Source organism: Sus scrofa, chromosome 5 (assembly GCF_000003025.6).
Source record: "Sus scrofa isolate TJ Tabasco breed Duroc chromosome 5, Sscrofa11.1, whole genome shotgun sequence".
Taxonomy (NCBI): Eukaryota; Metazoa; Chordata; class Mammalia; order Artiodactyla; family Suidae; genus Sus; species Sus scrofa.
Window position 1 is genome coordinate 82,489,640 of NC_010447.5, and position 226,710 is coordinate 82,716,349.

General features: G+C 40.0%; 3 protein-coding genes and 2 long non-coding RNA genes across 24 annotated transcripts; 2 read left to right on the forward strand and 3 right to left on the reverse strand.

Moving 5' to 3' along the window:
• On the forward strand, positions 3,105 to 11,429 carry SYCP3 (synaptonemal complex protein 3). The gene is made up of 9 exons (XM_003126677.4): positions 3,105 to 3,525; positions 4,349 to 4,485; positions 5,224 to 5,290; positions 5,457 to 5,491; positions 8,038 to 8,155; positions 9,398 to 9,497; positions 10,126 to 10,224; positions 11,145 to 11,249; positions 11,376 to 11,429. The coding sequence occupies exons 1-9, from the start codon at positions 3,257 to 3,259 to the stop codon at positions 11,427 to 11,429; spliced, it is 984 nt and encodes a 327-aa protein (XP_003126725.4). The 5' UTR covers positions 3,105 to 3,256.
• On the reverse strand, positions 11,286 to 54,751 carry CHPT1 (choline phosphotransferase 1). Of its 5 annotated transcripts, none has more exons than XR_303599.3 (9): positions 54,318 to 54,740; positions 35,081 to 35,228; positions 34,647 to 34,788; positions 26,095 to 26,179; positions 22,022 to 22,153; positions 18,033 to 18,191; positions 17,479 to 17,604; positions 14,710 to 14,909; positions 11,286 to 11,455 (listed from the first exon to the last, which is right to left on the reverse strand). XR_303599.3 is itself a non-coding variant. In XM_013998023.2 (9 exons), the coding sequence occupies exons 1-9, from the start codon at positions 54,588 to 54,590 to the stop codon at positions 11,411 to 11,413; spliced, it is 1,221 nt and encodes a 406-aa protein (XP_013853477.1). In that variant the 5' UTR covers positions 54,591 to 54,739; the 3' UTR covers positions 11,286 to 11,410. The 5 variants fall into 5 exon arrangements, 3 of the variants coding, with proteins under 3 accessions (XP_013853477.1, XP_020948339.1, XP_020948340.1); XM_013998023.2 differs by having other exon boundaries at positions 14,799 to 14,909; positions 54,318 to 54,739; XR_002344198.1 differs by having other exon boundaries at positions 11,288 to 11,455; positions 14,689 to 14,909.
• On the forward strand, positions 59,641 to 65,986 carry LOC106510406. Of its 2 annotated transcripts, none has more exons than XR_002344200.1 (3): positions 59,641 to 63,680; positions 64,066 to 64,113; positions 64,402 to 65,986. It is a non-coding gene; the product is annotated as an uncharacterized LOC106510406 (long non-coding RNA). The 2 variants fall into 2 exon arrangements; XR_002344199.1 differs by having other exon boundaries at positions 62,194 to 63,680; positions 64,066 to 64,512; positions 65,413 to 65,986.
• Positions 68,336 to 161,598, reverse strand: MYBPC1 (myosin binding protein C, slow type). Of its 15 annotated transcripts, XM_003126676.5 has the most exons (34): positions 161,281 to 161,582; positions 141,237 to 141,284; positions 138,782 to 138,850; positions 137,368 to 137,436; positions 136,501 to 136,542; positions 128,272 to 128,310; positions 127,548 to 127,583; positions 125,812 to 125,922; positions 122,814 to 122,962; positions 122,229 to 122,346; positions 120,386 to 120,437; positions 118,012 to 118,068; positions 112,538 to 112,704; positions 111,999 to 112,131; positions 110,278 to 110,402; positions 109,192 to 109,297; positions 107,580 to 107,746; positions 106,086 to 106,248; positions 104,915 to 105,021; positions 104,247 to 104,380; positions 98,011 to 98,170; positions 96,690 to 96,794; positions 95,564 to 95,752; positions 94,270 to 94,404; positions 89,757 to 89,924; positions 85,512 to 85,600; positions 82,318 to 82,513; positions 77,662 to 77,801; positions 75,905 to 76,064; positions 75,086 to 75,222; positions 73,338 to 73,524; positions 71,544 to 71,602; positions 69,801 to 69,843; positions 68,340 to 68,621 (listed from the first exon to the last, which is right to left on the reverse strand). In XM_003126676.5, the coding sequence occupies exons 1-33, from the start codon at positions 161,303 to 161,305 to the stop codon at positions 69,838 to 69,840; spliced, it is 3,648 nt and encodes a 1,215-aa protein (XP_003126724.2). In that variant the 5' UTR covers positions 161,306 to 161,582; the 3' UTR covers positions 68,340 to 68,621; positions 69,801 to 69,837. The 15 variants fall into 15 exon arrangements, with proteins under 15 accessions (XP_005664259.1, XP_003126724.2, XP_013853475.1 ...); XM_013998021.2 differs by lacking the exon at positions 71,544 to 71,602; XM_021092684.1 differs by lacking the exon at positions 137,368 to 137,436 and having other exon boundaries at positions 161,281 to 161,420.
• Positions 130,668 to 136,494, reverse strand: LOC110260787. The gene is made up of 2 exons (XR_002344201.1): positions 132,615 to 136,494; positions 130,668 to 132,517 (listed from the first exon to the last, which is right to left on the reverse strand). It is a non-coding gene; the product is annotated as an uncharacterized LOC110260787 (long non-coding RNA).

Consider the following 226,710-nt stretch of genomic DNA (forward strand, 5'->3'; position numbering starts at 1 on the left):
AATCTCAGTCATGAAAATGGACTTGAAATGCTGAACAACTCAACCACAGCAACATGCTTAAAAAGTTAGTACATCGTGATCAACTTGGACTTATCACAGAAATGTAGATTTGGTTCAACATTAGGAAATAATACAGTTTATTCATGACATTAACAAGTTAAAGAGAAAAGATTTCAATAGATACAGAAAAAGAATTTAATAAAATGTAACACTTGCCCATGATTTTAAAAAACCATATAAAAAAATTAAAAAATGTCAAAACAAACAAGCAAAAAAAACCACTCTCAGAAAACTAACTTAGAAGCTAAGCTTTCAAAAGGGGCAACTACCAAAAACATACATACAGTATTATTACCAGACCAGGTTTGTCTTGCCTGATACACAGCAAGGCAAAACAATGAGATGCCAAGATTTGCAGCAAAGAGAGTATTTACTCACAAGACAGCCAAGCAGGAAGACAAGAAAACCAATCTCAAGTCTACCTCTAGGCAAGTGGCTGGGGTATTTATGGGATAAAGAATCAAGGAAGCAGGGTGGTCTGGGAGTGTGGGGAGTTGTGATTGGAGAAAGGTGTGGTAATTGACATCCTGAGCAGGTATAATTGGCTACAGGCCTCTGTTTGTTCTTAGGGTGGAGTTTTAGCAATCTGATGTCAAAAGATCACTAAGCAGACATTCTCAAATACCCAGTTGAAGGGTCTGTGGTCCTAACCAGACTCAACCAGCTCAGCTCAAACTGTACATAGCTGACTCCAAGTTCCTGGAAAGTAACTTGGGCAAACAAACATTTTATTGTTTAGGCTAAGTGCACTTGGAAGACACATGTCTTAAAATGACCTTGATTAGTGATGGCAGGTGAAATGCATTTAACCCATGGTATCAGTATCATCACTGTTAATAGAAACTTTAGAAAAATGCTCTTTAAAATTAGGAAGAACAGGGTTCCCATCCTGGTGCAGTGGAAATGAATGTGACTAGGAACCATGAGGTTGTGGGTTCGCTACCTGGCTTTGCTCTGTGGATTAAGGATCTGGCATTGCTCTGAGCTGTGGTGTAGGTCGCAGATGTGGCTCTTATCTGGCATTGCTGTGGTGTGGGCTGGCAGCTGCAGCTCCGATTAGATCCCTAGGCTGGGAACCTCCATATGCCATGGGTGAGGCTGACAAAAAACAAAAAATTAAAAAAAAAATTAGGAAGAATGTCTAGGATGGATGCTTCTATTCATCTTTGTACTAAAGATCCTAATCAGTGCAATCAGAAAATGAATTAAAGCCTCAGAAAGAATCAAAAATGTCATTTTTCACAGATGATATTATTGTAAGAGCCAGACTCCACAAATTTTTAGAATAAAAGTGTTTAGCAAGCTGCTGGATATAAGAATAAGAGCCATATCAGAAATCAATTGGATTTTTTTTTTTTGGTCTTTTTTGTCTTTTGTCTTTTTGTTTTTGTTGTTGCTGTTGTTGCTATTTCTTGGGCCACTCCCGTGGCATATGGAGGTTCCCAGGCTAGGGGTTGAATTGGAGCTGTAGCCACCGGCCTACGCCAGAGCCACAGCCACAGCCACGCGGGATCTGAGCCGCGTCTGCAACCTACACCACAGCTCACGGCAACGCTGGATCGTTAACCCACTGAGCAAGGGCAGGGACCGAACCCGCAACCTCATGGTTCCTAGTCGGATTCGTTAACCACTGCGCCACGACGGGAACTCCTCAATTGGATATTGATATACCAGCAACAATTAGGAAAAAAAATAGAGACAGAATATGTCATTTACAAATAAATCTAATAAAATTATAGAGCCTGCACAGAGAAAAATGTTAACTTTATTGAATGATATTTGAGTTTATTTGGAATAGGAAGACTCAGTTCTCTCCAAATTGATCTATAGATTTAGTGATTCCAATTAAAATTCAGGAGGTTAGTCTTTTTTTTCCCCCCATAGAACTTGGAAAACTGATTTCAAAATTTTACTTGAAAAACAACAGTTCACGAATACACAGGATACTCCCAAAGAAAAAATAAGTGTGAGACTTGCCCTATTAGATGCCAAATCTTTAATAAAATTGGAATGATGAAAACTGGTTTGGGTGCAAGGAAAGGCAAATTGACCAAAGGAGCAAGCTAGAGAAACAGATTCAAAAGCATATAGAAACTTGACAGATGATGTAGCTGTTAAAGGGAAGGCATGGGCTATTCAATAAACTGGTTTCCACAGAGGTGGGGCAGGGGGAAGTAATTGGATCTACCTGTCACCAGGCACAGAAATAAATTCTAGATGAATGAAGACTTAAAAATGAAAAATAAAAACCTTCAAAGTTTTGCATTTTTATGACTTCAGAATAAAAACAAATTTCTTTGAAAAGATACAGAAAACCAGTCATAAATACTAACAACCCTCCGTATATAAAGACCTACAAATCAACAACAAACACATAGCCCAATTGAAAAATGAGCAAGAAATGCAAAAGGATATTTTAAGGAAAAGGAAATGCACATGTCCAATAAGCATAACAGGAGCTTAGTATTATGAGTGATTGGAAAAATAGAAGACCCTAAAGAAATATCAATTTACGCCCACTAAAATGGCAAAATTAAATCTGACTATACCAAGTAATGATGAGTACATTGAACAATGGGACCTCACTCTGTTGGTGGGAGTATAAAATGGAAGCCAATTTGGCATTACATCATCTAGCCTATGAGGGAGCGACTACACACTAGATACTTTGTAAAAACTTTTAGCATAGATGCACCAGATTAGAATATTCATCGTAGCATTGTTTATACAGGAGGTAAACTGAAAATAACTCACATGTCCACAGACAAGAAAATCAATAAATTGTGGAACAGAGGCACAGTGGATTTTACAGCAGTGAAAACGAAAGAACTATGGCTACATGTAATAATCTAGATTCTCTCAGTGACATAACGCTAAGTAAAAAAGGGAGTGGCAGAATATTACACAGAATATGGTACAACTTTTTGTACTTAGGGAAGACAAAACTAGGCAGGGTTGTTTAAGGGGACACATATATGTGGTAACAAAACTTAAAAAATGGGAGGGCCCAATGATTCACATAAAATTCAGCATAATTTTAAAAGCTATCTCTGAATAGGAGATGGGGGGATAGGTCGGAAAGAACATCCTGAGGAGAGTCAGTGGGTTCTGGTAAAATTCCACTTCACAAATTAAGTTGTGTGTTCTTCACGTTTCGTAAATTACATATTCTTTGCCATTTCATTATTAAAATACTATGAAAAACTTAAACTTCCGTTACAAAAATAAACTGGAAGGTGCCTGGCCTCTCAAGTACCAGCCACAAATGGCGCCCCGCAAGGCGCTCTGGGTAGTGGTCTCTTGTGGTCTGTCGCCCACGGGGGCGGAGCCGCAGGGACGCTGCACGCATGCACCCTCCAACCAGCCAATCAGAGACGCCCCTGGGCGAGACGTGGCCGGCTTTTCTCAGGCACGAATTCTGAGTTGCCTCAGAGGAGCGTCGCAGCATCGAAGCGAACACCTCAGGTGAGGCGCCGGGTCGGAGGAGGTGGGAGCGGCGGGGGAAGCCTGTCGGGAGACCTGTAGCTGTGGTTCTCCGCCATTGGGATGTTTTTCAGGCGTGAGGAGGGGAAAGTTTGTCCAGCTAGGGAGTCCCATCCAGGTTATTTGTCCGGTTGGTTGTTCTTGACCAATGAGGTAAATCTTTCCCGCTGGCGCTCCCTGAGGCCTCTGACAGAAATGTGAAGGCGGTGAAGCTGCCTGTGGGCAGGGCCGGGAGCTGGCGAGGGACGGGCGAAAAAGCGCGGGCTGCGCGGTTTGGGACGCGACGCCGGGCGGGTGGACGCGACACCAGTAGGCGAGGAGGGTGGGCCCTCGTTTGCGCGCCCCCAATCCGCAGAAATGATTCCGGGGATCTCAGGGCTTCCTTTCTCTGGTCCTCGAGCCCTGGGTCATGGCAGTCTTAATGAACGTCGTTCTCCGTGACCCAGAAGGCAGAACGTTTTGGTGGCGGGCTCGTGGTCGATCCTGTCAGGAGCTCCGATTTCCCTGTGGGACTGAAAGGCAAAATCTACATTTGCCTCAGTTTAGTCAGGAGCTGGCAGAGTGGGGGCTTCGGCAGGGAACTCGCCATCCCAGCACCGCCCCCCCCCCCCCGCCCCCGGGTTCAGGGCGGCAGCGGCATCTTTTTTGTTAATTTTTGGCCCAGCAAGATAAAAGAAGAGACTCTTAGGATCAGCTAGGATGATCATTATTTGATATCTCTCATTTTTAAATTTTCCAATTCATTTAAACGGTGTCTTTGGATTCAGGTGTTTTTTGTTGTTGTTTTGTTTTTTTTTAAATTTAGAAAAATGGTGCCTTCTGGAAGAAAACATACCGGGAAATCTGGAAAGCCATCCATGGAGGATCAGGTGATAAGACCCTATGACTTTGAGAAAGAAGAAAAAAAAGATCTGAGTGGTTCAGAGGAGGATGTCATTGAAGGTACCATATAGCTCCTGTTATTGGGTAGTGATCATGTCCTGCAGTTCATTTTTGAAACCACCACATTTTAAACTACAGTAGAACTTTGCTTATAGAGCATTTTCATGTACTTCATGCTTCTCATTTGGAGTTAGTGAAACGTATATAGATTTCTCACTTTTGCTTGTCATTATTCCCAAAATGTCTGATAAATTATATGGCTTATTATGACATTAACACAGGAAGACTGGCAAAATTGTTCATATAAAATGGTCCTGGATCCTGACTTAATTCCATCTGACCTGCAGAGAAAGTATTCTATTTATTTATTTTTATTTTATTATTATTATTGTCTTTTTTTTTTTTTTTTTTTTTGCCTTTTCTAGGGCCGCTCCCGGGTCATATGGAGGTTCCCAGGCTAGGGGTCTAATCGGAGCTGTGGCCGCCAGCCTACCCCATAGCACAGCAACGCCAGATCGGAGCCGAGTCTGTGACCTACACCACAGCTCACCGCAAATCGGGATCCTTAACCCACTGAGCGAGGTCAGGGATCGAACTCGCCACCTCATGGTTCCCAATCGGATTCATTAACCACTGAGCCACCACGGGAACTCTGAAAGTATTCTATTTATATGTTTGCTTTAAAAACTTGTCTTAGCAGAAAGCCTAAAATATCTCAAAATTTAGATATTACTCCATTAAAAGTGACCAAAATAGCATACTTAATATCAAATATTTTTCTTTTCATTGTCAATGCAGGGAAGACTCCAATACTTGATAAGCATGGGAAAAAAAGGACTTCTACAGGAATAGTTGAAGATTTGGGGTAATATTCGCAAACGATTTTTGCCTGTTAGATAAAACACTTTAAGAAAAATCTGTTTGGTTGTCCAATGAGTATTGTATGTAGTACAATGAGTGTGTGATATTTCCTCCAAGACAAGAATGATATTTTATGGAAACTTAAAAATTTTTCATGCGATTTTTCGCAGGGGTGAAGTACAGAATATGCTGGAAAGATTTGGAGGTATGTTTTAGGAGATACTTATATATTGAAAATTGTTTTAAACCATGTAACTTGAATAATAGGAGATGATAATCAGTGGACTATGAGACTTATTTAAGGCTATTCTCATATGAACGATTTTGCATGGTATATGTGATCCAGCTTCACAGATTTCCTTACTAATCTTTTCCAATTGTTGATCTGAGAAGTGAGAATGATACTGACAGTGGTCAGGCAGGAACGGTGCTTTTATGTTTTATACATGTGTGAGTTTAATGGATTGTGGAATCATAGAACAAAAGTGGATGGGGAAAAGTATCCTTTTTATGGATCTTCATGGACTAAGTGATACAAACACACATATCTGTATAAGTTGAGTTTTTATTTTCTCAGTTATTTTCAGACATTCCTGTGTTCTTTTCTTTAGGAAGAGCATTATAAATTGATGCCTTTAAAAGTACCTCTTTACTATTTTTACATTATGTGGTTGAGAATTAAAGAATTAGTGAGAGATGTACAATCAGATAAGAAGTTCATAAACTTTAAATTATATGTCAAATATCAGTTATATTTACTGTGTTTAGGGAATAGTATTCTTAAAAGAGTCAATATTTGGTTCTTCTATGGATTCATATAATTGAGTCTTTTTTGAAAGCTTTGCCTTATTTGATAGTAGCAAAATGCTTGTTTTATAATGTCTTAATAAATTTATTATTATTGATGCATATTTGGAGTACAAAGTATTTATGTAATTGTGTAGGTCACCTAATCATGGTTATTGAAAAATAACTGATGGTAGATTCATATACATGTGTTTATGTTTAGCAGAGCATTACTTGAAGTAGTAAAAAATCTTATGAAGTGTGTACTTATGGGTAAAAATGTCCAATAAAAAGCTCCACAAAAGTATTTAAAATAGGGTTCATGAATGAATTTATCTAGATATTTACTTAAATTAAGGTTTTCTATGCTTGGTTGGTCTTTGTCTCTTTTAGTAAAAAAAAAATACTTAAAAGTATCACTGATGGTATTTTAAAAATTTTTCTTATTTTTTGTCTTTAGGTTTTTAAAAAATTACCATTATTAAAGTATAGTGGATTTACAGTGTTTTGTCAAGTTGTTTTACAACAAAATGACCCAATCACACACATTTCCCCATGCTGTTGCATTCCAAATGTGACAATTTGCATCCAGAAAACCTCCCAAATGCCCATCCATCCCACTCCCTCCCCTGCCCCTCTTGGGAACACCAAGTCTGCTCTTCTTGGCCATGATCTGTTTCTGTTTTTTCTTTGTTATTTTTAGATAGGCTTATCTGTTCCATATTTTAGATTCCACAAATAAGTGATATCATACAGTATTTGTCTTTTTCTTTCTTATTTCACTTAGTATGAGAGTCTCTAGTTCCATCCATGTTGCTGCAGATGGCATTATTTTGTTGTTTTTTTAATGGCTGAGTAGTATTTCATTGTATATATATACCATATCCTCTTAATCCATTCATCTGTGTCATTGAACATTTAGATTGTTTGCATGTTTTGGCTATTGTGCATAGTGCTGCTCCGAACATAGGGGTGCAATGTATCTTATATATATACATATATATATGCCCAGCAGTGGAATTGCTGGATCAAATGGTAGCTCTATATTTAGTTTCCTGAGTACCTCCATACTGTTTTCCATAGTGGTTGTACCAGTTTACATTCCCACCAACAGTGAAGCAGGGTACATTTTTCTCCGCACCCTCTCCAGCATTTGTTATTTGTTGACTTGTTAATGATGGCCATTCTGACTGGTGTGAGGTGGTACCTCATTGTAGTATTGATTTTCATTTCTCTAATAATTAGTGATATTGAGCATTTTTTCATATGCCTGTTGGCCATCCGTATGTCTTTGGAGAAATGTCTGTTTAGGTCTTCTGCCCATTTTTCAATTGGGTTGTTTATTTTTTTGTTGTTGAGTTGCATGAGTTGTTTGTATATTTTGGAGATTAGGCCCTTGTCTGTTGCATTGTTGACAAAGATTTTCTCCCATTCTGTGGGTTGTCTTCATTTTTTTAATGGTTAACTTTGCTGTGCCAAAGTGTTTGAGTTTCCTTAAAAAGTCCCATTGGTTTATGTGTGTCTTTATTGCCATTGCTCTAGGATATCCTTTTTTAGATTTTTAAAAAATAGTATTATGTTTTATATAATGTGTTCTAACAATAATTCATCTAAATGTGTTCTTTCAGTTAGAAAGTATTTTATAAATTAAGAAAAATTCCAGCCTTTATTAGTGTTTTCTTATGGAGAAATTAGTCTATTCTTGAGACCTTTTTTTTTTCATTTATTAGCTCTTTTTAATTATCTCTAGTTTGGAAAATCAGAATTGGGATAATAAAAACCAAAAGTTTTTTCTCAGAAACAAAAGCCAAGCAAATAATCTTGATTTTTGATATTATCTCTATTTTAAAATTTGATTTTAAATCTTTCTAAAACTCTTAAACCAGCTGTATCCATATTTATTTATGTGGAAATAAAATAACTTTCTTCCACATTAAATTTAATGAATCTTTATTTTGAACATAGCTGATATTAACAAGGCTCTTCTTGCCAAGAGAAAAAAACTAGAAATGTACACCAAGGCTTCTCTCAAAACCAGTAACCAGAAAATTGAAAATGTTTGGAAAACCCAGCAAGAGCAAAGGTAAGGTTGTTCATTTTTTTCACTGCCACAACATTTGTATCATTCCTTAGTATTCATTGGTACAAATTATGAAAAGTACTATCATTTATTGGGGTTTCTAGTAAGAAATATATTTGGCTTGATTTTCCTCTAGGTCCTTTAGTCCTATAACCTCATTCCTTCATAGACTTGAGATATATTTCCTAGAAATCAATAAAGATGACTTTTTCCCCTTTTAAATAACAATTGAGTTTTTGCAAGTAATTTATATTCATTCTAGAAATATACTAGCTGGATAAAAAGTGTTATTTAAAGCATTGGTCTCAATGATAGTTAACTGTTTAACAATGTAGAAAAGGGTCTTATGTATTATAATCCATTTGTATATTTTAGCTCAGTTAACTTTTGTACAAAATCAGTGTGCCAAAATGGGGAAAAATTGAGATATTTCTATTTTAAATACAAATATAATAAGTATAATAGCTTCACTGGATCTATAATAACTTATATTCAGTAGGAGAAAATGAAAAATAACTTGCTTGGAGATCAAACAAACTTTTCTGGGAGTTCCCATTGTGGCTTAGCAGGTTAAGAACCCAACATAGTGTCCATGAAGGTATGGGTTCAATCCCTGGTCTTGATTAGTAGCTTAAAAACCCAGCATTGCTGAGAGTTCTCTTCGTGGCGCAGTGGTTAACGAATCCAACTAGGAACCATGAGGTTGTGGGTTCAATCCCTGCCCTTGCTCAGTGGGTTAAGGATCCGGTATTGCTGTGAGCTGTGGTGTAGGTCTCAGACGTGGATAAATAAGTAAAAATCCTGCATTGCTGCAAGCTGAGGCATAGGTCTAGATTGCAGATGTGGATCTGGTGTCAGTGTAGCTGTGGTGAGGGCTTCAGCTGCAGCTCTGATTCAACCCCTAGCCTGGGAACTTCTGTATGTTGTAGGTATGGTTGTAAAAAGAAAGAAAAAAAAAAAAAAAAACACCAAAAAAAAACTATCCCCCAAGAAACCAAACATACTTTTCTGGAACATGTATATATACAATAAAACTTTTCTAGTTTTTAAGAGCTAAAGCACATGAGAGGTCTTTTCTGTTAGGAAAACAAATACCCCTGGAATCAGCAAAAAATCATAATTTTACTTGACATCTGAAAGTTTGCTATTATTGCCTTTTATAATAGTATAAATTATATCAAATATTGTTTTTAAAGTTTTTTTCATATTGATATGAAATATAGCTGTATTCATTATGTTTTATAGGCAGAAGCTTAACCAGGAGTATTCTCAGCAGTTTCTGACTTTGTTTCAGCAGTGGGATATAGATGTGCAGAAAGCTGAAGAACAAGAAGAAAAACTAGCTGTTAGTATCATGCTTAACTTTATAATTTATCATTACTGTCAAGTAGGAATGGAGAACCTAGAACTGTAGCACACCCAGGGAACTCAGCCAGGTTCCATTACCCCTTGCTGTCTGTGAGTTTGGTTCTGCTGAATGGTAAAACAGAAGTATAGGCACATACCATACTCATAAAAGCTGTGTTGGTCTTTGCTTCCTATCTAACACGTTAATATGAAGTTTGTTATTAATACCATGTAGAAGTTACAGTTATTAGTAATGACAAAATCTAGGGTATGAGTATGTAAGTGGATAGCTAAAGTAGGGTGAAAGATGAAAATCATTGGTGGAAAACAAGCCAAGAAACTGAAAGCCCAGTATTATTGGAAGGATCATCTGTGTTGACACTGAAAGCACCAAAAATTAAGACATGTTTTGAGTGTTGTTGAGATTCCTTACTCAGTGAACTGGTAGGATTATTATATTATTGTTGTATATAAGTGATGAACACATTATCTAACCTCAGTCATAATAGTTATTAAAACAAAATCTTAAAAATAGTAATTTAAAAACTATTCCTTTGAAGTTTAATGAATTATTTTTTGCTAATTTTCACCCAATTGTTATTTATCACATATTTTTTCTTTTATAGAATATGTTTCGCCAGCAACAAAAAGTTTTTCAACAGTCTAGAATTGTTCAGAGCCAGAGACTGAAAACAATCCGACAGTTATATGAGCAGTTCATAAAGGTTTGTTATATTAATACATTTCTTATAATTTCTATGTGGAAGTAGTAGATAATTTTTTCCTAAGTTTAAGGGGAAAACATTTTACTTACACATTTTAAATTCTTAACTATTTTCCATTTTGAATTCATTGTTTTTAAGTGCCAAATGCTAATAAGTGTTACCACTTAGTGTAGGACTTTAGTACTGATATTTGACTCCTCAATCTCCCTTATTCTTCACATCCACACTACTGCCCTAGTTAAGAACCTCATCATTCTTTGCTTATGATATTAAAACTCTTAACTGATTTCTCTGTTCTCCAACTCATCCTTCATGAGTCTGCCGTATTATCTTCCTAAAATGGTGTATCTCTTCCCTTCTGAAAAACTGACAGCATCTCATTCTAAATGTTAGGTATGGAAACACCCCCCGCCCCACACACACACATATAATCCTCTTTTTATGTTTCAGTTACTACATTCATCCATTAGTGCCATCCCTCTACAAAACTGCTTTCTCTGAACTCACTTTGCATTTTCATGCTTCTGATTATGCTCTTGCCTTAGAATACTTTTAACTCCTTTTTCCTTACCTGTAAGAGTCCTATTCTTTTGCTAATTAAACTGGAATCAATCCCCATTTTCTACTGCAAAGCTGCAGCAAGTTCTGTTTCTATTCCTATTATAAAATTCTGTTGTTTGTTTCTTTCAATGAGAACGTACACTATTGTACCTCCTTTAATAATATTTGACTCATGTCTGACATTTTTTTATTCCTTCAGTGAATAGTTTGGTTTTCTGTATTACTTAGAATATTTTTATCTGAAATAATATATAATATTTGAATATTAAAAATTTCCTACTTTTGAAAATTAATTGTATAAGTTTGAACCTGGGGTGAAAAGTGGTGATTTCTAACTGAACTAGCCTTTTGTGTTTTAGAGTATGGAGGACTTAGAGAAGAATCATGATAATCTACTTACTGGTGCACAGAATGAACTTAGAAAAGAAATGGCTATGTTGCAAAAAAAAATTATGATGGAAACTGTAAGTTATATTTAAAATTGAAAAAATAAAGATTAATATAAGCAGTGAAATATTTTATTTGCTGAAATATGTATAACACTTATCTAAAAATTAAACAAATGTTTAATATCTCCTTTCATGTAACAGCAGCAGCAAGAGATGGCAAGTGTTCGAAAGTCTCTTCAATCCATGTTATTCTGATGACTCTTTGAAGGAAGAACTTGAACCTAAGTAATATGATACAATTATAACATTAGCTAGGAGGCATGTCAGTCTTCAGCATGGTTTAAAATTTCAGTTTAAAATATTACATTGTATTGATCATTAGCTTAATAAGTACATGACCTCTCTTTTTGTTAATCTCCAAATAAAATATGAAGTTAGGTGAGTAGGAGCAATTCCTAAATTACATGTACCACCAATCTTCCAACTCTTTAATAGTGCATTGTTCTAATACTTGTCACTTAACTTACAGCAATAAAGATGATTTAATTTCAAGTTTTGGCTTCAGAGTATTGGTATCACTTCCAAAAGGTAGAAAGCACAAGTATATAGATGGTTAATGTTACTCTTCTCTAAGAAAAAAATACCAAATCTATTTTATATGTACATCCTTTTGCACATATTCATTAAGTTACACAGCCAATTCTAATGAAAAGATTTCAAAAGAAAATATATTCTATTGACTTATCAAATTTATTAAAAGCAACTTGTTTCCATTCTGGAATAAATTAAACTGCTAAAAACCATTAACACAACCAAACAAGATCTAAAAATATCAATATTAAGGCATGGATTTGTGAATGTCATTTCCACAAAGACATCAAAATGCCATTTAATTGGGTTTGGTCCACAATTAAATGACGCATGCCCTTAGTAATGATTTAGAGCATATCATTAATATACCTATTTATTTATTATTTCTTTGCATGGCCGCACCTGCAGCATATGAAGTTCCCAGGCGAGGGGTAAACTCTGAGCTGCAGCTGCAGGTCTATACCACAGCCACAGCAACATGGGATCTGAGCTGCATCTGCAGGCTTGACTGAAGCTTGCAGCAACACCAGTTCCTCAACACACCGAGTGAGGCTAGGGGTTGAACCTCCATCCTTAGGGGCACTGTGTCAGGTTCTTAACCCACTGAGCCACAATAGGAACTCCCCTAATTATTTATGGTTTAAGTACTTCATATCTGTCTTTAAATTACCTAGATTGCTTTTTCAGTTTTAATATTCAGTAAATATATGGAAGTTATTAATATTCATTTCCAAACTTGAACAATTAATTCTTACACCCTTTTAAAATGTTAATTTTTAAACAAAAACATATGAAATACTTGATTTAATAAATGTTAAATTGTTTTTGAAATAAGTTTGAAATTTCTGAGTTAAACTTACTATTTTTACTGAAACTACTTTCACTGAATCATTCAAAACAAAAAAATATGCTTAATAAGAGAGAAGAGTGACTTTCTCCTTTTTTTCCATATTTAAAATTCTAGTTTTTGTCCCACAACCCACCCTAATTTTAGCTTTAGGTTTTCCAAGTTTTAAAAAACAAATCCTTATAGATTCTCTATTTCTAACAGTAATAACATACAGGGAGAAATCAGTTCTCTACCATTAACAAATATCTGACATTAAAGGGACAGTTTACCTCCTCAATTGTTGCATTTTGTAAAGGATTTCCCTTTTAACCCAAAATACACGTTGGACTATAAATCTTAAGTACCATTCAAATTAAAAAGTCATATTGAATTTATCAGTTGTTTCGGAGGCAAAATATGTACCTCCAGAGTATTTTCTGTATACTTAATTCACATAAGTACATATTTTTCCTTTTAAGGAATATCAGCTTTCACTTTTTAAAATACATCTTTTACTTGCTTAAGATACTAGTACATGTTCATTACTCCTTTAAAAAATTATTTCATCATATGGTTTATGGTCTACAGAACTACTGGATAAAATTACATACAGGTAAGATGGGAATCTGAGGATCTGGGTCACCAAAGATCTTTGTGATAGTTCTGTTACTCATAATGAGCAATGTAAGTACTTTGAAGTGAGAGTGGAAAGATAAGAATCAGGAAATGGAGTTCCCATTGTGGCACAGCAGAAACGAATCTGACTAGGAACCACGAGGTTGCGGGTCTGATCCCTGGCCTCAATTAGTGGGTTAAGGATCTGGCATTGCCATGAGCTGTGGTGTAGCTCGCAGACACAGCTCAGATCCTGCATGGCTGTGGCTGTGGCCAGCAGCTGTAACTCTGATTTGACCCCTAGCCTGGGAACCTCCATATGCTGTGGGTATGGTCCTGAAAAGCAAAAAAAAAAAAAAGGACATAATATACTTAGTGGTTGAATGACATAGTTATTTTATTCCCCTTTTACCTCAAATGAGTCAAAGTATACTTGAAATAGCTTTAGCTGATACTCTAAAGGGAAGATATTTTTGCCATGTTTTCATAAATTACTAATTTTCTTATATATCAATTGTGCTTTAGCTACTGTTATTTTGCACAAAAGGAAATGTTTAATGTCCACTTTTTTGTGACAATGAAATTTTAACTCAATATCAGGGAACAAGCTACTCTCACTATATTCTTTTTTTTTTTTTTTTTTTTTTTTGTCTTTTTGTCGTTGTTGTTGCTATTTCTTGGGCCGCTCCCGCGGCATATGGAGGTTCCCAGGCTAGGGGTTGAATCGGAGCTGTAGCCACCGGCCTACGCCAGAGGCACAGCAACGCAGGATCCGAGCCGCATCTGCAACCTACACCACAGCTCATGGCAACGCCGGATCGTTAACCCACTGAGCAAGGGCAGGGATTGAACCCGCAACCTCATGGTTCCTAGTCGGATTCGTTAACCACTGCGCCACGACGGGAACTCCTACTCTCACTATATTCTAAAGTGGTGAAGACAAATTCCTTTTACTAACCACAAATTACAGAAAATCCGAGTAGCCCCTTTTAAATTCTAACTGGTATACTAAAGCAAGTATTTCCTTTTATACACCAGTAATTAACATACTTCTTTTGAAAGTGGCTAATAAAAAATTTAGAACATCATTTGACTTAATAATTACATTATTACAATCCATACACTTATGCAATATTATGAACTCACTTGTCAATTTTTAGCAATCAAAGTAGGCATTACCCTCAAGATGACTAAAATCCTTTAAGTCCTGAATTTTTATGTAATTCTTTGGCAGAGAAAATCCCATGTGTTTCATAAGGATTTCTGAGACAAAGAGATTGCTCTTTAGAACTAGAGTTGTTCAGTTTCTTATTCTTAGAAAATTGAAATTTCTTTGTTTGGTTTTGTTTCCAATTAATTTATAGATTGTATTACTCTCATAATACCTGTGATCAAAAATGTTGATAGACAATGAGGGCTCTGCAACTGAAATAGACATAATGGAATCTATAGGACTTAATGTTTTATATAAAATATAACCTTATTTGATAGTATACTAGCCTCCTGCAAAGGGGAATTTCCTTCACTCATAGGTTCCCCTAACTGCTTCTCCTCTTTTCCTTGGGCTATTAGTCAATATGCTTGTGAACCTGTTCAGGTGCTTGATGACATGAAGTCTTGAAGATACTTAGATGAAGATGTCTTGAAATTTGCAGGCATAAAGCACTAAAGTACCTTATCATATCAAGTGAAGAAATGACCTTTAGAAACAAAAAAAGAAAATATAAAATGGGTTATAGTCTGTCTTTTCTGAAGTAACATCTATTTTTCTGTCCCCACCTCCTAATCTTAAACTTTAACCAAAAATTCTTCACTGAAAATATTAACATTTTATAGTTCATATTTGGACCTCACTATAGATCTGTAGACTATGCAGGGTATCTCACAGTTATAGAAACTGAGGCTCAGAGTGGCAAAAGGCCTAGACTAAAATATAAAAGCTGGACAACAACAGAACAAGTCTTTTGACTCCACATTCTTTCAATTTCCTGCTCTGTAACAAACCAACAAATTTTCTATTAGAAGGGACTGTCAGTTTTTATAATGAAATCATTCCATCACATAATTTTCTTGTTCCTTATACCTTTGAGAATAGTTATGAGAAAGTAAAGGTCTAGAAGAGACACCATAGTTGAGGGGAAGCACATGCAAAATTACGTTCTTTACAACATTAAGAAGGAAGCACATTACTTAAAAACATTTCCAGACATTGGAAAAGTTTGGTCAGAAAAGAAGAGCCTTGCAGCTCTGCCAATGGAGAGGGAATTCTCACCCATGATGGCAAAAATCTCCTTGTCATTTACCTGAAAAACTCCACCTGACCCTTTTCTCTCTGAAGCAAGAATCTTTTCCTTAAGGATGCCAAAGGGCACAGGATGTGTATTCTGGTCCACATAGAGTTTTTGTTTGTTTTTAACTGTGGTCCATCCACAAAGCATTTTAAAGCAAAACTGAATTTGATTTCCTCACCATAATCTTCTCTACATAACCTGATGTAAAACCAGACCCGCTCACTCATTACAAATTAGGTGCTTGAGGAGTTCCCGTCGTGGCACAGTGGAAACGAATCCAACTAGGAACCATGAGGTTGAGGGTTTGGTTCCTGGCCTTGCTCAGTGGGTTAAGGATCCAGTATTGCCGTGAGCTGTGGTGTAGGTCGCAGATGTGGCTCAGATCTGGCGTTGCTGTGGTGTAGGCTGGCAGGTACAGTTCCAACTGGACCCCTAGCTTGGGAAACTCCATATGCCACAGGGGCGGCCCTAAAAAAAAAAAAAATAAAATCAGGTGCTTGAATTTTTAACACTTGATATTTTAATTATGTTAATTCTATTTAGTAATACTTGAGTTCACCAAAAGAAACCCTAGACTGAATTTTCGGGTATTTTGAATAATCACTCCGTATTTCTTAAATTTTGGTTGTTTTGGAGCCCTAACAATATTTATAGTGGACAGCCAATTAAAAAAATTATTCTGATTTTCAAACACTTTTTAGAATATTGCCTGAGAGACTTTCAAGGATTAAGATTTACATCTTACCCCCATTTGAAGAATGGAAGACTTCTGAAATGACATTATTAATTTACTCTGAAAAAAGTATAATACTATAGAATCTAGTATAAAGGGTGATCAAATGTACCCCAGTCCATACACAGATCTTTTTTTTTTTTTTTTGAAAATACTTCTATCTAACAAATAGTGTGAAATTAACAAAAGGTTAACCAGGCCAGTAGGAGTGCACTTTAATTTGTTTTTGTATATCATAATTTGATGAAGGCCAGTGAGGTATGGAGGTAGGGGAAAAATATAGCAAAATTGTCCAGAACTACCATTAACTGAAGACCAACCATACAGATAATACCTCAATAAAATAATTTAATAGTGTCTCCTTTATTCTCTTATGTGATTAAAGTGTTACCAACAATGATTTTCTTTTCTTCAGATGGCTAAAGCTCTCTTAAGTACCATAAGTCTATATTTTATAATAATTCTGAATAGAAATTAATATATGCATTATCCACATTATTTTCTTAAGCAGGATGCAGTCAATCAGAATTTAATTTGCTTGATAAGTCATTATTATTCATAAATTTTGCACTATCCTCAAATGCATACAGATACGTAGGGTTTCTTCTAGCACAAAACGGTCCCAGATTCCTGTACTTGGTAGTGCTGTCTGTTCTGTTTCCTCAGTATTAGCTGACAGCTCTTGATACAACAGTGCTCACATTTGCTAACACCAACTCCACTTAATTTATCTGTAATCTGCTAAAAGCTTGGAATAATTCTAACAAGATGGATTAAATACAAGTCAGACATATCACTCTCTGGTAGTCCTTTGCCAGGGAGTGAAATGATTGCAGACTTTTTTTTTTTTTGCACCCGCAGCATGTAGAAGTTCCCAGGCCAGGGAATAAACCAGGCCATAGCAGTGACTCAAGTCACAGCAGTAACAACACCAGATCTTTAACCCACTAAGCCACCAGGGAACTCCTGATTTTTGACATCTTTGTACTGTTTTTTGGTAGTTTTTTAAAGTTACAGAGTTGTGTTTTTAGGGATTTAGGTTGTTGGAAACCTGATCTCCAGATATATGAGCCATTTCCAAACACAATATAAAGCAAGCTTTAAAGAAGTAATTTTAAATGTTCAGAAACACTGTATAGATTAAAAGTAAAGACTATCTGCTATCTCACTCAAAGGACTCTTAAGCATAGTATTATCTGACATTTGTTAAAAATAAATAGCAACCTTAGGAAAAAAAGCACTTACCATTGCTATCCACAGAACAATATATTCGTCTACAAAATTATTAAAGTACTGGTCTAAAAATAAAAGACCTGGGCCCAAAAAGACACTGTCTTGAAGATACAGTTCACTTTTGGTCATGTGTGCTATCTATAAAAATATAAAAGAAAATAATTTCACTATTAAATTTTAAATGTTTTAGCTTTTATTTTCAGGATAGAATTAACTATAATTTATTACTAAGACAAATAAGGATAAAGAGACCATTTAATTTCACATTTGATATGGGAATACTGACTAAAATTTCTCAAATTCATGACTGCGAAGCTTATTAAAGTTTCCAATATTTAAATTCCTTGATTATCAGAAAATTATAATTGATAATAACTGCTAAACATTAAAAGAACTTATTATACAGTAAATAGTCTCTCTGAACAGTATTACTTGGAGCACAATACCTAACTTTACTGTGATGATAAGACTACAGAAAACTTAACCATTGTATGAAATAGTTTCCAGCTTTGTATCTGAAGAATAAATACATTATTTATACCATGAATCATAAAATAATTTCTTACCACCAATTTTTGTGAGACTTTAGCAAAGACACATCCGAACATTAGAGTATAAAGACAAGGATGCTTTTCAAACAAATTAGTTGCTGACTTTTTATAGATCATTATTGCCAGTATAATAATTATTCCTATGTGGAGTCCAGGCGACAAGACACTGGTGCCCTAAGGGATAAAGCAGAAAATCAGCACATTTTATTTTACTTTATTTAAAATTTTTTTAATCTTATATTGGGGTATAGTTGATTTACAATGTTGTGATAGTTTTAGGTATATAGCAAAGTGATTCAGCTATACATATACATGTATTCATTCTTTTTCAGATTCTTTTCCCATATAGATTACGATAGACTATTGATTAGTGTTCCCTGTGCTGTACAGTCTGTCCTTGTTGATCACCTATTTTATATATAGTAGCATGTACATGTTAATTTATCCTCCCCACCACCTTTCCCTTTGTTAACCGTAAGTTTGTTTTCTAAGTCTGCAGCACATTTCAATAATGCATTTATTACAATGCAGATATTTTCTAAGCATCTATTTTGTGTAAGGAACTAGAGACCCAAAGAGTATGATGTAGTGTATGGCCTCAAGGAGTGTACAGACCTCAGCCATGCTTTTCAAACTTCCACAGAACCCTCGGGTTACAAAGAGGTAATACAGTGCCACAGATGTTTGATTCCAGTTTTATATGAACACACATATTAAACTAATAAACACTAAAAGATAACAATGTGATTTATTCTATACCAAGTTTTACTATGCTGAAGGCCATCAACATTTTGATTGCCAAGTTAACATTTTTTTGGGCAGATACTGAAATAAAGCTTAACCTGCCTTTTTTACACTTTAACTTAATCAGTGGTTAGAAGAAGTTTAATTCTACCCTGGTCTCTCTCTATTCCAACATCCCATGCCCACCCCTGCCTTCAGGGGTGGGCGCAAATGCTCTCTTATGTAATACTGTACAATCCAACCCATTACATTTTTATCTATGTGAATCAGGATTATCTTAGCACTGCTGATCCTGAAAAAAAATAATGAAATAAATTTGACATTAAAGCTTACTAAATACATAACCATCAATTTAAATGTATCCATTAAAATAGCCTTATTCTTGTTAAGTTTATATGTTATAAATAAGAACTTACTATAAAACTACATTAAAATATTGTAAATATTATAAAATTATAATAAAACACTATCTATAATAAGTTATAAAAATTCAGACCATTAAACTTAGTGCTTTTATCTGTATATGGTTCTGTAAATTATATTCAAGGAAATCTGCTGCTGAAGAAAAAATTGGACCACCAGAGTTCCCAGTGGTGCAATGGGATCAGTGGAACCTCTGCAGCACCAGGATGCAGATTTGATCCCTGGCCAGGCATAGTGGGTTAAAGGATCTGGCGTCGCCACAGCTGCAGCGAGGGTTGCAACTGTGGCTTGGATCTGATCCCTGGCCTGAGAACTCCATATGCTATGGGGCGTCCAAAAAAGAAAAAAAAAAAATTGGACCACCACCAGTTTAAGAGTTTGAAATCAACCACTTCTTAGACATAGTGTTTTATTTCTTGTCTTCCTTCAAACATTTAATCTAATATTTCTTATTAAAGTATTCTCTAAAGTAGGAGTTCCCATAATGGCGCAGCAGAAACTAATCCAACTAGGAACCATGAGGTTGCGGGTTCGATCCCTGGCCTCGCTCAGTGGGTTAAGGATCCAGCGTTGCCGTGACCTGTGGCCTGTGGTGTAGATTGCAGATGTCGCTCGGATCTGGCGTTGCTGTGGCTGTGGTATAGGCCGGTGGCTACAGCTCCGATTAGACCCCTAGCCTGGGAACCTCCATATGCCGCAGGTGCGGCCCTAAAAAGCATAAAAAAAAAAAAAGTATTCTCTAAAGTAGACATTGATTCTCATTAAATCTTATCACCTTTTAGTGGAACTCGTGTTCCAATAGAGCTCTATTTTATCATCCATGGTCAAGCAACAAGTATTCTTAAGCCCTTTACACAGTGTACTCTTAACATTTCTAAAACAATTCTGAGGTCAAGTGACAAACACCTCAAAATAATAATAAATTAATTTTTCCAAATATAACAGAACTCATGCATCTAAATGATTTTTATACTTCTCCTTTGAAATACATATATATTCATAAAGATTGATAATTATGTGGATTCCTTTGAAACTGTCTTGAGAACCAATTTATAAGTCTTTTAAGAGAATGAGACTTTTTTTTTTTTGTCTTTTTGCTATTTCTTTGGACCGCTCCCGCGGCATACGGAGGTTCCCAGGCTAGGGATCGAATCGGAGCTGTAGTCGCCAGCCTACGCCAGAGCCACAGCAACGCGGGATCCCAGCCGTGTCTGCAACCTACACCACAGCTCACGGCAACGCCGGATCGTTAACCCACTGAGCAAGGGCAGGGACCGAACCCGCAACCTCATGGTTCCTAGTCGGATTCGTTAACCACTGCGCCACGATGGGAACTCCGAGAATGAGACTTTTTAAAAATAAAAACGCTGTATTTCATGTTTTCAATCCTTTTATTTATTAGATCTGGCTCCAAATGACTTTGCTTTTTCTCAAAATCAAACCCACCCTTTAAAGGACAGAAATTTTGAACTATAGTACTGAGGAAATTAAAGAGAATGAGCTTAAAGGTAGTCCATCAATGTTTTGATAGAAGATGGCATCACTGGAATAAGTACACATCTTCTTATGTTCAACTACCTTAAAGATGACAATGTTTTTTTTTAAATAGACATTTTTTTTTTAATTTAATTTTATTTTTTTTGTCTTTTGTCTTTTTTGTTGTTGTTGTTGCTATTTCTTGGGCCGCTCCCGCGGCATATGGAGGTTCCCAGGCTAGGGGTTGAATCGGAGCTGTAGCCACCGGCCTACGCCAGAGCCACAGCAACTCGGGATCCGAGCCGCGTCTGTAACCTACACCACAGCTCATGGCAACGCCGGATCGTTAACCCACTGAGCAAGGGCAGGGATTGAACCCGCAACCTCATGGTTCCTAGTCGGATTCGTTAACCACTGCGCCACGACGGGAACTCCTAAATAGACATTTTATTATATTTGTTTAAAAACTGGGCAGAATTCCTTTCTGCCTCTTTCCTGTGTATTGAACAAGTTTTAAAAAACAAATATGAATAACTACAAAAGAATTATAGCATGAGCAAACTGTAAGGAACACAAATACAGGGTGTACCCACTCAACTTAAGAATTGAGGTGAAGGAGTTCCCATCATGGCACAGCGGAAACGAATCTGACTAGGAACCATGAGGCTGCAGGTTTGATCCCTGGCCTTGCTCAGTGGGTTAAGAATCCAGTGTTGCCATGAGCTGTGGTGTAGGTTGCAGACTCGGCTCGGATCTGGCATTGCTGTGGCTGTGGTTGTGGCTGTGTCCGGCAGGTACAGCTCCGATTGGACCCCTAGCCTGGGAACCTCCATATGCCGTAGGGGCAGCCCTAAAAAGACAAAAGATAATAAAAGAATTGAGGTGAAAAATTTTACCTTTTAAAATATTAGAATACTAAAAAAAATTTCAGTGAAATTTCAATAAAATTTACTCCATGAGTAATAAATTGTCCCATATGTGAAACCATGACCTTTGGCAGCTTTCCTGACATTCAATCAGGAACTCATTCTCTATGCCTCCTCCCCTCCCCTATTAGGTCAAGGCACAACGTGCCAGAAAACATGGCAACTCTTAATTCTGTACAGTAATGAAACAGTGAGTGATTAAATGGTATGTCCTTACTTGGATAAAGGCTGTAGAAAGAGGAAAAATGCTTTAAAAATCAATCTAAATTGCTATAAAAATGCTTTTGTATTATGTACCTAAAAAGAATTCTTTAAGATATTCAGTTTCCTTCTCCCGTCTTGAACTATCGTCATATTTTTAGTATCTCTGTAGCTGGGTGATAAGAAAACTTATCATAAAATTAATGCAGAATGATGATGAAATGAGTGTCTTACTGCTATTGTGGATCCATTCTTGCCCACACCGCCATGGAGGATAACATGGAAATAATTCGAACAGGAAAATATTGCTCCACCTACTACTCCAAGAACTGGTAAGATCTTCAGTTTTATTTCTAGGATGGGTATCTTTAGGGGTAAAGGAAAGAAACACGTCATTAGGAAAAAAGAATTTATTTTCCTATTAAATAGTAAAGAAACATTATGATATGGCCCTGTACTATCCTTTTTCTTAGATACTAAAAAAAAAAAAGCTATCCTTTTTCTTATAATCAAACCTTAGCTTCTGGACTATAACGCGAAGTATTTTTTCTTTTAACGGTTTTATCTATTAAGTGAAAAATGAATCTATCAAATCCAGCCAAGGCGGCTTAAATAACTGTGATGAAGTATTTCATCCCACAAGCCTTCATCTGATTTAAAGGAAACATGAAAAAGGATAGTTCACTTGAATTTAGTGCCTCTAAAAGGCAGCACCGCAGGAAAGTCAGACACCATGATCTGCATCATGAATGTGACAAATATCACAGTGTGCGTGCATGCAAGAATTTTGTGTAGTTAATATCCAGGATTAAATCTCTAGCAGTATATTTACCTGTTGGTCAATTGCTGTTCAAGAAAACTTCCAAGGGCAGCAAAGGATTTAAAAAACAGTAACAATGAATTGCCAAAAGCTGTAGGCTACTGTGTTTTGAAAATACACTTTGAAATACTGTACCAAGATTTGTGGAAACTACAGATTAACAATTAAATTTATAAAATCTATATCTAAAATAAGGATTCTTATTGGTGAGAATAAGCAAGTATGCTTTCTTCTTACGGTATTGCCAAAACATTGAGTGAAATGATTTTAAGATGAAATTCTTCCTCAGTATAACTAAATCAGAATTCCATATTTAAGACAACCACATATGACAAGGACCACAGCTACCTAACTGCCTCTAGGTCTATATTCACCTTCTCATGGGTACTGGCTGAACAGCTACCATGAAAAACACCCTGCAACCCTCTAGTATATTTTTAGAGGCCTACAGTAGCATGTCCTTGACTCTATTTTTTATTCTTACATGATGAGAAGGAAGATGAATGTCTCAGGGAATGTTCCTCTACCTAAAAATATGCTTATGCTCAGAATTCCTATTGTGGCTCAATGGGTTAAGGATCCGACAATGTCTCTGTGAGGATGAGGGTTTGATCCCTGGCCTCACTCAGTGGGTTAAGGATCTGGTGTTGCCGCAAGCTACAGTGTAGGTTGCAGATGCAGCTTGGATCCGGTGTTATCGTGGCTGTGGCATAAGCCTCAACTGCAGCTCTGATTGACCCCTGGCTCGGGAACTTCCATATAATGAAGGTGCAACTGTAAAAAGAAAAAAAAGTGGTATTCTGTAAAAATAAAATAAAATAATTGCTGGAGTTCCCGCTGTGGCTCAGTGGTTAACGAATCCAACTAGGAACCATGAGGTTTCGAGTTCAATCCCTGGCCTTGCTCAGTGGGTTAAGGATCTGGCGTTGCAGTGAGCTGTGGTGAAGGTCAAAGATGAGGCTTGGATCCTGCACTGCTGTGGCTGTGGCGTAGGCCGGCGGCTACAGCTCCAATTTGACCCCTAGCCTGGGAACCTCTGTATGTCGTGAGGAGTGGCCCAAGAAATGGAAAATAAATAAATAAATAAAATAATTGCTTATGCTCTATTTTTTTGGGGGGGGGGCACGTCCTTGGCATGCAGAAGTTCCCAGATCAGGGATGGAACTTCACTGCAGCAGTGACCCAAGCCACAGCAGTGACAACAGTGAAAACTTAATCCATTGTGCCACTAGGGAACTCCACTTAATGTCTATTTTTGAGCTTAGTGATATGAACCGTAATTGGCAATTCTGAAATTACATGCCACAGAGAAATCTTTTACTATTTTTTAAAAAATAGACTTGATTTTTAGAGCGATTTTAGGTTCACAGCAAAACTACACAGAAAGTACATAGAGTTCCCATATATTCCTTTGCCCCTCACACACACTCATGCTCCCCAACTAACAATATCACCCACCAGAGTGGTGGTTCAATCCATGTGTTACAATCCACAAACCTACACTGACACAAACATTATCACCTTAAGTCCATAGTTTATATTAGGGTTCACTCTTGCTGTTGTACATTCTATGACAGTGAACAATGCATAAATGACAAATGTATAATGACAGATGGACAGGGATCCACAATTATAGAATCACAGACAATAGTTCCACTGCGCTAAAAATCTTCTGTACTTTTTCAATTTATCCCTCCTTCCCCCCAACCTCTGGCAATAGCAGATCTTTTCACTGTTTCCAGCATTTTGCCTTTTCCAGGGTACCATATACAGTATGGAATCATACAATATGGAGCCTTTTCAGATTGGCTTCTTTCACTAAATAATACGCATTTAAGATTCCTCCATGTCTTTTTGTCGCTTGATAGCACTTTCTTTTCTTTCTTTCTTTTTTTTTTTTTTGTCTTTTTGCCATTTCTTGGGCCAATCCTGCGGCATATGGAGGTTCCCAGGCTAGGGGTTGAATCGGAGCTGTAGCTGCCAGCCTACGCCAAAGTCACAGCAACACGGGATCTGAGCCATGTCTGCAACCTACACCACAGCTCATGGCAACGCTGGATCATTAACCCACTGAGCAAGGCCAGGGATTGAACCCGCAACCTCATGGTTCCTAGTCGGATTCGTTAACCACTGCGCCACGACGGGAACTCCAATAGCACTTTCTTTTTAACAATGAATAGTATTCCACTGCCTGGATGTACCGTAGTTTATTTATCCATTTACCATTGAAGGGCATCTACCGAAGGACTTGCTTCCAAGTTTTGGCGATTATAAATAAGCTGTTATAAACATCTGTGTTCAGGATTTTGCATGGACATATATATTTTTTTAAATTTTATGGTTGAACCCAAGACATATAAAAGTTCCTGAGCCAGGGACTGAATCTGAGCTACAGCTGTGACGTGTGCCACAGATGTGGCAATGCCAGACCCCTTAACTCACTGCTTTGGATCGAACCTGCCCCTCAACAGCGACCCGAGCTGCTGCAGTCAGGTTCTTAACTACTGTGCCACAGGTGGAACTCCTGAAAGGGCATAAATTTTTAAGTGTTTTGGGTAAATATCAAGGAACACAGTGGTAAGAGTATGCTTAGTTTTGTATCTCTTACTATTTTTACCAGAGGTATATAGCTTAGTGCTTAAGAAGAGAGTCTGGAATCAATCTGCCTAATTTCTAGCTCCAGTGTTTACTAGCTATGTGTTGGATAAATTACTTAATCATTTCCCCTATGCACGAATATATTACCACATAGAAGAAAAGGACCCCTTTTCCCTAATACAAAGTTGTTTTTTGTTTTTTTTTTTTTGGCTTTTTAGGGTCACACCCGCAGCATATGGACGTTCCCAGGCTAGGGGTCCAATCGGAGCTAAAGCTGCCAGCCTATGCTACAGCTACAGCAACGTCAGGTCCGAGCCACGTCTGCAACCTACACCACAGCTCATGGCAACACTGGATCCTTAACCCGCTGAGCGAGGCCAGGGATCGAACATGCAATTTCATGGTCCCTAGTTGGATTTGATTCCACTATATCGCAACGGGAACTCCCCTAATATAAAGTTAAACACACTAGTTGAACTGCTTTTTCAGGCCAAAATTTATCTTATAAAATAGATATATAAAAAGCAAACTCAGGAAAATATTTTATGTTTAATGTTAGGAAAGAAAAGTTGCTAATTTGAACATTTATAATCTACTATGAACGGAGTTTCCTATGTTAAGGAGTGTTTTTATATTTTGCTTGGTTGGAGACCTCAGTATTTTGATAAAAGTTGACTCTCTGGGCGCCACTGTTATAAATTCATGCTTTGCATAAAGGGAAAATGCCATAATAAAGGTTAGTAAAATCATAAAATGAAGAAAAAACTTCATAAATAGAATGAGTATTAAATACAATTCCAAGGATTTCTGAAGAAAATTAACAATGCAACATTTTTTCCTAAATATTTTTAAGGTTTACTTAAATATAAATTTGAACGTTCAGATTTACCGTATAGTCCCACATTGCTGCTCCTCCAAATGTAGAGAGTACAAAGATGATCACTAAAGCTATCTGAATTTCAGTTACATCCACTCTGAAGAAGGATAAAGAACAGAAAAGATGTTTGTAAATAAAATTCCTGAATATGAAGGTGGGTTAATCATATATTAAAATCAAAGATGTAAAAATCTCTATAGGTTTAGTTTATTTTTGTCTTAAGTTATCCTTAATAATCAATTAACTATACTGCTGAGTGAAAAAGCCTACAGAACAACATGTGCTCACATATATGTAAACATTAGTAATGTGAACAGGAGAAAAAATCTGTACAACATTTACAAAATTGTTAAGAATGATTATTGCTGAGATTATAGGAGGCTTTTATTCTCTACTTTATGTACTCCACAAAGTTTAAGTGTTTTATTAATAATCAGGTATTACTCTTATAGTCAGGAAAAATTATAATAATATAAAAACAACCAGATGATTTAAGGCAAACTCTTAAACACTCCCAAGTCGATTTCATTTAAAAAGTAGTCAAGGGAGTTCCCATTGTGGTGCAACGGGTTAAGGATCAGGTGTTGTCTCTGTGGTGGTGTGGCTTCCATTCCTGGCCTGGTGCAGTCGGTTAAGGATCTGTCTGGTATTGCTGCAGCTGTGGCATAGGGTGCAGCTGTGGCTCAAATTCAATCTCTGGTGGGGGAACTTCCATATGCTGTGGGTGTGGCCAAAAAAAAAGGAGTGAAAATTTCAAGTTTTTTTTCATTAGGTTACCAATAGTTACTATAGTTTTCTGATTTCCATATACATTTTCCCAGTAATATATAAACATATTTAAACTTCTGTCAAAAACCCTCAGCCAACCAACATCATTCTCTAATCTGTGTCCTCTGAAGATATCAACTCTTCTCTCCTTTGTACCATAAACAGGGCTGAGAAGTGGTGTACATTTGTAATTTTCTTTTCTTTTTTTTTTTTGGTCTTTTTTAATGGCTGCACCCGCAGCATATGGAGGTTCCCAGGCTAGGGATCTAATCGGAGCTGTTGCTGCCGGCCTACACCACAGCCACAGCAACGCCAGATCTGAGCCACGTCTGCGACCTACACCGCAGCTCACGACAACACCGGATCCTTCATCCACTGACTGAAGCCAGGGATCAAACCTGCAACCTCGTGGTTCCTATTTGGATTCGTTTCCGCTATGCCAAAATGGGAACTCCCTCTTCTCTCTTCATGTTTGCTGTTCAATCCACTGCAGTCTAGGTTTTGGCCCCATTCTTTTAAAACCGTTTAAACAGTTACTTTCAATTTGTTAAATGTAAGGGATACACTGCAGTATTTAAAAGGCTGATCACTCCCTCTTTCTTGAAATGCTTTGCTATGTCTTTATTTATTCCATGCTCTCTCATGATTCTTCTACCTTGCTGGATGCTCTATATCTTAAATGCTATTGTTTCCATAATTCCTCTTTTTAGATTCCCTGAAGAATTTTATCTAAGACTAGTATTTATATGCTAATGACCTCTAAATCCATTTCTCCAAATCCACATCTTTTCTTGTGAGTTCCAGATTTTTATAGCTATCTACCTACTTCGTATCTCTATTTGGATGCCCTGGAGTCTTTAGATGCTAGAGGAATACTTACTGCTCTGCAAATATAAGAAATGTAGGGATTAGATGATAAAGTAGAACCAGATATGGAAGAAAAGACTTCTTAACTGAGTTATTTGGAGAGCATTTAGGAGGAAAAGGTGAATGGAACATTAACCCACAAATAAAAAGAAAATAGAATGACATCTAGTATTTGTAAGATAGTGACAGGCAAACCAAGGCCTCCAGGCTGCATGGAGAAACAGTCAAGTTAGTCGAAAAAGGTAAACTTAATAATATAATATACAGTATTTTGTGGAGAAAAGGAAGGAAAGGTATTAACATTTACTAAGCGTCTGACTATGAGTTACGAACTCTAATGCCTGTTTTCTTAGAAAGGGAAATTAAAAGGATTTTTCCATGCCTGTATTGAAATGGTTAGATATTGCTATAGGAAAATGACTTTGGAGCCAACACTCTTCCTACTATACCTAAGACTTATTAGAATTTTGTACTCTTTTTCCAGTAACAGTGGGAGAATTGCATTAAGTTAATCCATAATTTTTCCAGGGTATGACTAGCGAACATAAGCAACAAGGAAAGCTGGTAGAAATTATAGTAGAAAATTGACAGAACACGGTAAACCAGCTACAATGGAAAAAATCTGAAAAAAAAAAAAAAAAAGAAATTATAGAACAAAGTTTCTCTCAATGAACTAAATGCCACATGCAGGGATTGAGGTAGGAACCTTGGTTTCATATATATATCATTCACGCCACATTTTTTTGGTCTTTTTTAATCTTTTGAGGGCTGCCCCCATGGCATATGGAGGTCCCCAGGCTAGGGATCGAATTGGAGCTAGAGCAGCTGGCCTAAACCACAGCCACAGCCACAGCCACACGGGATCTGAGCTGCATCTGTGACCTACACCACAGCTCATGGCAATGCCAGATCCTGAACCCACTGAGCGAAGCCAGGGATCGAACCTGCTACCTCATGGTTCCTAGTTGGATTCGTTTCCGCTGTGCCATGACAGGAACTCCACACACCACATATTTTAAATTAAACTCAAAGCTTCATTCTCCCTCTCTGCCTCTTAAGGATAAACTAAAGAAATAACAGTTCTTGTTCTTTTTTTGGCGATTTTTAAATTGCCAAAAATAATTTTTAAGTTACTTTTTCTGAGTAATTTTTTCTTTACAATGAAGAATATTGGTATTCATGCATGCATGTTAAATAACAAATCTTGAGTCCGGAAAAAAGAATGTTGAAAGGTTAAAAGGGTGGAATCACTCACCAAATCTTCAAATGTTTGAAATATGGAGACAGTTGAAGCTTGAAAGATACATTGGACAAATGAAAGAATAATCTGTACAACAATTTACAAACTTATACAAACTTAGAGAACTCATTAGTGGGCCCAAGATTTTAATAACTAAATCCAAAGTCTTTAAAAATCCAAGAAAGAACACACCCTCACACCATGCACAAAAATAAACTCAAAATAGCTTAAAGACTTAAACATAAGATAACATAAAACTCCTAGAAGAAGATATAGGCAAAACGTTCTCTGACATCAACTGTACAAATGTTTTCTTAGGTCAGTCTTCCAAGGCAACAGAAATAAAAACAGAAATAAGCCAATGGGACCTAATCAAGCTTTTGCACAGCAAAGGAAACCATAAAAAACAAACAAACAAAAAGGCAACCTATGGAATGAGAGAAAATAGTTTCAAATGATGCAACTGACAAGAGCTTAATCTTTAAAACATACAACTTATACAACTCCTCAACAACAACAAAAAACAGCCCAAATGAAAAATGGGCAGAAGACCTGAAAAGATATTTTTCCAAAGAAGATTTACTAATGGCCATCAGGCACATGAAAAAATGCTCAACATCACTAATTATTAGAGAAACGCAAATCAAAACTACAAATGAGGTACCACTTCACACTGGTCAGAGTGGCTAGAAAAACAATGGTTATTTGTTGTTATTTGTTAATGTCAACAAATAACAAACACTGGAAGGGGTGTGGAGAAAAGGGAACCCTCATCTTCTATTGGTGGGAATGTAAATTGGCACAACCGCTATAGAAAACAGTATAGAGCTACCTCAGAAAACTAAATATAGAACTACCATATGACCCAGCAATCTCACTCCTGGGTATATATCTAGATAAATCTTTCACTGAAAAATATACATGCACCCCTATGTTCACTGCAGCAGCATTCACAATAGCCAAGACATGGAAACATCTATTGACAGATGAACGGATTAAGATGTGGTATATATACACAATGGAATACTACTCAGTCATAAAAAGAACAAAATAATGCCATCTGCAGCAACATGGATGGAACTAGAGACTCTCGTACTAAGTGAAGTAAGTTGAAAGAGAAAGGCAAATGCCATATCACTTATATCTGGAATCTAATACACAGCACAAATGAACCTTTTTACAGAAAAGAAACAAACTCATGGACTTGGAGAACAGACCTGTGGTTGTGGAGGAGGAGAGGGAGGGAGTGGGATGGAATGGGAGATTGGGGTTAGCAGATGCAAACTATTGCACCTGCAGTGGATAAGCAATGAGATCCTGCTGTATAGCACAGGAGACTATATCTAGTCACTTGTGGAACATGATGGAGGATAGTGTGAGAAAAAGAATGTGTGTGTGTGTGTGTGTGTGAGAATGACTGGGTCACTTTACTGTATTGCAGAAATTGACAGAACAATGTAAATCAACTGTAATAGAAAAAATAAAAACCTAAATGCTGAAAAAAAAATTTCAGGAAAGATGGATATTGGGGTATGTGGTAATAAGTAGACCCTTAAATCCCAAACTGTTAATCATGGAGGACAATCTACAATAGTGATCCTGGAAAAGTGGTCTAGGGTTTGTTACAGTCCACAATGAGATAAATACAGAGATTGAGAGTAAGCAGTTAGAGACTTTTATGGCGGTTTGGTAGAGTATCTGTATCTGTTGAATTGAATGAAATATTGGAGACTGTATTTTGTTAAGTCTTTGTTTTTTACTTTTTTTCTTGCTAATATTTTAATTATTTAATGAATTTCATTACATTTATAGTTTTACAACAATCATCACAACCAAATTTTATAGCATTTCTATCCCAAACCCTCGGTGCATCCCCCCGCCCCCCAATCTGTCTCATTTGGAATCCATAAGTTTTTCAAAGTCTGTGAGTCTGTATCTGTTCTGCAAAGAAGTCCAGTGTATCCTTTTTTTAGATTCCACATGTCAGTGATAGCATTTGATGTTGGTGTCTCATTGTCTGACTGACTTCACTTAGCAGGATAATTTCTAGGTCCATGTTTTTGCAAATGCCATTATCTCTTTCCTTCTAATGGCTGGGTAATATTCCATTGTGTATATGTACCACATCTTTATCCACTCCTCTGGTGATGGACATTTAGGTTGTTATTACAGTGCTGTAGTGAACACTGGAATATATGTGTCTTTTCGAGTCATGGCTCTCTCTGGAAAGATGCCCAGGAGTAGGACTGCTGGATCAAATGGTAGTTCTATTTTTAGTTTTCTGAGGCATCTCCATACTGTTTTCCACAGTGGTTGCACTACTTTACATTCCAACAGTGTAATAGGGTTCCTTTTTCTCCACACCCTGTTTTTTTTACTTTTTAAATTACATGTTATTAGTCCCATGATGGGTTAGAAGAGGGCAGAGTAGAAACTAGTCCTTTACCACAGATTTGTGGAAAAATAGACCTAATACTATATGGAAAGTCTTGATTTTGAAAGAAGAGAAAATTAACACTGAGTCTAAATATTCACATGTAAATAACAAAATACCACATAATATGAGTCAATATTGGACTTGGTTTAGATTTTTTAAATTAAGCTTTAAGAATTGTTTACTATTTTGAATCACATGGGAGCCGACCCTTGATATATGGAGCAAACATGCTATAAGTAAGATGTGCCTTGGAGTTCCTGCTGTGGCACAGCAGGATCAGCAGCATCTCTGCAGCTTCAGGACACAGGTTCCATCTCCGGCCTGGCACAGTGGGTTAAAGGATCTGGCATTGCCGCAGTTGTGGTGTAGGTCACAAATGCAGCTTGGATCTGATCCCTGGCCCAGAACTTCATATGCCATGGCCAGCCAAAAAAGAAAGAAAAAAAAAAACAAAAACAAAAAAAAAACACACACTCATATACTAATAAAGTGACTTTCCACATTATATTCTGAGATTGGCCTGGTTTCATATACCTGTATTCCAATAACATAAAAACTATAAAAATTAGACCTCTCATAAAGTGACACAATTTCAGAAATCCATCCTAGCCAGCAAACAATCGATACTGTCTTTGTGAGCATATCTAGTGGCTTGGTTGATGTCCTATATTTAGATCCTTCTTATGGTATTAAGCTGGACCATCAGTATATCCTACTCAATGCTCAATGATATTTTCACTTTGATAAAGCGAAAAAAATACACAGGTTAGGGCTTCTGCCATATCAAGTACATATTTTAAATAGCTGACCCCCTGGGCAGTGCAGGATTTCCTCCAGTTCCCAACAGGCTTGCTGCTCCACCACAAGAGCCATTTCCTTAATGTTCTGAGTATTTCCTCATGCTTCTGCCTAGAATGCTTTTATCCCAACTTGTCCAGCATATTCCATCCACAAGTGACTCATCTTTGTATCTCCAGTTCTAGGCACACATTAGGCTTTCAGTCAACAGCAAGTGAGTATAAAATATACAACTCGGCCAGAAATGTGAACCAATTCATGTCAGAAAGATTTGTAATGAAGTTAGAAGCCAAAAAGGTAAGGTCAGAGTCATTAAATATCAGTAACAATAATAAGTAATCAGAACACTGCAATGTTAAATCACTCCAATTTACCATAGCAAGTTCAGCATATTAACTAAAATGCATTAGGCTTTGCAAAGCTATGTTTCTATTTAGGCTTATTTTAATCTATACCTAGATACAGATTCTTAATTTTACACAGTTCCTTTGAATTTTTAGCCTGGCTTTTTGATCCTTGGGTTCTTGACTTGTATGTAAGGAACCAGCTGAAGACTCACCTTTTCCATAAAAGCTTTCCTAAACTAATTCAGCCTACAATCAACTTCTTACTCAGGATTTCCTCAGTGCTGTGGAGAACTAAAGCAGATTATTATTATTATTATTTTTGGTTGCACCCATAGAATGCAGAAGTTCCTGGGCCAGGGATATTCTAGATCCTTAACCATTAGGCCACCAGGGAACTCCCTAAAGCAGGTCATTTTTTCATGTGGCTATGGAGTGTATTAGCAGTGTCACAGAAGTATTATTCCATCCTTTTAATACATGTACTATATAGTTCCTAAAATAGGCATTTAAAAAATGCATTCTGTATCCTTCCATAGCACCTAATATGTGGATAATCTGCAGTACTGAGTAGTAGTCATTAAGAGTATGTGGTTTGGAAACGAGTTTTTTTTTTTTTTTTTGTCTTTTTGTCTTTTGTTGTTGTTGTTGCTATTTCTTGGGCCGCTCCCGCGGCATATGGAGGTTCCCAGGCTAGGGGTTGAATCGGAGCTGTAGCCACCGGCCTACGCCAGAGCCACAGCAACGCGGGATCCGAGCCGCGTCTGCAACCTACACCACAGCTCACAGCAACGCTGGATCCTTAACCCACTGAGCAAGGGCAGGGACCGAACCCGCAACCTCATGGTTCCTAGTCGGATTCGTTAACCACTGCACCACGACGGGAACTCCTGGAAACGAGTTTTGAACCCTGGCTCTACAGTTTTTAGCAATATAAGGAAGTTATGGAAACTCTCTGGCTCATGGGTACAGTGGAAGTAACACTCATACATGGTTAATGCAAGAAATAAATGAGATAATGGATGTAAAGCTCTGAGTACAGCAGCAGAACCATGCAAGTGCTCAAGAGGTGGCAGCTGCAATCATTCCCTGCTTTAGTCAATGGGAAAAATTCCAAAGGCCTTCACTCTGCTAACCGATCCATAGTTTTGAATTTTTCCTTTCATATGTCGTTATCAGAAATTTTTTTCAAAGCTACTGGGGCTCCCGTGCAGCAACAAAATGGGGCTAAAAGATCAGTAGAAAGGAGAAGCCAAAGCTGTGAATAAGCCAAAGCTGTGAATGAGCCAAAGGCAGACAGCTATTAAAGGATCAGGCAGAGAGGGAACTGGTGGGAAACAGGCTAGAGAAGAGAGTTCCTCTCTTGTGCACTATTTCCTGGTGTCTAAGAACAAGGCATCAGGGACAAATATTACAAGATGCTTTGACATTATCTCATCAATTGTCTATCACAGCTGAGTCTTATGTTTACTATTGTTGTGACCACTTTAAGGGGGTCCCACCTTCTGGACACACAAAGATTTGCCTGAAAAGGACCTTTTATAATCCATCTCTCTCTCTCTCTCTCTCTCTTTTTTGGCTTTTTAGGGCCACACCTGCAGCACATGGAAGTTCCCAGGCTGGGGTAGAATTGGAGCTATAGCCGCCGGCCTATATGCCAGTTCATGGCAATGCCAGATCCTTAACCCACTGAGCGAGGCCAGGGATCGAACCTGCATCCTCATGGATACTAGTCAGATTCGTTACCACTGAGTTACAATGGGAATTCCCATGTCTCATGTAATCAAATGCTGTTTTTTAAAGCATTGCAGATCCTTTTTCTATATTATTCAGGTTCCTTATTTTTCTTTCTCCTGGCTAATGTAAATGTGAGCTGGTAAGGTGGAGAAGAGGGGAAAACATAATTATCAAATATTGATGATATAAGATGAAGAATACCTAAAAGACTAAAATTAAGGTGTAGCATTTATGGATGTTTCATTAAATTTAAAGGTAATTTAGATTCCTGGTTGATGCTTTGTCCCCCTTATTATAAACAAATGAAGCATGACATATTGTGAAACTGAATTCGATTATACATTAAAATGTACAACTTAAAATATATACTTACCTTCCAAACCTCAACACGCCTGAAACATAAGTCTGCCAATGAGCACAATAAAACATGAACATCCCAATAAAAGAGCAGAAAAACAACCAGTCAGGATGAGTTCCTAAGCGAACGGCAATTGAAGCTCCAACTGCCATAAAAACTGAAAGAAACAATGTTTAAGAACAATTAAGAATTTAAAATCATTAATGAAATAATTGCCACTGACTGTTTAGAAATACAGAATTTTAAGGTGCCTAATCTTGGCATTAAAATAAGGCACACTAAACAAAATAAATTCTTGAACATACTTTTAAAATACACTGTGCAAAATTGCTCCCAAATGTAACCCTGTCCAAAAATCTGACCAAAGAGCTCAATTCACTTCCGTTTTTAAGCCATCTCTAAGACAAACAAAAAAGCCAATTAAAGGAAAAAAACTGCCACTAAGTTACCTGTGGAAAGAGAGTCACAACCATGGTCAAAAAGTTCCCCTAAAGGAGAACAAGAGTTTGTTCTTCTGGCTTGTTTCCCATCAATAGCATCCAGTGATTGGTAGATGAAGAGACCCAATGCACATAAAAGGTACGTCCAATATGGTGCCTACAAATAAATATAAACAATAAGACAGGTGAGTGACGATAAGCTAGCGTCTGTTTGAAAATAGCTCAACCTACGGGAATCAACACATTTTTTTAATGTTATCACCTCAGTGTGTAATAAAGAATAGGCACAAGCCTCTTCCACAGATGAGAATTAAACTGAGAAATGAATTGCTCGAGGTCATTTGGGCAGAGAGTCAAGGAAGTCTATACTGTAAGAGGTAGAAACTTACATGAACAAGCCAGGATTAGGACCCTGATTTTGATTCTTAGTTCACATTCCTTTTAATGTAATATATTCATTTATGGCTCTGGGTTTGAAATTATACGGTATGTCTCTGCTATGAAAAAAAACCCTTAAATACAAACCACAGACCCCTGCTTTTATTCATGACGGAGTGTCAGGGACTAGATCTACTCTCCCATCTTGTATAACTAGAAAAGCAGTAAAATAAAGAAAAATATTTTCAGACACTGCAGACAGTGCGGCACTGTGCTCCCTGACAGAAGGGAAACAAACGGAGGTGAGCCCTGTGACTGCTCTGGCTTACAGCAATAGGCAGTTTCCAGGCCACACGACACAGGCGGGGAACTGGTACAGAACCCAGCCATCCTGCTGTGCTGAGAAGAAATGGAGCAGAGATCAGGAAGATCAAGGCAGCTAGAATGTGTGGGGAGGGCACTGGAGATGGGAGGGGTGCGAGTTCTGGAGATATACAGAGCATGCCTTTGAGTTCTGGCTGAAAAGTGACCTGTGCCTAGTGAGACAAAACTGCTAACCAAGGCCAGGAAATGAATCACTGAAAAGTGCAAGCCACACAATTGTTTTTCTCTTTTTTGTCTTTTTAGGGCTGCACCCGAGGCATATGGAAGTTCCCAGGCTAGGGGTCCAATCACAGCTGGAGCCGCGGGCCTACACCACAGCCACAGCAATGCAGTGTACACCACAGCTCACGGCAATGCTGGATCCTTAACCCGCTGAGCTAGGCCAGGTATTGAACCTGCATCTTCATGGATACTAGTCAGATTTGTTTCTGCTGAGCCACCACAGGAACTCCAAGGCCACATAATTCCTTTTTTTGTTTGTTTGTTTTTTAGAGCCACATCCATGGCACATGGAGACTCCCAGGCTAGGGGTCGAATCGGAGCCATAGCTGCTGGCCTATACCACAGCCATGCCAGATCCAAGCTGCATCTGTGACCTACCCCACAGCTCATGGCAATGCCAGATCCTTAACCCACTGAGCAAGGCCAGGGATTGAACCCACATCCTCATGGATCCTAGTCTGCCTTGTTAACTGCTGAGCCACAAAAGGCCGGAGCCACACAATTATTGAAGCCCGCTGGGAATTGTTTGTATTCCTACCAGGCAGAGGAGAAAGAACTTATAATACTTAGGGCATTGGGTGGAGTTCTCAGAAGTGAACTAGTGCTAGCAGTGGGTATAAATTAGCCCTAGACTAAAGGCTTCTCTGGACAGCCTGAATGGATATGAAATCCAGCCTCAAAAAGATCCAACTGATTCCAGGTAACTTAACTCTAGACAACACAAAGTGCAATACTTAAAAGGATACCCCACCAAATCTAGTACCCCAAAATGTATGATTCTTAGAGTTCCTGCTGTGGCACAGTGGGTTAAGTACCTGACTCAGTGGCTTGGGTTGCTGTGGAGGTGTGGGTTTGATCCCTGGCCTAGGAACTTCCATATGCTGTGGGTGTGGTCATTAAAAAAAAGTAAAATTCACAATGTCTGGCATCCAAATGAGAATTCTTATAAATACGCCTCATATTTCAAGAAGGTGGAGGAAAACATGACTCCAGTGAAACCTCTAGAAATGAAAAGTACAATATTTCAAATATAAAATATACTAGATAAAATTAACAGCACATTAGACACCGGAGAAGAAAAGATCAGTGAACTTGCAGACTATCACTGGAAACTCTCCAAAATCATGCACAGAAAAAAAGACTATAAATAACTGGATTGGGCATCAGTGACCCTGTGGGACGACAGCAGTCTAACATATGCGTAATTGAAGTCTCAGAGGGAGGGAAGAGTGAGCATCAGACATGAAAAATATAATTAAAAATAGGGAGTTCCTGTTGTTGCTCAGTGGTTAGTGAACCCAGCTAGCATCCATGGGGATGCAGGTTCAATCCCTGACCTCGCTCAGTGCGTTAAGGATCCAGTGTTGCCATGAGCTGTGGTGCAGGCTGCAGTCGCGGCTCGGATCCCACATTGCTGTGGCTGTGGCATAGGCTGGTGGCTACAGTTCCGATTGGACTCCTACCCTGGGAACCTCCATATGCTGTGGGTGCTGGCCTAAAAGACAAAAAAAGATGAAAAAAAAAAAAAGGCTGGAAATTTCCAAATTTGATGAAATCTGTAAACTCACGTATCTAAGAAGCTTAACCAACCCTAAGCAGAGTAAGTATTTTTAAAACACCCAGCAAGGCACATCATAATCAAATCACTGAAGTCCAGTGATAAAGAAAAAATCATTAAAGAAACCAGAAGAAAAAGACACATTACATACAGAAGCACAGGTAATAATGACAGAGCAAAAGAGTCAGTAAACTTGAAGGCAGGTCAACAGAAATGATGCAATTTGAATAAGAGGGGAAAAAAGATTTTTAAATAACTATTCTTTTCTTTCAGCACTTTATAAATGTATTCTATTTCCTCAGGAAACTGTGATGACAGCAATGGTCAACCCAGAATTCTATGTCTCAGACAAGGAAGTATAGCAAAACTGTTAAGAAACAGGATTTCTTTTTATAAGTCAAACATTTGATTTAAATACATGCACAAGGAGTTTCCATTGTGGCTCAGTGGGTTATGAACCTGATTAGTACCCATGAGGATGTGGGTTCCATCCCTGGCCTCTCTCAATGGGTTAGGGATCTGACATTGCCGCAAGCTGTGGAATACCCCACAGACGTGGCTCAGATCCCCTGTTGCTGTGGCTGTGGTGTAGGCCGGCAGCTGCAGGTCAGATTTGGCCACTAGCCTGGGAACATTCATATGCCACAGGTGTGACCACCATCTGTATTATTGGGGTGCCAGAAGGAGAAGAGAGACAGAAAGGGCCAGAGAAAATATCTGAAGAGATGATAGCTGAAAACTTCCCTAACATGGCAAAGGAATCACTCACTCAAATCCATGAGTATCATATAAAATAAACCCAAAGAGGAACACCCCAAGATAAAACTGACCAAAATTAAAGACAAAAGGAAAATATTGAAAGCAGCTAGGGAAAAGAAACAAATAACATACAAGGGAACTCCAATAAGGTTACTGGCTGATTTTTCAGCAGAAACTCTGCAGGCTACAAAGGATTGGTATGATATACTTAAAGTGATAAAAATGAAAAAACCTCCAGTCAGGATTACTCTACCCATCAAGGCTCCCACTCAGATTAGAAGGAGAAATCAAAAGCTTTCCAGACAAGCAAAAGCTAAGAGAATTCAGCACCACTAAACCAGTTTTACAACAAATAATAAAGGAACTTCTCTAGGTGGAAAAGAAAAGGCCACAACTAGAAACAAAAATATTACAAATGACAAGGCTCACTGGTAAAGGCATTCATATAGTAAAGGCAGGGAATCATCCATATACAAATAAGCTACCAACACCAGAAATTGTGAGAAGAAGAGGGTACAGATGCAGGATACTGGAGGTGCACTTTCAATTAAGAGACCAAAAACTTAGAACAATCGTGTGTGTGTGTATAGACTCCTTCAAAACTTTATGGCAACTGCAAACCAAAAATCTACAATAGATACACACACAAATAGGAAAAAGCAATTCAAACACAACAGTAAAGATAGTCATCAAAACACAAGAGAAGAGAACAGGAAAAGAAGGGAAGAAAAAAGACCAACTAAAACAAATCCAAAATAATTAACAGAATGGCAATAAGAACGTATGTATCAATAATTACCATAAGTGTAAATGGACTAAATGCCCCAACCAAAAGACACAGACTGGCTGAATGGATATAAAAACAAGACCCATATATTTGCTGTCTTCAAGAGATCTATTTTAGTTCTAGGGACGCATAAATACAGATTGAAAGTGAGAAGATGGAAGAAAATATTCCATGCAAACAGAAATCAAAAGAAAGCTGAAGTAGCAATATTTGTTAGACAAAATAGACCCTAAAATAAAGAATATTATAATATACAAAGAAGGATACTATATAATGATCAAAGGATCAATCCAAGAAGAAGATATAACAATTGTAAATATATAGAGCGCCCAACATAAGATCACCTCAAAAATATAAGGCAACTGCTAACAACATTAAAAGGAATTGAAATTGACAATAACACAGTAATAGTGGGGGACTTTAATACCCCACTTACAGCAATGGACAGATCATTCAGAAAGAAAATCAACAAGGAAACACAGGCCTTAAATGATGAATTAGATCAGACGGACCTACTAGATATTTATTGAACATTTCCATCCAAAAGCAGCAGAATACACATTCTTTTCAAGTGCACACATAACATTCTCTAGGATAGATCACATTCTGGGCCACAAAACAAGGCTTGGTAAATTTAAGAAAACTGAAATCATATAAAGATCTTTTCCAACCACAATGCTATACAACTGGAAATCAACAAGAAAAAAACTGCAAAAAACACAAACAGGTGAAGACTAAACAACATGCTACTAAACAACCAATGGATCACTAAAGAAATCAAAGAGGAAATTAAAAAATACCCAGAAGAAAAGGCAACAAAGACAAAACAATCCAAAAGCTATGGTTTGCATGGAGTTCCCACTGAGGTTCATGAATACTAATGAACCTATTTGGAAACAAATCCAACTAGTATTCATGAGGACGCAGGTTCTATCCCTGGCCTCACCAGTGGGTTAAGGATCCAGCATTGTCATGAGGTGTGGTGTAGGTCACAGATGTGGTTTGGATCTTGCATTGATGTAGCTGTGGCACAGGCCGGCACCTGCAGCTCTGATTTGACCCCTAGCCTGGGAACTTCCATATGCTGCAGGTATGGCCCTAAAAAGCAAAACAAACAAACAAACAAACAAAAAAAAACAAAATCTCAACAAAATACTAGCACACTGAATCCAGAAATATATTAAAAGAATTGTATACAACAATCAAGTGGGATTTATTCCAGGGATGCAAGGATTTTTCAACATCCACAAATCAATCACATTAACAAATGGAAGAATAAAAACAATATGATCCTCTCAGTAGATGCAGAAAAAGCTTCTGACAGAATCCAACACACATTTCTGATAAAAACCCTCCAGAAAGTGGGTATAGAGGGAACCTACCTCAACATAATAAAGGCCATATATGATAAACCCACAGCTAATGTTATTCTCAATGGTGAAAAGCAGCAAGAATTCCTGTTAAGATCAGGAACAAGACAAGGATATCTGCTCTTGCCACTACTACTCAACATAGTTTTGGAAGTCTTAGCCACAGCAATCAGAGAAGAAGATACATAAAAGGAATCCAACAGGAAAGGAAAAGTAAAACTATCACTATTTGCAGATGACATGATACTATACCCAGAAAATCCTAAAGACAGAAAACTGTTAGAGCTCATCAATGAATCTGGTAAAGTTGCAGGATACAAAAGTAATGAAATTGACTGCATTTCTAGATACTAACAATGAAAGATCAGAAAGAGAAATTTGAGAAACAATCCCACTTACCATCACAACAAAAAGAATAAAACACCTAGGGGAGTTCCTGTTATGGCTCAGTGGTTAATGAATCTGACTAGGAACCATGAGGTTGCAGGTTCAATCCCTGCCCTTGCTCAGTGGGTTAATGATATGGTATTGCCGTGAGCTGTAATGTAGGTCGCAGACTCGGCTCGGACACTGTGTTGCTGTGGCTCTGGTGTAGGCCAGTGGCTACAGCTCCAATTAGACAGACCCCAGCCTGGGAACCTCCAAATGTTGTGGGAGTGGCCCTAGAAAAGGCAAAAAGACAAAACAAAACAAAAAACCCCCCCAAAAACACCTAGGAAGAAACCCATCTAAAGAGACAAAAGGCTTGTACTCTGAAAAGAATATGACACTGATGAAAGAAATCAAAGATGACACAAACTGATGGTAAGATATACCATGCACTTTGACTGGAAGAATCAATACTGTCAAAATGACTATACTACCCAAGGCAATCTACAGATTCAATGCAATCCCTACCAATTTACTAAGGACATTTTTCACAGACCTAGAACAAAATATTTTAAAGTTTGTTTGGAAGCACAAAAGACCCCGAATAGCCAAAGCCATCCTGATAAAAATGGAACTGGAGGAATCAGGCACCCTGACTTCAGACTATATTATAAAGCTACAGCCATCAAAACAGTATGGTACTGACACAAAAAGAGAAATATAGATCAGTGGAACAGGATAGAAAGCCCAGAATTAAACCCATAACCTACAGTCAACTCAGCTATGACAAAGGAGGTAAGAATATACATTGAAGAAAAGATAGCCCCTTCAATAAGTGGTGCTGGAAAAACTGGACAGCTACATGTAAAAGAATGACATTATAATACTCCTTAACACCACACAAAAAAATAAACCCCAAATGGATTAAATGCCTAAATATAAGCCTGGAGGGTATAAACCTCTTAGAGGAAAACATAGGCTGAACACTCTCTGATGTAAACCATGGCAATATCTTCTCAGAGCCACCTCCTAGACTAATGACAATAAAAACAAAAATAAACAAATGGGACCTAATTAAACTCAAAAGTTTTTGCACAGCAAAGGAAACCCTAAACAAGACAAAAAGACAACCCACAGAATCGGAGAAAATATTTGCAAATGAAGCAACTGACGAAGGATTAATCTCCAAAATATATAACACCTCCTGCAGCTCAATAGCAAAAACAAAGCAAAAAACACCCAAATCCAAACAACCCCATCAAAACTGGCAGAAGATCTAATCAGAAAATTCTCCAAAGAAGACATACAGATGGCCAAAAAACACACAAAAAGATGTTCGACATCACTTATTATTAGAGAAATGCAAATCAAAACTACTATGAGATACCACCTTACACCAGCCAGAATGGCCACCATCAAAAAGTCTATAAACAATACATGCTGGAGAGGGTGTGCAGAAAGGGAACCCTCTTACACTGTTGGGGGAATGTAAATTGGTGCAACCACTACGGAAAACAGTATGGAGATTCCTCAGAAAACTAAATCTAGAACCATCATATGATCCAGCAATCCTACTCCTTGCTGAAAACCCTAACTTGAAAAGATACATGTACCCCAATGTTCACAGCAGCACTACAGACAATAGCCAAGGCATGGAAGCAACCTAAATGTCCATTGAGAGAGGAGTGGATAAAGATGAGGTACATATACACAATGGAGTATTACTTAGCCATAAAAAGGAATGAAATAATGGCATTTGCGCAACATGGATGGACCTAGAAATTGTCATGCTAAGTGAAGTTAGTCAGACAGTGAGACATGAACATCATATGCTATCACTTGTACCTGGAATCTAAAAAAAAGGCTACAATGTACTTGCAGAACAAACTGACTCACAGACTTTGTAAAACTTGTAGTTATCAAATGAGACTGGTTGAGGGGGGGAGGGATGGGCTGGGGTTTGGGATGGAAATGTACAATTAGGTTGTGATGATGGTTGTACAGCTATAAATATAATAAAATTCATTGAAAAGATATTTTAATTTTGATAACCAAAGGAGATCAAATTTATATCTCAAATACATGTAAAATTGGAAATTGAAACTGACAATATTAAATTTTCCGGAATGACACAAAAAGTCATTTTTCTTATCATTTATTTTCCACTGAATACTTTCCCCAGAAATGACAGGAAATAAATCATCTACTGCGAGACAGTCCATTTCTCCCTTCTTATATGGAAAATTTGGAGCTTCTCAAAAAGCATTCCAAAGGTCCACATGAAAAGCTTAATTCTAACTTTTGATCCGGGAGACTGGCCATAGCAGAGTTAAAGGTCAAAGTGTTACTGGTTACAAAGTGTTACATGATGAAATAAATTTGGCTGCTCCTGGAGAGCACAGTTGGGGGTGGACGCTGTCCCTTATTTGGAAAAAGGAAATGGAAGACTGGCTCACTAGCTTAAAATGACTCCTTTAATACACTAGAGGGTTTAAGATTCAGGGTTTAAATATGTAAAGAGAGGCAGGGGGAATTTAAACAGGAAAAAAAAAGAGAAATGAGTTTTGGCAGAAAGGAAGGTAGAGGCCCAAAAGTGAGCAGTTTATTCATGAGCCAGTGACTAGATCATGTTTCTGGAACAGAAGAGCCATAGGTAATTACACGAGAGACAATTGGAAAGGTAGTGATGCTATCGTAAAAAGTCCAACAAAATACTTTTAAAAAGTATTCTGTTATTTGATACAGCAATCCAGAGACAAGGCATCTATTATCATGTTCTTTTTATTACAAATAAAAAGGAAACTTGGGGAGAGGTGATAAAGTTCCATAAGCAAAGCAGCTAGACTGGGTCCAGGAATCCAGCCTGGGTTTTCTGACCGCCCTGTGATAGGAGGTCTGTTGTGCTGCAGGCTACAGACTGGATGTCACTTCCCACCTGGATTCTTACCTAGACCTTCAAACCTCAGAGAAGCACTGTCCCACTCCCACAACACAACCACAATATAAGTGCAGTGAACCTGAGTGCTGGGAGCTGCTGCCAGCTGAGTCCTTTTAAACCCAGAAAGGCACATTGGTCCCTCCCTTTCCAGTCCTCCCATGGCCGCAGGAAGTGGACTTATCTTCTCTTTTCCCTGATGTCATCACCTCCCTTCGCCCCTGGGAGCTACAAAATGGTCCGCAAATTTTCAACCTCTTTTCTAACCTGCAGAACAGGCCCCAGGTTGGAGATTAACTTGCCAGGAACAGTGGCCCTTCCTTCCCAGGCTCTATTCAAAACAAGTGTTATCACAGAAGAGATTCTGGGGAAGCAGGATCTACAGGGCCGCCCCAAGTCAATTCCAGTTTTCATGTTAACTTTTGTGTGTGTGTGTGTGTGTGTGTGTGTGTGTTTTGGTCTCTTGTCTTTTTAGGGTTGCACCAGCGGCATATGGAAGTGTCCAGGCTAGGGGTCCGATCGGAGCTACAGCTGCTGGCCTATACCACAGCTACAGCAACACAGGATCCAAGCCATGTCTGTGACCTACACCACAGCTCACGGCAAAGCTGCATCCTTAACCCACTGAGCGAGGCCAGGGATCGAACCCGCAACCTCGTGGTTCCTAGTCGGATTCGTTAACCACTGAGCCACGACGGGAACTCCAGTTTTCATGTTTAACTTATTTTCAAAAGTTTTAAATGTAAGTACGGGAAAATCAGGCTTGGATTATGAATTATAAAGTCATAGCAATATGTCAGAACACGTTTTTTTTAGTCATGCCTGTGACACATGGAAGTTCCCAAGATGGAACCTGTGCCACAGCTGTAAGCAGATCCACAGCAGTGATGCTGGATCCTTAACCTAAGCCACCAGGGAATTCCCAGAATACTTCTATAAAAGGAAACTGTTCCAGGGAGTTCCTGTTGCGGTAATTGTTCTTGCTCAAAATAACTGTTTCAGAGAACTCTCATATTTAGATCAATTACTTATTCTAGGTATCATACCTCTTTTTATATGTGTGTATCCATGAGGATGAGGGTTTGATCCCTGGCCTTGCTCAGTGGGTTAAGGATCTGGAGTTGCTATGGGCTAGTGTGTAGGCCAGCAGCTGCAGCTCCAATTTGACCCCTAGCCCAGGAACTTCCATATGCCACAGGTGTGGCCCTAAAAAGCAAAAAAAAAAAAAAAAAAAAAAAAAAGAAAAAAAAAGAAAAAGAAAAAGAAATGAAGGAAACTATTCTAAAAAGTGGAAATTCTCTGGGTCATATTAGATTTTTTAACATTTAAAGCTTGTAATTATATCATTTGCATAAAATCTACTGTATCCTTAAAAATTAGAATTTTATAATACATCATAGAAATCTTTCTAGGTCAAGCATAAAGATCTACATCATTTTTTTTTTCCTTTTTATGGCTGCACCTGCAGCATATGGAAGTTCCCAGGCCAAGGGTCAAAACACATCCTTCTTTTAAATGACTGCATGGTATTGAAGCAATAACTTCACTAATGATAAATTGTATGTAACTGCATAAAAGATTGACCCCCTAGTCATTAAAAAAAAACAAACGATAAATTTAAACTGCTTTTCAGTTACATCACTGAAAAAAAAAACTGTATAAAAGTAAGTATTGGGGGAAGTTTTACTTTTTCTAGTTACTTGAATTATAGGATTAGAGAAACCAGATATTTGAATCAGATCACATGGTGATTGTTCTTGTTCAAAATAACTCTGGCTCAGAGAGAACACTCATATTTAGATCAATTACTTATTCTAGATATCATACCTCTTATTATATGTGTGTTTGTGCAGAGACATCAGGAAAAGAAAGACAATACTTAGTGATTAACAAACATCTCTGCTAACTGGACAAATTTTATTTACAGCTCAGACCTTAAAATACTGGATTTTGGGGAACACATTCTTAGGTTTTCTGTAACAGAACATGCTAGACGAGGTAGCCTCCAAAGTCCCATCTTCACAACAGAATATAATCCCCTCAAGAGGAGGAGATATGTTCTCTGCTTTTTTTTTTTTTTTTTTTGGTAGGGCCATACCTGAGGCATGTGGAGGTTCCCCAGGCTAGGGGCTGAATTAGAGCTGCAGCCACTGCTCTGTGCCACAGCCACAGCAATGCCAGATCCAAGCCATGACTGTAACTTACACCACAGCTCATGGCAACACTGCATTCTTAACCCACTGAGAGAGGCCAGGGATTGAACCTGCATCCTCATGGATGCAAGTCAGACTTGTTTCCATTGAGTCATGACGGGAACTCCTGTTTTCTGTTTTTAAAATCTGTTCCATGGGAGCTAAATAACTAGATGATTAAAATCAGCTGATGATCTAAATGTTTCCTATCAAGTAATACGTTATCTGGTAACCTATCAGGTAAAATGGTTTCCAAAACGACCACATGTCCTGGGTTCTTCTTGCAGAGTGGCTAGAAGTGTAGACTCTGCACTCCACCAGTACCACCTGGATCCTAGCTGTGCCATTACCAGTTGGGCAAACTGGATGAATTACTTAATCTCCTGGAGCCTTAGTTTCCCTTTATGAAAAATGGGAATAATCACTCTTCCTGTCTCATCTTGAGAATTCAATGAATTATTACATGTAAAGTGCCTAGAAAAGTGGTTAGCATATGGGAAGAGCTCAGTAAATTTTAGTCATTGATATTTCTGATACTATATAATTTTAGGTGATTTATAGGTAAATTTTTCATTTTATTACTTACGTCTTTAATGTATTTTGAAAAATAAATCTTTTTAAAATTAGCTAGCATAGCTATAAACCTATGATTTTATAGATCTTAAGGCTTCAAATGAATCTAAGTTTTAGAAGTAGATTTAAAACTGATGTAAATAAAAAATAGTATAAGTAGGAAGTTCCCATGGGGTGCAGTGGGTAAGGATCCAGCGTTGCCACAGCTGTGGTGCAGGTCATAACTGCAGTGCGGGTTCGATCCCTGGCTGGGGGAATGTCCACAAGCCACAGGTGCAGCCAAAAAACAAACAAACAAAAACCCCCCAAATAGTACAGGTAATAAAAGCAAAAATCTTCCCCTAATAAAATTGAGGAAAGACTAGAACTATATAATGCCTATTTATATGAATTTTCATACTTAAAAAGTGCCCCTTTGCTTTAAATGGCCTTGGGTATAAGATGATACAGATGCAAAGAGTATTACATAAGGAGCAGTGACTGGGTCAGCTGGTAGCAGGGAGATTTCAATTATCCAAATATCAACTGACCTCTCCCTCTATAAAAATAGAAACTGCATTTATAAGATGTAGGAAGAAAGAAAATTAGAAGACAGATCAGGCATGCGTGAAAAAATGTAGTGCTGGTGTGGTGTTAAAAGGTGCATTTCATACCCAGTTGGGTGACTCTAGGGATTTTTTAGAGAAAACTCGTGGCATTTTAATAGGCTGCTAATCTGACATCGCTCTAAGCAGTATTAAGTGCCCATGACACAGTTGTGCCCGTGGCCAGGGCACTTCCTTGCTTACAGAAGGGCTCCCCCTGGAGGCCATGCAGGCTCCAGAGGCTTGGTGGTCAGCAGAGGTAGCTCATTCTCAGCCCAGTCTATCAGGGGGCTTCGTGGCTCACCCCAACCTCTGGCCTCCGCTCTGGTTAAGGGCCAGCATCTGAAAGGAGCACACCCATCTTCAGGAAATGAGGCAGGTTACATCTCAGGGAGCAGCACAGGCAGGGTGCGAACACAGCTCAACCAGCAATTTGGGGTCAGAGGAGTTTGCTCATGATATTAGAAATCTGTACTTTTTCTTTTTTTTTTCCTTTTTAGGGGTCACACCCGCGGCATATGGACGTTCCCAAGCTAGGGGTCGAATGGGAGCAGCAACTGCCAGCCTACGCCACAGCCATTTGGGATCCTTAAGCCACTGAGCGAGGCCAGGGAACAAAACCGCATCCTCATGGATACTAGTCAGGTTTGTTACCACTGAGCCATGACGGGAACTCCCAGAAACCGGTATTTTGAAAGGTAGCCTTCTTTTTAAATTTTGTGTGAATACTAGGATTCTTTTTAAAAACCTCTTTTAATACTTACGGGAGTTCTTGTTGGAAACGCCAGCCTCCCACCGGGCTACGGGAAACAGGCAGGGCGAGGGTAAGACGAGAATCCTGGGGCCAAATCGATCATCAACATCAAGTGCACTGGCTGCTTTCACATCTGTTCTGCTCTTTAACTTCACAAAACCCAAGGGGTCGGAGACTTACACCCAAGTCACACACACCAGGACTGTGATTTAAAGCTCCCTCTAGTTACGCCACAATGGGATGTTTTGTCCACACTTGAACCTGAATTCTACAGATGAAACAGCTTAGTCCTTGGGAATCAAAGGGACGACCCCCAAAGCAAAGCTGTCTCCACATCACTTGCAGAAGCTCCTTCTAGACAAGGTTGGGATTAGGACGAGGCAGGTGAGACACCAAGCCTGCAGAATTTAGGGAGGCGTCTACTCCTCTCAGGGTCATGAACGTTCCTGCTTGCCTCATTCTAGTTCCTGCTCTGCTTCTAAAACTTTCGCTTCCTGCAGGTTATTTTGTTTTACTAAGAGAGGCCACTCCCTTTCAAGAATCCTGCCTTAAGAAATGATGCGTGATAAGTTACCGGACTGGTTAAAAAGAAAAAAGAGAAATTAGGTGATTTAAAAAAGGGAAATATTCTAGATTTCAAAGAACCCAAACCTATAAAAGAATCTGATTAGGAGAGTTCTCCTGTGGCACAGTGGGTTAAGGATCTGGAGTGGTCACTGCAACAGCTCAGGTTGCTGCTGTGGCGCAGGTTTGAAACCTAGCCCAGGAACTTCCATATGCCACAAGTGCAGACAGAAAAAAAAAAAAAAAAGAATTCGACTTAGTTATTGTCTTTTTTAAAAAAATTATTCCAACAAATAAATCTTTATGGTGCAAAGGCCACTCTAATCTGAATTGTTCAGACAAGGAATAAACCATTTCTTAAGATGAATCTGACTTCCTCAGAAACACCTGCTTTTTGGTTCAACTTTCTATCATCGTAAATGAAAGAAATCATTTAATGTCTTTTGACCTAGCTCTAGGCTAGGCACCTACCTGCTATAAACACACTCTTAACAAATACTGACATGGATTTACTTACACAGATCAAGAAGGCAGAGCAAAAATATTTACTCAAATAAGCTTAAAAGCAAACACAGCCACAGCTCGGAGTCAAAAACAAGCATAAGAGTGTTTCGTGGAAAGAGAATGCTACTAGGCTGGAACCTGAAAAACCAGATTTGAATCACTGAGTGTTCTCAAGCATGAAAGTAGGAATTGAATTAAAGAAGCTCCAAGGTCCTTCACATAGTACGAGTCTGTGATTCTGTTTTAGGACTGGGCAGCCAGAGTGGGGGCTGAGGACCATATGCAGCGTAGCTTTCAGACAGAACTGCTTCACCCAAGGGAGGGGGACGCAATTCTTGGGTCCTCTGCCCAACTCTTGCTCACTCGGGTTAAAATCAGCCAGGCCAAATAGGTCAGTATTTAAGCTAAGAACAGCTAGAGCCGAATTAGATTGGAAAAACATCATCTATCTCCCAGTTACAATTTTTTATTTCGTTCATGCAGTCAGTGATGTAGCAAATGCTGACTAAGCATCTGCTTGACACAAGACCCTGTGCTGTGGAGAATGTACAAATGGGCGAACGTACAAATGGGTGACTGCTTGTTGCGAGACATGTTTTTATAATATTTTCTTAGCCTCTTTGCTGAAAACTCCATCTTGTCCTTCCTTACTTTGTCCCGTCTTCCTGCTTGAGAAACAGTCATGGGGATGGTAAATGACTTAAGCTTGAGAACAAAGACCTAAAGGCATGGGTTATCCTTGGGGTCAGCTGAATAAGGACATGATACGTGGGTCTAGGCAGGCCGGACCTGTGCAGATGGGCACGCCATTTGCACAAGCATGATGTGTCCTCTAAAGAATGAGAGAAAGAGGAACCTCATGGCCAAGTGGTTTATGAGGGGTTGTTAGCAGAATTAGCTAAGAGAATTAGCAAAGAGAACCAAAGGAGCAAAGAGAACCTAGGCACACAGGGTTGCTGCAACAGGCATGCCCTTTGCAGAAGCACAGTGAGGAGTCTCTGAAATGCTATGCATAGATAGCTAACTCAAATGCTAATGATTCTTAAATGCCTAAAGTTTAGAGTAAAAGTTTAACCATCTACCAGCTAAGTGACTTTTAAAATAATAAAAGAACTTAGAAAATAATAAAAAAAAACCCCCTATATCCTGCACCTACAACCCCCTTTTCACTTGACGTCATCCTCAAGAGCACAATAAAAGCAGTGTGGTTTCTTGACGCAGGGCTCTTGGTCCCTGAGACCTTGAGTCCCCTGGTTCCCACCTTTATTTAAGATAAATGTCTCTGTGTCTGGTTTTATGTAAACTTTTTTCCCTTAAGTTCCACAGCACCCGTTCTTCAGCCCCATCCTGCTGAGCTGGTCTCGGCAACTGCTGACTGAACTTAAAATAGAGTGGATTGTCCTGCTCCATAAGGACATGCATAACCAAACATAACATAACACACATAACCCAAATAAAATGGAGAAGCGCTACAGGAGAGCTGCAAAGACTGGTGGTGGGCGTACCTCGCTTTCTGGCTTGGACTCCTGGACTCAGTTTAAAGAGGTTAATTTATTTCCCATTAGTTTCCTCATCTATAAAATGGGAATAATCAATAGTATCTTTGCATCAAGTTGCTGAGAGGATTAAATAAGATAATAGATGAAAGAAGCTTAAACTAATGCCCAGTACCTCAGTAATACCCCATAAATGTTAGCTCTCGTTGTTATCATCATCAGAGTGGGATGACGTCGTGGATCTGACTCCAGTGAAGAAGAAAAATTACCTGAGGACATAGTGTGAGGACTGGGTACTGAAAGAGGAAGTAGGACACGGACAAGGAAGACAAGGAGGAGCTCCCTGGTGTCCTTGTGGTTAAGGATTTGCCACTGTCATGGCTGTGGCTCCTTGGCACTGCTGTGTGCTCCATGGCCTGGGAACTTCCGCATGCCGTGGACATGCCAACCCACTTCGCCCCAAAAAAAGAGGAAGGAGAAAAGAGAGGGACAAGGAGGAGAGACATCTTAGCTCTAGGAAATAGTTCAATCTGGCTGGAGTAGAAAGTTCCTTTACAAAATGGTGGCATGAAATGCAGTTCAGAGCACCATTCTAGAAGCTTAGTACAAATCATTTAACCTTTCCCTACTCATTGCCCTTCGTCCCCAGTCATGTCCTAGAAATCAACACAGTAGTTAAAAAAAGATCAAATAATAGTAATATAGCTATGTAGTCAGCATTATATCCGAAATGGAGAGAGAAACGCGAGCATCAGAGTCCAAAAACTACACATGATTTTTTCCCGATCCCTTCTGGAAGGAGTCTGTCAAGTCTGAAAAAGCACTAAGAATTCTTACGTCTAAGAATCAGAAAACAAGCTCCAAGCCAGGTTAAAGTCATTTAACCCTCCGGGCTTCAATTTCCTCTTGGTAAAAATGTATGCTACTCTGACTTCAGGATGGGCGGACAGAAGAAATACGAAAACGGTGGGAAGGCAATTTGAGGAAGGGAAAAAACCTGCCAACCTCCTTGGGCTGACATAAGACACAAAAGCAACAATGGATGTGAAAGCACTTTCCCTACCTGGTAAGTATTACATAAAGCACAAGGTATTTTTCCTCCATCTCACAGAGAGAAAGGCAGGAACTGAGGATGAGATGGTGGTGGTATGTGCTTTAAAAGAAGATGGTTCTGGAGCCAGACTGACTTAGATCTGAATCCTACTAGGTCCTATCGTTACCAGCTCTGTGGCCTGAAAGCAAACAAGCTTTTACTGCTATGCTTCTTCGGTACTATTGCTGGGACTTTATCGAACAGGCAGTGTGAATCCTGCGAAGGTGTTTCCCCCACTGCTCAGCCACTTGGAAGCATGTGCAGGATCTGATTGCATCCTACACTCTTTCTCAATTTCATCTTATGATTTTGAAACCCAGCAGAACCCTGTGGGGCCCCTGGGCACATAAGCCTTTCTGTGTCTCCCATTTGTTGTTTGTGCGGAATAAACTTCAGCCTTCATGACCTTCCCTGAGTTCCAAAGGGCAGGTTCAAACAGTTGCTCAACAGGGAAGGGAGGGGACACAGGGATCAAGAAGGGGCAGTCAGGAAACAATAGCGCAGCTTTTGGGGCAGGGTCTCGGCTTTCTCCTCAAGGAATATGGATAATACTATCTTTTGCGTTCTTCCGCAGAACTAAAACCCCCAACAAATGCAAGCTGTTAATGAAGCATTCTTTATTCTGGAAAGAACACCACCAGACCACTGAACACAAGCTTTGAAAATAATGCAAGCTTGCCTCTACCCGAATCCTTAGCTGTGGCCCTATTTTTCACTCCCCAAACTATAAAACCACCTCCCAAACTCTCCGAAGTAGGGGCACCGTCTTTAAGGCATTAGCCTGCTATGGCCTCCTTTGCCTGGCAAAGCAATAAAGCTATCTTTTTCTCCTTCACCCAAAACTCTGTCTCTAGGTTTCTATTTGGTGAGCAGAGGCTGAATTCCAGCAACGGCTTTAACCCTTACTTCCCATGCCTCATATTGCCCCCACACATATTTTTTTAAAAGAGAAGCACAGCTTAAAAATTAATCATAATTTTACCTGTACCATCAGGCCTCCCCTGACATCCCTGAACAGAATCTCTCGGACTTCTCTGCTCAACAAAATGGTTCTTAAATGAACAACGATGTCGAAACGTTCACAATTTAACTGGCAAATACCAGAAACATCTGAATGCTGTCAAATCCAGGCCCAATAAAAACTGGATTTTATTATATGTTTTCAGGGCTTTTTTAATAATGGTAATGTTTTTAACCTGCTGAACAAATTCTAATTGTCTACATTTCTCTGCATGGTAATATATCATTCAGTCCTCCCTGCATTCTTGTGAGATTGGTTTGGCAATTTCTATTTTGCATGGGGGAAAGCAGACCCAAATGTCTCTACATTAGAAAGAAGCAATCACTTCTAACTCAGTGCACTTTTCAGTCTGGCACACTGCCTCTGGGGGATTCTGCAAACAGGTGGCAACTTACTGTTTTAAAACCATATGTAAACGAATTAACAATCAGAACAGGAGTTCCTGTGGTGGCTCAGTGGTTAACAAATATAAGAACCAGGAGGTTGGGGGTTCGACCCCTGGGCCTTCCTCGGTGGGTTAAGGATCCTGCATTGCTGTGGCGTAGGCCGGCAGCTATAGCCCCATTAGACCCTGGCCTGGGAATCTCCATATGCTGCACCTGCGGCCCTAGAAAAGACAAAAAAAAAAAAACAAAAACAAAAAACCCAAAACCAAAAACAAAACAAAAAACAGAACGTTCACTGACAAATCACATATAATAAACACATCCATCAATTGGCAAGATACGCTTAAAATGTAGGCTTCATCAAATATTTAAAAAAATAGATCCATGTATGGAGGGCATGAAATACTTCCAGTGTATCCTGCTACCGAACCTCAACGAATTAGTTCTCCCAGGACCCATACTCAATTATTACAAATGGAGTTCTCTACTTGGAGGGCAAAGAAAAGAAAGCAACATTAGAAAACATGCAATGTAATATTTTTCCCACATTCTCTAAAAAGCAGTGGGTGGGAGTAGCCCCCTCTGCCTGCGGTCCCCCAGCACAGGTCTCATTACCAGCTGTCCGAAGCCCGCATTATTTACTCTTATTTCGGGCATAGGTCAAATACTCATTGCTAATAAAAATCCTTTGCCTTCTATGATCCCTGGGTCGTGATGATAAGGATTATCACCTTGCTAATAATACCTTTGTTTTTCAAGAAAAAGCCAACAAAGCAAAGAGGAAGTAACCTCTTAAAAGTTATCTTTGATTACCACCGGCTACCGGTAATTTCAGGATCATTAGCGCAACTTTCGAGAAACAGACGGTTAAGTATATGTGTTCAAAAGGCATCTGGGGCTTGGCCAAGCGCACCACAAGTCCCGGGGCCAGGCAGGACGGAGCTGGGGGTGTTCCCAGGGTGCAAAGTAACCGACTGCCTATCCACCCTGCAGCTTGGCCCGGGGTCGGGAGGCGGCCGCGCAGGCAGGCCCCCGGCTCGCAGTGGCCAAGGCGGCCCGTCTGCGGCCCGGGGACGGTGAACACGGGACCGGGGCAGTGACCTTGACAGCCCCTGTGCGGTCCGGGGGGAGGCTCGGGGTGGACACAGGACCGGGTAGCGGCGTGACCACTTCCAGGCGGCCGCAGCGCGGGGGCGATGGCGGGGTCCACCCTCTGCGGCCTCGGGAGGCTCAGCAGCGCACCCGGGGCGGGGCCCGGGCGGGGGGCTCAGGGCTCCGGGGGCCAGCAGTTGGGGGTGGGCGGGCGGCAGGCCCTACCTCCTCGGTGACCGTCGGGCAATAGGAGATGAGCAGAAGCGTGGTGAGCAGGTTGATGGCGAGGCCCAGGAGGGTGATGGAGTTGGGGGCCATCCACAGCGGAATCCACTGGAGCAGCCAGGTCCAGTAGAGCTGCAGCGGCGGCTCGAGCAGCGAGACGCCCGCTGCGCTGTAGCGGTGCTCCTCCAGCCGCCGAAGCTGCGCCGCGCTCAGCGGCTCTGCCAGCGCCTTCTGCCAGCGCGGCGCGGGCCTGGCCCCGGCGCCCGCCGCCATGGCCGCCTGCTGGCCCGGGCGCTGCGAGCGAGGGCAGCCCGCGCCAGGCGCCAGGGCGGGGACAGGTGGAGGGAGGGGCTCGCGGGCCCGGGCCTGCGCCCGGCGGGTGGGACTCGCCCGTCCGGCCCGCGGCCGAGGTCGAACTCAGGCCGGGGCCCCCGGGGCCCTAGGCGCCCGCCCGCAGAGCCGCGGGCCGCGGGGGGCGGGGCTCGGGGAGGGGCCCGGGCTGGGGGGGTGGGGGTCGGGGAGGGGGGCACCGCCGGGTCCCTGGCGCCCCTGACTCTCTAATTGCCGCCCGAAGGACCCAGACTTCCCCCAGAGCCCGATGCACCTGACTCTAAAGTCCGATTCTTCTCCCGGGACGGTGGGAAAACTCCCCTGGGGGACGTGTCGCGGGCTGCACGGTTAGAATCTGGTTTCTCCAACTCGTGCGGTGTGCAGGGCTCGGTCCTCCTAGCGGGGAACGCGCTAGCCCTTCCCACACTGCAGGACGCCGCCGCCGCCTGCAGAGCCGGGGAGAGCTGGGTAGTGTGTGAGAAGGTGATTTTGCCCTTCTTGGGTCATGGGCTTGAGGGCCGCATCTGCCAGAAGAGAGATCTTCCTGGATAAACACACAGGCCCAGTTCTTCCTTCCAACCTCGAGGGGCCCTGCCATGTTTTAGCTCTAGAGAACCCTCACTAGCGGGTTCAGGGATCAGGGTTCAGGGTTCAGGGTTCAGATTCCAAGGTGTTGGAACTATCAATCGGGGCTTAGAAACACTGGCTAACTAGGAGCCTGAATGGTCGAAACCCATCTGATAAGAGCGTCTGATACCAGTGGGTGTTTTTACACACCCCCTTCCCTGCAAGGACGGGGAACAAGCCCCCATGCCACATAATGGCAGTTCACCAGCCCCTTACCTCACAATGCCCCCATTTAGACAGGGGACAGCCTGTCACAAACATGTCATTTTGCTCAACCCGAGGCAAGTCTGCCACTTACCTTTTTCTTCACTTCATGGCTCTTATCTGCATGCGCTTCTCTAAGGCATAGAACAAACTCAGAAACTGTTTTCCGGAGCGTCATGTTGGGCCGGGCACCAGCAGGTGTAGTTTGTTCCAAGGATTTAGCACGCCTTGGAGATGCGCCAATGAGCTACGCCCCCGCACACCACCTGTTTTCATTCCACGTATGAGCTAAGTATGGTTTTTACATTTTTAAATGACTGAAAAAAAAATTTTAAAGAATTTTTCTGTGACATAACATTACATGAAATTCATATTTCAGTGCCATGAATAAAGCCACTTATGCCTTACATATTTTTTTGACTGCTTTCATGTTCCAAGGGCAAAGTTCAGTGGTTGTGACAGAGACCATACAGCTCGCAAAGCCTACAATATTTACTGCCTGGCCTTTTACCAACAAAATTTGGTAATCCTTTCCTTAGAGCAATATGGGGGTGTCTGCAGACCACATCATGCATTGAATATACATCTTTTTTTTTTGTCTTTTCTAGGGCCGCACTCACGCCATATGGAGGTTCCCAGGCTAGGGGCCTAATCTGAGCTGTAGATGCTGGCCTACACCACAGCTCACGACAATGCCAGATCCTTAACCCACTGAGCAAGGCCAGGGATCGAACCTGCAACCTCATGGTTCCTAGTTGAATTTGTTAACCACTGAGCCACGACAGGAACTCCTGAATATACATCTCTTAATCTTCAATGTGAAAAAATGATGCTGTCAAATGCAGGAAAGTAATTGGAATGACAGAGATACCCCCCTTTCTTTTTCTTTTACTTTTTTTTTTTTTTTTTTTTAGGACTGCACCTGTGGCATATGGAAGTTCCCAGGTTAGGGGTCGAATCAGAGCTGCAGCTGCCAGCCTATGCCACAGCCACAGCAATGTGGGATCTGAGCCTCTTCTGTGACCTACACCATACCTCATGGCAATGCTGGATCCTTAACCCACTGAATAAGCCCAGGGATGTAACCCACAACCTCATGGATGCTAGCATGGTTTGTAATCTGCTGAGCCACACTGGGAACTCTCCAGAAATCCACTTTTAACTATGCTGCTTTTATGTATGGTCAATTTTGAGCTATCTGCCTTTTAATTTAGCTGTTCCGTGAATAGGCCAAGGAAAAAATTCCATTTCCAATTAATAAATTTAACTATATTACAGATAATTTCTAATATACATCAAAAACATCGTAAAGAGAATGTAAGGACAAATCATAAACAGGGAAAAGTTATTTCCCTCAGATAAAATCCATATTGAATAGCACCGGGATCATATAAAGAATTCCTAGAAATCCATGAAAAATAGAAAAATGGGAGTTCCCACTGTGGCTCAGCAGGTTAAGAACCTGACTAGTATGACTAGTAGCCATGACGATATGGGTTCAATCCCTGGCCTCACTCAGAGGGTTAAGGATCTGGCATTGCCATAAGCTATGGCATAGGTCACAGATGTAGCTCGGATCTGGCATTGCTGTGGCTGTGATTGAACTCCTAGCCTGGGAATTTCCATACGCTGTACCTGCAGCCCTAAAAATAATGTTTAGAATTGACAGCCTGGGTCTCGGATGGTGGGTCCATAGTCATCAGGAACCCAAGCTCTTCTGTCTTTCTGCTCCAACATCCTCTCTGACTTCCAGCTACAAGGTCATCTCTTGGTTCTGAAGGGGCTGCCGAAGCACCTGCCATCCTATTTGTATTTCAAGCAGCAAGACAGTGCAAGAAGGTAGGGAAAAAGCTGGATACCACTTAGCTGAGCCAGCAAAGTAGGGTGCTTTTCCAGAAGAGTTTCACATACCTCCCATTGGCCAGAACTTTCTTTATCACAGGCCTAAGTTCAAGTGTTACAAAGATGGGTACAAGCATTCTGCACAACAGTCTGGAGTTATCTGGTAACGCTGAAGTGCGCACACTCTGTAACATCACAATTCTGATCCAGAAGTAGATCTCAGAGAAACTCTTGTACGTGTGCCCCAGGAAGTGAGTATAAGAACATTCACAGCACCTCCGAACGGTAAACAAAAGCTGTAAGTAACCTGTTTGCCAATTCCGAATGGATAAATGAACTGTGGTATTTGCACATAATTTAATTTTATTTACCAGGTTTAATAAGCTATGCTTGGAGTTCCCACTGTGGTGCAGTGGGTTAAGAATACAACTGCAGCTGCTTGGGTCACTGCATCCCTTGCCTGGCTCAGTGGATTAAAGGATCTGGCATTGCTGTTGCTGCACCTCGGATGGCAACTGCAGCTTGAATTCAATCCCTGGCCTGGGATCGTCCATATGCTGTGGGTGCAGCCATTACAAAAATTAAAAAAGCTATACTTATTAACATAGATGCACTGCACAAGCATGATGCCGAGTGCAAAAAAGTTTACAGAACAACGCACACGGTATGATTTTGTTTATTTATGTAAAGTTCAAAGATAAGCAAGATTGTGTGTTTCAGAATACGTACAATTGTGGCAAAGCTAGAAAGGAAAGAAAAATAATGATAAACACAGTTCTGGAGAGTGGTTACTCCTGGTGGAGAGGAAGAAAGATGGTATTGTGGGGGGCACACGGATAGCTTCAAAAGTATTGGTAAATCTATGTTAGAGTGTGAAACTACAGAGGCTGAAACAAGAGAGACGATTTTTTTCTCACCTAATTGAGTAGGCAATCTGAAAGAGGTACGGCAGCTCCAAGGTGTCAGCTCCAAGAAACTCAGGTCTCTTCCGTTTTGTTAGTCTACCACCTTGTCCTCGTGGTCAAAAGTGGCAGGCCCCACAACTTCCAGCCTCTTGGAAGGGGAAAAAGAGACACCGTGTTGCTTTTAAGGCTATGGCCTAAAGATGCACACATCACTCTGCTCTCATGCCATTGGCCAGAACTTGGTCGCACGGCTAAACCCTGCTGCAAGAGAGGCCGGAAATGTTGTTTTTTATCAAGCCAACCATTTTTCCAGCCCAGAAATTTCTACTGAAAATTGGGAGAATGACTATTGGAGGGCCATCCAGCTGTCTCAACCACAGTTGTTAAACTAGGGAGTGGGAATATAGTATTCATTTTATTATTATTTATAATATATATACATGTATAATATTTTTCTCTTGCAAATTTGAAATAGTTAAAAAGTAGTAAAAGTAATGCAATTTTTAAAAGCACCTGAGCTGCCTTTCCCCTAGGTTTTTTGTTTGTTTTTTAGGGGGTGAATTTTTGGAAATTCCAAATTAATTCAAGACATATCTGCTGCCTAAAGTCAAAGAAAACTAAATTAGAGATTTCCTATTATTTTACTTTTTGCAAGATGGTTTCCTTTTATTATCATGATTTGTTATGCAAGAGGTTGATGTATATAATTTTTCCTTTTCCTGAACGAACAGGAATTACATTTATGAGCTCCTGTTCCATGCTAAGCACTGTTCTAAGCATCAGGAGTTATTTCATTTAATCCTCACAAAAATCTAGGAAGTGGGTACCATTATTACCCCCATTTTGCGGATGAGGAAATTGGAGGTCAGTGAGGTTCAACAACCTGACATGATTGTGAGAACAGAGATAAAGCCAGGATTTCAGCCCCTCTAGTCAAAGAGTCCAGAGTCTATACTCCTAACTATGGCTAAAGGCCACCTAATACATAACGTATATTAAATATTGGACTTGGGTAGTTTCGTCAATATTGAATAGTCCGTTTTCTATATATCATGTAGGTTTTGTGACTTTTGCGTCCATTCTAAATATTATGTAAAGAATTACCTTACTAAATTTACTAAAACTCATAATGCATGTCTTTGCTCAGAAGATTTTGGTAGGAGTTCCCATCGCGGCTCAGTGGTTAATGAATCTGACTAGGAACCATGAGGTTGCAGGTTCAATCCCTGGCCTTGCTCAGTGGGTTAAGGATCTGGCGTTGCTGTGGCTGTGATATAGGTCGCAGATGCGGCTTGGATCTGGCGTTGCTGTGGCTCTGGCGTAGGCCGGCGGCTACAGCTCGGATTCCACCCTTAGCCTGGGAACCTCCATAGGCTGCGTGTGCTGCCCTAGAAAAGACAAAAAAAAAAAAAAAAAAAAAAAAAAAAAAAAAAAAAGAGAGAGAGAGAGATTTTGGTACAGTCCAACTTCCCTAGCTTGGCATCCAAAAGGCCTGATCTTCCTTTCCAGTCTCATCTCCCAAGCGTCTCTTCCCTCACTCCCCTCCCAAGTCCCACTCGCCAGCTTCATGGGTCCATTAGTTGTTCTCAAACATACTCGGCATTTTCTCACGGCCTCCTTTGCTCCCTGGGCTTGGGAAGAACCCCCCATCCCTCCTCGCCCCTAATGCATTGCCCATCACTCAAGGCTCAGCGGAAATCCTGCCTTCTCTGAGAGGGTCTCTCAGATTCTTCCATTTGGACCTCTCGGGCTTCCACACAACCAGAGTCCTTTGTACCCTGTTATCCAGTCTGTCTCGGGCCACTTACTTATGTGCTCCTCTGCCTCTTGTCCAGTTCTGAGCATCAGGACTGGGTCCCAGGTGACATCCATACTTCAAAAAATTTTTGTTTTGAAATAGCAGTCTCATAGAAAGTGGCAAAAATAGTACAGAGAGACCCCTTGTGCTCTTCATCCAGCCTCTTCCAATAGTAATGTCTTACATATCCACAGCACGAGAGAGATTCATGTTTCTCTTTGGTTGTTTATCTTGGTTTTATCACTGGTTCCTTTTTTAAAACTTGCACTCACATTTCAAATGTTCTTCCTCAGCATCTTCGCATTTGGTCCAACACCCCACCGTGTTGCACAGTCTCATGGAGCCAGATTAGGTGTCAGTGTGAAAAGCCCCTGTCTATCAATGGTTTGGAAAAAGGCATGGGTTGCAATAAAAAAATCACCAGATTAGACTTTCAGGGTAGCAGAATTTTATCATTCAAGGAGTCAACTCTCTGTGTGTTTAGAGCTTTGGACCCACAGGCTGGAGTATTTATGATTAGTATAGTTCTGTGGTATAAATACTTGCCTTTTCTCATTTGCTTGATTTGTTTTTAGAGTTTTGTACTTTGCGCCTCTCAAGTCCAAGTGTTATAAAACCACAGCACCTTACAAAATACATGAGCAGACGTGAGTGTTTAATACAAGATTGACAAAAATCTTTGCTCCCTTCTCTAGAAATGTTTGCTTTCTGGAACAAGATCAGAAAGCCAAATTTCACAATAGTATCCCTGAGATGTTGTAATTATGCTTTTTATCTGACATTGCGAAAATGACTTAGGGTTTAAAGAAACTGATTTCCCTCAGAGACACAGTTCTTAGCAGTCTGTCCTATTTATAGCCTTTCGCCATTTTTTATTTATTATCTTTTTCTGAGTTCACATCCTACTGCTTTAAACTGTTTTCCATGGTACGATTTGACGAGCATTAGAGCGAATCTCCTTCCTCAAATATTCCTTCTTCAGCAGTCTGAGGGTGGAGAAAGCCTAACCCAGTTATTCTATATTTGGGTTGGGGCTTTTAGGATAAGCAGGGTAGGTCAGATGTCTATCTTAGGCTAGGTTGTTATCAGGAATGCCTTAGGAGCGAGGCGTTTAGCAGACTCTTTCTTCAGAGGCAGCTGGGAGAGAATGGCTACAAATAAATAGCCATGCAAGGAACGAGGGAGAGAGAGGGCCAGAGCTGCATCTCTCAGACACGGAGGAGAATGCAGATTACCTGGAGATCCTGTGCTAACGCAGGGCCTCCGTTAGCGGATCTGGGATCTGGAGAGAGAGAGTCAGGGAGGGGTCTCCCAGGTGATGCCGATGCTGCGGGAACCCAGACCACGTTTTTCTTCCCAGTCTGCAAAGCCGTCTTCATGATCTCAACTTCACCGCAATGCTTCTTACACATGCTAATCTTTTTTTATGAATGATTTTTATTTGTTCCATTACAGTTGGTTTACAGTGTTCTGTCCGTGTCTTCAGACCCCGTTTGAGCTGCGAGGGGCCAAAGCCGACTGAGTCTTAGGAGGCTCGGCTGGAGGCACAGCTCTGAGGAGGCCACATGCGGAAGGGGGATGGGGCAGGACGAGGAGAGCCAGGGCTGAGGGCAGTTCAAGGATGAGAATGTACCAGAATGGCTCTCTTAATTTTGCGTAAGCCTCTTCTTTCCAGGACAAAGATAGATACTAACATTTTCTACTTTTTTCTTCTATTATAGATATTAATGTGATCACATAATACCATCTACAGTGGCATGGAGATCTACTTGTTGGCCTTGATAAAGGTGTCAGGTGTTCACTGTTGAGAGGTTTTCTACAATTAATGCCGTGATTCCCAGACACGGAACTCCCTGACAGTACGTCTGGAACGACATCCGTTTGAAGATCTGGGAAGGAAAAAAGGACTGCTTTTGTTTGGCCACCCCACAGCATATGGAATTCCTGGGCCAGGGATCAGATCCAAGCCATAGTGACAAATTACCCGGCAACACTGAATTCTTAATCCACTGTGCCGGGCCTGGGATCGAACCTGTGTCCTGGTGCTGCTGATCCCATGGCATCACAGCAGGGACTCTGAAAAAAATTATTTTCCTATTAAATAAACTCATATATCATGGAGAGGAAGGTAAGACGGGGATAAACTTTAATAAACATTTGAAGGGTTGTGGCAGTGGCTTTAGTCTCTGCTCTCACGTCCTGTCTACAGTTTTCTTTTCTCCTGTGAAGAGGGAGACAGCGGAGGTGGACAGGGGGGAAAAGCCCGTGACAGCGATAATGCCTGTGAAGTGCAGAAGCAGGTGCTTTCTATTTTTTAATTTCTTGTTGTTTCCTCCTTCTTTAGTTCCTTGCCAGGCAAGGTTGTTTCTGGCTTCCTTTCTGCCTCTGCTCTCGACTGCCCTTCCCTCGCTATGAATAATCATGCATTGGCTGGTCCTTCTTCCCTCCCCCTGCTTGGTGTCGATCCTTGGTCTTGGCCTTCGCTGAGCTCTTTCTTGCCACGCCCTCCCAGTCTGTCCATCACTAGCGCTTCGCCTCTTTAGGAAGAGGAGTCACTAAAGGCAGATATTGGGTCAGGTCTGCATAGCGACCAGCATGGCCTCTAACCAATGTCTGCCTCTAGGAACTCCACTCCCTCAAGAAGCGAAGCAACAGTGATGGACAGAACAGGGGGGACCCAGGGAACAAAGTCTCACCAATCAACTCCTGGTTCTCTTGCTGCTAATGTTTCTTGAGCCCTAACTCTGAGCTACAGAGAAGTACATAAAAATAACCCCCCATAGAGAGGCTCTGCCCCTGCTTGACAATCTCCGCTATCACTCCACTTGCCTCCAGCTCAGTGGCACTGCCCAGGAATGAGAAATGAATTTACAGTGACCCCCACTGGGCGTGCAGGAATAAGGCTGGGATGACCAGCCCAGTGGCACTTCAAGCCGTAGCCTACAGGGGGATGCATTGTTTGGCTCTCTAGGGCTTGGAATTTTCCAAATGACTACATGACTGCAAATCCGCTTTGGTTTATTTTGTAACATGGCACCTTTCCAATTACTCCTTGTCCCAACTGGCCAAGAGGGATGCCTGACAAAGTGTGAATAATGGCTCCTCTTTTTTTTTGCCAGAGTGTTGCTGGTCACGCCTATTATTTTTTCTTTCTTATTGTATTTTCATTAACTTAAAATAATTTTTTTGGTCTTTCTAGGGCTGCACCCACAGCATATGGAGGTTCCCAGGCTAGGGGTCCAATTGGAGCCATAGCTGCTGGCCTACACCACAGCCACAGCAATGCATGATCCAAGCCGTGTCTGCGACCTGCACCACATCTCACAGTGATGCCAGATCCTTAACCCACTGAGCAAGTTCAGGTATTGAACCTGCGTGCTCATGGATGGTAGTCAGATTTGTTTCCACTGAGCCATGGCGGGAACTCCTTAAAATAATTTTTAAGCAACTGTTGTTAAATTAGGGTATAAGGTCTTCCAACTTAAGTACAGCATAAATGCTTCTGTTTGCTTTCTTTCAAGCCAACGGTTGCCCTTCACCTGCCTCTGGCATTTTAAGGGGCACGAGACTTGATGCCGTCTCCTCCTTGCCGTCAGGACCATCTCCAGCCTTATCCCCAGTCTTTGTCCAAGCCAGTTCCTGGGGATCAGCTTCCAGGTCAGGACCTCCAGAGGCTTCCTTCCCTTCTCTTCATCTTGAACTCTGGGGCTTCTTCACACACGTCACACTTGTTCCAGAGCATAAGATGTTTTCTTGGTCTCCAAGACTAGGATGAAAGTGAGAGGAGAATACTGGAAGGAGAGAACCTGTTCCCTGTGGGTAGCTGTGTAAGGGTTTATCTACAAAGAACAGGAAGCTTCTCTCTAAACTATTGCTTAGGGGAAAAAAAGTTATGATGGTCAATTACGTGCTTGAGCGCAGAGTTTTTGTCCCTAAGATGTGAGTCAGTGAGTGCCCCGAGCCACACTCTGAGTGACCCTTCTGGGAGTGTTTAACTGCCCTGCCACCTCTCTGGTGTTTTGTCTTTCATAATCAACTCCAGAGAGAAGAAAACTATGCAGTGAGGCCAGAGGTTGCTCAAGATCATCAGGTGAGTTTAAGAGGGTGATGACAACCCCGAGCACTGGGAGAACTGGTCATTCCATTAGTGGGTTTGTTTCTCTAGTCCGTTCTAAGTCATCCAAGTTGAATTACAAAGGATGTTTATAAATACCTACATGTACTAATCTGCTGAGTCTTTGGTGCAAGGATAGTCATTAGTGACCCAGCTAAAAGAAGGAAACCAACCACATACAGAGTTCAATTTAGAATCAAGCAATGTTATAGGCAGAGTTGGTAAGACGACGCTTCTTATTTCTTATTCTTATTCCACTCCTAGGAAAAGAAGGCCGCCTTTAATTTCTAGAATTCCATTCAAAGGAACGGAAGTGAGGAAGGAGAGAGAGGGTCAGGCCTGGAGTTGGGGTAAGGACGAGGTAACAGTGGAGAGGTGAGAGTGACGTTGGCTGGTAGAGGAGGGGGTGGGGGGAGACAGGAAAGGGAGCAGAGGTGGTTGGGGGCTGGCTGACCCCTACCTTTTGTAGCTCTTATCCATAACCATTTAGAAGGTATGAATCAAACTAACAGATGGTTAATAAGATGGTGGTAGCCTTCCGTTTTTGCAGGGATACCCTCTTGATGATGGTGGAGGCAGATGTGAATGTAGAACTATCAGCTTCTGCAGAGATACTTGCTAGAATATTGTGGCCCTCCTGCCAGGCCTGGGTCTCCAGGTGCTTTCCACGCTGATCCTGCTGCATCACATATGAGGGGTTGCAGGTGCACACACAGAGATGCCCCGCCTCATGATCATGCTCTGGTCCTATCTCCAACCCCCATCCCTGACAAACAGGAGCTTCTAGGCCACCCATTGGGCCTCAGAGTGTATACACTGGCCATATGGTTCTTCCTTGCAGGTTTGTACCCAGGGAAAAGGCCATCAAGCCCCTCAAAGTGAACCTGGATGCTGTCTACAAGAAGCAGGGTTTCATAATGGTTCCAACTTGGCCCATGCCCTTGGATTCATGGCCTCTCTGCTTTTGGGCAGGAAATAGGGTTGGAGAAGGGCCAGAGTGAGGCCCTTGAAAGTGTAGAGGTCCCTCTTGCCCAGGTCCAAGCCTAATACTAAGTAACAGAACTGTTCTGTCTTCCCACAAAGAACATCTTTAAAAGTACAGGTAAATAGCCAAGCTCAGGCCTTGGAGGTTGAAAGGTGCCAGGTCCACACTTGTTAGGGAAGTTTCAGAGTCCCTTGCCTTTGGCTGGACTCTGCTGGGCTGGACCACAGGCATCCTTGCAGTCACCAGTACAGCCTGAAGACCAGAGGCCTTTCTTTCTCCCCATTTTCTAGGAACCAGGAAAGATTCCAGCTGACCTAGGACCCTGAAGCAGGACAGAGAGAATTTCTCAATCTCTCGGGTTCATGCGGGGCTCAGAGTCATATTTAATTTGATTTAGAAAAATAAAATCACGTGGCATGCCCTGTACTCCATCCTAGTGTGATGTATACAATGATAATAACAAGCACATAAAGCACATTATCCAATTTCTGAATCCACAGCGTGTTCTCTTACACCTGCAGTCTGCCCTGTTTACGTGCTTCCCTTTGGGTACTAGTCCTGCACATGATAAATTTCTTGAAGGCAGGAAGTGGCTTAATTCTCACTGAGTTCTTAGCTGAATGCATCAGAGTGCCATGCACACATCAGACTTTTAAGAACTGATTTGTTGAGTTGAATAGAATGTTTCTGAATTCAATGTAAAAATGAGTGGTCAAGGATGTATCGCTTTATTCTTAGAACTAGTAGGGCTTTTTTTTTTTTTTTTTTCTATTTCCGTATTAATCTAGACAAAAACATCCACTAATTTTTTTTTTTTTAAGGCCACTCCTGTGGCATATGGCAGTTCCTAGGCTGGGGGTCAAATTGGAGCTGCAGGCCTATACTACAGCCACAAGAATGTGGGATCCAAGCCATGTCTGTGACCCACACCACAGTTTACGGATATGCTGGATCCCCAACCAACCCAGTGGGGCCAGGGATCCGGGTTTGTTACCACTAAGCCAAGACAGGAATTTCCTAAGCTTTCTTTAAAGTAAGTAAGTAATAGGAGTTCCCTGTTGGCTCAGAGAGTTAAGGACCTGGCATTGTCACTGCTGTGGCTCAGGTCGCTGCTGTGGTGTCGGTTTGATCCCTGGCCTAGGAACTTCCACATGCTTCAGGCATGGCCAAAAAAAAAAAAAAAAAAAACAAACAAACCTCATAAAGAAATACTGTGACTCTTTTTAAAAATTAAATGAATGTATAGTTCCGAAAAAGAATTTTTGGTAAATTTCTGTGATGCATTGTTTTTCTTTCATAGAATGAACTTGAAACAAAATTAGAACAAAATTATAGGAAAGCTAATAGCAGTGACAGCATTTGATATTTTTTTGTTCTTTGCAGTTTTCTTCTTATGGAAACTTTGCTGTGTGTAAGTATCTCTAATATGAGGATCCTTAATACGTAGAAAAATAACATTATCTATAGTATACAATATAGTTAGAGAGCAAAGTCATGACTGGGGAGCCAATATTTGGTACGGAGGCTTTACAGTCACATTAGGCAATGTTCATAGCAAATGGCCTAAGAAACTTCACTATGACCTGGCACAACTGGTCAGTGAGTAACTGAGTTAAGCAACCAGCTCAGCAGCTACCCGGAGACTCTGACCCAGCAGCGGGCTGCAGGGGCCATGGAGATGGATCTGGCAACACTCTCATTTGGTTTGCAGGTGGAGATATAGTCTTCATGTCTTGATAGATTAGCCAGATTGCTCTTATGTAAAGTACCTTAGCCAATAATGTGTGCATAGATTTCCTGACTGAAATGAGTGTTTACCTAGGGATTGCATGCATCATTATTTTGAAGGTAATTGAGAACATGAGTTGATAGCCAATATTCTTCTTCTTCTTTTTTGGTCTTTTTAGGGCCACATCCATGGCATATGGAGGTTCCCAGGCTAGGGGTCTAATTGGAGCTGTAGCTGCTGGCCTACACCACAGCCATGGCAACACCAGAACTGAGCCGCGTCTGCGACCTACACCACAGTTCATGGCAACGCCGGATCCTTAAACCCACTAAGTGAGACCAGGGATCAAACCTGCGTCCTCATGGATGCTAGTCAGATTTGTTTCCACTGAGGTGTGACAGAAACTCCCAATAGTCAATATTCTTAACATCCGTAAGGCAAGATCACCCGCCAATCAAAAGAGAAAAAGAGGCAGCCACCAGAGTTTGGACAAAAGCTCAGAGTTTCCCTTGCTTTTCCCCTAAAGCGCTACAACTCCCTGGATCCTTCCCTTTATAAGCCCCATATCCACCCAGGTGCCTGACCACCATCACACCTTCCCAGCTCTAACCTGGAAAGGAAGCCCAGCAGATATTTTAAAATGCTGTCCCAGGCTGCGGTGGGTCCGCCACGATGGACGGAGCTCCTAGAACAAACGACCAAAAGAACCAAAGGGAGGGAGGCATGGGAGAAAACAACTGGTGTGGTACTCGCCGCCCACCTCTGCCTTACTCCGTTACTGCAACTTTCTCTGTAACGTCAGGAAGCGGGAAGGACGTTGCTGAAAAGATTATGGGCTTGTACAAATGTGTCTCAGCCTCTAGATTTGGGACCGGTTTCTGTCCACTTGAATGGATGCCACTGGCTACCTCTAGATCTGTAACTGCTCTGTAGTCTGCAAAAGCTCTCCATCGCCGTGACTGGCTGATTTGGCAGGAACTCTGGTAGGTTTGGCCAGGATGCCGTGCCAGAGACATGATTTGGGTCAGGCTTGAGTTTGGTAGCATCCTGGCTTCCAGCCTTTGTCCTCAGTTCTGACTGCTCATGCAACCCCAAACACATAAACGAATACTGTATCATTTCACCATCAACACTTCAGATTTATTGTGCCATTTATTGAATACATTTTCCCTTCTGCTGAGAAGACTTGTCTGAAAGACTTAAAAAAATCTTGTAATGAGTTTAAATGGGAAAAGGGCTACAGATCCCCTGGTATTAGGCAGGGCTGTGTGAAATAAATAGCTCTTCTTTGCTTAGAAAAATCTCTTAGATCCAGAGAAAGCTGGGTTTTCGAGATGATAGTATAGTGTACCTTTTTTTTTTTTTTAATCTAGGAAAAAAAAACATTTAGAGCCTATTGTTTTAAACTGAAATAACTGCTTTTGCTTATTCTATAACTTGCTTCCTTGGGAAAGTACAGTGACCAAGCACAGACAACAAAATGCTAACTTCAAATAAAAGTTTGTTTGCAATTTTTAATGAAGCCATCCGTGCAAACATTTCTCTTTTTTTTCTTCAATATGGGGAGGAAAGAAAACACACTTTGGGAGCCTGGTGGGAAAACAGAAATGCTTTCTCACTGCAACCCGATTTCAGAGCAGTGGAGGGCAGAGAAGCGGGGCACAGGCCCTTAGTATTCCTCAGGATTGCTTGATTGCAAGTCTCGCAAATATGAATCAATTATGTTAGGAGGCACGCCTTGCAAGAGGAGCCTGCAGAAGGAAAGGCCACCTAGAAAGGATGAGAAGGGAAAAGCAAAGTCAAGACCGTCTACACGTGAAAAACCCCTGAAATAATACTGTTTGACTAGCTGCCTGGAAATGTGACTAATGATGTTCCAGTTAGTTACAAAGATTCATTCAGTCCCTACTTGGAAATTTTCTCCTGGGTTTAGGACATTTAGAATCTAAAGTACTTGGCCTCTAGAAGGAAAAGCAAGATCCCTGCAGAGCCATAGCCGTTTTTGTTTTGTTTTGTTTTGTTTTGTTCTCTAGTATAATTCATTCTTAATTTATATTCCCAGCTAGTTGGAGTTTATTTATTGCTCTTTAAGAGGTTTTGAGATTCCTCTATAGATGATTTCAGTGTTCTGAACTAACGGCAGAATAAATGCAAATCAAGTTATGAATCAGTGGGAAGAACTGTTTCCAGTTTGTTAATGTTCTTTTTAATTTAGTACAAAGAGTTCCCATTCAAGTATACTGGAGAAGAAAAAAGGCACTATTCCTTTAATCTTGGCTACTGATAGATACAATGTCAAAAGTGCAAAAATGAGAAATCTCTTGTTCAACATAGTAAAACCTGTCCAATACTTCTGAAGGTGAGAGAAAGCTCTACTAATATTTCATACTTACCGTGCATGGTTCTGATTTATATTTAAAACACAAAAGTACCCTTTACGAGAGAACCCATGAAACCAGACATATTCATGGTCCTTTAGAGAAGTGTTTTACTACTTGCTAATAAATTCAAGTCCAGACAAAAACAGCATGCCATTTGAACATTCTTAAAACTTCTTTAATGCAAATTTGGGAAAGTCATTCTCCTTTTTTTTAAAAAAAAAAAATTCAAGTCACATATTGGTAGAAATGATGCCACTTATGTACATGTCCATTCCTTGATGCAGAGTTCAGAATGCTTGGGTACCACTCATTTTCATCTACATTAAATGCTGTAATTCATGCTCTATTGCATTCAACAACTTGCTTCATGTCAACAGGAGGTTGTTGTGATGATTAAGTACTAGCTGTTAATGTCAAGATACTGAAATACATATTAAAACTATGATGTTAGATTTTAAAGAGTCTATTTTCATTGGATTACATAATGAAAATCATGCCATACTCCACAGGCTCTGTATGGCTTATGACAGTCATAAGCTTCATATGCCAAAACCATATGAAAGCTTACCTTAGATGATAATATACATTCAAACATCCTTACTGTGCTACAACTAAGGAAAGAGAGAGAAAGAGAGAGAGACGTTGTAAGCATTAATAAAGTGCTAAGACCAAAGTTGAGTACTTGTTGGATGAAATTACGGTCACGATTATGATGAGGTGATTTCATTAATCCTTAGTCAGGTGAAAAATACAGGAAAAGAGAAGCGCGTGGAATGAAGGGCAGGGATCCAGTCACTTCAAAAGGATCATTAATAAGGTAAAACATTTATTAATATGCACAACCACTTTGCCTGAACAGGTGGCAAAGCCAATTTGATTGTACAGAGAACAATTACAGTAACAGCTTCCAAACCATTAGCTAAAATAAAACCCTACAACATATATATATAGTGTTTTTCAACAAAAGAAAAACATGGACAAGAGACAAAGCATTAGTATACATATATATATGTTGAAATTCTAAAAGGCAAAATTATCAAGTGGATATAAAAATTAGACTAGAATATTGTATTCTGAAGGGACTATATATGACTGGCTAAATAAATACAAGGCTTAAACAAACAGGCTAGAAAGTGACCCTAGGTGCAATTTACAAAACTTTAGGGAAAGGGTCCTGCTTCTTTCCTTTTTTGAAAGCTGACATTTTCTCTGGGAATTCTGAGAGCAAATACTAGAAACTCACACATCGGTCTACGTCATTAGCATTGACGTCATTCGTTCACCTCGCCCAAAGAACTTCTTAAGGCATTCTTCCAAGTGGGGGTCAATTATACACATACCGTAGGACTCATTTATTGCTTAATATGTTTACTTAATGGGGCCTTGGATTTTCTTTCAGGTTCATGAATGTATGATCTAATCTTGGTGCCGTGAAAATATCCAAAATGTAAAACAGATAGATGGGTTATAGATATTCTACTAGTGAATTTTTCATTGCAAAATCTTAAATAGGAAAGTTTCCAAATCCTGGATGGAAATGCTCCCAATTTTTTTTTTTTTTTTTTTTTTTGGCTTTTTAAGGCTGTACCCATGGCATATGGAGGTTCCCAGGCTAGGGGTCCAATCAGAGTTAGAGCCGCCAGCCTATGCCACAGCCACAGCAATGCAGGATCCGAGCCATGTCTGCAACCTACACCACAGCTCACAGCAATACCAGATCCTCAACCCACTGAGCAAGGCCAGGGATTGAACCCACAACCTTGTGGTTCCTAGTCAGATTCGTTTCCACTGCGCCACGTTGGGAACTCCTCCAAATTTTTTTTTTTTTTATCTGTATCCTCTCCATATCAAAAAGGCCCAGAACACTTTTCCTACAACTTAACAATTGAAAAGTGTTCAGTTTTCTGAATTTCTACACTAATCTAATGAACTTACAACTGGGAACTATCTTAAAGGAAGAACACAGCTCTCTATACTTGAAAATGAGAATACTAAAGAAATGCTATTGAATCCCATCTTTTGATAATCTTATATCTAAAATTAGGTCAAATGTGTCTTTCTGGCTTTATTTATGGGGACCTGTGCTTGTAAGGCACTTAGTTTTCTGACAAAATTTAGCTCCTGCATTACCTAATATCCTTGAATAATTTGGCCTTCCTTGTTCATGGCATAACCACTGTATGCCATGAGCTGCTAAGAAATACAATTAAAAGCAAATGAGAAAGACAAGCTTTACATGCAAAGTGCGATTTCATGTAAGAGGAATGGAACGGAAAGAAGAAATATCCGGTGGGATAGGAACTTTTAAAACCTGTTGCTGCCCCTCCAGGAAGACTGGTTGTCCAGGGGTATTTACTCCTTGATATATCACTGCAGAATTAGAATATGTGCACCAGTATTTATTTATTCTTGGTTGACATTCTTACCTTTTTTTTTTCACAGCTTAACTTGATTCAAGTCACCTATTATCAGATAACAATCTGATGATAAACAATCTTGGCTTCATTTTTAGGACCAAAAGCTTTTACCAATATTTCACAGTTGATACCTTATTAAAACTTATATGGCAGAATACATTATTTATATTATTACATTCCATTACTATACAATTGACTGTATAATTAAATACAATTGACCATATATATCATGTATATGCATAACATTATTTGCTTATAGAGATACCAAATGTTGAACTATTTATGAAACTATCATTTTATATCATTAGCAACATTCAGTTATTTTCAAAGCATGCAGAGGTGGTATTGGGTTTTTGACTTTGCATTTTTTGGGGGGAGTGGTTTGGAACCTAAGTACCAACAATACCTTGGAACTTATAAGGCTAGTAGTTCAGAAACCACATGTGTTTGCAACTGTGGCCTTAATCTGCATTTAAAGCTGATAAATAGCTAAAATAAGAATGTTTAAGTTGGTACGTACCATCTCAATATTAAAGCCTGAAATTTTCTAAGAATATCATACGTTTTATACTTAAGAGGAAAAATTTTCTTCCTATGAATCTTCTCTCCTGTATTATCTGAGGATGGACTAAAATCCTAAGAAAGAATAGTGGTTTTCTAAAGTTTCAGAAGGAAAAAAAATTTTCAAGAAGTTTCTCTACCTGATTTACAATAGAGTTAGGACTAGAAAGCACTTTTGTTGTTGTTTTTTACATAAATAGCCTAAGTGTTGACTATGTTTTTCTAAAACAGAGATTTACAAAAGTAATCTTTCTGACTTTTAGAGGATAATTTCGTCGCTATATAGAGGCAGGAAAAATAAAGACTGGCAATCACAGATGGCAATATAGTAAGAATGAGAGAAAAGACATTACAGTCAGATCACCCATTATCTCATAGCAGTGACTGTGACTGCTGCGGGAGTTTTCATGAAGTCCCAAAGTTGCTTGCGATTGTCAAGAAAAAACCTCAGTACAAAAATTATAGTCAATTAATATGAAAATGGATTAAGCTGACGATTCCGTTGAGACTTTTCTACCACATACGTCTTTATGTGTTTTCTCGGTTTACATTAGCTGCAACACTCCTGAAAACCAGTATACATGAAATACTTATAAATGGAAAGTCTTTAGTGAGATTTTAAAAGGAACGGGTCATCTGATGTGTATGCTAAATTCTACATGTGTCATATTAAACACTAAATTAGTAAATTTACATATATACATGTAGAACGTTTCACAAAAATAGTAAACTCATTCAAAAATCGTGTACATTCCTTAACGGCAGTTTCATTAGATGAGCTTTTACGCTAGGCTTCTATTTCTCTAAGATGGACTACATCATCAAAATACTGTCCCTTTAACTTTATTCATGGTCACCATGCTGGGCACGTACCGCAATCCACTGAAATAAATATTCCTTTAGTTAACAAGAATCGAAAGAGATGAAAGTAAGTCTACTTAAAAAACCAAGGCGCCATCACAAGTAAGAGTGAGTACGGAATGCAAAACTATCTTCTTTCCCCAAATCCTCTCCCTGCTTCCTCCCCTACCCCAGAAAATGTTGGCAAGCAATTTGGATTTTGCATAAGAACAGGACTTAAATGATTTTCTTTCATTTCAGTCTACAAGAGATCTGGAATGTCATACCTTTCACCTCCAGTTTGCATTCGATCTCTACCGTCCCAAGGTCATTGACTGCTTTGCAGCAGTAAGTGCCTCCATCATAGGGGCTGGGCTTGCGAATCTCCAGAGTACAGACCCCTTGGTTGCTGAACATCCTGTATCTTGGGTCATCCTTAATAGTCACTTTGTTTTTCATCCAGGTGATTTTGGGCTAAAGATGGAAGCAAATTTGGTCAAAACATATCTGTATTTAGCCTAATAAGAGACCATCAAAGCCAGTGACAGAATCTGAAAGCATGGCTTAGAAAGAAAATACTACATCTAAGAAGAATCCACGTCAACTTGAGCCCTGTTTCTCTCAAATTAAATTCTACTTAATGCTCGGCCAGAAAGCAAATGAGCAGTTCTGAAGAAGCCAGCCAGATGAGCTCAGAGGACAGCCCTGGGGCAATCTTCCCAAACAGATTCAGTTACATTGAAATTTGATGGACAGGTCTGTGAGACTACCTCATCCAGGAGAGTGTATATTGCTCAGTGTTCTTCAGAGAATCCCCATAATGTGTCATCACCAGCCAGTTTTTCTCTACTTCCTTTCCTTTTTCTGATATCCACTTCTTTATGGGCTGCTTGTATCTCCTCACCATGTCATCCCTCTTCTGACATCTGTTTTCATCAGCCAGTGGCAATGGATGGATCTTCTCTCATCAGATAATCCTGGATCCGTAATGATCCAGGCCCCCAGGAAGGTCACTTCATCCTGCTTGATCTCTGAACTCTCAGACCCAAGAGAGAGCACTTTCCAGTGTCCTTCACACTGTCCTCTTCCTCCTCCTGCCTTTCAAAGGGGAGCCTTCCTCGAGGCTCACACCTCTGTCCCCGACATTTCCTTCACTACTCTCCTCCTTCAATGATATTCCTTTCTAGAGCTTCAGCTCCAAGGGTGGAATGTAGCACCCCATGCTTGGGTCACCCAAACCAAGAGTCACAGCCCTCACCTTTCTCCCAAGCTCTGGTGATGCTTTCCTCTGCCTCCTGGTCATTCCCACTTGAATGTACTAACACCGCCTCCAATCAAACATGAATTCAGCATCTTTCTCTCTCTCTATTTCTGCTCATGGTATATGCAGGAAAAAATACTGCTGTCTGCAGTATTTCCAAATTTGAGGGCACTTTCCCTCAAATTTTCTGTCCACACATATCCAGCGCCATAGGCAACATTCGCTCATCTGCTATTCTTTTCAAATGCCAGCAATATGAAACCTTAAAACGGGTTCTAACTGTAGTCAGATGGGATCTCTCCCTTCGTGGTACTCTGTACTCGTACCACCATACATTTTGTATTCTAACCCTTTCCTTACAGTTTCATCATTTGCTTTACACTGTCACAGGAAACTTGGAGAATAATATTACTAATTAATTAATTAAATTAAACTTGAAAACTAATATTACCACTTAGTTTTTCAGGTGACACAACACTACTTCTCTCCTTATCTCTCAGTTCTTTTAAAAATAAGTGGCTTGGTTTGTTTCTTAGCAAGTATCCCTTAGTAAAGAAATACAGACGTTTTTAATAATTTAAATAGTGTACTTAATTATCCATCAGCACCACCACTCTATACTCCCCTCCTTATCCCAGAAAAAGACACCAATAGCAGTTGGAAGGTCAATTTGTATGACTACTTATGATTACAACAAAGAAAATACAAAAGAGGGAGTTTGGGGTTAATTCTTAAATTTAAGTAATGTGACTTAAAAAAAAAAAATCACGGTACCTTAGGATTTCCTCTCACACTGCAGTTCAGGGTAGCATTGTAACCAGCTACAGCGTAAGTATTGACCAAAGGTTGAGTAAACATGGGTGCCTCTGTGAAATCGAAGTCTTCATACACTGGATTTTTGTAGATTTTCCCTTAAAAACAAGCATTAAAATATACAAGCTGGCCTGAGAATATATTATTCCTGGCGTACTTGACTGATGACGAAAGCTTCCCTGAGCTTAGAAAAATATGAAAAACATGCATGAAGGTCATAGGGCATTCATTCTGAAGGGTACCAAGGTACGGTCAATCACACACGGGACAGAAAGCCAGAGGGGTCATCTGGAACTGAGACAAGCATTGGGAAGAAGTCAGGGCCTGAGGATTTGGTTTCACAGTGTGCTTTAATGTGAAAGTAACCAGGAAGGGCTGGAAGGACATGGTTTAAGAAGAAAGGAAACGAAAGGGGTGGAGTCTGGCTTCTCCTTTCACTGCAGAGTGGCTCTCATGTAGCATCCTCGAGAGTGTCCAAGAATAAAAGCAACCCAAGCTCTAGAGGCAAATGTCCACTTTTTCCCATCCCCATGATTTGAGCCATTGAGGGGCCCACTGCCCAGAAGTTGGAAGGAATGAAAGCTTGTGAGTTAAAAAGTACAATTGTAAGAGAACTTGTCTTAAAAAATTTTACTTGTAAGATTAACATTTTAGTTGGACATCTTTACCATGTTTTTAAATGTGTCTTTATGGTATTTTTATTCCCTCTCACCTCTCTCTCTCTTTCCACCTTTTCCGTGTTATCGCTGAAAATCAAGGTCCAGCCCACGTCCCACTCACCATCTTTGGCAATCACGGCGCTCTCTTTGGTCATCGTGGCATCCTCACTGAGGCCGCACATGTTTTCAGAAAAGACCCGGAAGTAATATTCGTTTCCTATGACCAGTTCAGAAATGGTGGCACTGGTTCGGTGATAATGCTCAATGACGGTGAACCACTCCTAAAAAGATTTGTGATAATTTGAGGCAAATCACTTAAAAATATAGAGTTGTTTTACCTGTTGATTAGAATACATAACAGGGACATTTAACTCAGAGGAAAAAGCACTAATTTTTATATTGAGCATTACGGAAATGTCTATTTAACTTGTTTAATACTTTACTATTGGTTTACACTTGATTATGTAGCTTGATCATCATTTACACATTAGATTCATATACCCTAGATGTTGATGGAAGAAATTATCACATACTAGGTATGGGGAAGTCACCCAATGATGTAATTCTCAAGTGGTCCTTGTCTGGCTGAAAAAAAAGTTTCTTTAAATGCAAAATCTTATTTTGTCACTTAACACCCAAACAAGGAGGCGGGGAAAAGGTTAGAAATAGTTTAAAGAAAGGCTTGAAATCTACTCCTATTACTTCGACTGCACTTCCCAACCCTCTCTCCTTCTATTAATCCAATGTGACCTTATAACCTAAGTTCTCATTGAGTTCGACTAGTGTAAATGCCTAAAGACTTCCTGTTAATATCATTCAGTAGGATGTTTTACTCTTCCTATGAGAATGAAAAGTGGCTCCATGCCATTTTGTGATCAAAAATTCATTTATTCATTCACTGACTTACAGGTAGGGCAGGGTAGGTATAGTGGATGGGTTTGGATTCAGAAAGATCTAGACTTTAACATTTAAAATCTGATGATCTCCAGTAAGTCATTTAGCTTTTTGAGTCTCAGTTTCCCCATCTATAAAATACAGGTAATAATTATTTGTACTCCAAGTGAGTTGCTTCTTGAACTCCCTAAGCTCTTTCCCTCTGCAGGACCTTTGCATAGGCTATCCTTTTTATAATCTCTTTTTTCTAACTGGTGTCTTTTTTTTTTTTTTTTTTTTGAAACATAAGTCTATACTAGACAACATTCATTTCACAAGGAGAAAGAGTGGCATGGGTGCAGATCTGAGTCGGAATGCAGAGTGAGTAAATATTTGTTGAATGAATGAATTTACTGAATTCTACTGAGCATTCTGCCAGTTGCTTTTTTATTGTTTTAGCCTCTTGATGAACAAGCAAGGTAAATCTTAGTGTCTCTATTTTACAGATGAGGGAAATGGAGCTCAAAGAGGTTAAGTCACTGTCCAGGTACATGTGGTCCTAAGTGGAAATTCAAGTTCAACCCTCTGTGGCTGCCAAAGCCTTACCCTTCCACTGTGCTGCAGCACTTCCCCACGACCTCATGAGTTCCTCACCAGAGAGGGCCTCATGCTTCCCCTTTTACTTTTTTTTTTTTTTTTTTTCCTTTTTTAGGGCCTCACCTGTGGCCTATGGAGGTTCCTAGGCGAGGGGTCAAATCAGAGCTGTAGCCGATGGCATACACCAGTGCCACAGCAACGCCAGATCTGAGCTGCGTCTGTCACCTACACCACAGCTCACGGCAATGCTGGATCCTTAACCCACTGAGTGAAGCCAGGGATTGAACCCGCAACCTCACGGTCCTAGTCGGCTTTGTTTCCACTGCGCCACGATGGGAACTCTGACCCCTTTTACTTCTGATGAAATGTGATCTTGGTGCTGCTGAACCAGAAAGAGCCAGACCTTACCATGCTCTTCTTGTCGGCCTTCTGGATCGTGTACCCTGTGATGGCAGCATTCCCATCATCCTTTGGTGGTGTCCACGACAGAGCCACGTTCTCTCCCCAGACGTCGTCGATCTTCACGACTTGAGGTGGACCCGGACGGTCTGTGGGACGAATTCATGGCATCACTATGAGGTCATTTTCCCCCCAGCCTGGACCTTGCTAAAGGAGGATATTTTAAAGTAGCCTTTCCCTCTGTATTTCTACCCACATCTCTTTTGCATTCTTAAACTCCAGAGAAGCACAATGAGCTCCAGCTAAGTTTATCTGGAAACACTTGGTTTTCATCTTCATGGAGAGAAAGGATTTTGAAAAGAAAATTTATTATTATTATTTTTTGGCTGTGCCTGTGGCATGTGGCAGTTTCAAGGCCAAAGATCAAACCCTTACACAGCAGTGACAATGCTGGATTCTTAACTGGCTGAGCCACTAGGGAACTCCTGAAAAGAACATTTAAATGAAACCTCAAACCTCCTTAACCATCCCTCTAGGGGCAAACCACAGGCAATGAATCACAGGCTACCCTGCCTAATGGGAAACGTAAGCTGACACTAGACTTGAAATCTTATCGTCCCCCCCTGGGCTGGGGAGCTTCAGCTTTTGCTGAAAGGCCCAAAGCTGACAGCCTGTGAGAGGGGCCCTCTGATGTACTCAAAAGGCACTTTTAAAGGGAGTGAGGAAAACTTGTTTGCTCTATCATCTCTCCCTCCAAGATTCACTGGTATTTATCAAGGGTTTCCATTTTATGTAAGTAAAATGCATTAATAAGGAAATACTCTTTCTTCATTTTATTTTCTACACCAAGACTCTCTGTGACGTCTGACCTTCTAATAAATTGCAGGAATGTTCAGAAAGGCCAGAAGTCAAGAAAACAAAGTCCTTCGATAAAGGAGGCAAGTATATAAAATGGGAAAAAAGACTTTTCAGCAAATATTGCTGGGAAACCTGGACAGCTGCATGTAAATCAATGAAACTGGAACACACCCTCACACCATGCACAAAAATAAACTCAAAATGGCTGAAAGACTAAATGTAAGACACCATCAAACTCCTAGAAGAGAACATAGGCAAACCATTCTCTGATATCAACCTTACAAATGTTTTCTCAGGTCAGTCTCCCAAAGCAACAGGAATAAAAGCAAAAATAAACCAATGAGACCTAATCAAACTGACAAGCTTTTGCACAGTAAAGGAAACTATATAAAAAAAAAACAAAAACAAAAAGACAATTTACATAATGGGAGAAAATAGTTTCAAACAATGCAACTGACAACAGCTTAATCTCTAAAATATACAAACAACTTATACAACTCGACAGCAAAAAAACCAACAACCTGATTGAAAAATGGATAAAAGACCTCAATAGACATTTCTCCAAAGAAGATATACAGAGGGCCAACAAGCACATGAAAAAATGGTCAACATCCCTGATTATTAGAGAAATGCAAACCAGTCAGAATGGCCATCATTAATAAGTCCACAAATAACAAATGCTGGAGGGGTGTGGAGAAAAGGGAACTCTCCTGCACTGTTGGTGGGAATGTAAACTGGTACAACCACTATGGAAAACAGTATGGAAGTACCTTAGAAAACTATACATAGAACTACCGCACGGCCCAGCAATCCCCCTCTTGGGCATATATCTGGACAAAACTTTCCTTGAAAAAGACACATGCACCCGCATGTTCATTGCAGCACTATTCACAATAGCCAAGACATGGAAACAACTTAAATGTTCATTGACAAATGATTGGATTAAAAAGATGTTGTATATATACATAATGGAATATGACTCAGCCATTAAAAAGAACAAAATAATGCCATTTGCAGCAACATAGATGGAATTAGAGACTCTTGTACTAAGTGAAATAAGTCAGAAAGAGAAAGACAAATACCATATGATATTACTTATATCTGGAATCTATGGCACAAATGAACCTTTCCACAGAAAAGAAAATCATGGATATGGAGAACAGACTTGTGGGTGGCAAGGGGGAAGGGGAGGGAGTGGGATGGACTGGGAATTTGGGGTTAATAGATGCAAACTATTGCCTTTGGAATGGATAAGCAATGAGATCCTGCTGTGTAGCACTGGGAACTTATGATTGAGTATGATAATGTGAGAAAAAAAGAATGTATACATGTATGTAGAACTGGGTCACCTTGCTGTGTGGTAGAAAATTGGTAGAATACTGTAAACCAGCTCTAATGGAAAAAAAATCATCATTAAAAAATAAATAAAATGAAATTAGTACCATGAATTATTTAAAAAAAAAAAAAGGAAAAGAAAAAAAAAGAAAACAAAGTCTTGGTTGGGAGGCTCCCTAAAAAAAAAAAAAAAAAAATCACGCCAGAGGTGCAAGGAAGAATAATAATCATATTATGTATTTACACAGTATTTCTTATTTTTTTTTTTTTCAGGGAAATGTCTTGTTATCCTCTCTGTCCACGTCACCCTTTCTGTCCTGAAATATTTTTCAGGTACTAAAATGCAATTGTAATTATTTCTACATGAAATGTCAAACTGAAAAGAGCAAATACTAGAGTGCTTTCTGGTCATGTTTTTCTCTTTTAAACAACATTTAGCAAGTAGTCTTCACGGGCTGCTGGCGGAAAGCACCCTGGTTATCCTAACTTTTTCCACAATTACCAACAATGAGTTTCAGAGTTCCCACTGTGGCTCAGTGGGTGAAGAATCCAACTGCAGCGGCTTGGGTTGCTGTGGAGGCACGGGTTTGTTCCCCAACCTGGCACAGTGGGGTAAAGGATCTGGCACTGCTGCAGCTGCTGCATAGGCTGCCGCTGCAGCACGGACTCAGTACCTGGCCTGGGAACTTCCATATGCTGTGGGTGCGGTCATTAAAAAGAAAGTTCCTACAACTACAATTTTCTGTCTTCTGTTTTCACCAACTTGTCCTACCCTCGGTCTTCTTTTTCTAATCCAGCTTCCCAGCTGCACCCCAAGTCTGCCGTGTCTTCAGGGTTCACACTGACTTTCCAAAGCACTTGCTCCCTAATTAAATGACATTGCTAGATTTTTACAAGCACAGCAGACACCTACATTTGGAAGGCGGCTTTGCTAACCACTATACCAGCAATGCTTCAACCAGACTCATAAATTTGGGACTAATAAAGTAAGTAAGGGAGTTCCTGTCGTGGCACAGCGTAAACAAATCTGACGAGGAACCATGACGGTGCGGGTTCAATCCCTGGCCTTGCTCAGTGGGTTAAGGATCTGGTGCTGCCATGAGCTGTGGTATAGGTTGCAGATGAAGCTTGGATCCTGCATTGCTGCAGCTGTGGTGTAGGCCAGCAGCCTGTAGCTCCGAATGGACCCCTAGCCTGCAAATCTCCATATGTCGTGGGTAAGGCCCTAAAGAGCAATAATAATAATAATAATAATAATAAAGTAAGTAAGTAGGATAACCACTATTATTCAACACTTTGAGTGTGAGTGATGTGCGAGGCACTTAAAACCACCTGGTAAAGTAACTACATGGCGAAGTAGGAAAAAATTTAAAAATCCTTGTTTCAGAGGCCAGGGCTCTTCCAGACCCAAGCACAAGGGCTTCCACTGAAATGGAGCCAGCAGACTCAAGGGCACATAAAACATCTTCAACAGGCCCCTCAACTGAAAAAAAGTCAAGATGGTTAAGTCAGCGGGGAAGAGTGCTTAGTTTAGAGGACATGAGGAGTTCCCTTGTGGCTCAGTGTGTTAAGGATCAAGCGATGTCATGGCTGTGGCTCCGGTCACTACTATGGTGTGGGTTTGATCCTTGGCCCGGGGAACTTACATGTGCCTTGGGCTTGGCCCCTCAAAATAATAATGGACATGAACTTTCACCCAAGGGAAGGCTTGCCATAGAAAGGTGCTCCTTTGTTTAGAGAACCACTGGTTCTGGCATATTTGCTAAAAAGTAACACAAAAGGAACAAAAATGATTGGAGACAAGGCTTCTCCTGACTCTGCCCTTTATTTCTAGACATTGCAAAAATTATAGAACAATTTAAACAGGAAGGATCTACTTTTAGGAGCTCCTCCATGTATTGTCCTGACTGGACAGAAGGAAGAACTAACCTTTTTCAGACAGGTAAGTAACTGAGTAGCCCTGCAGGACCAGGGAAATTTCAGTCTGTAACTGTTTAACTTTGTTTAGGCACAGCTTTCTTACATCTAATAAAAATTTTCCATTCTCCATTAACTTCATCATTAGCAAATGTTTAATGTAGTAAGAAATGTGTTAAACTACATCCAGCATCTACAGTGTTTTCTTAATGCAAGAATTCAACACAGGAAATAGTTTTATCATTGAAGGGTTGAGAAACAGACTAAGAAAGAACTGGAGTGCAAAACAGTACTGATAGTTTTTGCTAGAAAGTTCACACATTAATTATTTTTACCATATATGCCCTATGTCTCCCCTGATCAGTCCGTTTAGTCAGTGAAAAACTATTCTAAAATGCTGACAAATCTTATTAATGCATCTTTTTTTAAAATTCTAAACACAGAATTTTCTGTAGAGCCAGCCTAACAAAAATTCTGACTCTTGCTTTATTGACAAAGACAATTTGTTTCCATATTGCATTGACAGAATATTCCAGTGTCTTCCCTCAAACTTACCAACAACCTGGATATCGATGGACGCGGTTTCCATGAATTTTTCCACTTTGACCTCCAGATCATATTTCCCAGAGTGGCTCCTCTCTGCTTTTCTGATAAATATGATCGAATCAGTCTCCGAGTTGCGAATGTTTATCTGATTCTTATCGATTTCTTTACCATCCTTCTTCCAAGTTAATTCTGGTTTTGGTTTACCCTTTTTAAAAAAGGACAGAAAAAAGGTAGAGGTAGGAGGGGGCATGTCAGTTTGCCTCCAGATTTTTTTTTTTTTCAGCATTACAAAAGTGGGGAGTGGCTTACCCCATCCTAGGCACAGTGGGAAGAGTCTCGTGGTGGCGGTTACAGCAGTAACATAATATTCATTACTGTCCATCGACAGCATTCAGTATGCAAGGCACTACGTTAGGTACCTGATGTTTATAATTTCCCTTAATCTTCACATCAAGATAAGTATCATCATCCTCATTTGGTGGGGGGAGGGGACAGGGGCGGGGTGGGTGAGGGGAATAAAGGTGTTAAAAGACTTGCTAAGTGCTGGAACCTGGTTTTCCAGCCAGGTCTCTTCAGCTCCATAGCCTGTGCATCAAAGCCTAAGGGTTTAGAACATGGGTCCTGGGGCCCCAGAATCCGTTTTTGGGTCCTGACTCTGCTACTTAATAGTTTGTGTGACTTTGGGCAAGTTATTTAAACTCTCCGCCTGGGTGTCCCAATCTGTAAAATGAGAAGGACAGGACCAATGGCATGGCATGCTTACCAAGGCTGAGGTCCTTAGAAAGCTCTGCACACTACGTAGGGGTTTTATTCATGTCATCTACTTGTTGATGATATGACCCCACTGTACTGGGTTGCTCATTTCAGACTTGTTTATAATTCTTTCTCTGTTCTCTCTGGCAGTTACAAGTCTTCTTTAAGAGGAGACTCTGAGTAACTATAATCTCATTCAAGGACATGAGTTTCAGTTTCTGTCACAAAGGAACTTCCTAAGATTCCTAAGCTAACAGGCTCACTCCACAGATGGGAACCAAGCATGAATTCCATCAAGGAAGGCACAGCCTTCCCTGGGGCTGCTGATGTGGCTTGTGTGCTAAGGGATGTGAGAGACACCCATCAAACCCCTGCCCATGGGGCTTAAAGAATGGTTGGAGTGCTCAGTTATGCACGTGGGAAGTAGAGAACAATACTGTTAAAGACAGGACCTATTTCAGGTCTTATTTTCCTAAATCATTTACAATTTACTCAATTTACTATTAGCTACTAAGGAAAAAGTTGAGTTTTTTGATAACATATGGAGTAAAAGCAAATAAACACAATAACCCACTGGATTCAGTATGTGGAGACACAGATTCTATTCATAGCACTACTATCTATTTGCTGTGTGACTTTGGCCAAGTCACTTAACTTCTCTGAATCTCAGTTTTTTCCCTTCTCAAGGGGGTGGGGTAAGAAAATCTGCCCTTCCTGCCTCACAAGGTGTTTCTGGGGATCAAATGAGAAAATGTTTGAGAATTCTAGAGGTTACCTAAATATACAAACGTGATATACTAGTCTCATCACCCTCTTCCTAGTGGCTGAGAAGCCCCTGGGGTGTCCTACCTACGACGCCCCTGTCCTCATGTTTGTTCCTCTCCCAGACCCAGTGACCAAAGCTGAATACACACCTGGCCCCTCAGGATGTGGGAATAATCGGGATTAGCCCTAGTTGTCGACAACTAGGAAACCAGAGGGCTGATTCAGTCCTGGTCCAGGGCTGGGGCTGAGTCCTGGATGACTGTCTTGTGCCAACTCCTGGCTGTGCTGGAGGCTGTGGGAGGAGAGAAGGGGGAGAAGCTTTTGCTAAGCCATCTCCTTCCTCCTCTGCTGCTCGCATCCTCCTTGGCTTCCCTTCTGACTTCGAGCGCTGTGTATGTGAAAGATAACTGCCTCTTCGAAGGTCTGCGTCCCAAGTGCAATGAAGATGACCTCAACTGGCTGTTCCTTTCAGGCTAGTTTTCAAAGGAGCCTGGGTTTGAATGAGCTCTGTATGTGTGTGTGTGTGAGCGGGTGTGTCCAAAGGTGCGCAGAGACCAAAATTCTAGGACTAAGGCTATGCTGATATGACAGCCATGAGCTAAATGTGGCCATTTAAACTAAAACTAATTAAGGAAAATTAAAAATGCACTTCCCCAGGCACACTAGTTTTCTTGGCACCTTTCAAGGGCTCAATGGCTACACGTGCCTGCAGCTACCATACTGGACATCGCATATCCAGAACATTCCTATCATCATAGAACATTCTGCAGAATAGCACTGACTAGGCATAAAAGGAGTCAAATGAGTAAGGAAATGATGGTGCAGTGTGTGTGTGTCTGACCGAGAGCGCCTATGGTGTGCAAAGCCTGGTGAGTCTAATAAACAGCAGGTTCCTTTGCGGGAGCGATGATTTAACAATGTTCCTGTATTTCCGTTAGTGGCAACAGAATTTCAGATTTCAGTTATCCCTCTTATTAGAATTTGGGTGATCTGAATGTGGTTTGGGGTAATTATGGGAAGTGAGCACAGGCTGCTTTCCTGAATGTCACACCCAGAGCTTCACATAAAAGTAAGACCAGTTTCACAGATGGATAGGGCCAGAAAGACTCTTCAAGCAATTCCTTGTTTTGGTGTCTCCTCAGTGTTTCCTCTCTGGCCCACTGTGTCCCTGACTGGTCTCAATGATCTCATGCAGAAGGAAAATCTATGCCAGTTTTACCGATTTCTCTACTTCTAAAGCAGGGGATGGTTTCATCACTCTTCAGATCTCTCCCATAATTTCCTACTCTTCCTCTGAAGAAATTCTGAATCACGATGAACTTAAATGCTAGAGCACCTCTCTCTACTTCTCCTTTTATTTTATTTTTTTTTTGTCTTTTTGCCTTTTCTAGGGCTGCTTGCTGCGGCACATGGAGGTTCCCAGGCTAGGTGTCTCATCGGAGCTGTAGTTGCCGGCCTACATCACAGCCACAGCAACACCAGATCCGAGCCGTGTCTGTGACCTACACCACAGCTCATGGCAGCACCTGATCTTTAACCCACTGAGCAAGGCCAGGGATCAAACCCGCAACCTCATGGTTCCTAGTCGGATTCATTAACCACTGCGCCACGACGGGAACTCAGTCTCTCTACTTCTTAAACTCCTTTGCATTGGAAAGAGACAACAAACAACTCTGAATTATTACCTGGAAAGGTATAACCAGATTGATGGCTTCTCCAACTCTGCGGATATAGGTCTGTTTCAGGTGCCTTGGGATGCGAATCTTTGGAGGCTCTGAGTGAGGTAGAGAGGATAAGTTTACAGTCAGTATCATACACTGGAAGCTGCCTTACATATGCATCACACTCACCAGCATTTCCCTGTCCCCCTGTCTCTGCAGTCAATCTTAGATGGGCCACTAACGGATTATATATGGTAACTTTGGCTCCGTAAGTTTCCTTCAAGAAGAGATGTTTTAAGAGTTGGACTCAACAAGATTCATTCTTAACCCCCTTGATTTTACTGCAACTTCCTATTTTTATTATAAGCCTAAAGCAACTTGATAGATAAACACTAAATTTCCTCTTTGGATTTTATATATATATGTGTGTGTGTGTGTGTGTGTGTATAAAATAAATTAACATATATTTAATTTATATATCTAATATAAAATATACATATTAGATCCAAAGAGAAAATTCAGTGTTAATAAATTTATAGATATTTAATATAATACATATTAAATATTAACTATATTATGAAATATAAATAATATACATATTTTCATAATTTCTAACAGTGAGTATATTCTCCAATGAACAGTCCATGAAAGATCACCACATTAGCTGGTAGGACTGCTCAGAAAAAAAAAAAAAGCTTTAGCACTTAGTACTTACTGTTTATGTAATTCTGTTGGAATTTGATGGCAACTTTCTCCTTGTATGACTATAGGGCCATATATAGCAGGCAGCCCTAGCCCACTGTATACAGATGCTTCTTAAGGAAACTCCACTAAGATACTAGAACATGTGGATGCAAACCCATCAGAAGTAGACAGTCAAGGCTCATGGTTCATAGGGATGAGGCAGGTCTTAGCATCTGAGGCCTCAATATGTAACAGACACTGGGATAAATACTTTTCATGAAGGGATCAATTTACACCTCACAGCCACCTTATGCCACAGGTACTGTTTTTACTTTATGATAAAGAAACTAAAGCACAGGGGTTTAAGTCACTTGTCCAAGGTGACACAGCCTGGATTAGAAACTGGAGTCAGCCTTTGCTTAGAAGCATGGACAACAGAGTCAGAGAGATATGAGTTTGAGTTCTTCTAGATCAGACAGGAGATCTGGTTCCAGTCCATTCTGTACCATCAGTATGATAACAGCATTTCATTCACAGGATTGTTGTGAGGATTAAATAAGGTAATTATGCTAAATAAAGCATTTAGCATAATGGCTGAGAACAGTACGCGCTTGATAAATTTTAGGAGATGATGGTGGCAGTGGCAAGGTGATTACTGAATGTTGGAACTTGGTGAGATTTGAGAGGTCCTCTAACTTCCTCATTTACATGTGAGAAAAAAGAGACTCAGTGAGATTCTCCAGCACATGAAACCATTATGGTAGTAAAAACTTACATCTATCAATCACTTTTTATGTGGCAAGCATTCTGTTTAGCAAATTTATTTACTATTAATTTATTCAACTCTCACAACTTCTTGATGTGGTAAGTACTATTATTATCTCCATTTTGCAGATGAAGAAATGAAGGCTCAGGAAAATCAAGACATTTGCCTGAGACCACAAAGATAATCAACAATGGAAAGAGGACTCGGCTTTCATAGACTTGTTTTCAGAGTCTATTAAGAAAATGTGCATGCTTCATGCTTCCTTCCTTCTTTCCATCTATCCATCCAGCCAACCATCCATCCATTTATCCATCCATCCTCTAACTTATTCTCAGCAGGTTTCAGGCAGTCACATCATAAGTCTGTGGTGGAACAGGGTCCAGACCCAAATGTCCAAGCCCCTGCCCAATGGATCTGCCCTGGAGCAGCGAGTCTCAAACTTTCTGGTCTCAGTATCCCATTGCACTCTTGAACATCAGCAAAGGCCCCCAGAAGCTTGTGTTTACGTGGGCTGTATTCTATAAAATTTACCATATCAGAAATGAAAACCAAGAAATTTGAAATATTTATGTACTTGTTGATTGAAAAACAGTAACAAACATTTTAATGAAAACAACCATATTTTACATCAACGAAAAATTTTGTGAACTGAGTGGCATTATTTTATATTTTGGCAAATCTCTTTAATGTCTGACTTAATTGAGGATGGCTGAACTCTCATATGTGTTTCTGCCTTTAATCTGCTGCAATCTGCTGTACTGGCTGAGGTACACAAAGACATTTTGGCTTCACACAGGAAGGAATATTTCAATAAACTTTTCAGACCATTGTGAGTATTCTTTGATTCTACACTGAAGCATAAGTTGTAATTTCTTAAGGGTTAGCTGCAACGTGGAATCTGAAACCTCCTATGAACTTTTCATACCGTTAGATTAAAATCCATCGGTCTATCTTCCATTTTGAATGTATCTTTTACCCGTGCATGATTTTTTAACTTGCACTGATCATTTGGAAAACATAGCTTCACTGAATTGTGCAGATGGTCCAAACGATGAAACACTGCATTATTCAATATCAAAAAATTACATTCGATAATATCACCAACTAGATCATCATGGACTGGAAAGCTGCCAAATCCAAGATGGTGTATATCAGTTTTCCAAAATTCTCATTTTTGCTTTGAAGCTTAAATTTTTTCACTGGCAAGTTGACACCAAATACTGTAAGTTGTTTTCCTTGAAGTGATGGACTCACCCTATTCATTTTCTAGAAAAATAACTGCCAAATACCCAAGTCTGAATAGTCAGAGTTTGCCACTCTGTCATTCTTTCAAGGAAGAATGGAGTTTTGTGGACAAGCCTCTAACTCAGGTGCACATGTGCTTTTCCTAGAGAAACCACTGTACTGCAGTGTGCAGCCTAAGAGCTGCATTTCATTGTCACACAGAGTAGAGGAAAAAAGTGTACCCAAGAACCAAAGTTTAAAAAGATTAGTAATTTATACACCTCATCAACAACATCCCAAGGCAAAACTGGCTGTATTTTTGTAATTGTGAGTGCCTGGTGGTGAGGACGGCAAGGACGACTAAAGAATTTGGTGGCATGGATCCAATCCACAATAAGGCACCAGTAGTTTTACACACCATTGTCTTTGCACCGTCAGTGCAGATGTCAAACACAAAAAAAGGGAAAATAATGTGTTCACATTATTATGCAAATAGTATTGACCTCGTAGACCCACTTCAGTCATTTCCCTGCTGCTCCGATTATTTGCACTGCTCACCCCCCTTCTCTACTCCCTCTCTCTCCACTGTGAAGAGGCAGCCTGGCCACACTTGGCTCATGGGACCTGGTGAGGTTATCTGGTCCTCATACCAAGTTACAAACTGTGAGCTGACCTCCCATATTGCCTGTACACGGCTGTTTTGTTCATTTTGTGAACTGGAAATTGTCACTTGCCATCTGCGTCTACACAGACTGATCATGAGCAACTGCAGCTGCTGACCCTCAACAGCCCCCGAAAGGAACTCAGGGCAGAGATCATGGGTGAGGCACTCTGTGCTCTGGGAAAACTGGCAGAACAGGTCTTCAAGCAGTTAGATATTTTCAGGAGATTTTATGAGCCCAATTCTTACATCTCCTTGAACCTAGAAAAGCACTGTATTTCTTCATGGTGACGTCTGCTCCTTGTGACTAGCAATAACATTCACGAAACCCACAGCAACCTTCTGTAAAAGATCTGTCTGGATACATGTACCTCCCCCTTCACCAAAAGCACATATATATTGACCTTCCCCCCACCTCTTTGGAGCAGTATTTCAGAACCATCTATAGTGCTACTTCCCGGGCTACAGTCCTCATTCTTCCCCAAATAAAACTTAACTCAACTTTTAGGTTGTGTATATTTTTTAATGACAATTTCTAATTCCCAGAAGATATTAATAAAATATCAAGAGTGACAAGAAAATAGGAGGTTTTGAGAAAGAAAGAGCTTTTTTAAAAAAAAAAGCAAACATGGAGTTCCCATCGTGGCTCAGTGATTAAAGAATCCGACTAGAAACCATGAGGTTGCGGGTTCGATCCTTGGCCTTGCTCAGTGGGTTAAGGATCCAGCGTTGCCATGAGCTGTGGTGTAGGTTGCAGATGCAACTCGGATCCCGTGTTTCTGTGGCTCTGGCGTAGGCCGGTGGCTACAGCTCCAATCTGACCCCTAGCGTGGGAACCTCCTTATGCCGCAGGTGCAGCCCTAGAAAAAGACAAAAAAAAAAAAAAAAAAAGCAAACAATGTGGAGACAAAATTTTGAAAGCCTTGTCACCTACCTATGATTTGCTTCACGAGGATTGGCTGAGAGTAGTACTTGGGCTCGCTGGCGCCGGCAGCATTCACAGCCTTCACACGCACAAAGATCTTTGCATCCGTAGGCAGATCTGTGATGGTGAACTTGGTCTTGTCGATCAAGTCTTTGTGTGCAGGCAACCAGTTGTCAGCTGAAATCCATTCAAAAGAAAGAAAGAAAGAAGAATGGTAGTTAGTGAAAGAACTCATCGTAACGGTTAAACAGTTGACTCTGAATTAGTACTTTACTCATAATGAAATCATCTGGAGGGAATATGACTTTGGTCTGGATACAGACCACTTGGCTGGGCACTTTTTATATTTAAATTAAAAATGGCGTAGAATGGCTAATGTAAATAACAGGAAGAATGATAATCAGATTCTGCTCTATCTGAAAAACCTCTTATTCAGGATCCTAGGGTATTCTGAACCATAGTAACTGTCCCAGGAATTCTGTAGTAGTTTATTTCAACTTGGTTTTATAATATACATTTTTACAATTAATGTAACCATGATATTTAACCAACTATATAAAGTTCAGAAAAACACAAAAATGCTATTTTTATGAATGAGAGACACTCACCTTTGTAGTCATAGGATCTCTCTGTTTTATTCTGGCTGGTTATTATTTTAAAACACTAATATGGGCATGGGAAATCTGATCATGCCCAAAATTAGGAAAAAAAGAAGCTTATATCCACGGCAAAGAGGAAACACAGCTCAGGAGCCAAGACCTCATGTGGAATCGGCATAATCTTTCACTTTACTCACAAATTCTGATTTTTTAAAAATGTTTAAATTAAAAATGTCTATAACACCAGGAAAATTTAAACCCAGCATCCAGGTTTTACAAATATTTCAGATTATGTCCACATTGGGTCAGGGAGAAGGCTTGGATCCCACATTATTAACCCACTGCCCATCTTTCCCCTCCATCTCTAAGGGCTGTTGTGTGTGTGTGTGTGGCGGGGGGGGGTGGGTGGATGTATTTCATGCTCGGTCATGGAACATTCCCAGAAACTTTATCAGACAGTAAGAAAGATTGTGAGCTTTCAGAGAATACTTTACCTGGTAGGTCATATGTCGCCTCCCCATTTTCATCAGACTGTTTTGCTGATGTACCTTTGAGAATCCGTCATTAAAATTAATTAAAGACACCCACTTTCACACCAGAAGAATATTGTATCAGTAATCAGCATTCTCTGTTAGTAAAGTTTGCAACGGATGCAAAGATATTTGTCTTCAGAACAGTGACGGAAGAGACCAAACAAGTTAGAGGGGGAAGTGCCTCAGGAGGGGCACAGCCTGCTCTGTTCAGACTGTGGTTTTTTTTGTCCTGAGGCACCTGCCACAGAGAAGAGGAGGAGAAAGGAGGCTGGGGCACCTCCAGCTGTAGGAACAAGAGGTAGAGAAGAGCCAAGAGAAAGGACCCTGAAGAGAAAGGAGGAGCAGGTCCTGGACTCCAAGAGCGGAGCAGTGCACAGCGGGATAGTCTACCCTTGCCCCTGTCCCTGCCACTTCAGCCTGGGAGGGTCCTTGGGTCCCCAGGGAACAGAGTTCTCCCATTGCGGGGCTCTTATATCAGCATCTAGGAGCGATGGCACTTGAGATAAGGCGAGTCCTGTCTTACCAGGAAATGGAAATGGAAACTGCCCAGCAGGCAGGAGGCAGCCCCTGGTTGCCATAACAACAAGCTCTTGGGCTAGCAAACAAATTGAGCCAACTGACCTGGCTTGCTACATTCCACACAGGTGGCGGGAATGTTGCTGGGTCACAGAGCGGCTGTGGGTGTACCCCACTGGTTTAGACGACGAGCATCTAGGATGTCAGGAACGGAGCAGGGAGGTGGGGACTGGACTGCCCCCCACCCTGACCTTCTCCTCTCTTTTATTTCAACCTTTCAAGGTGTATCAAGGAGAAGGAGCAGCAAGCCAGAACATCCTGGTGGCTAGGAGGGCATCTGAGTGACAAAAAGTACTTAGGACTTTGGAAAAGAGATACATACGTCTTAAAGCTAATGGTAGGTTTGGGAGCTACTATGTTGATATTTTCATAACCAAGAGACAGTTGATGAGAAGGTGAAATAGGAGACTGAGAAAATATGCATGAAAGAGGGAAGAAGTAGGAAAGGAGAAAATTTCAAGAGAACACAGGACGAAACAAGATCAGAGGGAAACAAAGACATCTCTTCACACTGGAACTACTTGAGGGAAACAGAAAGAAAATGCTGTCCAGGGGATGGGAAAGGAACATGAGAGTTACTTAACACATAAGGAGAATTTTTAAAGAAGAAAAGAAAGAACCAGGGAGAAGAAGGAAAACAAAGAAGAATAAAACGGTGCAGGCATTCAAAAATAAAATAAAAAACAAGAGAAAGGCAGAGTCCAAACCAACACACAATCTTATAAAAGAAAGAATTCTCTTACAGAATAAAACCTGACATATCTAAAAGCATTAAACACTACAGAAAATTAGTCTGGAGGACAACAGCCATTAAAAGAGAATGAAGAATAGGGCAGCCACATAAAGGAAGTAGATAAGACTGCAAGAAGAAAGATGTACACGTTATGAAAGAACTTCCATAGAAAGCTAATTCCAAAACGTTATGTGGCAAAATATATACATAATAATGACTGTGTACATATATATATGTATATACTGGTATACATATATATCTACACAGACCACACACAAAATGATGTAAAATACACTTCGTTGTATTTTATCTAAGGTGGGTAACATCAAAATGACAGCCATCTATCATTTTGTTGTATCTTCTTACTTTTTAAACCTATCAGAAAGAAAAGAGTAAAGAATTGGCTCTGTTTCATACATACACAAAAGGTTCCCTGTTCAGTAGCCACATCACATGTAAGATTTGGGAATTCTGCTGGCTGGGAGTATCAATAACTCCCAGAGAGGAGGGCTCAAGGGTTTTGAAATGGGAGAAGGGGAATGGAATGGGTATAAACCATATTCCAAAGTGCTCAAGAATTTCTCTGTGGCCTGAATGACAGGGCCCCCCTCCCACGCCAGCATAACTCAGGGAACTGTCCTATAATATCACCAGTGCTTTGCGTTAGTGGCTTTCTAAGTCTTGGAAAAATCAAGCACAGTGCTGAGTGAGTGCACAGGAAGGGAACGGAGTGATACCAAGATGCTCTAGTCCATCTTCCTCTTCTACCCTCCCCACCAATGCTGGTCACTTCCACGGTGCCCTCATCTGGGAGCCCGGGGCTTCTTTTTCAGCAGTTTTCTCTGCATAAGAAGTTTCTTCTCCATAGAGGTTTTCCTTCTGGGGAGGTGTCCACATTCCCGCTTTCCCAAGTGTGTTCTGTAGTCTCTCTTTCCTTCATGTAAGATCCACATGAAAGTTTAGGGTCCAAAGAGTTTTCTTGGGGGCCAAGTCATGGCTTATCATTTGTGGAGATGTGAACAAGCTTCCCTGGTGGATCCTTTACTTAACATCATCTAGAATGGAACCTAAGTCCAGAGCTGGGGCAGTTTGATTCACCCATTTCCAAATCATGACAAATAGGGAATCGAAAAACTTCAGAGGCTTTCAGTGTATTTCTCATCTTTTTTTTTTTTTTTTGGTTTTAGGTACCCTCTGGCCCATATTTTCTTGTGTCACTCTTTATTTTGTATTATTTCTAGCAGGGATTTTTTTTTTTGGCTTGTTTTTCTTCCCTTCCAAAATTTAATCAAAAAAATTTTTTTTTCTTTTTAGGGCCGCACCTGTGGCATATGGAAATTCCCAGGCTAGAGGTCAAATTGGAACTGCAGCTGCTGGCCTAAGCCATAGCTCATGACAACACTGGATTGTTAACCCACTGAGTGAGGCCAGGGATCTACCCAAATCCTCATGGATCCTAGTAGGGTTCTTAACCTGCTGAATCACGATGGGAATGCCTAAGTGTTTAAATTTTAAAATGCCCATGTCCTAAGACTAGTTACTGCTCTATATTGAATCTATTTCTTACACCTTCTGGGATTTAATGCAGATTCCTTTAAACACTAAAAGTTGTCCTTCTTCTTTTTTTTTTTTTTTTCTTTAGGAAGGCAGGACCTGATTACTAGATAGTCAAATACATAGTCTCTCTTTATTATCCAGAAATAGGCAACTCTGTTGATAGCTGATCTCTGCTCAGCACAGAGTTTAGAATTTCCAACTTGCTTTATCCTAACTCAACTTTTATTTTGCTTTTAGTTCCACCAATTTGAGAAGTGGGAGATTTGTCAGGATCCCTTCCTCCTATTTCTTGGATCAATCGTGTTATCCAATCTGGGAGCCTAGCTAGGATGCTTCTGAGAGCTCAGAGTGTGAGCATCAAGTACCAAAGAAGAGCTAAATTTTTATCCATCTTAGAAGGATGACCTTTGGCTTACTGTCCTTTTCAGTAGGAAAGAGAGGAGTTCCCAAGAAAGAGAAACAAAAAAGGGGGTGCATATCTCACCTACTGATGACGGTATTCGTTTTAACTGAGTTGTACTTACATCCTTCATAGCAATACTCTAGCACATAGCCGTCTAAACCTGCTGCGCCAATCTGGTCCGGGGGCCGCCACTTCATTGTGACAGTGGTGTCAGTTACGGAGTCAACAGCCAGAAGAGTAGGAGGGCTGGTGACAGCTTCAGGGTAAGAGAGACAGAAAAAGAAGAAATGATTAACTACAGAATTATGGCATAGGAATTGTGAGCAAATGAGCTAGGATACAAATACAAATATACACAGAAATCCCACGTCTTAAGAAAATGCAATGAAGACTCCCTGACCACATGTCGTGTATCTAGCAAAGATCTGGCTAAGACAGAAAATTTCTTAGAAAACCTGTGACATTTTCCCTCTATTTGGGAGGCTGGTGTGGGAAGTTGGGAAGCCCGCGGAATTTGAAACAGTCAAAGTTTGAGATCTAATGATGTAGGGCAAATTTCCCATAACTTTTTAATTTTTAATTTTTAATTTACGTATGTATTTATTTAATTGTAGTTGATTTACAATTTAACTTTCTAATTTTAAAGTGCAAACTCTTGTATTAAATCTTCTTGCTATTGAAAAACTTACTTTACTACTATAAAATAATTGAGATGTCTTCTGTTTCTTTGCCTTTACTGAACTGACTTTTTTTGCTCAATAGATAACATTTAAAGTGTGACTGTAAAGCCAAGATACTGGCTTTCAAGTGTGCTTTGTCGCATTGATCTCAATTTATTTTAGTTACAGTGTCTACACCAAGGCTCTGGGTTCCACTTTCAGAAGGACAAAGGGAAGTGGTCATGTGTCAATAGCCTCAGCTACACATTTGCAGTGGGGAGTGGCCATCCACAGCTGTCCTTGGAATTCTGGTAATAAATTCCAGAGCCGACATTACGAAGGCATTCGACTCTATCATATGCGGTTTGTAATTTCCTAGAAAATTGCCCTTAACCACCTCTAGTTTCTTGCTCTAGCACAACTCTTAAGAAACTTCCAGGCCTGCTCCATTTAGAGGCTGGAATGAAGCCATCACAATCTGGGGCACATTCAGAATGGATAAGCAATGAGGTCCTACTGTATAGCACAGGGAACTCTATCCAGTCTTTGGGGGTAGACTATGATGGAAGAAAATATAAGAAAAGGGAAAAAAAATATATATGACTGGATCGTGTTGCTGTACAGCAGAGATTGGCACAACACTGTACATCAACTAGACTTAAAAAAAAAAATCACTAAAAAAAACACCCCAAAACAAAAACAAAACCAATCTGGAGCAATGAATCTCATGACAAAGACACATCTCTCTTGACTTACCCAATGGAACAAAAGGCCTCGATGGCATACTGGGCTTGGAGATGCCAACGGCATTGACAGCAAAGATGCGGACCTCATAGGCCACACCTTCAATCATCTTCTTGGGCTCAAAGGTTGTTTCTTTGCAGAGATCAAAATTCAGCCTCATCCACCTGGAGCTCTGTTTCTTTTTCCTCTCAATGAAGTATCCTACAGGCAACACAAAATGGAAACGGAGGTTTTGCCCTTGGCCTCCCAAATGAAATCTTGTCAGATATTAGAATTCTTAAAATTTCCTGTATTCTCAGTATCCTAAGTGAAATAGTCTTTTTTTTTTTTTAATGGCCATACTCATGACACATGGAAGTTCCCAGGCCAGGGACTGAATCTGAGCCACAGTTGCGGCAATGCCACATCCTTTATTGCACTACATCAAGCCAAGGATCAAACCCACACATCTGTAGCAACACAAGCTGCTGCAGTTAGATTCTTAACCCACTGTGCCATGGTAGGAACGCCTATATATATGTATTTTTAACCCATTTTATTCTATCAATTGTTTGAGAAAGACTATAAGGAAGATAAATATTTAAATTCATAAGATAATAGATAAAAATAACAGGACTGGAAAAAATTAAAATTGTACTAGGAAGAACAGAGGTAAAAAGAGACCATAAATATGGAAGCCACAGAAATTTACAGTCATTCTATTTGTGCAATAGATGTGGCTTTGAGTGCTAGCAAGGCAAAAAGGGAGAAATAACCAGTTCTGCGAGTTTCATTATTAGCATTTTAACTAGTTAAAAAAAGTTCTTGTTCCACAGGGGAAGAAGATGTTTAAAAGAAATATCCTCATAGACATAATTCTACGCAACTAGGCATCTACTGACCAGAAAAAAGTTAGACATAGAGTTGTTTCAAAATTAGATATTGAATATAAATGTCAGACTAAAAAGAGGAAAGGCAAAATATTCATCAGAGACATTGAAATCGCAAGAGCATCCCCAAATTCGTTTCAATTTGAATGGCTATTTAAGGGTTTTTTTTTTGTCTCAATGCAATATGTTAAAGTGTGCTTTGTACTAATGAGCATAAAGAGGACACCATGTCCACTAGCAGTTTCACAGACTGACCAACAGGCAGTTACCTAAGATTGGCGACCCTCCGTCATAGAGAGGAGGGTCCCAGGTCATGATGCACCAGTCATCTCCTACTTCTTTCACATTCGGCGCTACGGGAGGATCAGGGATGTCTGAAGTAAACAAAAAAAAAAAGAATAGACTAGAATAAAATTGAGCAAGCAAGAGCACAAAGAAAAATGTTTATTGGAAAATATGGGTTTCGGTGATAATCACAAAAGTAATGTTATGTCTGCTTACTTTTCCATGTTTACTGAAATGTACTCGAGTAACTAATTTGGCACAAAGTCATGCTCCATATGGAATGAGAGAAGGTGATCCCAATAATAGTAAAAATAAACATGTCTCCAAATCCTTTAAATTAGTGTCACGCTAGAGAACTACATGAAATCCAAGATGCTTGTTCTTTACCTTGAAAATAGCGATGTTTTCTTTTTTCTTTTCTTTCTTTCTTTTTTTTGGGGGGGGTGGTGGTTAGGGCTGCACTTGTAGCATATGGAAGTTCCCGGGCTAGGGGTCAAAATGGAGCTGCACCTGCCTGTCTATGCCATAGCAACGCAGGATCTGAGCCACATCTGCAACCTACACTGCAGCTCACAGCAATGCTGGATCCTTAACCCACTGAGCAAGGCCAGAGATCGAACCTGCAACCTCATGGATACTAGTCAGATTCGTTACTGCTGAGCCACACTAGGAACTCCACCACTTTCTTTTTTAAGTACAAAGTGAACATCAGCAGAACTGACTCAGACCAATCATTGTCCGTTTTACATCAGTTCGGAGATTCAAGATGTTGACTAGCAGAACTCCAAGTCAAAAACAGCAAGTTACCAGGTCTTCTAAATATAGTTCAGTACATAATAAAGTGATCTTAGTTTTGGATGAATTTGCAAGATGCTTCTTAAAGAAAAACTGAAGTGGGACAAAGAGATCATAAGACCTTAGACCACCAGTAGTCCATCAGCATCTCACTTGGTTTCACAATTAGGAAAAATGTACTTAGATGGTTTAGGAACCAAGGCAGATCTGAATCTTCTACAGTGAGTGTGATATTGGAAATTATTTAGCAATTGTGTTTCAGTGACTTTAGAGGACACTGAAAGGGGATATGACAGGGAAAAGCACATGATAGCAACCCCAAGTGGCTACTCTTAGCTACTCATTCCTGCAACTAGTTCTCTAGGCAAGAGAAAAGAGGAGAAAGGGAAAGAGGAGGAAGGAGAGAAAAAGGAAAGAAAAGAGAAAGAAAGACAAATAAAGTGACAAAGAGAGAAAAAGGATCTAGACATGTCACTTGATTCTAGAAGTTTGTTCACTAAAGGGACTTACCCACAACTTTAACCTTGATGCTTGCATGTGCTTCCCCGGCTTCATTTTTCAGACTTATGTTGTAAACACCAGAGTCATCTCTCTCTGCCACATCAATGACCAGTGTGCTGCTATCAGGGTAAGATTCGGCTCTTATCCGGCCGCTGCCCTCCATAATAGCCTACGGAGAGAAGAAACACAATGTGGCACAACCTATACAAACAACAAGGACACCTCCAGAGTACCTGGTCACTTAAGCTGGATGTGGCGCCGATGCCTGTAGTACGTGTGCTTAGATGAATCCTCCATCAACTCTAAGGATAAAGGTGGTGTCATCCCATTTTACGCAGGGGAAGCTGTGGCTCCAGGCTCTATGGCTAAGAACTGGTAGAACTTGGATTTGACTCCAAAGTTCACTACCCATTAACTCCTTAAAGAGAAAGTTGGAGGACCCAGAATTTGAGCGCACAAGTGTCCTTCTAGGAGAGGAGTTTCTTTCTACATGAAATCAGAAATTCTTAAACTCATCTCAGAAACCAAACGATGATTTGTTCATTTTCTTAGCTGTCTTGGAAATTTAAAAATACTGAAAGGGATTGAAGAAGGCCACAGTACCAATTTTCTTTTTTCCTTTTTTCTTTCTTTCTTTCCTTTTTTTGTCTTCTTGGGCCCCACTCCTGGCATATGGAGGTTCCCAGGCTAGGGGTGGAATCAGAGCTATAGCCACTGGCTTACACTGCAGCAACAGCAACATCAGCTCCAAGCCGTGTCTGTGACCTACACCACGGCTCACGGCAACGAGGGATCCCTAAGCCACTGAGCAAGGCCAGGGATCAAACCTGAGTCCTCATGGATGCTAGTCCGATTGGTTTCCACTGAACCACAACAGGAACTCTTTTTTTCAGAATTTTTCCACCCCAGTTTTCCATACAAGTATGGATTTCTCCCTTCTAGTAGGACATGAAAGAATAAATATCTAATTCCCCAAGTCAAGACGGAGTGAGTGAGGTTGGAGTTCCTTTGTGGTGCAGTGGGTTAAGGATCTGGTGTTTTCACTGCAGCGGCTTGGATTGTTGCTGTGGCATAAGTTTGATCCCCTGGACCGAGAACTTCCATATGCCGGGGCATAACCAAAAAAAAAAAAAAAAAAAAAAAAAAAATAGAATGAGGTTGAGACTTCTATTTTCTTTCTTTTTCCCTTCTTCTCCTCTTTCTCCTTTCCCTTTCTTATTTTCCTTCATTTCTTCCCTTAAACCAGAAATTGAAAGCAGCATTACATTTTTCTGATTTCCAGGTCACATTTTCCATGTGACAATGGACAGCCAATATACAAAAAGGTAAAACAGAAGTTCAAGGCAATTTAGAAACAGGGTAATTTGCCACTAACTATTGTCAAATCTACTCTTTTGTGCTTGGATTAGGACTTAGAATTCAATATGTAAGATTGTGATAGCAATAAGAACACTTGAAATGGGTTTCCTAATTCTTTTTTTTCTTTGTCTTTTTAGGACTACACCTGTGGCATATGGAGGTTCCCAGGCTAGGGATCGAATCAGAGCTATAGCCACTGGCCTACGCCACAGCCACAGCAACACCAGATCCGAGGCACATCTGTGACCTATGCCATAGATCATGGCAACACCGGATCCTTAACCCACTTAACAAGGCCAAGGATGGAACCTGCGTCCTCACGTATACTCGTTAGATTTGTTTCCAATGAACCACGATGGGAACTCCATAATTCTTGTTTTATAACAGAACAAAACATCCTCATTTAGCCAAGTTCTATTATCCCTTATAAAAGATGTTCTGCTTTTCTTTTAAATGTGAAAATAAAAATATTTACTTAGGGTCGTGTTATATTATTCCCTTCAGTTTTCTATATTTTATTTTGTTGTGCTAAAATTTACCCAGAGTAAAATTTAGTTTTTAGATATATAGTTCTATGAGTCTTGACTTAGGTGATTGGGTGACCATCACCATAATCAATATACAGACAATTTTCATCACCTCTGACTGTCTCCGCATGCTCCTTGGCATTCAAGCCACTAATTCCATACCCTGGTCTCTGTTATTTGCCCTTTAGTTTCCCCTTTTCCAGAATGTCACGTAAATGGAATCAAACAGTACGTAGTCTTTTGAGTGTACTTTCTGGACTGATCCATATTGTTGCATGTAATACTAAGACATTTTTTGAAATTGCTGGGTAGTTTTCCATTGCATATTTGATTGCAGTTGGTTTATGTATGTACAAACTGCATGTCTGTCCAAGAAGTTTGAGTTATTTCTAGGTTTTGACAATTATAAATAAATATTTATTTATAAACTATAAACATTCTTGTACAGGTTTTTGTATGGACATGTGTTTCATTTTTTGGGGTAAATACCTAGGAATAGCTTTGTATGGGTGTATGGTAAGTGCATGTTTAACTCTATAAAAAACTATCAAACTGCTTTCTAAAGTGGATGTACCATTTTGCATTTCCACCAGAAATGTATGAGAGTTGAATCATGCCATATCCTTGCCAGCATTTGGTATTGTCAATTTTTTAAATGGCTTGTAAAAATACCTATTTTTGGTCCAGTTTCTTTCACTCAGCATAATTATTTTGAGAGTCATCCAAATATATTGCAATATATTTCTAAATCATTCTTTTTTATTACAGAGTACTATATCCTTGTATGAATTTCCTATATTTTATTTACCCATTCACCATTGATGGAATTAGCCTTGTTTTTTAGCTTTTGAATAGTACAAATAAGGCTACTATGACCATTTGTGCTAGTAGTTTTTGTGTGTGTGTGTGTGGATTCCACTGGCTTTTCTGCATCAATGACTATGTCACCTGCAAATAAAGACAGTTCTACACCTTCCTTTCCAAAGTGGAGGTCTTTTATTTCTTTTTCTTGCTTGATTGCCTTGGCTAGAACCTCTAGTACAATGTTGAATAGACGTGGTGATGTTGGATTTTGTCAAACATTTTTCTATATCTATTGAGATGATCTTTTTTCCCCTCTGGTTTGTTAATGTGGTGGTTTATGTTACCTTATTTTAAAATGTTAAACCTACTTTTGCATTCCTGAGATAAACCCCATGTGGATATAATGTATTGTTCCTTTTATATGTTTTCAGATTTGATTTGCTAAATTTTGTTTAGAACTTTTTCATCTACGTTCATGAGTGATATTGGTTTGCAGCTTTCTTTTCTTGTTATGTCTTTTTTTTGGTTTTGCTACAAAGGTAATACTGGCCTTTGAGAATGTATTGTCCTATTTTCTTGTCTTCAACTTTCTGGAGGAGTCTGTGCTAAATTTCCTTCCTTCCTTCTTCCCTCCCTGTTTCTTCCTTTCTTTCTTCCTTCCTTCCCTCCCTTCTTTCTCTTTCTCTCTCTTTCTTTCTTTTGGCTTTTTAGGGCTGCACCTGAGTTATAACAAGAGTTCCCAGGCTATGGGTAGAATCAGAGCTACAGCTCCCAGTCTACACCACAGCCACAGCAAAGCAGGATCATCTCCAACCTATACCACAGTTCATGGCGATCCTGGATCCTTAACCCACTGAGCGAGGCCAGTGATTGAACCTGTGTCCTCATGGACACTAGTCAGGTTTGTTACCACTGAGCCACGACAGGAACGCCTACTATTTCTTTCTTAAATATTTGGTAGAACTCCTCAATAAAATCATTTAGATATGGAATTTTCTTTTCTTTTTCCATTTTTCTTTCTTTTCTTCTTCTTTTTATTTATTTATTTGCTTTTTAGGGCCACACCTGTGACATATGGAGGTTCCCAGACTAGGGGTCTACTTGGAGCTACAGCTGCCAGCCACAGCCACAGCAACACGGGGTCTGAGCCCTATCTGGAATCTATACCACAGCCCAAAGCAATGCCAGATCCCCAACCCACTGAGTGAAGCCTGGGATCAAACCTGCATCCTCATGGACACTAGTCAGATTTGTTTCCACTGTGACACAAGAACTCCCGGAATTTTTTCTTTTTAAAGATTTTAAACTACAAGTTTCATTTCTTTAATAGATATAAGGCTACTCCGTACTGATTTAATGGCATTTTGCAAATTCTGTTTTATGGTACATTCATAAATATTTTCCAATTTCTCTTGTGATTTCTTCTTTGATCCATGAGCTACTTAAAAATAAATTACTTAGTTTCTAAATATTTGGAAAATTTCCAAATCTTTCTGTTGTTGTTTTCTAACTAATTCCATTGTAGTCAGAAAGTATAACTTACATGACCTGAATCCTTTTATATTTATTGAAACTGATTTGTGGTCTATTTTGGTAAATTTTCCATGTGCATTTTATTTATTTTTTCTATTTTTTATTTTTTGGTCTTTTTGCCATTTCTTGGGCCGCTCCAGCAGCATATGTAGGTTCTCAGGCTAGGGGTCGAATTGGAGCTGTAGCCACCGGCCTACGCCAGAGCCACAGCAATGCAGGATCTGAGCCACATTTGCAACCTACACCACAGCTCACGGCAATGCCGGATCCTTAACCCACTGAGCAAGGCCAGGGATCGAACCTGCAACCTCATGGTTCCTAGTTGGATTCGTTGACCACTGAGCCACGATGGGAACTCCCTCATGTGCATTTAAAAATAATGCCCATTCTGCTTTGTTTAATAGGAGTGTTCTAAAATGTAAACTGCCATCAAGATGGTTAATAGTGTTTCTCAAACCTTGTATATCTTTATTGATTGCCTGTCTTATTCTATCAACTGTTGAGAGAAAAGTATTGAAATCTCTAATTTATCTTTTCTCTTTGTAACTCTATCATCTTTCTATTTGATTTCTATTTGTCTCAACTGTTTGTTTTGCCTCTTTTCCTGCCTTCTCTTGGTTTCACTATATATTTTTTTGTGATTCCACTGTATGTCTTTTTTTGGCCTATTAGCTATAACTCTTCGTTTTATTATTTTAGAGGTTCCTTTAGGGTTTATGTATAGTCTACCTTCATGTGGTATTATATTTCATGTACAGCAAAGAAACTTACAATAGCATATGTCCATTTCACTCCTTCCAATCCTTATTTCATTTCTCCCCTGTTGGCCTTATGTTTTCACTGTCATAAATTTTACTTATACGTAAGTTAGAAGCCCCACAGTGCATTGTTATTACTTTTATTTAAACAGTCAATTATCTTTTAAAGAGATTTAAATAATATGAAAAAATCCTATGTGTTTATCCACATAATTACCATTCTGACGCTCTCAGTTCTTTTGTGGACCTGTTCTCATCTTTGTATCATTTCCTTCTGACTTAAAGGCTTCTTTTAGCATTTCCTGTAGTGTGGGTCTGCTGGAGATTGCTTCTTTCAGCTTTTGTACATATGAAAATAATTTTATTTTGCCTTCATTTCTGAAAATTATTTTTATTGAGTATAGAATTCTAGGTTGACAGGTTTTTTTGTTTTTTTGTTTTCCTTTAAATGTTGCTCCACTGTCTTCTTACTTGCTTTGCTTCCAGAGAGATCTGCCTTTGTTCTTGTGGATTTCATGTGACCTTTTTTCTCTGCCTACTTGTAAGACTTTTTCTTAACCAAAAGTTTTGAGCAATTTTATTATGATGAGTCTTAGGGTCATTTTCTTTTTTCTCTTTTTTTTTTTCAGCCGCCCTGTGGCATATGGAATTTCTGGGCCAGGGATCAGATCCACATTTAACCCACTGTGCTGGGATGGGAATCAAATCTGCATCCTGGCACTGCAGAGAGGCCCCTGATCACACTGAGCTACAGCAAGATCTCTGAATGCTGTTTTCTCAATGCTCCTTGGGTTGGGGTGTTATTGAGCTTCTTGTATCTAAGATTTTATAGTTTTTTTTTAGGGCCACATTGTTGTCATTCACAGAGGCTTTTGTCATGCACCATTCGGTCACTTACTAATCATATTACCTTTTTTTAAAAATCTTCATATCACTCATAACTATCCACTCATTAATAAATAAATGACTTTATTTATTTAATGATTCATTGTCCATTTCTCTCCCACCTCATTTCCTGAAACCCATTAGAACAAAAGGTGGAATCTCATTTGCTACACATAACATTTATATGCATATAGTTACATAATAGTCAGATATATGAAAAGTAAATAAATTATTATTATATTTGCTTGAAAATCAGTGATCTTTCTTAATTAAAGGAATTACATCTTTACTGTACACTCATTTGCCTTCCTAATGGTGGGCAGGGAGTGGGATGGGCAGTGTGTGTGTGTGTGTGTGTGTGTGTGTGTATAGAACAAACCTTGTCTGCTCGGCTCCAAATGACTTTAGGAGGTGGTTCTCCACTGATGGGAATCTCTAGACGAAGCTTGTTTCCTGCAATTACTGTCACTGTATTGTCAGGACCGAGACCATCCAGGTTAATCCTAGGAGGATCTGGAATATTAACATGCCTTTGTTATCAGACAGTTATTTCCATGTGAATATCTGGGCTAGTACTGAGGGTTAAACAATGTTACTAACCAATATTTTACCTGATCAAAAAGGATGCAATAGTTGGTGCCTGGTTCCTTGAAAAACTACTTATATTCTAAGATTTCTCAAGAATCAACCATTATGATTAATTATTAATACTAATCCATGTACTTTTTCTTTAAATATATATTTTTTTCTTTTTAGGGCTGCATCCACACCATATGGAAGTTTGCAGGCTAAGGGTCAAATCAGAGTTACAGCTGCCAGCCTACACCACAGCAATGCCAGATGTGAGCTGCATCTGTGACCTACTGAGCAAGGTCAGGGATTGAACCAGCATCCTCATGGATACTAGTCAGGTTCACTACCACTGAGCTACAATGGGAACTCCTATCTACTTTTTCTTTAAATATCCTATTTTGAATATAATTTCAAGGTAAGCAAAACCAGAAAAACAAGGACACCACTCTGCACTGATTTCTTTTATCTACTCACCAATGACATGAACTTTGGCAGGCAAAGTAACAGAGTAGGCATCTGGTGCAAATACATAATCACCTTCATCCTCAGTGAGAGCATTGGCTATCACCAATTTGTGGATCCTAAGGAAATGAAAAAAACATATTTCTAAAACTTTGCAAGGATTTAGGACCCAAACTGGGGGGACACCTGATTTTATTTTATTACTTATTTAGTACATCCTGGAGAAAGAGTAAATAATGTGAAGCCTTAATCATTCGATTTACTAATTCACATTCAGTAGTTATTTTGGGCTTTATGAACTACCTCTACAAATACAGCCTGCATATTATATAGGAATCTCCTATGCTTTTTAAAAAATCTCACAGATTAAAAAAAGATTAGACGATAACAGCTCACTAATGCCATACTTTAAGATTCAAGTGATTACCAAGAATAACCTTGACTTTGGCTTTTTATACAAACCTAAGAGCAATAGATTTTTTTAAAAAATTGAGGTATAGTTGATGTACAATATTATATAAATTTCAGGCATTCAACAGAGTAACTCATAATTTCTAAAGGTTTTACTTCATCTATAGTTATTATAAAGTATCACCATAAGAGCAATAGTCCTTAACTTTATTAGCATCATGACCCAGTGAATATCTGGTGGACTCTGTGACTCCTCAATCTGGAGAAAAGCAAGTATTTTTGTATACACAGAATTCACTTACAACTTCAGAGGATTTACAGGGGCCCCTGCAGTTCATTCACAATCTCCTAAGAATCCACAGATCCAAGCTGCCTTACATCTTTCCTAGACTCTAGATTATTATGCAGCCCCTCAACAAATTGTGGAAAGGTCATGTACCTCTTATTGGTTAGGGACAGTTATCAAATTTGACTAGTTCCTCAACCAGAATTCAGTGTCATTCCTCTAACCTTGTGTCTATAAGGAAGACTCAGTCAGTGGGTTTTGAAATAACATAGCAGCTTACTGTAAGGTATGGGTGTAGCATTGCGGGTAGGACATGATGTACAACAGGCAAATCACATACTCTTGCTATTTGGAGAAAAGAGTGAGAAATAGATCCTCTCCCCATGACTACTCTCCAAACATCCTCACCAATTGTGTAACTTAGGAACTAGGAAGAAGTGAAGATGGGCACCAGTCCTCACTTAGGGATCACCCTAGCTTGCTTACCTTCCTTTGTGAATAATCTTTAGACGGTCAGTCTCCTGAACAGGTAGACTATTTTTAGTCCATTTTCCTGATATGTTTTCAGAGATTTCACATTTCAAGCAGATTTCTTTTCCAAGGTTTACAGTCTGATCAGTCAGAGGTGTCAATATCTTCAGAGGTTTTACTACAGAAATAATAGATGGTTATAAGTGACAAATTCCAACTCCAGACAGGTCAAGATGGTTTCATTTCACAATGGTACAATCAGTTTTGCTATAATAATTTTTTTTTTAGGGTCATACCTGTGGCATATGGAGGTTCCCAGGCTAGGGGTTGAATCAGAGCTACAGCTGCCAGCCTATGCCTCAGCCACAGCAATGCCAGATCCGAGCTGGGTCTGCAACCTACACCACAGCTCACAGCAATGCTGGATCTTTAACCCAATGAGTAAGGCCAAGAATCAAACCTGCATCCTCAAGGGTGCTAGTAAGATTCATTTCTGCTGAGCCATAATGGGAACTCCCGACTGTAATTGTTTTAAATGGATAAAAATATCAGAGAAGGATCTGCCTATGCTTGAAAAAAACTTTTTTGATATTATACTCAAATGACTACCATTCCCCAAAACATAAGGAGTATACCGAGATTATTTCCAAATAATTCGATGATCATATGAATCACACCCAGACTAAGAAAGAAGTAAAGAAGTGGTATTTCTGCTCTGCATTTCTTATTAATCTTCTTGTGAAATTTGCTATTCTAACTTTCATGGCTAACTGGAGGTGACAGACTCTGCCGCTAAGAACTGACTATCACCAGGGGGCCTTGGGGAAGAACATGCCTTCCCTCACGCTGCTGAAGAATATCCGCAAACTCGCCCTTACAGTCTTCTCAGCTGAAGACCATTATTTTGAGTAACTCCTCACTCCAAATTGTAGAATGCTGAATGTTTAATGAATAGATAGTAAGTTCATCTATGGATTAAGGAAACAGGATATCAGGATTTGATATCATATCTAAGTATTTATCAACCATTTATATGGTTTGAGGATTAAAATATCTCTTAACCATTTGGATAACTCTGTGGCAGGTGATTTTTATACTTCCTTCCCAATACTGATATTCTACATTTTTTTTAATGGCTGCTCCCACAGCATATGGAACTTCTTGGACCAGGGATTGAACCCAGTGTAGCTGTGGCAATGTTGTATTCTTAGCCCACTGTGCTGTGCTAGGGACTGAACCCTCACCTCTGCAGCAAACCAAACCACTACAGTTGGATTCTTAACCCACTTGGGCCACAGCAGGAACTCCTGGTATTCTACTATTAAATTGAGTAGTAGGTTCTTTTCTCAGAGACCCTGATGGATATGACACAGACACTCAACTAGAATGGAATCTAACGTCACATGTTTAAAACTGTCACAAGTAGAAATCGGATAGATTGAGTTGAATGAACAAATGCAACACCACTAGGAAAACCACCTGGAAGACATCCAAGGAAGTCTTACTTACAGTCAACACTAAGTTTAGCAGATGACTGTCCTCCTGTTGTCATTACAGAATATTCTGCAGTATCAGCCTTTGTTGCTCCTTCTATGATCAAGATGTGTTTCTTGCCATCAACTTTAATTCGGTATCTTGATTTTGGACCAGGGATAATTTCCTCACCATTCTTAAACCTGAGTTAAAATATATTATGGAAAAAGTTTTATAAAAGACTCTTCAGGATACAGATACCAAACATTCAAAGACTCTTTGCTGAATTAAAGCACTTATGAATCAATCTATCAGTGGCCTAATACTGGGCAAGCATTTCCTGAAAAATTACATTAAAAATGTAAGCCCCCTCCTGGGAGTTCCCGTCATGGCGCAGTGGTTAATGAATCTGACTAGGAACCATGAGGTTGCAGGTTCAATCCCTAACCTTGCTCAGTGGATTAAGGATCCGGCGTTGCCATGAGCTGTGGTGTAGGTAGAAGACTCCCGGCTCAGATCCCGCATTGCTGTGGCTCTGGTATAGGCTGGTGGCTACAGCTCTGATTAGACCCCTAGCCTGGGAACCTCCATATGCCGTGAGAGCAGCCCAAGAAATGGCAAAAAGACAAAAAATAAAAAAAAATAAGCCCCCTCTTTCCGTTCAAGATCAATCAGATAAAGATACTAAGAGTGGGTATTATCCACGTCTGGGCTCTTGACACACACAAGTAAGAATAACATTTTAATACATTGGAAAGATAGCCAAGATTCTAGATTAGAATGAACAATCTATTCTGTACCAATTACTAGAGATTCCTGTGGCATAATTTACTATATTTCTCAAAAAAGTATTTCATTTTTAAGATTCTGGGTCTTCTAGTCTTTACCCCCCCCCCCCCACTTTTTAGGGCTGCACCCATGGCATATGGAAGTTCCCAGACTAGGGGTTGAATTGGACCTGCAGCTGCCGGACTATACCACAGCCACAGCAACGCTGGATCCAAGCTGCGACTGTGACCTACACCAAAGCTCACAGCAACGCCAGATCCTTAACCCAGTGAGCGAGGCCAGGGATTGAGCCAGCTTCCTCATGGATCCTAGTTGGATTCACTTCCGCTGAGCCACAACAGGAATGCTTGGAGTCTTCTAGTCTTTAATTTTGAAGTTATTTGCAGAGAACTTGAGAAAACACTTCCCATCAGATTAAAAAATGCTTTTTATTAAAAAAATTTTTTTAAGTAATTGGTAATTCTCAGTCTAAAATATTTTCTTGAGATACGGTAACAATAAAGTGACTAGTAATAAAATGAAAACAATTTTTCCATGTAACTTGTCAGTATGGTATAGTAAGAGTAAGCATGGTATAGAGCACCCATGGACTTTGGAGTTAAATAGACCTGGGGAACCCTGAGCCATCCCTTTACTCGTAAGTGCCTGCTTCCCTATATCCCTACCAAGACAGATTTCTGGACATTTCTCAGTTTTCATTTTCACAGTATCTTGATAAAGCTTTAGTTATAATTGCTAGTAACACGAGTGAAGGTGAGTTTCTTTTCATATGTGCAAAAGCAATTTCCTATTCTCCAAGCTATGAAGGGCCCTTTCTTTCGTCTATTAAAAATGGACAGACCTCAGGAAAGCTATTTACCATTTTACGTTGGCATCATCTTCAGACACCTCACATTCTAATTCCACTCTCTCTCCACAGTAAGCTTTTGTATCTTCCAGCTGTTTGGTCACCATAACTGGAGGCTCTAGCATGGAAAAAAAAAAGGAGGGGGGGAATCAGAATTATTAAATGTCCAAAAACCTGTCTCCTGACCTTAGGTTTTTTCATAGATGAAAACCCAACAATAAGAAAATATCATTTATCATAGTGCTGCGGTTAGATGGTGGTATGTAGCAGGTTTTTTTGTTTTTAATGACATCTCATGGCAAAATAAATAGCTGGTAAGTTTTTTTCCACTTTCTAAGAACTCTTCAAATCTAATAACTTATGGTTTTAGAGAGCAGAAAAAAATGTACCAATTATCATTCCTTTGGCAGATAAAATACCAGATGGTAGACATTTCTGGTGAAGGAGAACCTATCACACAAAAATTCTTTGATTGTGGTTCTAGCTGGACAGATGACAGAGATTAAGGAGTTGTCATTTAAACATTTTTTTCCATTGAAATATAGTTGATGTATATAAAATCACATAGTTGCCTTAATCACAGGTCCTCATAAGGAAAATAAGAGATTCATGGCCTCACTGACACCTTCTAGGTCTTTTCACCGTGTCTTAGTAAATGACGATCTTCCACACTCTTGGTGCCCTTAACTAATGAAGCTGTTTCTCGGGAAATCTATTTGTGACCAGCTTAGTGTGTAGAATGAGGATTATCCTGTACACTTTGCTGGGTTTCAGAAACTAGAACTAGAACAACTGCACTGCAAATACTGCTTGCTTGACCCAAACCACAAGGCATTTTTACTCAGCAGTTTTGTCCTCCCCTCCTCTTTTCTAGTCTTCAACAAACCTGGCAATTAATTAGGATGTACAATAACTGCCAGTGTAGAGATGCTTCAACACGGAGCATGTAACACCCAAACTAAAGCATTTCTAGATGTACTACGGTCTCTGTGCTGGAGCCCAAGTGAAGCTCATCTCATCACTTCCATTTGGATTATTACCCTGGAGAGAAGGAGAGCCAATGGCTCTTGATGTTTACAATAGGAGATTTCACCTTACCTCTTACAAAGAGCTCAGTGGAACATTTCTCATCACCAGCTGTCACATAATACTCTGAATCATCTGTTAGCCCACAGTTATTGATAAACATGATTCTTTCACATCCTTTATGTTCAAAGATGTATCTATTTTAAATAGGAAGGAGATAAACAGAGTCCATGAATTTGATTTTATTCTTTTTCTTTACTGAAACCAAATTTGGCTTATAATTCAGTCACATTTGAAAGTCAGAAATAATTTTGCTCTGCCCTTTGATACGTAGCCATAGCTTACACAGTTTAATAAACATCAAACATGAAACCAATTTCTATCTTTTAACATATAATATATATGGATATTTACACATAATATTTAATTTATATCATTTTCTTTTATATAATGTTTTTCATTTCAAATATAAATCATTACTTCCATATTTGCCATTGAAACAACTTTTGACCTACTGCTAGAAGTTAGGGTTGGCTAAGGTTTTTAACGCTGTACAATTTAAAAAATGATCAATGTATCTACTTTATAGAAGGACAGACAGTTGATCTTTTCCATTGATTCACTGACTTCACTCCTGCCTAGCCCAGTGATAGAGATTTAAGGGGGGAATAAACGATTATACAATTTAAGCAAGAATATGAATTTAATCACTGATACAATTTCTACCGAATCTGATATTCTCTTATATGAGCTTAAGGCTAGTGTTATAGTTAACATCAACTAAGAAAGGGCTTGAATGTCTGGAAACAAAAAACTAGAAGCCAAGAAGACTGCAAGTTTGATTATTTGTGACCTAGATCATGGATAAGTATTTTAGGGCCTTAGAAGAGACTAAAGAAAAAGTTCTCATTAGGGAAATTCTCAAACTGAAGATTTCAAGAACAAAACACTAAACAACATTTTCTAAATAAAGATAATCAAACAGAATTATGTTTTTGATAAATTTGGGCCACCTTCAAGAGATTCTTACCAGATATTAAACATTATCACAAAGTCGCTTTGAGAGCATGACCACATTAAAAAATTGGAAACCACATAACTGTACTACAGAAGTGACAGACTTTTCAAGATTAAAATCTTTTATAAATATGTACGTATCAACTACAACAGAAAAAAATAAAAACCTTTTAAAAAGACAAAAAAAAAAAAGAGAAAAAAAAAGCACATGGCTCCTGTTAAGTTAAAAATACACATATTGGAGTTGAAAATCTCTTGGGCTGAGCAGGATCTCTATAAAGTTGTTTCATAATAGACAGGCAATACCATCGGATATCAGGGATTAGTCTGTCTCCTCATTTGGGCCAAAAAAACAATAAAACACAGGCTTTAGATGCTGTTCTGGAAAAACAAGTTATCTAATTATAAAGTGTGATTTCTAGCTGGTATATCAAATACGCAACTCAAACTGTTTTTTTCAAAATTTCATTCTAAAAACATTGGGAGAAGTTTCGCTCTGAAATAACCACCTATATATAATCTATATTGACACAAAACTATAACTGGGAATCACCTGAAATAATTTTTATAGAATTAAAACCCCAAACAGGGTTTAATTTCTATAGTCCTATAATTTTGATGGTTCCAAAATACATGAAAAATTTTTACTGTCCCACCATATGATTTTGCAACATACAGGTGTATGCAAAAAAAAAGTGCTTTTAGGCATAGAACATTAAGTCAAACTGCTTTTTGATTTCTATAGTTACCACTGATAACTTGCAAATCCCACTTACTTTGTACTGGGTCGAATTTCTTGACCATTTTTATACCATTTCACCTCCAATTTTGGATCTGCCAGTTCCACAGCAAATCTTACCCTGCCTCCTTTATCAACCTGATAAGCAGGATCAAGAATTTTTGAAAAAGCTGGTAGAGAGAAGGAGCAAAACTATGTTAATACATGCTATGAATTTAAATAGTCAATAGATGTATGAGAAGCTAAAACTAAATATAAAAAATTGAGACCGAAGAGGAAAAAATTAGGCAGCTTCCAAATCATCCCTTATATTTTAGAAGTGTGTGTTGATTTATATTAAAAAAAAAATAAGACAATTTAAAAATGTAAAGAAAATCCTTAAATCTTGAGCAGCTGTCCGAGTGGCAGGAAGTCACTTCACCTGAAGCCAAGTTAACCCAGAGAGGCGTAACCCCCGCAAATTCCACCACAACCCACCAGTGACTGTGGAGTGGGATTTACCGTAGGGGTTTTCACCCTCCTGGAACTCTGCAACCCTCCCCCCCCCGCGCAGGCCCCTCCCCCGGGTTTGCTCACCAGCGCTCTTCTTCTCCACTCTGCGCATGCGCTTGAGCCGCTTGAGCATCCCACGCAGATCAGTGATGCCGTACTGGAAGGCGATCCTCTCGTACTCGTTGGGGTTCGCATTCTTCAGCAGCTCCCATACATCGACCTCAGGTTCTTCCTCCTGCTGCTTCACCTCTCTAAGCGGGGAGAACCATTACCTAGTTTAGTAGGTGCCCACTGGTCCTTGAAGATAAGGAAGGTCGGAGTGTGATACTGAATTTTAGCTTCTGTGATAAAAGCTCTGTTTAAAGCCTGAATACTCAAAGCCGAGACGAAAGTCAACTTTGCTTGAAGTCTCAGGGAAAGTTCCAGATGGTTAAAGAGCAGATACGTGCACTTATATTAATATTCTTGTTTTTCTAGTTAAAAACGCAATATTAGGAGGAGGGCAGGCTATCAGGAAATATCCAGAAGCTATTGTTATTCATTTCTAACTGGAAAATCTAAATAGAAGGTGAGATTTTTTTGAGGAACTTGAGATCAATTTTCATCAAGAACATGAATATTGAAAACTAGAAGACTTGAGATAGTGACCTATGAAAGAAAAATGCTCTCTTTCAAGCTTTGTTGGTGTGCATATTTGCTAGCTATATCGAGAGATGCTACAAATACATTATTTCGAATCTTTCTTTCCCCACTGTTAGTAAATGTGCACGTTATTTTTTCTTTTTTAATACAAAAAATATTTGAAACTGTGACTCAGAGTGGTTTTTTTTTTTGGTTTTGGTTTTGTTTTTCATTTGATTTTTGTGGATATATATTCTTTTTAAAAGAAAACTATTTTTTCCCTAAACTGTCAAAGCAAAAAGAGAATGAGACCGAAAATTCTTTCATATTTCATCCTAAAGTACTGTTCTGAACCTGTTTGGAAGCAAGTTGGCTAGGAATCATAAAAATATAAATGTGAAACTATAAAGCAAGTCACTCGACTTTCATGAACAAGGTGAGGATATCGTCTTAGTGTAATTAAAAAATCATGACTAAATTTTGATCACCAACAAAAGAACATAATAAAGAATATATGTAACTAATATGTATATGTGATTTAAAGTGCATACACCTTCCTGTCCCTATTTAATTTTATTTTTTATTTTTGGACGTGCCTACAGCATGCAGAAGTTCCAGAGCCGAGGATCAAACCTGTGCCACAGCTATAACCAGAGCTACAGTGGTGACAATGCTGGATCCTTAACCCATTAAGCCATGAGAGAACTCCATTTGTCCTTATTTTAAAACCAAATAATGAAACAAAACTCAGGAATAAATAGTCTTTAGGGAGAGCCTATAATTTAAATTGATTTCCTTCACTAGCTTAATTTGTTGTGTTTAACTTTAGTTAACTGTTTTCATCAGTTTAATTTGGAAATATTATAGTGACTACTTACTGTGAATAATGCTGGTTTGGATGTGATTTTCCAGGAAAACTGGTCAACACATCTCAAACATCACAGTGTGAACACAGATTCATGCTATTGAGTTAACAAGTAATGGGCTACCTATGTTTGCATTGTCATGTTAATTACATCTGTTTCAGAATTTCTTGAGGAAATACTAGGTTGTAATCATAGGGAAGAGGAGGAGACTATAAATATGAACATAGAGTTTAGAGTGGCATTAAGCAAGGATGACTTCTGCATATCTAGTTTCCATTGTTAGGTAAGTCTTTTGCCCAGTAAAGAAGGATGCTGAGGCAAATCTGAAAAATGGAAGGAAGTGACAGATCCTTGGTCATCAGTAACCTTTGTGAAGGACTAGCAACGCCATTAGGCAAATGTGTCTTCAAAAAACTCAAGACACAACTATCATCTTCATTTCACTGAAATGATAACTACACACTCTGTTAACACAAAGAAATTGAGAAAGCTTAAGAATATTGTCCTAAACTTGGAATATTGTTAATAATTTGCCCAATCTACTGCCTGAAAGCAGCCTAAATTTCAAATACATTTAAATATGTTGTAGGAAGTCTTGGAGAATTGCAGTTAAAATGTGTATGTAGATATGCATATATGTATATCCTCTCTGTGGGTCTTTCCTCCATCCACTACATCAGTGCTCCATTTTTGTCACATTCTAGTCTAATATAGTCCCCAAATTGTACAATTATGCCATATGACACTGTGTTCAATTTGTATTTCAGCCAAGAAGAATTACATATCCATTTCAAATATCCTCCTGAAATGGGTGAAGAAAAAATGAAAGATATCAAACTAGATTAAAACAGCTAATAAGAGGCACAAATCAAACATGGAGACATAGCTAGACCCATGAGGTGAATGTTTATACAAAAGAAGCCAGTAATAAAGGTCATCCTTTTTAGTGTGACTTCTTAAGTCAGGTTTGTTGGTAGATTCATAAACTGTCATTCTCACTTCTTTTATTTTTATTTTTAGGTTAAAACACCAAAATACACCCCACTCTGCCAAGTCTTTCATCTTATCAAATTTTGTATACAGACACCAAGGACCTCTTTCCGATTCCTTCCTTTCCTCCCCGTCATTTCACTGAATCATAAATTGTAGGAAGTATTCGTCCTTTTGCATTGGGATGTGAGATCAAAGTTTCCACCTGTAGCATTTCCTAAAATCATCCAGAACATATCTTTACTTACCATGGTGGCTGCACATGACCCTATCTGCATGGCTACATTAAATTCCAGTAGGCGGAAAAAAAATGTTTATTTGAAATATCCTGGCTTTGTTCAGGGCAGGGAGATCTTTTGTTGTATACAGATGTTGGTCATAATGCTGTTTACTCTCATAGAGATTTTGTCACACACTCTTGGAGGAGTAGGAATGGTAACCCCATGTCATTACCACAATGAAAACATGCAATTCACAAATTAGTAGGAAAACACAATGATTCAGATTATACTGGTGGATTAGTACATAGTAAATGAATATAGCTTTATGTTAAAAAATCTAATTATGAGTGCAAATCATAATTAGGGGATGTAAAGAAAATGAGAACAGGCGACATGGCTGCCCATTTTTTTTTTCTAGTAATTTTTTTCTTAAGTCGTTTTGAGCATTAATTAGATTTCTTTTCCTCTCCAAAATACTGGTAGACTTAGTCTGTTCTTGTTTTCTTTGTCCTTTTAAATCAGACATGGCATTTAATAATCTACTGTATCACATTTTTGTTGATTGATGTGTATGTTAGGTGTATTTTGTCTCTTTACTAATATAAGCTCTTTAAAGGAAAATGTCACATTTTGGGGGGAAGTGGATATTTGACACCTGTATGAACCAGGCCTTTTATATTTAATTAATTCTCACAATAATGCTCTTATGTAACTTTTATTCTCAGTATTTACAGATGTGGAAAACAAGTCTCAGAGAGGACATGTAATTTGACAAGAGTCATGTAACTGGTAAATGGGAGAGTTAAGACTCAAACCCATGTTTTAACCACTACCTTTTCCTTGCCACAAATATGTATTTATCCCTTCCTATGTGTCAGGCACTGGAAGGCACTGTATTTCTTTTCCTCACATCACCGAATTTTACATTCTATGCAAAGAAAGCATTTGGTACTTTCCTGGTTGAGTAAATGACTGCAGGAAAAAAAACAAAACAAATCTGTCTCATCTCCCTAAAGTTTCAATTCCTATTATCAACTGAGGCAGCTACTTCTTTTGTTGTTCTTTGGCCGCCCTACAGCACATGGAGTTCCCAGGCCAGGGAATGGATCTGAGCCACAAGTGCGACCGAAGCCGCAGCTGCAGCAACACCGGATGTGCCGGTCTGGGGTGGCAGGGGAGCGGGTGTTGAACCTGCGTCCCAGTGCTCCCAGGACACTGCCTCGGATCCCATTGTGCCACAGCGGGAACTTTGAGGCACCTACTTCTGAAGCAGATTCAGAGTGGCTTTTCTTGCGTGGAGTCACAGGCTATGTGCTCAGGAAAGGGAAATTTGGATTGAAGTCCCTGCCCTGCCCCTAACTAGCTGTGTGACTTGGGGTAAGTTGTTCAACTTCTCTGGTCTTTGGTCTCATCCATAGAACAGGGAAGAGTGAGGCTCACTTAAGGTCACTTCATATACTATTGCTTTAAATACATTTGGGGAATTAACGAATATTATTCAGACTAATGATTTATTTGAAGTATCCGGAAGAGGAAAGATGTTTTTGATACTGCCAAAGTCTACTGATTGGATAATATCCATTTGATTATTAATAAATGGAACCTGTTAATATTTATGCTCTCAACCTAAATATTTAGAGCTGGGGTGAATTTTTCATTCATAGGGACTTGAGTAAAGGCATCCATCTAAACTGAGAATGAACACAAGCCCACTTATTACTATTTGTAATTTGTTGTGAAGCATATCTATACTTATGTTACTGTAGTAACCAGAGAAAGAGGTAAAAATAATGAAAAATGAACCTAAAATGCTAAATGAAAAGTGGTATCAATATTATATACCATTAATTTAGAATTGTAGTTTTACTGTTTATTTACAAGTTTGGGAGATAAGCACAATACTGGCAGAAGTCATTTTCTTTTTGTTGCTTCTGTATTACAGTGAGTATCTAGATGTATACATCTTTATATGTATAATCACATATATATAGACCGCATTTATGATGATGTGTATGTATATATGTGGGCAGAAATTCTAGAAAATTGTTGTGTACTAAATATCCATAATGAAACTCTATATATTTTGAGAGAGTACCAAGTTAAGAGAGTGTGAGTGGTAATACTAAATACATATCCATTTTATTGCTATATTTTCTCTCTTCTAAAATGTACATTTTTGACATTTTAAACACCTCTGAAGTAAGGATGTGCTTTATATGTCAATAGTTTGTCATAATAAACTATTTGGAGAAATTTTTTTCATTGCTTAGTGATTTATAAAATACAGGTATATATTAATGTGAATGATGTCACATTTGATGAAATACAGTAAATCATCAATACAGTATATTAGTCTACCTTTTTAAAAATGTGCATGTATATATATATATACACACACATATAAACACACACACACATATACCTGAAGAGACTATACCAAAATTGTGAAATTGACTTTTCAGTCAAATATCAAAAGCAGAAGAAAAAAAGGCTTTAGTTATTCAATTATGACAATGCATCATGATTGAAATAATAGAAATCATGAGAGAAATCTCAGGCATCTAGGTATTCAAGTCTTCTGTCTCAGTTTTCAAATTTCCTCATCCCCAACTAAGAAAATATGTGAAGACTCAGGAAACAGTTATGAAGAGAGTAAAAGCATCAGCTAAAATCTTGAACAGATTAGTATGCAGTTGTTTCTCTCTTTTTTAGTTGACTCTGTTAGGGTATTCCATAAGCCAAACACATTTTAGGAGATGAGAACATCTTTGACAAACATCCACTTTAAACTTGACTTCTCTGAGTGGGTATCTAAAATAGTTCCAGGCCAAAGCGCCTCACTCCATCACTGGGTTCTCACCTACGTTTCAGGAGACCACTAAAGTCAAGTTCCCCTGCATCGTCTTGACCGTCTCCACTGTCATTGACAAAAGAAAAGCAAATCTTGGTTTAAGGCTGAGGCACATACAAAACAGTTTCCCCCAAACACTCTACGTATAACGTATATGCAATTTTGTACCAGCACACAAGTCATGGGACTGAATCAACACAAACGATTTCTTTTCACACAAGTGACATTTTACGTTTTGGAGTATGTACTTGTGGAAAAGTAAACCCCAGGAGCTTGTGTTACTCTGATTTCAGAAGACATATTTTTGTGGATTGCATATATAAAACTGCTTGGATTTGTGTTAAACAGAGTAACACAAATGCACTTAAGCCAAGCAACACAAAGTACTTTGTTTTTGCAAGTTGGGGGCTCTAGAAACATACCTGTGTAAAAAGCAAAGGACTTTTGCTGATCTCTGCTATTCATGTCAGACAGAGATTGGCTTGGAGGACCAAGTGTACCATGTCAAATATATAAGTGTAACACTTATATTCAAAGCAACCTCCTTGTGTGCATCAGAAGATGAATCGGATAACGTGATACCAACATAACATAAAAATGGAGCTAGTGCAGAGCTTTTTAAAAGATGCATTCCTTTCTCTTTTAAAGGGGAATAATTATAAGCTTTTCATTTTCTTGTTAATTTTTATACCTTTTAAAATTTATTTTCCAAAAATTTGTCCTAGAATTGTTGAGCCCTTTACTAGGAGTTTTTAAAAGTGCTTCGCTGTAGAGAAATGCATCTTAAATTAGGCATGCAGCCACCTTCATGATTTCATAGAAACTCTAAATAGAAGCTATGGAGCTGACATTTAAATGGCACTACGTATTTACTTACATGTTTAATTTTTTAATGAAGATTTTGTTTTCTGCTCTTTACAAATGTTAGTTATGGTTTCTAAGAAAAGAGTCTGTGGGTTTAAAAACAGTGTGTATAACACGTAAGTTATAAGAATTGAACTCAATGTGTTTTCAAATTTTCTTTAACAGAAGGTATTTGGAGCATTCCTTTTGACATAAACACATTTCTATTCTCTTAAAGCACAACGCTTAGTACATAACATCTCCCTCTCTTAACATATACGTAGGATGGATGTAGTTTTTGACCTATGCATTTGCCAAGCATGGGGTGAAGAGAAGGTAAGAGAATTTGAAAGTTATGACTTAAAAATATAATTGATCAGGAAATACTAAATATCTTTTTAAAGTAATTATAATTTTTATTTATTCATAATTTAGAAGGGAACTGTGCCTTTTATGAATAGTCTAAATCATTGCTTTGCAATAGTTTGGGATGACTTTCCTTATCCAACAAAACTGTAGGTGGATTTAGTCTTAAGAACCAAATAAAAATTTGCTGTCATTAATGAATTTCTATTTCAGAAGAACTGAGTATAGGGAATAAAATAATGGCAGGAAGAGTTGTATTTCTCAGAGACTAGAAAATTTTTTTTCATTTTTCTTCCTTGACCTTCTGATTTTTCTACCATGGTGGTTGCAAAATAAATCAAGCAAACATTTATATTTTGCCTTTCTACAGTGTTTTTTGATTTGTTTGTTTTTAGGTTCACATCTGCAGCATATGAAGTTCCCAGGCTAGGGGTCCAATCAGAGCCATAGCTGCCAGCCTACACCACAGTCACAGAATCTCTGGATCCAAGCCATGTCTGCAACCTACACCACAGCTCTCAGTGATGCCAGATCCTTAAGCCGCTGAGCAAGGCTAGGGATTGAACCCTCGTCCACATGGATACTAGTCAGGTTTGTTATCGCTGAGCCATAGTGGATACATCCTCTACAGTGTACTTTATTCTGGTGGACTCAGTAGTCTTTCATTTAGGAGAATTCGATATTTAAATAGTGCTAACTTCAGAAAGCAGCTGCTTAGTTGTGGTTTTCTGGGCACATGGCTTGATAGCTCCATAAATGATTTCCAGATAAAATGCAATTAAGTTTTCTGCCATTACTTAACTGATGCTATATGAGATGTACATTGTTCTGTATCTTTCCAGGCCATTTGGTAGAAAATAATGCAATAAGGAAGAAGCCGCATATAAATAGAAAGTGTGTCTTTAAACAGCAACGGTGAAGCCTGCAAAATGGGAGCTTCACTATGACAAGAATATTCTTAAAAGTGATCAGTATAAACTTGATTTGGCATCAAACCTATGGCTCCTCTTGAACACTAACTTTTGAATATTTATGTTATTTATTTATTTATGTTTGACTTCTGCGAAGAAGTTGATCTTATCTGGAATATAGAGGAGGAAGCGAAAACTGTGTTTTGAAAATCCTCCACTTGAATGTTATACAAAAGCTACCTCGATTCCCCTTTAGAAGTTACCTTCTCTTGAAAGCAGATCTGATGTCAATGTTTGGAGTAGTCCCAGTAGATTCTTGGAAAAGAAAGAAAACAATAAAATAAATACCCATTAAGAAGGCAGTTTTGTGGTCAGCTCCTTTCCAGGCTGTGAGGATTCTTCAGATGGAGAGGGTGCCAGGTGAAGGCAGGATAGATGTCCTCCTGGACCACTGAGCTGCTGAGACATCACATCTCTTCTTCCCTCACATAGCATCAATGTAGGTGCTTTAGGAGTTACTGCATCTGGGTGTCAGGTTCCACCCGCCTGACCGTGAGAATCACCTCAGGAGCTTAAAAAGAGATCAGCTCCTAGATCTCCCTGCTGGAGATTTTGACTCATCAGATCAGGGATGGGCACCCAGAAATCAGCATTCTCAAAAAACCCCTCAAGTGATTCTTGGCTTCTGGCCAGATTGAAGAAGCAACGCTCAGGACCAAATTCCTGCTTAATTTGGAAATCTTGACAGCACCTCCACCTAGGGTCATCTAGCCTCTGCTTGATAGCTCTCGGATGGAAATCTCATGACCTTCTGTTGTGTCTCTATGGCTCTGATGGAAGGACTAGGGCTAATATGAAGACAAAATTCACCTCCTCATAATTTCTATCTTCTGACTTTAATTTGCCTAAACCCTTCTCAAGGACATGGAAAATGGCCTTGTCCTTCTTCTGGGTGATAGCCTTTCCTCTGCTTACAATGAGTCATAAATGCCTGACCTCCTTCACCTACACATTCCAGTTCAAAAGGGCGTCATTTCTGGATGCTGCATCCTCCTGGTTGCCCTATTCCATGAGGGATTCCAGAGGAGGTAAGGTGCCCAGGGCCAAAGGCATCACTCTAAATGTGGAACAAGTAGCCTGTTGCAGAGAGTAGTACCACTTCCCAAACTGAGATCCTATAATATTTGTAATGCTCTGGGTTTTGTTTTCTTTTTTTTTCTTTTTTTTTTTTTTTAGGTTGTGGCTGTAGCATAAGGAAGTTCCCAGGCTTGGGGTTGGAATCAGAACTGCAGATGCTGACCTATGCCACAGCCACAGCCACACCAGATTTGAGCCACATCTGCGACCTACCCTGCAGCTTGGGCAATGCCAGATCCTTAACTCACTGAGCAAGGCCGGGGATTGAACCCACATCCTCATGGACACTATATCAGGTTCTTAACATGCTGAGCCACAACGAGAACTCTTGTAATGCTGTTTTTAAATTATATCTGCTTAGTCTTTTATAGCTACATCACACTTTGGATTCATCTTAAGTTGATTATCTTTGCTGCCAAGTCAGCTTTACCTTTGTAAACTTATCAAAGTATTGCTTTTCCCTCAGTCTATCATATATATCTTTAATTTATGCCTATTAAATTCACTCTTGGCAGTACACAGAACATACAGGCAAAGAACTTCCACATCTGACATTAGTCTTTATAAGAGAAATCCTCCCTTCTGCCTGGGTATCCTGACATCACTGTCTTATATGAACTTACCCCCAAACCTGAGCAGGAACAAGAGGACCCAACAAAACAGGTACACTCAGTAGCAACAACAACAAAATGACATTAGCCCTTATCTGGGAGATTGAAGGTATATAGATGGCATGGCCAAGAGATATTTAGCAATATACTCCCCCCAATTCTATTTTTAAATTGTCTCATAACAATTGAATTCAGCAGGCTTGCTGAGACTACCACAGTCAGAAACACAGTTTTAAAGGGAAATTTATTTTTATTTTTTGAAATTTATTTTAAAAATCTCATAGTAATCAGTGGCCTTATCCTCCTCTGTCCCCTCATAGCCCATTAAAAAAAGTCACACTCTACAAGTTCCTCTTACCGTGTACTTCGAGATCGAATGAACAGCTGTCAAACTTATCCTTATAGGTGACCTCGCATCTGTAGTTTCCTGCATAGTTCTCTTTGGCCTTGATGATCTGCATCTCAAATGTGTACACCTGCAATGAAAAGCATCCGGACACATTTCAGCCCTACCTGGCTGGCAGAAAGAGGCCATCACATTGCAGTTCTTTCCCAAATTCCTCAGCTTTGGCGTAAAGATGTGTCGGTATCTGAGGATTCCAGGGCAGTGTTCTCAGTATAGGAGGGGGTCAGTGCCATGGTCTGAAGCCACTGGGCACAGCAGGGCAACCACACTGAAGTACAAACACTAGGAGTAGTAACTCCATGGATTTTCTGGGACTGAAGTCTCTCAAAGCTGAACTGATTTACCTTGCTGTACCCCTGAAACTCGCACAACTTTGTTAGTCAACTATACTCCAATACATTTTTAAGACTATATGTTGTCAATGTCCTAATAAAATTACATGCAAATTTTTATAAAGCTGAACCTTTGAAAATGACCTTTTATGCACACAAAGGAATGAGCTAGCTGAGCCCCTGCAGCAGGACGTCAGGGTCATACCCGAGAATGCCTTTCAAAGGTTTCCTTCAGCTGGAGATGCTTCCCAGCTTTGCTGGCCAGGTCCATCCATTTCCCTTTGAACCATTTGATAGTGGGCTTTCTAAGAAGATCTTCAGCCTTGACTTTGGCTATAAAGGTGATATTTTCACCTAGGGAAAAAGTACAAGTAATTCAGACTGTGGTTTGACAACTGTGGCTTGTTTTGCTCTTGCCTGGAAGGAGTTACAGAGGACAACACTGCATAGACTATGATGTTACTGGCACTACTGGAACTGAGCAATGAAACTGCCCTGACATTTTTTTTTATGAGTATCATAACTCTCAGGATATTCCAACTTCTGCTTTTGAGGCTTATGGAACAGAAAAAGAGCAATGGGGAAATCAGTGGAAATACGTTTCATCTGGAATCCAAAGAAATGTTATATGGATAAGATAAAATATGCAGGCACACTTCATTTTATTGCACTTTTTTATTGCACTTTATTGGTTTTTTTTAAGATGAATTGAAGGTTTGTGGCAACCCTGCATAAAGCACATCTATTGGTGTCATTTTTCCAACAGCATTTGCTCATTTCATGTTTCTGTGTCACATTTGGTAATTATTAAAATATTTCACACTTTTTCATTATTACTATATTTATTATGATGAGCTGTGATCAGTGATCTTTGATGTTGATATAAAAATATGATTCACTGAAGGTTTAGATGATGGCCAGGACTTTTTAGCAATAACATTTTTTTTCTTTTTTTTTCTCTTTTCATGGCCGCACTTGTGGCATATGGGAGTTCCTGGGCTAGCGGTTGAATTAGAGCAGCTGCAGGCCTACACCACAGCCACAGCAACACCAGATCTGAGCTGCATCTGTGACCTAACCACAGCTTGTGGCAATGCCAGATCCTTAACCCACTGAGTAAAGCCAGGCGCTGAACCCACATCTTCATGGATATAGTCGGGTTCTTAACTAGCTGAACCACAACAGGAACTCCAATAAAGTATTTTTAATTAAGGTATGTACATTTTTGTGTGTATGTATGTCTTTTTAGGGCCACACCCACGGCATGTGGAGGTTCCCAGGCTAGGGATCGAATTAAAGCTGCAGGTACCAGCCTAGACCACAGCCACAGCAATGCCAGATCCAAGCTGTGTCTGTGACCTACACCATAGCTTACAGCAATACCAGATCCTTAACCCACTAAGCAAAGCCAGGGATTTAACCCACATCCTCATGGATACTAGTGAGGGTCATTACCGCTGGCCACAGTGGGAACTCCTGTACATTTTTTTAAAAGACATAACGTTATTGCATACTTAATAGTTTGCAGTATAGTATAAATAAAACTTCATGTACACTGGGACACCAAAAAAATTTGGGGGCTTGCTTTATAGTCATATTTGCTTTATTGTGGTGGTTTGGAACCAAATCCACAGTATCTCCAATGTACGCATGTACATGAAAAAAATGAAATAAAAAAATGGGAAAACACACACCACATATGTATGGATTTGTTTCCATCCTTTTTATTAGGCAAATGATGGCAAGTTGGCAATTATAGGCATATGACTAAATATAATGGATCTTTTTGAAGAAAACTCTCCTGTTTGTATTGACTCATTAGACCCAAAGGACATCAAAATTCTAGCTCAGTGGCCAGCCTAGCATTTTGGTGTTTTCCAGAAACATGAGGGGAGTGAACATTCCCATTCACATGCAGTGTGCTTCTACACTCTTGATCTGAAAAAAAGTAATTTTAGAATGTAGTTAGCTAGTGTGTTCATTTGTGTGATATTTGGTGCGTGTCAAAGACTAGTTCTAATCACAATATATTCCTTATAAAAATTCATTTAGTTAAAATTCCTGAATCCCCGGGTCATTCTCTAGATTGCCAACCTGTTTATTTTCTTCATGGCACTTGAATTTGTGATGATCTGCTTGTTTGCTCCTGTCATTAAGACTATAAATTCTGAGTGCGCACATATTGTGCTCAGTGTTCAACAGGAGGTGTGTAATCAATACTTTTGGAAATAATATCTCCAAAGTTGAGCCATCTGTCTGACCAGCTTCCTCTGAGAAACTACATATTATGATCCAGTGTGTGCAGATTTATAATCATCTTACAGAATGAGGTGTGTGGTAATGACAGAAAGCACTGGCTCAGAGCTTTAAGATATGCCAGGCACTGTTCAAAGTACTTCACAGGTAGTATTAGCCCTATTTTACAGATGAGGAAACTGGTTTGAACCCACCCTGGCCCCAGGGTCCAAGTACTCAAGTACTGTGTGCTACATGCTACTGAAAGGATAACTGTCACTCACTTTTTTCAGATTAGAAAAGGCAGAATTTACTACATACAACAGAATATTATTTAGCCATGAAAAAGAATGAAGTACTGATTCTTGCCATAACATGGATAGACCTTGAAAACATGCTAAGTGAAAGAAGCCAGACACAAAAATCATACATTGTGTGATTCCATTTATATTAAATATCTAGCATAGGGAAATTCATAGAGACAAAGCAGATTAGTGGTTGCCAGGGGTTGGGGGAGGGAGAATAAGGGATAACTGCCTAATGGGATACAGGGTTTCTGTCTGGGGTGATGAAAATATTTTGAAACTTGGTTGTGCAATGTTGAGTGTACTAATGGCTACTGATCATTCACTTTTAAATGATTAATCTTATGTTATATGAATTTCATCTTCATTTTCTTTTTCTTTTTAGGGCTGGATCTGCGGCATATGGCATTCCTCAGGCCAGGAATCAAATTGGAGCTGCAGCTGAGGTCTACGCCACAGCCATGGCAACACTGGATCCAAGCCACATCTATGACCTACACCACAGCTGTGGCAACATGGGATCCTTAACCCAGTGAGTGAGGCCAGGGATCAAGCCTGCATCCTCCTGGATACTAGCGTGATTCTTAACCCACTGAACCACAAGGGGAACGCCTCATCTTTATTTAAAAAAAAACCAAACAAGATTTACTGCTTGGCACTCACCAACTTTCACCTCTCCACTTTGAGGCTTCTCCACGAACAGGGTGGACAGCTGAGAGTTGGCATTCTGCTTGTCCTGTTCCTCCCCTGCAGGTGGTTCGCCAACAGACCATTCTAATGAGCAGAAGGGAGGAAAATCGTCATTTCAGGGCCAGGCTCTTCTTAGGCAGACTTACCTGGGTTTGTTGTTCTCATCAGCGCTGATGCTTCTCTTTGTCTAATAAACCTGGATAAATATAACATCACTCTTTCCTTCCACCTCCCCTATGGCCATCAGTAGAGGGAGAGGTTCCATTTGACAGGGATATCTCTTCCACGATGGGATCAAGGAATGCTTTCTAACTCCTAGAAATAGCAGAACTTTTCAGGAACGTTGTTACTCTTTCCTGGCAGCCAAGTATCCTTTGTTTCCCAATCGGCCTGTCCCCTAACTGATACATAATGGCAGGAAGGCTATGAGCAGTACTCACAGTATTTTTTTCAGGCGCCTGGCTGTAAGGCCATGTCTATGCAACAACAGAGTTGGAAAAGACTAAAGGGATAGGTCAGTTTCCTGGTCAAGTAGGAGAGAGAGGACAGTCAAGCCTGGCCTCATATTTCTAGATTCCTCACTATTATATGATTAGATAATTCTACTAGGGTTGAATAGATGTGGTCATAGCTTGACGATTAAGTAATAGACCATGACCTGCAGACACACATTTCAATCTAGTAGCATCCTGAAAAGAAGGAAAACAAAAAACTAGAAAAACAGAAGGAAGAAGAAACACTTGAGTCTCTCCCATGAAGACAGACAAGCTGGAAATGAAGTTTTTTTGCATTTTCTAGTTTGCACTCCAGGTGCATAGGTGGTATTAATCAGCAGCCAATGCCAATGAGAAGGGTAGGAGAGAAAACTGTCTCCCAGAGCTGAATAAAGAGAAGTTCAATTTCAGCCACTTAATAACTGGAAAAAAAATGCATGGGTTGCCAATGCTCTACCTGTTAATGTTTCTTAAAAAGAAGAAAGTGTAGATTTAGTTATTTTAGTTCCCATGTTCAATCATACTTAGTATTTCTATCCATAGAAGACCATCATCTTCACAATGAAGTTAAGCAATGTAATCCCATGATTACACAATAAAAAAAAATACCCAAGTGGATGTTAAAATTTTAGGTAGTGTGTATTTGCAGTATTTTTAGTAATAGTGAATAGTGGCCATTAATGTTTTGAATGTGAGGACAGGGATTTTTTTTATTTCTATATCTACAAGTGTCTGCAAAAATGCCTGGTCTGTAGCAGGATCATAGCAGGCCCTCAACACAAATTTGTTGAATGAATACATAACCTCACAGAATCGTGGGATGCATTTGGAGGTGTCCTTTCAAATGTATGAACATGTCTATAAAATATGAATTATTAGCTAATGTCAATACATCCTGAGAATGGCAAATTTAAGTCTCTTAATCTCTGTGTATTTGCCAAATGTTAAAAATATAATGATAATAAAACAAACCAACCTGTGGTATACATGACTAGATTCCTGAATTTGTGTGTGTGTGTGTGTATGTGTGTATCATGCAAAATTAATTCTCAATACATTAGTTTTCTAGTCAGATGAATGTAATGAAAGATTGCTATGAAAGCTACAAACTGAATAAAACCAAGATTAGAATCAAATACAGCTTTAAGAAATGAGCTCATTAGTGGTGACTGTATTAGGATGGGGTTGGACGCCTTGCTTCAGGCGTGTGCTCACCTGAATCTTTTCTTTCCAGGGCCCGACTACTCAAACCTGAAAGGAAAGCGTGATTGGATGATACAATGGGGAGGGAGAAAATGAAGTGTTGACGTCAACCTTCTCAGATCCCCCTAATCCTGTCTCTTTTGATGATGGGGAGAAAAAAATCTAGAAGCTGGCTTGGATGGAAAATCCGTAGAGCTTCAACTATGAAAGCATCCATGAAAAGAATGTGTCTTACTTAAAAAGACAATAATAAAATAAATGAATCCAAATATCTAAGGAACAGGAGAAAAGAGTATAGAGCTGTAAGTAAAAGACAAATATTTTTGCTTCCCAAATTTATACCCAAGAGTTACTACTCTTACTGATTTCACCCAAAGAGCCTCTTTTGAAAAAGTTTCTCATGAGGTCCTGCTGCATAGCCTGGGGAACTGTATCCAATCACTTGTGACAGAACATGATAGAAGATGATATGAGAAAATGAGTATATGACTGGGTCACTTTGCTGTACAGCAGAAATTGACAGAATATTGTATATCAACTATAATAAAAATTTTTAAGAAGCTTCTCGTGTTAAAAAACATTGCCATTAAAGTCAACATTTTCTCTCTCAGGCACCTGCAAGACCTGGCTCTTGCTCTGAGCACTGTCTCATCAAGATGCTCCTACCATTTTGTTATCTTCACCATCAATTAATAATAAAGTACAAAGTAGGGGAAGGGGTTGGAATCATCCTAACCTGGAGGCAGGGCACTAGGCGGGGAGGCTTCCTCTTCATCTGAAATAAGAAAGAGGAATGAAAAATCAAGGAGAAAAGGACTTCATCCCCAGCATCCTGAGAAAAGAGAAATCTGGAAAAGAAGAAGAGAAACTACACACAACACTTTCAAGTGATGCATAAACCTTAGAAGATGTGGCAGCTGAAAAATTATACTTGAGCATTCCAGGCAAAAGAGAAAAATAAATAAAAGGATGAGAGAGTTGGGTAATCCCATTGAAAGTAGCTTTAAAAATGGTACTCTATGCAAACATTTTATGAGATTGGGAAAAAAAAAAATCAATGCTAAAAATCTAACCTTGATGAAATAAGCGGTGGAGGTGGTATGCAAGTTCGTACTTTGTAGCTAAAGTCAAGGACAGCCTAGCTCGTGTACCACATTCATTTGGACACAGGCATAAAAGCATATATGTTTTTGTACTATTTGAGAACTCAATACCCCTCAGAAAACCTCATCATTAATTCCCCTTCTATATTTAGGACACAAAAGTCAACATTAGGAGTTCCCATCATGGCTCAGTGGTTAACGAACCAGACTAGCATCTATGGGAGTTTGATCCCTGGCCTTGCTCAGTGGGTTGATGATCTGGCATTGCCGTGGGCTGTGGTGTGGGTCACACACGTTCCTTGGATCCCCCGTTGCTGTGGCTGTGATGTAGGTCAGCAGCTGCAGCTCCAATTCGACCTGTAGCCTGGGAACCTCCATATGCTGCGGGTGTGGCCCTAAAAAAAGACAAAAGACAAAAAAAAAAAGTCAACATTAAATCAGTTTGTCATACTTATTAAGTCAACCAATAATTATTGTAGGAATTTTATCTTTTTTTTCTCCCAAAGTTATATTGGCATTGGGCAAAGCTGTATAATTTGAAAAATGCTTACCTGTAAACATCTGTAAAATTCAAAATATGCCTTGCAGTTTTTGTGCAAAGACACTGAATATTCCACTTTTCTAAAATGTGTGAATTTCAAAGTGTCTTTACATTTTAGATGCTTAAATAGGTAATTGGTATTATCTGAACCTCTGCTTCTTTCTCAAAAAGCATGAAGACTAGTGTTAGTGTAAATAATAATAACCATTGCACTTAAAATACTAGAATAATTGTGGGTTTCAAAATGCAAATTTTAGTGACCACATAAAATAGGATACAGGAAACAAACACACATGACTGTTAATTCAAAAGTGCTTTCAGGGAAATCTACTCAATATTCTGTACTAACTGTATGGGAAAAGAATTTGAAAAAAAATGGATATATGTATAACTGGTTCACTCTGATGCACACCTGAAACTAACACAACATTATAAGTCAACAGTACTCCAAGAAAAATTTTTTTCAAAGTGCTTTAAAAAAATTCCAATGCCTGGATCTCTTGGCTGAGCAGCAGAAATTGGCACAACATTGCAAATCAACTACACTTTAATAAAAAAAAAATTCTTGACAATAGCACAGGGATCTATACTCAGGATCTTCTAATAACCTATAATGGAAAAGAATCTAAAAAGAATGTATATGTATTTATATGTATAATCGAACCACTTTGCTGTACCCCTGAAACTAACACAACATTGTCAATCAAATATATTTCAATAGGATTAAAAAAAAGGTTAGGCTAAATAAAGTTAAGTGCTTCTGTTTTACTGTATTATTTGTGTGTGTTTACTGTAGGGTATCTCAGAACCTTCGGTATGCTCAGTGTTGGCACTTAGGGTGGAGATCAGAAATGATAGGTATTACCATTTCCCGAACGTAGTTCACATTTGAATCCTTTCCTCCTGGAGTATCCACTAACTTTCAAAAAATCATGCATTTTGGGGAAGTATAGGTATTTCTGAGCTCTCAGGGAAATTCTGTATTTCAGGAGATGGCTATATAATTAAAAGTTTACATAACCAAAAATAAAATACCTTGCATTTTTTCTATATTATTTGCCACACATTTAACTCGGCATGTAGGACTGTATCCTTTATCCTATGCAAAGGCTTTTCCTTGCATTTTTTCTATATTATTTGCCACACATTTAACTCAGCATGTAGGACTGTATCCTTTATCCTATGCAACGGCTTTTATTCACTAAAATATAAAGAATCTTGATCTAAAGTTCCATAAAAATTCTTGGAAATGAAGTTTTAAAACCCAAATCAATCCTAGAAAGGAGCTGCCTTTAGTGTACATAATCTAGAAACTAGAACAATTTTGAGTCAAATGAATGCTTCATTTTACACGTTTGGTGGTCACTTACCCACAGTGCCTGACAAATCTTTGAGTTAATTGTTTATGTGAAATGATTGGAAAGACTATTCATATATTTTCACAAAACTAAAATGAAAATAGGAGCAATTTTTAAGCAAAAATTCAGCGGGTGAGTAGTTTAAAAATTCGCTAAGTTTCAAGACACTTTGTGGGATACGCACAACTATTTTAGACTACGAAGTCACCATGTACTAAGACAGTGCTTCAAAGTATCATAAATATAATACTCTAGGAGTTCCCATCGTAGCACAGCAGAAACAAATCTGACCAGTAACCATGAGGTTGCGGTTTGATCCCCGGTCTCGCTCAGTGGGTTAAGGATCCAGCATTGCCATGAGCTGTGGTGTAGGTTGCAGACACGGCTCAGATCCCTGGTTGCTGTGGCTGTAGCGTGGCCCAGAGGCTACAGCTCTGACTTGACCCCTAGCCTGGGAACCTCTGTATGCCGTGAGTGAGGCCCTAAAAAGCAAATTATATACATATTACTCTAGACAATCCGACATTACCTCCAAACAGCCATTACTTCTCAATGGGCAATATATGCATTATTGTACATATGTCTTCGAATTTACTGAAGTGTTAGAAAATACAGTTGATAAGGGACAATATTTACTGTTTCCCTTCTTTTAAAAGTAGCTTTGGTCTTGTCATCCCTTTAGATTGGGAAACGTAGTTAGGATGTTGGGTTCTGACCTGAAATTCTTGAAAATTTGTGTGGTTGAATTTGGTTGAGTTGGATGAGAATGAAAGATTTAATCATTCTTATTCACCAGGGAAAAACAGGTTCTACTGCTAGAAGGGAAACTGAGTATCCAAATCCTTCTGGTTGTGCCTAATCCATCACCACATATATAAAGCCATGGCATCATTCGAGGAACATTCTCAAACAAAACAAAAAATACAGTATGTAAGTTACATTGTTTTATACTTAAAAGTGACCGCAATTTAAACATTCGCTTTTGGCACTTTAGAATACAGCCTACATGACACCACAGACTGAAAGCCACAGAGCTGTCTTCCCTAGCTACGTAGGAGGGGAATTAATCAAAGTAGGAATTTAGGTGTCTTTAAGTCATGGGAAAATAGCATTTGTAAAGTCATAAAAATAATTCTTTCAGCACTGAAGTTCCCAGAGACGAATGCCTGGAAAGTGGAGAAAGAACTTGGTCTTGGTCTCATATTACAAGACTGGAATTTGGGGGGAGGGGGTCCACATGAATGAAATCTGGAATGTGAGGGAGAAAACTCCAGATATGGTAGAATATATCCATTCTTAAAATTCTCCAGGCTGTCTTGAGTACAAAATAATGTTTACCTATGGTTGATTTAAACTGTCTTCTGAAATTAATTCTTAAAATTATCCTTAGTTGGGACAATTGTGGAGATTTTAGAATAAAAGCATATAAAATTAAAATGTCCTGTCAGCAAACCTCAGTTAAATACAGATACAATACCTTGTTTGATTTAGACGAATTTAGGAATTCCTAAAGGAGGGTAATCAGTTGTGGTAAATGTTGGCATACGTTACTAAAATAACAACAGCAACAACAATCACCACATATGGAAGGCAATAAAGACCAACTTCTAACATTAACGCATCATGTTTTGAGGCACTGATGAATTTGTCTTATTTTCTGAATGAGGAGACATGTCTTATGCATTGATTCTTCTGAAATCAGGATTCATCTTACCATAAATAAAGGTTTATTTAATGCGTTTCTACTCCCCCGTCTATAAAATCAATGTTGCATATTATAATGGTTGTGTTTTAAAATTGAGATGTGATATTAACTTTTAATAAAATTTATTACAAAGAAATCATGCAGTTAGACTACTAAAGTACAGAGACATTTTTGTAGATGGTTGACTATCTGATACCTAAAGATAAAATGACATGAAAATGTTTTAGCATGATATAAGAAGTACCAAGATAATGTTATGGCCGTTGTAAAGGGACCTAAATGAAGAAAAAAAAATTAGTCATTCTTTTAATTTAAAAAAATCATATTACTTAGGAGAAATTTGCTGGAACTTCTGCTGACTCACTTCCTCACCTGACAACCACATTCATGCCAAAAGAAAGACTCTTCATTTCAAGTTACGAGATCATTAATATGCACAAGGTTCATCCGTGATAGTTTGTGGTAATGATAATGACCATGCCTGGGAAAAGAAAGTTTTTACTTCCATAGTAGCAATTACCAAAGGCAGTTATTTTTCTGGAAGAAAGAAAGAGGCAGTCACTATCTCAACCGAGCTTACAAAAACAAAACAAAACAAACGAACAAACAAACAAACAACAGACTACACAATGATAAGGTACTGGTGGTGGTTCTGCTCTCTAAAGCTCCCTAAGTCACTAAAGTCAGCTCTAGGAGTGCAGGACCCAGTGCCCAGACCAGAACCTGGTACATACTCAACATTCAGTGAATCCTTGAGACTAATAAATGAATGTGAGACTAGAAGGCCGATCTTTGGTCTCACTGAGAATATGGAAAATATCTGTACTTCCCTTCCCGTTGATTTGTTACCTGTAGTTATTCTGGAAGAATTATAAACTATGCAGCATTTTTTTTTTTTTACAAGGACATTACCTCCCAGGATGATCACCCTGAAAGGGATTTGCATATCTAAATTCTGATGTTGTTTGGTTAAACCCATTTCTTTACTGTCATCCCTAGTGCCTCAATTCTAAGACACAGTGAGCGGCATTAAAGAACAGGATACATGGATGGACGCAAACAAGCAAACAAACAAATAATAAACCCCTTCCTGAGAAATCAGCTGTTTATCAGAGACTCTCAATGAATGTAAAAAGTTGGCAAATCTAACCACAAACACTGCTTATAAGATTAATATCATGTATAGCACAGGGATATCTACTCAATATGCTGTAAAAAATTATATGGGAAAAGAATCTGAAAAAGAATGGATATATGTATAACTGATTCACTTTTGCTCTACACCTGAAACTAAAACGACATTGTGAGTCAGCTATAGTCCAATAAAATTTTTTTTAAGGGTTAATATAAGAAACAAGCAACATTCTGCAGATACAAAAAATTTTTTCTGAGCATTTCTAGGCTGTTGCAAAATGATTCTGGTAACCTGCAAAAGATATTAAGATTGCATTGCTATGAATGATGTTCTTAATAATGAGAGTCTTAGAACTATTATTTGAATATACCTCAACTAATTAGGGCACTAACTAAAGTCCTAAAAATGCTCTGTATGCAGGCATGACTATTTTCAATAGCTTTAAGTGAACTGTTTTTATATTATCCATCTGTCCTAAGGATGCACACACATAATACACGGCACTGGTGTCCATTTCAAAACTTATTGACTAAAAGTATGCATAGGAGATTCATCCTCCTGCCCAGCAACTGGAAGTAAAAATCTATCTAGAAAGCAATGAGATCCTACTATGTATCACAGGGAGCAATGTCCAGTGTCTTGGGATAGACCACGATGGAAAGATAATATAAGAAAGGGAGTGTGTGTGTGTGTGTGTGTGTGTGTGTGTGTGTGTGTTATATATATGACTGGGTCACTTTGATGTTCAGCAGAAATTGGCACAACGCTATAAATCAACTATATTCTAATTAAAAAATTTAAAAACATCTATCTAGATTACCACTCTGCAAGATGGACAGCTAAGCCAGCAGGGAAATTCAATTGTTCATTCGTTCTGCGGGTGTTTATTAAGAGACTGCCATAGGAGGCTCTCTGCCAGATGCTGGAAGAAAAGAGCTGAGGGGCCCAAAGATGTGTTAAGACATGATGCCTGGCCATCACAAAGTTTACAACCTGTTAGGAAAAGGGGTGAACCACTAATATGTGATTCAGTGGAGAAAAGAGTGATTTAATGACAGAGGCAAACAGTACAAGAGAAATCAAGAGGAAGAAGGGGAAGTGAAAGGGAGTTAGGACGGTCAGGGGAAAAATACACAAAAGAGTGACACTTGAACTGAATGGTTACAAAAACAATTAGATGGACTGAGGATGGGGGGAGGATAAAGGACAGGGATTCTAGTATAAACTGGAGGAAAAATCTGCTGCACCTGTCAATCTTGTTCACACTTCAGCCAAGGCTATACATATAGCAATGACTACTGTGTCCACTTTTCACACAAGTATTTTCTTTGAAATTTTCCTGTCCTTGATGAAAGTAAGTAATTGTTGAAAATGACTGTGTATTTTAAAATAACTTCTGCCTTCCTTATTTAGGGATGTCACTTTCTATCCTAGACTGATCTGCTCCCTAGGCATGTAGAACAAATACATACATGGCAGTTTATGTACCTGGGCATGTGACTGCACAGGACTTGACTTCTGCAAATGTCAGAATAAAAGTTCTACTAATCTCAGGATGCCCTTCTTGGTCATTTGGCCTTGCTTTTTCATTATATTGTATTCTGCACAAAGAAAAGAGATTTTGTGGACGGTAGACTGGTTGGTGGGTTGCCTGGGTGATTTTAACTTACAGAAAGGCATTTTCTCCTTTAAGTATACAAATATAATGTGACTTTTCTGATTAAGGGTCAGGCACAGGCTTTGTTTAAATTTTGACAGCTTGCCTCCTGGGATTACATCATCTATTCTGTTGGTTGAGCCATACACCTGGTCTAAGCACCTTTCCAAATTTGGAAACAGAGGTGTATGCCATCATCCCTGTCTAGTGTTACAATGACTTCAGCCAGGATGTCCAAACCTCCTTGAACCCATCTCATGGAAGGAGTTCTAGGAGTTTGTGCTGTCTGCATTCCACAAGCAAATAACCTTCAGATTTTGGCTCCTGTGCCCAGGATCAGCATTCATGTTTACTATCCATGGGAGCCACTGAAGGTCAAGGACAAAGTGAGTGTACTACCTTATGTGTTCATATATAAGAGCTGTAAGTTCAAGTTAACTGAAGAAAAATGGTTCAATATACTGAAAGAAATAAAAAGAGAAGTATTTTACTAACATGTGGGGCGGAAATAATATCATAGGAATGATTTAATGATGTACGACATGGTAAGAACAAAAAGATACTTGACATGCTTTTGAGTGGTATCAAGAAAAATAAGTCTTATTATAGTCAGGAAATAATGGGTTATTCCAGAATCTAAACTCTCTTATACATTGCACAAGTAAAAGATGAACTTTTTAAAGGATGGTACAAACATACAAAGCAAAACTGTCACGTCTACCTTTGTGAAAACTTTCTTCTATAGAAGACTAATGCTCCTTGACTTAAGACAAATGGTGAGTAATGACGACTTTCCCCATGGGGAGAGAAAGGAATTAGGATTTCATGGATCCACAGCAGTATATAATAAAGATTATTCACTTTCTAAAGTTGGACTATCTCTATATAAAGTGAAAATAGAATAATATTATAGGAATAAGTTTCCAATTCAATAAGGAGGAACATAATGTCCACTTAATGTGGTATTGTCCCTCTATATAAATCACTATACAAATCTGCATGATCACACAGTGTTACAAAATGAGATGCTAGTTTTCAAATAACTAGTGAAACCTGAAACAGTTTACACAGTTATGTGAAAACTTTCCATTTTTTTAAAATTTGGCTAATCAAGATAATTTTCCAAATTGGTGTAAACCCAAGACGACCAGACACCTCTTTTCTTTCACATGCACATGGAAACTTGGAAACTACCAGTTAATCTGCTGGCACGTCAGCAAGTGCTCGTGATCTTTTTTTAAATCATGGTTGCTTTTCTTTTAAAAATGTGTGTAATGAAAACGGATCAAAGCACTTCGTCATTATGCTGAAAGGATTGTGCAGATAAGATGCAAAGGAAGAACTTTAAACCACACTGATGAAAGATAATGCAGAGAAAATCTGTGGGGCCGCCACGGCTGTCATCCCTGAGCTCCTTCTGCTTCTAACTCTGCTGAAGTACCTCCCTCTCCCTCCCTCCAACTCACCTTTTGCTGGTGCAGTTCCAGGCTTCTTCTCTTTACTTGGTTCTGTGTGGAAAGTACAAGCACATTTTTAAAAGTAGCTTAAAGAAGGCATTTTATTGTGGGATGAAAATAGGGTAAAGAGGGGAGAGAAGAAATTAATGACAGCAGGATAGATCATAAATGATGCTACATACTCATTTATTATGCGATATATGAATTGTGAATTTGGGGATTATAACATAGAATCATATTAAACTTAATAAAAATCATTAAGAAATCTGATCATGCTGGGGAAAAGTGAACATAAAACATGCAATACCGATTTTGTTAAAATAGCTTAGCTGGGACCCTGTTGTCACACAGTGGTGTGGAGTTAGAGTATAAAATGTGGGTCACTTCACTTTAGACCCCAATCAGCAACAGCCTTTTTAAGAAAGTTTGACCCCTGTAATGGTTCCAATGGTTTGGACTTCTAGATAATATCACAGTGAGGAGCGAGGGTATAAAATCTGCAATTGTACAGCAGTTTCAAAGAAAATATTTTGGCACACACATTAATCTTCTCAGTTGAGTTGAATGGTGACAAATACTACACAAGAGCAGTAACATCAGATTTTATCAGTTACGACCCTTTGGTTTTCATATCTCTCTGTTTAGAACCATATTCGCTTACATACCTGCAAGTGATATTGGACTTGCATGTGTAAGAAAAGAATTGTTTCAACCAGGAATCTTTTTTTTTTTTTTTTTTTTTTGATTGATGAACAGAGATCTGAATCTCAGTTAACTCATCGAATAAATTCTATGGGGCCTCCATGGCTGTCGTCCCTGAGCTCCTTCTGCTTCTAACTCTGCTGAATTCCCTCTGTTGCCCTCCCTCCAACTCACCTTTTGCTGGTGTAGTTCCAGCCTCCCCTTTTGCTGGTGTAGTCCCGGCCTCCTTCTCTTTACTTGGTTCTGTGGGAAAAGTACAAGCACATTTTTTTGTTTGTTTTTTTTGTTTTTGTCTTTTGTCCTTTTTAGGGCCACACTCGCAGCATATGGAGGTTCCCAGGCTAGGGGTCTAAGCAGAGCTACAGAGGCTGTCCTACACCATAGCCGCAGCAATGCCAGATCCTTGACCCACTGAGCGAGGCCAGAGGTTGAACCGGCAACCTCATGGTTCCTAGTCGGATTCGTTTCTGCTACACCACAACAGGAACTCCATTTTGTTTTTCTTTCCACATTTTTTTTTTTTTTTTTTGTCTTTTTGCTATTTCTTGGGCCGCTCCCGCGGCGTATGGAGGTTCCCAGGCTAGGGGTCGAATCGGAGCCATAGCCACCAGCCTACGCCAGAGCCACAGCAATGTGGGATCCGAGCCGAGTCTGCAACCTACACCACAGCTCACGGCAACGCCGGATCATTAACCCACTGAGCAAGGGCAGGGACCGAACCCACAACCTCATGGTTCCTAGTCGGATTCGTTAACCACTGCACCACAACGGGAACTCCTCTCTTCACATTTTTAAAAGTATCTTAAAGAAGGCATTTTATTGTGGGATGAAAATAGGGTAAAGAGGGGAGAGAAGAAATTAATGACAGCAGGATAGATCATAAATGATGCTACATACTCATTTATTATGCGATATATGAATTGTGAATTTGGGGATTATAACATAGAGTCATATTAAACTTAATAAAAATCGTTAAGAAATCTGATCATGCTGGGGAAAAGTGAACATAAAACATGCAATACCGATTTTGTTAAAATAGCTTAGCTGGGACCCTGTTGTCACACAGTGGTGTGGAGTTAGAGTATAAAATGTGGGTCACTTCACTTTAGACCCCAATCAGCAACAGCCTTTTTAAGAAAGTTTGACCCCTGTAATGGTTCCAATGGTTTGGACTTCTAGATAATATCACAGTGAGGAGCGAGGGTATAAAATCTGCAATTGTACAGCAGTTTCAAAGAAAATATTTTGGCACACACATTAATCTTCTCAGTTGAGTTGAATGGTGACAAATACTACACAAGAGCAGTAACATCAGATTTTATCAGTTACGACCCTTTGGTTTTCATATCTCTCTGTTTAGAACCATATTCGCTTACATACCTGCAAGTGATATTGGACTTGCATGTGTAAGAAAAGAATTGTTTCAACCAGGAATCTTTTTTTTTTTTTTTTTTTGATTGATGAACAGAGATCTGAATCTCAGTTAACTCATCGAATAAATTCTATGGGGCCTCCATGGCTGTCGTCCCTGAGCTCCTTCTGCTTCTAACTCTGCTGAATTCCCTCTGTTGCCCTCCCTCCAACTCACCTTTTGCTGGTGTAGTTCCAGCCTCCCCTTTTGCTGGTGTAGTTCCGGCCTCCTTCTCTTTACTTGGTTCTGTGTGGAAAGTACAAGCACATTTTTAAAAGTAGCTTAAAGAAAGCGTTTTACTGTGTGATGAGCAACAGGGTAGAGAGGGGATAGAAGAAATTAATGACAGCAAGACAGATTATAAATGATGCTACATGCTCATTTATTACCCTATACATGAATTATGAATTTGGGAATTATAGAGTCACATTAAAATTTTAATAAAAGCAGTTAATAAAGCTGGATCGCATTGGGGAAAAGGATGCAAAAAAACATGCAGCACAGATTTTGTTAAAATAGCTTGGCTATGCTGAGACCACGTTGGAATGCTAACATGGAATGAGTATAAAATGTGGGGCCTCATTTTAGACCCCAACCAGGGACAGATTTTTAAGAAAGTTTGACCTAGGTAATAGTTTCAAAAGTTTGGAGTTCTGGATAATATTAAAGAGTCAGGGTATAATGTCTACAATTCCAGCAGTTTCCAGAAAATATTTTGATACACATACTAATCTTCTCAGTTGAGTAGATTGGCAAGAAATGTAACACAAGAGCAATAACGTCAGATTTTGTTAGTGGAGACCTCCTGGTTTGCCTCTCTCCCTGTTTAGAATCCATATTAGTTGACACACCTGCAAATGGTGTCTGACTTGTGGTGAATGTAAGAGAAGAATTATTTCAACCATGAATTCTTTTTGTTTTCATTGATGAAGAGACATCTGAGTTAACGAATAAGGACAATGTGAGCAGAGTTTGGGAGAAGACTTGTTTTAGGAACGGAAGGTCAGGATTGTATAATGAATATGAAACATGGCACAACACGGGAAGCTTTATAGTGGCCCAGTGACAGCTGCTGATCTAACCAACAGAAGGAAAAGTTATGTCTGTAACTGGCCGCAGGTACTCAGGGCTGGCAAAAAGACATCTCTGTATGGAAGAAGGAACCAGACCAAAGAAGACATTCCTAAGAAGTCTCGCACATCCACGTGGGTTGAAAGAAAACGAACCTTGAGCTTGCCCTTGTTTGAACTCGTATGAAATACTGAGCCTGCTTCATTTATTTCAACACAGAGCAGTACCCTTCTATACGATATAAGGATTTGAAGTGCGTGAATCTAGGGACAAAGGGGACTCCTATGCGCAGTTACATTTCTTACACTGCCCTCCTGAAAATAATCTCTAGAACAGACTGCTTCATGTGCCCTTATAAATTTCTGTGCAAAAATATCACCAGCAACTGCAGCCTTATTTCTGGCTGTCGCTTAGGCTGGATTGGTCTACGGGGACCTCCTTGGCTTCATACTACAGAGTCCGTTCAAATAACCTGCACATAAAATCACATACTGCCCAGTCAGGTTCTCACAGTACTGTCTGATGTTTCCATACAGTGTTTGCATCTTACCTAATTATTCTCTGGGCTATATTTTATTTTCTACTTGGCTGTAAGCAACCTGATACAGGGAAATTTTTTCTCCTTAAGAGTTTCTCTACCACATTTGGTATGGTACCTTTGCTGGGTAGCTATCAATCAGTATCTGGTGGGTAGCTCTGTATCCTTCTGAAGGGTTAGGACAGAGTTGTACATGTGCTAAAGAGCATGTGGAGAGTTCTTGATTGGCTGCCAGTTTTCTCATTCTGCTCGAGGAGGAGGAGTGATGAGAGAGAGCACTTTGGGTCTTCATGGGACAATGCACATACTTTTGGTTGCCTTCACCCTGGTGGCCCTGTGGCTGGGCAAATGGTTCTGGGGATTCCACTTGGGTTTGCCATTCTTCCAATCCTGTCCTTTTCCTTAGATGTATGCGGGTATAGAAGCAGGGTATCTAAGAACACAATCACCTACTGTGTTACTGGACATCACCTCTACCTGCCAAGGAGTTCAGTGGGACTCTTTATTGCTTATTTTTTTGTTGCTGCCTGTTGGACAACAGGGTACAAAGGACTGGAGAACTTGTCTGATGCTGAGCCTCAGAGGCCTGGAAATTCCCCAAGGAGTTTCTGGAGGTGCTCGTTGGTGACACAGTTCAAGTAAGGAAAGGGCCGCTCATCCTCCTCCAGGACTGGGGTAGGATCACCCCACTGTCACAAGGAAGATGTGGGCTTGGTTTACCTTTACCTACGTGTGAAAAAGCGCTGTTAACCCTTCAGCCTCCACATGGGCGTAACAACAACTTTGGCATAACTTCAAAGGTTTTATAAGCATATGACATGCCATCCAAACCAGATCAACCTAAGGAAGTTATATAAGCACAATGTATTATTGTTGTTATAAACCTGTGACAAAACTGCAGTTAATCAGCTTCTCCATGGATGTTAGGTTAAAGCTCACAGCCTCAGTGGAGACCAAGTCATGCTGCTTGGCTGGATATTCTGCATGTGCAGCCCAAACATATAAGGCCATGTCTTTACTTACCTCCTGGGGGTGGAGCTGGGGCTGGGGCTGGGGCCGGTACTTCATTTTCTAGAAATGGAAAGAGGAATAGACACATGAGTCTCACTTATCCTGAGAAAAGCTCCTTTCCCCAGCCCCAGGCTGTGCTCACCACCAGGCAGCCCTCTTCCCTGCACTGGCAAGAGCAGGGGCACAGGAAAAGCCTCAACCCAAGACACACACCTTTCGGTGTCTGATGTGAGGCAGGGATCTAGAGGTGGTCTGAAGATATGTAGATTTCCTGAGGGGTACGCTGTTGTGATGGACAGAGCATGGATAAAATGGGGATCTGGACATTTTCCCACTTAGTTATCCCCTCAGGCAGCAGGCAGGGCATCATTTCATGGCACTGAACTTGTTTCTCTCTCTCTGGAAAATGGGCACACCACCACCTACCTCATGTGCAGAGTATTGCTGCGGGGATGAAATGAGACACAGTGTGTGTCAAGCATGTCCGTTAGAGCCTAAGATGCTCCGTAGATGAGACACCGCTTTCCCCAAGAGACACCATCTGCCCTCATGAGATGTGCTTTCAGAATGATGGAAAGACCTGTGTCCTCTGGCTTTGCAAAGGCAAAGCGCTTTTATTACAAGGCAAACCACTGTTCCCTGGGAAACAGCATCAACCGCCTTCACAGTCACCGTCATATCTGGAAGTGCATATGCCTGGAGTAGATTTCCACCTACACATATCCAAAAGTTTCAGAGCCCTGGTTTTAAGGTTTTATACCTGGCTTTGGATATCCAGAATTATAGAGCAATCTGGCAGTGAAATGTGTTTTAAAATGTTATTCCTATTAAAGAATATACTATGTCCAAGTAGATAAAGGCATATTCTATGACCAGTGGCATGGAATTTCCCCTGCTAAATCCCCAGGAGTACCTAGAATAGGGAATTAGTGATGGTTAACCAGCTCCTCCTAACTCCAGGGCACAAAGAGGCAGTTAATAAAGGTGATCTCTTTTTAAATTATTTTCTGTTTGATTAATAAATACCAAAGGAAAGGGGTTTTGTTTTTTTAAATTTTTATTCTTATTTTTATTGGCCGCATCCATGGCATGTGGAAGTTCCCTGGGCCAGGGATCGAACCTGTGCCCCTGCAGTGATCTGAGACATAGCAATAACAACTCCAGTCCTTAACCTGCTTAGCCACTAGGGAACTCCTAGAAAACTTTTTGTAGTATAGATACACTGTGAGATCCCAGGAGCCTTGTCTTTGTCCAGACCTAGGATTTTCCACATTCATTCCACAAGTGTTTCTTTCCGAGCAAAGAGCACAATAACTCAAAACAAGCAGTGTGGCTCCAGAGTCATCCCTGGGTGCAGGCCAGGTGCCCCGTTTTAGTCTATACAGGCTGGGATGAGACAGAACAAGGAGCAGCCTGAACTACCACAGAAGTAAGAGCAGGGACACAGGGCTGCCAGGAAACTGCAAAGTCTTCTTTCATCATTCATTTTCTGTGCCGGGTATAACATCCAATTTATTGTTTAAAAATGCACAATCAGGAATTCCCACTGTGGCTCAGTGGGTTAAGAACCCGACATGGTGTCCATGAGGTTGCTAGTTTGATCCCTGGCCTTGCGCAGTGGGTTAAGGATCCAGCATTGCTGCAAGCTGTGGTGTAGGTCACAGATGTGGCTTGGGTCCAGAGTTGCTGTGGCAGTAGTGTGGGCTGGCAGCTAAAGTTCCGATTCCACACCTAGCCTGGGAATCTCCATACACCATAGATGCGATCCTAAAAAGAAAAACAAAACAAAAATAACCAAAAAACCCACAATCACTGTATTTTCATTCAGATGACCATAAATAAGGATATTATTATTTACTAAGGAAGAGGAAACTATTGGCAAAGGGGAAAAACCATGTCACCTTACAGACGGGAGAAGATAACATGGCAGGATGTGGTGTGGTTTAAAGACACAGTAAAACCACAAATGCCCCGCGGATGGCGCACCAGAAACGCTTTCATTTCTTCGCCACATCATGGAAAGGATCTTTGCTGCCAGTGTCAACTAGGAGATGAACCCCTCAGTCAAAGCATTTTATTTTCAGAGACCTGAGTGCCGAAATGGAAATCTAATATTGACCTTTCGGCTCTGGGTGAGCTGTGGCTGGACGTGGATATCAGAATTCTGAGCAAGGAGCCAATTTCTTTGACTCTCTCTTTTGGATGAGGTCATTGTCATCCAACACCCATGGACCTCTCCTGGGCTCCCTTGAGGACAAGGTTCTCTGCCTGCCTGGCTCTTTTTCTCACCGCTGCAGGTTTACTTACGCCACTAGTGTATTTCATCTTGTTATTTTACCCAAGAGGGTCCCAGTTACCTCCTAGATTAGATCCACAGTCATCAGGTTAAAGGTCAAAGCCATTGTCAGCAGGCACTTCCCGGCTCTCCCTTTTCTTACTGACCCCAGTGACCTCTCTGTTCTGGAGCTGGTTTCTCTTTGCGCCTTCTGACCTTTCTGCCACCGAGGAGACAGGTCTTCTCCCCAACAGACCTTTTGCTCTTCCTCTACACCTGAGTCAGACAGACCTAGGTTCGAATCCTGACTCTACAACGTTCTAGTTGTGTAATTGGGAACCATTCCTTAAGTTCTGTCAGTCTTGGTGTCCTCATCTGTGAAATGAGAATAATAAGATGATAAAATGCATAGCACTGTTTCTGCATGTAGAAAGAGCTCTATAATCGACAGCAATAACTGTTACCATAATTTTCCTTTGGCAATCTTGATCTGTCTTTTTGACCTTTCTCTTGAGACTCTGGAAGCTGATTATTCCATTCTGCTTCCCTCCTGTATTCTCTTGGCATTCTGGAACACCTTATTTTTTTAAAAGTATTTTTTAAAATTGCAGTAGAGCTGCCTTACAACGTGGTGCCAATTTCTCTTGCACAGCAGAGTGACCCAGGCATATGGACCACCTCATAATACACTCTTTTTTTTTTTTTTTTTGGCCACACCCATGCCATGTGGACGTTCCTGGGCCAGGGATCAAACCCCAGCTATAGCAGTGACAACGCTGAATCCTTAATCACTAGGCCTCCAGGGAAATCCTAATACACTCTTTATTCACTGATTATTTTAAAATTATTCCCCAGCTGTCTCCAAATATTTGTTTCTTGTCCCTCCCAACGAAACAGAGATCTTTTCTTCCTTCCTTTCCCCCGGTACCTCATTTTATTGCTAAAAACACACTAAAGGCAGAATGCATTGATAAAAAAGAATTAAGCAGGGCTTCTTTGGTGGTTGTGTTTGAACCATCACATTGGCCATTGCTTTCTCAGCATCTGTGTAAACAAAGTCCTATTTTGTGAAGGAAGTCAGGGGTGCTTAAAATTCTGTTTTGGAAGAAAGGCCAAGGGTGAATTCTAATCAAGTAAATAAAAGAGAACCTTCTTGCGCACTGAAACTGTCAAGTGTGCCCGGAATGTGAATTCTTCATTTCCCTTGTGTCTGTAGCCCCAGTGTTTTATGAAACAGCCCTCAAATCAAACCAAAATGAGAATTTAAAGGACTTAGTTCAACTTCCAACAAATCCACAGAACATCGATTGTTCACAGCCAACTCTATCAGAACTACAGAAACAGTATAGGATATTAGTGCTGGCACATTTTTAGGATGGTTGTGGCAAGTGGAAGGAGGAAAATGCATGCCTGTCTTGCGAGTAGGCAAAGCCAGAACTTTCCCTCCTTAATATCATAGAAACCCCATTACTTTACAGTCGGTGAAGGAATAAATAAATAACCGCTATGTACCGGCACCCACTGCATGCTGAACCTAGCATGTGTTAGCTCTTACGATCCCTATCCCACTCTGAAGTCAGTACCAAAGCTACTCCCATTTCGCAGATGGGAACTGAGGCCCGCAGGGTCCCACAGCCCATGAAAGGTGAATCCTAGGTCTGGCTGACTCAGAAGCTGGCCTCTGAGGATGGAACTACACTTCCTTTCTCCACTACCACCCTTGTGGAGGCAGAAGTTATTACTGTAAAACGGCAATAAGAATTGAGTTGGATGAATTTTATGTGCACTATAGAGTTTGTACAATATAAATAAATAGATAATCAATCAATCAGTCCGGGGGGACAGAAAAGATAAGGAGATGAGAACTCTCCTTAGTTTTCAAGGCATTTGAAACAAAGAATTCCAGCTGTCCTACATCTGGAGAGACGTGGCACCAGGTGGGGTGAAGGCCAAGCAGCACGTGATTTAAAGACTGAAAACAAACCCCTGCGCGTAAGTCTCAGGGCCTCTTCGAGGTAGCCCTGCTCTTGCCTTAAAAGAACTGTTCATGCATCTCTCTTACACAAACAGTTGGCTCTGCCAGGCTTTGTCATGCCCAGCTTTGCCTACGCCCCTAAAAATCATTTACATGTTCCCCAAATTCATTAGCTGCTTCTATAGCAATAATTCATTCACAACAATCACCACAGTACCCCATCAAACAGGGACTGTAGGAAAAAGCACCCACACAACCAGAATTCACTGAATTCCCATTATGAATTTAACAACGGTGGGGTCTACAAAGGTACCTGAGATGAGATGCCTGGGTTTGAGGATGTCACAGGGACGTTAACTGTGCTCTTCTATCAGTGGAGTCGCCAAACCAGGTGGCTTCCCTCTCTGAAAACCTTTGAGACTCAGCACCTCCAGGGCCCTTGTTGCGCATCTAAAACTGCAATACGGCTATGAACCATGCACGCGGGGACTGGGTCAAGGGCAGGTTTTGACTCTGGGGATCTGCAGCAGGGTTCCAGATCCTGCATTTCTCACAGGCTCCCCTGGTGATACTGATGCTGTCATTTCAGGACCCACACTTGGAAAAAGATGGCTTATCACCAAATCCTTTCCCACTTCAAACATGACTGTGAATGGGGATGGGTTTACAGTGCCTGGGGACTTTTCTTCTCTCTTTGATCACAAGCTTCTTGAGGACAAGGCCTGTCTCCTCCTCCTTTTCAAATTCTGCACAGCAGGTGCTCTATAAATATAGTTGACTGGCAGGCTGCGCCTACCCGCACAAAAGCCCCTTCTCCTGGCTGCCAAGAAATCAAGAAGCGTCCCCTGGCACTGCAAGGGCAGCTTTCTTCATCTGCCTTACCCACAGGGAACACTATGTCTCCCACTGGTGACCCTCCCACTGGCGGAAGGCTCCCCGGCACAGGCCCAATCCCGTGACGTAGATTTCATCTTATTGTCAACACACCTTCCCTTTCAGGATAGCAACTAGGGCTAGAGTTTTGACCCTCAAAACGCCCTTGCCTTTCTAAGGATGCCCTTTTTCCAAATCTGGGTTAGAGTTCTTAGCAAATAACCCTCGGCCAACCCTGCCAACTCCATGGTCAGCGAGCCTCACCATGTTGAAATGGTTGGGAAGCACAAGGTCTTGGGAAGCTCTCTGCAATCTTTAGGTTTAGAGCAAATAGGCGTCTGTCGAGGTGAGATCCTGCTCTACTTCAGCTTATTCCAAAACCAAAGGGCAGGTTTCTTGGGACTTTTTTGACAGGTGAATAAAGTTGGCTTTTTATCCCCCTTACCCATTCTCCCCACCGTTTCTCCTTAGTCCAACAGGATGGACTAAAGAAGCAGGATTATGTAAGTTACTATTTTATAATAATAATAAAAAGAAACCAAGATACTCTGAAAAATTAAGCCCGAGGAAATATTTTCGTGGACAACATAAAAATTAACCAGATTCTAGATATGTATAATGAAAAATTAAGCCTGAGGAAATACATTCATGGACAACATAAAAATTAACTGGATTCTAGATATGTATGACTATATATGTGACTATACTATACAGCAGAAATTGACACAGCATTGTAAATCAATTATATTTTAATTTTAAAAAAGTTTTAAAAAGTTAACTGGATTCTGAACAAGCAACTGAAGCTACCTCCTTCCTTCTTCAACAAAGGCGGCTGGGCTTTGATCCTTTCTAATTCACAGCTATAGACTTTCTTTCCCTCTGCAATGCTGAAATGCTTTCAAAGGGCTCGATCTATTTCTGGTGGATTTTTCCTATGACCACCTACTGTAAGAAGCACAGGTATGCCACCAATGGCAGGCCTGCACAGTGAGTGCCAGGGCTTTCTAATTGACGGGCACTGGTGGGAGCTATTAAATAGACAGCCCGTATGTGGACTTGGTGCTCTGCTGAAAGACTAGGAGCCCAGTAGCTCCATAAATGGTTGGCTCCCTCCAATGCAGTCCATTTCTATTTTCAACAATCAAGGGTTCCATGGTCAGTAAATTAAAGGGGAAAAAACGTTAAGCGGTCCTTTTTTTTTTATTTTTTTTTTAACCGGCCTCTTTCTCTGTATATATCTGTACATCAAAATGATACCAAACAACCCAGGTCTCTCCGTCCTATGGACTCACTTGCTCAAATAATCCACAGTTCGACTTACTTAAAAGTATTTCATGGGCCCTCACATGCAATATAATTTAGCCTTTTAATAGCATGGAGAGCATAATTACATCATATAAATATGTTATCCAGGCATGGAAAACAGGAAGAACATGAAATAACAGTTGTTATCGTTGAGTGGTAGGTTTGTATGCATTTGTGTGTGTGCGTAGCTTTCTTTTTGCTACTTTTCTTGGATAAAATAAATGTGCTACAAGTATCCTTTGGTCATCTGGGCTGCAGGGGAAAATTGTATGTTATTCCTAATTATTATTTCTTATTCTCAAAGTCACATTCTTGGTTTGAAATAAATCTGTGAATGCTTTATGTATGGCCAGCATCCTGGTGAATAAGGCTTTATCTGGCCAACTCCTGTAACTTTTGGTCATAGAGCAAATTATCTTCCCTTTTAGGTTGAATATGCCATAAACACTGTCAAGTGAATCCCCGGTTGATAGTGAGGTCCAGCACTGTGTGCATGTCACAGCCTGTCTCTCATATGCCTGGACAGTAGCACAATGGAAACTACTTTAATGTGAAAATATTATTTGCATAGGGACATGCATAACACCTAAAGAAGTTTTGATTATATTAATCATAAGTGCCACCAAAAAGTTTAGCAAACACAAATGTTGGTGCAGGTCATTTTGCTTATGCATCAGAAATAAAGATTTTTGGACATAAATTAATGTGTAATTGAATGTTTTCACGGTTACAGTCTTATTTTCTTCCCCATTCTATTCATTATAGGCTCCAGGTCCAGATATTTTACACCTTGGAATTTAAGGGGGAATTACACACTTTTTAGAGGCAATTCTTTTATTTATTTATTTATTTTTTAGGGCTGCACCTGCAGCATATGGAGGTTCCCAGGCTAGGGATCAAATCTGAACTACAGCTGCTGGCCTATACCACAGCCACAACACCACCAGATCCAAGCTGCATCTGCAACCTAATCACAGCTCACGGAAATGCTGGATTCCTAACCCACTGAGCAAGGCCAGGGATCAAACTTGCATTATCATGGATATTAGTTGGGTTCTTAACCCACTGAGCCACAACAGGAACTCCCAGAGACAATTCTATATTGACTTATTACAGAGGTTTTCAAAGTATGGCCTGCCTGGGATCCCCAAGAGTTCCTGAGACACTTTTGAAGAGTTCATGAGGTCAAAATTATTTTCATAATAATGTTAAAACATTATATGACTTTTTCACCCACATCTCTCACAACTGTGTGGTAGAGTTTTTCCAAAGGGTATATAACATGTGATGATGTCAACACCCTGACAGCTAATAGAACATGTGCTTTGTACTCTTACGTTTAAAAAGTTTGTGAGTTTTTTGGGAAGCAATCTAAAAGTCCATCAACAGAGGAGTGAATAAAGAAGATGTGGTACATATATACAATGGAATATTACTCAGCTATGAAAAGGAATGAAATCATGGCATTTACAGTAACATGGATGGACCTAGAAATTATCATGCTAAGTGAAATTAGACACTGAGAAACCAACATATGCTGTCACTCATATGTGGAATCTAAAAAAAAGATACAATGAACTTCTTTGCAGAACTGATACTGATTTACAGACTGAAAACTTGTGGTTTCCAAAGGAGACAGGTTGAGGGGTTGGGGGGTTGGGGTGGGTTGGGGGTTTGGGATAGAAATGCTATAAAATTGGGTTGTAATGATCACTGCACAACTATAAATGTATCAAAATTCATTGAGTTAAAAAAAGAAAGACAATGTGGTACATAAAAAAAAGTGTGTCCATTTTAATTTCAAATGAAGTACATGTTGATAGATAAAATGCACATAAACGTTTTTCGGTTTCCTCAATATTTATTGCGTGCCAGGAGTTCCCGTCATGGCTCGGTGGTTAACGAATCTGACTAGGAACCATGAGGTTGCGGGTCTGATCATTGGATTAAGGATCCTGCGTTGCTGTGTCTGTGGTGTAGGCCAGCAGCTACAGCTCTGATTGGACCCCTAGCCTGGGAACTTCCATATGCCGTGGGTGTGGCCCTAGAAAAGACAAAAAGACAAAAAAAAAATAATAATAATTTAAAAAAATAATTATTGCGTGCCAATGGATCTGAGCCCAAAAAGTTTGAGAATCATTTAGAATTTATGGTAAATCTTCTTTAAAAATTATTTTGTGTGTTTACCTAAAAAAAAAAACAACAAACCTCACGTCATATGTGTCATTTAGGAAAAATCTGTAGCCTTGTTTAATAAAACAAATGAATCAGTCAAAGTAAAAGCCATAAACTGATTTGGGGAGCAGTAATTTATTTTCCTATGTGCATAATAATAGAAACAAAACTGTAATATTGTCTAGTACCAGCTCCCCTACTTAGAATCCAGCTATTTAGCAACCTCACTTATTCAGGTAACAGCTGCTAACCAGCAAAGTGTAAGGGCTTCTGAAGAGCAAAATGAATTGTCTCAAGCTCCTCCTTCTTGAAGCACTAAGAGTTCAAATTCTTTACTCTCAAGAAAAGCCTCCCCTGCTCCCCAGGAAATGGAACTAGAGTGAGGCAGGCCAGGTGCCCAGGGGGCAATATTTAAGGAGGCACCGACACTCAGGCATGGACCCTGAATTTGCACAACCTTGAAAATGAGTGCCTCCTTAAATGTGGTGCCCTGCTGGTGGCCCTACTCAGCTCTAGATTATAGACCCAGCCAGGGATCCAAAACAAACAACAGAGGAAAAAGAAGAGGGCAGCTTCACACACTGACTGGTAAGAGTAATTACAGAAAGCAGCAGCCTTCTGGCAAGGGATGAAACAGGAAAGCTATTAAAAAATTGGACACAAATTCAAAATACAAAACAATGTGGGCCCATTGAACAAAAAGCCAAATAATTTGGGCTTTCAAGCTATCACATGGTATGATAACTCATATCTATAATTAACGACAAAGTTAAATTCTATCCACTGTACTTTGTTTTTAAAAACGAGGAGTGATATATTACCTTTCAAGCATGTTTATACACAAACTGGTTAAAACAATAAGGTTCAAGAACAAAATGAACTCTTAGCTATCCAGTGAATCCAGCTATTCAGAATGTGATTCCATCAATTTAGTCCATAATTGTTTATCATGGCCAAATATCACCAAGGACTGTATTCTAAGGTTCTGAATAAATAGAGCCTAATTAGTTATCAAGTATGTAAATTTTCAATGGCTCATTATTCAGCTTGATGGAAATTCCCTGAATGCACAGAGTTTCTTCCCTTTCCTAGTCAATTTGTTCTTCCTTGTTCTAATTACACATGTTGAGATGTCATTCCACACAGGAAGATTAAAGTCTGTTATTAATATGCTGCAACAAATAGCTTCACTCTCTTAACGTGGGGATGGATGAAAATGAGATATTTTGCTCAAATCTGATGACTAGTCTCTTTATCATTATTCTCGCCAGGTTTTAAAGAAAGAATCAAATGGAAGTTGTAGTGACATAGGTGGGGGAAGTGGTGTGGAAGACGCTTTACACAAGTAGACATTTAAAGACTTAGCACAGGTCCAAAGGAAATTATTGCAAAAGTATTTGTTAACAATTTCTCCTTTTGGTCTTTTTTAATGACTTTCCTGGGGGGTCTGCTCCTGGGCAGCCCTCCACTACCAACACATCACTCTTCTGTGGTTCTAGGGTTATCAGAATAAATCCGCTACAGACCTTGCCCCAAGTCATTGCTGGGCCTCCATTGGGTGACTTTTAAAAATAGAGGAAGGACAGGCTTGATGCCAGGTGGGGTCATAAGAATAAGATTTCACAGCAGTAAACACAGCCACTCAATCAATCACCCACCCTATCCATATGTGGTTGTGGAGAGTTCTGGATGGGGTATCCTCAGAAAAGTCCAGGCCAGAGGAAGACCCCACCTGCCAATAGCACCCTTGGTGGGAAGAGAAATTTTAATGTCCTACACGCCCAAGCCTCATAACCCTTTGTGGTGGATATAGTTACATGTTCAACTGTGCAGGGTGACTCTTCCGTCTAAATGGGAAAGGCTGTGCCCCCGCAGTGGAACAGGGAAGAAACAGCTGGTTACCACCGTCTGGCTAACAACTGGGGACCCCCAGCTGGACACGACACATTTCAGCAGGAACAGAACAGAGGCTCTGAAATGGAGACCTCTTACTTGATTTGAGCCTCTAGGGGTGAAAGCAAAGATGTTTCACCTTAAGTTTTTAAAAAAAGGGGGGAGGGGGCTGAATACTCATGGTGGTGGCAGTGATGGATGTGATAATAACAGCAGCTGTTTCAGAACGTGTTATAAACATTAAACACCAGGTAAGGAGGTGAACAGTGTTTGTTCCATATCTTACAGTGGTTGATTCGTGTTGGCAGAAAGGCTCTCCAAGTTTAAATGGGAAGCAGGTAACACCTTATGCTGCACAAGATTTCTGAATTTGCTGCTTTAGGGAGAAACAACTTAGTCCTTTTTATTATACTAGGATGTATTCTTATTATATTAGGATGTATAGCTTATTTCCTGATTTATCTCATTTTATTCTTACCAAAAAAAACAACCCCCCCCAAAAAAAACCAATGAGCTAGTTGCTATTATTATTCACATTTAACAGATGAGGAAACGGAGGCATATGAACTGTAACTAAATACATGGTAAAGCTGGAATTTGAAGAATAGGCTTGTTTATGTCACTATGTTTAATAATGAATATCACTTAATATACATAAGGAAAAAGCCAAAATACATATTCTATGCAGAACAATTCTAAAAACATGTAACTAAAAAAATCAGAAATTAAATTATAGAACTATATAACTAGCTGAATTTTTAGTTATAAGCAGAATACTCTTATTCTATTCCAACAGATACAAAATTTTGTAGAAAGCAAAAGCCATTACCTGATATCAACAAAGAATTCTTTTTTTTTTTTGTCTTTTTAGGGCCACACCCAAGGCATATGGAGATTCCTAGGCTAGGGGTCGAATCGCAGCTACAGCTGCCAGCCTACCCCACAGCCACAGCAACGCAGGATCTGAGACGTGTCTGCGACCTACACCACAGCTCATGGCAATGCCAGATCCTTAACCCACTGAGCAAGGCCAGGGATTGAACCTGCATCCTCATGGATGTTAGTCAGATTCGTTACCACTGAGCCATGAGGGGAACTCCAACAAAGAATTCTTGAGGAACTTAGAAAGAGACCATGGCTATTGAAAGAAAGATGATTTTGAAGAAAGAGAAAACTTTCGAACCCTAAGTTCTTGTAAAGATCTAAAGTACAAGTCAGAAAAGAAATAAAACAAAATTATATGATCTAACATCTGACATGTTATCAAACATAATTTTAGGTATTGTATTTATATGCCAGATTGGCCCATAAAAAGATTCCTAAGGGAGTATAAAAGTCTTATCAAAGAGGGTTTCAGACTTGAAAGGCATATGAAAACCAGATTCCAGTTAGCTTTTTGGGAAATCATCTGAGAGAGAAAAATAAGCATGAGGTTAAATGATCCTGGTCTTTTTCTTTGCCAAGTCAATCCCTTCATATCCCAATCTGATGGAATCTAAAACTTTACTCTGGAAATGTGTATAAAAGTGTATCATCTGCCCCTTGCATGGGAACATCCTGAAGCTTGGCTTGCTGTCTGTGTGGCTGTCCAAGACATATATACGTTTTGTGAATTAAAACTGGGCCTATCTATGAAGAAGAGATTTGGGTATGTCAATATCATCACTTTGATATTTTGGGGGCTGTCTTTGTAAAAAGCTGTAGGGACAGATACCTGTTCTCCCCCAGGTATAAGACAATTTGCATACGTGTAGGAAATTAAGTGATAGTTAACCAACTCTAATGGAAAAAATAAAAATCATTAAAAAGAAAGGAAATTGAGTGATAAAGTCTTTTGCTTTGTTTCTTTCTTTTTTTGTCTTTTCAGGGCAACACCTGCAGCATATGGAGGTTCCCGGGCTAGGGGTCCAATAGGAGCTGTAGCCACCGGCCTACGCCACAGCCACGGCCACAGCAGATCTGAGCCACCTCTGCAACCTACACCACAGCTCATGGCAACACCGGATCCTTAACCCACCGAGTGAGGCCAGGGATTGAACCTGTGTCCTCATGGATGCTAGTCAGATTCATTTCTGTGGAGTCACGAGAACTCCTTGTTTTCTTTTTCACAGTTTCATTTTCCTTAATCATGATGCTTTCAAATATTAGGAAACTGTCCTTGAATAAGCAATTAGCTACTTAACCTAACTCAAAACACTCTATTTCAATAACTATCTTTCTGTGTATTTATTGGGTTTCCCCATGGTACCATATTCTGAATAAACTAAGGACTCCAGAAAAGACTTATGTTCCATCAAGAACTGATGTGGGGGCGGGGGTAGAAAGACATGGTCTTACTCCCACAGGTACACCCATGAGATTAAGAGTTTTCTGCTTGTTTTTGATTGCTAGAGTTTTTTTTTTCCTTTTTCTTTTTTTTTTTTTTTTTTTTGGTCTTTTTGCTATTTCTTTGGGCTGCTCCAGTAGCATATGGAGGTTCCCAGGCTAGGGGTCGAATTGGAGCTGTAGCCACCAGCCTACGCCAGAGCCACAGCAACGCGGGATCCGAGCCGCGTCTGCAACCTACACCACAGCTCACGGCAACGCCGGATCGTTAACCCACTGAGCAAGGGCAGGGACCGAACCCGCAACCTCATGGTTCCTAGTCGGATTCGTTAACCACTGCGCCACGACAGGAACTCCTGATTGCTAGAGTTTTAATCCTGTTTTTTATTATCTAACACACTCAAGTATGTCTAGAGATGAGGTCTAGAATTACCACAGAAGCCACGGGCTGCCAAGAGTATTTTATGTCTCTTAATATAGGTTTCATAGACTAATTAAGAAGGAATGCAAATAAAAATAGTAATTATTGGAGTTCCCGTCGTGGCGCAGTGGTTAACGATCCAACTAGAAACTACGAGGTTGTGGGTTTGGACCCTGGCCTTGCTCAGTGGGTTAAGGATCCAGTGTTGCCAGTGAGCTGTGGTGTAGGTTGCAGATGCTGCTCACATCCCTCGTTGCTGTGGCTCTGGTGTAGGCCAGTGGCTACAGCTCTGATTAGACCCCTAGCCTGGGAACCTCCATATGCCACGGGTGCAACCCTAGAGAAGACAAAAAAATAAATAAATAAAATAAAATAAACTTTTCCCCACACTTATTAACAATAATAAAAATTCTTCTCTTGGGCCATAAAGAATAGAAACATAAATTTTAAATAAAACAGTGACAAGAAATTTAAGCAAAAATAGCAAAAATGTTATCTAGGGCTATACAAATGATAGCACTATTTTCTTTCAGGGTAGCATCTTTCCACAATTCTAAAAAAAAAAAAAGCATATACGTGTTTACAAAAAGATGGCAAAACATCGTTTCATATTCACTCAAGGTTTTTTTTTTTGGTTTTTTGTTTTGTTTTGTTTTGTTTTTTGCCTTTCCTAGGGCTGCACCTGCGGCATATGGAGGTTTCCCAAGCTAGGGGTCTAATTGGAGCTATAGCTGCCGGCCTACACCATAGCCACAGCAACACAGGATTTTTAATTCACTGAGCAAGGCCAGGATTCGAACCCGCAGCCTCATGGTTCCTAGTCAGATTCGTTAACCAATGAGCCACGATGGGAACTCCCCACTCAAGTTTTTTAAAAGATGGTATATCTATTTATTTTTGTGTCCAAGCATTTCTTTAAAGCAACTGCAGCCTGGGCACTTTATTCTAACATTCCTCATAGATTCAGGGACAGTTTAAAATTGCTATAAATAAGGAAACACTGTGAATTTTGTGTTCACAAAGAACCTAAAATAAAATGTCTCAAGGCCTTATCTCTGGCCAAAATAAAATTGTGAGGCATTGAGAGAACAAAGGATTGTGTTTCTCTTCTTCCCTTTCCTTAGGTCTCAGACCAGCCAGAATGCCTAACCTTGACCTTTGTTCATTTCAGAAACTCCCTTACCCTTGCTCTTTGCAAGGCCTAGGGGAGACTTCTTCAGACTTACTGGATGAGAAACAAGGATACAAATTGTTTTTCCCAAGTTTTTTTTTTAAAGTGATATATTTAGGGCACTTGAGAGGAAAGAATTGGCCAGTCCTTTATTTATCTTCCTAACAGGTGCAGTCGGACAGTCATAAAAGCAGGCTACTGAAAAAGAATGATTTTTGCCAAGAGGGCAATGATTTTGCCCTCTCATGAGCATTAGCCCAAGAGTATCCCTTCTTACAGCAGATAGCTCACATCTATACCGTATTTCTCCAGTACAGCCTGGCAAAGTTTTTGCAGGGGGAAAAACATTGGTATTCTTTAATTTCAAATGCTCAGTGGGGCCTAAACAAACCACTTGAAGTTTACCATGTCTCTCTTCTTCTGTTCTTTTGCTTACTTCCAACAAATGAACTTTTCCCCAATTTGAGGGAAAGGTAATATTTTATACGTCAGAGAAGTTCTGCAGAGACAAATTTATTTGGGTGTTTGAAATAGGCCATCCCGTTTCATGCAGGTGACACCTGAAGGTCAAGCAGTAAATATGAGAGGGAGGTTTCCCATCACCAGGGCTCCTTTTCTGAGGATGACTCAGCCTTGAGGGATGCTAGGAAATAGGTAAGAGGTGCTGAGTTCTGCCCTGCATTCAGAGAGGTTTGGGGCTTTGCAGGACCTTAAAGTGCATGAAATCTCTAGGGACCAAACAAAACCAAAACCAAAAAAAAAAAACAAACAAACAAACAAAAAAAAACAATAGCAAAGGAAAAACTCCCAAAACCAAAAAAAAAAAAAAAAAAAAAAAATAGCAAAGGAAAAACATTTTCTCCATGTCCATCTTCCCACCCATTCCTACTGAAATAAGCCAGGATAGAATAATTAGATAGATATTGCAGGTTGATATAGCAAAAGAACTGGGAACAACAATGCCGTAGTTTTGATTCCTGGAGATCTCAGAACAGCTCCTTAAAATGCTGTTCATCCGTGGAGTGATGTTTTACCATGTGTTTGAGTTTTCAAGGAGAGACCTTATTTGGATGTTGAGAATGTTGCGGTGACTCTCCCAAGGTGTTTGAATGACACATAAGCACAAAAGAGGAACTACTGCGTTTTTCCCTACAGGTTAAGTACACAAAATATAATAGGGCCTGATATATATCACATAACAGAAAGTTACATTCACGTTAAGGCTTGAACCTGGGGGTTTACAAAAGAATTGTTCTAGATTCTACACAATCTACCAGTTAACAATTGTCTATTTAAGAACCAAGCTTTAGGGAGTTCCCATCATGGCTCAAATCCGACTAGGAACCATGAGGTTATGGGTTCGATCCTTGGCCTTGCTCAGTGGGTTAAGGATCTGGCATTGCTGTGAGCTGTGGTGTAGGGTGCAGATGCAGCTCGGATCTGGCACTGCTGTGGCTCTGGCGTAGGCCAGCAGCAACAGCCCTAATTAGACCCCTAGCCTGGGAACCTCTGTATGTCACGGTACGGCCCTAAAAAGACAAAAAGACAAAAAGAAAAAAAAAAAAAAAGAAGAACCAGGCTTTATGTTTTTTTGTTTGTTTGTTTGATTTTTCTTTTTAGGGCTGTACCTGCAGCATATGGAAGTATCTGGGCTAGGGGTCGAATCAAAACTGCAGCTGCAGGCCTACACCACAGCCATAGCAATGCCAGATCCAAGCTGCCTCTGTGACCTATGCCATAGCTTGCAGCAACACCAGATCCTTAATCCACTGGGTGAGGCCAGAGATCGAACCCTCATCCTCATGGATACTAGGTTGGGTTCTTAACCTTCGATTCATAATGGGAACTCCCGGCTTTATGGTTTTAATCGTCATATACTGCAAAGATAAAATCCTTAAGAAATGATATATAGGCAAAAAAAAATATTGATAGTATTTTTAAATGATTAGAGAGTCTATCACAGAAGAAAGGCCAGGAGTTCCTGTCGTGGCGCAGTGATTAACAAATCTGACTAGGAACCAAGAGATTGTGGGTTCAATCCTTGGCGTTGCTCAGTGGGTTAAGGATCCAGCATTGTCGTGAGCTGTGGTGTAGGTCGCAGATGCGGCTCAGATCCTGCATTGCTGTGGCTGTGCTGTGGGCTGGTGGCTACAGCTCCTATTAGACCCCTAGCCTGGGAACCTCCATATGTCGCAGGTGCAGTTCAAGATGAAAAAAAAAAAAGGCAGAAAAAAAAAAAAACACGGAAGAAAGGCCATTGCAAATTTCTAATTTCATGTTCACAAATAACTTGCTTATAGGAAAAGAGAAAATTCCACTGAAAGATGATTTCTTTACTCAGTAGGACCAAGGGCGATTAACTATAAGGGTTTTTAGAACAGAGATCATGTTGCATATACCTCTGAAATCCCAGTGACCAGCTTTAGCAAGTGCCCAGTTCATAGTTACTCTATTAATGAATGTATCAGCAAGACATCCTGGGAAAGCCCTACAAATTTGAAACTTTCTTCCACATCCTTTCTTGCTACTTGATTAGAACAATTTAATTTTACTGAGTCTCAGGTTCTGCATCAACTAATGGGTAAGAAAGGCCTTTTCTTAGGAACTGGCATACAAATATTACAGTTCTCCAACAAATACGTGACCAACGGAAAGAGGTGGAGAGGAGAACAATGGGAAGTAGTTACTCCTCATAAATAATGCTTTTTTTTTTTTTTTTTGGAGGGTCTAAGGATGGTTGACCAATGACGTCCATTAGAGTTCCACCTTGAACCCTAAAGTTACACATATCCTTCTTCCTTCTCCTTAGAAGGACCAGCTCTCCTAGGACCCAGCGTGAAGCTCTGAGAATCAAGCCACTGCAGATTGGGAGGCAATTGAGAGAGATATATTTTGCACCTTCAGGTGCTGAAAACTCAGCCTCTTTTGAAGAGTTGCCAGGTCCTCCTGGATCCTAGGAGTGTCAAACCAGCCCATATATCTCATCAAGATTTACAGCAAGTGGTCATGCTCTTCCTGGGTGTGGTTCTCCCAGCTAAGGAGGAGATGTAAGAAGACCTGAAGAGGTTGGAGAAGCCTAGTTTTTGGTTTGGTTTGGTTTGGGGTTTTTTTTCGGGGGGGGGGTATGGAGGAGTGTAGATAGTTTGAAAGGACTCTGAAGAATTGGTTGGGTGTATGTTTCAGTCTTTGCTGGTTTTTTTTTTTTTTTTCAGGGCCACACCTGTGGCATATGGAGGTTCCCAGGCTCCTAAGGGTCTCATCGGAGCTGTAGCTGCTGGCCTACAGCACAGCCACAGCAATGCCAGATCCGAACTGTCTGTGACCTACACCACAGCTCATGGCAACACCGGATCCTTAACCCACTGAGCAAGGCCAGGGATTGAACCTGCAACCTCATGGTTTCCTAGTTGGATTTGTTTCCTCTGTGCCATGATGGGAATTCCCTGTATATTTCATTCCTGAGGCTGTCTTTCAGAGGGAAGCTAGAACAAAACCAACCCCAGGGAAAACGAAATCCATTAGGAGAAAGTGCAAGAACCAGAAGAGTTCCTGAATGGCCATACTCCTTATTCTTCTGATGTAAACAGGATTAAAATGCAATGATTTCACTAGGGAAACTCTACAAGGTACAGGTCCTTTAAAAATCAGTTCTGCTGGTAAGGAAACAAAAAAATCCCTGTACTTCCTCAACGGATTTTAAATATATCAGTGACACTCTTTATCCCCACTCCCCACCATCCAAATTTAAACTAACCAAAGAATCTGAGTATAAAGTTTCTGTCCTGGGGGGGGGGAACCTCCTACATGAAATATCAACAGTGCATTTATAACAAAAGAAGACCTTGGGGACTTTGGTATGTATGTTGACTTATTAAAAAAGAAAAAAAAAATAGGTGGGTTTGGGAGGCAGCCGGAGTTTAAGACATATTTTCCTCTTTGAAGCTCCAAAATCTCTTTGCATTTAAAAGTCGAATGGATTAGACTACTTTTGAGTTGTCGGAGTTGTCAGACAAAAAAGTAAAACTTTATCACCTCTAGCAATCAAAATATAATTAGCTTTATATGCTCTACAGCTCGTCCTCTTATTTTTTAGTGTCTCAGCTTTCTTTTGGTTATTATTATTTTTTTTTTTTGCCATTTTCCAATGGGCTTTAAAATAACACAGGAAAATTCATCCACAAAATGCAGTATAATTAAAACAATATTCTTCCCTCTGTCAGGAAACACAGAATGCATTTCATCTAAATAAGCCTTGAAGAGGCTAGTCAAGTGACAGATCAAATGAAAAGGACACTTAATACACATGTAAATCATTTGCATTACAAACAAGACACTTTAGCAGGGGTTGGACTTGCTGCCTGATAGGCAGGATTAAGTTCCCATATTAATGCATGCATTTGGTGTGGTTATTTTGGGTAGAAGACTTCACCCATCAATGCCCTCCACCACTAAGTAAAGCCAACCTGTAAACTGATCACCACAGCCTGTCAACGCTGGTTACTTAATTATATAAAGAAAATATATTTCAAAGACTTTGATAATTTGGTTAGTATTTTAACTTTGGATTCAACACCTAGCATCTTTTTCAAGGTTCTTCAAAATAATGGTTAAAAGCAATTTTTAGAATTCAAAATGAAAAAAAAACTAAATTCCACTTTTATGTTCCCTGCTAATGTTCGTTTAGTTTTGGCTTCTATTTGAAGAAGTGAAAAATAAAGATTTGGTAAGCACTAAGGAAGACTAATGTGAATGAAAATAATATTTTTAAAAGATGTTTCCATTTAAAATTAAATGCAATGTACTTGTGCTGTTAATTTGTTTTTTTGTTATTTTAGTAATTTCTAACTCCAGTTTATTTATGCTATTAATTAGTAGCTTAAAAATTTTTTTTTATGGAAAGGAGAAACTGTTCTTGAAGGAAACATTTCTTCCAATAAAGAATATTTTCAGCCTAATTATTTTTAAAAGGCTACATATTATGCTCTTATCCACAATGAAGCTCATTAAAGTACACAATCTATCAGCGATATCCAAAGATATTCTTTTACCCAGGTGTTTGATTTTCTTTCCAGGCAAGAATGTAATAATGTCACAACTAGTAAAGCCCCAAAATCATAAAAGCAAAAAAAAACCCCTGCATCTGCATATCTTAAATGTTTTCCCATGAGAAAAATAGAGCATCTGGAAACTGTGTCACAAATTCTTTTTTTGAAATCTTGATCAAATTTATCAACAATTTAAGAAAGTATTCCAAGCCCCTCCCACCCCTGCCCTCTACAAATTGCAAATATGTGGTGAAACATTTGTGACTGAACCTAAGCAAATACACTTGAAAATACAATCTGCTCATCATGAGCAATTAACATCCTTAAATCATACTTGAAGGATTCCTTGCAATTGAATGATGAAATTCTACTTTGATCATTTTAGTTAATATTCCTTCCTAGAAATATCAGATGTTTTTCAATTGGTTATACTCTTCCTATAATTCCCTCTGTTCTGTATACACTAAGAGATCTTTTCCTTGAATCACAGTGATTCTATTATTTTATAGACTAAGAAATAGGATTGTTTGCTTAAAAATACCAAAAGAAGCATGCTTTAATAAAAAGTACAAGAAAAAAATCTATGGATGAGGCTTACCCTCTTTCTTAGTGGGTTCTGGCATGGCCACAGGAAAACGTTATTCTCCAAAGAGTCTGCTCCCTTCCAGTACTAGTTGACAGAAACCCCACGAGCAGTTGAGAGATGGTGTAGGTCAGTGTGACAAGCCCTTGGGGAGAAGTCCCGTGCTTTTATATTCGCTGTGAACATCAATCACGTTGGCACCGCCCCTTCTTTAGCACAAGGATGCTGGAACTTGACAGCTATGGGGACCTTTCTCACATCTGTTGTCTGCACTCTGCTCTCTCTCGCCTACTGGAAGGAATCTTCTGTCCGTCTCATGTGGCTATGAGAACACCTCTAACTTTCTAAATTCAGCTGCAGCCTTGTGGTCCTTCTTGCTCTTGTCTCTCTGCCTGGCGGAAGCATGTGTCAACTCTGAAGTGCAAAAAGTTTGTCTGACAATAAAAAATTAAATTAAATCCTATTGAAACTCATAACATGTTAATGCAACATAGACTTTAATTTTCACTAAGATTATGAAGAAAAATCTCTTGTATTGATGATAATATTATGCTCCTATCAGCTTTTTCTTTTTTTTTTCTGTTCTTAATTACTGGATTTAAATTTTTTCTCCTTTATCAATATATTAATATGAACTCATCAAGCCAAATTTCTATGTTGAATATCTTGTCTCACCTTCTCCTTCAAGAATAGCAAAGTTTTGGAGTTCCCTTGTGGTTAGTCCTGGTTAAAGATCCAGTGTTGTCACTGTAGTAGCTCAGGTCACTGCGGTGGCACAGGTTCAGTCCTTGCCCTGGGAACTTCTGCATGCCACAGGCACAGCCAAAAATAAAGGCAAATAAAAAAGCAAAATTTTCTGTACCTTTTTATTATTTTTATTTTTTGGTCTTTTTGTCTTTTTGGGGCCGCACCTGCAGCATATGGAGGTTCTCAAGCTAAGGGTCCAATTGGAGCTACAGCTGCCAGCCTACACCACAGCCACAGCAATGCAGGATCGGAGCCACGTCTGCGACCCACACCACAGCTCAGGGCAATGCCAGATCCTTAAACCAATGAGTGAGGCCAGGGATCGAACTCGCATCCTCATGGATGCCACTTGGCTTCATTAACTGCTGAGCCACGACAGGAACTCCTTTCTGTACATTTTCAAAGAGGCATCCTTTAAAAAACCTGCATGTATAAAAGAATGAAGTGCTGATACATGCTATGACAGGCTTAAAGCTTGAGAACATTATGCCACTGAAAGATGCCAGACACAAAAAACCACATACTGTATGATTCCATTTATATGAAATATCCAGGATTGGCAAATCCTTAGCATCCAAAAGTCAACTATTGGTTGCCAGGGGTTTAGGGGAGGTGGGATTGGGAGAGACTGCTAATGGAGATGAAGCTTTTTTTGGGAATGACAAAAACACTCTGGAATTAGGTAGTGGTGATAGATGCACAGCTTCAGGAATATATTAAAAACCACTGAATTGTACCCTTAAAAATATAAAAGGAACAGGCAAAGAAAGTCAGATAGATCAGTAGCCATTGTTTTGTTGCAAGATGGCAAACATACACTCAAATTTAACTTAAGATATTGTCAGATTTGACCAACTTCTCCCAAACTCTGATGGAACTGATGGAGAAATGTGAACTACCAAGTAGTCAACCTGAAAGAGTCACCTTACTTTCTTTGTCCGCATGCATGGCACCTCAGAGACCAGGACTAAAATTAGTTTATATGAAAGGACGACTACTTGTGTGCCTATATTGGTATGTGTTTTCAAGACCACTTTCAAGAGACCTTGATTGATTTGTACTAAACCAGCCACACTGTCTCGTTTAATTTCCCTTGTGGCTAAGAGTGCAGCTGGTCAGACTTAGCTCTGCCAAACTCTGTGCCAAGCTAACTTTTCATATAAGGATGGAAACTCAACTTAGAACTCAATAGCATCATGCTTTAGCTATTTGGGGGGGAGGGGAAGGAAAGCCAATCAAGAAGGTCAATGGACATCTTCTACAAAGAAAGTCTTTTCTTAACCATGTAGTGCTTCTGAGCACATTGTTTTCCTTTTAAAAATATTCCTCTGCCCTTAGATGCAAAAGAGCTAAATGTCAGCCAGAATACAGCATATTCTGTAATACAAAGTATCTAACTTTGTGCCTTGAAAGAAAAAAACTGTAAATTCTTCCCCCTGAGTTTATCATGAGCATATCAATATATTAAATTAAAGAAACTAGAATTTGAAGTCAGACTCTTGGTTTCTATTTCTGGATCTATCATTAACCAGCTAAGTTACTCTAAGTCAAGTGGTCTTTCTGAGCCTCAGTTTCCTTTTGTAAAATGAGGGATTTAAAAAAAATATTCTCTGAAGCCCCTTCTATGGTTAACGTTGTGATTCTATATGACTGGTCCCTAAAAAAGAATCTTTTTCCCCCAGCATTCCCAAGCACACTGAACACCACATATGAAATGGACATAAGGGCAAAGTGTCGTGTTGCAGAAGAATGTTTATAGTGATGGGCAGATTTTGCACATGCCACAAAAGAGGTGCCACGCCATCATTGGCTTCTGCAGACACTCTGTTGGATTTTGAATACACTGATCATTTTACCGAAGTGAACATGTGCCAGGAAATATTGCAACCCAAGGAGAAAATGCTTCATGACCCAGGGAACTTACTGGTAATTAAGGACTTGGTTTATAAAAAGAGAAAAACTTATTGGAGGAATTGGCAGTACGGACAAGTTCTAGGATACATAGTTGTGGAGTGTATTAGATGGTTAAAATAAGATTTCAAATTAGAGTAATAGGTAGACATATATAATTTTCCCAGGACTGTATCATTTTAAGAACACAATCTCTATTTCAAATATTATACATTCATCTGGAAGGTTGCAGACTCTTTGTCTTCAACTTCACTCTCAAGAAAGGGAAAAATGGGAGTTCCCATTTTGGCACAGTGGGTTAAGTTAGATTCGGTCCCTGGCCCTAGAATTTCCATTGTGCTGCAGGTGTGGCCATTTAAGAAAAAGGGGGGGGGGTCAACAGGGCTCTTTTTTTCTTTTATTAAATCCTTTATTGGATTTTTCCTTTGTGTTATTAAGGATGAGATTAGGTTGAATATAATACAAAATCACAAAGCAATGACAGTTGAACCAAGGTAGAAGTATTTCTCATTCATATAAAGCAAGTCCAAAAGTAACAGAATCAGGAATTCCCATCGTGGCTCAGCAGAAACAAATCAGACTAGTATCCATGAGGATGCAGGTTTGATCCCTGGCCTTGCTCAGTGGGTTAAGGATTGGGCATTGCTGTGAGCTGTGGTGAAGGTTGAAGACACAGCTTGGATCTGGTGTTGCTATGGCTGTGGTGTAGGCTAGTGGCTTCAGCTCTGATTTGACCCCTAGCCTGGGAACTTCCATATTTCCATATGCCACAGGAGCAGCCCTAAAAAGACCAAAAAAAAAAAAAAAAAAAGAATGCCCAAAAGTAATAGAATCATGGTAGTGACTCCACAGTGTCATAAGGAATCCAAACTGCTTCTTCCTACTCTATCATTCCAGGTAACTCTGTAATTTAAATATTTAAATGAAGCTAGTGCTTTAGCCATTACATCATCTACATTTCAGGCAGCTGAAAAAAGGACTCTCTTTTTTTTATTTTTAATTAAAAAAAATTTTTATGGCCACACCTGTGGCATATGGAAGTTCCCAGGCCAGGGATCAAATCTGAGCCACAGCTGCGGGAACTCTGGATCCTTTAACCCATTGTGCCTGGCCAGGGATCAAACTTGCATCTCTGCAGTGACCTGAGCTGCTGCAGAGCTTTGGATACTTAACCCACTGTGCCACACTGAAGCTCTGGGAACTCTCTTAATATTAAGAGCCTTGTTTGAAGTCCCATACAAAACATCTGACACATTCCACTGGCCATAACTTGATTTCATGGCCATATGTGGCTACAAAAGGAGCTGGGAAATGTCTTTCATTTCAGTGGCCATAGGCTTCTTTGACTAAAGAGAATAAGAATGAATGTTAGATAGGTAAATAGTAATCTCTGCCACATCTTCCAAAATAAAAGCATTAATGTTCCCTGCAACAAAGTGTGCAGAGAAGTATAAGCTACAAAGGTATATTGTATAGCATAGGAAATATAGCCAATATTTATAATAACTATCAATGGAGTATAACACTTAAAAATTGTGACTCACTATATCGTACACTTGAAACTTATATTGTACATCAACCATACTTCAATTACAATTTTTTGTCTTTTTTTGGTCTTTCCAGGGCCACACCCATAGCATATGGAGGTTCCCAGGCTAGGGGTCTAATCAGAGCTGTAGCCGCCAGCCTACACCATCGCCACAGCAATGCCAGATTGGAGCCGCATCTGCAACCTACACCACAGTTCACAGCAACACCGGATCCTTAACCCACTGAGCAAGGCCAGGAATTGAAGCCACAACCTCATGGTTCCTAGTCAGATTCATTTCTGCTGCGCCACAATAGGAACTCCATAAAATTTTTTAAAATCCCATACCATTCATGTTAAATGTGCCTAGTATTTTATAGTTTTGTCATTATTTCAAATGGAATTTCTTTTTTTTTTAATTTTTAATTTTGTTTTGCTTTTCTAGGGTTGCGCCCACAACATATGGAAGTTCCCAGGCTAGGGGTTGAATTGGAGCTATAGCCACGAGCCTATGCCTCAGCCACAACAACACAGGATCCAAGCCACATCTATGACCTACACCCCAGCTCTCGGCAGTGCCAGATCCCCAACCCACTGAGCAAGGCCAGGGATCAAACCCAAATCCTCATGGATTCTAGTCGGATTTGTTTCCACTGTGTCACGACAGGAACTCCTGGAATTTCTTTTTTTTTTGCTTGCAGCACCCATATGAAAGTTCCTAGGCTAGAGGTCAAAAGGTCAAATTGGAGCTAGGGCTGTTGGCCTACACCACAGCCATAGCAACTTGGGATCCAAGCCACCTTTGACCTATACCACAGCTCATGGCAACACCAGATCCTTAACCCACAGAGCGAGGCCAGGGACTGAACCTGCATCCTCATGGATCCTAGTTGGTTTGTTAACTGCTGAGCCATGAAGTGAACTCCTAGAATTTCTTTTCTACATTTCCAACTGATTACTGGGAATATAAAGAAATGCTATGAAGTTATTTGTATAATTATTTTGTATCCAGCCACCTAATCAAATAATCTTTTAGTTCAAATGAGATTTTTAGGAAAGTCACTTGGATTTACCATAACTTGCTGTAATTATATAATATGCAAAAATAATAATTTTGGTTTTTTAATTTTTAAGTTTTTATTTATTTTTCTTATTACATTAGCTAGAAAAACAAATACACTAATAGTGTGAAAGGTGGGTCTTCCTCCCTTGCTCTTGATTTTAATGGAAATGGATCTAGTATTTAAACTCTAATATAATATTTGCTATTTGGAGTAAATGGTCTATCATCATTTTATTTTTTATTTTTTTGTCTTTTCTAGGGCCGCTCCCATGGCATATGGAGGTTCCCAGGCTAGGGGTCCAATTGGAGCTACAGCTGCTGGCCTACACCACAGCTCACAGCAATGCCGGATCCTTAACCCACTGAGTAAGGCCAGGGATCGAACCCATAACCTCATGGTTCCTAGTTGGATTCGTTAACCACTGCGCCATGACAGGAACTCCCCATGGTCTATCATTTTAAAATTGTTTCCTTTTATTCCTACTTATTGAACTGTTTGTTGGTAATGACTATTGAATTTTATCAAATATATTTTTGTATAAATTGTTGAAATCACATATTTTTCTTTAATTTGCTTATATAATGAGTTATGTATTTTGAAAAATTTCCAAATCTTGGACAATCTTTGCCCCTTCCAGAATAATAATCCTATTTCATTATGGTATATTAGTCTATTAATACAATCATTAATTATATTAATACACATTGTACTAATATACAATTTGTCAATTAATACGATTCTGGATTCATTTGCTACCATTTTGTTTTAGGTATATTTTAATTTATATCTATTGATGAAATTACTGTAAAATTCTTTTTGTCTTTTTCAAAAAAGTGATGTTAGCATCCTATGATTGATATAGATACTTGCACCTTTTTCTAATATTTGATATAGTCTGAATAACAGGAAAATGTGTTGTCTGAAGATAGATGGTATTTGGTTATAGAACAATCTAGTCTGGTGCCTTTTTAAATGGTAATTCTTAAACAATATTTCCAATGTATTCTTTAGACCTTGAGATATTCAGAATTTCTATTTTTAGAAATTGAAATATAATTGAGAATACCTACATTACATTAGTTTTCGTAGTATCTACTTTTTAATTAACTTTTTGCTTTAGAAAAATTTTCATTTTAGAAGAAATTCTAGATTTAAGAGTATTTCTATATACAATGTTTTATTTTAATTTGTAATATTTTATACCCCTTAATTCTTAATGAATATTTATGTTTTCTCTATTTCCATAAATACGTTTTTTCCAGTGTACATCTATTTTTAATGGTGCAGGATCCTTGGTCTACTGCTCCACAAGAGAACTAACTCCTTTTTAGTTTGTCTGCTTTACTTTCATTAATGTATTTTGAATTGATTTTTATATTTATTTGAGGTAGGGGTCTAAATTCTTTTGCATTTTGTTACCCAGCTGTCCTAGCACCATTTGTTGAAGAGACTATTTTTCTTTTTTTCTTTTTGCCTTTTCTAGGGCCGCTCCCATGGCATGTGGAGGTTCCCAGGCTAGGGGTCTAATCGGAGCTATAGACTCCAGCCTCCACCACAGCCACAGCAACGCAGGATCCGAGCTGCATCTGTGACCCACACCACAGCTCACAGCAATGCCAGATCCTTAACCCACTGAGCAAAGCCAGGGATCAAACTTGCATCCACATGGATGCCAGTCAGATTCGTTTCCATGCACCATGACAGGAACTCCTTAATGCAATCTTTATCAAAACTCCAGTGACCTATCTGAAAAGATGGATAAGATGACTCTTTTTTTTTTTTTTCTTTTTAGGGCCACATCTGTGGCACATGGACGTTCCCAGGCTAGGGGTTGAATCAGAGCTATAGCCACTGACCACAGCCACAGCAACATCAGATCCGAGCCATGTCTGCAACCCACACCACAGCTCACGGCAATGCCGGATCCTTAACCCACTGAGCAAGGCCAGGGATCGAACTGGGCCTTATGGTTCCTGGTCGGATTCATTTTCACTGTGCCACACAGGAACTCCAAGGATAAGATGATTCTTAAATAGACTTTCAAGGGAACTTGAATAGCCAAAATAATACTGAAAAAGAACAATAAATTTGGATGATTTATACTTCCCAATCCAAAACTTAATATAAAGCTACTGTGATTAAAAAAAAAAATAGGGTGGTACTGGCATAAGGGTAGACATATAGACCAATGGAATAGAATTGAAAGCCTAGAAATAAATCTTCACATTTATGGCCATATGATTTTCGACTAGAGTGCCAAGGTCATTCAGTGAGAAAAGAATAATCTCTTTGGAGTTCCTGTTGTGGCTCAGTGGTTAACAAATCCGACTACGAACCATGAGAATCTGGCATTGGATCTGGCATTGCTGTGGCTATGGCGTAGGCTGGCAGCTACAACTCTGATTAGACCCCTAGCCTGGAAACATCCATATGCCATGGGTACGGCCCAAAAAAGACAAAAAAAAAAAAAAAAAAAAAAAAAAAAAAAAGATTGCATTAGATCTGTAAAGGCTTTGGGTAGTATTGCCAGTGTAATAATATTAAGTCTTGCAATTCATGATCATGTCTTTCCATTAACTTAGGTCTTCATTAATTTCTTTCAACAATGTTTTATAGCATCAGTGTCCAAATCTTTCATCCCCTTGGTTAAATGTATTCCTAGATATTTCATTTTGGGGATGCTACTGTAAATGTCATTGTTTTCTTAACTTCCTTTTTGATTTGTTCCCTGCTGGTATACAGAAATGCAACTGATGGTGTATTAATCCTGCTCACTGCTGCTTGGATGGATGCATTTATTAGATGTAGTTTGTGTATGTGTGTTCTTTGGTATTTTCTATATACATGATTATGTGACCTGCAAAGAGAGATTGTTTTATTCCCCCTTTCCAACTCGGATGCCTAAAATTTTGTTTTCTTGCCTAATTGTTCTGGCTAGAACTCACAGTACAATGTTGAATAGCTGTTATGAAAGTGGGTGTTCTTGTTTTATTCCTGATTTTAAGGGAAAAGTTTTTGGCCTTTCACCTTTGAGTATGATGTTAGATGTGGGTTTTTCATGAATGCCCTTTATCATGTTGAGTACATTCCCCCTTTTCCTTAGTTTTCTGAGAGTTTTTATCATGAAAGAGTGTTGGGTTTTGTCAAATGCATTATCTACATCAATTAAGATGATCTTGGAAGTTTTTTCTCTTTATTAATGTGGTACAACATTAATTTTCTTGCATTTATTTATTTATTTATTTATTTATTTGCTTTTCAGGGGCACACCCACAGCATATGGAAGTTCCCAGGCTAGGGGTCGAATCAGAGCTATAGCTGCCAGCCTATGCCACAGCCACAGTCACATAGGATCTGAGCTGTGTCTGCAACCTACACACCACAGCTCACGGCAATGCTGGCTCCTTAAACTGCTGGGTAAGGGCAGCGTTGAACCCACATCCTCATGGATCCTAGTCAGGTTTGTTACTGCTGAGCCACAATGGGAAATCCTGATTAATTTTCTTATGTTGAACCATCCTTGCATTCTTGGGACAAATCTCACTTGATCATGGTGTACAGTTCTTTTAACATGCTGTTGGATTCAATTTGCTATTATTTTGTTGTGGATTTTTCATGTACATTCATAAGGGATATTGGTGTAGTTTTCTTTTCTTAGTTTTGGTTTCAGGATAATCTGGCCTCAAAAAAGTAGTCTCAAAGTATTTCCTCTTATTCAATCTTTTGGAGGAGCTTGAAAAGGTTAGCATTAATTTTTCTTTTAGTGTTTGTTAGAGTTAACCAGGGAAGCCATCTGGTTCAGGTTTTGGGCTTTTCTTTGTTTAGTCGTTTTTGATTATTGATTCAATGTCTTTACTTGTTATAGATCTGTTCAGATTTTCTATTTCTTTTTCTTTTTCTTGTTCTTTTTTTTTTTTTTTTTTTTTTGGTCTTTTGTCTTTTTAGGGCTGCACCTGCACCAAATGGAGGTTCCCAGGCTACAGGTCCAATTGGAGCTTTAGTCACTGGCCTGTGCCAGAGCCACAGCAAAACAGGATCCGAGCCATGTCTGAGACCTACACCACAGTTCATGGCAACACTGGATCCTTAACCCACTGAGTGAGGCCAGGGATCAAACTCAAATCCTCACGGATGCTAGTTGGGTTTGCTATCTGCTGCTCCATGACAGAAACTCCTCTATTTCTTCTTGAATCTGTTTTGGTAGTTTGTCTGTTCTAGGAATTTTTTCATTTTATCTAGGGTCTGCAGTTTATTGGCATATAGTTGTTATAGTATTCTCTTATAGTCCTTTTTTTTTAAGCAAGTTTGGTAGTAATAGCTCCATTTTCATTTATAAGCTTAGATATTTACATATTTTTCTTTGTCAATCTGTTTTTCATTTTTGTTGATTATTTCAAAGAGCCAGATTTTTGATTTATTGGTTCTTTCTATCCTTGACTTAATTAATTTCTACCCTAATTGTTATTATTTCTTTCCTTCTGCTAGTTTTGGATCTAGTTTTTCTTCTTTTACTAGTTCCTTGATGTGTATAGTGTGTTATCAATTTTAGATCTCTCTTCCTTTATAGTGCAGGTGTCATTGCCATAAATTTCTCTCTTATCATTGATTTCACTGCATCTCAGAAATTTTGGTATGTTATGTTTTTTATTTCATTCATCTCTCAGTGATTTCTTATTCCCCAGTGATTTCTTCTTTGATCCATTGGTTATTTAGGAATGTGTTGTTTAATTTCCACCTATTTGTGAATTTCCCAGTTTTCCTTTCTTATTGATTCACAGCTTCATTCCATTGTAGTCATAGAAGAAAATATGTATGATTTGAAGTTTTAAGAAAATTATTGAGACTTTGTTTGAGACAAATTTGGTCTATCATGGAGAGTGTTCCATGTGCTCTTGAGAAGAATGTGCATTCTGCTATTATTGAATGGAGTGCTCTATAGATTTTTATTAGGTCTAGTTGGTTTATAGTGTTGTTCAACTCCTCTATTTCTTTACTGATCATCTGTCTAGATATTCTATCCATTACTGAAAATGAGGTGTTTAGATCCCCAACTATTGCTATAGAACTGTCTATTTCTCCCTTTAATTCTGTCAATGTTTGCTTCATATGTTTTGGGCTTCTGTTGTTTTGTGTGCATATGTTTATAATTGTTGCATCTTTTTAATGAGCTGACCTTTTTATCAATATATAATGCACTTTGTTCCTTGTGGCAATTTTTGAATGAAAACCTATTCTGTCTGATATAATCTTACTTATATGTCTTTAATATATTATGTTGGGTATCTTATTAATATGACATTTTTATTTTATGGGAGATATTCAAAATAATGAGGTTATGGTTTTATTTTTATTTTGAATGTCAACTTTTACAGAAGGCTGGAAATTATTCTTTGCAATAATTAAACTTATGATAGAAAACTTAAAATGTCAACCTAAAAATGTGTAAAGATTATCCAAAAAATGTTTTTGAAGGTGCATTAATCAGCTCAGGCTGCCATAAAAAAAATGCCACAGTGTCTTAACAAAATTTTATTTCTGTTATTTATTTAACTGAGTGTCTTAGCAAAAATTTATTTCTCACAGTTCTGAGGCTGGAAGTCTGAGAACAGAGTGCCAGGATGGTCAAGTTCTGGAGAGAGCTCCCTTCCTGGTTTATAAATGGCTGCTTTCTCATTATGCCTTCACACTACAGAGAGAGATGGAGAGAAGCTCTCTGGTGAATCCTCTTATAAAAGCATCAACGCCATAGTGAAGATTCCACCCTCATGACCGCATCTAAACCTGATGACCTCCCAAAGGCGTAATCTCCAAATACCATCACGCTGGGGCTAGGGCCAAACATATGAATAGGGGGTGGTGGGTTGGATGGGGGAGGGACCACAATTCAGTCCATAGCAAAAACGAAAGGGCTCTGTTTAGATGATTGATCAGTGATCAAGAGGAAGGGGCTTATGGGTCTAAATGGCAGTAAATAGACTCTGCCTCTCCCCCTGCTTTTGCTCTTTTCCTTTGCCGAAGCCCTTTCCCCAAGGGGTGGAGGTGGGGACCTCGCCCTCTGTGTGTACATTCTCTCTCTGAGTGAGCTTATCCTCTCTCACATCCTCCACAATTACTGTCTGAACGACTTTCAGAACCTGTCTCTACCTAGATCCTGAGTTCTACTTCTGAACCTACGGTGTATGTTAAATATTAAAAATTTAACCAATTAGAGATAAAAATTATTAAAATTATTATATTTTCTAACAGTTTTTTTTCCTATGCATATTTTGTGGAGATTTCTGAGTTTTAACTAAGTTGTGAAGAGCAGAAGTCCAGGATCCAAAATGAAATTAGTCAAAATACAAAAAAAAAAAAAAAAAAAAAGCAGATTATCAAAGTGATTCAAAATTTTGAAGCCTGACCCCACTGAATTGTTACCAACATTCTTATTATGTCTACCAGTCATCCCAGCCATAAACTGCCTCATTGTATGTGAAGCAAGAAGAGACAAGTGGTGAGGGTGGCGAAGGTTTGGTGAATTTGTAAAATTTTAGCAGAGTTTTACTAAGTAACGACTAAGTGAATTCTCTCTCTCTCTCTGCCCCTCTCCCTCCTTCCCTCCTCCACTCCTCTATCTCTATTTGTGTCTTAAGCTTATTCCATGTGCACTTGCAACAACCAGCACCGTGATGTTTCTGCACACAACATTATGAATTAACATTATGAATAACTTATCCTTAAACTTAGCACTTCTGTGAATGGAGGATGATAAAATTGAAGCTGTTCCCCCAAATACTTATGGAAAGCCATTCCATTTTTTAACTTTCTTGCACAAAATATTCCTGGACTCATCATTCTTAAAATGAAAAAAAAAAAAAAAGAACTCGCCTTCTTGACATTCTTTAGTGTGACTTTGAATTTTATCTCACACCAAGTACAAGTTCATACTGGAAGCCTTGCAAGCTATCAATAGAACTCTGCTCACCCGCCTTATTTTAAAGCTGAAGCATGTTAAGCCCTCTAAGCCTCTCCTCATAAGACATACCCTTCATCTCCTAAATTAGTCCTGGTGCCTTTGCTGGATCCTGTCCAAGATTCAGATGTTCTTTTAAGCTTCATGTCCTGCCACACACCATGCAAAAGTCTACAATCACTGAACGTTCCATTGCCTTAAAATCTCTTTTAATTTATGGACCCTAACAATTTTCAGCCTCCATGTCTTCTCCCTGCTTATAGTGTTTATAGGAAAAACACACTTTCCTAATTCTGATGACTACAGGTTACATGTGCAATAAATTTATTTTCAGTAAGAAACTAAAAAATAAGACAAAATGAAAGAAATAAACAAACGAAAGAAAAACCAAAGTAAAATGTAACTCAGAGAGGTCCTGACCTTGACCTATGATTTCCCATCTGCTGGTCTTGGGTCCTACAACTGAAGCAGCATTCCTTCTCTGGAATGCTGGAACATGGTGGTTCCAAACCTGATGAATTTTGGAAGGATAAATTAAAAGATGGCTTCCTCCACAAAGTCTTCTCAAATGCGCCACCTGGAAATTATTTCCCACTTTACTGAATACTCCTTGTATGGTGACTACACTCTAACTCCTATTGTCCTTCCTTATGTGTCTTACTGTTTAAACCAGAGATCTCAACCTGGTAGCCTGTGAGTTAGACCCAGTTTACAAGTGAATTCTGCCTGGCCCACACTGTTGTTTCACGTGGGAAAAAAAAAAAATATATATATATATGTATATATATATATCGTTTAAAACATGAATTTCTGACTTCTCTTGGAAATAGTGGATCCAGGTAGAAACAATATGCTGGAGCTCAGGAGGGGTCACCCTAGGTTTTTTCTTGGGCCACTTCATTTATTTGTGTTAAGTACCAGGTCCAGCTGGACATTTGAATTTTTAATACTTAGTTGCAGATTGGTATACTTGAGACAGCGTCTTGTCTTAATCATCTTTATACCTTTCAACTGGCATTTTAGTAATATGTAGCTGAAAAAAAGTATATGGATTGACTGGTAGATCTTTCTTCTTCATAGGTAACCTTGAGGTAATGTCAGAGGGATCTGACCAATTTCTCCCATTCCCCATTCCATCATAACATTTTTTGGAATCTATCAATTCACCTTCTCCTATGCCTTGATAGCTTGGAGATACAAAACAAGCAGGTGTTGACACTTTGCCACTCCTCATGGGGGAACAATTTGAGATAACAAGAAATAAGCATCTGAAATAATTTCTGATCAAGATAACAGAAATCATTTCAAGGCAGCAGAGCAAAATTTTAACAGATGAGATGCTGGAGTTATAGACAGAGTTGGCTTTATAACTTGGCCCTGTATTTAGAATCTTGTCATGCTGGGTAAATTATTTAACCTTCTGAATCTTAGTTTCCTCATCTTTTATTGTCCTATTTTAAGCTCTAGACTGGGACGATAATCCTGCCTGTCCCATAGCGATGTGGGAGAGTTAAATGAGCTAATATATGTGAAGTCCTTGCCACAGTCTAGACATGTGAGGGTTCTATGGAGGGGAGGAATTATTATTGGAAGCTAAACAATCCAGAATCATCTATAACGTGTATGAGAACATCTAATGTGCAAAATTCACCAGCCCTGTATCCCAAATATATAATCTGTATTATCAGTTAGTCTGCTACTCTCTACTAAAAAATGGCTGCTAAATATTCAGAGTTTACTGCTATGTGTGATTGCTGGCTCTGTGTGGGTGTGATGGAAAAGATCAGTTTGTCACCGTGAATCTTTTCACGCTGTGGACATGTAAAGGCCAGCCCCTGGTCTGCAGCTGCAGCTGCTATTTGCAGCACCGGGGCCTCTGAGATGGGATTCTGCGGCTCAGATTTATTTTCTGCCTGTGCCTTTGTTTGAAAACGCTCTGGTCCTGCTCAGCTGCCCTGACCATTGCTGCTGTCACACAGTGCCCTCATTCTGCCTGCCTCCCTGGTTGAAGGTGTGCTTCTTCCCTCGTCTGACTCCCAGACAATTCAGAGAAGCAACCATCATAACTTTGTAAACATTTACAGTGTCCCAGGCATTCTAAGCATTTCAGATGTATTACCTCCTTTAATATTCAAAAAACACTGCATTGCTATCCCCATTTTCACATGAGGTACAAGGAGGTTAGATATTTTTCTGAGCTCACAGTTAGAAAGAGATGAAGCCAGTATTTGAAAGCAGGTATGGTTTCCAGAATTCAAGGTCTAAACCATTGAACTATAATTCCTCGAATAAATTTAGGTGAATATTTTTCTTTTGAAAACACACGTCTTCCAATCCTGAGATGTTTACTATTCCTTTAGCATGAAAAAGAAGGTGGCAAAGAGGTGTCCTATCTAGGTTCAGTCCATAGATCTCCAGAGTGCCACCTGTGATGCTACTTTTAAAGAGCTCTGGGAAAATTCAGTCATCAACTAGCAAAGTCTGCCAAGGGCTTTCAGAAGGTCTATCTGTGATTATGAAGGGGAAAGTTCCCCAGATAAGAGTCTCAGTGTCTTAATTTTTTTTTTTCTTTTTAGGGCCGCACCCAGAGCATATACGGAGGTTCTCAGGCTAGGGTTCCAATTGGAGCTACAGCTGCCAGCCTGTGCCACAGCCACATCAGATCTGAGCTGCGTCTGCGACCTACACCACAGCGCACAGCAATGCCAGATCCTTAACCCACTGAGCAAGGCCAGGGATGGAACCTGCAACCTCATGGTTCCTAGTCAGATTTGTTTCTGCTGCACCATGATGGGAACTCCTCAGGGTCTTAATTTTGATGGACATATAAATAGAATGAGTTCATGACTTTAGAACCACAAGTGGACAAGGTCACCGGCATCATATAAAATATTCCTGCAAGGTGGATTGGCCTTAGTTTCCAACATGCAAAATAGATGAACATTTTCTTGTTTTTACTCTTTTTTTTTATACCTAGTAAAAATTTCACCACCTTTTTAAAATTGAAGTATATTTGATTTACAACATCGTGTGAATTTCAGGTGTACCGCAGAGTGATTCAGACACATTCTTTTTCAAATTCTTTTCCCTTATGGGTTATTACAAAATATTGAGCATAATTCCTTGTGCTATATAGCAGATCCTTGTTCATTATTTTAAACAATGTGTATATGTTATTCCCAAACTCCTAATTTATCCCTCCCCACCCCAAGAAAAATTTTTATATCTTAGGACTTCAAAGTCTTTCAAGTTAGGTAGAAAAAAAACACTTATATGTCTTCAAATCCTGTTAAGTCAAAAAATATCTAGATGTAAATGAGAAGCCTAGGGACATATCAAAAGCTGAAGAAACAGGAAATAAAAGGAAGTGATCAGCTGGGTGTGGAATTGGTCCAGAGTTGCAAATACTTGACACTAGACAGAGAATTAGGTAAGGTGGGTTAGAGGGCAACTTCTTTCCAAGTTTCAAGATCGAAAACACAGTGACTATAAGAAGGAGCTCAGTGAATTCCCATTGTGGATCAGCAGAAACAAATCTGACGAGTATCCATGAGAACACAGGTTCGATCCCACACACACACACAAAAAGTAATTGAATAACTGATTTAAATTTTGATTTTAAGTTGAAATCTCATTGAGTTCATGGGCAATATTAGCATATCTCAGAGAATTTTACTTTAAACACAGAGTTACTCAAATATTAACAGTTTTATTCAATTCAGAAAATTAAAATATTTTAAAAGAAAATGAAATATATTAATTTATAAATCTGGCCTAGTTGAGCAATATACAATTTAGAAAGATAATGTAGCCAACCAGATTTGTAAATGAAATATTCTGATTATGTTGTCTCCTTAAAAGAGATGGCTAAATTTTGCCAGAGGTAAAAACTGAATGATTAAATTTCTAAGCTCAATTTAAAAGTTAAAAAAAAAACCCTCAGTTTATGAGTGTGTGATTACAATCAATTTAATATTAATTGTTTATTCCAAAGTAAACTCTGAACAAGCTTTTCTGCACACAAAAGCCACCAGCACCACCCTAAACATTCCATGCACAGGAAGCATCTCTTACCCGTCATTGATTCAATTACAGTCTTGAGATAAACAAGAGTCTTATGCTAAATCCTTAAAAAAGACCTCAATTCAATTTAGCTCAATGCGCATTTATGCAGCATGTTCTCTGGGCCTAGCACAGTGTTAGCACTGGGTCTCCAACAATGAAAAGACCCACTGGCTGCCCTTGAAGAGCCTACAGTCTGCTGGGGAGACAGACACTCACAGTTCACCTTGCAATTCACCATATTATCACCCTCAGAGAAGTGAGATGAGCTGCATACCTCTTCAGTACTACCCGGTGGACTTGAGCTTAAAGTTGTTGATGCCATCTTGCTATTGTTGGTTTAGTATGGTTTGTTGGTGAAACCAAGAAATTATTTATGAAGCCAGCTATGACTTCTTTCTTTGGTTGAAGAATATATTCCCACCAACAGAAAAAGACTTCTTGGAGTCAGAATTGCATTAGCTCCATAGCATGACCTGCTTCTCCCATATTATTTATCAGGGTTAATTACTTCACCATTAACCTAGTCATCTAAGCCAGAAAATTTGAGTCCTCATTGACACCACCATCCTTCAAGCTCTACCATAATACTGTGGTCATTTCCTTTCTTGGGAACAGAGGACAATTACCATAATTGCACCCATCAATCAAGTCTCCTGTTACATTCAAATATCTTTGCTTGTGTATAACTTGCCTCCTTAGATTATTTCCAAGAAGAAGATCAACAATAAGCAAACATGGCCTAAAACTACACTAGCACTTTTAAAATCCTATAGTTTGCATGTCATCCTGGGTCCTCTCATAGGACACTGGCCATCTCCCATGAAGTTTGGGTCTGTCTATAACCCTAGTTAGGGAATTTGAAATTTTCTCCAGAAAAGTCTTAAGGCAAGAGGAGCTTCAGACATGATATGCAAGCGCCTCTTAGATTAAGAGATTTTCTGATCCTCATATGCTGTCTGAACCTCCCAGGCTAACAATCACAAAGCAAATATTTTAAAACTGAAACTAAGAAAACCAACTTGGACAAAATGCTTGGCACCACTTGCAAAAGCTGAAAACGGCCCAGCAATGCCACTCCTAGCAACCCAACAGAAATATAACCTTATGTCTATTAAGATAAATAATAGCAATATCCATAATATCAAAAAAACCTGGAAATAATCCAATTGTTTATCAACACTATAATGGATAAATTGTGATATAGTCACACAAGGGAATAGTAGATAGGAATGAGAATAAATGATAAGGATGAATCTCACAAACGTAATGCTAAACAAAACTGCTAGACACAGAGAGGATGCACTATACACCTCCATCTTAGGAAGAACATAATAGGTAAAGCTAACCTATATAGGTAAAGGTTGTAATATTCTGCTTCTCAATCTAATTGCTACTTACACAATCTAGATGCTCGTAGACCTGGATGATGGATCATTATACCTATAGAATGGGGGTTCATTATAATATTCTATTTTAAAATTGCGGTAATGTACAAAAATAGGAGCCTGGGAACCTCCATATGTCACAACAAGTGCAGCCCTAAAAAGCAAAAAAGCAAAAAAAAAAAAAAAAAAAAAAAAAAAAAAAAAAAAGGGAAAAAACCTTCTTATCCATCTCATGCTAATTTCAACAGAAAAAGGGTACCCTGAAAGAACAAAATCATCTTTCCTAACTTTTTCCTCCTGTGAACTCTTTGGAAATTAGTTAAATAAAAGTCTCTTTACTTAATATGACAAGATGGTGAGTTAATTGAAAAAGATCTGATAATTAAAAAAATAATATGCACCAATTTTTTTGGTCTTCTTTGCCTTTTCTAGGGCTGTTTCCCAAGGCATATGGAGGTTCCCAGGCTAAGGGTCTAATTGGAGCTGCAGCCACTGGCCTATGCCAGAGCCACAGCAACATAGGATCCGAGCCACGTCTGTGACCTATACCACAGCTCATGGCAACGCCAGATCCTTAACCCACTGAGCAAGGCCAGGGATAGAACCACAACCTCATGGTTCCCAGTCAGATACGTTAACCACTGTGCCACGACGGGAACTCCTGTACCAATACTTTTAATATAATTTCTATAAGTGTACATTCAATCATCAACCATTTGATGTAAGACCAAGTCTTTTTCCCTATTAGATACACAGATTAGAGATTCTTATCATTATTACATAAATGACATCCATGTGACTTTCAATATCTTTTTCTCAAGAGGAGAGCCAAAAAAAATTAAGGTCATTTTAAATTCAATCTGGGAGTTCCCGTCATGGCGCAGTGGTTAACGAATCCGAATAGGAACCATGAGGTTGTGGGTTCGGTCCCTGCCCTTGCTCAGTGGGTTAACCATCTGGCGTTGCCGTGAGCTGTGGTGTAGGTTGCAGACGGGGCTCGGATCCCGCGTTGCTGTGGCTCTGGCGTAGGCCGGTGGCTACAGCTCCGATTCGACGCCTAGCCTGGGAACCTCCATATGCCGCGGGAGCGGCCCAAGAAATAGCAAAAAATAAATAAATAAATAAATAAATAATAAATAAATAAATAAATAAATAAATAAATAAATAAATTCAATCCGTGCCTGACAGAGACAGGATTAAGATGGAGGAATAGGAGGACTGGAGCTCAACTTCTCTCATAAAAACAACAAAATTACAACCAAATGCTGAACCACCTTCAACCAAATGGAATGGAAACTTTCAAAAAGATATCCTACTCTGGAAGACAAAAAGGAGGCCACATCAAGAGGTAGGAGGGACGATTATGTGATATAAGCAACCCCATACTTCCTGGGTGGGAAACCCACAGACTGGAAAGTAACTGTATCACAGAGACTCACCTGCAGGAGTGAGAGTTCTGAGCCCCATGTCAAGTCCCTACACCTGGGGATCTGGCATTGGGAGAAAGAGCCTCTGGAGCACCTGGCATTGAAGGCCAGTGGGGCTTGTGCACAGGAGCTCCACAGGACTGGGTGAAATGGAGACCCCATTCTTGAAAAGTGCACACACAGACTTTCATGTGCATTGGGTCCCAGGGCAAAACAGAGGCTCCATAGGAATCTGGGTTGGATGTGACTGCAGTTCTTGGAGGATCTCCTGGGAAAACAGGGGGTGACTGACTCGTTGTGGAGGAAGGACATCAGAGGCAAAGCTCTAGGGAATATGCATTAGCTTGTGTTTCTCTGGAGGTGGCCATTTTGGGAAAATCTGGCCCCACCCATTAGCGCTGAGAAGCCCAAGGCAAAACAGTTATCCAGGTGGGATCACAGCCCCACGCATCAGTAAACAGGCTGCCAAAAGACCTCCCAGGCACACAGCTGCCTCTAACCTCACCCAGAGACAAAGCCCCACCCACCAGAGAGATAGGAATCAGCCCCACCCTCCATTGGGCAGGAACCAGTCCCTCCCGTCAGGAAGCCTACAGCAAGCCCCTGTACCAACTTTAGCCACAAGGGGGGTAGACATCAGAAGTAAGAGAGGCCACAACTCTATTGTCTGCAAAAAGGTCACCACACCAAAAATCTATACAAATGAAAAGACAGAGAACTATAACTCAGAAAAGGGAGAAAGAAAAATGCCCAGAAAAACAGCTAAGTGATCTGGAAATTATCAGCCTTGAGGAAAAAGACTTTAGATTGATGATGCTGAAGATGATGCAAGACACTGGAAATAAACTGGAGGCAAAGATTGATAATTTACAGAAAACATTGGTTAAGGAAATACAAGATTTAATACTTAAGCAAGCAGAGATGCAAAATATAATAACTGAAAAAAAATTCATTAGAAATAACCAACAGCAGAATACAGGAGGCAGAAGAAGGAATAAGTGAGGTGGAGGACAGATTAGTGGAAATCAAGGATGTGGAACAGAAAAGAGAAAAAAAGACTGAAAACAAATGAAGAGAGTCTCAGAGAACTCTGGGACAATGTTAAATGCACCAACATCAGTATTACAGGGGTGCCAGAAGGAGAAGAGAGAAAGGGACAGAAAAAATATTTGAGGAGATAATAGCCAAAAACTTCCCTAACATGGGAAAGCAACCACTCACTCAAATCCAGGAAGTACAAGTACCATATAAAATAAACCCAAAAAGGAACACCCTGAGACACATACTAATCAAACTGACCTTTTTTTTTTTTTTTTTTTTTTTTTTTTTTACAGACCAAAATTAAAGACAAAGAGAAAATATTGAAAGCAGTTAGGGAAAAGAAACAAATAACATACAAGGGAATCCCAATAAAGTTATCAGCAGATTTTTCAGCAGAAACTCTGCAGGCCAGAAAGGAGTGGCATGATATACTTAATGTGATGAAAGGATAAAATCTCCAACCAAGATTACTTTACCCAGCGAGGCTCTCATTCAGATTTGAAGGAGAAATCAAAAGCTTCACAGATAAGCAAAAGCTAAGAGAATTCAGCAATACTAAACAGCTTTACAACAAATACTAAAAGAACTCTTTAGGCAGAAAAGAAAAGGCCACAACCAGAAACAAAAATACCACAAATGACAAGGCTCACCAGTAAAGGCATATATACAGTAAAGATAGGAAATCATCCACTTGTAGTTATGCTACCAAAATCAGAAATTGTGAGAAGAGGAGGGTACAAATGCAGGATACTGGAGATGCACTTGCAATTAAGAGACCAACAACTTAAAACAGTCTCATACACACATACACACACACACATATATTCCTATATCAAAAATTCGGAATAACTGCAAAACAAAAATCTATAATTGATACACACACAAATAAGAAAAATCAACTCAAATACAGCACTAAAGATAGTCATCAAACCACAAGAGGAGAGAACAAGAGAAGAAGGGAAGAAAAAAGAGCATCAAGAACAAATCCAAAAAGTTCATTAAACGGCGATAAGAACATACATATTAATAATTACCTTAAATGTTAATGGACTAAATTCCCCAACCAAAAGACATAGACTAGCTGAATGGATACAGAAACAAGATTCATATATATGCTGTCTTCAAGAGACCCACTTCATTTCTAGGGACACATACTAATTGAAAGTGAGAAGATGGAAGAAAATATTCCATACAAATGGGAATCAAAAGAAAGCTGGAGTAGCAATACTCATATCCAACAAAATAGACCTTAAAATGAAGAATATTTTAAGAGACAAGGAAGGACACTACATAATGATCAAAGGATCAATCCAAGAAGAAGATATAACAATTTTAAATATATATGCACCCAACATATGATCACCACAATATATAAAGCAACTGCTAACAACTTTAAAAAGAGAAACAGACAATACCACAGTAATAGTGGGGTATTTTAATAGCACACTTACAGCAATGAACAGATCATCCAGAGAGAAAGTCAACAAGGAAACACAGGCCCTGAATGAAGCATTAGACCAGATGGACTTAAGAATATTTATACGACATTCCATCCAAAAGAAGCAGAATACACATTCTTCTCAAGTGCCCATGGAACATCCTCTAAGATTGATGATATTATGGGCTACAAATCAAGCCTCAGTAAATTTAAGAAAACTGAAATCATATCAAGCATCTTTTCTGACCGCAATGCTATATGACAGGACATCAACAAGAAAAAACTGCAAAAAACACAAGCACATGGAGACTAAACAACATACTACTAAACAACCAATGGGTCACTGAAGAACTCAAAGAGGAAATTTAAAAATACCTAGAAGCAAATGACAACAAAGATAGGACACTCCAAAACCTATGGCATGAAGTAAAAGCAGTTCTAAGAGGGAAGTTTATAGCAATACAAGCCTACCTCAGGAAACAAGAAAAAGCTCAAATGAAAATCTTAACTTTACAGCTAAAGCATCTAGAGAAAAGAACAGATAAGACCTAAAGTTAGCAGAAGGAAAGAAATCATAAAGATCAGAGCAGAAATCAATGAAATAGAAACGAAGAAAATGATAGAAAAGTTCAATGAGTGTAAAAGCTGGTTCCATGAAAAGTTCAAAAAAATGGATAGACCCTTAGCCAGACTTATCAAGAAAAAAAGAGAGAAGACTCAAATCAATAAAATTAGAAATGAAAAAGGAGAAGTATCAATGGACATCACTGAAATACAATGGATCATAAGAGAGTATTGCATGCAACTATATGCCTATAAAATGGAAAAACTGAAGAATTGCAGAAATTCTTAGAAAAGTACAATCTTCCAAGAGTAAACCAAGATGAAATAGAAAAGAAGAACAGACCAATCACAAGTACTGAAATTGAAACTGTGATGAAAAAACTTCCAACCAACAAAAGTCCAGGACCAGATGGCTTCACTAACAAATTCTGTCAAGCATTTAAAGAGCTAACACCTATCCTTCTGAAACTATTCCAAAAAAATGCAGAGGAAGGAACACTCCCAAACTCATTCTACGAGGCCACCATCACCCTGATACCAAAACCAGACAAAGATACCACAAAAAAAGAAAATTACAGGCCAATCTTACTGATGAACATAGATGCAAATATTCTCAACAAAACACTAGAAAACTGAATCCAACAATATAGTAAAAGGATTGTACATCATGATCAAGGGGGATTTATCCCAGGGATGCAAGTGTTCTTCAATATCCGCAAATCCATCAGTGTGATACACCACATTAACAAACTGAAGAATAAAGACCATACGATCCCCTCGATAGATGCAGAAAAAGCCTTTGACAAAATCCAACAGCCATTTCTGATAAAAACCCTCCAGAAAGTGGCAGAGAGGGAACCAATCTCAACATAATAAAGGCCATATATGACAAACCCAGAGCTAACATCATTCTCAATGGTGAAAAGCTAAAAGAATTCCCACTGAGATCAGAAGACGACAAGGATGTCCACTCTTGCCACTACTATTCAACGTAGTTTTGAAAGTGCTAGCCACAGCAATCAGAGAAATAAAAGAAATAAAAGGAATCCAGATTGGAAAGGAAGAAATAAAACTATCACTGTTTGCAGATGACATGATACTATACCTAGAGAATCCTAAAGACTCTACCAGAAAGCTGTTAGAGCTCACCCACGAATTTGGCAAAGTCACAGGATACAAAATTAATACACAGAAATCGACTGCATTTCTATATACTAACAATGAAAGGTCAGAAAGAGAAATTAAGGAAACAATCCCATTTACCATCATATCCAAAAGAATAAAATGCTTAGGAATAAATCTAGCTAAAGAGTCAAAAGACCTGTATTCTGAAAACTATAAGACACTGATGAAAGAAATCAACGATGACACAAATAGATGGAAAATACCATGCTCTTGCATTGGAAGAGTCAATATTATCAAAATGACTATACTACCCAAGGCAATCTACAGATTCAATTCAATCCCTATCAAATTACCAAGGACATTTTTCACAGAACTCAAACAAAATATTTTAACGTTTGTTTGGAAGCATAAAAGACCCAGAATAGCCAAAGACATCCTGAGAAAGAAAAATGGAGCTGGAGGAATCAGGCTCCCTAACTTCAGACTATATCACAAAGCAACAGTCATCAAAACTGTATGGTACTGGCACAAAGACAGAAATATAGATCAGTGGAACAGGATAGAAAGCCCAGAATTAAATCCATACACCAATAGTCAACTAATCTATGACAAAGGAGGAGGCAAGAAAATACAATGGAGAAAAGACAGCCCCATCAATAAGTGGTGCTGGATAAACTGGACAGCCACATGTAAAAGAATGAAATTAGAATACTTCCTAACACCATATACAAAAAGAAACTCAAAATGGATTAAAGAACTAAATATAAGACCAGATACCATAAAACTCTTAGAGGAAAACATAGGCCAAACACTCTCTGACGTAAACCACAGCAACATCTTCTCAGATCCACCTCTTAGAGTAATGACGATAAAAACAAAAATAAACAAATGTGATTTAATTAAACTTAAAAGTTTCTGCACAGCAAAGGAAACTCTAAATAAAAAGAAAAGACAACCCACAGATGGGAGAAAATATTTGCAAATGAATCGACTGACAAGGGATTAATCTCCAAAATTTACAAACACCTCCTACAGCTCAATACCAAAAAAAAACCAAACAACTCCATCAAAAAAGGGCAGAAGATCTAAACAGACAATTCCCCAAAGAAGACATACAGATGGCCAAAAAAACACATGAAAAGGTGTTCAACATCACTCATTATTATAGAAATGCAAATCAAAACTACTATAGATATCACTTTACACCAGCCAGAATGGCCATCATCAAAAAGTCTACAAACAATAAATGTTGGAGAGGGTGTGGAGAAAAAGGAACCCTATTACACTGTTGGTGGGAATGTAAACTGGTGCAACCACTGTGGAAAACAGTATGAAGATGCCTCAGAAAACGAAAAATAGAATTACCATTTGATCCAGGAATCCCACTCCTAGTCATCTATCCAGAGAAAACCATGACTCAAAAAGACACATGTATTCCAATGTTCATTGCAGCACTATTTGCAATAGCCAAGACATGGAAACAACTTAAATGTCCATCAAAAGAGGCGTGGATAAAGAAGAAGTGGTACATACACACAATGGAATATTACTCAGACATTAAAAGGAAAGAAATACCGGCAGCAACATGGATGGACCTAGAAATTATCCTGTTAAGTGAAGTCAGTCAGACAATGAGACACCAACATCAAATGCTATCACTTACATGTGGAATCTGAAAAATGGACACAATGAACTTCTTTGCAGAACAGATACTGACTCACAGACTTTGAAAAACTTACGGTTTCCAAAGGAGACTGGTTGGGGGGTAGAGGGATGCACTGAGGGTTTGGGATGGAAATGCTATAAAATTTTGTTGGGATGATTGTCATACAAGTATAAATGTAATAAAATCCATTGAGTTAAAAAAAAAAAAAAACCAGCCACCACAAAAAAATAAAATAAATCTGTGCCTAAAACGGTTCCAAATTTTCAGTTTTCTAAGTCTGATACAGTTAGCTGTTTTACCACACTCACTTTTTTTCCTGCAATTTGAATTTATGTATTCAATCTAGTTTTCACAGAAACAACTCTCCATATTCATATTTCATCTGTTTACTTAATATTTAATTAAATTCCAATAACAAGGATAACCAGCATTAACAGCTTTGGGAACAAATAATACTCTTGAGAAGGCTATAACTCACTGGTAGGAGAACTATGCCTGTGTGCTTAAGAGTATTCCAGGATACTAGGAGCATTGGTCAGTGTGTTTTATTTAGAGGGAGTAAAGAGAGAGAGATGGTTAATTTTGCCAGTCAGTTAAGTGGAGGTGGATAAAGACGGTTAGGATAATAATACCTATTATTTTTTGACTACTAAGTCTGAGTCAAGCGGTATGCTGAGTATTTTGCATCCATGATTTCATTTAATCCTTGCATTCTGCACTCATTATTCCATTTAATTCTTATAATGTTGCTGAAAATTAATATCACCATTTCACAGATGAGGAAAATAAACTTCAGAGAAATTGAGTAATTTGTCCACATATATAAATATTTAGGAAGAGCAAGAGCCAGCGTCTGAAGCTAGGTGGTCTGCCTCCAGCGCCCACCCTAACTCCCACGGTGCACCGCTCCTCATGCTCAGGCAGCCATGAAAAGCTGGGAAGAAATGATAAGATGCTTTCCCATGACCTAAACCAGGAGGACTCCATTTGACCCAACTTTCTCCACTGGAAAGTTTCCTAGGCTCAAACCATCTTCAGGGCTTACTAAATGGGGGTTAGGACAAGATAATGGAGAGAGCCGACTGTCCAATTGCATTCTTTCTTAGGAAATTGACTCTGAAAGGAGAAAAAAGATCTTGGCAAACACAATAGCCTAAGTAGTAACCATGAGTCACCCTGAGCAAGAAAAGTTTACTTTTTAAAAATAATTTCTGTGGGTATCTTTGGGCCTTTACATAAGTCACATTCTCTTCTCTCCCCAACTGTTTCGGTGATATCATTAGCACAGTCCAGTTGCCCGCTTCCAGGGAAGGAAGGAAAAAATTCAGATTCTAGCCAGAAACGTGTAAGTCGCTCAGGAATTTGAAATAGAAAAAAAAAAAAAAATTTAGACAGGTACTTTGCAACCCTGACACACATCAAAATCTCGTGGGAAACCTTGAGAAAATACCCATATGAGTGTTTTAAGTGCCTTGTCCAGACCCACATTCAGCTTTAATTAGGGTGGGTGTGACAGGGCTCAGCAACAGTATTTTTTTGTTTGTTTTAACTGTTCCTTGAGGTGATTAAAATGTACAGACAAGATTGTAACCACAGGTCTCAACAGTCAGACTTTTAAGGACAAGGATGGTTCATTGATTGGTCCAGAGGAAGGATTCCTACAGGTACAGCTGACTTTATACAATGAAAGTATTTTTGGAAGGTCACTGTTCTAGGGTACCTCCTCACTAACTTTATAATTTCAGACAGCCTATTCTTTCATCTGTGGTTATTCATCGACATTTCAGCTTCTTTGCCAAGTAGCTAATGTCCTAATACCATCACTAAATCTACCAAGAAAGAGGATATAAAAGGGATTTTGTAGTGAAGAGTTTTGTGATTATTTTTATAAAGCCTAAAACAGAGCTGAGTATTATACTCTGTTCATAAGCCACATTAAAAAATTTTTTTTCTTCCCCATTTTCCACCATAGTTATCATTTACCTTTCTTTTAAAATCTCAAGCTGGGCTAAGACAGATTGGATTTTGGTGTATCAGAGTTAGGGTGGACCAGAAGATTTAAAAACACAATGCTGTAGCCAAAAAAAGAATGTTGCATAAATATGGAAGAAAATCATTTTCAATGATGTAACTTTTTAAGCTGAAATTCAGCACTTATTTTTTCCCCCAATATCACTTTCATGATCCTGGGGGTGGGGGGCGAAGGGGTGTCAACCCAATGATGTGTTTAGCTAACTTAAAGACATTTTTGTATCTTATTGGTACATATCATTAATTACTGTTTATGAAATATTCTGTTAGAAAATGCACATTCTTTATCTAGATTTGGAAGGGAAAAGGGAGGAGGGGAGGAAGGAGATCCAGATATTTTTTAAGGACTATACCTTTGCAAGTTATGGTGACCACAAGCAAACTCTGTGCATCATAGAGTAAAATGGTCCCCAGAGGTCCCAAAGTGGAATTTTCACAATTGGCCAAATGTATCATAATTGCTATATTTATTTTCCTACCAACTTCAAAAGTTCATTTTTCTTATCTATTCTGAGAAAACCACATGTGTTTGAATTCTTCTTTAGGAGGGAACAAGAACTCTGTCAAGACATTTCCATATTTAAAGAAAAGGCAAATCACAAGTTCCAGGGCTCTCCCTTATTTCCTTTAAAGGTTTATTCAAGGTCATACTCAGGTATTTCGGGTCAGAAAAAAATTTATATTCACTCTGATCAAAAAAAAAAATATTTTAAGAAAGATGTTAAACTTTTACCCTGAACTTTTCAGATATACTTATTTTAAAGAAAACTGATCCATACACAAAACAAAATGATGTGTCATCACATTTTTTAAAATTACACTTTGCTGTTTCTTCCTTTCTGGCCATTTAAAACACGTGTATTTATAGGTTTGATGAAATGGATACTTTGTGTATATTTGTCCCATCAACTCTTCATACTTAAGGAGATTTATAGGGTTATTCTCCTAAGCATAACTGACCGAAATCGCTCTCAACACGACCCCTCGATGACCCTGAGACTCTGTGGCCCCCTCTAGAAACTGAGTAAATCTCAACAACACACCAGTCTGATATTTCCTGAGAGAAGGAGGCAGTTCTGCAGATTTAGAAAATGTTTTCCCCTCCAGAACTTCCCAGTTTCTAAAGACAAAGAAATAGAGACACCGGTTGAGAGGCCCTCCGATGGGGGAAGATTCTTCATCCCAAAATAAACTCTTCCTGCTCAAGTTAGAGCCTTGGGCTTAAAGTCTCAGCGTCCTGGAACCAGAACAATACAAACATGGGATAAGTGGAATGAGACAGGGGCATTTGTACGTGATGTGATCATCGCTTTGTTGGTGCAGGCTCAGTGACATGCCAGGAATGCGCTGAAGTTAGGGGGGATTTTAGTCCACAGAGAGGAAGACGAGGTGCCACCTACTGGTGGACAAACTGAAAACTTTTCCATTTTTCCAATAAAACTTCGTGTGCGCAGGAGCCAGTAAATCATGATCCTGCGGTTGTGCTAAGCTGATGGTCTAACCCATTCCCCAGCCCAGTTGAGCAACTTCCATTCGCTTTGTGCCCAAGACGGTAGAGACCAAATAAAAGGATGTTTACTGGGCCCACTGTTTGCAACTATTAAGAAAATGAGCCAATGGAGTTCCCCGTCTTGGTGCAGCGGAAATGAATCCAACTGGTATCCATGAGGATGCAGGTTCGATCCCTGGCTTGGCTCAGTGGGTTGGGGACCCAGTGTGGCCCGTGAGCTGTGGTGTAGGTTACACACACGGCTCGAATCCTTCATTGCTGTAGCTGTGGCATAGGCCAGAACTACAGTTCTGGCTTGACCCCTAGCCTGGGAACCTCCATATGTCATGGGTGCAGCACTTAAAAAAGAAAAAAAAAGATCACAGACTTGGAGAATAGACTTGTGGCTGCCTGGGGGGAGAGGGAGGGAGCAGGAGGGATTGGGAGCTTGGGGTTAATGGATGCAATCTATTGCTCTTAGAATGGATTTACAATGAGATCCTGCTCTGTAGCATTGAGAACTATGTCTAGATACTTACATTGCAACACAACAATGGGAGGAAAAAGTATGTATACGTGTATGTGTAACTTGGGCCCCATGCTGTGCAGTGGAAAAAAAATTTAATTCAAAAAAGAAAAGAACAGGAAAGAAAAAGAAAATGAGCCAAGTGTCAGTAATCAGTCTGATTAAATATCTTATATCTTCATCTCTATATTTAATCTGCTACACAATGAATGGCACATACAAAGGAGCTTATACCCATCAAAAAGGAAAGAACTTGGAGTTCCCATTGCGGTTCAGCGGGCTAAGGACCTGACATGGTCTCTCTCAGAATGTGGATTTGATCCTTGGCCTTGCTCAGCAGGTTAAGGATCCAGCATTGCTGTGGGTCACATATGTGGCTTGGATCCCACTTTGCTGTGGCTGTGGCGTAGGCTGGCAGTTCCAGCACCAATTCAACCCCTTGCCTGGGAACTTCCATATGCCACAGGTGTGGCCTTGGAAAGAGAAAGAAAAAGAGAGAGAGAGAAAAAGAGGGAAAGGAGGGAGGGAAGGAAGAAAGGAAGGATGGACGGACTAGAGTTATAATGATGTGGATCAGTATGTTCAAGAAATGTCAGGAAAAATAAGCAAGTTGCTGAACAGTATTATAGTATGATCCTGTTTTGTAAAGAATGATAATAATATGGAGGATTGTTCACTAAAGTAGTAGCCGTTTTCAGTTACTTTTATAGTTACAGTAAAGTCGTAACACATACCATTTACAACCAGGGTAAAAGGAAACTACCACAAAGAATTTTTAAGGAAAATTCAAATTTTGTAAAATTTCAGCTATCTCCCTGTTTATTATTTAAATTTTACACATTTATAGAATAAAAGCAGCATATATCCATCTTTAAAAAAAAAATTTGGTGTCTATACACTTTCTTTCCTAGGAATTTATTCTGCAAGAAACATCTGCACCAAACAGCAAAGATGATGTAAAATCCTATAGATATAGACAAGACATAGAAGAGCCATAGACATGAAGCGGGAGGAAATTCCACACTATATACAGAAGAAAAAAATAAATCACCTGTGATTCCTTCATCCAAGTACTGATATTATTGGTAGATTTTCTTCCTTTCAGGGTCAATTTCATACCGTTCTATTTGCATATATATTTTATGTACTCCTTTTCTGTGTTACATTACCCAATCTCTAGAAACTCCTAGTTTTACACCTTTTTTTCCCCCCACTTCCCAGCTACTCTTGAGGTAAGTTAAAAAAGGTTCACAGTTTTACCCTCCCATTTCAACCCCTTCTTTGCTAACCTAGCTTAAGTATTGTTTTCACACTGTCACCAAGGCTAAAACTCTTGCATCTTCCAAAATAGAGACCAAGGAAACGATCAGATTTCTTTAATGCTCAACTCAGCACAATAACTTGGCTGATGGAATAAATGCTGAATGGTGGCACCCACAGACACATGACTAAAAGGCTGGTTGAAAACATCACAATTCTGGCAAAATCTGACCAATGAAGAAAAATAAGATCCTCTGGTGAAACAAAACCGACTGGAAGGTGGACTTAATCTGATTCAAATCTAAGTGAAGAACAGTATAAGCCACTAGGAAAACTTATTTAGAAGAGAAGTGCTTGATAAGTCCAGCTTATGTACTTTTCTCTTTAACTGACAGGGAGACTCGTAGTGGATTTGGAAAAGCAAAAAGAAGGGGTTTATGCAACTCTCAGTGTTGACGGAAAATTTTATTCAAGTGCCTGGCTTGCCTAAGAAAGGAGGAAAGAACGATTGGGGTGACAATGATGACAGGTCAAAGGCTTGAGGGTTTAGCTACGTGAGGCCCTACTGTATTACACTCAGAGTTATTTTGGGATAGTCACAAGAGTACTTGAACCCTGAACAAAGAACTTCTCCTTGCTTTATCCTATTGCAGATGGGAGTAAAGTGTTTCAAGTGGCCAGAATCTGAAGCAATTGTGAAACCCCAACCAAAAGGCTAGTGAACCAGAGTCTTTTCCATTCTCTCGGTCTGCCATTCTCCTAAAACACCATCACATTCCCACACTCATGTTTAGCTCTGTTTTCTCATAGCATTTGTAACAGTCTGCTTAAAGGAACATTTAATAGGACTGATGAAACATGGAGTGGGCATCTGATACAGCTGATGACAGGTACAGTAAGGAAAAAAAAAAAAAAACTTAGTAACTCTAGTTACACTTGGTTTTAGCCTACTTCGTCCTCACAGCACTGCCCTGGGTCCTGGTGGGACTTGAATTTGGAAAAGGAAAAATAGAAAAACCAAGAATATATGCCCAAAGTCAGTTGCCCTTGCAGATAAGCAATGCAGAAAGATTCAAGCCTTCAAGTCTCTCCAGGACAGGAGAACAAGTTTTAATTAATAATATGGACAAAAACACTTTTTAAAAGATAAACAAGTTACATTATGGTTAGTTGGATATTAATTTCCCTCCAAATTCAAGCTTATTCTATATCTGCTCTGGAAAACATCTCTGTGACCAGTTAAGACATTGATCGCAGGTCCTGTGTTAGATGAGCGCCAGAGAACTGATGTCTTTCCTCCCTTCCTTCCATTAGCCTGAACTTGACAAAGATCCCAAATGAGTAAGGATCTTTCATCTCAGCAACAGACTTTCAGGACAGTTATAAATATAGGCTCAAACTGCCTCACTTGCGGGGTTAGGTTTTAACTTCTATACAAAGTGTTAATGGCTTCAGCAACTACCTGGCCAAAACTCTGTAGCACTCCATTTGCTTGTAATGTATTAGCCGTGTATTGTCCAAACTAATAACAACTCAGCCAAAGGAAAGCTTCTCCCAGCCCCTTTGCTTTCTTTCCTTATTCCTTTCATATTTAAGTCTAAGGTTCAAGTTCTATTCAATCAAAAGGGGGAGGGAAGAATTGGGAGGGTAGGAATAATATATACACACTACTGTATAAAATAGATGAACAAAACAAGAACCTACTGTATAGCACAGGACAAACTACTCATAGTTTGTAATAATCTACATGGGAAAAAAAGAATGGATATATGTTTAAGCATGACTGTTTCACTTTGCTGTATGCCTGAAACTAATAAAACGTTGTAAATCAACTATTCTCCCATAAGATTAAATATTTTTAATAAATAAAAAGTTTTAAGAAGAAAACCATTCTCAATGCTCCATCTCAAGCGAGCTAAGGTAATGTTTTTGGTTATTCAAGTACAACAACTCTGTGTGATTTGTAATATTATTACCCTTATCGTACATTTAAAGAAACTCAGAAATAAAGGTCTCAGTATTTTGCCCAAGGAGATGAGATTTGTCTCTAGACTCTCAGGCTCAGCCCATGAACCTTGGAGAAAACATAAGCTAACTGATACCCCCAGTCTCTCATTTTGTCTTCCCAACTAACAATAAGCGGAGTTCCCATTGTGGCTCAGTGGTAATAAACCTGACTAGTATCCATGAGGATGCAGGTTAGATCCTAGGCTTTGCTCAGTGGGTTAAGTATCCGGCGTTGCTATGAGCTGTGGTGTAGGTCACAGATGCCGCTTGGATTCTGTCTTGCTGCGGCTGTGGTATAGTCTGGCAGCTATAGCTCCCATTAGACCCCTAGCCTGGGAACTTCCATATGCTGCACACTTGGCCCAAAAAATAAATAAAAGCCAGTTAACAATAAGCTTGTTCATATGTTTTGAGCGAAGTCCAGTCATGTGTTTGTTCTTGGTTTGATTCTTCAATGAATTCACTTTCACCCATGATACTTAAAGATTTAGGAATTACGTGTTCTCCAAAGACATCGGATTACCTAATACCCATGGATAGCGTCCACTCATCAAATGTGCAAATTCTACCACACTAGTAGGTAACATTCACTATCAATAGAGTTGAAAAGATATTTTAAGTTACAATCAGATGGTTGGGTCACCCCATCTCCTCTCCATCCTGGCAAACCCACCTGTTGTCACTCCTTTCGTGTGCCTTTCCACTCCTAATTTGGTTCTCCTCTTACATTTGACCCTGACACATTCTTTCCTGTAGGTTGCCAAATATCCTTGTGATGGGACCAAAAAAAAAAAAAAAAAAAAAAGGTCACATAAGAGTATTTAAAGCTTCCCTTTCCTCCCTCTCCTGTCAAAGAGATTTCTCCCTCTTCCTGGAGTTCTCTTGTGGCGCAGTGGGTTAAGGATCCAGCATCGTCACGGCGCAGCTTAGGCCACTGCTATGGTGCAGGTTTGATCCCTGGCCAGGGAGTTTATGTATGCTGTGGGCACATCCCCCCCTCAAAACAAAACAAAAACAAAAGCAAAAAAAAAGAGAGAGAGAGAGAGAGAGAGAATTCTTCTTCTTTCCAAAGCCCTAAAGGGTAAGAATTTTTGCTTGGTAGAAAAAAATCTAGGACAATTCAAAGGTGAAGAACCAATGGGTCAGAGAGGCTGTTTTTTCCAAAGTTTATTTTACTGTTAAATGATAGCGCCCAGATTCTAATGTAAATACTGCAGACATTACATTTTAGGAATGCTTGTATACCATATCATGATGCTAAGGAAATACCAGGTGCTTGGTCAAAATTTGTTGTATGAATGAAGCGGTAGGAAAGGAAAGAAGAAAAGAGAGAGAAAGAGGGAGAAGAAAGAAGGAAGGAAGGAAAGAAGGAAGGAAGGAAGAAACGAAATTGACCTTAAGAGGCATATATTGCTATTCTGAGTTCATGGAAGGCAAATATAAAATTAGGTGAAATTATTTTCATAGTTCTTTTTGTGCTTCTTGTAACAAGGACCCTTTGGGTGACATCTGAGCGTGACCTAAGTTTATACTTAATTCTGTGTTAGAGTTGGTTGTGTAACAGCATGGTGCCGAATTAAATTGTCCTTGGATATCACTGAACAGGCAGTGCTCTTCCTGTATTTTTATTCCCCGTGTATTCTGTCAATGAGCAGGTTTACATGCCCGCGATTTACCAGTGACTGTGCAGGATGAAGGAGAAGCGAGAAAGAGGGAGCGATGCTAGTCTAGTTGAGGGCGTGAGGGTGTCCCATGAGGGGGCACATCGGTGCAGGTCAGGCGTGTAAGCGCCCTGGTGGGGAACTGCACCAGATGCTGTGGACAGTGATTCCATCTTTTATGGAAAAAGAGAAGAGGATGATCAGGGAAAGTTTTCCAGAGGAACTTTAAGGGCATGAAGGACGTTCCCAGCAGAGAAAACAGCCCAGGCATGGGCATGGAGCATGCACATGGTGCCATGTCCAGGAACTGGCATGAGGGCTTGCAGGGGTGGGGGTGCTGGAGCAGGGTGTTTGGCTGTGGCCTGCGCAGCAAGACTAACATGGGGGCTGAGCTAGATTCAGAGGGGTCTCATCTACCCGGCTAAGGAACTCTGGCCGCTGCTGCTTCTATTTTAAACGAGGCTTATAGCGTTTTCCTAAGTATACAGTGTCTGTGTTCCCTGCTCTCCGATCTCTGTCTGCGTGAATCTGCTCCAAAGGCCTCTGCCAGCCTGGACCTTGGTCTTTCTGGCAAGACATCCTAGAAGACTCTGTATTTGGTAAGACTGCATCTGCCAGCCACAAGCTTGATGAGCAGCCTGGGAACTATGGGCATATTCTGGAACGTACCCATGATCGGGAGTGTGTGTGTGTGTGTGTGTGTGTGTGTGTGTGTGTGTGTGTGTGTGTGTGTGTGTGTGTGTGTGTGTGTGTGTGTGTGTGTGTGTGTGTGTGTGTGTGTAGCAGTGTGGGGATAGACATAATAAACACCAGAAAACATTATTTTTATTGTCAAAGAATAGCCCCCTAAGTAATTTTGTTTCTTGGATTTGCCTTCAATATTAAAAATCTATTTAAGCTACTACATAATTAACCACCTTTAAAGACCAATAAAACTACAGGGGCAAATAATTCCACGTTAAAATATCAACTACTAACATTTACAAAATTTTGGACCTTTTGATTTTGATCATTGTGTAAATAATTTTTATGTAATTAATGTAAAGGACGTGTCCTGTTGTACTTTTTCACTTAGCATGTAGTATACAGCACAGTGTCTCACATAGAGTTCTTCATTCATCTGAGCATTCACTCATCCATTTTATATTGTTATGAAGTAGCAGTAATTATCATACATTATGCAGATTTCATCTAATCTTCAGAGCAAATTTAAATTAGAGACTATTGTTATCCCCATTATAGGATGAAGGAACTGAAGTTCAAGGATGCTAAGTGACATGCTTAAAAGTCACACAACCAGCAAGCAAGAGAAGCAGAACTCAAACACCACAGATACTTAGTTCTGACCTTTACTTTTTTTCTTTTTTTTTTCTCCATGTTTTAGGGCTGCACCCAAGGCATATGGAAGTTCCCAGGCTAAGGGTCGAATCAGAGCTACAACTGCTGGTCTACACCACAGCCACAGCAACACTGGATCTGTCGAATGTCTATGACCTACACCACAGCTCACAGCAACACCGGATCCCCTATTCACTGAGCAAGATCGAACCTACATTCTCATGGACACTATTCCAATGTTTCTTCTGAGCCACAATGGGAACTCCTGATCTTTACTATTCTTTTTCAATATATTTAGTACATTATGGTTTGCTTAATGACTCCCTAATTTGGGGCCATGTGAGTTTTCTAGGGGGCTGATGAAAAAAAAATTATATACTTTTTTTTAAAAAAAAGCAACAGATACCTCTCGCCTCCCACAGAGGTATGGGGAGGGGAGAGGTTATCTATTTCTTTGGGATATATTCCCACAGTATCGTCCATTTTAAAACACTTATTTATGATGCTCTGATCTTTTTCCACAATGGTTCTACTCATTCTTAAGCCCCCAGATTACCAGTCAACATATCTGCTTCTCAACAGTCCCGGCAGAACTGAGGGTTTTTCTTCACCATCTATTTGGTTTTCCTTTCAAGCCTCAAAAGTAATACTTGCTTTTTGCCATAAGCCAAACTGTACAATGAAGGCACAAATATTCACACCTGCCGCACCCTCTCCACGACAAATCTCACCATGGCCCCTGCCCCAACCTCCAATGGCAACAGTTGAATATCCTTCCATACCATCCTCTATCTCAATTATTTTGTACAAATGTAAGGTTTTTACTTTTTTGGAGTTCCCATTGTGGCTCAGTGGTTAACGAATCCGACTAGGAACCATGAGGTTGCAGGTTCAATCCCTGCCCTTGCTCAGTGGGTTAAAGATCTGGCATTGCCATGATCTATGGTGTAGGTTGCAGATGCGGCTTGGATCCCACGTTGCTGTGGCTCTGGCGTAGGCCAGTGGCTACAGCTCGGATTCAACCCCTAGCCTGGGAACCTCCATATGCCACAGGAGTGGCCCAAGAAATGGCAAAAAAAAAAAAAAAAAAAAAAAAAAAGTTTTTACTTTTTTTTACTCCACTGAATTGAAATAAATATCGTACAGTGCAATTTGCTCATTTCCCTCACTGTATAATGACTATTCCTCAACATCAAGACAGACAGCACTAAGTCATTATTTTTACTGGTATGGATATACTACAATTTCCCATTTTTTTTCCATTTTAGTGGAATTGATATTTTGCTCAAATAATGCTACAGTAAATATCCTTTTACAAATACCCTTCAGGAGTTCCCATAAGCTAATCCGACTAGGAACCATGAGGTTGAAAGTTCGATCCCTGGCCTCGCTCAGTGGGTTAAGGATCTGGTGTTGCCATGAGCTGTGGTGTAGGTTGAAGACATGATTCAGATCCTGTATTGCTGTGGCTGTGGCGTAGGCCGGTGGCTGTAGCTCCGATTTGACCCCTAGCCTGGGAACCTACATATGCTGCGGGTGCAGCCCTAGAAAGCAAAAAAGCAAAAAAGCAAAAGAAATCATATAAATACCCTTCAATTCTACTGCTTTTATTTTATTTGTTTTTTTTTTTTTTTTTTTTTTTCAGGGCTGCACCCGCAGTATATGAAGGAGGTTCCCAGGCTAGGGGTCAAACTGGAGCTGTAGCCACTGGCCTACACCACAGCCACAGAAACACCAGATCCGAGCCATGTCTGCAACCTACATCACGGATCCTTAACCCACTGAGCGAGGCCAGGGATCAAACCTGTGTCCTCATGGATGCTAGTCAGATTCACCTCCCCTGAGCCACGATGGGAACTCCAATTCTAGTGCTTTTAATTATTCAAAAGAGATTCCAGAAAGAACAAAAGGAATCCATGTTTTGTAATCTTAATGTATCTTGCTACATTTCTTTCCCCAAATATAACTCAGATTTCTTTCTTTCTTTTTCTTTTTGGCTGCATCCTTGATATATGAAGTTCTCAGGCCGGGATCAAATCTGAGCCACAGCTGTGACCTATGCCACAGATCCTCAACCCACTGTGCCACAGCTGGAACTCCAATAACAGTTTCCTAACAACGGTGTATAGCAATGTCCCTTCCCCCATATCCTTGCTAACACTGGATATTATTCATCTTATATTTCCTGGAGTTCCCATCGTGGCTCAGTGGTAACAAGTCCGACTAGTATGCATGAAGATGCAAGTTCAATTCCTGAACTCACCCAGTGGGTTAAGTTTCCAGCATGGCCATGAGCTGTAGGTTGGTGGTGTAGGTTGTAGATGCAGCTTGGATCCTGCATTGCTGTGGCTATGGTGTAGCCGGCGGCTACAACTCCGATTTGACCCCTAGCCTGGGAACTTCCATATGCCCTGGGTGCGGGCCTAAAAAGCCAAAAAAAAATTCCCCAAATGGTTTCTTGTTTTACTATGCATTTCCCTGATCACTGCAATGTCTTTTCATATATTTGTTACATTTATTAGCCCTTTAGGAAATTTTCTCATTCACGAATGCTTTTTATAAGTACTTTATAATGTGTTGCTCTATTTAAAAATTCATGTATGAAAATAACAATCTTTAAATGTAAAAGTGCTTATTTCAGATAGAGAGAGAAGTTTGTATAGAGGGGTTGATTGCAAAGTATTTCTAAGTTATTATTTATTGTTAATAGGTCTCATTGCCGCACGCATGCACTGTTTCCTTTTGCTTTTTATTGTGCTTTTCTCTCTCTATAGCAAACCCTGTTGGTGCCCCACCCATGTCCCCTGAGCACTAACCATTCCATGCCTGCAGGAGTCATCTTCACCTATGGGCCTTTTTCTTGGCCTCCAGAGGCCGACCAAATGAATGGAAATTGGAGGATAAATTTCCTCCAATTTATCTCCAGTAGGAGGGAGATAATTTTGAGATGCCTTTGATATGGTCTCCCAGACTCCCCCAGTCGGAGGGTCTCAGGTGCTCAATCACACACCTTCATTGATGCTCTCCCACCCCCTGATTTCTCTTCCCACCTCTTTATTAGGCTATTCCTTTGGGAATAGCCACTTTAGCCAGACACCTTGTGAGCTGTTGGATATACTCTGGTGAATTAGATGCCCAGAGTCCCTTCCCATGTGAGCTTAGTCATATGGTTTTCCATTTCTTTGCTTCTGTATTGGTTGAAGAGTGTCAGCAAGTGCAGCCTGCAGAAAACAAGTGCTGTTTTAATATTTAGACAGTGCTGGAATGAACACAAGTGGCAAAGAAATTAGAATCAGCTGGTATGAGTCTGGCATGAATGTAACTAAACTAACATTTCCATAATCAATCCTAGGTGTTTACATTCCCTACCCCAGCCCTATCCCGTTCCCTTCTCCCAGTTAGGACCCCAGCCCTACTGATATGATAATTCTGTCACAGAAGATCTCAGAGCACTAGGTTAATCTTGATGTCATATCCTGTCTGATGAACTGTAAGGCCTCCTCTCTATACACACACTGCACACACACATGCACACACACACTAAACCTCAATGAAGAAACAGAGGACCAGCTTCAGAAAACTCCCTTTTTGAACGCTCTTACACTGTTGGTAGGAGTGTACACTGGTGCAACCACTATGGAAAACAGAATAGTGATTCCTCAAAAAACTAAAGACAGAACTACCATATGATCCAGCAATTCCACTCCTGGGCATCTATCCTGAGAAAATAATTCAAAAACATACTTGCACCCCAATGTTCACTGTAACACTACTTACAATAGCCAAGACATGGGAGCATCCTAAAAGTCCATCAACAGAGGAATGGATAAAGATATGGTACACATATACAATGGAATATTACTCAGCCATAAAAAAGAATGAAATAATGCCATTTGCAACAACATGGATGCAACTAGAGATTTTCATACTAAGTTAGACAGTGAAAGACAAATGGTATATGATATCACTTATCTGTGGAATCTAAAAAAAGGATACAAATAAACTACTTGCAGAACAGAAACAGATTCACAGACTTTAAAAGACTTATGGTTACCAAAAGGGACAGGCCGAGGGTGGGAGAGGAGGGACGGACTGGGGCTTTGGGTTTGGCAAATGCACACTGAGGTATATGGAATGATTGGCCAGTGAGGACACACCATATACCACAGGGAACTCTATCCAGGATTCTGTGATAATCCTTGTGGGAAAAGAATCTGAGAGAGAGTGGATATGCATACATGTATGACTGGGTCACTTTGTTGTAAAGCAGAAATTATCACACCCTTGTAAATCAACTCTACATTAATAAATCTTTCAAAAAAAAAAGAAAAAATATCCTCCCCCTTTGATATGTGGGTTGCTATGGTGATGAGAGAGCAGTGGAGCTGAGAGGTGCTTACAGAAATGACCGTGAATGAGGCTTAAATAATCTTTAAGATCTCCCTCTCCAAGTCAGGCTTGGACAAGAGCATCCCTGGGCTCCCTGGCCTTGTGGAAAACACATTTCTCTGCTCTTTCATTTGGTAACTTCAATGTGCCGGGTGATTGGTGTACACGCAGAGGGGAACACGGGCTCGGTACCTGCCTGCCAGAAACGGATGGTGAACTGAGGCACCTTCATGAGCAAGTAGATCAGCAAGTACGTTACATGGTATCAAAGAAAGAACAGGGGCTATGAGAAGAATTGCATTTTGTGTTTATTCCTTTTTTACGTATCATATTTATGTTACCATAGAAGGGAAAAACAGGAAGAACCTAATTTGGTTTGGGGGCAGAAGGCCCTTTAAGAAAGTTATTAGGAAACCGAGGTCAGAAGAATGAGGCAAAGCCCGAGAGCGGAAATGGAGGGGTGCTCCAGGCAGAGGAACAGCACAGCAAGGGGACATGGTGTGGCAGAGACCCAGGCTACATCCTGGCACTGAGGGCACAGAGAGGGTGGGTCTGGTGAAGGGGATGGAGAATGAGGTGATGGGGGTAGAATTCGAAGTGGTGCCTGGTGGCTTCGCACCATGTGTGTTCACATGTGCCCACCCCTAGAAGATTATTATCTCACTTCTCTTCAACTTGGCTTCTCTGGGCCTCAATGTCCCTCTCTGAACTATGCACCAAGATTAACTAGGTGCATACAATTAATTACCAGGAAGGAATGAACACGACGTGTATTTCACTAAGTCCAGTCAGCCTTGGGGAGTGTTTCCCTGGGTTGACACATGATACCACTTGCCAGAGTCACCCGTGAAGATTTTCTGTGCTTCCTAAAACACTTCCCTCCTTTGCTCCCATGACTCCAGCCTTTCCTGTTTCCCTCCTATGTTGACATTGTCTCCTCATTCTCCTCTGCAGGCTTATCACCATCCGCTGGGCTTCAGAATAATGGAGTCCCTCAAAGACCAGCTCTCATTTTTGGCTAGTTAATGCTGAGTCATTCTTCAAATCTTATCCTAAGCATCACTTCCTTGGGAAAGCCTTTCCTCAACTCCCCGACTAATCAAACTCCCTTGATAGGTATCAATGTTTGTGTCTTCCTAAAATTCATACCTTGAAGTCCTCACCTCCAAAGTGATGGTATTTGGAGATGGGTGTTTGGGAGGTAATTAGGTTTAGATGAGGTCATGAGGGTGGGGAACCTTTGATGGGATTAATGCCCTTATACAAAGAGAAACTGAGACCAGAGCTCCTCTGTCTTCCCTATGAGGACATGAAGAAGGAGGCCATCTGCAAACCAGGAAGAGAGCTCTCACCAGAAGCCAGCCATGCTGGCACTCTGATCTTGGCCTTCTAGCCTCCAAACTAGGCTAGATGAGGAAATAAATCTGCTGTTTAAGCCACTCCATGTATGGCATTTTACTGTGGCCGCCTGAGCTAAGATAACCTCTATGATGAGCAGCCCTTCATGGTACCATGCTCCTGTCCTTCGATAGTCCTTAGGGAGTCATGATTGTTGATAAATTGGTATGATTCAAGAATTTATCCCCAGAAATTCAGCTCCATGGGCACAAAGTCTCATTTCCTAAGGCTTACCATGAGGACCAGCTTCATCTAGTGCAATTGCACAGGATGCCATGCTCAGAAGAGGCCCCTGCTTTGTTTCATATTCTGCTATTACCATCTTGAATATTAATAATCTTTGAACAAGGAGCCCTGCATTTCCTTTTTTTTTTTCTTTTTTGAATCGGCCCCACAAAGTACAGAGTCTATCCTGCTAACTATTATGTCCCAGCACCTAGTACAGTGTCTAGCATAGTAGAGCCTCAATAAGTATTAATGGAATGAGTAACTGACTGAATATGAAGTGCCCAGAGCTAAGAATGGTGGCTGGCTCTATCAGCACACAAAGCCCATGCATTTCCTGCCTCTGCATAGACCACCATTTGCACTCAGATATGAGGTTGGATTTGACTCATTCTGGTCAGGGACCTTCCTCTCTCACTCATTGCTTCAAATTATTTTCTCCTGGGGCATCTCTGGAGTAATGTTGCAGTGGCAGCATTCTCTGGCATAAACATCCCTCTGAGTCATAGAGCAATGCCATTGCGAGGGGCCCGGACAGCTGCAGCTGTCAGGCATCTGCGAGTTGCTTTGAGATGGCATGAAAAATATCTCCCGATTGGTCAAATCTACCTTATGTCCTGCCCCCAGTTCTGTAGGACTGACATGTGCACATAATACTTTTATATAACCTATGAAACTATGACACCAGCTGCCGAAAGGAATGGACCTCCTCAAATTCAGTTGCAACAACCCCACACTTCCAAATTAATCTGAATTTTATCTGAAGCTCTTTGACCCTTTTCTAGTCAGAGTTAACTTACAGGAGTACCATGAAAGGATTACCCTTGGAATTGGGAATCTGGGATAGGAATGGAGAATCAATTCGGTTTAGGGAAAGGGAATTTGTGGACTGGCTTGCCTTCCTAAAGCCGAGAAGTTTCTCTCAAAGGTTAAGTGTGCAGCAAGACAGATTTGCAAAATCCTGCCTAGAAGCAACAACCAAGGTTGGAAAGCTGGAACTTCCTTCAGTGCAGCACCACTAGGCAAATCTTAAGCTTTTTCAGCTTCCAGACAAGAGCTCTGTGCCCATAAACCATCTTCAAATGGCAAGCTGGGATGGAGTTCCCATCGTGGCTCAGTGGTTAACAAATCTGACTGGGAACCATGAGGTTGTGGGTTTGATCCCTGGCCTTGCTCAGTGGGTTGAGGATCTGGCGTTACCGTGAGCTGTGGTGTAGGTCGTAGATGCGGCTTGGATCTGAGTTACTGTGGCTGTGGCGTAGGCCGTTGGCTATAGCTCCGATTAGACCCCTAGCCTGGGAACCTCCATGTGCCACGGGAGCGGCCCTAGAAAAGCAAAAAAGACAACAAAAACAAAAACAAATGGCAAGCTGGGACAGAGTCAGGCTCAAAGAGAATTAGCTGGTGTGCTTTTGGTCACACCTAAATCACACCCCATGTTGAGGGGCAAGGGGCAGGGGTTGCTGTGCAACCAGATCTTCCCCAGGAATATCGTGGCCCAATACACTTTAAGAAGCGGAGTAGGGCCTATTTGGTGAGATTGTGCTTTGCCACACCAACCCTATCATGGTCATGGCACCTTTGCTTTGGGCTGTATTATGGTGCTGGGACAGATGACAAATCCCGTCTACTTTGGGCTCCTAGTATCTTTTGGATCTGTAGGTTTAAATGGCAAGAGGTTAAAATCTCAAGGAATGTCCTGCCTGCTTGGTGACTCTGTGTACATTGCAAAGTCTCAAGGGCAGAGATTAAGGCCCATATCAGTCTGGAGGGGGGGGTTGCCTAGAAAGGAATTTGTATCACATTCATCCATCCTGGACAGATGAGGAACACTCAGGAGTTCCTGCTATGGCACAGTGGGTTAAGAATCCTACTGCAGCAGCTTGGGTCGCCACAGAGGCTTGGGTTCAATCCCCAGCCCAGCATAGTCTGCTAAAGGATCCGGGGTTGCCGCAGCTGCAGCTTGTATTCGATCCCTGAACTGGGAACTTCCAAATGCCGCAGGTGGGGCTGAAAAAGGAAAAAAAAACAAACCCTCAAATACCACTTCAGTCTCTTTCTGATATCATCCCAAGAGAATGCTGGGCAAGAACATCTCCTACCAGCCACTAGGTTCTCATAAAATCATAGTGTGGAGAATAATAACCAAGTAATACAAACACTGAGTGATAAATATATGCAGAACCTATTCTGCAGCTATAGACTCTACAAGTACTGATCGATTTTCTCTCCACAACAACCCTCAAAAGTAGGGACTGTCATTATTTTCCTTTGAGAGATGAGGAAACTAAGACACAGCATTAATTAGAGTCACTCCATCTGGAGAGTTTATCCTAGTGACATTTTCAGGACTCTGTGCTGTAAGAGTTTGCAAAGGTGGCAAAAAATATGTTTTAGTGAACTCAAAATTCTGGAGCTTAGGGAGTTCCCATCATGGCACAGAGGAAATGAATAAGATAGTATCCATGAGGATGTGGGTTCGATCCCTGTCCTCACTCAGTGGGTTAAGGATCTGGCGTTGCCGTGAACTGTGGTGTAGGTCAGCAACTGTAGCTCTGAGTTGACCCCTAGCCTGGGAACTTCCATATGCTGTGGGTTTGGCCCTGAAAAAAAAAAAAGGAAAAAAAAAAGGAAAGATGTAGCTTAGAGGATATGGTTTCAATAAAAGGAAGAAAGCAACATGGTGGGATTTTTTTTTTTTTTTTTGGAAAAAAAAAAAGGGTGGTGTATATATCTTGAAAAAAATGAGCTTCAGACATAGAGGTGCTTTGGGAAATCATACGCCAGTAAGTTAATTTGACTTTTCACTTAGCATTACTGATGCTTTTTTTGTTTTGTTTTGTTTTTAGGACCTCACCTGTGGCATATGGCAGTTCCCACGCTAGGGGTTGAATCAGAGTTGCAGCTGGTTGCCTGTGCCAGATCTGAGCCACACCTGCGACCTGCACCACAGTTTGTGGCAAACATGGATCCTTAACCCACTGAACGAGGCCAGGGATGGAACCCACATCCTCATGGATATAAGTCAGGTTCTTAACCCACTGAGCCACAACGGGAACTTCTTGATGCTCTTGACAGAGATTCTTTCCCATGTTAGGGTTCAGGTCAACCTAAGCATGTGTTAAATGTCAGCTCAAGCCTCTCTTTCAAAAAGCACAGACAAACACACCGTCTAACATTGTCCCTCTTGAAACTCCCATTGAAGCAATAGCTGTTTTGAAGACAGTTTCTTCAAACTCATTTCTGAGTTAGGTTAACCTGGGCTGCTTTAAAATCATGATCTTTGAGACGGAACTAGTATCTCTTTACCGCCTCCAATGAGTTACAATGTACAATAACAGAATAAGAGAGAAATTAATCCTAGATAAGCAGAGATGAGAAAATCTAAACTCCCATTCAAACAATAAAGGGAGATGGAGAGTGGAAATTGGAGAGGCATCTATAATCAAGGTACTGTGTGGATTCAGGGAATGGAAAAGTCAAAAATGAAACAAAAGCAAAAGGTCAAGCTCCCTTTAAATCACATGAAACTAGTTACCTACTTGGTAGCTAAATTACATGGGGGGGAGTCCATTAAAATCACATGAAGCCAGTTACCTACTTGGTAACTAAATTATATCTGAGTGGTTTCTCTTCCTGCCGATCTTGCAACCCAAATATTATCAACAATAAAAACTTCTGAGAGCTGGTACCCTGGAAAACTTGCAAGTTCATGTGGCTTACAAACAGCATTGCTTGAACCAAGCTGAAGCAAACAAAACCCTTCATTAACAGTAACCTAGTCGTAGTAATCTGCTTACCTGGGGCCCAAAGGTGCAGCGGCATTTGAGACAACTGGCGTCATGCTTCTTCTCCCACAGACCCGGTAATAGAAATCTTGGGGCATTTTGTTTTGTTTCGCCAGCTCAGCAACCATTCCTCTTTCTTCTGGCACCCCCGCATTCTTTGGGCAACTGCTCACTCCCACCCTCCATCCCTCTGGTTTTCCTCCTGCTTCCCTCCCCTGACTTTGGACGGAGGTAAGAATGTAATCTGAGGCTGGCCAATCAGACCACTCCATCCCCTGACCAATGCCATTGGTTTAGAAATGGTCACATGATCCCAGGAAGCTGGTGAGACCCACACCTGTGATTTTGGCGGAATGGTAGGAACACGAGCTCTCTTATTTCCCCCAGTTTTACGGAGCTATAATTGATAAATAAAAATTACATATATTTAAGATGTACAACTTGATGTATATATGTATCTACAATGAGATGAACATCACAATCAAGCTAATTAACCCATCCATCACCTCACATCGTTACCATTTTCGTTTTTTCACCATGAGAACACTTAAGATCTACCCTCTTCACAAATTTCAAGTAACACAGTGTTGTTAACAATATTCCCAGAGGTATATTCCATCTTCAGACTTACTCATCCCTAATCCCAGCCCCTTGCAACTACCATCCTACTCTCTGAGTCTATGAGTTTGACTATTTTATGTTCCGCGTGTTAGTGAGATTGCGCGTTTGTTTTTCTGTGTCTGGCTTGTGTCAGTTCGTGTAATGTCCTCCAGGTTCATCCACGTTGCTGCAAATGGCAAGAATTTCTTCTCTTATAAGGCCGAGTAATAGTCTCTTGTGTGTGTGTATGTGTTTCTCTACACACACACACACAAGTATACATCATGTTTTCTTTATCCATTCATCCACTGACAGACACTAATTGTTTGCATATCTTGCCTATTTGTTGGTTTTTGTTTTTTTGTTTTTTTGGTTTTTTTTGAGGGCGGTACCCACGGCATAGGGAGGTTCCCAGGCTAGGGGTCAAATTGGAGCTATAACTGTCAGCCTACACCGCAGCCACAGCAACATGGGATCCAAGCCGTGTCTGTGAGCTACACCACAGCGGACAGCAATGCCGGACCCTTAACCCACTGAGCGAGAGGCCAGGAATCGAACCCGAGGGCTCATGGATACTAGTCGGGTTCGTTAACCACTGAGCTATGATGGGAACTCCAAATCTTGGCTATTATAAACAAGGCCATGATGAACGTGGAAATGCAGACATGTTTCCAAGATACTGATTTTTTTATCTCCTTTGGATATGTACCTAGAAGCAGGCTTACTAGATTACATGGTAATTCTATTTTTAATTTTTTGAAGAATTTCTATACTGTTTCCATAGTAGCTGCATCAATTTACATTCCCACCAACAGTGCACAAGAGTTCCCTTTGCCCCCACATCTGCCCCAAAGCTGTGTTCTTGCGTCTTTTTGACAGCAGCCGTTCTGACAGGTGCAAGGCACACGCTCACTGTGGTTTGATCTGCGCTTCCCTGATGGTGAGTGATGTTGGACTCCTTTCCATGTACCCGGGACACTTCGCATGTTTACTCTTGAGAAATGTCTGTCCAGGTCCTTTGCTCAGTTTTTAATAGAGGTATTCTGGGGTTTTCTGGATTGTATGAGGCTCTTGTTCTCTGTGAGAGTTGCTCACCCAGTAAACATAATCCTGAAGTCCCAAGGAACACCTGAGCCCCCTCCACGGGGACAACCTGCCTGAGAATGAAGTCATCACAGGGAGAATCAGAGCTCAGGCAATGTCCTAATGATATCATTTGAGAATCCGTATCTGTCTGTGCCTAAACCAGAACTACTTTGACTTCCTTCAAGTCTTTTCTCAAATGACACCTACTCAACAAAATCTTATTCTGTTTAACCTGGCTCCTCAGCAGCACTCTCAGACTCCCAGACCACAACTTTCTTACTTTCTTTTCTTGTTTTCATAGCACATACCTCTTTTTTTTTTTTTTTTTTTTTTTTTTTGTATAGAGAGTTCCAGGGCCAGGGATTGAACCCTCGCCACAGCAGTGACAACCGCCAAATCCTTAACTGCTAGGCCACTAGGGAACTCCCAGTACTTACATCTTTTAACACACTCAAAAATTTCCTCTTAAATATGGTTATTGTCTGTAATTTATTTCTGCCTGCTTGAGTTTAAGGTCCAACAAGATCAGTAAACCTGGGCTTTTTTGTTTACTAGTGTATCTCAAGGGACTAAAGCAGGGCCTGGCAAGTAGTAGGCATTTGATAAATATCACTGAATGAAGAAAGGAATGGATAGATGAATTTTTCAATTACATGAACAACAACAACAAAAAAAGATCCTTTTTTTTTTTTTTTTTTTTTTTTGCTTAAGCTACTTTGGGTAGTGTTTCATTTAGTAGTTTTTTTGATTCAAACACATCTTTTTTGTTGTTGTTGTTATTGTTGTTGTTTTAAGATTTTCAGGGCCAAGGGGATTCCTGTTATGGCTCAGTGGTTAATGAACCTGACTAGGAATGATGAGGTTGTGGGTTTGATCCCTGGCCTCGCTCAGCGGGTTAAGGATCCTGCGTTGCCGTGAGTTGTGGTGTAGGTCGCAGACGCGGCTCAGATCCTGCGTTTCTGTGGCTCTGGTGTAGGCTGGTGGCTACTGCTCTGATTAGACCCCTAGCCTGGGAACCTCCATATGCCACAGGTGCAGCACTAGAAAAAGACAAAAAAAAAAAAAAAGATTTTCAGGGCCACACTCACGGCATATGGAGGTTCCCAGGCTAGCGGTCCAATCAGAGCTACAGCTGCTGGCCTATGCCACAGCCACAGCAAGGCAGGATCTGAGCTGTGTCTGTGCCTACCCCACAGCTCATGGCAATGCTGAATCCTTAAGCCACTGAGCGAGGCCAAGGATTGAACCCACAACCTCATGGTTCCTAGTTGGGTTGGTTTCCACTGCGACACGACGGGAACGCCAAACACATCTCTTCTTTATCTTCCACTTTCCCTTTTACCTCTTCTTTTCTGAGTCCCCGTTAGATTCTTTTTCCGTTAAGATTTTCCAGTAATGCCCATGGACATTGCATAGCTGTATGGCAGAGCTCAATCTTTTTTTTTAATTGAAATATAGCTGATTTACAATGGGTGTGCCAATTTCTTCAATCTTAGCATAATATGAAGAAGTAGAAAAAGGGAAGAGTCATCACATCGACAGAGGCAACAACAGACAGATTTTAGAAGTGCATCTGTCTTAGTTCAGGCTGCTATAACAAAAATACCCTGTGATGGAGTTCCCACTGTGGTGCAGCTGAAACGAATCCGACTAGGAACCATGAAGTTGCAGGTTCGATCCCTAGCCTCGCTCAGTGGGTTAAGGAGCCAGTGTTGCCGTGAGCTGTAGTGTGGGTAGCAGACACAGCTCAGATCTGATGTTGCTGTGGCTGTGGCAGAGGCCGGCAGCTGTAGCTCCGATTTGACTCCTAGCCTGGGAACCTCCATTTTCCATGAGTGTGGCCCAGAAAATCATAAAAAAAAAATACCCTATGTGATTGGCATATGCACACTGAGGTATATGGAATGACTGGCCAACAGGATTGCTGTATAGCACAGAGAACTCTACCCAATATTCTGTGATGATTTCTGTGGGAAAAGACTCTGAAAAAGAATAGATGTATATACATGTATAACTGAATCACTTTACTGTACAGCAGAAATTATTACATTGTAATTATACTTCAATTAAACTTTAAAAAATGAAAAAAAATTTTAATTTAAAAAGTAAACAAAATTACCCATAGACTGGGTGCATTAAACAGCAAGATTGATCTCTTACAATTCTGGTTGCTGGGAAGTCCAAGATCAAAGCATCCTCGGATTCGGCGTCTGATGAGAGGTTGAATTTTGGTTCATAACTGGCTGCCTTCTCACCATATCCTCAAAAGGTGGGAGGGACAAGGGAGTTCTCCCAGGTCTCTTTTATTATTTAAAAAAAATTTTTTAATGATTTTTACTTTTTCCATTATAGTTAGTTTACAGTGTTCTGTCAATTTCTACTGTACAGCAAAGTGACCCAGTCATATATATATGTTTATGTATATATATATAGTCTTTTTCTCACATTATCCTCCATCATGTTCCATCATGAGTGACTGGATATAGTTCCCTGTGCTATACAGCAGGATCTCATTGCTTAGCCACTCCAAATGCAGTAGTTTGCATCTATTAACCCCAGACTCCCAGTCCATCCCACTCCCTCCCCCTCCCCTTTGGCAACCACAAGTCTGTCCTGTTCCCAGTTTTTAATGCAGTTCAGCTGCTGTTCACCACTTCAGTTTCCTTCTCTATCATTTATCCCAGGTCTCTTTCATAAAGAGTTATGAGTCTCCCACCCCATGACCTAATCACCTCCCAAAGGCCCCACCCCCTAAAACCCTTGGGCATCAGGGTTCAGCATTTGATCTTTGGTGGAGACACTTGGAGTCTGCAGTAGCACCAATCACCAGTCAGGTTTGTGTAGTCACTTTTAGATGCACCCCCATGAGTCCAGGCCTGCACTTAGTTCTTTTTTCTGACAATCAGTAGAAGGATTGGATGACAAATTTGAGATCTTCCAGAAAATATGTCAAAAGAAAGAGATGAAAAATAAAGAAAATGTACCACCTGAATCACAAGAGCTGTAGAAAAAGGAACAGAGAAAAATGAAGGGAAGAGAAGCCTCAAAGAAATAATCCAAGTGTATTTTATAGAGGGAGTTCCCAATGTGGCACAGTGGAAATGAATCTGATAGTATTCATGAGGATGTGGGTTTGATCCCTGGCCTTGCTCGGTGGGTCAAGGATCTGGCATTGCCTTGAGCTGTGGTGTAGGTCACAGATGCAGCTCAGATCCCCTGAGCTGCTGTGGCATAGGCTGGCAGCTACTGCTCCAATTCGACCCCTAGCCTGGGAACTTCCATATGCGTCCCTAAAAAAAAAAAAAAAAAAAAGAGAGAGAGAGAGAGAGAGAATTTTATAGACAAGATGACTTGAGCTTCCTGATTGAAAATATTCATTTCTCTTGGAGAATGTATTTCTCGCAAGTGCCAGAACTTACCATCCACTGCTTTAATCACATCTCTTGGAAATCTTTAAAGCATCTCAAATTCCTCCATTGAAAATTGAACTTATCCATTTTTTTCCCTACAGTCTTCTTCTCTCTGCTCCAAAGCTTAAAGGGTATGACATGACCATTCATCCAGGTATACAGCTTAAGATTCTAGGAGTTATTCTTGACATCTTTCTCGCCTTTACTTTTTAGAACCAATCTATCTCCAAGTCCAGTTGGTTTTGCCTTCTACCATTCAAACCCATCAACTTGCCTTCATTTTAACATCATCTTAAGAGCCTTAACATAACTCCTGACACCTCTACCTCAACCTCATCATGACTGAAATAGTTGTTCTTTTCTTTCCGTAGCTTCTCCTAACCTCCCTGCCTCTCTCTCTCTTTCTTTTCACATTGTATCTAGTTATCCTTTCAGAGGCAACTGTGATCATGTCTTGCCTCTTTGCCTCCCATCCAGAATGGAGACTCATTTGTCTCACTTAAGATATGTAACAGCTTCACTTCTTTTTCTGGTGGAACAGTTGGTTTCTTCAGGGGTTCACATCTAAGCTGCAGTCAAAACTCCTTTATTGCCTGTTCTTCCAAACACTGAGAAACAAAGGTGGAGGCTCAGAGTTGGTTGGAAAACTGAAGAAGGGAACTTAAGGGAGGACTAGAGGCAGGAGTTAGTGTGGTGGTTGTTTTAGGATTCACTTGATGAGGAATAAGGGTCACGTGCAGCCCATTACCTGGTCTCTATGTCTTGGTGTCCTGAGATTTTAATTTCATCATAATTACAAGGAGTCAAAGTGAGATCTGACCCAGCAAAGAAAGGCATCCCCAAGTTTTGAGGTCCCAATGACTACTTCTCAATGCTCTTCATGTAAATACAAAATCCTTCATGTGGCCATTAGGAACCTGTGATGTTTGGTTCTACCTACTTCTCCAGGTCAACCTCAGCCTGTGGACCCTCACTCCACTTCAGGCCCACAGCCCCTCTTTCCATCTCTCCCCCTCACCATGCCCTAGCCACCTCAGGACTGCTGTTCATGCTGTTCCCTCTGCCTGGAATGCAGTTCCATCCCCTCTCCACCTGATTAACTCCTCCAGCTCACAGCCCCATCAGCACTTCCTTGGGGAAAATTTCACTGACCAAAATCAACTTCCTTCCTCATAGACTCCCAGAGAAAAATTCCCCCTTCTTAATAGCCATCATGCCAGTTGACAATTTTATTTCCATGATTATTCGATTAATGTCTTTTGCCCCCACTGGATTGTAAGTTTGTGGGGGCAGGGACTGTACGATCTTACCATCGACTCCTTGGTAACTTGCAAAGTTACCCGTAGTAAGCATTTAGTGCATATTTGTTGAACAAACAGATAGTTGAATGAATGAATGAGTAGATATATAAATAAATGAAAGAATTAGAGATGTGGAACTTCTAAGATCTATAAGTGGTCCTCAATTTATGATCGCTCAACTTAGGATTTTTCTACTTAATGATGGTTTGACAGTAATAGACATTCAGTAGAAACTGTACTTTGAATTTTAAATCCTGATCTTTTCCCTGGCTCGCTTAGGCGGTAGGATACTATCGAGTGGTGCTGTGCAGCTCCCAGTTTCAGGTGATAATGCGCTTACAGGTACACTTACACGTTCTATTCCCAGAAGACCATGCTGTTTTTCACTGTCAGTACAGTATTCAATGAATTACTTGAGCTATTCGATACCTCATTATATTTATTTTTTATTTTTTTGTCTTTTTTAGGACCACATCTGCAGCATATAGAAGTTCCCAGGCTAGGGGTTGAATTGGAGTTGCAGCTGCCAGCCTACGCCACAGCCACAGCAACTTGAGATCCGAGCCGCATCTGCAACCTACACCACAGCTCATGGCAACACCAGATCCTTAAGCCACTGAGCAAGGTCAGGGATCAAACCTGTGTCCTCATGGATACCAGTTGGGTTCCTTAACCACTGAACCACAATGGGAACTCCCTCAACACCTCATTACAAAATAGGCTTTGTGGGAGTTCCTGTTGTAGCTCAGTGGTTAACAAATCCGACTAGGAACCATGAGGTTACAGGTTTGATCCCTGGCCTTGCTCAGTGGGTTAAGGATCCAGCGTTGTCGTGAGCTGTGGTATAGGTCACAGACAAGGCTCAGATCCCACGTTACCGTGGCTCTGGCGTAGGCCAGCAGCTACTGCTCGGATTTGACCCCTAGCCTGTGAGCCTCCATATGCCGTGGGAGCGGCCCAAGAAATGGCAAAAAGACAAATAAATAAATAAATAATAATAAAAATAAAAATAGGCTGTTAGATGATTTTGCCCAGCTGTAGGATAATGTAAGTGTTCTCAGCATGTTTAAGTTAGGCTCAGCTAAGCTATGATATTCCTCAGGTTAGGTATATTAAATGCATTTTGACTTAAATGTTTTCAACTTATAATGGGTTTATTGGGACATAACCCCACTGTAAGTCAAGGAAGATCTGTATTTCTTTAAGGAGTCCAAACCAACTGCTGGAAAATGACTCCATTGCTTATTCAAAGCTGTCATATAAGTGCCCCAGGTAACAATGTGTATATCATGATGCTTTGACCCCGAAATACATCCTGTGGTATTAATATAGATTTGTGGCTGTAAGCCATAGTTTCAGCATGACAAGTGCTATTTCTTACTGTGGGGAAGCATGGTTTTGACTGCTTAAGAGAGCATAGAAAAGCAAGCTGGGATAATTTTACAGTGATGAACCTAATTTTATCTCCTATAAAAACATGACACTTTTTATTGGGGAAATTTAAAAAGACTCTATTTGCAGACTTAATAGTATTTAAGACGTTTGTTAAATTGCAGGCTATCCAGCTTTGGGAAAGCACAGCTTAGGACCAAACTCTCCCTGAAAATCTTTGTTTGAACGGAGCCAGGATTTCTGAAGTGGCATATAATTTCATTGCAAGATAGCAGGCATACGGTCCCCGATTTAGAAAGCTCAGAGTAAAACCTTACTGAAAGACAGCTCTGATCATGATAAGGATGTGGTTAAAGATCATCTAGCTGACAATCGTAAGAGCTAACATTTATTAATGGTCAACTTTGCGTCAGGCAAGGTTCTAAGAGTTCCTTTAATCCTCATAAAACCCGATTCTAAATGAGGTAGGGATTATTATTTCCCTGTTTATAGATGAGGAAAATGAAGCACAGAGATTACATAACTGTCCCCAGATTACGGCCCCAGTATAAGCCTAGTTTGGGCACAGAACCCACACTTGCTCTGCCCAGTACAGTGCCCACTGGCCCATGTGGCCGTTGAGCACATGAAATGTGGCCCGTGAGATCTGAGATGTGCTATAAGTGTGAAACGCATGCTGGATCTTGAAGGCTTAGTATGAAGTATATAAAATGTCTTGAACAATTTTTCTCATGATTACACATTGAAAGGATATTTTAGACATCCTGGGTTCAATAGGACATGATTAAAATTAGTTTTGGAGTTCCTGTCGTGGCTCAGTGGTGAACGAATCCAACTAGGAAACATGAGGTTGCGGGTTCAATCCCTGGCCTTGCTCAGTGGGTTAAGGATCTGGCATTGCCATGAGCTGTGGTGTAGGCTGCAGATGTGGCTTGGATCCCATGTTGCTGTGGCTCTGGCGTAGCTGTAGCTCCGATTAGACCCCTAGCCTGGGAATCTCCATATGCCGCAGGAGCGGCCCAAGAAATGGCAAAAAGACAAAATAAATAAATAAATAAATAAATAAATAAATAAAAATAAAATTAGTTTCATCTATTTTTTTCTTTTTTCATGGGGCTGTGAGCAAAACTTTCAGTCACATCTGTGTCTTTCATCCTATTCCTCTTGGACAGTGCTGGTCCACACTCATACCATGTTATTGGGCCTCTTCCTCTGGTAGCAAAGCCTTTCATTGCTAATGGTTGCTTTGCGTGTAGGACTATTATCAGTGTAAATGAACCATCAGCCTGCATGATGCGGTGAAGATGTGGAAAGGAACAAAAGAAGAGAAGAAGAGATGTCAGTCCCAAATGATTCACAGTGAAATCCCAAAGCCGAAAGGTATATGTCTTCAGCCATATAGTTCTGTGGTGCTGTTGGTTGTGTAGAATGACCCTTCATTTCTGGACTCTGTCCTGCAGATGCAAGCAGCCAACTGACATCTTCCGCATCACCTTCTAGACAGTAGAAGAAAAATACTCCTTTGGATGATTTAACTTGGGGCCTATGAACAGACCACTTGTCTGCCCATCAAAGGCTACCCAGCAAGTTCATTCGCTCATGGATTTGTTCTTTTATTCCCAAGTCAAACAAGATGCCTGCCCTTGATGTTTTGAGGACATATGGGTTCCTTCTCCTATTTGCAGACTCTAAGGAGCAAAGGCTGTGGGGTCATGGGAGAGAGGAGGAAGGGGAAGAAACCAGAAGAAAGGGTCTCCACGTAGAAAGAAGGGGGCCACAGTGGTCAAGGCCCAGGGCACAAAAGAGGACAAATTGTTCTGGCTCCCCCCTGTGCAGTGTCCACCCTCACGCCCTCCATTGCAGTGTGGGCTCTGCTCCCCAACCCCCACTGCTCACTACCCTGAATCGGAAGCCTCTTTCAGGATTTAAGTTTCAGTTATTTTCATCTGAACCTGCAGAGGGGCAGAGGGATTCACCAGGTTAGTCGTGTAGGCATAGAAGAGGGTGGGCCACAAACCATATGGGTCCTGATGACTGCATAAAACTCTTTAAGACCTAAAGAAATGCATCAGAGTCGCAAGATGAAACGGTGATGCCCGAAGATTCAGGAAAACCTGTGACATCAGCTCCTGGACTTGGGCTTCTCTGGTTCTGGACAGGATACTGCAAGGGACACAGGACTGGGCATCCCAGTTGATCCCCTAAGAACGTCACACTCCAGGCTGAAGTTTTTGAAGACATAACTTTAGTATTGACTTTTCCTTTTGCCCCAGCCAGCCCTGTGTGGTGGCTCAGCAGGCAATGGGTATAAGGACAGACCTGCTTTAAAAAAAAAGAAATGAGAAAATGCTCCCAACATAACAAAAGGGGAAAGCACAACCAACAGCATACAGCATGTATAGCACTGTAAATAACATTTTCCTAGTTGGTTTTAAATTTTGTATATATATTTTATTGAGTCTTCAAATACCATCCAGTAGAATTTAAGCTCCATGAGAGCAACTTTTTTTTGGGTCTATTTTGTTCATTGCTGTATTACCATCACCTAGAAAACTGCCTGGCCCATAGCAGGCATTCAAAAAATATTCATTGAATGAATGAATGAATACGTATTCATACTTGCCTCAAAATATTAAGGTTACCTAGAGGCTTATCACTAGGTGGAAGAATTGCAGAAGAATTGGAGTTCCCGTTGTGGCTCAGTGGTTAACGAATCCGACTAGGAACTATGAGGTTGCCGGTTCGATCCCTGGCCTTTCTCAGTGGGTTAAGGATCCGGTATTGCCGTGAGCTGTGGTGTAGGTCGCAGACATGGCTTGGATCCTGCGTTGCTATAGCTGTGGTGTAGGCCAGCAGCTACAGCTCCGATTTGACCCCTAGCCTGGGAACCTCCATATGCCATGGGAGCGGCTCAAGAAATGGCAAAAAGACACACACACACACACACACACACACACACACACACACACACACACACAAAAGAATTGTGGAAGAATTAAATCTTTTCTATATAATGTCCTGCATTTTCCAATTTTAAAAATAAGCATGGAGTTCCCTGGTGGCTCAGCAGGTTAAGGATTGGGCATTGTCAATGCTGTGGCTCTGGTTGATGCTGCAGCATTGGTTCTATCTCTGGCCCAGGAACTTCCACATGCCATAGGCACAGCCAAAAAATAAAAAAATTAAAAAATAAATAAATAAATAAATAAATAAATAAATAAATGGCAGATCCCTGCACCCCCCGGCTTTATACCAGCCTATGTTGTCAACTTTCCAAAGAGCTACCACCAAGAGGCCCTGCCTAGGTCGTGGGGAAGAATTCTAACAGGACATTTGTGCTTTTCTAACCACATGAGACTACTTAAATCAAAAATTAATTAAAATTAATTGACCTTAAATATTCAGCTCTTCAATTGTGCTGGCCACAATGCAAGTACTCCATAGCCACATGTGGCTAGTGGCTGCCAAATTGGACAGACCCTTCCATAATCCTAGAAAGTTCTATTGGACAGCACAGTTATAAATTCATTGTGTCTGTGTGTGTCTTTTTAGGGCTGTACACGCAGCATTTGGAATTTTCCAGGCTAGGGGTCAAATTGGAGCTGTACCTGCCAGCCTACATAACCACAAGCACAGCAACGCAGGATCCGAGCCACGTCTGTGACCTACACCACTGCTCACGGCAGCGTCAGATCCTTAATCCTTAATCCATGAGGATGAGGCCAGGGTTGAACCTTCATCCTCATGGATACTAGTCAGGTTTGTTACCACTGAGCCATGATGGGAATTCCTATAAATTCATTTTAATTGGGTTTTATTTTCAAATAACAGTCAATGTGTATCAAACAATTACAGTGTGCGAGGCCTCATTTAAACCCTCATAAAAACCTCCAGAGGACAGCTCTATTTAATCTCCATTTGCAGATGAGAGAACTGAGGCCAGAAGGATTAAGCAACTCGCTGGGGATCGTATATCTGGTGGGGAGACGGAGCTGAGACTTGAACGCAACCAGTCTGGCACCCAGAGTTGGTTGGTGTATTTAACAGCTGTCAGTTGCTCTCAAAGTGTGGTCTCCGGATCAGAAGCATCAGCATCATCTGGAAACTTGTTAGAAATGCAAATTCTCAGGCTTTGCCAGCATCGTGAAACAGAAACTCATGGAGGGGCCCAGGCCTCTGGGTTTTAAGCCACCCTCCAGCTGATTCTAATGCCCCCTGGAGCCTGAGAACCACTGTGCTCTTACCTTACATGCCCACTTTTTTTTCCCTTGATGCTAATGCCTCTCTCACCAGTGCCTTCTTTTTTTACTTGAAGTATAGTGGATGTACAATATTAGTTAAGTGACAGGTGTACAAGTGAGTCACAGTTTTTAAAGTTTATACTCGGAGTTCCTGTCGTGGCGCAGAGTTAACGAATCCGACTAGGAACCATGAGGTTGTGGGTTTGATCCCTGGCCATGTTCAGTGGGTTAAGGATCTCAGCATTGCTGTGAGCTGTGGTGTAGGTCGCAGACTCGGCTTGGATCCTGCATTGCTGTGGCTGTGGTGTAGGCCAGCAGCTACAGCTCCGATTTGATCCCTAGCCTGGGAAGCTCCATGTGCCATGAGAGCGGCCCTAGAAATGGCAAAAAGACAAAAAATAAATAAATAAATAAATAAAATAAAGTTTATACTCCACTGACCGTTATTATAAAATATTGGCTATATTTTGTGTGTTGTACAATACATCTTTGCACCTTATCTTATACCTAATGGTTTCTATCTCTTAAAACCCTATCCTGGGAGTTCCCGCTGTGGCACAAACCTGACTAGTATCCGTGAGGATGCAGGTTTGATCCCTGGTCTTGCTCAGTGGGTTGAAGATCCAGTGCTGCTGTGAGCTGTAGTGTAGGTTGCAGACGTGGCTCGGATCTGGTGTTACCATAGTTGTGGTGTAGGCCAGCAGGTGCAGCTCCAATGCAACCCCTAGCCTGGGAACGTCCATATGCCACAGGTGCACTCCTAAAAAACAATGACAACAACAACAAAAAAACCTACCCCAAAATTGCCCACTGCATTCACAACCACTGCTTTGTTCTCTGTAATTGTGAGTCTGCTTCTGTTTTGTTATAATCACTAGTTAGTTGTATTTTTTAGATTCCACATGTAAGTGATATCATGCACTATTAGCTTTCCTCTGCCTGACTTATTTCAATAAGCAAAATACCCTCCAAGACCATTCATGTTGCTGCAAATGGAAAAATTTTGTACCTTTTATGGCTGAGTGCTATTCCATTGTTTGTGTGTGTGAATATGTATTATACACATATATCTCACATCTCCACTTGGGCTGCTTCCATGTCTTGGTAGTTGTAAATAATGCTGCTATGAACAATGGGGTGCATGTATCTTTACAAAGTAGTGTTTTCATTTTTTTCAGGTATATACCCAGGAGTGGAATTGCTGTGTCAAATGGTAGTTCTATTTTTAGTGGTTTTTTTTTTTTTTTTTGTATTTTCATGGCTGCGTTCCCAGGCTGGGGGGTCCAATCAGAGCTGTAGCTGCCAGCCTACGCCACAGCCCACAGCCACAGCTACACCAGATCCAAGCCACGTCTGTGACCTACACCACAGTTCATGGCAACGCTGGATCCTTAACCCACTGAGAGAGGCCAGGGATTGAACTGGCATCCTCATGGATATTAGTCAGGTTCCTTAACCACTGAGCCATGACAGGAACTCCCTATTTTTAGTTTCTTGAGAAATCACAGTGGCTGCGCCAATTTCCATTCTCACCAGTGAACTTGCACTTTTTAAGCATCCATGACCTATCCAGCCCTGTGCTAGGTTTGGCCATTGGTGTCTTTTAAACTTGCAATAGTAAGCCTAAAAAAAAATCTTTTTAGTGCAATAAAAAGGAGAATTAATTAACATGAACTAAGCGCTTACTCTGTAGCAGACTCGGGGGTCCATTTCTTGCTCAAATAAACTCAGAGCCTTTGGCCCTCTTGTCTTCGGTCATACAGCTGGTAAGTGGTAGAGCCTGCGAATCCAGGCTCTTGGATCCAAAGCCATTCTCTTCATGGTGAGGCCTTACTCAGAGGGCAGTGGAGAAGGAATTCATCGTGTCGCTAAATACAAATACGTTTTGTTTTGGTTTTTTCCGTTTCGGTTGCCCCACAGCATACCAAGTTCCCAGGCCAGGGATCGGATCCGAGCTGTGGTTGTGACCTATGCTGCAGCTGCAGCAACACTGGATCCTTTAACACGCTGTGCAGGGCCAGGGATTGAACCTGCATCCCAGCATGGCAGAGACACCCCTGATCCCACTGTGCACTGATCTCCACTAAAAACAAATTAGTAGTATTCCATTGTGTATATATACCACATCTTCCGAATCCAATAATCTGTCGATGGACATTTGGGTTGTTTCCATGTCCTGGCTATTGTGAATAGTGCTGCAATGAACATGCGGGTGCATGCGTCTCTTTTAAGTAGAGTTTTGTCCGGATATATTCCCAGGAGTGGGATTGCGGGGTCATATGGAAGTTCTATGTATAGATTTCTAAGGTATCTCCAAACTGTTCTCCATAGTGGCTATACCAGTTTATATTCCCACCAACAGTGCAGGAGGGTTCCCTTTTCTCCATATTTATGTATTTGTTTTTCTTTCTTTTCTTTTTTTTGGGGGGGGGTGCTGCACCCATAGCATATGGAAGTTCCCAGGCTAGGGGTCGAATACAATCTACAGCTGCTGGCGTACACCACAGCCACAGCAATGCTGGATCCTTAACCCGCTGAGCGAGGCCAGAGATTGAACCCTCATTATCTGGGATGCCAGCCGATTTCATTACCACTGAGCCACAAAGGGAACTCCCACAAATGAGTTTTTAAATTCTCTGCTGCTGGAGTGGCCTCGACTCTGCTCTTCTCCTGGAGGAGACTGACTTTCCCTTCTCCTCTGCAGGTCACAGTCTATCCATTTTCAAATGTAATCCAACATAAAAATAACTTTTCATGTCAGAAAATATCTATCCTAGAACATCCCAACCTGAAGTTGGGAATTTCTATTCCTGGTGGTTCTAAACAATAGAAATTCACTCATTTATTCTTTCATGTAATTAATTTTTTTCTTTTTGTCTTTTTAGGGCTGCACCCACAGCATATAGAGGTTCCCAGGCCAGGGGTCGAATTGGAGCTATAGCTGCCGGCCTACAGCACAGCCCCAGCAACTCGAGATCCGAGCCGTGTCCGTGACCTACACCACAGCTCATGGCAACGCCGGATCCTTAGCCCACTGAGTGAGGCCAGGGATCGAACTCACCACCTCATGGTTCCTAGTCGGATTTGTTCCTGCTGTGCCATGATGGGAACTCCATCTTTCATGTAATAAATTATTAAGTGCCCACTATGTGGCAGGCACAGTCCAAGGCTCTGCTTCTGCCTTCATGGGGCTTATGTTCTAGTGAGAGAGACCATAATAAACAAGTAAGCAAGTAAATAAAAATAGTAAGTACAGACTATATAAAGCCACAGGAGAAATAAACAAGATATTGTTTTAAGGAATGGATGATGGTCATTAGGGATGACTTCCTGAGAGGGTGACTTTTGACCAATTCATAAAGGAGGAGAAGAAGCCTGCCATTCAAAAAGCCTAGGAGATGGTATTTGAGACAGAAAGACCAATATGTGCAAAGGCTCTGAGGATGAAAAGAGCTTGACCAGTTCTAGAAACTGAGGCTGTGGAACACAGGGGCAGAGGAAGAGTGACATGGGTGAGCTAAGCTGAGGTTGTAGTTGTAGGAAGAGGCCAGGTCTTGTAGGGCCATGTGGGGCCAGGTCTCCTCTGTGCATCTTATTCTTTACGGATTTTGTGCCTTAGCAAAGGAACGGTATAATCTGATTAACAGTTTTAAAAAATCACTTTGGATGAGAAGTAGTTCTAAAAAGTTGAGAATGGGGAGTTCCCATTGTGGCTCAGCAAGAAAAAACCTGCCCAGTAATCATGAGGAGGCAGGTTTGATCCCTGGTCTCGCCCAGTGGGTTAAGGATCCAGCGTTGCTGTGAGCTGTGCTGTAGGTCACAGATGAGGCTCAGATCCCATGTTGTTGTCGCTGTGGGTGTGGCTGGCAGCTGCAGCTCCCATTAGACCCCTAGCCTGGGAACTTCCATATGCCACAGTGCAGCCTTAAAAAGAAAAAAAGAAAAAAAAAAAAGAATAGAAGCAGGGAGACTAGTTAGGAACCTGTGGCTATGGTCCATAGAACGAAGAAGATGGAGAGGGAAGTCAGTAGATAGATGCAAAAAAAGGATTTTGAAGGGAGATGACTGTGTGCTCTGTTCCTGACTAATTGACGGTAAATCAATGTGTATGTTGAATGAATGAATGAGTGTTTCTAGTTTGTAGCCTCGGATAGTGTCTGACTCAACATGTTTCACCCTTGCTTATTTAATAACTACTTGTTGAACAAAGAAACTTGGTGAGAGGCTTGAAAACCAGATTTTGGAAAGAAGGGTTCTAATTTTTCTTCTGAGAATAATAAAGCAGCAGCTCTAATTTACGCAGCACGTTTTATGTGGCGATTGTGCATTCATTAAATTGTCCCCACGACGGCCCCAGAATTGGTACGTTGATCTCCTCATCTTACAGCTGAGGAACCTGATATTCACAGACGTACATTCAACACATTTATTTAAAAAGTGTTGAGTGTCTGAAGTGTCAGGTCTCATGAAAAATAAGTGGCAGATCTAGGCTTGAACTTGAGACTCTCTGATTCTGAAGCTGATGTTCTCTTCTAAGTTACACTTGCGCAAATTAAGGACTGAAAGACTTGAAAAATCTATAACGCTTCTCAACCTCTGCTCTGTCATTTTTAGGTATCAGCAAGTACAAACTATGAGCTGCTTAGGCTGGATTTCACGCACACCAGAAGCCTGGATCCCTGACCTTTATCCCCGACTCAGAATACTTCTATGCGTGACCTGGGATCTCTTGCCATGGGTGGAGACAGGGACCTGGCTGGCTCCACGAGTCTGCATTCCCACTTGCTGTCCCAAAGTTCCAACTGCCTGCAGCTCCCGTCGCTATGCCCTGATGGCTAAGTCTGGTCTGGCACGGGGACAGAGGGACTCCGAGGCCGAGAAGCTGAGAATCCTTGCTGGCCGCTTTGGGAGGGCCAGATAACACAAGTGAGAGGCCAGCATGCTAAAAAGAGGGAGGGCTATTTTGAGAATCTGGTCAAGTAATGTTTCACAGTGGAAAAACAGTAGCACTCTGCACAGGATGTGACTTGACAGGAGCCATGGCTCAGGCGTCAGTGCCCTGGGTTTCTATTTTTATTGGGAAAACTTGTACTTTGAACCTTAAAAGGCCCGCACATAACAAAAAGGGAAAACTTGATGTCAAATCTGGAAAGGTTTCTAAAAAATATCACAGGAGTTCCCATCGTGGCGCAGCAGAAACGAATCTGACTAGGAACGCTGAGGTTGCGGGTTCCATCCCTGGCCTCGATCAGTGGGTTAAGGATCCAGCGTTGCCGTGAGCTGTGGTGTAGGTCGCAGACATGGCTCGAATCTGATGTTGCTTTGGCTGTGGTGGAGGCTGGCAGCTGTAGCTCCTATTGAACCCCTAGCCTGAGAACCTCCATATGCCACGGGTGCGGCCCTAAAAAGCAAAATAAATAAATAAATAAATAAATAGAATGTCATAGCTCAACATTGGGGGTCAGTCTATTAAATACCTCATGGCACATCTACATAAGGATGTGCCATTACAATGATAATATAAAGCTCTCTTTGTCCACCAAAAAAAATGTTCACACTACATTTTTCTATGCAGAGTCATGATTACAAACAGAATACAGAACACATGTATAACACATTTTGTAAAATACATGCATGGCTATATGCGCATAGAAAACATTTGGAAGGAGACATAAAAAAATAAAAGGTTATTACTAGCCTATACCACAGCCACAGCAACACAGGATCTGAGCCACATCTACAACCTACACCACAGCTCACAGCAATGCCGGATCCCTGACTGACTGCGTGAGGCCAAGGATCAAACCCACATCCTCATGGATACTAGTCAGATTCGTAACACACTGAGCTACAATGGGAACTCCTGTACCTTTATATTTTTAATTTATGAATCTTTTATAAGAAGTATGAATTGTGGAGTTCCTGTTGTGGCACAGGGGTTAATGAATCCGACTAGGAACCATGAGGTTGTGGGTTCGATCCCTGGCCTTGCTCAGTGGGTTAGGAATCGGGCGTTGCCATGAGCTGTGGTGTAGGTTGCAGACACGGCTTGGATCCCGCATTGCTGTGGCTCTGGCGTAGGCTGACGGCTACAGCTCTGATTCAAGCCCTAGCCTGGGAACTCCATATGCCGCAGGAGCGGCCCAAGAAATGGCAAAAAGACAAAAAGACAAAAAAAAAAAAAAAAAAAAAAGTGTGAATTGTATATGTACAACCAGAAAAAAAAAAAAAAAGAGAGAGAGAGAAGCAACTTCCACTTTGAAGGACGAGATGGTGATCTAACCCCCGATCAAGTGGTTAAGGGAAATCCTGTAGGGTAAGAATCGGATAAGAAAGGGTCAAAGTCTTTAGCTCAAGCTTTGTTTCTAAAATTCTCATAAAAGCCATATTCTGTGTCTAAAATTATCTCCACCTTACTTATATATTGTGTTGATTACAGTGTAGATTTGGAGTCAGAGAACACCTTAAAAAAAATCAATGAAGGAAAAAATACAAATTAATCAGCCATCATATCCACACTGTTTAGAGTCAGAGAACACCTTAAAAAAAATCAATGAAGGAAAAAATACAAATTAATCAGCCATCATATCCACACTGTTTAGAGTCAGTTTATAGCAACTAATTAACATTGACAGCTTTGACTAAGACTAGGACAGCTGTTTACTTAGCAGACCAAGTCTAGTAAAGGTGGAGAAGCCTGGGAGAGGAGAGAATGAAGTCTACAAGGCTGGAGATGAAAGAGCTTCAGGCACCTTGACTACGAGAGTTAATGTGAAGGACACGTCGAGAGGGGAAACAGCAAGCTTGCCCCACCATGTGCAGCTGTCGAACTCATCTGCCATGTTCAGCTTTCCGACCTCTCCAATGTAGAGACAGGGTTTTTCCCCTCAGTTTTTTCCTTATCGGGATATTCTGCCTAAATGTTGATTCGCTTAAACTATGTAACATTTCAAGAAAATATTTAATCTAAAAGACTAATCTAATTCATGTCTTTCTCATGAATACGTTGAAAGATGTAAGAATATATTGAGCATCATATAATTGTGATATATAGTACAAAGTTCCATGTAGATAGGCTATGGGTTGAATTACATTCTCTCCAAAATCCACCCTTTGAAGTTTCCAACCCCCAGTATCTTAGAATGTGGTCTTTTGGAAACAGAGTCTATGCAGATATATTTCATTAGGCTGAAGTCAGACTAGAGTAGGGTTGGCCTTTAATCCAATATGACTAGTGTCCATGTAAAAAAGGGAAGTTTGGACAAAGAGAGATGCGTAGAGGGAAGATAATGCAGGGAGATGCAGGGAGAAGATGGCCATCCAGAAGCCAAAGAGAGAGGCCAAGGACATATCCTTCGCTCACAGCCCTTAGAGGAACCAATCCTGACGAGTTTTTTTTTTTTTTTTTTTTTTTTTTTTTTGTCTTTTTGCTGTTTCTTTGGGCCGCTCCAGTGGCATATGGAGGTTCCCAGGCTAGGGGTCGAATCAGAGCTGTAGCCATTGGCCTACGCCAGAGCCACAGCAACGAGGAATCCGAGCCGCGTCTGCAACCTACACCACAGCTCAGGGCAACGCCAGATCGTTAACCCACTGAGCAAGGGCAGGGACTGAACCCTCAACCTCATGGTTCCTAGTCGGATTCGTTAACCACTGCGCCACGACGGGAACTCCCCTGACGAGTTTTTGAGTTCCACCTTCTAGTCTCCAGAACTGTAAGACAATAAATTTCTCTTGCTTAAGCCACCTAGTTTGTTATAGTTCGTTACAGCAGCTTTGGCAAACCACTGCAAGGTGTAACGTATCCCAAGGATAAGTGTGTGTTGAATTCTAGCAATAGGCATTTGAGTTGGGTCATCATATTTTCCTCCCTTACAGGGGATGTCACCAAAGCTCATAGGTAAAGAGCTTGCTCAAGGTCAGTCAGAGCCAGAAGTCATAACACAATTACGATATTAAACATAGTCAGTTGATTAATGGACACTCTAGAAGTTTACATTTTCAAGTGACTTAAAATATTTTTTGAACTTCGCACTGAGAAAATGAGAGGTTAAGTTACATGGTGGGCCATTTTTAAAGGGGATGAGTATAGGTATGTCATTCAGCCCCCAGGACAGCCTTGAGCGAGAGTAGTATCTACATTAAAACAAAGAATAAATTGTGTATCAAAAATTTTATGTCACTGACAGACTGAAGATCCAAACACGTGTTTTTTGTTTTTTTTTTTTTAACTATATACCTGATACACACTCACACACACTTTTATTTATTTATTTATTTATTTTTGTCTTTTCTAGGGCCACACCGGTGGCATATGGAGGTTCCCAGGCTAGGGGTCTCATCGGCTGTAGCCACCAGCCACAGCCCCAGCAATGCTGAATCTGAGCCGTGTC

What these genes read in the sequence shown, in the direction of transcription:
- SYCP3 (XM_003126677.4), top strand. Translation starts at nt 3,257, where the DNA reads ATGAAAAACTTAAACTTCCGTTACAAAAATAAACTGGAAGGTGCCTGG. An exon ending in TATATGAGCAGTTCATAAAG is followed by an intron (nt 10,225 to 11,144) that starts GTTTGTTATATT and finishes TTTGTGTTTTAG; the next exon opens with AGTATGGAGGACTTAGAGAA. An exon ending in AAAAAATTATGATGGAAACT is followed by an intron (nt 11,250 to 11,375) that starts GTAAGTTATATT and finishes TTCATGTAACAG; the next exon opens with CAGCAGCAAGAGATGGCAAG.
- MYBPC1 (XM_005664202.3), bottom strand. Translation starts at nt 161,305, where the DNA reads ATGCCAGAACCCACTAAGAAAGAGG. An exon ending in TGCTAAACTTAGTGTTGACT is followed by an intron (nt 106,249 to 107,579) that starts GTAAGTAAGACT and finishes TTATTTCTGTAG; the next exon opens with TAAAACCTCTGAAGATATTG. An exon ending in ATCTGGTTATACCTTTCCAG is followed by an intron (nt 82,514 to 85,511) that starts GTAATAATTCAG and finishes TTTTTTAAAAAG; the next exon opens with GGTAAACCAAAACCAGAATT.
- CHPT1 (XM_013998023.2), bottom strand. Translation starts at nt 54,590, where the DNA reads ATGGCGGCGGGCGCCGGGGCCAGGCCCGCGCCGCGCTGGCAGAAGGCG. An exon ending in CAGCAATGTGGGACTATACG is followed by an intron (nt 22,154 to 26,094) that starts GTAAATCTGAAC and finishes TTACCCCTAAAG; the next exon opens with ATACCCATCCTAGAAATAAA. An exon ending in AGAATGGATCCACAATAGCA is followed by an intron (nt 18,192 to 22,021) that starts GTAAGACACTCA and finishes TTTATCCCTTAG; the next exon opens with GGCACCAGTGTCTTGTCGCC.